Consider the following 288,358-nt stretch of genomic DNA (forward strand, 5'->3'; position numbering starts at 1 on the left):
CGCAACCCCAGAGTCGGTCATGACTGGACCTAATGGTCAGGGGTTCTTTTACCTTTACCTTAATGTGCTCCTATGCCCCAGGCAGAGCCTCCATGGAAAGAGGCTGTGTTAACCTCCCTTAACATGCCAGTCATCCAAATTCCATGTGTTGTAAATCAAGAGGCAGACCCCACTCAAGAGTTGAAGCATGAAAATGGTAGACACTCCCTCATCTCTTAAGAAAATACTGTTACACAAGTTGGGTGCCTCCCCCTCTCTCTCTTGACTATGCTACCACTCAGTGGATTTGTAACTGGCTGACTGACCGAACCCAAAGGGTGCTCATCAATGGTTCCTCTTCATCCTGGAGAAGAGTGACTAGTGGGGTGCCACAGGGTTCTGTCTTGGGCCCGGTCTTATTCAACATCTTTATCAATGACTTGGATGATGGACTCAAGGGCATCCTGATCAAATTTGCAGATGACACCAAACTGGGAGGGGTGGCTAACACCCCAGAGGACAGGATCACACTTCAAAACGACCTTGACAGATTAGAGAACTGGGCCAAAACAAACAAGATGAATTTTAACAGGGAGAAATGTAAAGTATTGCACTTGGGCAAAAAATAATGAGAGGCACAAATACAAGATGGGTGAGACCTGGCTTGAGAGCAGTACATGTGAAAAGGATCTAGGAGTCTTGGTTGACCACAAACTTGACATGAGCCAACAGTGTGACGCGGCAGCTAAAAAAGCCAATGCAATTCTGGGCTGCATCAATAGGAGTATAGCATCTAGATCAAGGGAAGTAATAGTGCCACTGTATTCTGCTCTGGTCAGACCTCACCTGGAGTACTGTGTCCAGTTCTGGGCACCACAGTTCAAGAAGGACACTGACAAACTGGAACGTGTCCAGAGGAGGGGAACCAAAATGGTCAAAGGCCTGGAAACGATGCCTTATGAGGAACGGCTAAGGGAGCTGGGCATGTTTAGCCTGGAGAAGAGGAGGTTAAGGAGTGATATGATAGCCATGTTCAAATATATAAAAGGATGTCACATAGAGGAGGGAGAAAGGTTGTTTTCTGCTGCTCCAGAGAAGCGGACACGGAGCAATGGTTCCAAACTACAAGAAAGAAGATTCCACCTAAACATTAGGAAGAACTTCCTGACAGTAAGAGCTGTTCAACAGTGGAATTTGCTGCCAAGGAGTGTGGTGGAGTCTCCTTCTTTGGAGGTCTTTAAGCAGAGGTTTGACAACCATATGTCAGGAGTGCTCTGATGGTGTTTCCTGCTTGGCAGGGGGTTGGACTCGATGGCCCTTGTGGTCTCTTCCAACTCTATGATTCTATGATTCTAGGTGGTGGCAAGAGAGGTCTGTGGTCCTTTAGAGAATTAAAACACAACAGAGACTGCCATAGCTTTAAGAAATATGGCTTATTCACCTATTTACACCTTCTGCCTGCATGGAGGGGGTCCAGATCTTGCAGCATGGTCATTTCAAGATGGGCATGTCTCCCACAGCAGTGCAGCCAGCCTTCAGCCAACCTGCCCAAGATGGATCCCAGCCTTCCTTCTTCCTCCCAGAATACCGTCCTGAAAACTCTCCTCCCTGCCACACACAGATCTCTAACAAACTGATGTCATCAAAATGCAGCAATTTGGCTCCTTTATGCTGATGTGGTAACCAGATGTCTAATGAAAGGGAGATATGGTATTCCCCCAACTTCCCACTACACCGCTCTGCATTGTGAGGAGCATGAGTCAGAGCAGTTATTAGCTCATAGAATGCATCATGCTTAGCCACATACCAGCCACTGGTTTTTGTTACTGGGAGATTCAGATATTAAAAATTGAATGGAGAATTACTCCATGAGTGGGACCTGGATCTTTTAACTGGATCCAAGTTAGATCACAGAGCTGTAACCATTTCAAAGCACAGAAGACTGAAGACGGGCAGTGCAAACAAAGCCATGGATGAACAGGTATAAACAAACAAAACCACTGCTCCATTTTATGCAGAATTTTGTAAAAAAATCAAAAATCAAAAAATCCCAACATCACCTAACCGTATAAAGAATTCGCTTGACAAATTGTGGGGGAAAAGTTATACTAGAAAACAGAGAAAATAAAATAAATTCCCCTAATGTACTACAAATACCAACTACCACACACTACCTACAAACCATATGTTTTTCCCATCTGTTCTGTTATCTTCAACTAAATTTATAGTATTTGAGCTATCAGATGAATTGCAAAGACTGAGATGGATAGGAATATAAAACGTAGGTGTTATTACACTTTAAATATTCTTCCCCACCACCACCTCTCCCTGCCAAATAAATTTTTCGTTGTGTTACATTAACCCAGAATGATTCTGCTATTCCTAGGACATGCTCGTACTCCCAGAAAGCCCACGACCGTCACCCCATTTCCTTCCTCTGTCCCCCTCCTCCATTCTGCATTGCATAGAAATGTTTGTGTCTTTTCCTCCAGCACCATATTGAAAGAGCCAGGGGTTCAAAGGATGGGACACCACACCAGGTCATGCATCAAGTCACTGCCCTTTTGCATCAGTTCAGAACCCTACTTAGTTGAGGAGATTCAGAAGAACAATATAGGAGTCTGTCTTGGGGCCACCCCTCCTTGTAATGTTTAATGTTTTTGTTTGCTAGCTCTGCACTTAACCATTTCTCCTTCATGTACATTACTTCTCATGGGATTGAATAATTGTCCTTCCACACCCCACGCACACAGAGTCATTGCGTACATTGCACAGAGCCATGGGTATCTCCCACAGGGAGCTGAAATCACTGTCCCTTAACATTATTCTTGGATTGAAGTTTTAAGTGCTATAGTTACTTGGACCCGGAAGCTTCTCTGTTGGGAAAATGGAGAATTGCACCTCCAATTTCAGTCCACCCTTGGCTAGCTCTCACCCGCCTTCCACTTCCTTCCAACCAGTCCAGCATGGTGGCACTGCCCAGAAACCTTCTTCTTAGTCTCGGGGTTGCCCCCTGTAGAACTCAGCAGGGAGGAGACTGAAGATAAAGGAAACATCCTGGTTGGCATCCATCTGTCTCGGCAGACGATGGAGGAATGCACATTCAGGGTGTGGGATGAGCTACATCAGTACAGTACAATCAATTACAGCATGCTTTACTTCCTAAAGTGGACAGAGGGGAACTTCCTGTTCCTGCTGTAAGTGATTCAGCCGATGAGTGCGACTCTATAAAAGCTGAGTCACACAGCCATTTTGGTTCTGTTCGATTCAACTCTCAGTTAAGTCTCATCCATTTTGTTGTCTGCGGCTCTCAGCCAGCAGCACATGGGCCCATCCTAACAAAGGATGTAAGCCACGTTATACGTTCGTCACCTGAAGCTTAAAGCCTGCCTTCTAGGATGTGTACTGTGAACAACTTGTGAGTAAACTTATTGTTATACAGTGGTACCTCGGGCTACAGATGCATCAGATTACAGACTCCGCTAACCCAGAAATAGTACCTCGGGTTAAGAACTTTGCTTCAGGATGAGAACAGAAATTGTGCAGCGGCAGCAGCAGGAGGCTCCATTAGCTAAAGTGGTGCTTCAGGTTTAGAACAGTTTCAGGTTAAGAACGGACCTCCAGAACGAATTAAGTTCTTAACCCGAGGTACCACTGTACTTTTAAAGACAGACTCGTGAGTCTTTATTGTATTTTAAGAGGGAGAAAAGGAGACACCAGAGAGAATCCATCTGGGCAAGTCAGATTGGATTAGTCATTTTGTAGAGATTCAAACGAATCTAATCAACTAGCTTCCATGAATATAGAGGGGATTTGCTCTGCTACATCACTCACTAGCGTGAGTGAAGGAAGGATAATACTTAACAATATTTCCTTGCCTATTATCCTAAACATCCTCACACAGAGGTGAAGTAAAAACATTGGAGAGTTACGGCTGCTGCTGTGGCTGTAGAGACTGATATGGGAGGGACATGTTTTGTTGCAGCTGGGGCAGATGAAGGCATCCAGTTTCACTGGTGCAAATGTACCATGGTGTTTCTTCTCTCTGAGCTCCTCCCAGTGGTCATTGCTCCTCTTTCCACTGCTGTGGAGGCACTATCTGTCTTTCTACAGGTCATCTGATCTGAGGTACATTCCACACACTTCACTTCTGTTTTTCTAGCAAAGGAGCACTGCCACAAGTGGCCAAGGAATAGGGGAGAGACGTGAGGCTAACTACATCCAACAACAATACCTGCAGATGGGTTGTTCTACTGCCGTCTCTCGATGCTCTCAGTATCACCAGGTTTCCCTCCCCAGGTGTGATGGCCTGGGAATCTGATTCAGAGGCTGAACAGGAGGCATCCCAGCCTGCACAGAGTCCCCGCCTCCATGGCCAGCTGAGCCGGGGCAGGGCCTTGAATCTGAAGGGCCCACACCTGTGCCGGATCCTCAGGAGCAGACACCAGATGAATCCACTCTGGCTCCGGAGGTGATTGAGGACCCATTGCCTGCAGGTGCTCCTCTCCCAGCTCTGTCAGGAGAAGGTGAGGTCGTCTCTGGGTCCAGTAACCCTCCAGCCTCTCCTGAGCTGCAGAGGCTCAGGGCAGAGAGGTGGAGGGAACTAGGTTCTCTCAGGAGGAGTGCTCGCCTTAAGGCCAGGAGAGGTGAGTCACCTGTGGGCCGGGACCGCCCTAGGCCCCAGAGGAGATAAAGGCCAGTCAGCCCAGTCCCAGGTTGCGGGAGCAACAACGTTGGAAACCTGTTTCTGCCAGTACCCAGACCTGTTTTTCCGAAGTTCCCGCCCACGCCCGGCTTCTTGCTTTGGACCCCGCTTCGCCCTTGGTGGACAGTCTCCAGACCCTCGACCCAGGACCGGACTCTGACCATGCCTCACGGTAACACCCCCCCCCCCCCCCGGACCAGCACACCAGGTCATATCAGCACATAGTGCAAGGCAGATTATACCAACATGCATTTAGATTCCAAGAATTCTGCCATCTCCCACGGCTTCAATCCCAAGTTTTGCAACAATTGATATTTTTAAAGTTCGGGTTCCCAGAATTATGATTGTCTGGCAGCCCCAGCCACATATTTAATAAACAAGCTATTTGAACTCAGTTGCTAAATAAAGAGCGGCTCTCTCCTCTAACTTTTGTGAAGTCTGAAAGGGCCGACCCTTTGATGAGCTCAATTAATTTGTTCTGAGAAGTCTCTGAAAACAAGGATGTGGAACAACTGCCCAGTTCATCCGCTAGTATTTCTTGCTGATCAAGCAATTTTAGAAACCACACGGCCAATCCATTGCTCTATGTTTAGCTGAGGCACTGAGGTGCCTGAAAAGTCCCTTAAATAAAAAAAAGTAATGCACATTTTCAGCAAATGCTGAAGACAAACTTGACCATGTACTGAAAACATACTATATTAGCAAGGTGGGTTTATTAAACTAAGATGCCTTGATAAGGGCTCTTCAAGACCCTGGATCATTCTTAAGCCATCTGGTGTCATGGATTGGTTGGACATAGAGAAATGGTGGGAGGAACCACTGGGGAACTATCAAGAAAAGAAGGCTCAGAGCCCAGGGAGTGGTGGTGGGACACCTATACGTGATCAGAGGGCGAAGAGTAGGAGAAGGAGGTGTTGGAAGCTGAAGGGGCAACAGGGCTTAGTGAGGTGGGAGAGTCTGTGGCAGAGAGGAGTCCAGAATCAGAGGCAGAAGCTGAAGCTGAAGCAGGAGAAGGCCAAGAGGCAGAGATGAGCCAGGCTACTGAAGAGTCATGGGGCTCTCCTTGTCCTGCTGTGACAAGCTCCCCTCCCCCTTGTCTCCCAGAACCAGAAAAGGCATGGGAAGGGCAAGGGAGAGGTTGGCTGCACACAAAAACAGTCTCCAATTGCTTGGGGGAAACCCTAGGGAGGAGAGAACCTAGGCAGCTGTGGGGAGGAGAGGACCTTCACTCTTGGCAACTGCTTCAAGACCCTTGAAACAGTACAATCAAAATTCTTAAGATCATTATTTGCTACCCCAAAGTGTACACCTAATGCAGTCTTAAGGCAAGAGGCAGGACTGCCCAGAGTGGAATTAAAAGTCTGGGAGCAAGCAATATCCCGCTGGCTGAAAATCCATTACAATCCCAAGGGACTGTTACCTTACCTCCTGGCCGCAGTTCCCTATCCTCCTTGGCTTATGCAAATAACTAACAAGATCAAACAAATTGGCCTAAACCCCGAAAATCTTCTTATTGGAACTCTGAATAAGGCAAAAGTAATTATCACTCAGAGACTTTACGATGTTGAATTACAACAAGAAAACGCCCTACTCCCAGAGACGTATAGATGTTTAAAAGCTTGGCCTAATTTTGCAGCTGCCCCTTACTTAACTAACATCACTAACGAAGCTTATAGATGGGCTTTCTCCAGAGCCCGCTTTGAGACAATGCCCTCAGCAGTGCTGTATGGCAAATTTACGTGGGTACCAATGCATGAGCGTCTCTGCCCCTGTATGTCTAATAAGGTAGAATCTGTCACTCACATCCTTCTATTTTGCGAATTTTATAGTGAAGAATGAGTTCAACTTATTTTGCCGCTTTTATCAAAATTTATACCCCTTCAACATTATTCGGAATCCTTCCCCGAAATTCTATGAAAATACCTTCTGGAAGATTCCTCAAGCTCAATATCATATGAGGTGGCCAAATTTTGCACTTTAGCAATCAGGAAGCGTAAATCTCTTTTGTTGAATGGCACACTGCGAAGTTCCCTTGTGTAATTTTTTTTTTTTATGCTGTTGTTGATTTCCTTTTGTTTGATCTTGTGGTGTTCTGTGTCGATGGCTTTTGCCGTAATAAAACTAATTTGAACTTGAAGCAACTGCTTCATGGGGGCAATGCCTACCGGATATGAGCCGCTGTGCTCACTAGGCCTGACATTCAACCAAGTCTGTGGAAGTCGTGTTTTTGCTAATAAAGTGTTAGCACCAACTTGAACTGTGTGATTACTGACCAGCATGGTCCTGTAACATCTGGAGATGGCTATACTATAAAACCCCTTCATGGGCTTGAATAACTCAGAGAAGCTATGAACTATGCCGAGCAAGGCACCCAAGATGAACAGGTCATAGTGGAGAGTTTTGACCAAACATGATCCACCTGGAGGAGGAACCAGCAAGCCACTCCAGTATCCCTGCCAAGAAAACTCCATGGGTGAAAGAGGAGAGCGCAAAATATGGTCTGAAGCTCAACATCAAAAAAACGAAGATCATGGCCACTGGTCCCCTCACCTCCTGGCAAATAGAAGGGGAAGAAATGGAGGCAGTGAAAGGTTTTACTTTCTTGGGCTCCATAATCACTGCAGATGATGACAGCAGCCACGAAATTAAAAGACGCCTGCTTCTTGGGAGAAAAGCAATGACAAACCTAGACAGCATCTTAAAAAGCAGAGACATCACCTTGCCAACAAAGGTCCGTATAGTAAAAGCTATGGTTTTCCCAGTAGTGATGTATGGAAGTGAGAGCTGGACCATAAAGAAGGCTGATCACCAAAGAATTCATGTTTTTGAATTATGGTGCTGGAGGAGACTCTCGAGAGTCCCATGGACTGCAAGAAGATCAAACCTCTCCATTCTTAAGGAAATCAGCCCTGAGTGCTCACTGGAAGGACAGATCCTGAAGCTGAGGCTCCAATACTTTGGCCACCTCATGAGAAGAGAAGACTCCCTGGAAAAGACCCTGATGTTGGGAAAGATTGAGGGCAAAAGGAGAAGGAGACGACAGAGGGCGAGGTGGTTGGACAGTGTTCTCGAAGCTACCAGCATGAGTTTGACCAAACTGCAGGAGGCAGTGGAAGATAGGAGTGCCTGGCGTGCTCTGGTCCATGGGGTCACGAAGAGTCGGACACGACTAAACGACTAAACAACAACAACAAAATACTATAAAAGTTAAAGCAAAGGTTGGGGAACCATGTTCAGACCAAGGTCTACATTCCCTTTGGGGCTACGAAGCAAAAGCGGGAAGCGTAATAAAAGCGATTTCCCTCCCTTTGTATAGCAGCTGCAGATGCAAACACAGCCCTCTCTAACCTCTATCCAAGCAAGCAGGAAACACTATCAGAGTTCAGAGACACATTCCAGTTGGGCAAAAACCATCTAAGGACAAGGCAGAGCATGGCCGGTTGCAGGGTGTGCTTGACCTAGGAAAGAGTCCTAAGGACCATTGAGAGGCCTGAGGACACATTTGACCACTGGGCCTGAGTTGCATCATCCACAGATTATAGACACAACACCAATAAATGAAATAATACCCACTGAAACTTCACTGAAAATCACTCTCCACCCCTTCACACAAAAAGTTTTGTTATTTGTCTTCAGCAACTCACCAACTAATCAGGCCAAATTTCAAACTATTCTATTAAACTAATTGCATCGCTGATTAACTGATTGAAGCTTGCAATGAATAAATTAATGCGTGCAATTAATTTTTTACTCATGGGTTCAAAATACGAAGTTCCATTGAAACAGTTACCCTCCCCCCACCCAATGAAATACTCTTTGTTACTGACGATGATGTTGGCAAGCCCTCTATGAGACCAGCAGGTATAGGGCAGTATATAAATTTAATAAAACAATTTTAATTATTTTGCTTTTTCACTGCACCACGACATTGCTGCATATCTAAGGGAGGGGGGGGAGGAGACCCTCTCAGATGCAAAAACCCTTTGAAAATTGCCCAGTCAGAGAACACCTCCTTTGAATAAATGATTTTCACTTTGTTGACATAGCTATTCTCAATTCGTATTTCTACTCGAGTTCACTTTATACCTTTGCCCTAGAAGCGACATGGTGCTTGTTGTCTCAAAATCCCTATACTAATTATATGTTTCCTCAGCCTGGTATGATTCCAGGTCATCGTTCCGTTTTTAACAACAGCAACAACAAAAATTGTGGGAACTCAGGTAAGCCACACGGCCTTGGACACAGACGGCCTTGAAAGCAGACGCAGCCCTCCAATAGGTGTCTAATTAATGTCAAACTGGTGACAATTCCATGCTGCTTGCGCCACTTGACCAGTGCCAAATTTTATTTCTCCAGCCAGCATGTCAAGCTGCTTATCTGCTCCCCTTCAAATGCACATTCCCACCCCACTAAGTCAAAAAAGAAGAAGCTTATTTTCAAACCATTCCGCTGCTTCCCAGCTTTATCCTAGAAAAGAGATCTGTATATTTCCCCTGCCTTGGGGAAGCCTGAGCAAAGTGACAGTGCCTCTCTTGTGGCTAGCAAGGGCAAGTTGTGATCTGCAACAGGAACTTGTTCCTCCTCCAGGAAGAACAGTCACTTGAATACCACAAATAAATGTTGATTTCTGAAATGCAAATCGGCCACTAGGTTTTAGGGTTGCCATGTTTCAAAGGGTAAAAAACCAGGACACTCTGAAAGTTGTGGAGCTTTGGAACCCACCAAAAGTGCTGAACTAGGAACGTATGACAGCCCTACTAGGTTAGACAGATGGGTACCATTCTTTCCAACGAAGTTCTACTCAGAGTATCCCCACTGAGAGGAATGGACCCAACCTCCTCCGTTCCTGTAAGCACCCTCCCCTCTAGCTCCAAAAGCTGGGGGGATTACTGTATTTTTCACTCTATTGGACACACCCGACCATAGGAAGCACCTTGCTTTGGAGCGGGAGAACAAGAAGAAAAAAATCTCCCCCTTCTCTGCTAAGTGCCCCTTCAGTGAAGCGGCAGGAGAAACGGAGCCCCTTCCATTTCTCCTCGCGCTTGGCTGAAGGAGCACTGCGCAGCTCTCCCTCTCTGCTGAAGCCAGGAGAGTCTTGTTCTCCCAGCTTCAGCAAAAGGAACCCGAAGCCTCCGGCTATCCCTGAAGCCTTCGGAGCGTAGCGCGAGTTCCCGCTGCACTCCGGAGGCAGGAGAGCAAGACTCTCCTGTCTTCAGCGAAAGGAACCTGAAGCCTCCAGAGCGCAGCGGGACCTTCCGCTGTGCTCTGGAGGCTTCAGGCGGCTATCCGTGAAGCCTGGAGAGCAAGAGGGGTTGGTGTGCACCGACCCCTCTCGCTCTCCAGGCTTCAGCGAAAGCAACACGAAGCCTCCGGAGCGTGGAGGGAGCGCTCCCTCTGCGCTTCGGAGGCTTTTCGTTGCTATCACTGAAGCCAAGGAGCCTGTATTCGCTCCATAGGACGCACACACATTTCCCCTTAGTTTTTGGTGGGGAAAAAGTGCATCCTATAGAGCAAAAAATACAGTACATTCAGAGATGGTGTCTCATCTCAGAATTCTGGCAGCCTGCAGTTTCCCAGAAAGAGCTGTGCGGTTCCACTTCGCACACAGTGAACCATTCCTTACCTTTCCCACAATGACCAAGACATTAGGTTTAGAGTCCCTGACCCTTTAAATCTTTAACAATAATTAATAGGGGAATGATGGCTAATATTTGTATTAGGTCTTAAGAAGTGCTGTAAAAAAGGACACCTTATGTAAGCAAGGGAGGCAGCATTAGAATTCCCATGTGTGATTTGGGTTAGTGAACACGTTAATGCTTTACTCAGACTTTGTTCTCTCCATGACCGCAGGTCCATTTCTACAGCTCGCAAGGTCTCTTTTTTCATTTGCCTGGGCTCAACACACACCTCTGTTCCGGGAGAAGGGAGGCGCCATGTTCTTGCAGCACCATGGCAAGGGTTAATGTCGGTCTCCTCAGTCCTAGCAGAATCATACTGGATTCTCCCTTCCCCAGTGTTAGAAAACACAGAGCTTGGGAGTTGGCAATGGCCCAGTTGAGGAAAAAGCAGCATCTCTGTCAATTCAGAGTGGTTGACTTTTGTTGTTGTTTAGTTGTTTAGTCATGTCCGACTCTTCGTGACCCCATGGACGTGCATGCCATGGGGAGTGCATGCCAGGCACTCCTGTCTTCCACTGCCTCCCGCAGTTTGGTCAAACTCATGCTGGTAGCTTCGAGAACACTGTCCAACCATCTCATCCACTGTCGTCCCCTTCTCCTTGTGTCCTCCATCTTTCCCAACATCGGGGTCTTTTCCAGGGAGTCTTCTCTTCTCATGAGGTGGCCAAAGTACTGGAGCCTCAGCTTCAGGATCTGTCCTTCCAGTGAGCACTCAGGGCTGATTTCCTTCAGAATGGAGAGGTTTGATCTTCTTGCAGTCCATGGGACTCTCCAGAGTCTCCTCCAGCAACATAATTCAAAAGCATCAATTCTTCGGCAATCAGACTTCTTGTTGTTGTTTAGTCGTTTAGTCGTGTCCGACTCTTCGTGACCCCATGGACCAGAGCACGCCAGGCACTCCTGTCTTTCAATCAGACTTAGCAAGATCAAAACTGACAGCAGAGATCCCAATGATGTCAAGCTCTCCCGCTGTTATTCATGTTCACTATTGTACAGTGAATTCAGAGGCACCTGGAATGATCCTGGCACTATCTTTATACAATTCCTGTGCTGGAGCACCTGTCTGTTTCCTCCGCTTCACCATCCTTCACCAGCAATCCAGTACTTCCCACCTTGTCCTCTCCTCTGGGGTGTGGCAGGTTTCCTTGGGGTCACTTGACTTCCACCACTCTTCATCCAGCCAGTCCCTGACATCCAGGCATTACAGAGCAAGTACCAACATTTCCAAACTGCTAGTCTACACTGAGTCTACCTTCCTATTTTTGAAAGCAACTAGGATGTCTCAAGACCAGCTCAGTATCTGGATTTCCTCTTCAACCATGTTTCCCTGGGACACAAAGTGCCCTCAGATTGCCTAGTGCGAGACTTGTTCCTGGAGACTATTTAGTCAGCAATGAGAAAGGGGGAAGATTATGGGGTGGTACCACTGGCAGATGGAATAAGTTTGGAAAAATATCTCTCTCATCATTGTTGTGTGGCTTGTTTATGAGGCCGGAAAGCCACTGGCATCACAGGTCCCTGTGATGCTGGAACTGGTGAGGAGATGGAGTTTCTGAGGAGAAATCCTCTCTCAGTCCAACGTGGCCTCTCTTCCCCTGAGGATGCTGAGTCAAGAGTCCTGGGTCACGGCCATAGCTGTCAACTTGCAGATTTGAAAATAAGGAACCAGCAGCCTCAAAAATAAGGGATCAGCAGCCAAAATAAGGGATTTTCCAAGCACAGGTATGTTCAACTTCTGAGCCCCTCCGAGCCAAAGGCAGAAAGCCCAGCCAGCAGCCAAACGAAGCCTCAAGCGGTGGTTCCCACAGCGCAGCAACCCAGCAAAGGGGGATGCAGCAAGGAAAACCACCGTCACCTCTCCACTGGGAAGCGCCGAGCAAAGGCGAGTCCCTAGGCAACGCGGCCGATTTGATTGGCACAAGGCATGCAAGCTCCACCCTCCAGTCGTTCTTAGACTCCTTATTGGGTGAGCAACGCAGCCAAGCAACACAGTTGGAGCCTCCCTCCTCCCTGCCGGCAGGGAGGGAGGGAAAAGAGCTGCTTCCTTTGAAACCCGGGAAATTTAAGGGACATCATCAATAAGGGACAGCAGCGGGACACGGCGCTGGGATAAGGGACTTTCCCGCCAAATAAGGGACGGTTGATAGCGATGGTCACGGCTCCTAGTAGGAAACTGATTCTGAAGGTATCAGCTACTGTTCAGTCACATAACAAAACACATGCCCCGATTGTCCATGGGGCTCTGTAATGAAAGCTGCTGCTTAGCAAACATATCCAGGAGACAAGACCAAGCCATAGCCTGTTCACAACTCCTGTCCTCCAATCCCACGTTTCCAACATCCCATAGGCAAAAACATGGATGTGCTGGTGGCGCCCCTGTTCTCATACCAACATGGGGCCTGCCCCCTCTGTGATAACAGAAAGTTGAAGTCTCTTCACTGTGATAGGCCTGTTCAGGTGCAATGACTGAACAGGGAATGGCAATGTGAGGAGAGGACATAGCGCTGCATGTGAAAGCTCTACCTGTCATCTCCCTGCCTGCTCCACCCCATCCTTGCCACAGGAAGGTCCACAGGGGAGGTTGCATAACCATCAACTTACAGATTTGAAAATAAGGGACCAGCAGCCAAAATAAGGGATTTTGGCTTAGCTTATACAGAAATCCGCCACTCACGGAGCCATGCTGCTTTTGCTGCCACTGACTATGTTTTGCAGGGGGTTGGACTAGATGATCCTAAGGGTCTAAAACTGATGAACAACATCGAGATGGCAAAGCTTACAGGCAGAATTAGAAACCAAGAAGAGGACCACATTATTAAAGAATGGGGAAAGTTTATAATTTATTTGAAAAGCTATTGTAAAGAGTTGCATACATTGGTAGGATTGACAGAACACTTGTAGTAAAAATTTGAACTACGGATGGACAAATGATTTATAAAAATAGAGTTATAAAAGGGATGCAGAGGGGGAAGTCACTACATTAAGATGCTGCACTGGTTGGAGGGTATGCTAAGCAGCACGTTGGGGCTGCCGTCGTCCTGGTGCAAGGAGTTCCATTGGCCCTTCCCCACCCAAGAGGGAGGGAGGGAAAGAGACTCTTGCCCATGCCGCCCACAAGCCCGGGATGAGGCGGTTGTGCCGTGGCGGCGGCCGCTGAAGCGCCACCCTTCTGCGTCCCTCCCCATCCCCTCCTCTTCTTCCTCCCTCAGGCCACCTCCTCAGCTGCCGCTGCCGCTGCCGCCTCTGGCTTCCCCTGGCGGAAGTCTCTCAAGAGAGGAGCTGCCTGCCCGCCGCCACCCATCTCCTCATGACGCACCCCTGAAGGGGGAAAGGGAGAGATGGAGACGTGGCAGCTCGTGCACTCTCTCTCTCTTGCTCTCGTGCGCGGCGGAGGACCCCGAGCCGCTGCTTCCCTCCCAAGCTGGGCGAGCATGAAACCCGGGAAATTTAAGGGACATCATCAATAAGGGACAGCAGCGGGACACAGCATTGGGATAAGGGAGTTTCCCGCCAAATAAGGGACTGTTGACAGCTATGGGAGGTTGCTACATGCTTGTTTGTTTGAACAGGCTTCAGATGCTTCCTTGCAATGGGGAATCCTGACTGCAGGGAAGCTTCTAAGCACACGATGCAAGAAGGTCAAGGAGGGACGTTGCCTTTCCCAGCATTCTTAGGGCTCCCAGTTTCCAAGAGGCTACTAGGCAAATCCAGCCGCACCTGCTTCATAGCTTCCTTCAGACTCAGGAGTGGTGGGGCGGGGCCGGGGGTTCTTCTCCTGCTGCCATTCCCTGTCCAGGCACAATACCTGAAGGGAGTTGATGAATACAGCAGATGCGCTGCTCATTTACTCTGCAATAGCCTATCCTTCACTGATCAAAACGCCAAAAGGCTGGTTGTTCGTCTGGTAAAAATACACTAGGAAAAAAACCCATAATTGTCCCTCAATCTGTTGTCGACAATTCAAAATATACCTCAGCAGCTGCAGAGTGTGAAGTGACAGACTGCGCACGGCAGGGTGCCTTAGTGCTCATGCGCACGCATGTCTGTCTAGGCGTGCGCTGTGGAGAGACGCGTTGCCGTCTCTCTGACACAAGGAGCGGAACTTCTAGAGAACAGCAACACCAGAAAAAACAGAGTAACAACATTTCAACGAGGCATCCCCAAAAAGGCAATGTGTCCATCAATCAACAGGGACAGCAGTTTATCGTGGACACTTATCAGAAAACTGTTAGGACACTGACGACGCGGCTTAGGTCAACCTTCTCCATTTCCTCCCAGGAGGGCCATGAGTTTTCTGTTGGAGCTCTGAATATTCTTCACCAGTAAGTGAGGGGCAGCTTGAGTAGGAATGACAGTGGAAGCTGGCATTTAGGTGCAGCAAGCGCTGAGGTCTCAGCAGATCTGGCAAGTCATGCCATGTCATGATGCATCATGGTCTATGGAGTCTTGTCCTTCAGCCACTGATGTTTATATCCCAAACATGCTGATGCATAGACACCAGGACACAGGCAAGCAAGATAACATGAGTCTCTGGTCATGGATCGTACTGAATTATTAGTAGTAATAGAAAGACCTTGGAAATGAGACATTTGAATGTTGCCATTGGCTATATGTCAACAGATTTTGAAACTTGATTCATGCACCAAGACAGGTCCGAGCTCCAAATTTTGGGATAAATTACCAAAGATTCCAGGGACGCAGGTGGCGCTGTGGGTTAAAGCCTCAGCGCCTAGGGCTTGCCGATCGAAAGGTCGGCGGTTCGAATCCCTGCGGCGGGGTGCGCTCCCGCTGCTCGGTCCCAGCACCTGCCAACCTAGCAGTTCGAAAGCACCTCCGGGTGCAAGTAGATAAATAGGGACAGCTTACCAGCGGGAAGGTAAGCGGCGTTTCCGTGTGCGGCTCTGGCTCTGGCCAGAGCAGCGATGTCACGCTGGCCACGTGACCCGGAAGTGTCTCCGGACAGCGCTGGCCCCTGGCCTCTTAAGTGAGATGGGCGCACAACCCCAGAGTCTGTCAAGACTGGCCCGTACAGGCAGGGGTACCTTTACCTTTACCTTTTTTACCAAAGATTCCGAGCCGACTTGTTTGTTTAGCAGATTTATATCCCACCATTCAGAAAAGAAAAGAAGGGACACCTCATAGTGGCTTACAAAATTAGATTCGTAACTATAAGGCAGCCATTTTACAAACAAAAAAATACATAATAAACACACTGTTGATGCAAACAAAACAAAAAATCAGGAGCCAACAATGTCATTCACACACCTATGCCCATCATATGATGTCCCAAGAGATTTTTAGTCACAGCTGAATAAGTAAGCTGACTTCACTGAAAAGCACTGCATCTGAGGTCATGTGAAATATCTGTGGCGTTGGAATCATGGTGGCTCAATAATGCAAGCAAGTCCACTGCTGATGCAGGGCTGTCCAGGGAAGGCTGAGCAGGTGGAAAAGAGCCTTCGCTTCAAGCAACGTTCAGTTCACAACAAGCCACCCAAATGCAGGAGAGCTGTGTGGCCAGCTTTGTGTTCATTTGCTTTTTGAATTAAAATTATAGCAGCCATGAGGGAGGACGTTCTCCTGTACTATAGTCTTGATGAAGCACATACCCAAGCTGCTATTTGCCCTGCAAAGAGAAGATGCCAATGTCCTCATCCAAATCTCTCTATCTCTCTCTGTTTGCTAACAATTTAAAAACCACCTATAATCCTTAACCAGCCTTCCCACAACCTAGTTCCCTCCAGACTCTTTCAACTAGACCCTCCAAGTGTCCCTATTTTCCAGGGACAGTCCTGGATTTACAGAAGCTGTCCTGGTTTCTGATGTGATCCTGGAATGTCCCGCTTTTCCTTTGGCTGTCCCTATTTTCATCGGAGAAATGTTGGAGGGTTTGCGAACTATAACACCCATAAATCCCAGCTAGCTCAGCAGTGATCACAGACCATGGGAGTTGTGATTGATTGATTTGCTATCATAAATGTCTCCCACAATTTCACACACACACACACCCACCCCAAAGCCATTTACATCAATTATGTACACACAATAGAAACCATACAAGCTGTTAAAATCACAGATCACCAGCTATTACAGAAAAGAAGTTCTCCTTGTTGTCTTTGAACGCCTGGCAGCATAGAAAAAGTTTCAGTAAGCATTTAGTGGTCGATACGGAAGAAGCTGGCAGAATCTCTGTTGGGTGAGCATTCCAGAGGGCTGGACCAGTGATGCTAAAGGCTCCATTTTGCATCTCTGTCCACTGAGCCTCACCAAATCAGTAATCCAAAGCATTACTGAAGGGTACCAGGTTAGAGGACGCGATCCTAAATACAGTATATCTATCCCACATCATACCTAATTTGGCCCTTAGATCAGATTCATTTTTTTGGGGAAAACCAAAACCTGAAACCTCTTTGCTGACCAAAATTCTTCCCTGATTCTTCTTAAGCCACTCTGGACCATCCAACTGCAATACATACAAACTGGGAGAGAAGCAAATCTCTTGAAATGCAATCGCTCGTTCTCCAAAATGCACAGGATTGTGTTCTCGACAGTACTTTTTTCGGGGGGGGGGGACACAGGGGTACGCATACCCCTAAACATCTTGTGAATCTTTGTACTTTTGTCCATTTGCTGTATTTATTTTCCAAATTTGAACTATAAAATAGTGACTTTCTTGAGTCAAAATGAGAGTACCTCTAAATATATATATATTTAGGGGGGAAAGCAGTGGTTCTCGCCATGTGCTAATTTGCTTTCAGCAGAACCGTATTGCAACTGGTAGCCTGCACATCAAAGACATTTTTATTTGTTGTGGGGAAACAGGGGGACTAATGGGCCAGCATGTTCCCCTGATATAAAATAAAGGCAAGGCACGGAGCTATAAAATAGTATGAACTCATAAATTATTGCATACACATCCACGTTAGAAAGAAATACAACATATATTCCCCCCCCCCTTCAGAGGATAACACACCTGTGTTTTGGATAATTCACAAAGTAGCCCTGGCCTTCCAGATGTTTACTCTCCACCGCACACGGAGTACAGTAGGAGTGAGGAGGGGTGGGGGAAGGAGAGGGCGAGTGTCCAGGAGAAAGTGGGATGGGGGCCAAAACAGACTTGGGGTTTTGCAAAGGGGTGACATGATAGCTCACCAGAGAGCAGCCCAGGCAATTTGGAGGAAGTAATGTTGACTGCATCATTACAGGCATAGGTCTCAAATATGTAGCTTGCTAATAAGAGAAGCACAGATCTGCAGCTTGTGCATGCTGTTTTTGTAGGCATGGGAGGCGATAGAAACTTACAGGGCTCACGACAGCAGCCAGAACCACAACGCCAAGAGATTCTCTTCTGTTGACCAAGCATGAACAGAAGGTTCAGAGCCCTAGGATTTATACAGTGGTACCTCGGGTTAAGTACTTAATTCGTTCCGGAGGTCCGTAGTTAACCTGAAACTGTTCTTAACCTGAAGCACCACTTTAACTAATGGGGCCTCCTGCTGCTGCCGCGCCACCAGAGCACAATTTCTGTTCTCATCCTGAAGCAAAGTTCTTAACCCGAGGTACTATTTCTGGGTTAGCAGAGTCTGTAACCTGAAGCGTCTGTAACCCGAGGTACCACTGTACTTGACCTATCAGGGCAGGATAAAGACCTTTAGAGACCCTAAGCACTTAAAAGATGTTGGTGCCCCCACAGAGATGTAATTCAAAATATAACCAATAATAAACCGTGAAATAAAAGTTTATTTTTCAAAATGAAACAAAACATACAGTAAGATGGAAAACAATGTTTCTTTTTGCATGTTTCCACTTCATTGGAAATTTTTTCTCCTACTTTTTCTAATTGCAAGGCCTTTTGATCAGATTGTCAAAACTAATTGCCTGTAACACATCTGCTTCTAGACCTAGTAGAAGGTAAGGCATCCATCTTGCCTTGTTGCATAGTTGTTCTGTTAGAATTTTGAATATACGGTGGTACTTTGGTTCCCGAACAGCTTGGCTCCCGAACAAATCAGCTACCGAACGTCGCAAACCTGGAAGTAAGTGTTCCGGTTTGCGAACTTTTTTTGGAAGCTGAACATCCAAAGCAGCTTCGGCTGCTTCCAATTGAGTGCAGGAAGCTCCTGCAGCCAATCAGAAGCTGCGCCTTGGTTTTCGGACAGTTTTGGGAGTCAAATGGACTCCCAGAATGGATTCAGTTTGAGAACCAAGGTTCCACTGTACTTCAACTGAGAAAACGAATGCTCAGTTGAGCTACCTGTGAACGTTAGTGTTAAAAATCTGGCAATGGGAAATTTTGGTGATGCCTGCCTTCCTTTGATGCCCTAGGTAAGGTAAAGGTAAAGAGACCCCTAACCATTAGGTCCAGTCTTGACTGACTCTGGGGTTGTGCACTCATCTCGCTCTATAAGCCGAGGGAGCCGGCATACAGCTTCCAGGTCATGTGGCCAGCATGACTAAGCCGCTTCTGGCGAACGAGAGCAGCACACGGAAATTCTGTTTATCTTCCCACCGGAGCGGTACCTATTTATCTACTTGCACTTTGACGTGCTTTCGAACTGCTAGGTTGGCAGGAGCAGGGACCGAGCAACACCCCGTCGCGGGGATTCGAACCACTGACCTTCTGGTTGGCAAGTCCTAGGCTATGTGGTTTAACCCACAGCGCCACCCACGTCCCTTAGCATGTGCTTATTTTGCTCAGTGGTTAATCCAGCCCTGTGGCCTGGCTGGTCCAGTGGCCTCCTCTTGCCTGCTAAACACACCAGAGCTTTGTTCCTTATGGTGTTTTAAGAGGGTTTTAATGCCTTAGCATGCTAGGAACTACTTGGTATTTGTCTTACCCCCTTGCCCAAGTTCTTCAGGTCCATTCAGAAGCCTTGACACCATGATGGATATGACAGCAGGTGACACAACACATCCCCAAGCTGAGTGCCACCCATCCTAATTCTTACCTCTCCAAGTTCTGCTGAAAGAAGTTGCCATTAACACTGCTAGCATTTAACTGACACATTCCACCTCCCTGAAGAGAAATCCTTCAGTGGCTACCAGTCCCAATGGCCATGTTCCACCTGAACACCAATACAATGGAACCTCTACCTGTGACCATAATCCATTCTGGAGGTCTGTCAAGAGATCGAAATGGAACGCTGGGAGAGGCGCCGTTGTGCACAGATGTGGGCGGCAATTGCCTGTTTCTGCGCATGTGCAAATGGCAATTGCCGCTCCTGCGCAAGCGCGAACGGTGGCAAACCCGCCAGTTACTTCCAGGTTTGCCATGGACATTGGGCAAAATGGACGCAAGCGGAGGCGGATGTAAGAAGAGGTTTGACTGTATTACACCAATTACTGGGATCCACATGTGGATGTAGTGATGTTATCCTCACATTCTGTTCTCTGGCTTCCCACAGGCATCTGGTTGAGCACTCTGAGAACAGCATGCTAGACTAGATGGGCCATTGGCCTGACCCAACAGGCCAATGTTTTATTCACCCATAACTTCTAGAATGTGCATCATACCTTCTTGCTACCTAGACCTGAGGTTATTAAGATGGGTTGCCATGTTTCCCATGGAAGAGGTTGCTTTGATATCCATCTTGAAGAGTATCTCTCTCTGAACCATGCCGAGAACAGGTCCTAGGTTTTTGTTTTAATAATAATATGTTTTTATTTATACTTCGCCCTCCCCAGCCAAGGCCGGGCTCAGGGTGGCTAACAAGCAATAATAAAAACAAGTTGGATGAATACAACTTAAAAACTAGATTAAAATACAACATTAAAATATTGAAACATTAAAATATTAAAATGCAGCCTCATCACAGGAGGAGAAAGGAAAAAGAAAAAAGAAAGAGGGGGAGGGAATCAAATTGGCTCCAAGCCAAAGGCCAGGTGGAACAACTCTGTCTTACAGGCCCTGCGGAAAGAAATCAGATCCTGCAGGGCCCTGGTCTCATGAGGCAGAGCGTTCCACCAGGCCAGAGCCAGTGTTGAAAAGGCCCTGGCTCTGGTTGAAGCTAATCTAACTTTCTTAGGGCCCGGGACCACTAGGGGGTTGCTATTTCTGGACCTTGAGGCTCTCCGTGGGGCATACCGGGAGAGGCGGTCCTGTAGGTACGAGGGTCCTAGGCCATGAAGGGCTTTAAAGGTCAAAACCAGCACCTTAAATCTGACCCCTTAAATGATGACCTACTCATAAGATTACCATGATTTCTTTTTCATGTGTTGTCTCTATGTTTTTGTATTCCCCACCACTGCAACAAGAAGAAACAAAACCAACTGGTCAGAGACTAAACATTCTCCCCTGGGGATTTTTAAATTGAAATCTTGGACCTGCATTTCTGGAATCTGAAGCAGTTCCAGGAATCATTACAGGCTATAGGAAACTGCTTCCTTCTTCCACCAGTTATGTTCAGATAATGAACCAAACCCCAGGACTGCCCATTATTTGTGATGCACAGACACTCTGCTGGATCAGAATCTAGATGTGCAATAGGATGGCTCCATCCCTTGCCTGGATAGACCAATACCTATTCAGCGTCTGAGTGGTTTACAGCCCTGAATCAGAAATCACGCACACGGTGATGAAAGGACAACTGAATCAACATGTGAACCCTGATGCTCTCGGTAGTGGCACCCTCCCTGTGGAACACCCTCCCTTCAGATGCCAAGTAATAATAATAATAATAATAATAATAATAATAAATTTTATTTATATCCCGCCCTCCCCAGCTGAGCTGGGCTCAGGGCGGCTAACAATAATCAACCAATCAAATAATCCAACATTCTAAAAACATTTCATTATAAAAATTAATTAAAATCAAATTAATGGCAACCGTTAAGCAAAATTCTGTGCAGGTTGCCAGAGGAGGGAGTCAGGCTGGGCCCTGACCAAAGGCCTGGTGGAACAACTCTGTCTTGCAGGCCTTGCGGAAAGATGTCATAAAGGAGATAAAGAACTACATAACTTTTAGGAGACATCTGAAGGCAGCCCTGTATCAGGAAATTTGTAATGTTTGATGTTCTATTATGTTTAGATATATATTGTAAGCCATCCAGAGTTGCAGGGGAAACCCAGCCAGATGGGCGGGGTATAAATAAGAATATCATCATCATCATCTCCTTGTATATCCCCTGATCGCTCCGCTCTGAAAAAGGAGCTTTGCAAGGATACGATACGATACGATATCTTTGTTGTCATTGTCCCATACAGAACAATGAAATTGAAAAATCTACATAAGACATCAGAACCCCCTAAAAACTCTGAAACCCCATTTTAAAATACAATATACTATAGAGACTCCTTATGCTGTGTTTAGAACCAAAATTGCATTTGGATAGAAACTGTTTCTCAGGCGGCTAGTCCTGGCCTTTATAACCCTATACCTTCTTCCAGAAGGCAGAAGCTGAAAGAGATCATTTCCGGGGTGCGTACTATCCTGCGCTAACTCTGCAGCTTTCTTATGGCACCTGACAGCATTGTTGTTGTTGTTTTTTAGTTGTTTAGTCGTGTCCAACTCTTCGTGACCCCATGGACCAGAGAACGCCAGGCACTCCTGTCTTCCACTGCCTCCCGCAGTTTGGTCAGACTCATGTTTGTAGCTTCAAGAACACTGTCCAACCATTTCATCCTCTGTCGTCCCCTTCTCCTTGTGCCCTCAATCTTTCCCAACATCAAGGTCTTTTCCAGGGAGGTCTTCTCTTCTCATGAGGTAGCCAAAGTACTGGAGTCTCAGCTTCAGGATCTGTTCTTCCAGTGAGCACTCAGGGCTTATTTCCTTAAGAATGGATAGGTTTGATCTTCTTGCAGTCCATGGGACTCTCAAGAGTCTCCTCCAGCACCATAATTCAAAAGCATCAATTCTTTGGTGATCAGACTTCTTTATGGTCCAGCTTTCACTTTCATACATCACTACTGGGAAAACCTGACAGCATAGATTTGATCTAATGTGGGAAGAGTGCACCCAGTTATTCTCTCTGCAGTCTTCACAACCCTGGACAGCACTGTTTTTCCCCTGGCCGTGCAGCTCCCAAACCACACACACAAAACATAAGTTAATACACTCTCCACAGTACAATGGTAAAATGCCAAAGGATGATGCTGCACTGAAAAATAGGAGAGGGGAAAAGGGTTAAGCCTCTCCCTGCCCTCTTTTTATCATCTGTAACTCACAGCCTGCCCTCAATGACCTGAGCTTTTTTAAGAAAAAATGCAAGAGGAAAAGCCCTGGGAGTTCAAGTAATTTGTAGAGTTTGAGCCTAAGAGTTTCAGACTTTCCCTTCCTTCCTTTCTCAGCCTCCCTGCAAACAGATGGCCAAGAGCGTCCTGCTAAATATTTAATATGCCAGAAAAACAAATACTATTATTTATCAAATGCTTGCTGTTGCAACGAATATGAGGAATTCAAGTGCACGGTTAGGTTCTTCGGTGCATTAACACTGAGTTAAGGGACAGGAGCAGGTGGCAACTTTCGGACCCTACCCGTGAGATGTCCGTGGACATCTTAGCCTCAAAGCTACGGCTGCCTGCTGCCCATGCATTATTGTTGGCGAAAGGAAGTCACCCCGCCTGTGGTGGTCCCATGGGTTACCCGAGAGGCAAGGTCCAAGTCCGGTCCGTGGTCATAGGTGCAACATGGAGGCAGTCCGTAGTAGCTGAAGCTGGGTGCAGGGCAGGGAGTCGGGTGAAGTCAGGAACAGGCTTACAAGCAGGGAGCCAGGGCAGGTCAGGAGCTCAGGCAGGAAAGCAGGACAGGGTTCAGGCAGGAACTAGCAACCAACCAACTCTTGAGAGTCCCATGGACTGCAAGAAGATCAGACCTTTCTATTCTTAAGGAAATCAGCCCTGTGTGCTCACTGGAAGGACAGATCCTGAAGCTGAGGCTCCAATACTTTGGCCACCTCATGAGAAGAGAAGACTCCCTGGAAAAGACCCTGATGTTGGGAAAGATGGAGGGCACAAGGAGAAGGGGATGACAGAGGACGAGATGATTAGACAGTGTTCTCGAAGCTACCAGCATGAGTTTGACCAAACTGCAGGAGGCAGTGGAAGACAGAAGTGCCTGGCGTTCTCTGGTCCATGGGGTCACAAAGAGTCGGACACGACTAAACAACTAAACAACAACAGCAACCAACAAGGTTGCTCCCGCAACCTGGGACTGGGGCTGGCTGGCTTTTATCTGTCCCGAGGCATAGGGCGGCTCCGGTCCACAGGTGACTCGCCTTCCCTGGCCTGGAGGCGAGCACTCCTCCTGTGGAAACTTAGTTCCCTCTCTGCCCTGAGCCTCTGCAGCTCAGGAGAGGCTGGAGGGTTACCGGACCCAGAGGCAACCTCACCTTCCTCTGATGGGGCTGAGAGTGGAGCACCTGCAGGCAATGGGTCCTCCATCACCTCAGGAGCCAGAGCAGACTCAGCTGATGTCTGCACCTGAGGATCCAGCACAGGCGAGGACCCTTCAGGCTCAGGCCCCAGCCCCGGCTCAGCTGGTTCTGGAGGTGGGGAATCCTGTGCAGGCTGGGATCCCTCAGGTTCAGCACCCGAGTCCGAATCCCAGGCCATCACACCGCCGGTGTTTTCAAAGCTGTCCTTTGTCTTCACTCAACCTGCCTGAATTGCAGGAGTTGACGGTGACTTTGCACTGCACAGATGTTTCTCCCACGCTGGTGCATGGTTACTTTTCAAGGGGTTGGGAGCAGATGTTTGTGCGTGCATCCGATTTTCCCTACTGACTGACGCTCTGTCTGCAGCGCCAGGAAGTTTGCATTGCTGCTGTTATCCTTTGGATCTGGAGAGGGGAGGGGGACCCACACCAAGTATGTTCCCCTCCCTCCAAATCAGTTCCACTCTGCAAACATTACAGGTCCTTTCCCTCTCCTGCTGCCCTTAGTTGACCCAAGCATTCCCCGGTCTTTCCTCGGTACTGGATTTTTGAAGATCTCTGTACTACAGAACGGCCACACGGCGCTGCTTGCTTACAGAAACATCCCCACCTCAAATGGCATCCATTTATCATAGGCAGAAGTGTGTGTGTTTGTGGACATCAGACAGAAAGAAAAATATAGCTGTTGCTCTCTTTGGTTGCAGTCCTGTTCGATTGTAAGCAATGGAAATTATTGCTATGTTGAGATGCAGAATTCCTTAAGTGCTATAATCACTCTAAACACACACAATCCCCTTTGCATGGAAATGTTGGACTTCGACTCCCATCAGACCCGGACATCATGGCCAATGGTCATGGCCAATGATGGGAGTTGTGGTTTATTAACTTCCGGGAGCACACCACATTGGCTATCTGCTATGTACTGAGTTGAATAGGATTCAGAATGCTGCAGTCTGATTGGTCCTAGAACAATAGGATTCAGAATGCAGCAGTCTGATTGGTCCACAGGAGCCACCCAATCCAGCTCCAGGTGGAAGTGAATCCGCAACCTGATTGGCCTACAGGTGAATCCCAGAATTAGCCACTCACGTGGGGCCCATTGTGTAAATAATGTATATAAAGCAGACATTCTGGGGGAAATTCCATTCCTCCTCACCACTATGACCTGAATAAAGAGCATGAAATCCACTCTCGACTACGAGTATATTTCACTATCCCTGTTGTAAGGTAAATAATAATAATAATAATAATAATAATAATAATAATAATTTATTATTTGTACCCCTCCCATCTGGCTGGGTTTCCCCAGCCACTCTGGGTGGCTTCCATAAAAACCAAAAATACACTAAAATATCACAGATTAAAAACTTCCCTGAACAGGGCTGCCTTAAGATGTCTTCTGAATGTCAGGTAGTTATTTATTGCTTTGACATCTGCTGGAAGGGCGTTCCACAGGGCAGGCGCCACTACCGAGAAGGCCCTCTGACTGGTTCCCTGTAGCTTTGCTTCTCGCAATGAGGGAACCGCCAGAAGGCCCTCGGCGCTGGACCTCAGCGTCCGGGCAGAACAATGGGGGTGGAGACGCTCCTTCAGGTATACTGAGCCGAGGCCGTTTAGGGCTTTAAAGGTCAACACCAGCACTTTGAATTGTGCTCGGAAACATACTGGGAGGCAATGTAGGTTTTTCAAGACCGGTGTTATGTGGTCTCGGCGGCCGCTCCCAGTCACCAGTCTAGCTGCCGCATTCTGGATTAGTTGTAGTTTCCGAGTCACCTTCAAAGGTAGCCCCACGTAGAGCGCAGTGCAGTAGTCCAAGCGGGAGATAACTAGAGCATGCACCACTCTGGCGAGACAGTCCGCGGGCAGGAAGGGTCTCAGCCTGCGTACCAGGTGGAGTTGGTAGACAGCTGCCCTGGATACAGAATTGACCTGTGCCTCCATGGACAGCTGTGAGTCCAAAATGACTCCCAGGCTGCGCAAATGAAAATCAGTTTTCATTTGTTTCCTCGAGGTAGTGCTGTACAGGGTTTCCTCCACAGGCACCCTACACCATCACCAACCCCAGATGTTACCCCAGAGGGTAGGTTAAGCTGAAAGTGACTAGCCCAAGGTCACCCAATGAAGCTCATGCTTGTTTTGGGACTTGAACCTGCGTTTCCCTGGTTCCAGTTCATACTCTAACCACTCTAACACTGGTACCATTATTATCCCCATACTGCAGATGGAAAACTAAGGCTGGGAAACAGTGGCTTGCCTAAGGCCACGAAACAAAGGCAAAATTCACACCTGTCTTCAAGAGGAGCAGGATCCTTTGTGCCGGATCCCGGTCAACACAAATTTTGCCGTCAGCAGCAAGTTTGAACCAAGCACTGTACAAAGCACACACCAAAGGGGCAAATTCCTTCCCTACAGCCCTTAACTAAAGCAGCGCTGGTGAGGTTTTCTGCTGCTGCAAGAAATAGCACTCCTTCTGTTTCTTGCTTGATACACAATTCAAAGTGTTGGGGCTGAGCTTTAAAGCCCTAAACCATGGGTAGGCAAACTAAGGCCTGGGGGCTGGATCCGGCCCAATCTTCTTCTAAATCCCGCCCGCGGACGGTCTGGGAATCAGCGTGTTTTTACATGAGTAGAATGTGTGCTTTTATTTAAAATGCAGCTCTGGGTTATTTGTGGGGCAAAGGAATTTGTTCATTTTTTAAATTAATTTGATTTAATTTAATTTTCAAAATATAGTCCAGCCTCCCACAATGTCTGAGGGACAGTGGACCAGCCCCTGCTGAAAAAGTTTGCTGACCCCTGCCCTAAACAGCCTCGGCCCAGTATACCCAAGGGAGCGTCTCCACCCCCATCGTTCAGCCTGGATACTGAGGTCCAACTCCAAGGGCCTTCTGGCAGTTCCCTCACTGCGAGAATTGAAGTTACAGGGAACCAGGCAGAGGGCCTTCTCAGTAGTGACACCTGCCCTGTGGAACGTCCACCCTCCAGATGTCAAGGAAATAAACAACTATCTAACTTTTAGAAGACATCTGAAGGCAGCCCTGTTTAGGGAAGTTTTTAATGTTTGATGTTTTATAGTGTTTTTTTATATTGTGTTGGGAGCCGCCAGAGTGGCTGGGGAAACCCAGCCAGATGGGCAGGGTATAAATAATAAATTATTATATATATTAAATATATCCCATCCCAAACTTCAGGTGGCATTACAAACTGGGAGGGTACTTCCAGTGACAGTTGGTTCTGTACCATAGCTGTCAACATTTCCCTTTTTTAAAGGGAAATTCCCTTATTCCGAATAGGATTCCTCGCAAGAAAAGGGAAAAGTTGACAGCTATGTTCTGTACCGCATGCTTGCTCCCCGCCTGTTCAACTTGTATATATTTGAACATGAAGGAAGTTTTTCGGAAAGGAAGGAGGGGTAGGAAAATTCTAATTGGACATACTGATGCAGAAGGACAAAAATGTCATTGCCATACCAGGGGCTGTTCACAGAAGCATCGTAATCAATGCCCATTGGGAATATAGCCTCTGTTCTGCTCTGCACTGGTGAGATGTCTCATCTGGGATGTTTCAAGAAGCATGCTGGCAAATGGGAGGGATTGGGAGAACTCTACGGATATGCAGTCCAGAAAGGAAGCCATGGAGAGAAAGGCTTGAGAAGCTGGATGTGGATGTGAGGAAAGACAACTGGGAACGAACAGGAGGACAGAATTAAAGAAGATGTTGGAGAAGAATGATCAGACTTGTGACACGCTTGGGTCTCACGCTTTTCTAGCTGCCACAAGCCTGCGCTCAGTTCTGTATGCAACATGACTTGGAGAAAACATGCACCTCTTCCCTGTCTAAAATGGTGGCTTCTTCTTCCCTTCTCCCTAGTACAGACTTCCTCAACTTGGAGGCCATCTCCAGATGTTCTGGACTCCAATGCCCATCAGAACATGCAGGCAGCCTGGCCAATGGCCAGGAATTTAAGGGAGCTGAGGTCCAAAATCTCTGGAGAGCACCAGAGTAAGGAAGGACTAGTTTAGAGCCAGCCTCAGCAGGGTGACATGTATGCATGGAGAGATGGAGCAACCAAGGGTGGTGTTTTTCTCCACCAGGAGAGAAACCAGAGAGCAGAGATGGTCCTGCAAGAAGCGCATACCCTCAACCAGCCCTCCTCCCCTGTGCCAAAATATCCAATGTCCTCTGCTGGGCTTTGGAAAACCTACTGAGGAAGAGGTTGTTGCTACTGCAAATGAAGGACCTTCATTGGCATCTGTGCAGTGGTGGGCTCCTACGCCAAGTAAATGCAGACACCAACCTCAACACAGCAGTTTACAACTCATCACATGGGGTGGGGGTAGCGAGTGTTGATGTAGTAGCTATGGATGTGAGTTGGGAAGTAAGTCCTGTAACTTTTCACTTCGAGCAAGCCACTCCCTTCATTTCCATCCTCCAAATGAAATACAGCGGTACCTCGGTCTAAGAACAGTCCTGTTAACGAACGCTTCAGACAACGACCTCTGCTAAACCGGAAGTACAGTGGTGCCTCGCAAGACGAAATTAATCCGTTCCGCGAGTCTCTTCGTCTTGCGGTTTTTTCGTCTTGCGAAGCACAGCTATTAGCGGCTTAGCGGATTAGCGCTATTAGCGGCTTAGCAGATATTAGCGGCTTAGCGGCTATTAGTGGCTTAGCGGCTTAGAAAAAGGGGGGGGAAGGAAAAAAACTCGCAAGAACTCGCAAGATGTTTCGTCTTGCGAAGCAAGCCCATAGGGAAATTCGTCTTGCGAAGCACCTCAAAAGACGGAAAACTCTTTCGTCTAGCGAGTTTTTCATCTTGCGAGGGATTCGTCTTGCGGGGCACCACTGTAGGTGTTAGCGCACTTTGCTAATGGAAGACGAACAGAAGCCGAACACTGGCGGCGGGAGGTCTCATTAGGGAAATCATATGCCTCCATTTAAGAATGCTTTGGTCTAAGAATGGACCTCCAGAATGGATTAAGTTCGTAACCCGAAGTACCACTGTATAGGAGACAGGGTTAAGCAAGTCCTCAGCTCTCAAATGCCCCCTTCCCAGAGTAGCTTTCCTCGTTTTCTTATTTTCTTATTTAAAGTGACTGGGCTATCTTCCAAACCCTCCAAGTGCGCCTATTTTCCAGGGACAGTCCCGAACTTACAGAAGCTGTCCTGATTTCTGATTTTATCCCAAAATGACCCGCTTTTCCTCAGGACGTCCTGATTTTCATTGGAGAAATATTGGAGGGTATGGTAGGACATGCTATTTTCATCGGAGAAATGTTGGAGGGTATGGAGTTATGCAATTCCCCCCAAGCCAAGGAGGTAAGTAACTATACAACCCAGTCAGATTGGCGGGGTATAAATATTATTATTATTATTATTATTATTATTATTATTATTGAATAGGACGTCCCTATTTTCATCAGAGAAATGTAGCCCACTGTGGCTCTCTAGGTTTTGCTGAACTACAGTTCCCATCATCCCTTCCCATGGATCCTGACACCTGGGGCTGATGGGAGTTGGAGTCTGACTGCATCTGGAGGGGCAAAGGGTTAGCCACCCCTGATTTAAGAGCTAAAAACCTGCTGCACTGAATGAAACAAAACAGAGAGCGGTGGGGAAAGGCTTTTTTTTTGCATTAGGGCACTTCCCATTAATTCCAGCACTGATGACAATATGCCCTGCTGAGTCAAAAAGAAAAATAAGTAATGCACAGAGAACTAAAAACACCAATTTATTCATTCCCTTCCTGGGTACTGCAGTACCGCTGGAGCCCAGGAAATTGCAGGAGACTTTGGCATCTCTGAAATAGGATTCCTCTTCATCAAAGGTCAGACAAGGACACTATTAACTGATACTACTATCCCGCACGGACTTAATGGACTTTGAGTTGCACTGTAAAATGTTTATGTTTGAACATTAACTTCCATGTTCATTTCATTGCCGAATTAGTTAAAGCCCACCAAGGTGTTGCATCAGAATTTGCAGACTGCCATGGGTACGTCTGAGATTTTATTCCGGAAGATTATTAGGTCATTCAGCATCTAAATAACAGGTCTGCATGACTTGTTCTCCATGAAGCCAAACACAGAATATTGGCCATGCATTGACTCAAACTAGGGAGCCCAGGGGATAGCCATGTTTTTTATCCCTTCTCCATGAAGCCAAACACAGAATATTGGCCATGCATTGACTCAAGCTAGGGACCCCAGGGGATGGCCATGTTTTTCTCCCTGGGAACCAGGGACATTGTATGGAAGAAAAACAATATGGCTGACTGGGGTCCATGGGGCAAACATCATCATCATCATCATCATCATTTATTATTTATACCCCACCCATCTGGCTGGATTTTCACAGCCACTCTTGGCAGCTCTCAACAGAATATTAAAAATGCAATAAAACATCAGACATTAAAAACTTCCCTAAACAAGGCTGCCTTCAGATGTCTTCTAAAAGTCAGATAGTTGTTTATTTCTTTGACATTTGACGGTAGGGCGTTCCACAGGGAGGGCACCACTACCGTGAAGGCCCTCTGCCTGGTTCCCTATAACCTCACTTCTCGCAGTGAGGGAACTGCCAGAAGGCCCTCGGCGCTAGTGTCTGAGCTGAACGATGGGACATTCCTTCAGGTATACAGGCATATTCTCCCCTGAAGTTTACTGATTTTCTTTTTCTTTTAACGTTGGTGTCTTTATGTACAGCTGACCTGAAAGTGTTGCTGTGCAATGCCAGGTCAATGATGAATAAAACCACTGCCATCCACGACCTGATTGTGGATGGAGGATTTGACCTGGCATGTGTGACAGAGACCTGGTTGGATGAGGCAGATGGGCCTGTCCTTGCCGCTGCTTGCCCACCAGGTTTCTCTTACGCACAACAACCCAGGTCATGTGGGCGGGGAGGGGGGGTTGCAGCGATTTTTAGGAAGTCATTAGTCTGCACCAGGCGTCCTATTGGGAAGACCCAGTTTTCTGAGTGCATGTTCTGGAAGTTGGGCAATAGGGGCAGTACAGGATTCCTACTGGTGTACCGACCTCCCCGCTGCACCAAGGATTCCCTGCCCGAGCTGCTTCAGGTCGTGGCGGATATACTCCTGGAGACACCTAGCTTGGTTGTCCTGGGGGATTTTAACATCCATGCCGACACGACCTTACAAGGGGCAGCTCGGGACTTCGTGGAAAGCATGGCCTCCATGGGGCTGTCCCTGAATAAGTCTGGCCCAACTCATAGCCACGGACATGCCTTAGACTTGGTGTTTACCTCTACGGACGTTGGTGATCTGACATTAACTAAAAGCGAAACAAAAGAAGTGCCATGGTCAGATCACTACCTGGTGCAACTGGACTTCTCCGCAACCCTTCCCCTCCGCAGGGAGGTGGGACCGATTCGGATGGTCCGCCCCCGCCACTTAATGGATCCAATTGGCTTCCAGAGAGTGGTAGGGGATGCTTTATCCCAAGTTGATGGCCTTTCAGCTGATTCCCTGGTGGCACGCTGGAATGCGGAGTTAACCAGGGCTATTGACTGTCTGGCTCCGAAGCGCCCTCTCCGATTGCATGGAGCCCGGGCAGCCCCGTGGTTCTCCCCGGAGCTGAGGGTGATGAAACAATCGTTGAGACGGCTAGAGCGCCGGTGGCGGAAAACTCATTCTGAATCAGACCGGACACGGGTTAGAGCTCAACGTCGAGCCTACCAAGTGGCAATGGCGACGGCGAAGAGGGCCTTCTTCACCGCCTCCATTGCATCTGCAGAAAACAGCAGCAGGAGACTTTTTCAGGTGGTTCGCAGTTTATCGGAACCACCTGTACCACCGGGGCCTGGTAGGGACCCCAAGATCTCCTGCAATGCTTTTGCAAAGTTTTTTGCAGATAAAATCGCTCAGATTCAGAAGGAAGTAGACTCCACAGTGGGAGCAGGGCCAGGGCGGGAGAGTGCTAGAGTTCTGTCTGGTCCTGTTATATGGGATCAATTCCAATCTGTTACCTCCGAGGATGTGGACAGGCTGCTTGGACGAGTGAAACCGACCACCTGTTTTCTTGATCCTTGCCCATCCTGGCTGATAAAAGCGAGCCGGGAAGGGCTGGGCGATGGGCTTTGCGGGGTGGTGAATGCTTCCCTCTGTGAGGGAGCCTTCCCAGACCCGCTGAAAGAGGCGGTCATTAAACCGCTTCTTAAAAAAACATCTTTAGACCCGGCCAATTTGGCCAACTATCGCCCAGTCTCAAATCTTCCATTCTTGGGCAAGGTGATTGAGCGGGTGGTTGCTGAACAACTCCAAGCACGCCTGGAGGAAACGGACCATTTGGATCCCTTCCAATCGGGATTCAGGCCTCACCATGGGACTGAAACTGCCTTGGTCGCGCTGGTTGATGATCTCCGGCGGGCTAGGGACAAAGGTGAGAGCTGTTTCCTAGTTCTGCTGGATCTCTCAGCGGCCTTTGACACCATCGACCATAACATCCTTCTGGACCGTCTAGAGGGGCTGGGAGCTGGGGGCACTGTTATACAGTGGTTCCGCTCCTTCCTCCTGGGCCGTGTTCAGAAAGTGGTGGTGGGGGATGAGTGTTCAGACCCTTGGGCCCTCACTTGTGGGGTACCTCAGGGTTCCGTCCTCTCCCCCATGCTTTTTAACATCTATATGAAGCCGCTGGGAGAGATCATCAGGGGGTTTGGACTGGGTGTTCATCAGTATGCAGATGACACCCAGCTCTACCTCTCCTTTAAATCAGAACCAGTGAAGGCGGTGAAGGTCCTGTGTGAGTGCCTGGAGGCGGTTGGAGGTTGGATGGCGGCTAACAGATTGAGGTTGAATCCTGACAAGACAGAAGTACTGTTTTTGGGGGACAGGAGGCGGGCAGGTGTGGAGGATTCCCTGGTCCTGAATGGGGTAACTGTGCCCCTGAAGGACCAGGTGCGCAGCCTGGGAGTCATTTTGGACTCACAGCTGTCCATGGAGGCGCAGGTTAAATCTGTGTCCAGGGCAGCTGTCTACCAGCTCCACCTGGTACGCAGGCTAAGACCCTACCTTCCCGCGGACTGTCTCGCCAGAGTGGTGCATGCTCTGGTTATCTCACGCTTGGACTACTGCAACGCGCTCTACGTGGGGCTACCTTTGAAGGTGACCCGGAAACTGCAATTAATCCAGAATGCGGCAGCTAGACTGGTGACTGGGAGTGGCCGCCGGGACCACATAACACCGGTTCTGAGAGATCTGCACTGGCTCCCAGTACGTTTCCGAGCACGATTCAAAGTGTTGGTGCTGACCTTTAAAGCCCTAAACGGCCTCGGTCCTGTATACCTGAAGGAGCATCTCCACCCCCATCGTTCAGCCCGGACACTGAGATCCAGCGCCGAGGGCCTTCTGACGGTTCCCTCATTGCGAGAAGTGAGGCTACAGGGAACCAGGCAGAGGGCCTTCTCGGTAGTGGCGCCCGACCTGTGGAACGCCCTCCCATCAGATGTCAAAGAGATAAAGAATTACCTGACATTCAGAAGACATCTTAAGGCAGCCCTGTTCAGGGAAGTTTTTAATATGTAATGCTGTATTGTTTTTAACTCTGATTGGGAGCCGCCCAGAGTGGCTGGGGAAACTCAGCCAGATGGGCGGGGTATAAATAATAAATTATTATTATTATTATTATTATATTACTCAATTGTCTTGTCCATGTGAGCTGTGTTTCATTTGTCTAGCACTTGGAGAGCTCTTTGATGAGGTAGTTCGCAAATCTTCTCAATAAATAGTAAATAAAACGAAGCAGCGCTGCACCCAATCCACATATTAGTCCAGGAAGTAGAGATCAGGTGTGTCTGCTTTGGAAGTTTCATTCGTCCAGTCTCCTTGCCCTACATCCTTAGAACCAGACCCTTAAGGGTTAAAGGGAGGTGATTAAGAGGACCGAGCCGCCAGAAAGTCCCTGTCCAGAATGGGCAGTCTTAGCCAAGTGGTCAGGGCACTGTTTGTTCAAGAAGAGGAAATATAGGGTTATTGTTCCCTTTCATTACGCGTCCTGACTCTTTGCTTACCATCTGAGCCAAGGCCAAAACCAGGGCTTTGCCCTCTGATGTGGGACCCTGGGAGAGGCAAAAGCATGGCCTGGCTAGGTACGATCGTATTGGACCAGCCACCATATTTCACCAGGCGAGTTTGGGAAATGCATCGCACCGTGAGTCACACAACAGCCTATTTTTTGCTAAGGGAGAAGAAGAAAAAGAAAGTCCTCTTCTATTATATAGGAGGTTAACCACATAGGCCAATGGTCCAGGACTACTTGGGTTGGCCTTTCGGTTTGAATATAGCAACTTTCACATGGAACTAAATTATAACATGCCTCGGGGAGGAAGACCTAGATATTTTAAACATCCGAAAGAAGGGGCATGACCAAAAACTTGAAAACTAGCTCTTTTGATCACTTGTTGCAGATCATCTAACAGCCTTTTTTTCTTTTTGTTCCTTCCCCTTTTCTTTTCTAAGCCCAGAAAAAGAAAGAGTGAAAATAAAACCCCTCCAACATCTCATTCTCAGAAAGCAAAGCTGAAGGAAGCATATTTTTCTTTCTTTCCACAGCCAGCTTATGCACTGTTTTCACACTGCCCTACCTGGGAAGAGTCATATATAAATATTTGGGTTATTTCCTGAAAATAGGCTAGTCAGTACTAAAAATGGAGCCACGGGGACAGAAGACATTTGGGTTATAGTCCCCTAGTTCACCGCTGCTTGTTTATAAAAGGGGGGGTCGGAATAGACCGTCACTTTTTGTGGGTAGGGGGGTGTTCCTAATAACTTCCTTTAATTCTATAATGAATCCAAGCCACAGAGATGGGAATTAAGAGGGCAATGGTGTATCAAATAATAATAAAAAAGATCCTTAAGTAGGGAAAAAACCCAACCACAAGTATTTCCACTTTTGACTTGCTCAGCTTTTCCCAGTCCCCAAAGAGCACTTTCAGGGCCTTCTGGTGTTTAGCATCAAATTTGTCTTGCTGTGTCTCAGGGCGGAGTGACCAACCTCGCTGAAAGATCGAGAGACATTGGAATGACTAACAGCCCCAGGATCTGAACCAAGGGAGATGGCGGAAAGCAGGATGCACAGAGACTGCGATTCTGGCTTCGATGGAAGCCTCCGAAAGACGCCCAGAAGTTTGTGAGGATTTTAAAATGGGTGAGCAGTGGGGCTAACCTGTTCTTTCTCAGGCATCCCATAAAGCTAAGATCCAGATGAGACCGTGCTGAAGAGCAGCAAGGCAATGTGGGGCAGCCATACAAAGGAGTCTCCAGAGACTTCGCCGTGCACTGTCTGGCCTCAGCTGATCCGGAACCGGTCCAAGTCAACCGCAGCCGATGCAAACACAGAGTTGACTCTCAGTGGGAGTTCTGTCTGGATGGCTCCCTGGGATCTAGTGTGCTGGGTAGCAGAAGCACAGATCAGTTTACATTTTCAAATATTATTCATCATTTACAATAATACGACCCTTTCTGTTATTCTAGCATTTGGAGATATGGCACAGACAAGGACTCCTCTATCTAAGTGCAGTGCAAATATATCAGGCGAGAGCCTTTTCAGCCCCTCTGATTTATTACAGGTCAGGTCTGTTGGCACTTTAGGGTCCATGATGTGCAAAAACTGCCCATTCATGGGAGGAACTACAGGGTGTAAAGAGGAGGTGCAGTTAAAGGAAACTCAGGCCAGGTCAAACTTTCCTTCCTTGCGGCCAACAGCCATTGCCAAAAAAAAAAAAAAAATGTTAGGTGGCAAATGAATATGCACATGCTTATAAATAAAAGCCAGAATCAAGGATACTTTTAAATGCATGGCAACAAGAGATAAATAAAACAAGCATTAAAAGCAACGGATTAAACAGGAATAAAATAAAATTATCATCACATCGGTGCAACACATTGGCCTGTTACAGCTATCTCTGAAGGCCCTCGTGTGCAAATCTCGCCATCCCCCACTGCAAAAAGAGATAGCCTATAAGTCATTTAAAAAGCCAGCATCTGACAATAGATAGTATCTCTTTCCTGGGATGTTTTTTTTAGTCTAATCCCAATAAAACAGTATCCAGAAACTTAAAGCACAGTTCCAAGTACAAAGGGCAAGACAAGATGTAATGTGGAAAACTTTCTATCTCAGCGGCTCAACAAAGACATCCTTGCTAGGCCAAAGGAGTCCGATGATATCAGCCATCAATCATGGCCGGTGGGATAGAGTGAAAACAGAGAGCCGTGAAGCCTTGCCTGAGCTCAGGAAAAGCCAGATTCGCAATACAGTGGTACCTCAGGTTACATACGCTTCAGGTTACATACGCTTCAGGTTACACACTCCACTAAGCCAGAAATAGTGCTTCAGGTAAAGAACTTTGCTTCAGGATAAGAACAGAAATTGGGCTCCGGCGGCGCAACAGCAGCAGGAGGCCCCATTAGCTAAAGTGGTGCTTCAGGTTAAGAACAGTTTCAGGTTAAGTACAGACCTCTGGAACGAATTAAGTACTTAACCCGAGGTACCACTGTAGTTTTATACAGTCCCAAACAACCTGGAAAACTTTGAACTTATAAGGATTGCTCTATCGGACAGTGTGCTTTCTGGAGACGCACCCGTTGCCATTCTGTGAGTTGAGGTAACACAATTAAAAAAAGATATCTATCTGAGAGGTTTTCCAGTTTTTAAAAGTGCATAATTAGAGCATTATGGACTAAGGCCACAACTGAAGGAGACCCAACTGTTGGAGCACTCGGCGGGTTGGGGGTGGAGGGAGAGAACTAGCAAGTTTTTCAAACAACTATTCTGTAGAGATTCCAATTTCAAAGTTTGAAAATCTTCCCAGCTCTCATGTTTCTGCCTCATACAACATCTGAGCCCCTATCTTGCTTAATTGATCTCACTTTAAAACTGTTTCCATGAGAAAGCCGCCTTTTGTGAAAATGCAATTTTAAGATGGCTTCCAAGGTTCTAGAAGGAGAGAGAGATTGAGTCTTTCAAGAAAAGTTTGCCTTTAACATAAATTCCTTCATATTGAATTCATTCACGTTGGTCAATCTGTTGTTCATCTGCTCACCATCAGATGATGTCTGATGTCTCTTTCCAGAAACCATAAGCATGGAACCATAAGCATGGGAATTTGAGTAATTAGTTTTTAGGTTCTGCTCTTTAGACTATTGGCCAAGTCTATATACAATAACCTTTTTAGACTGATACTTGCAAGACACAGAAGAACCATATCATCAGTGTATTAAAGAATAGGGGCAAGATGAGTTCCTCAGTGGAAGCCCTGTGCAAGGAGTGGGGCGTCTGACAAGCTGAAATGTTTGCAATCACCTGAGCACAATGTCGGATTTCTCCCTAAAAGTCTTAAATGGAAAGGGGAAGGAAATCTCAGCTTGGCAGCCTTGGAATGAAATCCTTGAGGAAAAGGGTGAAGAGCTGGATAATAATGATAATAATAATTTATTATTTATACCCCACCCATCTGGCTGGGTTTCCCCAGCCACTCTGGGCGGCTCCCAACAGAACACTAAAAACAAAATGAAACTTCAAACATTAAAAACTTCCCTAAACAGGGCTGCCTTCAGATGTCTTCTAAAAGTCAGATAGTTGCTTATTTCCTTGACATCTGATGGGAGGGCGTTTCACAGGGCGGGCGCCACTACCGAGAAGGCCCTCTGCCTTGTTTTCTGCAACCTCACTTCTCACAGGGAGGGAACCACCAGAAGGCCCTCGGAGCTGGACCTCAGCGTCCAGGCTGAACGATGGGGGTGGAACACACTCTTGTTTATTGAAATCCCATTAGTCAAAAAGTGTGAGATCCCCACTCTGATTTTAGCAAGCGTATTGGTGCGAAGTTCCTGGAGCAGAGATGAAAGGTGTTTGTCTTTGCTAGCATTACCTCACCTGCTCCATAAGCAGCTTCTGTCAGCTAAACCAATGCCACAGCTAAGTCCACAACAGCCACATACAGGAGTTCAGTAGGGGCCCTTAGTACTGCTACAAAAGTTGGGTGCCTCCTCCTCTCTCTGCCAAGAATTGTGACATGGCGGAGTCAGGCCGTAGCTTTAAGAAATGTGGTTTATTCACTTGTTAACACCTTTTAGTCTGCATGGAGGGAGTCCAGATCCTATAGCAGGGTCATTTTAAGACCGTGGTTTGTACCCCACAGCAGTGCAGCCCTGGAGTCCAAGGCATCTCTCCCAGCCAACCTTCAGCCAGCCTGCCCAATATGGATCCCAGTCTTTTCTTTCCTCTTCTTCTTCCCAGAACACCTTGCTAAAGACTCTCTTTTCTGTCACCTCACACGTAATTACCCAGTCAACCTTCCAGTTCCCCAGACTCCATATAAGTAGTTACTTTTATAGTAGCTCATGACTGTTCTGTCTGCTGGATATGTTCATGATATGTTCATTATATAATATGTGACTTCTCTAATTTTTAAAAAATGGATTCTTATTTTGGTTAACCCTTTAAAATAATGGAAAGGTTAGCAGCTCTTCTTACAGCAGTGGTTTGCATTCCCTCAGGTCTGCCCAAGTTACAGCACCATCTCATCCGACCATGATCTTTTTTTTAGTATTTTAAAAAAATACTAATAATGCAGATACTGACTGCATGGTTAACTTCATAAGGAAAAAATATATATTCTGCTTCCTATATCATCCTTTGTTTCTCTCTTGGGGAAAAAGTGTCTTGTCAAAAATGAAATTTTGTCAAAACTTTTAGATTTCTCTCAAAAGTAAAAGTGTGATTTTGATGTTATGCACAAATCATTGTTTTGACACATTTCATCAGCTCATTAAGTTAAAAATGTGGATTTTTTTTTTCATTTTGACATATCTGTTTCCAGGATTCTTTTATTACTTCATTTTGTGAAATATTTTGACATGCTGTTGCACTGCAAAAATAAAACTTAATTTTGAGGCACAGTCCCTAATTGTTGAAAAGAAAGGATGCGCATCAAAGGAAAAGATGGACATACAGTCCCACCAAATATAATCTCATGGATTATATAAACTCATGGAAACTCATGCAGTAAAATGATTATGGGCACAAGCAATAGGTTCATAGTCTATGCTTCAAATAAACCACAGTTTGGACACAGCCAAGGAGTCAACGTTGACATTTTCCTCTGTTCGTGTCCCCTCAATAGTGTATCTTCCAAAACAAACTGCTGCTTCCTGTAAGAGGGACATCTTGTCAGTCATCCAGGGCCGGATTTAGGTTTGATGAGGCCCTAGGCTACTGAAGGTAATGGGGCCGTTTATATGGATAAAAGCCCCCCATTCAAACAATGACTATCATCAGTACAGGTAAGATTAAAAATAAAATAAATCATCTACAATACTGTTTTATTTCTTTTATAGTACGGTACATTGATTATTGCTTTCATTTTATGGGTCAGTGGTCTCGTTAGATAGTAAAATTCATGTTAAATTGCTGTTTTTAAAAGTCTGGAACGGATTAATCTGTTTTGCATTACTTTCTATGGGAAAGGGAGCCTTGGTTTTGGAACGCTTTGGTTTTGGAACAGACTTTCCAGAACAGATTAAGTTTGAGAACCAAGGTGCCACTGTATATAGAAATGAGCAAACCAGTGATATTTTAGGGAGCAGGCAGGGCCAATTACATACATCATAGGAGCCTACACAACACAAAACACTGTTGCTGTATGTAGGTTTTATTTTATTTGTGTGTTTTTTATCTTATATTTTGGAAATGTACATCCAGGTTGTTTTTTCCTTTAAATTTTTTTGGGGGGCCCTAGAGAGTGGGGCCCTAAGCTATAGCTTGTTTAGCTTATATGTAAATCTGGTACTGCAGTCATCTATTATCAAGATACCATGTATTATTTTAACCATCCATTGAAGAACAACATTCCATTGGATTGTGGGGTCCATGAACTACATTAGCTGAGTGTGACAAAGAAGAGCAAGGCTGGGGAAGCCCAGCCACATGAGCGGGGTATAAGCAATAAATTATTGTTGTTATTAAGGGATGTGGGTGGCGCTGTGGGTTAAACCCCAGAGCCTAGGGCTTGCTGATCAGAAGGTTGGTGGTTCGAATCCTCGCAACGGGGTGAGCTCCCGTTGCTCGGTCCCTGCTCCTGCCAACCTAGCAGTTCAAAAGCACGTCAAAGTGCAAGTAGATAAATAGGTACTGCTCTGGCGGGAAAGTAAACGGCGTTTCCGTGCGCTGCTCTGGTTCACCAGAAGCGGCTTAGTCATGCTGGCCACATGACCCGGAAGCTGTACGCCAGCTCCCTCAGCCAATAAACCGAGATGAGGGCCGCAACCCCAGAATCGGTCACGACTGGACCTAATGGTCAGGGGTTCCTTTACCTTTACCTTTAAGGTGCTACTAGACATTTTTTTTTTTTTTTAACATATTTCTATGTACAGACAGTTTGGTATAAATCCACCACTGATACACTAGGATCATTATTATTTCAATAAGCAATATATGAAGTTACATGGTGGTTGCTCATGACTTATGTCAAAAGACAGATTTATGGCCACCAGGTCCCTGCCAATTATGATTTTATCTGGATTTGACTGTCCTCCAGGACATATTATTGACTGTCCTCCATTCCGCTTCTTCAGAATCATGAACTTATTATTTGCCACATTGTTTTTTTCTCCTCTGCAATAGCCATTTCTCAGAACCGCATCATTTCCTTTCTTAAGTTGCAGACTATATCGTGTCAAACTGGCAGGCCATTGTTCATTTCTGCATCTCTCAAATATTAGTAATGTTATATGTAATAAAATATTTGTTTTTTGAAACTACATGCGTTAGGGGAAAGTGTGCATAAACACGAACATATTCGTTGAAAATAATATACAAGAAAAATGTTGTATTCGAGGAAATTGCTCACAGATATGTATACGTCAGTCAAAACTCCATATGAAAATGTGTTTATTCAGAGAAATTCACATTTTCTTTGCATAACAATTTTTTCCAGCTGGCTGAATTTAAACAATTAAAACTGAAGGTCTCTGCTTCCGGTGCTTGTTTTTCAGCTTATCATTATATGTTTTGATGCTTTCAAATCACTTTGAGACTTCTGTTAAATGCAGTTCAAAACTAATGATGATGATAACAACAACAACAACAACAACAACAACTGGAGGGCCACAGATTCCCTAGCCATGTCTGAGAGAATCCTGGGAGCGAGTGAAAAACTTCTTTCCAATCCAGAGAATGTCTAAGCAGCTACTTTTATAGTAGCTCATGACTGTTGGGTCTACCAGATATGTTTTCTGTGAAAACAAGGAAGTAGACAACCCTGCTGATTTTTCTCTGCTCCTGCCAGGATCAAGTGTTATTATGGGAAGAGGCCACTTTGTGCCAGTGAAAGGGGCAGAAGAGCGCAGAGGAATTGCAAGAAGCGATTCCTGACTCCGGGAAGCAACAGAAAACTCTTGTCGTATGCTCACACGCCTGTATCTCTGAAGATGGAACAATATCTGCCAGTGCATGTTTGCTGGAGACAGAGAATAATTGAGAGCTTTAATTGAAGGAGCCCCATCCCTGCCCCCCTTTTATAAACTTGCAGGATAAAGGGAATGAATCATCTGAAAACAGATGAGTATCATCACATTCTTATTACCCACTGCTATGTGGTCCAGGAGTGGTCACATGTTAATTATAGGTCTTTAGCAACAGCACCCTAGGCAATTTGCCCAACTGATTTCCTTGCCACATTAATAGCCCAAGGACAAGACTGTACAGAACGCTATTAACCATTTCACAACCTAGACATTTCCACGACATTCCTATTTTGCAAGGACTAAGAAGCAAACCCCATATTCTTTTCATGCTTTTTTAAAAAATAAATGATGTAAAGGCATCAGTTGGTGGCAATTAATCAATGGGCGCACTGATCACAATTTTAAAATATCACCGTGTTTTATTCCAAAATCAGATTGAAATTGTAATTCTGGGCAAACGTACATGGAAGGAGCATGACTTTTCAGTAAGCATGCATGCAATTTGCGTTGTATTCCTGCAATCCTATGCAGCAAGTAGCTAAGAATAGGTGCCAGTAGAATCAGGGGGGCGTATCTTGCGCAATTGTGGATATAGGAGAGGTAAAGGACCCCTGGATGGTTAAGTCTAGTCAAAGGTGACTATGGGGTGAGACACTCATCTCACTTTCAGGCCGAGGGAGCCGGCGTTTGTCCACAGACAGCTTTCTGCTTCATGAGGCGAGCAGGACTAAACCGCTTCTGGCACTGTGAAGGAAACCAGAGCGCACGGAAAAGCCATTTACCTTCCAGCTGTAGTGGTACCAATTTATCTACTTGCACTGGTATGCTTTCGAACTACTAGGTTGGCAGGAGCTGGGACAGAACAACGGGAGCTCACTCTGTTGCGGGTATTCGAGCCGCTGTTCTTCTGATTGGCAAGCCCAAGAGGCTCAGTGGTTTAGACCACAGCGCCACCCGCGTCCCTATAGGATAGGACAGCACACAGGCAGTGCTATTAAGTAAGGTTGTGAGAGTCCTTGAATCTGGAGATTTCTGTGACTATTAATCAGATGGCTCTCTACGTGTAAAATGCAGTGAGTGGCATAATAGATCCTTTCACCAAAGCACAAGGGTCAAGGCAGCAAATGGCATGGCACGAATATGTCCATTTTGGTTTCTCATTGTTTTTCAGTCTTAAATTCAGTCCCCTCCCCTTTTCTGGATCAGTATACAATTTTTCAAAAAAAGTATGAAGGTTCATCTGGATCGCTCCTACTATATCTATTTTTGCATCTAATTTTGCCTAAGATGCACATTTTACTAGCAATTTCCTCTAAAACAACACATTTGGGTCTGTTGTTTTCACTTAAACTGAAGCTTTTGGGGGCAAATATATTTCCCCTAATATATGCTATTTTGCATACATTTTTTGGTTGGAGATGTGCGTTGTCAAATTTTGGGAAACACATTTTTTCCCCAGAGGATCACTATGCTTCAGTTTGTATAGTGGTTCAGGAGATAGAAATTAAGTCATTTTGCATTAAAATATGGACCAAATGAAATTCTCATCGCAAACCTAATGTTTACACGGGCTTGCGGAAGTGTCCAGGGCATGTACATATTTAAAAGCTATAGGCCCCGCTGACCATTAGGTCCAGTCGTGACCGACTCTGGGGTTGCAGCGCTCATCTCGCTTTATTGGCCGAGGTACAGTTTCCGGGTCATGTGGCCAGCATGACTAAGCTGCTTCTGGCGAACCAGAGCAGAGCACGGAAACGCCATTTACCTTCCCGTCAGAGTGGTACCTATTTATCTACTTGCACTTTTTGGCATGCTTTCGAACTGCTAGGTTGGCAGGAGCAGGGACCGAGCAACGGGAGCTCACCCCATAGCGGGGATTCGAACCACCAACCTTCTGATCGGCAAGCCCTAGGCTCTGTGGTTTAACCCACAGCGCCACCCATGTCCCCCATACTTATTTTAGGGAATCCAAAATGCACAAGGGTAGATTATCAGCATTTCAGGTTTGAAAGATATTTGGTGGTGGGATGGGGAAGAGGTCTATATTTGGTGATCTGAAAGAACTAATTGGAATATGAGCTCAGATCTACTTTGCATAAAGCTCAGTTTTATTTCAAAGGAAGGTGTTTTTGAGATTTGAGCAGATATTCCCTCACTTTTAAATCTATCAAACAAAGGAGAGAAAGAAAAACTAGGCTTGGAACAGAAATAAAAACTTGCACCCCAGACAAGAACACTTTGAGAGAAAGTATATTTGCGCTGCAGTTAAACGAATCGCTAAGTGTGAAAGGTCATCATATTATGAGATTCAAACAAAGGAAATGGACAAATTTAAACAAGCCAGAAACCAACAGTGGGAGGATCATTTATAGTTGGGGACAGAGCTGGCTGCGTTAGAAACCTCACGGGGGCTGTAAATGCAGGGTTGACTGCTCTGTGGTTTTACATTTGCTGAATCAGCTCTGTCAGTCAAATCTTCTTGTTGTTCATGTTGCTGTTGTTCACTTTTACTTGAAAAGCAGATTGGGGGGGAATCTCCAACAATTGATACTCTTTTGTTTCATCTACTGAGTCAACTCAATGCTTTACATCACCTGACAATCTCATGCCGGCCCATTACTGACCAAATGCTGCGGATGAACGACAAGGGAAGGTTGCCAACGCAACTGGAGGTGGGCAGGGCCAGTCACCCCCTCCCCAGTCATGGCAGAACATGGCAGCCTTCCTGGATCCAGAGCGACTGCACCATGCAGCAACGGACGCCCACCCAGAGCAATTAATTCAAACCTGGCTTGTGAGGTCCCTTGATGCAGCTCTTATTACTACTATGTTGTTGTTGTTATTTAGATTTGCCTTGAGAGAGTCTTTAATCCTCTTTTGTTGACCACCGGCATTACGCTTTCCATTTTTAAGTTCAGAACAGAGTGGTTGCTTTGGAAGACGGTAATCAGGCATCCACACAACATGACCAGTCCAACGAAGTTGATGTTGAAGAATCATTGTTTCACACCAACAACTGGGAAACACTGGACTACGAGCGCTCCAGTAGGAGAACAGCTTTTCCCAAAGGTATCATGGACTTTGAAGACGCTCAAACTCAGGACGAAAGGGAGAAACGTGCTAAGAGGAAGGCACGCTTGGCAATCAACGTGATCAACTTCCGCCCGGAAACCTATGTCCCCACTGTGGAAGGACATGTGGATCCAGAATTGGCATTCACAGTCACTTACGGACTCACTGTTAAAACCATATTCATGGAATACAATCTTACTCAGCTACAAGTGATCACCAAAGAAGAAGATTATTCTTATTATTCTTATCCTTATTATTTAATAATAATGGTGTGTTTATGTAGAAAACATAAACAACTATAACAAAATGTTACTTGTAGGGCTCACAGCCAGAAGGGGGAAAAGAACAAATTTAAATTCCCAGTACAGTGGTACCTCTAGTTGTGGACACGATCCGTTCCGGGGTGCCGTTCGCACCCTGAAAAGTCTGCAACTAGAGCAGCGCTTCTGCGCATGCACACACGGTGAAACCCGGAAGTATACACTTCCGCGTTCACAAGCCGAAAAGACGCAACATAAACCTAACGCTACATGAACCTAATGCAACACGAGGTACGACTGTACCCCATAGTATTAAAACAATAACAAATAAGATAAAAGTAAACAAACAAAAGCTACAGAGCTAAAACAATGCTAATGATTTAGATGGCTTGAGTAAATAATAGATTGCTGCCCGGCATCATTAAAATGCATCAGTGTAGGTACTAGGTGGGCCTCTCTAGGGAAGGCATTCTACACCTCAGGTGCCAGCACTGTGAAGGCCCTTTCAGTCATCGCCACCTACCTACAGCCAGATTGCTGGGCAGGAAGACTCAAAGAAAGGCCTCAGATGATCTTAAGGTCTGGTCAGGAATATGTGGGAAGAGGTAATCTTTAAAATACCAACATCTAAAACTGAAGGGCCTTATAGGCCTTATAGACAGCACTTTGCATGCAGCTGAGGAAGCGACTGAGAACCACTAAAGGCGACAAAGTACTGCTGAAATATGTTCATAAAGTCCAATCCTAGTTAGCAAAGCTTGCACCCTATTCTAGGCCAACTGAATTTTGTGGACCATTTTTGAAGGCAGTACAAAAAAAAAGGGATGCGGGTGGCTCTGTGGGTTAAACCACAGAGCATAGGACTTGCCGATCAGAAGGTCGGTGGTTCGAATCCCCATGACAGGGTGAGCTCCCGTTGCTCGGTCCCTGCTCCTGCCAACCTAGCAATTCGAAAGCACTTTTACACCTTTACAATGTACCCATGTACAACGTGTTACAGTAATCCAAATGAGAGATTACCAAATCGTGGATCACTGGGGAAAGGTTGTTGTTGTTGTTGTTGTGTGCACACACAAAATTCTCTGCTTTGGGATTATAAATGGGTGAAAAAACTATACATAGTTATACTGGTCTCCTTCCATAAATCCCCTAAGAAGCATGAATGACCATCTTCCTTTTCCTGCAATCCCACCCTTAGTTTCTGATGCTAAGCTCCAAACACACAGTCTATTCAGATATTTCCCCATCCTGCAATTCCTGAAGAATGAAAGGGACTCTGGAGAAGATGGAGATAAGAAGCTCCCATTCCCCACCCTCTCCCTAAAGCCCCAGCTCCTCTCCTATAGCATATCCCTTTAAGATTTCTTCATGTGATGGAGACAATGTCCGAGAAGTCCTCCCTCTCTTGGAATTTCCGAACATCATCTCTGAGAAAGAAGGTGCGATGTGGAGCCCATAAAGAAGAATCCTAAGCTTTCCCACTTCCCCCTAACACATAGCTGTCAACTTACAGATTTGAAAATAAGGGACCAGCAGCCTCGAAAATAAGGGATCAGCAGCCAAAATAAGGGATTTTAGTCAACCAGCTGAAATACGAAGTTAAAAGGGACCAGATAATTTTGGAGAGCAGCACCAGTTTTTAGCCCTTCATTTCCAGAGGTTGCTGCTCAAGACACCAGCTGATGAAACACTGCAATTAAATAACTACAAGCAGCAACCACTTTTCGCGCAAAACGAAGTCCAAGCTACGAAGATGCTGCTGCAGTTCTGTATCTTTTCTCTCGTGCTCCATCTGCAGCTCTCAGTTCCATCAGGTGGGACGGGAGGAAGGGGGGGGGGAAATAGCGCCCAAAGTAAACCCGCAGATCAGACCATCTATGCTAGTCTACCACTACAAATCTATGGGGAAAGCCCTTGCGGTCCTTCCTCTGCTTTCCCCCTCTATGGTTAGCCCTTGGAACACCTGCCCACACCTCCGCCTCCTCCTCTCTCTCTGAACTGCTTTCTCTATGGTTGCCCTCGCTCTCCTCTCAAGGCTCCTCAGCAATTCATAGGCTGCGCCAGGCTGCCCATCTCATCTGGGTCCTTTGGCGGCGCAGCCACAGTACGGCCTAGTGGGAGCGGCGGGCAGAGGGGAGGCCCCAGGCAGAGACGCTCAGTTTGGCGGCCGCAAGGAGGATGGCGGCAGAAGGGCCCGAGGCTCCCGCCAATCCTGGTGGGGAGGGGCTCCTGGGGGCTGAGGCTGGTGAGAGGAGGCCGGGGGGGTGCAGGCAGCCAAGCAACACAGTTGGAGCCTCCCTCCTCCCTGGCTGGCAGGGAGGGAGGGAGGGAGGGAGAGGAGCTGCTTCCTTTGAAACTTAAGGAACATCATCAATAAGGGACAGCAGCGGGACACAGCGCTGGGATAAGGGACCCGCCAAATAAGGGACAGTTGACAGCTATGCCCTAACAGCCTGTGCCCCATATTTCTCATCGCTGCCGTTCGCTCTCACATCTAGTGAGGGAAAATGCCGCTTGCGTAAATTTCGGATCTAGGAGGACTTGAATATTTCGCAGTTGAGAAGGGATGTCGCTCATTGTGAGAGGCTCAGCCTTGCATGCAGAAGGTTCAAAGACCAACATCTCCAGCTACAGCAAGGGAAGACACTCTGTCTGAAACCCTGGAAAGCTGCTATGGGTCAGTGCAGTCAATGCTAAACATTTAGTCTTTATTAGCATTTTTATGTAGTACTTTTCAATTTTGTGTACTTTCAACCCAGCCATGAATAATTAAATGCTCCATGCACTAGCAATAACCGAAGAGACCTGCAGTTTGAAGGGAGTATCCAGTTAGAGATCTAAACTTCTTAAGATCAGTACAAAAATGTTACAAATAAAAAGTCACAATATGAAATAGCAGCTCCATGTAATGTTCAAGTTTTACTCAAAGTGACAGTTCAGTTTGATTCGTTCTTTGATGCCTCATCAAAGTTCTCCACAAGATCTGGAACTTCATCGTCATCTTCCTCACCAGCAGCAAGAGGTGCTTCTCTGTCCACAGGTTGTTTGGGCAGAGCCTCTGCTAGTCTCCTCAAGCTGGTCAGACCGTCAGCACCAAGCTGGTTTAAAATGCTAGGCAACATTTCAGTCAGCTGCTTTGTCTCAGCATGGCCTGTGATTGTGAAAGTGTTAGCTGCTAAAGATGCTTGAACTTTAGGGTTGTTGAAGTGGATGGCAGTGCCCTGGTTGGTAAACATGTTTACCTCTTCAATACCAGAGATGTTATTTACTCCAAGTTTCTTTAATGAAAACTGAAGCTTCCCAGTAGTGATGTATGGAGGTGAGAGCTGGACCATAAAGAAGGCTGATCACCAAAGAATTGATGCTTTTGAATTCTGGTGCTGGAGGAGACTCTTGAGAGTCCCATGGACTCTCCATTCTGAAGGAAATCAGCCCTGAGTGCTCACTGGAAAGACAGATCCTGAAGCTGAAGCTCCAATACTTTGGCCACCTCATGAGAAGAGAAGAATCCCTGGAAAAAACCCTGATGTTGGGAAAGATGGAGGGCACAAGGAGAAGGGGACGACAGAGGATGAGATGGTTGGATAATGTTCTCGAAGCTACCAGCATGAGTTTGACCAAACTGCGGGAGGCAGTGGAAGACAGGAGTGCCTGGCGTGCTCTGGTCCAGGGGGTCACGAAGAGTCGGACATGACTAAACGACTAAACAACAACAACGAAGCTTCTTGTCATCTGCTCTTGCTGTTCTGTGAACCACCTTCTTCTTTCTATGGGCAGTACCCTTTCACCGCTGCGCACTTGAGCTTGCAGCTTAGCTAGTTTTTCTTGATTCATGATAGTTTCTTTCATCTGCGGCCGCTGCTCCCACCTTCAGCGCCTCCACGCCTACCTATCTCCCTTTCCCCCCAGTGCAGGCTATGCTAAGACCAATGGTGCGATTCAGCAGAAGGCAGCTTTCTATGTTCCTTCATAGACCAAATAATTGTTTGAGAGGCTGAGGCTGCATGACCTAAAAGTTCAGGGATCAGCATATGTACATGCAAGGGAAATGGAGTTCTGTCCCATCTCTTTATGAGCTAGCCAACCGTTTCCAAGGAGGAGTCCAGCTTTCTCCATGTAATCTCCAGCGTTCAACTTACAGCCACCTCAGCACTTATGTCTGCAAATACTTTCACCTGATAGTCCCGGGGGAAGATAGAAGGAAGGGGAGGGGGCGTGGGGAGGGGAGGGGAGGGCCGCTGCTCCATAGAGACAGGCCAGGGTTTTTCAAATAGTTCTGCTAATTTCACAAAGATGCGTGATAATGTCCCCCATATGGCTTTCTGCTTTTTAACAACGAGAAATTGAACCCACATTTTGGAGACACAAGTTTTGCTGATAGACAGCTGATAGTAACTATTGGCCCTTTGGTTTTAATTATTCTAAAAACAGCCTAGGGATCATTTACCCAGAGTTAATGGCCTTTTTAAGGAGCAAGATAAGTCCACAGATGTGACAGGGAGCAGCATGTGGGTCAAAGCTACTGCTGAGGTTAGAACTGGGAGTTGTCAGACATCCCAGAACCAGCCTGTACAGTACAGGAATGTGTCCTTCCAGGGTCTGAACGAACTTTTCGTCCTCAACATTGCCTATGGCTGGATCCAGACTTAGTCATGTTCAGGGGAGACTGATGGAAGTCAAGGGGGCTTTATTGAGTCATGACTGACTTAAGTCCCACTGATCTCAACAGGTCTGCTCTAAGCACAACTATGCCTGGATCCAAATCTGTGTAGAACATTCTATAAAATCCTCTTGGGGTGCCTACACTGCGCTGATTTAATGTTCCTCCCTGTTCATTCCACGTCCATCCATTTCCTACCTGTTCCACCAGATCAGATCCTCAATTCTGGATCACATATGCAGCAAGCTAAAAGTGGACAGGACTTCTACAGCTTGAATACAGGTGCTTAACACTCACCTGAGATCTGTACAGAAATTGTTCTTTGGAAACCTGGCAACCTCAGCCGATTGAACTACACAGCCCAGATCCTGTCCATATTTACTCAGAAGTAACCCCTGTTGATGGCAATGTGGGTTAAACCACAGAGCCTAAGATTTGCCGATCAGAAGGTCGGCAGTTCGAATCCCCACGACAGGGTGAGGTCCCGTTGCTCGGTCCCTGCTCCTGCCAACCTAGCAGTTCGAAAGCACGCCAAAGTGCAAGTAGATAAATAGGTACCGCTGCGCCGGGAAGGTAAACGGTGTTTCCGTGCGCTGCTCTGGTTCACCAGAAGCAGCTTAGTGATACTGGCCACATGATCCGGAAGCTGTACACCAGCTCCCTCGGCCAATAAAGCGAGATGAGCGCCGCAACCCCAGAGTCGGTCACAACTGGACCTAATGGTCAGGGGTCCCTTTACCTTTACCTAACCCCTCTTGAGTTTTGACAGGCTTACTCCCTGGGGGGAAATGCAAAGGACTGGGATAATAATAATAATACTGTAATAATAATATTTTTTTATTTATACCCCGCCCATCTGCCTGGGCTTCCCCAGCCACTCTGGGCAGCTTCCAACAAAATATAAAAATAACGTAATACATCAAACATTAAAAGCTTCCCTAAACAGGGCTGCCTTCAGATGTCTTCTAAAAGTCTGGTAGTTGTTGTTCTCTTTGACATCTGGTGGGAGGGCGTTCCACAGGGCGGGCGCCACTACCGAGAAGGCCCTCTGCCTGGTTCCCTATAACCTCACTTCTCGCAGTGAGGGAACTGCCAGAAGGCCCTCGGGTGGAGACACTCCTTCGTTTGGATACAAAAATGTCGACGCTACATTCAGACAATCCTGTGATGTTGTTGTCGCCTCTTCTAATGGTGAACTCAGGTGGGGAGTGTCAGTGGGGCCAAAAGAGTGCCACTGGGAAAGAAGAGGTGAGGTCTTGACATACTCCAGTATAAGATTAAAAATAAAAATTCAAGGCAGGCCATGCTCTTTATCCACAAGCCAGTGGCGTAGCGTGGATTGCCAGTACCCAGAGCCATGCAGAGGGTGGGAGGAAGGGAAACAGACAAGGTATGCATGGGCATTCAATGACCTGAGGCATCTTCGTCACCCAGGAGATCTATGTAAACAAATAGCCAAAGCAAAATAAATGGCTCCAATATCAGGATAAGCAACAGCCTAAAAGACACTTCAGAAGCATCTAAAGATGTGGAAATAGCCACTATCTGCAGTGGCTTTTACAAAAATGATTAGGCCAATTCATGGAGGACTGGCCAATTGTCAACTATTAGCCTTGAAGGCTAAATGGCGACTTCCATGTTCAGATACCATATTCCAGAGATGGGAAACTTGTGGCCCTCTAAATGTTTCCGGACTCCAGCTCCCATCACTCCCAGCCAGTATGACCAATGGGAGCTGGAGTCTATCAACACCTGAAAGGCCCAAAGGGTTGCCTAGGCCTACCACACACCTCTCAGGGTTGGATATTTGGAACAAAATGAAGACATAGGCTGCACATGATGTTGACTGACTGCCGGCCCTTCCATTAGGCAGAGTGAAACAGAGTGTGCCCCACAGTTTGTCCTCAAACCCCTAAAATAGCCTGAAGCCTCTCACTGCCTTGGGTTGGTGCCTATCACATTGCCAGAGTTGGTAACAAGATTCAGCAGCCAGTCACTCGACTGCTTCTGCATGTGGGACACACACCATCTTGTCCTTTGCCTCAGGCAACGAAATGTCTTGGGTTGGGCCTGGACTGCTGTGAGGGGGGAAGCCGGAATACTAAAGGAGAGAAAGAGAATGGAATATCCAGGAAGAAGGTATGGCTAGCCAGTGGCGTAGCGTGGGTTGTCAGCACCCAGGGCAAGGCAAGTAATTTGCGCCCCCTAACCCATGGATTTGCGCCCCCTAACCCTAACCCCAGATGTTGCGCCCAGTGCGGCCGCCGCCCCTGCACCCCCCACGCTACGCCACTGTGGCTGGCTACTCTGAATGGGAGCCTTCCGCACCGCAACACCTCGTTGCAGTCCCCACTTCTAAACTTGACGACAGCAACTCCTCCTTTGCAGGAAGGGTGACGAGAGGCGACCGGCGTATTCTTGCGGCTTCTCCGCAGAGGAAATCTCCCTTCTGCGAGGGATGAGCCTATCAATTTTGCAGAGCTTTTCAGCCCATTATCACATTACAGGTAGACAGTTGTCACAAGGCATTAGGCTTAAATGACTTTGACAGCATAACTGCGGGCTAGCTCCAGGCTTGGCAGCCTGCGGAACACCTGCAGCTCACAATGCGCGGCAACCACAAGGCCAGGCCAGGGTGTTCCGCCCAGAGGCAGAGAGGGATGGCATCACCGGGAAGAGCTGCCCTCAGCTGACAGCCAACATCACAAGACGCCTCTTTAACACACACACACACACACACACACAGAGAGAGAGAGAGAGAGAGAGACCTTGACCAGACATTGGTCCAGAACGTATATCAGACCAGCACCGGCCATATTTAATAAAGAGAGACCTCTTTATGGCATTTCTTGATAAAAACACTCATCAGAAAAAACAAGAACATGACTTTTCCCATGAGGAAGAATGGAATCTCAGACTGTCCTTATTTTCCAGAAACAGTCCCAGATTTACAAAACCTGTCCTGGTTTCTGATCTGATACCAGATTGTCCCGCTTTTCCATAGGATGTCCCTATTTTCATCAGAGAAATGTTGGAGGGCATGGAGTTATGCGACCCCTGAGCCAAGGAGATAAGTACCGTATTTTTTTCCCTCCTAAAAAGTAAGGGAAAATGTGTGTGCGTCTTATGGAGCGAATGCAGGCTGCGCAGCTATCCCAGAAGCCAGAACAGCAAGAGGGATTGCTGCTTTCACTGCGCAGCGATCCCTCTTGTTGATCTGGCTTCTGAGATTCAGAATATTTTTTTTCTTGTTTTCCTCCTCCAAAAACTAGGTGCGTCTTATGGTCTGGTGCGTCTTATAGAGCGAAAAATATGGTAACTAAACAACCTTTGGAAGATATCTGAAGGCAGCCCTCTATGAGGATGTTTTTAATGTTTAATGGGTGGCACTGGGGTCTAAACCACTGAAGAAAAGAAGAACAGTCTGGATTTGATATCCCGCTTTATCACTACCCGAAGGAGTCTCAAAGCAGATACTGAGCCTAGGGCTTGCCGATCAGAAGGTCGGCAGTTCAAATCCCCGTGACGGGGTGAGCTCCCGTTGCTCGGTCCCTGCTCCTGCCAACCTAGCAGTTCGAAAGCACATCAAAGTGCAAGTAGATAAATAGGTACTGCTCGGGTGGGAAGGTAAACTGCGTTTCCGTGCGCTGCTCTGGTTCACCAGAAGTGGCTTAGTCGTGCTGGCTACATGACCCGGAAGCTGTACGGAGGCTCCCTCGGCAAATAAAGCGAGATGAGTGCTGCAACCCCAGAGTCGTTCGCAACTGAACCTAAGGGTCAGGGGTCCTTGACCTTTACCTTTATGTTTTCATATATGTTGGAAGTCGCCAGGAGTGGCTGGGGAAACCCAGTCAGATGGGCAGGGTATTATTATTATTATTATTATTATTATTATTATTATTATTGAATAGGATGTCCCTCTTTTCATAGTAGGAACATCAGAGGGTATGGAATCTGCCTTAAACGAAATCAGACCATTTGGTTCACCCTACTAAGTACTGTGTCTTTGGTTGGAACTTCCATTTCTGTGCATATAGAATCCTAGCCACTGTCGTTACATACCTAAAGATTGATTCTATATTTATTTATGCACTCACACACTCAAAACCAAGATGAGTTGTGCACTGCCATTTTTTAAAGCCAGAATTCTAGCTGCTAGGACAAGGATGGCACAGCCCGAGCAGTGGAAGCAGGAAATTCAGGGCAAGCAATACAGAAATGTGGAATCTTCACCAAGTGCCTTATGGACCACAGCTGCCTAATGTCAGTGAGTGAGTCCACCATACAGAACAGGCAGCTACCACTACTGCATTTAAGTTCAGAAGGATGGTCACTAAGTGGGTCTTTTCAAAGGCAGGAGAACACAATGTGAAGAACGCTGCGTCACAACCAGGGGCACCATCTCTGGGTGGCCCTGGGGGCCCAAGCACCCACAATAGTTTTGTTGTGGGTGCTCAGCACCCACACCACAGGGCCCCCAACGCAACATCTGGTGCCTCGTGAAGCACCGGAAGTCACGTCCAAGACCTCAGAACCTGACTTCAGGACCTCACGTCACAACGTGTTGGCAAGTTTGCACCCCCAATCACAACGGTTCGGTGGCCTTTTGCCTCAATCCTCTGAAATACGCGACTGAGCAAACGATGCCAATTCCAGATGAAACGGCAGAACAGCCCACGATCAGCGAAGAAAAGCTAAGTCAGTAATAACTAATTTATATCCTGCTCTTCTACGACAGTACTCATAGCAGCTTACATTAAAAAAAAAACCCACATCAAATACAATAATAAAAATGCAATTAAAAACTAAGCAATTAGAAACAATACCATTAAAGGACTAAGAGCAGCAATTAAAAACACACACGCCTCTTAAAGGCTGGAACAGACCTGCAGCAGCAGCAAAATATTTTTTTTTTCTTCAAAACAAAGACTGGGGGGAGGGGGATGCTTGCCAAAACAAATTCATTTTTTGATGCTGATCAAAGGAGCTTGAAAAGGGGGAGGCCTGGAAGGGCGTTCTGGAGATTAGGCACCCCCAATGGAAAAACCTTGCCCTGAATGTCTCAAAATGGCACGGAGAGGAAGTCTTCCAAATCTGGACTTGGAGTCCAGTATGGCAGTAAGCAGGGACGCGGGTGGCGCTGTGGGTAAAAGCCTCAGCGCCTAGGGCTTGCCGATCAAAAGGTCAGCGGTTCGAATCCCTGCGGCGGGGTGCGCTCCCGCTGCTCGGTCCCACCGCCTGCCAACCTAGCAGTTCGAAAGCACCTCCGGGTGCAAGTAGATAAATAGGGACCGCTTACCAGCGGGAAGGTAAACGGCATTTCCGTGTGCGGCTCTGGCTCGCCAGATGCAGCTTTGTCACGCTGGCCACGTGACCCGGAAGTGTCTCCGGACAGCGCTGGCCCCTGGCCTCTTGAGTGAGATGGGCGCACAACCCCAGAGTCTGTCAAGACTGGCCTGTACAGGCAGGGGTACCTTTACCTTTACCTTTATGGCAGTAAGCAGTCCTTGAGAAAGCAAGTTTTCGAAATGTGATCTAATGTAGAGTGTTACAGAGGCAGGACTAGCCTCAACCAGAAGTCCAGCATTTCACACATTTCCAAGACGGGCTAGGCAGCATCCTCACGTTTGACTTTCAGGCATCATTTGACAACCTTTCTATGCAGAAAGGCCTATGCAGCTGTTTAAATAATAATAATAATTAGAATTAGAATTTTGAATTAGAATTTTGAATTAGAATTAGAATTAGAATTAGAATTAGAATTAGAATTAGAATTAGAATTTATATACCACCCTATAAGGTAAGAGGGAAATGGGTGGCACTGTGGTCTAAACCACAGAGCCTAGGGCTTGCCAATCAGAAGGTCGGCGGTTCAAATCCCCGCGATGGGGTGAGCTCCCGTTGCTCTGTCCCTGCTCCTGCCAACCTAGCAGTTCGAAAGCACCTCAAAGTGCAAGTAGATAAATAGGTACCACTCCGGCAGGAAGGTAAACGGAGTTTTCGTGCAACTATGGGGTTGTGGCGCTCATCTTGCTTTCAGGCCGAGGGAGCCGGCTTTTGTCCACAGTCAGCTTTCTGGGTCATGTGGCCAGCAGGACTAAACCGCTTCTGGCACAACAGAAACCAGAGCACATTTACCTTCCCGCCGCAGTACCTATTTATCTACTTGCACTGGCGTGCTTTCAAACTGCTAAGTTGGCAGGAACTGGGACCGAGCAACGCAAGTTCACCCCGTCACAGGGATTTGAACTGCCGACCTTCTGATCGGCAAGCCCAAGAGGCTCTGTGGTTTAGACCACAGAGCCACCCGCGTCTATACCCACAAGTCTCAGGGCAGTTCATTGTGTAGCCAGCCATTTTAATTATTGTTCTCTACTGCTTTACTTTTTATGTTGCTGTACACTGCCCTGATGTTTTGTTAGAGAGCAACAGCTAAATCCTTCTATCCATAGAAATAAATACATGAATAAATGGCCAAGGGTACAAATCATAAATCAAAATATCGGAATACAGGACGCTGCTGTATGAACTGAAATTGGGCATGGGAGATGTTTCCCAGGCCCCCGCTCTACAGGTTCTAATTTTTTTTTGTTTATTTAGATATTTCTATACTACCCTGCACCAAAAATGGTTACAAGGAGGGGTGTTTGGGGGGGGGCAAGGTAATATAAAAACACAATATATAATAAACTGAAATGTCAGAAAGAATTCTCACAAATAGCAGAATTGACAGCATCGTGCGAAGGAATTCAGGCATCAGCCCCTAAAAACCTAAACAAATGGATGTTGGTGGTTGCTTTTAGTCTGGCATATAAAAGAATATAAAGTTGGGGTGAGACACACTTCGGTGGGGAGGTAATTCCACCAGAAAAATCAGAAAGAAAACAGTTATTTCCTCGAGCCAATCCAGGAAGCTGAGAAAATTAGGATGAGAACACCTGCTTATTTGCAAAGCACCTTTGAACTCTGGGGACACAGTAATGGCCCTGGCACTGAGGTGAGAGCTACATTCTTTGGGATCTGTTGTCCTTCTTGTAGTCCCCATTGGTTCAAACTAGAAAACAGGAGGTTGGATGAGAGAGGGCATGATTTAAAGCCTGTCCTTTGAGGTGGGCTTTTAAGAGCCCAGGAAATTTATTTCCGAGATAGCTTTAAGACCAAGTCCTGTAACGTGTACACACAGCTGAAATTGCCCTGTTGGTATTAGTCTGTAATTTAGCGACTGGTATGTGATCATAACCTTGGGACACGGGTGGCGCTGTGGGTTAAACCACAGAGCCTAGGACTTGCCAATCAGAAGGTCGGCAGTTCGAATCCCCATGACGGGGTGAGCTTCCGTTGCTCGGTCCCTGCTCCTGCCACCCTAGCAGTTCGAAAGCACTTCAAAGTACAAGTAGATAAATAGGTACAGCTCCGGCGGGAAGGTAAACGGTGTTTCCGTGCACTGCTCTGATTCACCAGAAGTGGCTTAGTCATGCTGGCCACATGACCTGGAAGCTGTACGCCGGCTCCCTTGGCCAGTAAAGCGAGATGAGCGCCGCAACCCCAGAGTCGTCCATGACTGGACCTAATGGTCCCTTTACCTTTACCTTAAGGAAAAGTGGGATGTTCTGGGATCAAATCAGAAACTGGGACGACTTCTCTAAATCACGGACACCCCTGGAAAATAGGGACAGTTGGAGAGTCTATAAGAGGTATGGATTGCCTCTGGCTCATTCCTAGGCATGTGACCACCTCTCCATACACAGACCTGGAAAGATGGTCATGAGAGAATGAAGACCCCACCTTTTAGTTTACCACAGCCGATGTCCTGGCATTTAGTTGACAGATACCCAAAGCTTTTTCACACAGGATTAAAGAGCCTAGCTTTTATTGACCTCCCTGTCAAACGGGCCCCCACTGTCACAGGCCTTTACCCCCACTAAACCCAGGGTTTTCTGGGCTCGTTTGCCCCACATTTGCATGGCAGAAGCTCTTTTACAAAGAGACCACCAGCAACAAATGTCATTGCTGGTTCAGAGCTCGGTTTGAAGGTATTTAGATAGAACAATAATTGCCCAGGGATGTGGTTTGCGCTGAAACGAACTAAAGACTGTGTTTATATGTCCCAAATTCCTAGTGACGCTAATAATTGCAACCTCCGGCTCAATAAAATGCACAAATAATGTTACTGAAATCTTTCCAATCAAAAGGTATTATTTTGGGTTTAAAAACAGATGCAGCACTCAGTATTTAGAAGAAAGACGACTGGGCGGGTCTACCTCTATTTCAAGAGAGAACCCAAAAATACTGGAAATTTGGTCAAGTACCTCTCTCTTTTTATAGCCTTTTTATTGCAGGGTTATTATAATCTTCAAACGTCCTTTTTCCCCCCCCTAATCAGCTAACACACTCCAGTTTCTGATCAAACTCTGCTGAAAGCAAGCAAATTAAAGCACAGAGAATATCAAGACAATTCCCTTCATCCTAAAGTTTTTGGGTCCATATCCTAGTAGAATGTTCTGAGCCTGGAAAAGATGACTGCCAACTTCAGTGTATCACGTGATTCTTTCCTGCTTCCACGAGGCAAGGGGAGGCAACCGCCTCAGGCGGCAGGGTCTACAGATCCTGCCTCCAAGGAACGCATTGCCTGCTGGTGCTTCTGCTGATGCCCCAATGGCAGCAAAGTTGGCAGTCTCCTCGGCAGCCCCTGCCCCAATTCTGCCTCGACAGCGACCCCTTGGCAGAGAGGAAGCACCACTGGTCTCCTGCCACACCTAGTGAGGATATGGCAGGGGTTGCCATTTGGGGTCTCTTAGGCTCTTAGGAGGTCTGTCCGGAGATCGAAACAGGTCGCTGTGAGAAGCATCGCTGTGCGCAGGCGGTGATTGCCCGCTTCCGCGCATGCACAAACAGCGGCAAACCCACCGGTTACTTCCTGGTTTGCCCCAGTTGTGACTCGGAACAACTGTAAGAAGAGACAGTGGTAAGTAAAGGTTCGACTGTAGTCACAAAGTATATACATGTGGAGATAATCCCAGTGTCCTCTGTTGGCTGAGAACCAACAGAGCAATTCTAGCTAAAAGCTGCTTCTCCAATGCAAAGGAAGTATGTCCCAGCCAGGTGAAAATAGGAAGTTTTCGACTGGCTGGACCAAACATTCCCCTGCATGTCCACTCTAGGAAAACAAGGAATGTTGTACTTGACTGCTACTTATGTATCGCATCCCACAGTTCTGCGATGTTTCCCCAGCATTACTGAATTATTGCCTCAAATAGGAACACAGGAAGCTGTCATTGGTCTATTTGTTCAGCGTTCTCAGTGGTTCTCCAGGGTTTTGGGCAGAGCCTACTCCCAGCCTACCTGGGGATGCCGGGATCGGGACCTTGTGCCTACAAAGCAGATGCTCGACCGCTGAACCATAGCCATTCAGCCTTCCGCTGGAGCTCAACAAATGGGAGACAAAACAAAACAAAAAAACACATCCAGAACATTTGTGGAATGGAAAGTTAACAGGATTTCAGCAGGAGGCCACTTGGCGTGTACTGATTGGAAGTAGCGTTTCCGTCCCAAAGCTTTTCCAGGCACAAACAATATTTGAAAGTGAGATTGCATTGCATGGAGCCACACCTGAGCAGAGGCAGATTTAGGGGAGCACATTTGATTAGCCCTCACTGGGCACTGAGCCAAGAGGGTGCCTGTTATGTACTGAGTTGAATAGGATCCAAAATGCAGCAGTCTGATTGGTCCTAGAACAATGCAGCAGTATGATTGGTCTGCAGGAGCCACCCAATCCAGCTCCAGATGGAAGTGAATGCACAACCTGATTGGCCTACAGGAGAATTCCGGAATTAGCCAATCACGTGCGGCCCATTGTGTAAATAATGTATATAAAGCAGATACTTTGGGGAAACTTCCATTCCTCCTCACCACTATGAGCTGAATAAAGAGCATGAAATCCACTCCTGACCCTGAGTATATTTCAGTGCCACAGGAAGTGCCACAACAATGACTTAGGATGGAAGGCAAGAAACAGTGGGCGCCGAATTTTGGTGTCACACAGGGTGCCCCTGAATTTTAAAAGCCCAAAGCCTGTCACTACATGGATTATTATTATTATTTATACCCCGCCCATCTGGCTGGGTTTCCCCAGCCACTCTGGGCGGCTTCCAACAAAATATTAAAATACAATAATCCATCATATATTAAAAGCTTCCCTAAACAGGGCTGCCTTCAGATGTCTTTAAAAAATCAGATGGTTGTTTATTTCCTTGACATCTGATGGGAGGGCGTTCCACAGGGCGGGCGCCACTACCAAGAAGGCCCTCTGCCTGGTTCCCTTTACCTTCACTTCTCGCAGTGAGGGAACTGCCAGAAGGCCCTCGACGCTGGACCTCAGTGTCCAGGCTGAACAATGAGGGTGGAGATGATCCTTTGTGCACAAAGGAAGGTAAGTCTGGAAGAGCCCATAGTATGAGAGGGCAAAAAAGGGAAGGGAAGAGAAGGCGTCTAGAGGCTCTGGACAAGGAAAGGAAGTAGGGGGAAGTTAGGGAAGGGAGGTAAATAGGTCATAAGGTTACCAGACATCCCCGTTTCCTGGGGACAGTCCCCGGATTTACAAATCAGTTCCCATACAAAATCCATTGAAGTTGAAAAGTGTCCCTGGATTCATTGAAAAAAATCTGGTAACCTTAAAATAGGATCAGGGTGAGGGATGGAGTAAAAGGTAAAGGGAGCCCTGACCATTAGGTCCAGTCGTGACCGACTCTGGGGTTGCGGCGCTCATCTCACTTTATTGGCCGAGGGAGCTGGCGTACAGCTTCCGGGTCATGTGGCCAGCATGACTAAGCCACTTCTGGCGAACCAGAGCAACGCACAGAAAGGCCGTTTACCTTCCCGCCAGAGCAGTACCTATTTATCTACTTGCACTTTGACATGCTTTTGCACTGGTAGGTTGGCAGGAGCAGGGACCGAGCAACGGGAGCTCACCCCGTCGCGGGATTCAAACCGCCGACCTTCTGATCGGCAAGTCCTAGGCTCTGTGGGATGGAGTGGAGCCCCCCAAATGCTGCTGCTTCCCTTTCCATCCTAGTGCTCCCTCCCTTTCCATTTTTGTGGGCCCCAACTTGTTTGTTCTAAATTAAAATCAACATTGCCTTCAAGTTAAACAGTAGTCGGATCTTGTTATTGCACTTAATAGGCATCACATCTGGAAAACGTTTATTGGTGTATATATACTCAAGCATTAGATCCTCCCCCCTCCCTCCAATATGAAGTCAGGTTCATTTTTCAATCTTTGGTCATTTTAGATAAATGTGACTTAAACCCAGATTTATCTGGCTTAGTCTACGTTTTATATTTCTGATCTCACAGCTGTCAGCTAATAATTCAAGGCAGAGCGATTTTCGTTCCGTGCTCATTATGAAACTCAGCTTTAAAAAAATACTTCGTCATTACCTATTGGAGCACAAGCACAGCTAAAAAACAATTACCTTCCGTTAAGTTAGCAACGAACATTTTGGGCTGAGGAAATAAACAAGTAGGGCTAGTTGCTGTCTTTCGAAGTTTCTTCTGAGCCAAGAGTTGATGTTTTGATGAGCAAAGAGTTAACTGTTCCACATCAAGTATATGAGCATTCATAGAACTGCTGTACAAATCTATTTCTATCAAAACTCTTTTTAAAAAAAAAATCTAAGGCGGCAGTGCTTGCAAATCTTATGCATGTTTTCTCAGAAGTAAACTCAGAAGTTTACTCAGGTAAACTGAGAACAGGATGTTGGATAGATGGGTCTTTGGTTTCATCCAGCAGGGCTTTTCTTAAGAAAAGTTAAGACCTGCTTCATTCAACGATAGTGTCCTTTAATTTTTACATTCCTTGGTTTTCCCTTTTTAAATATCAAAAACACATTAGAGGGGGAAATGGCCCCTGCCCAGAATACCTGAAGGAGCGTCTCCACCCCCCATCGTTCACCTCCGAGGGCCTTCTGGTGGTTCCCTCCCTGCGAGAAGTGAGGTTGCAGAGAACCAGGCAGAGGGCCTTCTCAGTGGTGGCGCCCACCCTGTGGAACGCCCTCCCATCAGATGTCAAGGAAATAAACAACTACCTGACTTTTAGAAGACATCTGAAAGCAGCCCTGTTTGAAGTTTCATTTTGTTTTTAGTGTTCTGTTGGGAGCTGCCCAGAGTGGCTGGGGAAACCCAGATGGGCGGGGTATAAATAATAAAATTATTATTGTAATTACCAGAAGATTGTAAAAATTAAAGTACATTGTCCTCAGATGCAAGACTGCATGTGTCTGTGAATGGATGTTCAATGGAGGAATCCAGCTCAAATAATGCCAGTTCTGGAATTCTTCAACCTAGGTCCAAATGTGGAAAACTTCCAGTCGGAATCTATGGAACAATAGGAAGTCACCCTAACCCACACCACGGTTCCATTTACCTCTATGTTGTCTGCACGGACTGCCAGCAGCTGCCCAAGGTTTCAGATACAGTGGTACCTCTGGATGTGAACGGGATCCGTTCCGGAGCCCCGTTCGCATTCTGAGTAGAACGTAACACGCAACTGCACGTCTGCGCATGCGCGGGTCGTGTTTCACCGCTTCCGCGTGTGATGTCATTTTGAGCGTCTGCACATGCGCGAGCGGCGAAACCCGGAAGTAACGTGCTCCGTTACTTCCGGGTTGCCGTGGAGCGCAACCCAAAAATGCTTAACCTGAAGCTACTTCAACCGAGGTATGACTGTACATGACTTGCCCAGGGCTACCTGCAGGTGCCAGGGTCGGAACCCGAGTTCTGAGGAGTCCAGCCTGAGGACTCGTACAGCTGAAGGGGTATTTGAACTATCCCTTAAGTCTCATTAGCCACACTGAAACCTGGAAGCCCAGTTGTCAAAGTTGATAATTGGGGTCAAAGACCCCCGCAGATGTCACCATCAGAGCTCCTGTTTCAACTCCCGCCTCGAAATTTATCCCCCTCAACCCTGCCCCTTTGGAAACCGTAATGAAAGCAGACTTTGCCATGTGCTGATTGAAACCGAACGATCCGTTGCTTTACAATCGGTGCTTCACCTCCTTGACCCCCCCCCCCCACAATGGCATTTCTGCTCTTATGACCAGGCATAAACCTATCCCTCAACATGGTGGCTTCTGAAGTCAAGGCAGAGTCGCTGTCAGTTTCCCCACTGACTCGGGTAGAACAGTAATATGGATTTATAGCAGTACCGATGGCAGGAAAGCACAACTCGCTCAGAGGTCAAGTACCTTTTAAGTGACTTGGGAAAAAATCAGTATTCTTGTATGCAAAAGGCAACTGGGGAGGAGGACAATGGCGAGGTGCTTTAAGTATAAACAAATGCACAGCTTTGCTGAAACACACTTCCTCCTGGCTGCGCATTTTATCGATGTGCCCTTTTCCTTGAGGGTGCCTATATCGCATCCATGTTCCATTATGTTCTGAGGCGGTTTTTACCAGCCAAGAAGATGAGGCAAAGCGGCCAACTCGGGCAGCTGGCTTTGGGCGCTGCTATAGAAAGCAGACTGGGATGAACTCTATCTTGAATGCGGCATAATCTACCAAGAGGATCTCCTGAACAATCTTGGTTAAATGAGAGCAAGATGTTCGAGGTCTTAGCATTGCGTGGCCATTCATTTTCAGCTGAGAGAAAAGGCAAAGAAGAGCCGAAGGGGTAGAAGTGTATGAAATTATGCAGGGAAAGTGGGTAGGGGAAAGTTTTTCTCCCTTTCGCAGAACCCTAGAATTCCTGGACGTCCAACGAAGCTGAATGTCAGAAGGTTCACGACAAATAAAGTACTTCCTCACACATGGGCCCAGTTTAACTGCAGAATTTGTGCCCACAAGAGGCAGTGATAGCCACTAACTTGGATGGCTTTAAAATTATCATTATCATCATCATCATCATCATCATCATCATCATCATTATTACTGAAGAGTAGGTGGGTTGCCACGAGGCAAGACACAGTTATTACAGCAAGAACCTTTGTTGAACTAACAGAACTAGACCACAGGGGCAAAGCAACTGCTTTTATACATTTCTAAAGGCCTGAGCCACTCCCACCCCCAACATGATTGGCTGTCTAAACTTCCAAGCTGCCAATCACGGCTCAGAGTTCAAGGGCCAATGGCAGAGGCCCAAATCCTGAAATGTTCTGTGATTGGATATCATGTATCAAATCAGAACACAGGGCCCCAGAATCCTCAGTCCAGACTTATGCTCGGGCAAACACAGACCACTGAATACATAATAATAGTAATTATTTTATTTATATGCAGCGCATCTGACTAGGTTTGCCCCAGTCACTCTCGGCGACTCCCAACAAAATATTAAAACACAATAAAACATCAGCCATTAAAAACTTCTCTGAACACTCAGGACTGCCTTCAGGTGTCTCTTAAAGGTTATATAGCTACTCATCTCCTTGACATCGTTTGGGAGGGCATTCTACAGGATGGGTGCCACCACCGAGAAGGCCCTCTGCCTGGCTCCCCATAGCCTCACTTCTCGCAGTGACGGAACTGCCAGAAGGCTTTCAGTGCTGGACCTCAGAGCGATGGAGTGGATACGCTCCTTCGGGTATAGAGGGTCGAGACTGTTTAATAAGAATTAAAAAGAGGATCAGACATAGGAGGCTAAGTAGACACCATGCTTCTGAATATCAGTTGCTGGAAACCGCAAGAGAGAATGCTATTGTGCTGAGGTCATTTTCATGTGCTTTCTATGGGCAGCTGGTTGCTCACTGTGAGGCCAGGATGCTGAGATGGGTGAGCCATTGCTTGATCCAGCGTGCTCTTCTTGTGTTCTTATTCATATGGGAGGGGGGACCTTTTTTATCTTCCAACCCAGGAACCAAAGATTCATGGGAGAAAGCTACATTACACCCGAATAATTGCAGCTACTTGTATGTATTTGGAAGTTTCTCCTCAAGTATACATGAGGTGTGGGGCGCAGGTGGCGCTGTGGGTTAAACCACAGAGCCTAGGACTTGGCGATCAGAAGGTCGGTGGTTCGAATCCCTGCAACAGGGTGAGCTCCCGTTGCTCGGTCCCTGCTCCTGCCAACCTAGCAGTTCGAAAGCATGTCAAAGTGCAAGTAAATAAATAGGTACCGCTCTGGCAGGAAGATAAACAGCGTTTCCGTGTGCTGCTCTGGTTCGCCAGAAGCGGCTTAGTCATGCTGGCCACATGACCTGGAAGCTGTACGCCGGCCTATAGAGCGAGATGAGCGCCGCAACCCCAGAGTCGGTCACGACTGGACCTAATGATCAGGGGTCCCTTTACCTTTACCTATACATGAGGTAACATTTCAGTTCAGGGCAGTGGAGGAGGGGAATGAGTAAGCAGCAGAGAAAAGGTGGAGGGGGCAGGAGAGGAGATAATGGCAGTGACCTACTAGGAGTTAAGAAAATAAAGTTTGCTGTTCTGAGCCTTTCTGTTTCATCCCCCATTTTAGAAATCAGCCAAAAGACGATCACGACCATTGTGTAACCATCTGAGTGAGAAATCACCTCAGAGTTGTTCAAAACTAAAAGCTTTGTCCAGGTATGAGTTAGCTAAACATTTGTGACAAATATGCCTGTGAATCCATTTGCTCTCATCCTGCGCTGTTTGTTAAGAGTTGGTGCACTTCTGATGAACCATTAGCCTCACTAATGTCTTTTATTTGAACGGGCCATATAACTCCTCAGCAAAACTCAGAAATGAAAGAAGGGAAAGTTGGTGGGATTGTGACTGAGGTTGTTGTTGTTGTTTAGTCATTTAGTCGTTTAGTCATGTCCGACTCTTTGTGACCCCATGGACCAGAGCACGCCAGGCACTCCTGTCTTCCACTGCTCCCGCAGTTTGGTCAAACTCATGCTTGTAGCTTCGAGAACACTATCCAACCATCTTGTCCTCTATCATCCCCTTCTCCTTGTGCCCTCCATCTTTCCAACATCAGGGTCTTTTCCAGGGAGTCTTCTCTTCTCATGAGGTGGCCAAAGTGTTGGAGCCTCAGCTTCAGGATCTATCCTTCCAGTGAGCACTCAGGGCTGATTTCCTTCTGAATGGATAGGTTTGATCTTCTTGCAGTCCATGGGACTCTCAAGAGTCTCCTCCAGCACCACAATTCAAAAGCATCCATTCTTCAGCGATCAGCCTTCTTTATGGTCCAGCTCTCACTTCCATACATCACTACTGGGAAAACCAGAGCTTTAACTATACGGACCTTTGTTGGCAAGGTGATGTCTCTGCTTTTTAAGATGCTGTCTAGGTAAAGACGCTCATTAAGGATTTCCATTCCCAAAGGCTCGTTGACCCAAGCTACAGTCTCGTACTCCATCCCTGCTTTTCTTTGCTAACTCTTCATCTTTATCCAATACGATTTGGAATGCAAATACCTCATAAAATCCAGCGCAAACAAGCTATCGATACTCAAGAGCTGAGAATGTCCTGATTTTAGGAGAGGGGGGAAAGGGGAGAGGGATCAACCATACACTTTGCATCTTCATTTCTTCCGTTGTTAATCTGCCTTGCTTTTACAATGCAATACATTTTATTTATCCATGGAACATATTGCCTCAGAAACTACTTTGTTGTGGGTGAGGTATCAGTTAATCATAAGCTAAATGGAAAAGGAACATTTTTTAAGAGAGAGGGGAAGTGACTCACTGCTTGAGAGGGAGGAGCCCAGGTTTCCAGATGGATGGGCCACAAATAACTTTTGCGTATCTTTCCTCACTCCCAAGAAGCCTCACAGAAACTGCTGTGCTTAAGAACTCCATCATTAACTTTGTAAGAAGGTTAAAAAAAAAAACTTGGGTTGAAGAATCCCAATGCCACAGGGAGGCTGCTATTGCAGTTGCAAAAGCTGAACATCTGAGCCCTAGACATAGAATCATAAAACCACAGAATCATGTGACAGATGGCCATCCCACCTCTGCTTAAAAATCTCCAAGGAAGGAGAGCCCACCATTTTCCAAGAAAGTCCGTTCCACTGTCACAGAGCTCTTAACGTCAGAAAGTTCTTCCTGATGTTGAGTTGTAATCTCCTTCCATGTAATTTGAAGCCATTGGTTCCAGCCTTACCCTCCAGAGCAGGAGAAAACAATCTTGCTCCATCCTCCATGGATGAGCCAGCGTGGTGTAGTGGTTAAGAGCAGTAGACTCGTAATCTGGTGAACCGGGTTTGCGTCCCTGCTCCTCCACATGCAGCGGCTGGGTGACCTTGGGCTAGTCACACTTCTTTGAAGTCTCTCAGCCTCGCTCACCTCACAGAGTGTTTGTTGTGGGGGAGGAAGGGAAAGGAGAATGTTGGCCGCTTTGAGACTCCTTCAGGTAGTGATAAAGCGGGATATCAAATCCAAATCCCTTTAGTTTTTGGGTTTTTTTAAGATGGCTATCATGTCTCTTCTTTCCCAGGCTAAATGTATCCAACTCCCTCAATCGTTCCTCATAAGGCTTGGTTTCCAGGCCCTTTAGCATCTTGCAGTGGCAGACTTTTCAGCAATGTCCTGCACAATGCTAAAATTCAATGGGGGGGGTCTCCATTCTACATGATCGTTGTGGTTCCCCCTGCCGGTGAGGCCGGACCAGACGGGCTACCCTAAAACTGCCTCTGCACTTTGGTTCCCCCTCCTCTGCACACGTTCCTGCTTGTCAACATCCTTCTTAAGTTGTGGCACCCAGAACTGGACACAATATTCCAGGTGTCGTCTGATCAAGGCAGAATAGAGTAGTACTATTACTTCCCTTAGGGACGTGGATGGCACTGTGGTCTAAACCACAGAGCCTAGGGCTTGTCCATCAGAAGGTCAGCAGTTCGAATCCCTGCAACGGGATGCACTCCCGTTGCTCAGTCCCTGCTCCTGCCAACCTAGCAGTTCAAAAGCACGTCAAAGTGCAAGTAGATAAATAGGTACCACTCTGGCGGGAAGGTAAACGCCACAACCCCAGAGTCGTCCATGACTGGACTTAATGGTCAGGGGTCCCTTTACCTTTACTTTATTACTTCCCTTCCCTTTACTTTATTACTTCCCTTGTTGATGCAGCCTAGAATAGCATTAGCCTTTTTTGCTGCTGCATCACACTGTTGGAGGTAGGGCTAAATACCTGTCCTCACTGCATCAGAGTCCTCTGTTTGGTGAGTAACACTCCGATGAGGACTAGTGTAACATTAATGCAGTCTTAAATCTGAGCAGTTCTGAGTCTGGGAAATTCAAAAGCACGACCAAACAGGAAAGGAAAAGCTGGAAAGTCTTTTTTGAAGTCTAAAGGGAAAAAAGCCAGTTAAAATGAATGAAGAATTTTCATTCATCACCAAACGCTCATTGACCAGATTAGAGTCTCCTGAACCTGGTAGGATTAAGGTGGATATATTTACTCGGGAAAAGCCAATAACCAATTAGCTGAATGGATTCTACTGTTCGTAGGACTCTCTGTTTATTAAATATCAAAGAGAACTAGGTCAATTTCTTAATATGCTCCCTAATATTTTCTCCGCCTTATGTTCCCTTTTATTGTTATTACTTTCAGCCTTGCACTAATATATTTAGCACAGAGGATGACAAGGGCAGGGAAGGTGAGGCGTGAGCAGGTAGCCAAGGCCACAGAATAAAACTTGGGGGATGGAGGCAGGAATGGTCCAGTCACAGAACACACAGGCAGGAGGGCTTTGGGTTCCGGGTTCAGGCCCACCAAGATTCTGAAAAAAAGCACATTCCCCAATTCTGTGTGACCAACTCAAACTCGAACACATGTAAGTTTTGCAGGAAGTGGACCTCAGCAACAACACTTGGCTTGTGGGCACAACTCCTTTGCTGTCTGGCAGCCTTAATGGTCAAGATCCACACAGTATCATTTGCAGCAAAGCCAGATATTATGACAGCAATCCAGCATATACAATCCAGTCCTTAAAGTATAGTGCAGCCCAGTGCATTTCTCTGTTCCCCAGCCTTACCGTACAATTCTTTCCATTTCACAGAAAGAGGACTGAGGCTGAAAAGTACTTAGGCGCCCTGTGCCAAATTTGTTGTTGTTGTTTAGTCGTTTAGTAGTGTCCGACTCTTCGTGACCCCATGGACCAGAGCACGCCAGGCACTCCTGTCTTCCACTGCCTCCTGCAGTTTGGTCAAACTCATGCTGGTAGCTTCGAGAACACTGTTCAACCATCTCGTCCTCTGTCGTCCCCTTCTCCTTGTGCCAACATCAGGAGATGCCGTCCCCTTCTCCTTTTCCCAACATCAGGGTCTTTTCCAGGGAGTCTTCTCTTCTCATGAGGTGGCCAAAGTATTGGAGTCTCAGCTTCACGATCTGTCTTTCCAGTGAGCACTCAGGGCTGATTTCCTTCAGAATGGATCGGTTTGATCTTCTTGCAGTCCATGGGACTCTCAAGAGTCTCCTCCAGCACCATAATTCAAAAGCATCAATTCTTCGGCGATCAGCCTTTTTTATGGTCCAGCTCTCACTTCCATACATCACTACTGGGAAAACCATACTGGGAAACCTGTGCCAAATAGTCTCTAGCAATTTATAGCTGTTTTTATTATTGGATAATACAAAACTATTTTTTGGGGGGTGTTAAGGTTTTGATGGTGTCATGCAAAGAAAAACTAAGAAAACCACACTTGAAACTACTGGAAAAGGTGACTTAATAGTTAGTGTCGTATGTTGTTAAATATATACAGGGAATGAAATGACTCAATTCCACCAATAGAACTGGCCTCTGGGGAATCTATTTTGCCAGCAAAACATACCTCTTTATCAGTGAGAAAATGAGGCAGAGGCTTAATTTTTTTATCCTGATCAGTGCACCTGCCCCATTAAATCTTCCTCCATGGAGTGAATGAAAACAAATCCACTTTCTACATGTAGAAAAGCCCACAAGGTATTACTGCATGCAAAAAAATAACAATTAAGGAATCCTACGGAAAGTCATACAGATCCCCTTCAGCACACACCCAGGCAAGTTCAAATCCCCACTCCCTCATTGACCACATCGGGTGACTTTGGGTAAATCATATTTCCTGTGTTACAGTGGCTGCAATTCCAATACCTCTTAGGCCATTATCTTCAACGGGGTCTAAGCAGCCAAACTATGCAGAGAATGGTGGTTCCCTCACTGCGAGAAGCAAAGTTACAGGGAACCAGGAAGAGGGCCTTCTCGGTAGTGGCGCCTGCCCTGTGGAACGCCCTCCCATCAGATGTCAAAGAAATAAACAACTATCTGATTTTTAGAAGACATCTGAAGGCAGCCCTGTTTAGGGAAGTTTTTAATATTTGATTAATTATTGTATTTTAATATTTTGTTGGAAGCCACCCAGAGTGGCTGGGGAAACCCAGCCAGATGGGTGGGATATAAATAATAAATAAATAAATAAATAAATAAATAAATAAATAAATAAATAAATACATGAGCAGACTGTCCACAAGGGCCAACACTGATGCTGAAATCCAGAATCACCTGAGCTCTGCGAGTGCGGCTTTCTCCTGATTGAAGTGCAGAGTGTTTGAGGACCAGGACATTCGCAGGGAAACCAAAATGCTTGTTTACAAAGCTATTGTACTACCAACCTTACTATATGCTTGTGAAACATGGACCACTTATAAACACCATCTCCAGCTCCTCGAAAGATTCCATCAACAGTGTCTCCGAAAAATTTTACACATCACTTGGGAAGACAGGCGAACTAATATCGTTGTACTGGAAGAAGCAAAGATCACCAGTGTCAAAGCAATGCTTCTTCAACATCAGCTTCGTTGGACTGGTCATGTTGTGGGGATGCCTGATGATCGTCTTCCAAAGCAACTGCTCTATTCCGAACTTAAAAATGGAAAGCGTAATGCTGGTGGTCAACAAAAGAGGTTTAAAGACTGTCTCAAGGCAAATCGTAAAAAATGTAGTATAAACACTGACAACTGGGAAACACTGGCCTGCGAGCGCTCCAGTTGGAGAACAGCCTTTACCAAAGGTGTTATGGGCTTTGAAGACACTCAAACTCAGGATGCAAGGGAGAAACGTGCTAAGAGGAAGGCACGCTTGGCAAACCCTCACCGTGATCAACTCCCACCCGGAAACCAATGTCCCCACTGTGGAAGGATGTGTGGATCCAGAACTGGCCTCCACAGTCACTTACAGATTGTTTGTTAAAACCGTGTTTATGGAAGACAATCTTACTCAGCTACGAGTGATCGCCAAAGAAGACTTCAGAGGCAAATGTGTATCTGTTATCAGAGAATTGCACAGCACACACACACAAAGAACAGACAGCATGCTTCTTGGTACATGCTTCCAGGGGGCAGCCTTAGCAGTCTGTTGCTGCAAAAAAAAAAAAAAGGTGCAACTTTAAAAAAAAATCTAATAGCATGCATTTTTGCAGGCTCTCTGGCTATTGCATGCATAACCCACCTGTACATGGGTCTCCCATGAAGCTGAGCCTCATGGCTGAGTGGGGATTTGAACTCAGGCCTTCCAGGTCCTAATCCAACCACTACACCATGCTGCCATTCCAGCATGTAATAGATGAAAGATTATGCCATTGTACCCTCGTATGTGGAACTAAGGAAGAGGGTTAGAAAGAGAGAGAAACTTAGTGGCAGAGAGGGAGGGCTCAGGTTAAAGGAACAGCTACCAGGATAACCATCTTACTTAGTTCTGATACAGCTGTAATAAATGAGTTTGCCTTTAAGGCAAGGGAAGCCCACCATAGCCACTGATCAGGGATTATGGAAATTGTGGGCCTTACAAGACATGGATATTTCTGGATCAAGCTTGGAATGACTCGCCCATGACAGACCCTCCCAGTGTCCTTATTTTCCAGGGACACTCCTGGATTTACAGAAGCTGTCCCGCTTTCTGATTTGATCCCGAAAAGTCCCGCTTTTCCTATTTCCATCGAAGAAATGTTGAAGGGTATGGAGTTATGCAACCCCTGAGCCAAGCATAAGAAGACATCTGAAAGCAGCCCTGTATAAGGAAGTGTTTTAATGTTTAATGTTTTATTATGTTTTTATATACCGATATGTTCCGTATAGTAAAAGCTATGGTTTTCCCAGTAGTGATGTATGGAAGTGAGAGCTGGACCATAAAGAAGGCTGATCGCCGAAGAATTGATGCTTTTGAATTATGGTGCTGGAGGAGACTCTTGAGAGTCCCATGGACTGCAAGAAGACCAAACCTATCCATTCTGAAGGAAATCAGACCTGAGTGCTCACTGGAAGGACAGATCCTGAAGCTGAGGCTCCAATACTTTGGCCACCTCATGAGAAGAGAAGACTCCCTGGACAAGACCCTGATGTTGGGAAAGATGGAGGGCACAAGGAGAAGGGGACGACAGAGGATGAGATGGTTGGACACTGTTCTCGAAGCTACAAACATGAGTTTGACCAAACTGTGGGAGGCAGTGGAAGACAGGAGTGCCTGGCGTGCTCTGGTCCATGGGGTCACGAAGAGTCGGACACGACTAAATGACTAAACAACAACGAAATGTTGGAAACCGCCTAGAGTGGCTGGGGCAACCCAGTTAGATAGGTGCGGTATTATTATTGTTGTTGTTGTTGTTGTTGTTGTCCCTATTTCCCCCCCTAAATTTTTTATTAAATTTTCTGTTTTACATTTCAGAATATTTATTTAAACAACCTTAAAATATCAATGACTTCCATTCTTCTCTTTCCATGGTTCATTTTGCATAACATAAATCCTTGCATATTTTATATAAACTAAACCATTCAGTATTCCATTATTACATCCATCAAAACTTATCTACACTTTTGAATTTATCTTAGTGCTGCCACTGTTTTCAAATGTACACAATTCCCCCCATATATTCAATAAACATTTTCCAATCTTCTTTAAACGAATGTTCTTCTTGTTCTCTTATTCTATATGTCATTTTAAGTTGCCATTTTTCTTTAACTGGGGCTTCACTCGTTTTCCATTTTGGGGCTAACAAAACACAGGCTGCCGTGGTGGCCAGTGCCAGATTTACGTATAAGCTAAACAAGCTATAGCTTAGAGCCCCACTCTCTTGGGGGCCCCCAAAAAAATTAAAGGAAAAAAACTGGATCTATTTCCAAAATATAAGATAAAAAAACAAATAAAATAAAACCTACATACAGCAACAGTGTTTTGTGTTGTGTAGGCTCCTATTTGTTATGTGCAAATGGCTTTAGATAACTATTAGGTCCATAAATTACCATATAGCATATATTCAACACAAAAAAACAGTGACAAATTGTTGTTGACAAAGGACAGCTGGACATATAAAGGGCCCCATTACCTTCAGTAGCTTAGGGCCTGATCAAATCTAAATCCGGCCCTTGTGGTGGCATACCTAAATAACCTTTTTTGACACCTGGGAATTTGCTTCTGAGTTATAGGATGTCCCTGTTTTCATCAGAGAAATGTTGGAGGGTATGACGCTGCCATTAAGAGAGCTCCCAGCTGAGGTGACCTCTGAACTGTTAGAATCGTCCTACTCTCATGTAGGACCCTGGCAGAGACACATGCCCGACTGGCATGTTCTCTCCCTCCTGGTCGATCGTTCGGGAGCTTCAAAAGCTTTCCTCTGCCCAAACACCACAGCGACTGATACCAAGAAGTATCAACACACTTAGGAATCCTGCAAAATATTTGCAGTTTGCGTAACAGAACTCAGTAGCACAGCATTTTGGCTAATCTACGTTTATTTACATATAATACACTCAGAGCATTCTGACTTAGCTCCTTCCTCTTTCTCATCAGACAGCAAAGAGAGAAAGAATAAAGGACAATAGTCCCACTTTACGGAACACAGTAACACAAACATCCTATCACCGTCACTTCCCACACTGTGGAATGAAAACATACACCGACATGTGATAGACAACAATCCCATGACTGCAAACACGGAGCAAGAATCCTAACAGTTCTGTGGTTTAACCGTAGGTCCATTCTGGAACATCCAGCCAGGGGGACATCGACACTTGCATCCTGCATCCCATCAGGTCCAGTGGGACTTACCCCGGGGTAAATGTGCATAGGACTGCATACTAAGAGCATGGCGAAGCTAGAACAGACAGGGCCTTTGCCTGGGATGGAGTCACGGTGACGAAGCACTTTCATTAATATCAGAGACAGGAGGCAAAGCTCCAGCAAAAAATTGAAGCCAGCTGCAGCCTTTATGGATTTGACATTGGCCTCCGAAACTGCTTGGCACAAAGGTCTCTCTGGCTGGCATCGTTACACATGGAAAAGAGCTACCGAAAGTGAGTCCCGCTTAAACAGTCTTGCCTCTTTAGGCAGTCAGGTGGTGGTTCTTCAGCACCGGTTAGGGAAAAGGGAGAAATCTGGTTTAACCTGCCTAATTCAGAGTTGCGTTTCCGAAGGCAATACATGCATGCTTCCCCTCAATTGTGCTCTGTGGTTCTCCAGGCAAAGACCGTTTGCACACACAAAAAATGTAGAGTGGTGCCTAAATGTGTGTACATAAAAATGCACGTATTAGCAAATCTTAGCATACCGATAAATTATATTAGGGGGGATTTGCTTGCCAAAATTACAGATTAAAAGAAATGCACCCTAAAATGCTGATTAATCATCATGAGGACATTTGTTTCATTTTCAAATTGCAAGCCGACACAGAAATGTGCTAGCAGAAGAGAAATGAGAAACAGGGAGAAAACTAAATTGACCAGTTTGCCCATCCCTACCACAGACATCGGGACACGGTTGGCGCTGTGGGTTAAACCACAGAGCCTAGGGCTTGCCGTTCAGAAGGGCGGCGGTTCAAATCCCCGTGACGGGGTGAGCTCCCGTTCCTCGGTCCCTGCTCCTGCCAACCTAGCAGTTTGAAAGCACGTCAAAGTGCAAGTAGATAAATAGGTACCGCTCCTGCGGGAAGGTAAACGGCATGTCCGTGCGCTGCTCTGGTTCGCCAGAAGCGGCTTAGTCATGCTGGCCACATGACCCGGAAGCTGTACGCTGGCTCCCTTGGCCAATAAAGCGAGATGTGCACCGCATGGACCTAATGGTCAGGGGTCCCTTTACCTTTACCTTACCACAGACATCATCCCACAGACTGAGCACACTTCCACTTGCACATATAAGGGATGCGGGTGGTGCTGTGGTCTAAGCCACTGAGCCTCTTGGGTTTGCTGATCAGAAGGTTGGCGGTTGAGATCCCTGCAACGAGGTGAGCTCCCATTGCTTTGTCCCAGCTCCTGCCAACCTAGCAGTTTGAAAGCACACCAATGCAAGTAGATAAATAGGTACCGATGCGGAGGGTAGATAAACGGTGTTTCCGTGCTCTAGTTTTCCATCACAGTGTTCTGTTGCTCCAGAAGCAGTTTAGTCATACTGGCCACATGACCCAGAAAGCTGTCTGTGGACAAACGCCGGCTCCCTCAGCCTGAGAGCGAGATGAGCTCCAAAACCCCATAGTTGCCTTTGACTGGACTTACCGTATTTTTTGCTCTATAAGACTCACTTTTTCCCTCCTAAAAGAGTTTGGATTTGATATCCCACTTTATCACTACCCGAAGGAGTCTCAAAGCGGCTAACAGTCCCCTTTCCCTTCCTCCCCCACAACAAACACTCTGTGAGGTGAGTGGGGCTGAGAGACTTCAAAGAAGTGTGAGTAGCCCAAGGTCACCCAGCAGCTGCATGTGGAGGAGCGGAGACGCGAACCCGGTTCCCCAGATTACGAGTCTATCTCTCTTAACCACTATACCACACTGGTGTAAGGGGAAATATGTGTGCGTCTTATGGAGCGAATGCAGGCTGTGCAGCTATCCCAGAAGCCAGAACAGCAAGAGGGATTGCGGCTTTCACTGCACAGCGATCCCTCTTGCTGTTCTGGCTTCTGAGATTCAGAATATTTTTTTTCTTGTTTTCCTCCTCCAAAAACTAGGTGCGTCATGTGGTCTGGTACGTCTTATAGAGCAAAAAATATGGTAACTGGCCAGGGATCCTTTAGCTTTTTACCTTACTTGCACATAACAGCTCTCATGATATGCGGGCAGCAGCAAAGCTTGTCTGTTAGAGTGCAGTCCTCTTAAAGTACAAAAGGGAAAAGTAATATATAGTTGGTGAATTCTTCCCCCAACCCAAACCCCCAATGGGTAGGGGAAATTGCTGTTGGCAGGTGAAGTGCTGGCAGGGAATGGGTTTTTCCCATCCTCACCTTTATAGGAATTCATTTGCAACCCAATTCTAAGACAGGGGTCTCATTTGTCCCTCCGTGACTTGTCTCTTATAGCAATCTGGACATTTGTTCATCTTTATAAGAATCAGCAGCACTTTGAAAAGAAACAGATAGTCACTTTCCGGAAGATCTGAAAGAACACAGGCCGGTACAGCTGCTATCATTATAGGCCTCACTTCGCTTAACAAGAGATGCTTAAATTATTGGTTGGTTGCCCATACAGATGACTGAACTACCTGGGGGCGAGCTCTGTCACCTCACGAGCGCTTGGTTATTGTTATCGGCATCGTTCTGCCGAGCAATAAGAAGGCCTTTACCATATGCATTAACTGCAGCTGTGTGATCAAATGCGAAAGGTGACGTCTGGCAAAATGGTTGTCTGCGTGGATTCAATGTCATATGAGTGTCAAACCTGGTTAGCTCAGTTGGTTAGAGGGTGGTGCTGATAATACCAAGGTTATAATAATAATAATTTTTATACCCCGACTATCTGGCTAGGCTTCCGCAGCCACTCTGGGTGGCTTCCAACAGAATTTCAAAATACAGTAATGTATCAAACATTAAAAGCTTCCCTAAACAAGGCTGCCTTCAGATGTCTTCTAAAAGTCTGGTACAGTGGTACCTCGCAAGACGAATGCCTCGCAAGACGAAAGAGTTTTCCATTTTTTGAGTCGTTCCGCAAGACGAATTTCCCTATGGGCTTGCTTCGCAAGACGAAACGTCTTGCAAGTTCTTGCGAGTTTGTTTCCTTTTTCTTAAAGCCGCTAAGCCGTTAATAGCCGCTAAGCCGCTAAGCCGCTAATAGCCGTGCTTCGCAAGACGGAAAAACCGCAAGACGAAGAGACTCACGGAATAGATAAATTTCGTCTTGCGAGGCACCACTGTAGTTGTTTTTCTCTTTGACATCTGGTGGGAGGGTGTTCCACAGGGCGGGTGCCACTACTGAGAAGGCCCTCTGCCTGGTTCCCTGCAACTTGGCTTCTCACAGCGAGGGAACCGCCAGAAGGCCCTCGGCGCTGGACCTCAGTGTTCGGGCAGAACGATGGTGGTGGAGACGCTCCTTCAGGTCTACTGGGCCAAGACCATTTAGGGCTTTAAAGGTCAGCACCAACACTTTGAATTGTGCTTGGAAACGTACTGGGAGCCAATATAGGTCTTTCAGGACTGGTGTTATGTGGTCTCGGCGGCCGCTCACAGTTACCAGTCTAGCTGCCGCATTCTGGATTAGTTGTAGTTTCCAGGTCACCTTCAAAGGTAGCCCCATGTAGAGCACTTTGCAGTAGTCCAAGCAGGAGATAACTAGAGCATGCACCACTCTGGTGAGACAGTCTGCAGGCAGGTAGGGTCTCAGCCTGCGTACCAGATGGAGCTGATAAACAGCTGCCCTAGGCACAGAATTGACCTGTGCCTCCATGGACAGCTGTGAGTCCAAAATTGTCGGAAATCAAGCCCATATCAGGAGAAACTGGCAACTCTCCCAGGCACCTGGCTTGATCTCTTGTTGACCTCCCTGGCTGCATTCCCCAGCAAGATCCAGGCTAGGTCGCAATAGGCGATCCTTCTCAGCGTGAGAAGAACACACCCCTCTTTCCTGCCCCCCCACCCCCGGGCAGGGGAAAGAGATAGACAGAAACATATTTACATGCCTTTATTTCTGTCTTTGCAGCATTACAAAAAACGTGACTGCTCTCTTCAAGCTCCAGCAGTCTAGTGACAAACACTTCCTGGACAGGAACAAACGGAAGAGCTCATATTTCACTCTGAGCTGATTCCAGGGCTTTGCACTGTGAATTGACTGTCCCTCTGATTCCCACGGGCAGTCCCAACATTCCCATCATGTTTACTTTTCAAGCTAGCACTTTGCAGCTGCATTGCATCCATATCGTAACAAAAATAACTCCCAGGCTGAGCACCTGGTCCTTCAGGGGCACAGGACCAGGGAGTCTTCCACACCTGCCCGCTTCCTGTCCCCCAAAACCAGTACTTCTATCTTGTCAGGATTCAACCTCAATCTCTTAGCCGCCATGCTGCAAGTTCAATCCCTGTGAGGGCCAGCTACATATTTCTGCATTGCAGGGATTTGGACTAGATGATCTTTGGGATCCCTTCCAACTCTATGATTCTAAGTATTGCTCCCTCGGATTCTAAGGGAGCCGCCATCCAACAACGGCCCCAGGTCCCGTGTTCCTGGCACAGTCTGTGGTATCAGTTGTGTCAGGAGCAGGTGTCAGGAATAAATCACATGAAGTGAAGTTCCCTCTTTTTTGGAGAAACAAGGTCTGCTCAGGAGCGCTAGGCCTAAAGAGCACGGCAGCTCTTCTCAGCAGTTCTTCCCCCTAGGAGGCAGTCGTGGAGACTGAAGGTCGCTGCCTTCCCACAGTTGTCTAAGTCTCCTCCTCCCCTGGTTCCTTTCCAAGCAATCTGAGACTCCCCCAACGCGCCTATCTCTGCTCCTCTCTCTTCATACCTCTTCTGGTTATGGGAGACCAGGGGAGAGGGGAGCTATTCGCAGCAAGAGGAGGAGACCTCCCCTGGGTTCTTCACCAGCCAGATTCATATTTGCCTCTTGACCTCTCCTGCTTCCACCTCTGAACTTCAGAGCCAGTGTGGTGTAGTGGTTAAGAGCGGTGGACTTGTAATCTGGTGAACCGGGTTCACGTCCCCGCTCCTCCACATGCAGCTGCTGGGTGACCTTGGGCCAGTCACACTTCTCTGAGGTCTCTCAGCCTCACTCACCTCACAGAGTGTTTGTTGTGGGGGAGGAAGGGAAAGGAGATTGTTAGCCGCTTTGAGACTCCTTAGGGTAGTGATAAAGCGGGATATCAAATCTGTTATGTACTGAGCTGAATCCTAGAACAATAGGATCCAGAATGCAGCAGTCTGATTGGTCCGCAGGAGCCACCCATCCAGCTCCAGGTGGAAGTGAATCAGCAACCTGATTGGCCTCCAGGAGCAGCCCAGAATTAGCCAATCACATGGGGCCCATTGTGTAAATAATGTATATATAGCTAGACGTTTGAGAGAAAGTTTCATTCATTGCTACTATGAGCTGAATAAAGAGCATGAAATTCACACTCGACTCCAAGTATATTTCAAAATCCAAACTCTCCTCCTCCTCCTCCTCCTCCTCCTCCTCCTTCTCCTCCTCCTCCTCCTCCTCCTCCTCCTCCTCCTCGCCACAAACTCTCTTTGTTCACTGAACCCTATTACCTCTTCCGACGCCTCTTCCGACACCTCCTCCCTCTTCTCCTTCTGACCCACCACCATTCCCCAGGCTCTGAGCCTTCATTCCCTTAGGGTTCCCCAGCTGATGTCTCCCGCCACCCCTCTGTGTCCAGCAAAGCAGATTTTTCTCCACCGAGGTCCTAACAGACACAACACTGGATCCTCACATGTCCAGGGATTACAAAAAAATAATAATGTATGTGTTATGTGCCTCATTACTCATACTCGCAAGTTTTAAAAATGTATTCTTGGCATCGTTCATGCTTTTTAGTATTGAAAAAGAGGAGGGTGATGCTTAACATATCATTCGATAGTGGAGATCGCCCGCGTTTCCATTTTAGCTTAGGAAAGCTGCAGCATAATCAGGAGAGTTGACCAAAAAGGAACAATCTCCACGTCAAAATAACCATCTCACCCTGGAAGAAGGAAAGCGTGTGCAATCTGCATTTTTCATCTGCATTTTCTGACATAGACTCTGTCACGTTCTATCAGGGAAGCCCGGTGTTTGAGTACAGCGGCTTTCCTCTTGGAAATATGATTCAGAACAGACCTCAAACGCACCTTCCGTTATAGCAGTGTTATGATTTTGTTCATTCTATCAATTAGTGTCAAAGCAGGAAAATGTTTTGCCAGTCTTCCACAGATAGATATATAGATATATTATACACAGAGACGGAGAGGGAGCTCTTCAAGAACTCAAAAGTTTCAACCCTCAATGGAGAGAGATGACATTTCATACTGGGGGCGAGGGTGGGACGTATCTAATTGATTTTAACCTGCAACAAAACATTTACCATTCTCAGCCACACTGGAATGCTGATTTTTCAAATGGGCATTGATCCATCTGAGATGTGGGTTTAGATCAATGCATGAGGGATAGGCTGGAAATAAAACAGTTTGGTTTAGTTCTCCAGAAAGTCAACCAGCATCAACATGTTTTGTGACAAGATGCCTGGTAAAAACTAATTGCAATCTTTTAGCGACCCCGGTTCCCTCTGCCACAAGTCATGTGCAGATAAACCTCCACACATTCCCAGGTCTCCAAGTCACAATGATGACAGCTGGTGATATATGTTGTTAATAATAATAGTACAGTGGTACCTCTGGTTATGTACTTAATTCGTTCCGGAGGTCCGTTCTTAACCTGAAACTGTTCTTAACCTGAAGCACCACTTTAGCTAGTAGGGCCTCCTGCTGCTGCCACGAAGCCACCACACGATTTCTGTTCTCAACCTGAAGTAAAGTTCTTAACCCGAGGTATTATTTCTGGGTTAGTGGAGTCTGTAACCTGAAGCGTATGTAACCTGAAGCGTATGTAACCCGAGGTACCACTGTAGTAGTAGTAATTTTTGTTGTTGTTGTTGTTGTTGTTAAATTTAATTGCTTCTGCAGCTGAGCTGATAGTTTCCCCCTAGAAAACTTTCAGCTCAAACTTTTCTTTTTGTCTTGGGGTGGGAAGAAATTAAAAGTAGCTCCCCAAACTATAAGCAACCTGTGGGGGGAATTACACTATCTTTCTTTCTTTCTTTCTTTCTTTCTTTCTTTCTTTCTTTCTTTCTTTCACCTGTATACTTCCCTATACCCGCCGGTCTCAGGGCAGTTCACAGGATAAAATCACAGTATAAAAATACAATGCAAAACTGCAATTAAAACCCCAATAGGGGCACTCTGGGGTGAAGAAATGGTCCGTCAGCTACCAAGTGGAACTCCATTGCCTGAGCCAGAGAAACCACCTCAGACAGTGGCAAATATTAAATTAAAAGAAAGAGGGACGGGAGGGACTGTCACTGGCAATGGTAAGGCAGTCGATGTCTTTCAACCACCAAAGGTTCCCAGATGTCCTCACTTTTTACCATCTGCAAAATGGAGTCCTGGGGCAACAGTCCTGCCTCCTATACTTCCTATGGTTTTCATGTAGATAATGGTTAACTTGAAGGATATCCCTAAAGATCTTGTTATTTTTCTATCAGTTCTACCCTCTTATGAAAAGGAGTGGCAAAAGATGGATCCAGAGACACTCAGAACCCCACAGAGACCTATAGTATTCAACAAGAATATCCTGAACCCCTGGTCTACCTGGCAGCAAGTCAGTATGCCAAGACCCAAAGTACAAAGTCTCAACAGGGCCGTCTTTAAAAGATGCGGCGCCAGGGTGCAAATATCCACCCAGCGCCCCCAAATTACCATGGATAGTGTTGGGGTGTGCACTGCCAGCCATCGGGGGTGGCAACTCTCCCCCATGCCGCTGTGGGAGACCAATCCTCACAGAGGCTTGGGAATGAAGTTGCACCTTTCCCAAGCCTCCTCAGGAGAAGAACGATCCCCGCAAAGGCTTGGGAGGGAAGTTACACACCCGCCAGCCATATGGTTGGTGGGGTGCAGCTGGCAGGCATGCATGCAGGGAAAGGGGAGGCCGCTGGCAAAGCTCTACAGCTCCCCCACTTGCTGGGTCGCCCCTGAGAGGCCGTCGCGCTGGCGCGATGCGACACTAAGCCCTATGGGAAAGACGGTTCTGAGTCCGAAGGTCAGGAAACGAGGTTCAGGGTCCCAGCTCTGCCTGGGGATGCCTCAGACTGAACCTTTTGAACAGCATCCGCTGTGCTGGTCCCAGGGGAGGTTACTGTGCGGCGTGGTCGGTGTCCGGTCCGAGGCTGAAGCGGGGTCCAAGGCAGGGAATCGGGCGTGGTCACAAACTCTGGCAGAAAGCAGGACAGGGTGCCGGCAGAAACAGGTAACCAACGATGTTGCTCCCACAACCTGGGACTGGGCGGGCTGGCCTTTATCTCCTCTGAGGCATAGGGCAGCCCTGGTCCACAGGTGACTCGCCTCTCCTGGCCTGGAGGTGAGCACTCCTCCGGCAGGAACTTAGTTCCCTCCGCCTCTCTGCCCTGAGCCTCTGCAGCTCAGGAGAGGCTGGAGGGTTACTGGACCCAGAGGCAACCTCAGCTTCCGCTGACAGGGCTGGGAGAGGAGCACCTGCAGGCAATGGGTCCTCGATCACCTCCGGAGCCAGAGCGGATTCAGCTGGTGTCTGCTCCTGAGGAACTGGCACAGGTGAGGGCCCTTCAGGTTCATGCCCCTGCCCCAGCTCAGCTGGCCCTGGAGGCGGGGACTCCTGTGCAGGCTGGGATGCCTCCGATTCAGCTTCTGAATCAGATTCCCAGGCCATCACACCTGCTCTACCTTTGAGCTGTGATTCGTTCCCCAGCAAGGCTGTCCTTGCGTAATGCAATGCCCCCCCCCCTTCCAAGCTGCCACGATTCAGAACAGGTCCTGAATTGCAAATTGTGACTCTCCAAGGCAAACCGCCGCATGAGTAATATCGCGGGTGTCTCGGCTCTCCTTGATTGCATCGTAGGAGCTACATTGCAGGCTCTTTGGTTGTGCACCACAAATAGGGGTTGGCAACGAAGGCTGCCCTCCAGCCTTCCCGTAGAAATAGCTGGTGCCAGTGGTTAAGCAGGACTGGGGAATGTTCTTAATGCATCCATCTTACAACGAGGCTCATTGGACGGAGCAAGGAGCCTGCCATATGGCATAATTGTCCTATGGTTTATATCCTCTTTTATTGATGGCTCTGACAGGCCCTCTTTGGTCTGCAATCTGTATTTAGGGGAAAGTTTCAAAGTGGCTCTCCAAGCCAGTCAGGGATTAATAAGCTTCCTTGCTGTTCTTTTTTCCTAGCGTCGTTTCCATGGGGCATTTTGTTTTCCCTTTGTTGTGTTTCGAGGAGGTTTCCTAAGGGATCTAACACAACGCCTCCTTTGCCCTATATTCCATCACATTCCTTTATTGTTTTAATGAGCTGCGACAGTTCTGCACGGTTCCTACGGGATTGGGGAAGACCATAGACCTGAAGGAAGGCTGGCCTCTTCCAAAGGCAATTTCTTTTTCTGTAATCAAGGAAGAGGCAGGACAGAAGACATCACGGGCATTTTGATGTGGCATGGATCTCCCCCAAATCAGAGAGACAGAGGAAGGAAGGAAGGAAGGAAGGAAGGAAGGAAGGAAGGGAGGGAGGGAGGAAGGGAGGAAGGGAGGGAGGGAGGGTTAGGTAGGGTAATACATTCTTCTCCCACCTCTTTCTAGACCAGTGGTTCTCAACCTGTGGGCCCCCAGATGTTGTTGGACTACAACTCCCATCATCCCTGAGTTCTTGCCTTGCTAGCTAGAGGTGATGGGAGTTGTAGTTCAACAACATCTGGGGACCCACAGGTTGAGAAAGGCTGTTCTAGACCCTCCAAGTGTCCCTATTTGAATGGCATAGCGTGAGAGGGTCACACCATTGCCCTGGGCAAAATTTTTTGAGCAGTGCCCCCACAACAGGTTCCCTCATCAAAGGAAGCAACACCCAGGTCCAGCCTTCAGGGCTAGGGCAGCAGCAATAGCAGCTCCTTCTCCTTAGGGCCACCCCTGGGCCAGCAGGGGACGTGGGTGGCGCTGTGGTCTAAACCACTGAGCCTCTTGGGCTTGCCGATCGGAAGGTCAGCGGTTCGAATCCCCATGACTGGGTGAGTTCCCATTGCTCTGTCCCAGCTCCTGCCAACCTAGCAGTTTGAAAGCACGCCAGTGTGAGTAGATAAATAGGTACCGCTGTGACGGGAAGGTAAACAATGTTTTTGTGCGCTTTGACTTCTGTCACGGTCCTCCACCGTGGTTTAGTCTTGCTGGCCACATGACCCAGAAAACTGTCTGTGGAAAATGCTGGTTCCCTCGGCCTGAATAATAATAATAATAATAATAATAATAATAATAATAATAATAATTTATTATTTATACCCCGCCCATCTGGCTGGGCCTCCCCAGCCACTCTGGGCGGCTTCCATAAAAACAAAAAATACAGTAAAATATCACACGTTAAAAACTTCCCTAAACAGGGCTGCCTTAAGATGTCTTCTGAATGTCAGGTAGTTGTTTATCGCTTTGACATCTGCTGGAAGGGCGTTCCACAGGGCGAGCGCCACTACCGAAAAGGCCCTCTGCCTGGTTCCCTGTAGCTTTGCTTCTCGCAATGAGGGAACCGCCAGAAGGCCCTCGGCGCTGGACCTCAGTGTCCGGGCAGTATGATGGGGGTGGAGACGCTCCTTCAGGTATACTGGACCGAGGCCGTTTAGGGCTTTAAAGGTCAGCACCAACACTTTGAATTGTGCTCGGAAATGTACTGGGAGCCGATGTAGGTTTTTCAAGACCGGTGTTATGTGGTCTCGGCGGCCGCCCCCAGTCACCAGTCTAGCTGCCGCGTTCTGGATTAGTTGTAATTTCCGAGTCACCTTCAAAGGTAGCCCCATGTAGAGCACTTTGCAGTAGTCCAAGCGGGAGATAACTAGAGCATGCACCACTCTGGCGAGACAGTCCGCGGGCAGGAAGGGTCTCAGCCTGCGTACCAGGTGGAGTTGGTAGACAGCTGCCCTGGATACAGAATTGACCTGTGCCTCCATGGACAGCTGTGAGTCCAAAATGACTCCCAAGCTGCGCACCTGGTCCTTCAGGGGCACAGTTACCCCATTCAGGACCAGGGAATCCTCCACACATGCCCACCTCCTGTCCCCCAAAAACAGTACTTCTGTCTTGTCAGGATTCAACCTCAATCTGTTAGCCTGAAAGGAAGATGAGTGCCGCAACCCCATAGTTGCCTTTGACTGGACTTAACTGTCCAGGGGTCCTTTACCTTTACCTTACCTGGGCCAGCTGAGAGGGAGGGGAAGGGCGCAGTCTTCAGCCAGACGGAAGCAGTGGAGAAGTTGGGGCAGCATTGCCACCCCTCTCTGATGCTGGGATCTAGCACGCAAGGGAGCTACAGAGGCATCTTCTTCACAATGCAACCCACTGCTAGGATCAGCCGCAGCTCCTTCTGTCCCCCAGAGAGGCAGCAGTGGTGCCCCTCTTTGACGCTGGGATCTGCCGCGCAAAGGAGGTCCCTTGCACAGTGGCCCAACACTGGGATCCAGCCGCAGTGTGGAAACAGTGTGAGAGCCAGTGTGGTGTAGTGGTTAAGAGCAGTGGACTCGTAATCTGGGGAACCGGGTTCGCGTCTCCGCTCCTCCACATGCAGCTGCTGGGTGACCTTGGGCCAGTCACACTTCTCTGAAGTCTCTCAGCCCCACTCACCTCACAGAGTGTTTGTTGTGGGGGAGGAAGGGAAAGGAGAATGTTAGCCGCTTTGGGACTCCTTAAAGGGAGTGAAAGGCGGGATATCAAATCCAAACTCTTCTTCTTCTTCTCTTCTCCAGAAGGTGAGTGTGCCACCCACTGGCATGCACCACCTGCCCCCAGTGCCTGCGCGCACCACAGGCAGTGATCGAAGACGCTACACCCCTTCCCTATTTTACAGGGACAGTCCTGGATTTACAGAAGCTGTCCCAGGTTCTGATTTGATCCCAGAAAGTCCCGCTTTTTAGGACGGCCCTATTTTCATTGGAGAAATGTTGGAGGGTATGGAATTATCCGACCCTTGAGTCATCTGAAGGCAGCCCTGTATTTTAATGTTTATTTATGTTTTTATATATATTGGAAGCCTCCCAGAGTGGCTGAGGCAACCTAGTCAGATGCGTGGTGTAGAAATAGTATTATTATTATTATTATTATTATTATTATTATTATTGACTAGGATGTCCCTATTTTCATCGGAGAAATGTTGGAGGGTGTGCTACCCACATTTCAGTGCCACCAATGTTCTGCTTTACCCTTCAGCCTCTGCTCTCTAGCTGCCACTGGAGGCTACATTTTTCAGCATGGCTTTGACCCAAAGTTGCCCTCGTCCCAGGCCCTCCCCCCCCCCACCCCAGTCCATACATAACTCAGCATTCTTTGGTGGGAAGTAGAATTAGCAAAACAACCCCAAATATGCAAATAGCCTTCATCTGCATAAGGTATTCTGATTGCAGATAAGGCCCTTTGGTGCACAGCTCACATAGCCCCCCCTTTCCAACCTCCTCTCCAGCAATTGTAAAACAAGAAGAGAGGTTCTCTGCTGCCTGGCAGAGTGCCATCCCCAACTTCGGCCTCAAGGGATTCCTTTCTGGCTTTCTGCACCTACTTCCAGCTTCCCAGGTCAATTTGGTGGCATTCCCTAGCTTCGTCTCCTGTTTGCCACTGGTGTGGTGCGAAAGGCAAAGGAGATTGCTTTCGCATGTTTCTGGAAGAGGAGCGCCACTGTTCATATAATGCCATCCCTGTTGTTTGCCAGAAATGTAAAGAGGTGTCTGGTGTGTGGGGAAAGAGGAATGAGCACCAGTGATCAAAAGGAGGGAAATGGGAAACAGCTTCCACTCAAATCGCTACAAGTCGGCTTGGCCCTTCTGAGTCAAGTTCACACACAACGTTGCCAACATTCCCTCCACGATTTCTCTGATGAAAATAGGGACGTCCTATTCAATAATAATAATAATAATAATAATAATAATAATAATAATAGCCCGCCACTCTGGGTGGCTTCCAACACATATAAAAACAGAATAAAACATCAAACATTAAAAATGTCCCTAAACAGGACTGCCTTCAGCATACCGTGGTACCTCGGTTTTCGAACAGCTTAGTTCCCAAACAACTTGGAACCAAAACGCTGCAAAATCAGAAGTAGGTGTTCCGGTTTTCGAACTTTTTCTTAGGAGCCAAATATACTCCTTTTTGAGCCCCCCTGTGTTTCCTGTTGCGCTGCTAATTTGTGCTCCCCCGTTGTAATTCAAGCCCTCCGTTTCTGATTGCTGTGTTCTGAGGTGATATTTGGAGCTTATATTTGGTGCTTTTGCTATTTATTTTGCGTTGGTTTTTTTTTTCCAGGCTTTTTCCGTTAATTTGTTTTTGTGACTGTGTGGATCCCAGTTCAGCTACTGATTGATTGATTGATTGATTGATTGATTGTGTGACTGTGGAAATGGATAAAAGCCCCCCATCCAAAAAATGAGTATCATCAGTGCAGGTAAGAAAAAATAATATTTTTAATTTTATCATCTACAATACTGTTTTATTTATTTTATAGTACAGTACATTGATCATTGCTTTCATTTTATGGATCAATTTTAGATACTAAAATACATGTTAAATTGCCGTTTTAGGGGTTGTTTTTAAAAGTCTGGAACGGATTGATCCGTTTTGCATTACTTTCTTTGGGAAAGCACGCCTTGGTTTTGGAACGCTTTGGTTTTGGAACAGACTTCCCGAACGATTACGTTTGAGAACCGAGGTCCCACAGTAGTTACTTATCTCCTTGGCTCAGAGGTCACATGGCATGTTGCAGACTCACTGTAATTCAGACATACCTTCTGGCGATGCCTTGAAATTCCAGCATCAGAGGCAAGCAGTCTAAAGAAGAACGGCAACTGCAGTCCCGACGACAGCAATTGAACAGCACCCTAATTCACTGTAGGATTTCACACATAATGATGCTTCCGTCTTTTGCCCCCAGTGAATTGCTTCCTGTGCTTAGGCTAGCTGGCAGGCAAATGCCAGCTTTTTCGCTCTGAAAGCTCTCGCTGCCTTTTCTGTGGCAGAGCCACCCACTCTTTGAAATGCAGGCAGCAGCAGCAGCAGCAGCACAGAGCATCAGGCGGCAGAAGGGAAGCAGGGACACAGAGTGCTCTCTGTCAATCACCCACTCGCAGGCTGCTGGGCCTGGAAGGTCCATTCATGGCCACATACAGAGGAAACCCAACCTCAGCTGGGGACACATCTGCTGGAAGGAGGCACTGTCAGCCTAGGGCTTTGTAGGCCAGCACGTCGGGTTACATATGATTCAGGTTACAGACGCTTCAGGTTAAAGACTCCGCCAAGCCAGAAATGGTAACTTGGGTTAAGAACTTTGCTTCAGGATGAGAACAGAAATCACGCGGCGGCAGCGGAAGGCCCCATTAGCTAAAGTGGTACCTCAGGTTAAGAACAGTTTCAGGTTAAGAGCGGACCTCCAGAACGAATTAAGTTCTTAACCCAAGGTACCACTGTACCTTCCTGAGCTGGATTCTATCCTCTCTCCAAAAGCTCTCAGCAAGGCTTTTCCTCTCTTCTCCTTTTCCAGTTACAGAGATGGAGTTCTTCCTGAAGTCTGTGAAGCCACACAGAATAACCTGCAGCACTGATGCAACTTGCATTTACTACTAAGTATTGTTATTGTAAGTTTAAGTAACTTGCATTTACTAAGAGTGAAGATGGACATAATGAGTTGCTTGAATATGGTGAGGGCCTTTCTCAATGAAGCTCCCTGCTATTACATCTGCCTTCATCCTCACTTTAGCTCACGGCTTTAGCTTTGGCCCACGCTGCTGTCCTGTGGAGTCAGTGGGCATTACATAATTAGGACGATGCAATTAGACATGAAGCCTGACTTTAGGTGTTAAGTTATCCCTTCATTTTCACACTTTTTAGAATTTTGCAATATAATTCCTGGCACACAAAAATGTATCATGTGCATAAGTAATATGTATTTTAGTTCAAAATGTATTTATTAAGTTAAGTAACTTATGTAAGTTACTTAAACTTACAATAACAATAAGTCTAAACCTTAACACTAAGGATACTATGTACAGAACACGACACCAGAAGAGAGAGAGATAGAAAAAAGTGAAACCCAGGCTCCTTCTGGCCGTACTATTATAGTCAGTGTGACCTTGACAGAAGAGGTAACAGAACCAGTTTAAGTCAGCTGTACTCAGCTTCTCTGAAGGAATAACCCAAACATCATGAAACTTCTGCTTGTTTCTTTCACACAGAGAAGCTCCCAGAACCGTCTTGAATTAGAATAGGAAAGATCTCTATACATCCGATCAATACTTTCTGCACTAAGAAATGCAAACTAACAGAGCATCCTTGGATTAACACTGCTGTCTATGAACAACAGAAATATCTCAGTCCAGGAACACAGGAATCCACATCAGTGGAAACCAAAATGTATTCTGAATTCACTTATCTCAGGTTACTATATATTTTGCATCAACAAGCTTTCATAACTCCTGCCTTCTCCTAAAATTCTATCACCTGTTTCTTCCTTGACTTGTGTCATAACAGACTTGGGTCTTTTCCTTTGTTTTGAAATAAACTACATTGCCAACATTGTTGTGCGCTATTCTAAACGGAGATGGGAGGTTTTTTGTAAGATGGTTATTATTTTTAAAGCCACTTTGAAACGCAATAAAATTTCAGCATTTAACAAGACTGTGTCAGATATCCCAACCTGATCAAGCCAGAGAGTTTCGGTCTCTTCCTCTTCATGTTTGCAAAAGTAGCACAAAACTAATAATGAATTGTAGGTAAAAAAAAAAAAAAAGACAGTATGTTCACGACCATAATTAACAAAACAGTTCTCTGTTTATTTTTTCCACTCACGTTCAATTTAAAATGGAAATACATATGTCTCCGAGACTTAAATATGTTTGACAAGACACAACAGCAGCAGGTAAAGTATGGTGAAATAGAAGCATGATTAATAAAAATATTTCTGCCATAGTAGCTACCAAATTATCATTTTTTGAAGATTTGTAAGAAGTACCCATATGTTTTTTTCCCCCAGAGCGCTTTCCTGTACAAACCTACTCCTCTTCAGTGAAATCTGAAATGCAATAAATTCAAAGCAGCTATTTCTCTGGATTGCTTGAAATTTATAAAGAGGTTCAGTGTCGATGGCTTGGCAGATCTTTCCTGGCCCGTTAAAACTATATGGTACCAGAAAACTGTAGGGACACGGGTGGCGCTGTGGGTTAAACCACAGAGCCTAGGACTTGCCAATCAGAAGGTTGGCGGTTTGAATCCCCGCGACAGGGTGAGCTTCCATTGCTCAGTCCCTGCTCCTGCCAACCTAGCAGTTCAAAAGCACTTCAAAGTGCAAGTAGATAAATAGGTACCACTCTGGCAGGAAGGTAAACGGCATTTCTGTGCACTGCTCTGGTTCGCCAGAAGCAGCTTAGTCATGCTGGCCACATGACCCGGAAGCTGTCTGCGGACAAACGCCGGCTCCCTCGGCCAATAAAGCAAGATGAGCGCCGCAACCCCAGAGTTGGTCATGAGGAAGAAGAAGAAGAGTTTGGATTTGATATCCCGCCTTTCACTCCCCTTCAGGAGTCCCAAAGCGGCTAACATTCTCCTTTCCCTTCCTCCCCCACAACAAACACTCTGTGAGGTGAGTGGGGCTGAGAGACTTCAGAGAAGTGTGACTAGCCCAAGGTCACCCAGCAGCTGCAGGTGGAGGAGCGGAGACGCGAACCCAGTTCCCCAGATTACAAGTCCACCGCTCTTAACCACTACACCACACTGGCTCTCACACTGGACCTAATGGTCAGGGGTCCCTTTACCTTTACCTTACCAGAAAACTGTGGTGATAATACTCCCACCACCTCTTTTCTTATGTATTTATTCAGTGCTTTTTTTCTTTAAAAAATGTTTATGGGTACTCTCATTTTGACTCAAGAATATTGCCATTTTATAATTCAAATGAGGCCACCATCCGGGGTAGCAATGGAACTGATGACTCATCCTGCTAGAGAAAAAACTACTTTTTTAAAAAAGCTTCTTCTCCCATTAGATTAACAAAATATTTAGGGGTATGCGTACCCCTGCGTAACCCCAGAAAAAAAGCACTGTATTTATTCTCAACTGAGTGCAGTTCTCAGTTCTTCCTCAAACTGAGATGTTGATGTGTTGACATTCCTGTTTTGCAAAAAGGAAGGAGCTCCTTGAAACCCCATTGTTGTTGTTTAGTCGTTTAGTCGTGTCCACCTCTTCGTGACCCCATGGACCAGAGCACGCCAGGCACTCCTGTCTTCCACTGCCTCCCGCAGTTTGGTCAATCTCAAGCTGGTAGCTTCGAGAACACTGTCCAACCATCTCGTCCTCTGTCGTCCCCTTCTCCTTGTGCCCTCCATCTTTCCCAACATCAGGGTATTTTCCAGGGAGTCTTCTCTTCTCATGAGGTGGCCAAAGTATTGGAGCCTCAGCTTCACGATCTGTCCTTCCAGTGAGCACTCAGGGCTGATTTCCTTAAGAATGGAGAGGTTTGATCTTCTTGCAGTCCATAGGACTCTCAAGAGTCTCCTCCAGCACCATAATTCAAAAGCATCAATTCTTCAACGATCAGCCTTCTTTATGGTCCAGCTCTCACTTCCATACATCACTACTGGGAAAACCATAGCTTTAACTATACGGACCTTTGTTGGCAAGGTGATGTCTCTGCTTTTTAAGATGCTGTCTTGAAACCCCATAGAAATCAGCAATGGGAAAGAAGATGGGCTGCTTGAAAATTGTATCTGTTTGATTGGCATTTCGTGGCTGATCAGTAATCGTAATAAATAAATGAACCGAGAATGGGCTGGTAAGAGGATTGTTCTCAAGTGCTTTCTCACAACTGCTTTCTCTTGCTCCCTTTCCTTCCTTGGTTGTTACAAATAGGTGCAACAAATCCTCTTAGCATAGACTACTTGAGGCTAGTTAACTTTTGAGTGCTGTTGTGAACCTTTCCCTGCATACACACCATACGTCCAGGGCACTCACCCACACCCAAATGAACTGTAGTTTGCTAAGGCTGCTGGGAACTGTAGATCTATAAAGGATAATGTACCAAGGGCTTTAAGGAAAGAACCTTAACAGTCCTTATATTAATGAATCGGGGTTGTTACATTGAACTTGGACATCTGCCTTCAGAAGGTGGCACCTTGGGAACTCAAAGGAGACTGCCAGAAAAACAGCTTGTTCAGCATTTGAGAGGGAGACTTTGGAGTTTCAAGCTAGAATTTGCTGAAGCTATATATATAATGATTTTCCAATATCATTCCAATAGCAGCCTCATTATAACAATACCAATTTTATCCAATTAATACAATTATTAATGCCAATTATACAAATGTCAAATTAGAAGAAGAAGCTTGCATTCTGGGAAGCGTTGCCATATCATAAGTGTAGAGAAAAACTTTGATATAAGCAAACTGTGGGCTCCCCTCTCCCCATCATCTCTTTCACCGAATGAAATCCCCTCTCAATCCAAACCGTTTAAATCCTTGTAGCTGGGCTCATTTTCACATTCTTATCTCATCATCTCTAGCACGCACCTGTAAAGGTAAAGGGACCCCTGACCGTTAGGTCCAGTCGCGAACGACTCTGGGGTTGCGGTGCTCATCTTGCTTTATTGGCCGAGGGAGCCGGCGTACAGCTTCCGGGTCATGTGGCCAGCATGACTAAGCTGCTTCTGGCAAACCAGAGCAGCGCATGGAAACGCCGTTTTACCTTCCCGCCAGAGCAGTACCTATTTATCTACTTACACTGGTCTGCTTTCGAACTGCTAGGTTGGCAGGAGCAGGGACCGAGCAACGGGAGCTCACTCCGTCGCGGGGATTCCAAACTGCCAACCTTCTGATCGGCAAGTCCTAGGCTCAGTGGTTTAGACCACAGCGCCACCCATGTCCCCTGCACGCACCTGTAGTTTACTCCATTTTTTAAAAAAATAAAAATTAGCAGGATAACCTGTGCTTCCAGGAACGGGGGGTGGGTGGGTTGGGCGACAGTCAGTGCTCCATGTACCCAATGCCTTTGCCTGCCCTCACAATCCATGGGGAAGCAAGTGCTAGACCACCAGGTAAACTGCAGGTGAGAAGAGGAATGCAGATAATAAAATCCCCCCATCGTTATCTGATTATCGCCGTCTCTCTCCCATGGTGTTGGGAGAGACTACATTCCTGGTGCACCGGAAACAGGAAGCCTACAATTTGCTGAAACTTGGGTGCGATGCAAATTGCTCTCTAGGGAACTCTGCTGCAAGAGTGCTTGTTTCCTTCCACTATTCTCTTTTCCTAAACTTTGCAGACCAGGCAATCCTAGGTGTGTTCACTTAGAAGTAAGTCCCACTGAATTCAGTGGTGCTTCCTCCCAGGAAAGTGTGTTTAGGATCGCAGCCTAAGTCTTCATTGTTCTTTGATTTAAAGGAAAGTAAACTTCTCCCAGATTTTGAAACTCCCTCCCTCGACAAGCTAGATTGACTCCTTTCCTATTCTTCCATCAGGCAGGTGAAAACTTTCTTGTTCCAAAAGGCTTTGGAGAACTGACTGCTTTGAATTAAAGGGTTGGTTCTGTGCTGTTTTTAATTGCAACTACTGGTATGTTTTAAACAGATTTTATACATGTATAAATGTGTGTGTGTGTACTATATATATGCATATAGTTTCCATTCTAGCAATGTTTTATTGTACTTTAATAGTTGATTTTTCTATGTTTTTAGCAGTTGCTGTTTTTATCTGTAAGTTGCCTTGTCAAGGAAAAAGGCAGGGTATAAAAAATGTAGCTACATCTTCTCACTATGCAGAGAATTGGATAACTTTGCCATGAGTCTACTCCTCTCCCTGATACCGCATTGCCCCCCCCCCATAAAATTTGAAATGGTGGAGATTCCTAGAAATTGCTCCTGCTACTCCGAGACATGATTCAATTGTTGTTGTTGTTGTTTAGTCGTTTAGTCGTGTCCGACTCTTCGTGATCCCATGGACCAGAGCATGCCAGGCACTCCTGTCTTCCACTGCCTCCTGCAGTTTGGTCAAACTCAGGCTGGTAGCTGCGAGAACAGTATCCAACCATCTCGTCCTCTGTTGTCCCCTTCTCCTTGTGCCCTCCATCTTTCCCAACATCAGGGTCTTTTCTAGGGAGTCTTCTCTTCTCATGAGGTGGCCAAAGTATTGGAGCCTCAGCTTCAGGATCTGTCCTTCCAGTGAGCACTCAGGGCTGATTTCCTTAAGGATGGATCAGTTTGATCTTCTTGCAGTCCATGGGACTCTCAAGAGTCTCCTCAAGCACCAGAATTCAAAAGCATCAATTCTTCAGCGTCAGCCTTCTTTATGGTCCAGCTCTCACTTCCATACATCACTACAGGGAAAACCATAGCTTTAACTATACAGACCTTTGTTACACTACTAAAAAGTTCCTTAGAACCAGGGTGGGGAAGCAGTGGCCCTTCAGATGTGGATGGACTACAACTCCCATCATCCCTGAGCATTGGGCTATGCTGACTAGAACTGATGGGAGTCGGAGTCCAACAGCATCTGGGGGGAGGGCAAACGTCAATCAAATTAGAGCTGTGTCAAGTGGATTACCGAAGAACCTGTATCCATGTAATGAGGGGACAGACAGACATAACCCTGAGACATGCAAAACGTAAAAAGGCCTTGGGATCCTCATTTTAAATTCAAATTTGCCTGTTCTGACGCAGCAAAGATTTGCATCATCAGCCATTTGGGGTTGAATCCCCATGTGGGAGGAGGGAAATGTCAGTTCAACCCTAAGGGAAAATGCTTTTGTGACAGGTCAACTCTTGCCCCTGTTAAGGAACTCACAGACCCTCCAAGTGTCCCTATTTTCCAGGGACAGTCCTGGATTTACAGAAGCCATCCCGGTTTCTGATTTGACCCCAGAATGTCCCGCTTTTCCTAAAAGGTAAAGGGACCCCTGACCATTAGGTCCAATCGTGACCGACTCTGGGGTTGCGTGCTCATCTCGCTTTATTGGCCGAGGGAGCCGGCATACAGCTTCCGGGTCATGTGGCCAGCATGACTAAGCCACTTCTGGCGAACCAGAGCAGCACATGGAAACGCCGTTTACCTTCCCGCCAGAGAATTTATCTGCTTGCACTTTGATGTGCTTTCGAACTGCTAGGTTGGCAGGATCAGGGACCGAGTAACGGGAGCTCATCCCGTTGCGGGGATTCGAACCGCTGACCTTCTGATCGGCAAGTCCTAGGCTCTGTGGTTTAACCCACAGAACCTTAGGACAGCCCTATTTTCATGGGAGAAATGTTGAAGGTTATGGAGTTATGCGAGCCCCAAGCCACGTAGGTAAGTACTGTAACTATATAATCTTTAGAAGACATCTGAAGGCAGCCCTGCATAGGGAAATTTTAAAATGTTTAATATTTTATTATGCTTTTATATACGTTGGAAGCTGCCCAGAGTGGCTGGGGCAACCCAGATGGGTGGGGTATAAATAATAAAATTATGGCTCTTGTTATTGAATAGGACATCCCTCTTTTCATCAGAGAAACGTTGGAGGGTATGAAATCAATGAAGAAGGGTGGGGGAAGGCTTGGATTTTCTTGCAGGAATAATAGAAGGCAAGAATGAGCCAGTTCTAAGATTGTTGTTGTTATTGCCTTTCACTGTATTTATCATTATTTTTTATTTATATTTTACTGTGTTTGTGGCATGTTTAATTTTATTCATGCCTGTTGCATATCGCCCCAGAATCCAGATGGAGGAAAAGCAGTTTACAAATGTGTTTTTTCAAATAAATGAATGACTGCAATCTTAGCCCTGGAAGCCTTTGTGCAACAGAGAAATGGAATACAAGGAACTGCCTTTCTGGATATCATAATATTTGGTGATGTCAGGACTGGCCCAGACAGCAAGACCCCCATCTACGCTATTCATGTAGAGCAGTAATATAAGAGTATAACTGTCATGGCTTCTCCCAAAACATCCTAGACAGACTCTGGGGGATTGAGCAGATGAGACCAAAAGTGGCTTCAATGGTCAAGAGGGAGTTTTCTGCATGTTCTGTAGAGGGAAGTGAAGGGCAGATGGGGCTGGTCAACATGGGAAGGTAGCCCATCTAGGAGAAGGAAAACTCTCACCCTAAACTTCTGCTGCCTTGCAGGATATCTTTGGTAGAAGAAAAGGCTACATAAATCTGGAGTGGAGTCCCTAAGATTATTAGATAGCGCCTTGTATGTCTCCTTCCCGCCACTCCTGCAGCCAAGCTGGTACCCGACTAATAATAATAATAATAATAATAATAATAATAATAATTTATTATTTGTACTCCACCAATCTGTCTGGGTTTCCCCAGCCACTCTGGGTGGCTTCCAACAAAGACCAAAATACACTAAAATGTCACACATTAAAAACTTCCCTGAATATGCGCTGCTTTCCTTTGGACCACATCAGCTAGGCTGAGAGTATTAATAATTTGTCTTCCAAGGACTGGACTCAAACTAAAAAAGTAGTCTGTGTTTAAGACTTTAAGGCAAAAGGAACCTTCTCTCCAAATTATAGTTACCTCATTCTTTCTAGCATTCCATAGAGGGTATATTTCAGTGAGATATTTCTGCTAGAAATGGGGGGGGGGTTATGTCTGGGGAATGTGTGTTTAAAACTATAAACAGAATTTTGCATTTTCTGCAATCTGATTTGCTAAGAGGCAGCTTTCCACCTTCACCCACATTTGTCTGAGCATATATATTCATTTGCATCGCATGCATTTCAGGTAGGGAATAAAATATCTACCATTTAAGCGCAACAAAACATTCCCATTTGTATAAGCTGTTCATTTCTATTGAGTTCGACTTTGAGTTGTTAAGCTAAAGGATCTAGCATCTGCATGTCCAGAGGAATGCTTACTCCCCCAGCCCACCTCTGCAAATTCAAACCCGTTTTTTAAACATGTGAAACTTGAAAAGCAGTTTGCAAGATAACACAGGCAGGGTAAAACTGTACTTGCCTGGATCGCATTTCTAATACAAGAAAAGGTTTTATGTTTCATATCAATTCAGGGAGAGGGGAAGGGAAAACGGAGGGCCCCCAAGAATGACATTGCAAATGGGTATGTCATTTACTGAATGTGTTTTATTTCAACAACCAAAAAATTCTAACAGACTAACAATGCACATAAGTTAAAATTTAATTATCACTTAGTGATAACAAAGATCAAGTTGATTTACATGGAAAGAGAACATTTACAATATGTTAATCCTCATTCACATTGTTGATACCGCAATAACACTTTTTTTTCTTTTCTCTTATTACACAAAAAAGGCGGAAAATTGTGCTTTGTTAAGAGGCACTACGAGAAAAAAAATTCTTTTTCCAAATAGATATTATATGATGAATATTGAATAAATAGACATATATGCATTGTAATTCGCAAAGATCTGGCAAGACCACAGGCGAAAATGCCCACAGATTCACTTAGAAGAACCACTGCAAAAATTGGCAGTGTTGGGGGCAGGAAGGCAAGACTCAGCATTGGGGGGGAAATACCTACTATTTATTTGTTTAGGTTGAAGTGTTTTTAAAAAGAAACCAATGCTGATGCCATCAAAGAAATGAATAACCTTATGAGAGATTGACCAGTATTACATATACGTAGTGATTTCAGCAAGAGTTTCTGATAACAGTTTAAAAAGAGTAACTCGAAAGAGAACATAAAGCAGCGCCTACTGAATTTCTGATTAAAGCTGCAGCGTACTACAGAAATAAAGGAGGAAAAGTTTAAGTTAGCAAGCCAACATTGTTTTTCAATGATATATGAAATGGATACAGATACGTTGTGGGTGTCAAATATTGATTTTGGAAAAGTCCCTTTAAAAACTCTGGAGGTTACTGAGTAGCTAGAATTAGCTTGTATTGCAACATGTCTTCTTCACCCTGTATGTTGTTACGTTCTTGGTAACTACCTATACAGAGAATTCTTTTAATGCCTGCCTTTTATACCTTTCAAATATATAAATAGTATTAACAGTTATATATTACAATGTCTGTGCAAGAAACATAAAATCGCTTTCCAAGTGATATCGCATGAGGTCTTTGTTAAGAGTTACAAAGCACATGTCAAAAGGAAGCCTACCAATGGGTTTAAGAGTCCAAATAGCAACCCAGACACAGAAGAAAGTCAAAATATCCTTTAAAAATATATATATATATATGAAGGAACAGCAACACTGCTGGTGTCACTACCAAACCACGACTTCAAAAACCTGTTGGAAACTATAGTAAATTGCAGCTTTAATGCTTGTACTATTGAAGAGTCAGTCAGCATTAGTTCTGCTTTATGTAATGGAATTGCTATGCTAGGTCACTGGGAAAAGGTTTCAGTTTATGACAAGTGACTGCACGGAAATTGCTTGGTTTACTCTTACTGCAGCAAGTTCAGAAAATGTGTTCCCACCAAGTCTGCCATGCACCTCATGAAGCCCATACCTTGGAAGAGTGTTTGCTGAAAGTGTTTAGTCTCGTTGAGATAATGAGCTTTAAGACTCTAGATGTAGGGAATAAAAGAGATATAGAAGGAAATTCAGCACCAGAGAACCATCAGACCCTATGACTGATTTAAGAACCAGCCAGACTTGCCCAGAGTGATCGATGTGATATAGTCTTACGATTTCATTTGTGAAAGCTTTGTTGAAAAGCAATTTGAGCATATATAATGAGTAAATTTCCAAACATTAATATCAGACAAACACTAGAGGAGCAAAGGAACAAGAACTACAGCTGCACAAGCCCCACTGAAATTGACAGAAGTTGCACAGCAACAGTGTAGATGGTTTGCGCCTCCAAAACACATAACACCACTATAAAATGTGGCTCAATGTAAAATTCCACACATTAAATCTCATAAAAGCAACTTTTCATGAAGACTGCTTTAGTAGACAAAGCCTACTGTGCACTGATTCCCCCCCCCCCCACTAAAAAGTCCATGAAAATCCACCTGGTTGCTACAGAAATGATAAAGAACAAAACATGCTCCGTGACTTCAAATATGCATCATATACTAAAGTTTTTTTAAAGTTACTACTTGGTTTGGGATTTCATTTGTTAAGGTGCCCTGATTTTGTCCCCCATTTTCTCTCTCCCTCTCCTTCACTTTAATTTTTTTTTGGCAGTGCTGCTCTAGGTTTTTTAAATGCATACCTCAAAAATTCCCCATCAAGCTGCCAAAGTGGAAGCCATAATAAGAATTTAAAAAATATATAACAGGGATAAACATAGAAAATAAATAGGTATTTCAAAATAGTAACCACACCCTGAGAGCAGGCAGCAGTTTATCTAAAAGCCAAAGCAACTCAATGTGAAGTGGTTTTTTTAATACATAAACAAGACTCATATTTTAACGAGCTCATTTCACAGTCTATACTTTCAGATTGTTATGTCCCATGCAAATTTCATATATGTGGGGATATATATATATATATATATATATATATATATATATATGCCGTTATCATTTCCTTCATTGATTTCATAGGTCTATTTCTTCCTGTAACTTGCTAGAAGGTCCTTTCATAAGTGCAAGGTTAACGCTGATGTAATCATACGTGAATTACAATTAACATTGTCTCAGTCAAACATAAAAGTGTAACACTCAAGTGCCTTTTACAAGGGAATGTCTGATTGGGCTATGCAAAATAATAGTTCGGTTTGCACATACTCTATGCGCACTGGGGGGGGAACCCAACTTTATGCGCACTTTAAAAAAAACTTTTTAAAAAGAAGAAGCCAAAAATAAAATAAAAAATTGGATCAATGTATTGCTTTTCCTGTGATGTTTTCACATTATCTCTGGTCTGTTTCTGAAGCAGTTGCCTTGTTTTTTTCAGGATTCTCTTCTTCGGTTTCCACTTTGTACATTTCCTCAGAGCCCTCCTCACTGTCATTCTCCTCTGACTCAGTCAGTAGCTCCTCGTCTTTGTATTCTGCCACATCTACCACGGTGCCCATGTGCTCTTTTAGCTTCCCATGGTGCTTCACATGGTAACGCTGGTTCTGGAAGAATTTGATGATGGTGTGTTTAGGCAGATCCAACTGAGCAGATAAAGTGTGGATGGCCTCCTGATCCGGATAGAGGCCAACATCATGGATGAAACTTTGAAGGATGCCCAAAGCCTCTAAAGAAATTTTAGTACGAGATCTTGTTTTTTTGGTACACGTGTCCTCTGTAGGTGGAGGTGGGGCCTCTTCTCTCGGAGGTGAGTTTTCCTTTGCTGGTTGGGATTGCTGTCTATGAAGCACCTGAAAAATGAAAAAAGCATACCTGTTTAAAGTAAGTCTGCCATGACACCAAATGTAATAGAATTAATACGTTACTAATTATGATTATTACATTTATTCAGATATATAAAATACAAACCAGCTTGTCAATAATTTAAAACCAAAGACATAGAAAAAATATAACACTACCAAAAATCTGTGCTTCCACTTTTTTTTTTATTCTCAAGCAATCTCTTCTGTATAATGCAAGTTTGCAACATGTTGCATGAAGATTCTATAGCAGTACCTGTGTAGCAATACTGTACTAAAAACTGTTCAAATATAGTTCAAAACTATTTCCTAAAAAAACTCTAAAAAGAGAAATACATTTTGGGATGATGGGGTGAATTTTTTATTAGGAACATGTAATTTATTACCAACTTAAAAGATGGCATATCTAAAGTTCCTAAAATCCCATTATTAGAAGAACCTAGTTATTTCACTAAAATATTTGTTCTTTATTTCTGCATCTCTGCATGAGACAGAAGTGACATACTTAGAGTGTGTTTAATCAACTTCTATGCAAACATTGCAAATAGTTCCAAATAATGGTTTACTAAAGCTTCCACAATTCTCTTTAAACTTAAACTCACAGAGCAAATTAGATGAGGGTTTTAGATCTGAGAAGACCAGAACTGTTAAAAAGAAGAAACATGGAACCATTTGTACGGCATGTGTGTGCATCCACCTGAACCATGATAAAATATGGGTAGATGAAGTGAAAGCCTTGTCCTCAATTATCAGCCTTGGAAGATTCAAGAAATATATTTCTTCTCCTGTTATGATGGAAGGTGGCTTACATCCTAAGCAATAAAAAGCTTGTGGGGCCTAGAAAATGTAATGAGTTGAAATAAATGTTACTGGCACTCTTGCTGCATAACTTTTCAATGATGACACGGATGTTGTGGCCCAAAGCAGCGTGCTGCCATCGAAGTGAGAAGTCCAGCCATTCAATTCCCTAACTTCATTAAGCAGCTACACGGTAGGTCCTGAATTGCTCATCTTGAAGGCCAACGTTTGCTCTGGTGATCTGCGTGCCTTAAACAAACATACTCCAGCCCTTCTGCAGAAAGGAACGCTGCAATTATTTGCTGTAAATAAATTGGCTCAGGAAAAACAACAACACAATGCGAGAGCAACTAGTCAAAATGAGAAATATCAACTTCTTTCTCTTATCAAAAGGAGCATTGTTCCAGGCCTCCACAATGTGATTATTTTCAATATTTCTTTTGTTTTTGCTTTGCTTTAAGACTAGTTTCTCAGCTTAATCTAAATGCTTGTACATTTAGCCCTAGGGGTACTGCTACACAGCAAAGGAGAGAAGCAGTATTGTAATGAATGTATGGGGGTTGCTTGTGCGTAAGTTGCCACCACACCTGGCTAGGTAGCCTGGTTAAACCTTTCCTGACTGGACACCCCTTCACTTCGTGGCTGTTCAGTCGCTAGCAGAATCCGTCAGTGGACATTTCTTAAACTTCTTCCAGCACAAAAGCTCTTTGACGCCAAGTCTACGCCTACTTTCCCTGCGCAGAAGTCTTCTGCACAGGGTGGGTGTGGGCAGAGGAGGACCTGTGCTCTCCCCGCTGGTCTCCAGTGAAGAGTCCTGGAGACCCCTCTCCGATTCCCCCAACTACCCCCCTTTATCCCTGGTGTTACGCTGATTTCCTTCCCCAGCCGATGAATTCCCTCTCTCCCTGCTTGGCCCTTCTCCGGCATCGCTTGGGAGCCCTGCCTCCACTTCTGGCTCCGATGTCAGTTCCCTGACAAGTATGAACCCCACACCCACCAACCCAACAGAGAGCAGCATCCAGTGTAAATTAGGTCTGGAGTCTATTTGCATGAGGAGAAGGAGCTGGCATTGGTTCTCTACCATGTCAGTTTAGTAACTTCATGGCTGACTATATGTACTAAAGGGGGAAGAATGCAATCATACAATGGCTCCCTATCAACAGAGGTGCAGCTCCTCTGCAGCTGTCAATAGCCAAAGCTCTACTGATATCTGTCTTGTGTGTTCTCTTGAGTGATAGCTCTGTTGGCTTGTGTACTCACAGCCAGATAAATCTCTGGTGTTGCATTAAACTCTCAGGAGGGGAAATTTCATGTGAGAAACCATCCTGAAAGCACAGGCACTTTAAAAAGGCACATGTACAATGTACAAAGCTTCTTGAAGCAGCATTTGTCAGAGGAGTTGAAAGAACTACAGCAACCACTGTACATCACAAAAGAGAAGAAAGGCTATTTGCTTAATTTCAGTTAAGTGGAACTAAGAAAACCAGAATCAAGCCAACCTGACAAGTATTAAATACCTGGGATCTGTAAAACAACACACCTAAGCCATTAAAATGTTTACTTTGAGATGAAATTGGTTTCAAAATGACATACAGTGGTACCTCGGGTTACATACGCTTCAGGTTACAGACTCCGCTAACCCAGAAATATTACCTCGGGTTAAGAACTTTGCTTCAGGATGAGAACAGACATCGTGCTCCGACGGCACAGCGGCAGCAGGAGGCCCCATTAGCTAAAGTGGTGCTTCAGGTTACGAACAGTTTCAGGTTAAGAACGGACCTCCGGAATGAATTAAGTACTTAACCCGAGGTACCACTGTACTGGTTTGTTGAAGAGGTGTTCATTCTGCTTTTATATGGCACCATATTCAGTGTTGCGACTAGAGGGTATAAAACATTTTAAACAGGAAAATGCACCCAGTTCTTTGTTAACTTTATCTGAAGAACAGGTGGCCAATTGGTGCAGGCAATAATCCAACTGCATATAAGATTACCCAAGTCAGACAAGTACTCCAGTCTCCATAAACCATGAGCCTCAGAACTAGGCAATCTTCTCGTGCTCACCAGCTTCTATTAAGACAAAGATCCTTGGGATGTCCAAGTCAGGGTAGTGTGGCTTAATGTCAGTTAACAAATAAGCCATCTCATGCACTTTGTAGAAGCAACATCTTAACTGAAAATGGCAGAGTTCTGTGAAGAGTCTCTTGTCATAAACATTGTTACTAAGAAATAAGTCAAATGTCTTAACTTCCAAGTAACTGTGCTCGGGATCATTGCACAAATTTGACTTCGAGTGAATTCAGTTCTCTGCTTTCACTCCTCCCTTCACTTCGCCATTAGCACAAGCAAGTCTTCACTTCAATTTTGGCCATCTGGAACTGACTTCCTATTTCTTCCCCAAATCAGTTCCCATCTCCTTGCAAATCAGAACTGAAACATGTTTTGTTCTCTAGCCACAGGTCTCAAATGTTTCTGCTTTCTCTAATGCATATTCACTTTAATGTTGAAAAGGGATCTACATTTGTATAAGAAAGCTAAAGCACAAGACTGTTTTGGTTTTTTTGAGGGGGGAAACTACTTTTCATAGGTATTACATTTTCACTTTTCTGAGGTATTAGTCTATTCAGATAGAAAACATACAGATATCTAATATGATGAAAGTTGACTTTGAAAAGATAAGTGACTCCTATTAAATCACACAACATTGCAATATGTTTTGAAGGCCACAATGAAATCCAGCTGGGAACCATGTGTAAAAAATAATAGTACACGCCTGCAGGGAAGGAAGTATGATATGGAATGATTAAGTTTAGGAAAATATATAATGTAGTATATCATTAAGGGAATGATCTGTATTACTTGTAATAAGCTACGGCAGAGGTTTCAAACTGTATTCCAGAGAACTCTGGAGTTGCTAGAAAACTGATCAAAGCCTCCTCAGTCAGAATATCAGTTAATAGTGGACCAGCTTCTCTGAACATCAGCTTCTCTGAACTATTGATTTTCCACTGCTTGCAGTAGCCAAGCGAGAGTTTTTGGTGTAAAGCTGGTATTTTTATTTTTGTTTTAATTATACTGTCCAAGTGTCTTTAAAAGCTGCCTGATATGAGGAACGGTGAAACCTTTTCTCATCACTCTTTGATGGTAAAAGCCTCTGCTACATTTCTGCATTAAAAGATATGGATGGGTGAAGATAAGTTGAAGACCACTGAGCTTTCAAAAAGAAAGTCCTCATAGAACTATAAGCAAATAATTATATAAGGAATAGTGGGAAATGCTGCAGGAACTGGAAACTCCATGAAGATCAATTAAAAGGGTTTAAGCCACACTAGGTGAAGAAGAACCAATCAGTGGCTCCCACCCCCAGTGGATTTGGCCCTGGGTGCAAGATTAAGCTATTCACAGAGCGACAGCCAACATTAGCAATACTCAGAGTAAACTCATCGAAATCAATAGGCTTAAATTACTGAAATCCAGAAATATAGAGAGCCAGGCTCCATTTCCACAGATGGGAGCAGACCCATCCCAGAGGAGCACACATTTGCAACTCCATCATTCTCACGGAGCAAGCAGGTCTTGTGAGTGAGTACATCACACCTTCCCTTTAAGCTGGTAGACAGGGCATGGCAACTATTTGGAGAACTTTGTTGCTTCCATCCAGTTCAGAATGTCTTGCAGGATTCCTGAACTCCTGAATCATGACTCCTGAATGTTTTGTCTGCCTCAGTAAAGTCCTGTTTTTTACTAACATGTAAGAGCCCGTGTGTGTGTCTGTGTGTGTGTGTGTGTGTGTGTGTGTGTGTGTGAGAGAGAGAGAGAGAGAGAGAGAGAGTTGGGCATGAAACAGGATATAGGGAAAGAGTCTCATGTGAAGTTGCCCCCATGATTTAACAATTCATGGAATTATTGTAATGAGTTTGAACCAGGGATGGCCCGAGATGTTTGACTCTGCCACTGTACATAAAATGGCCCGGCCTGCTGCTGCAGTTGCAGTACTGTTAGTTGCTCTGGGAGGCCTTTACAGTGGTACTTCGGGTTAAGTACTTAATTTGTTCTGGAGGTCCGTTCTTAACCTGAAACTGTTCTTAACCTGAAGCACCACTTTAGCTAATGGGGCCTCTTGCTGCTGCCGCACCGCCAGAGCACGATTTCTGTTCCCATCCTGAAGCAAAGTTCTTAACCCGAGGTACTATTTCTGGGCTAGCGGAGTGTGTAACCTGAAACGTATGTAACCTGAAGCATATGTAACCCGGGGTACCACTGTACAGAGGAAAACAAAATAACAGAAACAACAGTAAATAAAATAACGTTTGGAGGAGAGAGTTATCTGGTAGGAGAGACAAATGTGGCTACAGTGAACTAGAACAGCTTCACAAGAGTTTGTAAGCTGATTCCAAATGCATGTGAAATTCATGACAAGCCAAACTTGCTTCCATTTTTTGACTACTGAAATGTACAATACTAGTAACTTTGCTTACAGCAGAAAATATTCAGCCTAAAGCTGTCACCGGTTTAAAAGCACTGAGTTTCTTTAAAAAGCACTGGACAAAATGACATCTCCCAATGTCAAATACCCATCAACTGCTCATATATTCACTACTTTTCAATGTCTCATTCAGGTGTCTCAGATGTAGAGTGTATTAAATCTCTAGAACCTCATATTAAATGCTGCACTTTGAAACTGTATGTTTATGCTGAAGGGTGCACTGTGTATTTACATTTTTGAAACAGATGTTTGCAGATGCAATAAACGTACCCATAGAGAACTGTATCATACCATTCTACAGCCTCCAATTTATATAGAGAAGAGCACAACAATAACAACAAAGCTTGGGTAAATAAACGGCACCTTTCAACACAATCTTAGTCTGGGCGTCCTGTTGGCAAGAGTGTTAATTAGATAGAATTTTGTGCCAAGAACCTTTACTAGCTGCTAGGAATGTCTACATGAGAAACTGTAGCAGAAGTTACAATTTGCACCTGTGCTTGTTTTTCCTTTCAAAGCAGTGGTTAAGACTTTATTTTATTTTGCTGTGAAAGGTATTTGTGTCCTTTAGCTAAACAGGGCAGCACTACATTACAAAGCTCCAACAGAAGTATTTTCTTTGAGTTTGTTTGGAGCTGTGATTTAGCACCTTGATGCAATAAAACTCCATTAAATACTGTGATTTAGTTCCATCACTTTTCTTGGACTGCAGAGTATCCTAAGGTTACAAGCTGAGGAAAATTCAAACTGTTATTAAAAAAAAAAAAAACCACACATACACACCCCAAAAAAACTGTCTATGAAGTGATGACAAATTACAGACTACAGGTGTTAGATTACATTTTGACTTCAGGCAGGTTTAATATACCTTGGCTTCCTTTTACAATTGCTCACAGCATGTACAGTTATGGACAGGGGAGTTTAAAAAAAAATAGTACTCAATAAATGAAGACCATGTCAAAAGAAATCAATATGAGCGTGCAAAATGGTAGGAAGTCTGACATGGATATATATATGTTCACTTTCATCTAGCTTCCTTTAATATTGTAACCAAAATGCTACTGGCATTTTTCATGTATTGCCTTTTTTAAAAGGGTTTAATAATTGCTTCATGAAGTAAACACTGGTATCACAGATAATTGAACTACCAAGGTGTGATATACATTGAACTTAATTTCATCAAGGCTGAAATATCTCTTTTGAGTCTTTTTTTTTTTAATGACATTTATTTGAAAATGTTCCTATTTTTCTGAGGATTTTAGCAAGGAACAGGGTTATTTTTTTCTGCGAATTTTAATAAGGAACAGTATTAAATGTATCTGCATGACTTTTAGGCACTAAATTGATTTTTCTAAGGGCACTAGCTAAATGACCATAATAAATGAATTAAAAAGCATTGCAAAGAATGGGAGGCTAAAAGAGAAAAGTCTTAGCTCAGTGGCAGAGCACATCCTTTGCATGGAGATGGTTCCAAGTCCCCAGCATTTCCAATTCAATGGCCACGTAGCAGATAATGATAGACAGCTTGAGATTTTGGAGAGCCACTGTCAGTCAAATCTTATAACTTGCTGGAATTCCTGTCCACTCAGTGTTAGACAGGTGCTATCTCTGTTGTCCTTGAAAACAAACCTCTGTTGTCCTTGAAAAACAAACCTCTGTTGTCCTTGAAAAACAAACCTCTTGAGATCTGTTCCAATGTATTTATATCATACACACACACACACACACACACACACACACACTGAAATATGTATTGAAAATGGTAACAGAGTAGACAACACCGGTCCAATGAATACATGGTTTGACTTGGTATAAGGCGGCTTCATATGTCCAGAAAGAAAATAAAAGGGAATCAGTTAAGATACTACCACAGGAAACTACTGATTTTCGATTCCAGTATATTCAGACTAAACGTGACTAATTTCTGCCATTTTCTAATGAAGGTATCACTTTCATCACTTCGTTTTTCAAATGCATAAACAAAACACATGATGAGCAAAGATTATCTTCAGTTTATCTGCTTGATTGATTTCATTACGCGACATTAAAATGTCTGCAAGATCAAAGTTCTGTCTTGTCTCTATCTATCTGCCTCGTTGTTTGTTACAATTAAGCAGTATGCTGAAGAACATAAGAAGAGCCTCCTGAATCCAGCCAATGTTCTCACAGTAGGCGACCTACTTGCAAAGATGATCTGAACCCAGGAGCACCCTGCTTTCCTGTGGCAACAGGCAACAGGCATTCGGAAGCATGGCTGCCTCCAGAGAGGGAGAAAAATGTTTCTCTATCCATTTCTCCATGCCATGTATAATTTTATAAACTTCTATCGCGTCACCTCTTACTTGCCCTTTTCTCTCGTCCCAAGCACTGAAACCTTTCTTCACAGGGTATCGCTCCATTCCCTTGATCATTTTGGTTGCCCTCTTCTGAACCTTGTGTTTTCCTCCCATCATTCTTGTAAAACTATAAAACATTATTTTAAAATAAATAAATGTCAAAATTGTAAAGGGGGTGCTGGTCATGGGCTCCCCCAAGCTGCTCAATACACTTCCTGGCTTGCTGGTAAAATCACCCTATATTCCCAGCGGACACACACATTGCAGTCTAAATGCTAGGAATATGCCATTTCTTTGCAGCAGATGAATGAGCTGATCTCCTCAACAGCCAGTGGCGTAGCGTGGGGGGTGCAGGGGGGGCCGGCCGCACCGGGCGCAACATCTGAGGGGGCGCGCTCGCCGCCTCCGGAGTCGCCGAAGAGCCTCGGGCGCAGGCTGTAGCAGAGCCCCATGTCTCGCGGAACCGACAAGCTGTGCGCGCGTCCGGGCTGAAGGCGTCCGGCAGGCAGCGGCTCTCAGCGCTCGCCGCAGTCCCCTCGCGTCACGGCCGCGGAGGGCGCGTCAGGCAGCCCCTCCTCACAGCCCCGCCGCCGCCGCCGCTGCAGCTGCTGGGCCATGTTGCATTTTCCTCGCCTCTCTGCCCTCCTCCTCCTCCGGGCAAGCGGCGTCGTTTGGGCGGCAGCGCCAGCGGCAACTCGCCTCAGATCACCTGACACGGACCCGCCACTGCCGCCGTGGCTACCTTACCGTAAATACCCCAGCCCAGGCAGCAGCAAGAAGAAGCTGGCAGCGGCGGCAGGTTAGGGGTTAGGGGGGCAAATTACTTGCATTGCCCCGGGTTAGGGGGTGCAAATTACTTGCCTTGCCCCGGGTTAGGGGGCGCAAATTACTTGCCTTGCCCCGGGTGCTGACAACCCACGCTACGCCGCTGTCAACAGCTGAGTAACAACTATGCATTTGTTCCTCAATAAAGTGGAAGGCCAAGACTTGAGCACATGTTCTCTTCACTTGTGTTTATATAAGCTGAGTTCTGAGTTATGGTTCTGAGTAATTTCACTATTACTTGTTCTTTCTAATAAGAAATGATGCTTAGAAAAACAGCACTAATATTTTATTAACACTATTCTAGATTATATAGACGGTACGAAGGCACCGTCTTCATGCATGACTTGCTGCACTATTTCACATAAACCTAGAACAGGAACCAGAAAAAGGATACAAAGTGGCTCAGATGTTTATAGGAATCCCTGTTAAACCATGGTGTTAATCCTCAAATGTGGTTTGAACAAGCAAAGGGATTAGCATAGATCTTGGGTGGTTTACAGGTGTCAAGCATAATGAATGTGTTGCATCTAACATCCATCCAAAAAAAACTGTTCTCTGGACAAGCCCTAAGAAAAAAAATGGGTGTTCCTCATGAATCACAAAAACAGATTCATCCAAGTTAGAAGTTTCCTAGGTGAGTGAACAATACATGAGGCTGGCCTAGTTGTTGAATCACTCAGTCTCATAAAGAAACCCACTTTGGAACTAGTACTGGTGATCGAAATATCTCTCTCTCTCTCTCTCTCTCTCTCACACACACACACACACACACACCAACGTACGTTTGGGGGATGGGGGTTAGGGAAGGAAGGGAAGGAGAAGACTGATTGTAGATTTATTTCTTACAAATTTCCCCATGCAGCCTCCCTGTCCCAAGTGAGCAGATGGTTTAATGTTAGTCAGGGTCAGGAATTGCCCTTGTGGCTTCCTGCCTGCCTGCCTTTGTAGATTATCTAGATCATATTAAGATATGCAGCCCCCAAAATTAGAGAAGCTAAGTAGAGTACTTAAAACACTAGGCAGCCACAGACTTTGTTTCTTGTGCATGCTGAACTCATAACTTATGAATAGTTAGATCTGAACTAAACATAAAAATACTGGCTCTTGGACAACATATTTATGTTATCAAGCACTTCTTTGTCTACATGCAGCCACTTTCTGCCTCCTGTACTTAATCATTTCCCCATTCCTTCTCCTTTGCTGGACCAAATGAGCCACTACACAAAATGCACATGAATCAACCACCATCCTTTCAATGTACTTATTTGCCTGCCTCATTTCTACTGATGCCAACAATTTGACAGAAAATAAGAATGTACACATATTCACACAGACTTTGCCTTGAGAGTCTCCCTATTTTGCATCTAAAATTCTGCTTGAAATGCTACCATAGATCAAATTACCGTATTTTTCGCCCCATAGGACACACCAGCCCATAAGGCGCACCTAGTTTTTTGGGGGGGAAATAAAGGGGGGAAATTATTTTTCCCCCAGGCGCGGGGCTGGGGCGGGGGAAGCCCGAGCTTCCCCCGACCCCAGCCCCCAGAACAGGCAGCTCTCCGCGAACAGGCAGCTCCCACGGCTTGCGGAGAGCTGCGCGAAGCTCGAAGCCTGGGGCGCGCTGAGCTCAGTGCACCCCAGGCTTCGGCATGCAGGCAACTTTCCGCAAGCCGTGGGAGCCCAGAGCTGCGCGAAGCCTGGAAAGTGAGAGGGGTCGGTGTGTACCGATCGCTCTCCAGGCTTCAGCGAAAGCCTGCATTCGCCCCATAGGACGCACACACATTTCCCCTTCATTTTTGGAGGGGGAAAAGTGCGTCCTATAGGGCGAAAAATACGGTAGGTTGTCTAACAAAATGTGGAGGGAAGTGGTGCTGATATATTTGGGAATTTGTTTCATGCACCATTTGTGCATATAGCTAGAAACTTAAATTCAAACAATCATCTGGGCATTAAAATTGATATATGCACTGCCACCACCATGCTTCTTTCTGGTCCATACTACTCTCCTTACGAATTCCAAGCCAGAGTGCCAGGAGAAGACACAACTGGCAGAATTATTCCCAATGCATTACCATAAAATAAGGTGTTTGTTGTATATGAGCATCAGATGGCCATTTATTTACTTGCAGGATGGTTTGCTATTTATATTTTCTTCCTACAACAAAACATAGCCCTGACCTTTCATTCTATATGCAGTCTTCTTAGTGCCTAGACTCAACAACTTTGTATTCCCTTAATTCCTTGGACCATATCCTCAGTATTTTTAATCCCCTCCCAACCCTGCAGGAAAGGATTTGCATTGCAATTTAATTCACAGACCTGCCTTTAGCACCCATTGTTTCTCAGCTCCTTGCTTTTCATTCCATTGCTTGCCTGCTTTGTCTTACTCCCTTGAATGATGTTGACTCTGCCTAGTCCCCTTGCCTGCCCAGTAGTCCTGTTTCAGCTCCCCTTTCCAGCATAAATCCTCTCCAGTCTTAGGTCATTTGTGGCTTTTTCCATCTACCTTTTTAGCAAGTCTCAATACCTGACAAATAACAGCAGACACTGAAAAAGGCTATAGGTGTGCAACATTTTCAAAGCTTGTGAAATTATTGTTCTATATGCATTTCACGACTATGAATCAAAGCACCAAACTCTACTCTCTCACATCTGAGCAAAGTATTAAATTCCCTGCTGATTCTTCTAGGTCTAAACTAAGGAAAGTATTTTACTAAAGGAAATCTCCGAGGTCAACTAGCAATTAACTGAAAGGTTCTGATTGAATATACTATTGACTGCTCTCACATCAGGCAGCTTCCTGTTTATTATACCTTATGGGCTGACTAGGTGCCAAGACATTAAGCTGTCAATAATGTATTAATAGGGAACTATCCCCCTCCCCCCATTTGCCCAACAAATCCTCACATATTAAGGCCCATGATGAAATGATGAAAATCCTCACAATTAATGTAAATTAGTTCTTTGGGTTATTAAAACATGGAAAAAATAACAAACAATGTGAAACACTTCAGAAATTGAAATACACAGACCAAATGACCTGATTGGGACTACTTCCTAAAATCTTTGTATAATTAACATAAAGCATAAATTTACCTTAGATATCTGTCCTAATTTAGTATGCAGATTAATAATTCACCTTGCTCAACAGACGATGTATGGTATTGTGATTGTTTTCCTTTAAAATATGTCGTGGATTTCCAAAAATGATATCCAGCACCTTTGATAACCTATTCAGAATACACCTAAACTGAACATACTGAACATTGTGTGCAATATACCTAACATATACCACATAAAATGTCATAACTGCTGGTATATGAATGCTGCCAGCAGTCCTCAAGATCACAAATCATTGCACATGGACATTTTTAATTCACAAACAAGTAGGTCTCACTTATAATAATTTCTGTCAACCTGACAGTTTCCCTTCTGGTGTATTGGGTGCATGAAGAGCAATCATATGTTTAAGATGTTCATAGGGAATTTGAACTCATAATAGTTTTTTCCCCAAAGCAGAGAACAACAGGTTGTGCAAACACTTCTTATATCATAACTGTGTGTTTAGTGAGCTGATGCGTCAGTTAGTAAACTAGTGCTGCCACATAAATTGCCACTGTCCTGTGCTGCAGATTCTTCACTGAAGAGACATGCTTGGATCCTGATTGCCATCCAACTGCTCTTGGCACCACCACGTTAGTTCAATCCAGCTTTTTGAACAGTTAGGGAAGGCTGGGATTTTTTTTTTATGACAAGTGGGATGAAGCTACATAGATTGCACCACTTCAAGTTATCCTGAATAACTCTGCCATACTTGCTACACCTGCTTCCATTTCTACCACTACAATGAAAAGTCTCTTTGGATTCAGGCTATCAATAAACCCATAAATAAGTTAATAAACCTCCCTTTCTCTGTTAGCTCTTTTAGTGTGACAAAGGTTTGTGTCAGTCAAACACTTGCATACATCATCATCATCATCATCATCATCATCATCATCTGTATTTGTATACCACCCTTTATCCAAAGATCACAGGGTGGTTCACAACATAAAAATACAAAATGAGAACATAAAATACATAATAAAACAAAAACAAGTCAATAACCCCCTCCCACAAACACATTTAAATGGCCATAGAATGTTAATCAGCCCAAGGCCTGGTTACAGAGAAATGTTTTCATCTGTTGCCTAAAGATATGTAACTAAGGTGAGCTTCCGCGAGAAGACACAAATGGGAAGCCATCACAGAAAAGGCCTGTTTTTGCGTTGCCACCCTGACATCTCATGGAGGAGGCACACAGAGATGGGCCTCAGATGATGACTGCAGAGTTTGGGTCAGTGCATGTGGGGAGAGGCAGTCCTTGAGGTATTGCAGTCCTGAACCATTTGTAGCTTTATTGGTCAAAAGCAGCACTTTGAATTGGGTCCGGAAACTAACTGACAGCTAGTGCAGTCAGGCCAGAAAATCACCCAAAGCCATCAGTAGACCCTTTGGATCAAATAGCCTCCAAGGGTGGACCATTCCAATAGGTCCTCTGCCTCTGAGGTGGGGAAAAGGCACTGAAAGCCTAAATCTCAGCAGGAAGTGATCTGACCGTGACAAGGAACGGATGTCAATATCCCTCACTTTCAGATCACCCTCTTCCTGCCCAGTAGAGAAAACAAGGTCCAGAGTGTGGCCTGCCACTTGAATTGGGCTGGTGACATGCTGGGACAGCCCCATGGTCATCACAGCAGCCATGAAGTCCTGAGCCACCCTAGAGCAAGCTGCCTCGGCATGGATGAGACTGCTGGGCAGCATGGTGGACGGTAAACCAGCAGAATCCCTAATCTGTCCCGTTTGCCCAATGCCAGGAGCACACTCTTTATCACTTTCACAAATAAAAAGTTTGTCTGATTTTTCATTTCTCCTACCAACACCAAGCAGACACTAAGTTAAATTTAATTAACGATTTACAACAAACAGTGAGAAATTATTTAGAGAGGACTTCAAGTCCTTAGCATTCAAGTGTCTAAAAAAAGTATTATATAAAGAAAACTTTTAATGAATTGAATAGAGAAAAGCACTTTAATTAAATGCTGTCAAAGAGGATTGTATTAATGACTGCACACAGAGGAATTTAAAGCAAGCCAAGTATATTTAGCAAATAGGAACTGGGCTTTAGAAGGCTGTAACTATTTATGCTTCCAGAACTGCAATGCATCTAGATCACGGTGCCAAGTGAAACCAGTTATGTTATTAGATATGATTTTATTTATTGAGGACTATTAAAATTTCAAATGTGACAGGGAAAACATTTTTCACTTTCAAAACGAAACAAAATTATTTCCGCTTGTAGGAGGGAAAATAAATAATAAATAGTAATAATTACTTAGCACTTAACTGCTGGTGGGCTGTCTATACACATATTTGAAAGGCGGTGTGGAAATTTCTCCACGTCTCTTTGTAGTGCTATGCAATCCAATGCATTTCTTCTCAGAAGTACACCCCACTGAATTCAGTGTGACTTATGCCCAATGTGTACAGGACTGCAGCATTATAAAAAGGTAAAGGGACCCCTGACCATTAGGTCCAGTCGTGACCGACTTTGGGGTTGCGGCGCTCATCTCGCTTTATTGGCCGAGGGAGCCGGCGTACAGCTTCCGGGTCATGTGGCCAGCATGACTAAGCCGCTTCTGGAAAACCAGAGCAGAACATGGAAACGCCATTTACCTTCCGCCAGAGCGGTATCTATTTATCTACTTGCACTTTGACGTGCTTTCGAACTGCTAGGTTGGCAGGGGCAGGGGCCGAGCAATGGGAGCTCACCCCGTCGCGGGGATTCGAACTGCCAACCTTCTGATCAGCAAGCCCTAGGCTCTGTGGTTTAACCCACAGCGCCACCCGCATCCCAATAATGCGTCAGCATTATAGAGCAATCCTAAAGTCATAAGAAGGTTTATTCTGGTACGTCCACTGAAAGTTCAGCAGCTGTGGATTGTGTTCTGCCACTGAAGGGGTGGATCACCTTCTCAGGGATCTAAGCCCCCTTGTTTCTCCAATATACTCCCAAAAAGACTCTTTCAGCTGAGGTTGGCATAATCATTTTCCTCCACAGGAACACAGGAAGCTGCCCTACACTGGTTGGTCCATCTAACTCAGTATTGTCTACATGGACTGGCAGCTGCTCTCCATGGTGCAGGCAGGGAACTCTCCCAGCTCTACCTGGAGATGCCAGGGATTGGTCTTGAGATCTTCTGCATGCAAAGTGGATGCTTCATCACTGAGCTGTGCCCCACTGGAGTCAATAGGAAGGGAACACCTGATGACACACTCTACTTTGGATATTATTTGGGTGCAGTCGGATACAGGGAGAAGCGATTCTTGAGATATGTTGGCCATAGGCCCTTTAGGGTTTTTTAAATTGAAACTAGCACTTTGAACTGGGCCTAGAACTGACAGTAATAAACTTCCACAAATATAAATAAGCCTTTCCAACATGCTTATCAGATTATTACCGTATTTTTCACTCTATAGGACACACTTTCCCCCCTCCAAAAATTAAGGGGAAATGTGTGTGCGTCTTATGGGGCGAATGCAGGCTCCTTGGCTTCAGCGCTCCGGAGGCTTTGTGTTGCTTTCGCTGAAGCCTGGAGAGCGAGAGGGGTCGGTGTGCACCAACCCCTCTCACTCTCCAGGCTTCAGGGATAGCTGCCTGAAGCAGGAGTTCCTGCTGCGCTCCAAAGGCTTGGGGATAGCCGCCTGAAGCCTCCGGAGCGCAGCAGGAGCTCCCGCTGCGCTCCAGATGCTTCGGGTTGCCTTCACTGAAGCCTGGAGAGTGAGAGGGGTCGGTGCACACCGATCCCTCTTGCTCTCCAGGCTTCGCTTCGCTGGAGAGGCGCTGCACAGTTTTCCCTCTCAGCGCAGCGCCCCTTCAGCGAAGCGGGAGGAGAAATGGAAGGGGCTCCGTTTCTCCTGCCGCTTCGTTGAAGGGGCGCTGAGCAGAGAGGGGGAGATTTTTTTTTTCTCCTGTTCTCCCCCTCTAAAACTAGGTGCATCCTATGGTTGGGTGCGTCCTATAGAGTGAAAAACACGGTAATAGCCGTGCAGCTACTATACTTCAGTCAACCCATTCTACTAACTAGGAACACAAATTCTATATAGAATAGATTCGACATGTTTTATGTTTTTAGGTATACTGTAAGCTGCCCAGAGTGGCTGGGGAAATCCAGCCAGATGGGCGAGGTATAAATAATAAAATCATCATCATCATCATCATCATCATCATCATCATCCAGTGCCTTTCAACCAAATGGTTGATCTGGCCCAGAAAACTTACTACTTTGTTCCTTCCACTGTGCTCAATACTTTCTGCCCTCATCCCAGAAACTGTGTCCAACAGATGTATACTCCATTTTGTTGTAAGAGCAGATCCATGTAACCCAAAGACAGCAGCTCAGTCTGTATTTTTGCATTGTGCTAGGGAGCATAACAAAAATCATGCACAATTTTTGGTGTTAGTTTTCTGACTTACTGATCTTGTTTCTATTCCTATGGAAGATTCTGTTCAATTAATATCCAGTTATTAGAGTATATGATCTGACCTGGACGGCTTCAGCTCTGGCATTTTTTTCTCTAGAAATTAGTTTCTATGTTGTTTGGAAATTGAAACTGCTGAAAATGCAGTTGCCCAAGTAAGCTGCAAATAGCATATTATTACAGCACTGGAAAGTTTGCACTCGTTACCAGTACATTTCTCAAGCATAAAATTAAGGTGCTGGGTTTGTCCTTTAAAGTCTTAAACAGCTTGGGATCAGCACGTTAAAGAGGGATCTTAAAGAATTCTCTGTGAGTTTTGTTGAGGAGGCACGAGTTCAAAACTGGCAAAACAATCTGAGATACTTTTCCAATAATTAATTAAGTATAATACATAACTAAGGAAGTTTCTCCTCTTCCCAATGTAAGTTATAGTACGATTATAATGGAAGTTGCAAACGTAAGTCTTAATAAAAATCTGAAGCAAGTTCTAGCCACATTAGGCATGAATGTTAAACAAAAACAGCTGAAATGGCGTGATAGGTAGGTTTGGCTTCAACAGTAAAATTTCAGTGGCTTTCCACTGCAATTGTAATAACTATCTATCATAAGAAACTCTACTGGATATTTTAGATTCAAATATAAAAGGCCTCATTGCCTGTTGTGTGTAGCTTATTGGTTTTATCAAAGTGCATGCAAAGCTTTTAGGAACTAGGGTTCTAAGCTTCTATAAACTGTCATGAAACATCCAAATAGAGCTTATTAAAAAGTAAAGTGGTCAAACATTCATTAAAACGAAAACCACAGTGCATAGCCACACATTTCTCCAAGTGGCGAGGCATCAGTTTTCAAAAAGATGACAACTCAGAAGGCAACTATTTCACTTCACGCATTTGACTTAATTTTACACACTTTCATTAAAATAGCTTTATTTTTTGAGGCCTCAAATGCCCTCTCTCAAAAGCTTTAAGATGGACCATTCAATTAAGTGGCATTAATACTGTAACCAATATGACAATGTACTTTGGTGCATATTACTAATCAAACAAAAATTTGGGAAGGCAAATGAATAACTTTTTAAAGGTAAGGGTCATGCTGGGCAAGTTGGAACTTACGACAGGACGATCCTTTGGGGAAAAGGATATTTATATCTCCCTAACCCTCAAGAATGAGTCATACATACTGGAAAATATTAGACAACATTAAACTGAATGTACTCTGCCTTTAATTAGAACTTAATCTGTTGCCTAGGCTTTTCCTCTAAGTTTTAACTATATAATAGTTTCCTGCATTGTACTTTAAAAAAGTATTTTAAAATTCTAATACAAATGAGCACATGCTGAGATTTCTGTAGCTTTCCAGGTCTAAAGAGCAAATGTTATTGTTTTTGTCTGTTTTATTGTTGCAACCTGCTCGTGTCTTTGGATGAATGGCAGGATAAAAGTTTTTAAAATAAATAAACTAAGTCATACTTAGGCACATTGAAATAAATAGATTTAAGTTACTTAAGTCCATTTCCTTAAGTGAGTCAGTTCTGATTATGACTAATGTTGGTTATTACCAAGTAAAATAATATTTTCACCATAACAACGTTTTGCCCACCTGCCTTATGTGCTTTGTAGATTGGACATCTTACACACTGCTTTAAAATCGTAATTTGACTGAAAATAAGGACTGAGGATTATTTAAGCATTTCTCTCTATCCCTTTAATGCCATGAAGAAATTACAGGAAGTCTATGAAACTTAGATGAATAATCCTGATTTTAGGCACAACTTCTGCATATGTTTTTTTGCATGCAGCCCACCGGGGGAAGGTACATAAACTGGTGGAGGGGAGGTGGTCCAGCTGCTGTAACTACTCCACAGTGTGTGGACCTGGGAATAGCTGCCTAGCCATTACGTTGGTGTGCATAGATATCCAGAGCTGTAGAAGTGACTGTGTTACCTTTCACAATAAATACTTAAATACTCTCCTTTGGCTGAGAAGCGCTCTTGATATGCACACTGTATAAAAATGCCTACCACCAAGGGCTACCATACCAGGAAATGTGAACCATAAAGGCAATGTTCAGGTGTTCTTAATTCACATTAAAAAACATTTTAAAGTAGTTCGTTTTGAGAATTATTTTTACCTTGTATCAGCATTAACAGAGTTAGGGATCACAGAAGTTTTAGTGGCAAATTTTTGCTTCTGCAGCCTTAGCACTAAGACTGGCACTAAGACTAAGAGTCAGCAACAGGTTAAAGCAACTTCACCAGTCTCAGTGCTGGAACTGGTAAAGTTAATGACCTATCTCCATTGTCTTAGTATTCAATTGAGTGGGGATTAGAGCTGTTAATCATGGTAGAGGAAAGGATGTGTTGCTCCTTCTCAGTGATAGTATTCATCCCTTTAGATAGATGATCTCAATTAAGAAATTTCTAAGAAGCCTGAAGGAGGGGTGCGGGTGGCGCTGTGGTCTAAACCACTGAGCCTAGGACTTGCTGATCGGAAGGTTGGCAGTTCGAATCCTCGCGACAGGGTGAGCTCCCATTGCTCGGTCCCAGCTCCTGCCCACCTAGCAGTTTGAAAGCACGTCAAAGTGCAAGTAGATAAATAGGTACTGCTCTGGTGGGACGGTAAACAGCGCTTCCGTGAGCCGCTCTGGTTCACCAGAAGCGGTTTAGTCATGCTGGCCATATGACCCGGAAGCTGTCTGCGGACAAATGCCAGCTCCCTCAGCCTATAGAGCGAGATGAGCTCGCAACCCCAGAGTCATCCGCGTCTGGACCTAACGGTCAGGGGTACCTTTTCCTTTACCTTTAAGATGCTTGAAACCATGAAACGCAAACGTTATTACAGAATGAAAGACACAAAACATACATTGATTGCAATTTTTGCTGTTATACTAACTTGATCATTTATTGTAGCAGTCTTCCTCCTTACCAGGTAAGGGATCAAAATGGATTTCAAACTCATCTTTGGCATTCATTATTCAACTTGCATTGTGATATCAATTAAAATAAAACAGCTACACATAGTTTCTAAAATTTGGATTACTGCAAGTATATGAAGAAAAGAAGGGGAAAGACAAAACATCTCTGCATATTAATAAGACATGCTGCTTAATGGACTCCTTTAACAGTACAGCAGTTACTGAAAACCCATGCATCCCAGTGACAGAACAATCTAAGCACAGCAACATTTGGGAAGAATTAATATTAGCTTGAACAAAGAAAATAGTTGGATTAAATGCATTTACTGTCACGTACAAACCCCAATGAGCATGAGTGTGATGGCATCAATTTTGTGCATTTGATACTGGTTGTCACTGATTATTTCTGGTTAATTGTGTAATAGAGATTGTCACTGCCAAACCAATATCACGATTTAGCATCAGGTTAACAGAACACAGGAGGCTTATCAGATAGGCACAACAATACCTTAAGTGCAGCATCCCCAAAACACAGATCGAATGTTTCAACTGTGTTGGAGAGTCTCCAGAGTTTTGCTATTTATAGCTGCCAGCTGGTTCCAGTTATTTTTCTTCATTTTTCATATTTTGATTGTAATAAATAATTAATTCAAGGCTTTGTAACTTGCTGACAAATACAAATGCATCACATTGCAATGCAGTGTAACGTGTCACTAGAAACTACACACACTATGCAGAAAAGTAATGTGCTTGAAGAGTTTCAAAAGTAGGCTAAATTATCAAGGTCAACCATTAAAAAAACACTAGCGCCAAAAGACTACCTACATTGGTTACTAGAGCCTACTTTCAAGACTGGTAATTTTTATTTGAAATCAAATTTCTATTTAGTAGCCATCTGTGATTAAATATGGGTTAAAGGAACAGACACCTTACCAACCCTTCCTTAAACGTATGAAAAACATAGAATTTAATTTAAAAAACATTTCTTTAAAGAGAAAAAGGAGGAGGAAGAGGAGGAAGACAAACCTCTTCACATCCCATCACGTACCCTGCTCCTACTGCATGGTGATTTCAAAACTTGGAAACTGAATTTGAAAATATAAAAGGGAGCAGTGCCACTTTCTAATCATGAGTCTAATGAATTGTGCCAGAAGAATACATAAAAAAGACACTGGACAGCGACCCAGGTACCAATGCAAAGACATAACTCTAAAATATTGTAGTCTCAAGCTAGCTCTCTTTGAAATAGAACACAGGCTCATGAATACACAATCACACCTGCTTCTAACATCACTATCTTGATCCCTACGGCAACCCAGGAATCTATTCACTGAAAAAGACACTGGAAGTTTTGTGCTTCTAGATCTGGAAGATGCTGGAACCATTTGCGTTTTCATTCTTTTACTAGTTGACGTGGGACAAAGAATCATTTTAAAATGGACAGTTAAAGCACTGACCTGCACGGGCTCAGGGGTAAGCTGGACTACATGCTGCATACGTTCACTGTGATGATGCCTGGATTCCTCTTCATAGATCACATCCCTCTCATGCTGCGGAAGATTCAGGAAGCGCCGGATGGTGCACAGATTTTCCCAAAGTGTACGGTTCTCTGGACTTGGATTTTCCTTCCAACGGAGCAGCTCACACAGCCAACCCTGCAGTGGAAAGTTAAAATAACTGACGTTTTAAGTATTAGTAAACTGGTGAACGACATAATGGTTGAAGGGACTGCTTATTTTATTGTGCTGCTATGATTTATCACACGTGCCACTTCCAATACTTGCTACCTATTTAGCATAGCTCACATTATAGTGCTCAGAATCATTACAAACTGATTCACCAGTTTGGTAATTATAATCCTGCTGCATAACATCTTCCAAGTTACCTAGTACATACATATCGTGCACTTGTGATATGTTCGCTAATGGCAAATTTTGACCTTTTTCTAATAGTTCAGGACGCTTCAGTTTTGACCCAGATGGGAGCCCTACTGGACAATAGAGGCAGCTTGTGGCACTTCCATGCATGTCTGATACTGAATCACCCAGTGTGAAATCTCATTCACACAAATCTTCCTTGTGCTAGATGAGGAAGAAAAAAACATGATATATATTGACTACACCAGTTATGAGTGTGTCTGCATGCATCTGTGGTTTCATGGACTGATATGAGGGAACTTGGCACCCAGGCAGAATCCAAGAAGGGAGACTCATTGAGAGAAAGTCCTAAAACAATCAGAGAGGAAACCTGCATTCTATGCAGTACTGATCATTACCAGACAGACAGCTAAGGATGAACAACTCTGTCAATTTTGGTTTCTCATTTTATCATTTTCCAATCTAAAGTTCACTCCATTTCTGTATCAGTTTGTGATTTCGTATTCTTTATTTTTAAATGATATGCATTTATCCTAATAAACATCTCTGAATGTATTGCTGCCTGCAATGTGCACTCTATTATCGGATAACTGCATTGCAAATTTCATTAATGTACAAATTTCCAAGGAGAGGTGCGTTTTGCTTGCATATTGATTCAGGAAGGGCAAATTTGATGAATTACATTCAAAAGTGAACCAAACTAATTTCTCCTACTGCCCTGCAAACAGTTTGGAAAAGCACAAAGGAGAGACACAGGGAGAGTATGCCTGTGTTACGGTCAATAACTAGAAAAAAAGAAGTAGACCTGGAAAGCAGTGGACCCTGCATTCAAATTCTTTAAAGAATCTAGGAAGTTGCCTGGAACTATGATTGCCAGGATATTTTGTAGAGTTCCTTGGGAACCCCTACATATCTAAGTGAAGAAAAAGCTTAGAAGACACTGAACCAGGCAATCTACTCCCACCTCTACCTCAGATTCACCTACTGTAATTTTTGATGGATTTACATGTATTTTATTGGGAAATCATGAACAGAACCTCCCTATAATAACCAACAGTTTGATTACTGCCTATGCCCTTATATGAGGTGTAGGGGAGGGGTAGTACCTCTGGTGGAGGACACATCTGGCTCCTTTTGGGGTAGTTTGTCCACCTTTGGTCCCTACTCAGCACTCAGCTTTCACCTGTGGCTCCTAGAAACTGTCAGCATGAGACACCCTGCGAATGGCTTCGAGAGTAACTGATGGGTCTCAAACCCTCAGTGAGTTAGAGACTTCCTCTGCATGCGAAGACAGGCTTTGGTGGATTGAGAGGACGAGACCAACTAAGGGTCTAACAGTCAAGAAGGCAGTTCCTGCATATGCTATAGAGCAGGCATAGGCAAATTCAGCCCTCCAGATGTTTTGAGACTACAATTCCCATCATCCCTGACCACTGGTCCTGTTAGCTAGGGATCATGGGAGTTGTAGTCCCCAAACATCTGGAGGGCCAAGTTTGCCTATGCCTGCTGTAGAGGGAAGTGAGGGGCAGGTGGGGTTCATCAATCTGGGAAGGTAGCCCATCTAAGAGAAGGAAAACTTTGATCCTAAACCTCCACTGCCTTGTGGGATATCTTCAAGAGAAGAAAAGGCAAAGGAGTAGAGTCCCTAAGATGGTTGGATGGAACCTTGTATGCCTCCTTCCAGCAACTCCTTCAGCCAAGTTGGTGCCAAATGTATTGCTCTGTTTTCCTTTCGACCACTTCAGTGAGGTTGGAGGATATTGTTTTCTGCCCAGGACTTTCATACACACTGCCCAGGCATGTACCCCATCGAGGTCACTTTGGTGCTGCTAATGCAACGGTTTGACCCCATTGTCTCTCTAATACCATTATAAGAAATGATTAATGTAACCCATAGGGCAGAAAGACACTACTTGTTAATAGGTGACAAACTTTCTCACCTTTATCCACTTACGTGTATAGAGAAAGTGCAATTATATTGAATGGTTTTTTAAATACACAGAACATCTGTAAACTTTGATGCAAAAAAAAAATCTTTGTTAACACCTGTAGGCAACCTTGCATAGCAATGACTGAATCATCCCTTTCTTGTGGCTTTATGAGAGTAAATTCAACATAATAATGAAGCAACATACAAAACATGCATTTCCTAACTTTCATTAAGTAAAATATTTCGACAGTTCTACAGCCCATCATCTCAAGTGATTCTCTGGATTGTCTAAACACTGAACTAACCATATCTCCATCCTGTTAAAATCCATGGGGCCTGAGCAATTTCAATGGGGTTGTGTCAATTTAATATTTCGAGCTGGATCTTGTTTTCTTAAGGTTAAATATGTCTTTCTTCAAAACTGTGTATGAAGGGACCTGACTAGAAAGGCTTTTCACAAGCCAAAAAAGGAATTGAAAGATTTGGTGTAACAACCTGATGCAAGGTGCTATTAAAGAGACCTCATATGATATCACATCGTTGTTTGTCTAACTCTCTACTGTGTCTTCTGCCTTTACCAAAAAAAAAAAAGGAAAAGGAAAAGGAAAGGGGGGGAGGCAAGATTTGATTATCTCCGCTGCATCAGCCAAGACAGCAACACCAGCTGTTCTCATTGTGCAGCCTCTTCCTCACGGCCTACATGTTAATAACCTGATCATTCCATTTTCTCCTTCAACTGCCGGCTGCAGCACAGCGAAGAGACAAAAACCCAGGCCCATCTGCAGCAGCTGTAGGCACTGAACTGTGAAGCCACTGGGGATTTATAAACTAATCTGTAACACAACACTGCCTTGTTTTTACAAGTGAGAGGCCACATTTGTGCAGACCCGATCTTTTCTTGCAATAAGCTGCCGGGGGGGGGGGGGTATGAAAAGGAGATATCTAATTATTTGCTTGGAATAAATATCTGCATTTGGTATTTTAGTTGGTATGTTGCTAACCATAGAATCAGGTGATGGCTGATTTTCCACCAATATTCTCTTGCCCACACCCCCAAATCCTGTGTACCTCTTTATAATAACAATTTAAAACAAACAAACAAGAACAAAATTCTTGGCTCTAAAGTGTTTTCTCAGGGGTTCCGCAGTACGAAGGAAATAATTTTTGAAATGTAAAATAAACCATCTGTGGTGGGGGAAGAAGCTGCTATTTCTCCATCCATTTTACTGATCAGAGTAAGTCTCCAACTGCACACTTTCAAATGTTTAAAGCAGGTATGGTTAAAACTTCCCAAGGGAAACTGTAAGAGAGACTTACAACCTTAAAGAAACTTTTTAAAGGGTGAGTAAAATCCCACACCTGTTCAAAGTCAACGTTCTGAGTGATCTAAACCCAAAGACCTACTGATCTGTCAGAGCAGGCAGTTATATTAAGAGAAGGCTCCATTTGAAAAGAGACCCGTGACAACTTACTGCTACCATTTTTGCTTGTGATCTTGGAATGTCTCACACAACAGTCAGCTGCATTTGATTGATAAGCAGTGCTATAATCTGCACTCATTACAGTCACTTAGCCTGACACAATAGGCGTCATTATGGTCTATGTGCTCTCTGCCATTAGTCTTTAGGAAGCATAGTGCTCAATTTGCCAAGCAACTTGCAAGGTCTTGACCGTGGAGCTATTAAGGAGAAAACTAGACTGCAGTGTGACCATGTGTGCAGATATGAGCAAACCAAATTAATTTCTGGCAAGGGAAGCTACCAGGCAAAGATCCCATCCTTAGGTCACCTGAGAACGTCTCAATTCCCCAGTGGACGTAAGCTAATGGCATGTTTAGCAGAGCTCAGTTCTGAAGGTGAATCACATTCCTGTTATTTAGGGAAATATTAATCCAGTTTCCCCAGAAACTCTTTGCTTGGCTGATCAGATTAAGGGATCTAGCCTCCTATGGCACACACACCACAGCAGGTCCCAAGAAATCTGTGATACTTCACAGCCTCAGACATATTGCACCATGTATACCCAGCTGCTACAATAATTAGCTTATAAATGTATCAGCTGGTTCTGCGATTTTTATAAATAATAACTAACCTACAGAGCAGAAAGATTTTCATGAGTCTAATATTAGCAAGAAATTGCTAAGCCTTCCTAACTCCGTAATGTCATTGTGCTAAATGCCCTCTTCATGCTTGCAATTTTATACTACTGGGCCTCCCTCTGATGCCATTTATAAATATTTATTTGGCATCAGCACTGGCAATTCATTTGTGTCAGTTTCTTTCACAACAGCTATTACTTGTTTTCTCTCTGTTTCACAGCCTACTTGTACACTTATCTACAACAAATCTTTTAGTCACTGTTGTCCTCGCCCTCCATCTATTTACCCAAACTGTCTTTCACTCATCCATCCAGGACTATATATTCAGCTCCACTGAACAACAGATTTTAGCTTTCAACATGGCTAATATTTGAGAGAACCCTATGCTACCACAAGTCCCATCTCATCAACATACAAAATGCCCAAACAAACAGAAACCACCAGGTAAGAAGGTGTGTGCACTCTGCTGCTGCTGTTGTTTTCTATTTAAATAATCTTAGCATGCCATCCAAGAAAGTTTTGCAGTACCAAGCAAAAAAAAGAAGTGTAAATGTCAAATAAAACAGTGACAGATGACAGTATTCTCTATTGAATAGCACCGTTGCTTCGTGCATGTTCGATGAGAACTCATGAATTATTAATAAATAAATCTCCCTTTTCTTTTCTTTTTCTTTTTGTTTAAACCCTCAAGTTGTTGGGGGGGGGATTATTCAGGGAGGTGATAGCAGAGGGAGTCCATGTGTGTTTTTATTGAGCATTCCAAGAGAATTGCTTCCATGCAAGGAAATGCTGATACAGTACAGAATTTTTCTGGAATGGAAGCATTCGTGTTGATTTCAGGCTTTCGGCTAATGTTCCTGGTGACATTGTTTTAGGAAAGACAGGTTGTGATTCGAGGGCCCGATCCCCGCTTGGTGGAATAAAGACATGTGGACACCAGTGGCGTAGCGTGGGTTGTCAGCACCCGGGGCAAGGCAAGTAATTTGCGCCCCCTAACCCGTGGATTTGCACCCCCTAACCCGTGGATTTGCCCTAACCCCAGATGTTGCGCCCGGTGAGGCCGGGCCCCCCCCCCCGCACCCCCACGCTACGCCACTGGTGGACACAGTGTATAAGGTTAATGGGCAAGAAAAGGCCACAACTTTATTGATTACAGCATGTGAGAAGGTATTAGCTTAGGCATTGGACCACGGAAGATTTGGCTCCACCCACTCGGAGAGGGGTGAGTCTGAAGAGGGGTTAACCACCAGTCGGGGGGAGCATGTTGATGCTAATACAACTATAAGCTCTCCCCTGATGTCACCGAGGGTCGTGCCATGGCCCTCCGCCACACAGGCATCGGACAGGATCCACGACCGCCAGATTCCTTTAATGGAATACCCAAAATCGAAGGGGTAGGCGATGGCCACACCTTGCCCTTCCACACACCAACAACACATTCCAATGCCTAACTGCCAAATACCAAGAAAGTTGTGACAATTGCTACGAAGTAGGCGGAAAAAAACCAAAAGGCCGGTGCCAATTTGCCAGTTGGAAAAAATTCCTACCAGGCCCCCTGGGCAACCTGGGAGACAAACCATAGGTCCATAGCAAGGTCAAGAGAAAAGCTAAGCCCTAAAGGGAGTGGTGGGTGGGTGACTTGATGCGAAAAGGTGAGCGCAATGGGCAGAATGGCTGGCGTGGCTGCATTTGAGCAGCAAACCTTGTGAATGGGACAGGGGGCAGAACACCCCCTGCATGACGTGGGAATCGCCTCCCGCTCACAACACCTCCCCTCCGGAAGGAGGAGAGGCCTTAGTGTATATAGAATTAGGCTGTTATTAGACATCCCACTCGTAAACATACTTGATCCCTTAGTGGCCCAGTTCCGTCACTCAGCATCTCTCCTATGCAAATAAGTCCAGTAACAAACGTCAAGATTGCTGTAAAAAGTGTGCTCTATTGCTGTGTGTCTGTCATGTGGGGGCTAATAAACTGAGCTGTATTCTGATAAGACAGAAGTGCTGCAGACTGATGGTTCCTGTGTCCAGGAATTAGGTGCACAACCCGTCCTGGGAGAGGTTGCCTCTCCGTGAAGGAACAGGTTTGTAGTCTGGGTATACTCCTGGATTCCAACAAGTTACTGGAGTCTCAAGCGGCTTCTGTAGCTAGCAGTTCTTAGTCCCAGCTTAGGCTGGTTCACCAGCTATAAATGTTCCTAGGTTGGGATAGCCTTCCAGTATCCAAACAGGCTTTCTGCTCCCTTTGGCTTACAACTTCTTGAAACAACATCCCTGAAACGGCTTCCTGTCCAAGGACCTACTATGACCTCCAAAACAAACGCAAAGCACATTCCTAACAATATTTTTCTTCTGAACACCCACCACGTATAAACCTAAGCTTCTTTTGGAAGCATTGTCACCTGAGTAAAGGACAGTCACCTGATTAAAGAAATCTTACAGGCCAGGCCTGTGCAGAAGACCTACTACATTCAATGGGATTTATTGACTGGTGAAAACTCATATGAATCATTCATCCATCAAATCTGTATAAAATTTGCCCACAAGTAAAAACAAGTTTTGAACAGGAGAAAACAATTTTTTAGATGCTTCACATGTAGCACATTAGAATAGGCACTCCTGTATATGAGAAAATGGAGGATTTGAGTGTACGCCTAACCCCTAATTCCTCTACCACCAGACGCATTCCCTGGCCTAATGGAAAGGAGCTGAAGCAGCTGCCTGTCCTCCTAGTGGTTCTCCTATAAGAAGTGTCAAGCCTTGAAATGGGGAGTTTGGGGCAAGGTTGGGACAGGATCTGCAGGATACTAGCCCCACAGACACCTCCCCCCAAAAAACCAAGTGGCTCAAACCTGAGACCTCTCTGCTATGTCATACTGGATCTGGTGTAGTGAAAAGGGAGGGGAAAATCTGATCCCTTCCACCCTGGCCAGTGCAAATTGGCACCCCTTCAGGCGCAGCAGTGGATCCCCTGCTCTCTGACCCCCTTTAGGATTGCCCTATTTTTTATTTATTTTTTAATCGTTTACTGTTTTGTGAAACAGCCAGATTAATCTATCTTTGTATAGTTAGAGAGAGGAAAAAGTTGGCTTGTATATCTTGACGCTTTTTTTTTTTTGTTATAATTTTTTCTTTTGTATTTGTTTGTATGTTTGTTATGTGCATAACCTCAATAAAAATGTATTTGGGAAAAAAAAAGGATTGCCCTATTTCTTTTCTAAGATAGTGCCTAGAACTCACAATTTTGATATTTGATATTTATTTTTTTAAAATAGTCTTGAAAAAAAATCAAATAGGCTGCTTGATTTTTTTTAAATAGGCTTACCCTTTTCTAATCAAATAATTTATTGAATTATTTAATTAGATGATTGACAGGTTAATTTTCTACATACTGAAGCACTATTTTAAAATCATCCTAATTCAGGCTGGTTTTTAGTGGGTAGAATCAAATTACAGAACATCTGAAGAAGAAGAAGAGTTTGGATTTGATATCCCGCTTTATCACTACCCGAAGGAGTCTCAAAGCGGCTAACATTCTCCTTTTCCTTCCTCCCCCACAACAAACACTCTGTGAGGTGAGTGGGGCTGAGAGACTTCAAAGAGGTGTGACTAGCCCAAGGTCACCCAGCAACTGCAAGTGGAGGAGCGGAGATGCGAACCTGGTTCACTAGATTACGAGACTACCGCTCTTAACCACTACACCTCACTGGCTCTCATCTGATGCCGGAGCGAAAGCAGGGGCAGTTGTAATCAGTGTCTGGGTGGGAGACCATTGAGAAACCCACTGAAGGTTCTCTGAGCCTTCCTAAGAAAGAGTGGGATGCAAGCATAATCAACCATCATGACAGGTTGGGTGTGGGTTCTAGCATGTCATATGTAATCTGTTTTAATGTTGACAATATATATATGTTTTTGATTACAAACAATGGCACTGTGTAACAGGGTTACTAATGTAAACACAATAAAACAGTGGATAGCAAAACCTGACTCCATGATCTCATTCAAATATTCTAAGGAAAGGAAAAGACAATTGCCACAGATAAAGAGCTGTGACTCTTGTACAGTGGTACCTTGGGATGCAATCAGGATCCGTTTTGGAGCCCCGTTCGCATCCTGAACAGGACGTAAGACGCGTCTGCGTGTGCGCGGGTTGCGTTTCACCGCTTCCACGCATGATGTCATTTTGACCATCTGCACATGCGCGAGTGGCGAAACCCGGAAGTAACGCACTCCGTTACTTCCGGGTCGCCACGGAGTGCAACCCGAAAACACTTATCCTGAACCGTATTTATCCCAAGGGATCCCAAGGTACAGTAAAGAAAGGCTGTAGTGATGGTAGCAAGGAATTCAGTTTGCAATTATGTTTTGCAGTTTTGTATAAAGAATGCTACCAAGTCTCTTAAACTGTATTAAATAATGTGGATGCATTAGCATTAGCAATTTGGAAGTATCATATAGATGTCCTACTTTAAAACTTCTCTAACTCTCTAACTCCAATCAAATGTATTTCCCAGGGCAAAAAGCAAAAGAATCTGCAGAGTAACTAAACATTTGGCTGCTCAATAAACAAAAGCATTTCAGGCATGATGTACAAGGAACCCCCTAGAGGAAAAGGGAGGTAGATGAAGAAAGAAATGAAGCTCATTCCCATACTTATCATTGATCCTGTTTAGCCAGCTGACCTTTTTACTTCTGTCATATTTAGGTCAGCAGTAGCGGTCAACCAAAAAAAGCTATCAAAACGGTTGTTAAAAGGATTCATACATACAGAAACTCCACAAAATATTCCATGTGAACAGAATAGGATCAGGTACACTTGCCTTGTAGGTTTATTCATTATGTATTAGGGCATATCCAGACATTCATTTTCTGTGTCCTGGAAATGCCATTGTTATTCAGGCAAACCCACACAGCTCTCATCAACTCTCGATAGTTCACAGTCCCAATATAGGGATTTCCTGCTTTTTGAATTAAGTGCATGGTGCAAAAGCACAATAAGAACAGGTTTCCTTTTGCTTCTTTTTGTGTGGGTACTTCTTTGTGAGAAGTACCATATTTTTTCCCCTTAAGCTTGTTTGGTTGTGAGGATACACTGCTATGCCCTGAAGCATCAGCCAAGGAAGGTAAATTTTTGTGGGTAGGTGTAGATGAAACTCAGTGCGTTGCTTTCAGCTAAAGTGCAGTGAGCCAGAAGGGTCTTCAACAACACAAAACGGGTTGCCAAAAAGCTGGTGAGGTGAGGGCATTGCTCCAAATGCTGCTGAGGACTACAAGTCATGCCTGCTTTGATCCAGTATCCAGGGCTTGGAAAGGTAGTACAGTGGGCATTAACACAGACCTCCCCACCCAAGTCTTTCTGCTGAACTAAGGAAAGAGGAGCGATAAAAGGTATCTCTTCCTGCATTTGTGGAGGCATCAAAGAGAAAAAACACAAAACTTTGCCAGTGACACCAAAAAGGCTGAGACAAAAAGGACGGGTGGTTCAAGGACACTGTTCAGCACATGCATCCTAAAAGTGCTCTGCTAGGTTGACAGCTTTTTCGCATCAAATTTTGACCAAGTGGAACAGACAGCAGAGGAGGTGCTTGAAAGAAAGGTGTAAAACCTGCACTGATCAGGATGCTCATATGAATCACAAATGCCTCTAGATAAAATATATATTTCACATATTAATGTAAGTAGCACAAGAGAGATACAGAAATGATTTGAACTTTGTATGTTCAAACACATTGAGGCTAGAATTATTGGCAGAAGAAAGCTAGATTTTATTACAGTAACTGCTGTGTTATTAGAAAGCTGAAGGGCATTGATTTTAAGACCACTGACAATGTTCTATCCATGTATTAATGTTCATAATGGAAGCAGGGAATAAGCTGTCCAGGGTAATTTATATTGAAATTATACTTACCACCGCTCAAGCACTGACATCTGCATGGAAGAAAGTGTCTTAACCCTAACCATGTCTACTCAAAAATAACTCCTAATAAATTTAATGGAGCTTACTTCCAGAGAACAAACAAACACCAACACATGACACTAGCGTCAGAAGGCCTGCACCGGCTTCTTGTCTGCTACCAAGCCAGGTTTAAGGTTCTTATACTAGTGTACAGTGCCCTGAATCACTTGGGCCCAGGATACCTTAACAACCAATTTACCCTGTACACCCCAAATCAATCAGTGAGATTGTCAGGGGAGCAATAATAATGGTTCCCTATGGGCCAGAATCACAACTCATGTCAACAAGGGTCGGCAACCTAAGGCCCATGAGCCACAAGTGGCCCACAGGGATCGTTTAAGTGGCCCCCGAGCCGCCTCCAAACTGAGCCACCTGCTTGGCGAAGCCCCCACGTGCTGCACTAAACCAGCATGGCATGGGGACTCGCTTCCGTGGTGCCGAAAATCGCGTCTGCGCAGATGCCGGAAATGGCAGGCGCACGTGTGCGCGATCTGGCCCACAGAGGGATCTTCACTGGAGTGAACCGCCCCAGGCAAGGTAAACCTTGCCAACCCCTGCTATAGAACTCCCTCTCACAAAAAGTTAGGCAACATTCCTACTGAGTTTCAAAGGCCTGGTCGGGAGGCTTTTGCCCCCTGAAAGCTTTTCAGATGGTTCTACATTTAAAAATAAAAATAAAAATGAAATTTTACATTATTGAGATGTTATTTTTAGAGATTTAATTAATGTTTTAAATTTTGCCTATTGTATATTTTATTGTTACAAGGCACTTTGAGGCCTATATGGTGAAAAACGGTATAATTTTAAAAAGAAATAAGTGGAGTTAGGATTGTAACCTAAGTCAATTAACTGGCCTTGAGCAGCAGCTTGGTTCATTTCATATTCTTATTTTTTTAAGGAATTGAGTGTATCTGCACTGACATTTTGCAGGGATACCAGCAAATACGTGAGTAGGCAAATGAAGAGATTTTAGTGGAAATGATTCAAAAAAATCTCTACTCAAAGATATGTAAAAGGATATTTCCTCACCCATATCTTCAGTGCAGAAAATGTCAGCATCTGTGACAAAAAAGGCAATGTGTGATGTATGTTTTTAAAGAGACTAAAATCATGCTATTAACCACATAAAGATTACTTTCTAATTGTACCCATGCAAAGGTCTTTAAAACAAATGTTCAGTAGTGATTAACTCTCTTCATGTGATTGGGAATCTACAGCAGTAGAAAATGAGCCAGGTTTCTGAACTTGTTCTTTTCTTGATTAAAATAATCTTGATTAAAATAAAGCTCATTATTATTTAAAATAACCCAGTGAAGAAACCTGAATGGCTAGAAAACTGGCTATAATGGCAAGTTCTGCCATGAAGCTTAATGAAACCTTGACAAGCTGGCTTTGCTCTATTATTCCTATTACCTTTGAACTGCAACATTCTCTACCGTAATGTTTGTGGGAGTTTAATCACCAGTTTTGCCAAACTATTCCTTGAATATGTAGATGACAGCCATAGCCACATGATATGAATCATCATAAGAGACTAACCGTTTTAAGTTTTCATCACACTGTGATTTAGTGGATAGACTCTTTGACGGCAAGAGCAGTAGCTGAGAAGGAACTGCACACTTGATGAGACTATCAACAAGTGAATGAGTAGGGTTGCCATACATCTGGAATTTCCCAGACATAGCTGGTATTTGGCCCTCTTAAAAAGCTTCCAAGCAAAAATCGCTGAAATGTTCAGGAAAATCCAGATGCATGGCAGTCCATGTCGGAAGTGTAGATTTTGGCAAATTTCATTAAAAATAGCTCAAAAACTCTCTTTTTCCTATCCTTTCTTTTTTGAGATTTTGCAAAAAAAAAAAAAAAAAAAGCTCAACACCCATTGTGTCCAGATTTTTGAAATACAGTGGTACCTCGGGTTAGTACTTAATTCGTTCCAGAGGTCCGTACTTAACCTGAAACTGTTCTTAACCTGAAGCACCACTTTAGCTAATGGGGCCTCCTGCTGCTGCCGGGCCGCTGGAGCACGATTTCTGTTCTCATCCTGAAGCAAAGTTCTTAACCTGAAGCACTATTTCTGGGTTAGCGGAGTCTGTAACCTGAAGCGTATGTAACCCGAGGTACCACTGTATGGCAAGTTATGAGAATCCTCTGAAGCTATAGCACAAGTTTTGAAAGTCAGCTGTAGCTCCCCCTCCCTGCTTTATCCTCCTCAGATCTTCTGTACATGAAATATGCATACAGTGCAGCTAAAATCCATCCATGTCCTGAATTAGAAAGGAACAAACCATTTGCATGACCCAGCACATATGGAACACTGTGTGCCAATGGAGATTGACAGTAGAAACAAGGCACAGGAGACCATTGGCTGGGTTAAATTAGGCCACAAATTTATTGTTTTCATATGTAAGCCAGTGGCAAAAAGCACTGGATAAGCATCCACCTTCAACCAAACCACCTGCAGGTTGAACCCGAGATGGGTGGACCCTGACATGAAGGTTGCCCCTGGACATGGGTCAAATGTGACTTTCCTGCCAGTGCCTCCTCACGGAAGGGATGCTATGGCCCCCTGTTTGGGCTCCCAGACAGCTCTGCCACTTTAACGGGGTACCCTGGTTTTAAAGGATACTACCCACTGCCTTAAATGCCCAAGTTGTGGTGTTTGCTATGAGGCAGGCAAAATCCTGTAGATGGGTCAATCTGTCTGCAGGTAAAACTCCCCCTTGGCCCCAAATACAGCAACTGAGTAATCCATAGCAATGCCCATACACAGTTCAGCTTGCTCACCAACAGGCTGAAGCACACATGCAAATATAAAAGGGGCAGGAGGGCAGATGATCCAGTGACAATCAGATCCATGCAGGACAAGAGGCTGGGCACCAGGCACCACACCCCTTCAAAGGAAGGTGACAGTCCCAGTACCTGCCCAAGTTTTACCTCCTGATTGGCCGGGAGAGTGCCTGGCTTCCTGCCGGAAATGCGTGGCCAGAAGGGAAGGCTATGCATCCACCTCTGGCCACGCGCTTGGACCCCTCCTCCCCTTGCATCAGCCCCCAATGTGCTCTGCACCAGGCAACATATGGTGGCCACACGCAATCTGGTGGCAGACCTTTGTTGTTATCCTATTATAACCCAGAGAGAAAGCAGAATGTGCATTTCAGTCCTATTTCATGGCCTCCCATTTGCACATGCCCCTGCATGTCTGGCAAAAATGAGAAAGAGTTGAATACATGTAGAGCTGGTCACCAGTGCTTTCATGGAACCCTGTGTGGTGCTGTGAAGCCCAAACCATCAGCTTATTATCTGGGTTTCAAAGTACCATACATCCTAAAGGTAAAGGTAAAGGTACCCCTGCCCGTACGGGCCAGTCTTGACAGACTCTGGGGTTGTGCGCCCATCTCACTTAAGAGGCCAGGGGCCAGCGCTGTCTGGAGACACTTCCGGGTCACGTGGCCAGCGTGACATCGCTGCTCTGGCCAGAGCCAGAGCCAGAGCCAGAGCCGCACACGGAAACGCCGTTTACCTTCCCGCTGGTAAGCGGTCCCTATTTATCTACTTGCACCCGGAGGTGCTTTCGAACTGCTAGGTTGGCAGGCGCTGGGACCGAGCAGCGGGAGCGCACCCCGCCGCAGGGATTCGAACCGCCGACCTTTCGATCGGCAAGCCCTAGGTGCTGAGGCTTTAACCCACAGCGCCACCTGCGTCCCATACCATACATCCTACACAGTTTAATTTCAAAACATGTGGGAAGGAACAAGTCATGTGACAGACAGATGGGCAGCCATGCCTACAGATGGTGGGAAAGATAGATACCTAGGTAAGGTAAAGGTAAAGGGCCCCTGGAAGGTAAAGGACCCCAGGAAAGTTAAGTCCAGTCAAAAGCATCTATGGGGTGCAGCGCTCATCTCACTTCAGGCCGAGGGAGCTGACGTTTGTCCACAGACAGCTTTCCGGGTCATGTGGCCAGCATGACTAAACTGCTTCTGGCGCAACGGGACACTGTGCCAGAGCACACAGAAACGCCATTTACCTTCCTGCTGCAGTGGTACCTATTTATCTGCTCAGACTGGTATGCTTTCAAACTGCTAGGTTAGCAGGAGCTGGGACAAAGCAACAGCAGCTCACCCCATCACATAGATTTGAACCACCAACCTTCTGATCAGCAAGCCCAAGAAGCTCAGTGGTTTAGACCACAGCGCCTAGCCTGCATGCCAGAACCAATTCCCCACTGCTGCTCTATGTGATTCTTTTTCTTTTATGTGATTATCTTGGGATAAGTACCAGAACAAATACTGACTTTAGCTCTGAAAAAAAATCAAAATGTGATGCAGTGGAGAACACTTGCTTTGGTACCTATCTTCTATGGAATCTGGAAGGAACAGGACATGTGTAGCCCTCAAAATCAGATGGTCTGGAATGAGTGCTTACATGCACTCTGTAGAAGCACCATATGGAGCTATTGTTTTGAAACTGCTTTGCTCAAGAATTGGTTGGGTGAGAAAATTGGGTAGAGTGACTAGCCATATAGTTAGTGTGTTACCATGACAGTTGCTACTAGTAACTGGTCCTATTGGTGCCCTTAGGGCATCCAGCTGCTCATATTTGAAAATAGGATACTGGACGTGATAGACCACATTCTGATCCGCCAGGACTGTTCTTATGTACTTATGAGTTCTGGCTGTCAGTAGGAATTTATTTAGAGGCTTACTAGGTACTTTTAGACATGCTTCTGCGTTAAGTTGGATCTTATCAATTTTCCAGAGATTAGTATTTCTCTCACCCATATATGGTTGTTACAAACTTTATGCTAACAGATGGATGCTGATGATGACCCTATAAGAAAGTGGAAGTGCCACTGGTTCTCAAACTCTGTCTTAGCCTCCCCAGAACTCAAGTTGTACAATAAAGGCACCATGGCAACCGGCTATGGTTTGAAAATGTTCATGAAAATGTACACATGATATGCAAATTATACTAAATAGCAACTTCAAGCTCATAGTATATTATTTTGATGTGGTTACCAGCGCTGACTAAATTTCCTATACCTACTGTAAACAGAAAGTCCAAGTGCCTTCAGGATAACAGTTAATATTAAGGCATCACAGAGTAATCAGTGCTACCTACTAGACCTGTGAAACAAAAGGAGCACATGCTCAAAAATGCTTATGCATGAAGTATTATTGGGCACAGCCACAGCAAATGTCACTTTCACACATTTTAAACCCTTCCTGCTTTTTTTTCTTTTTTTTCTATCTGGAGTTTCTATATGCTCACAGCAAGAACGTTTAATGCATTCTAGCTCTAGAGAGTAGATGGTGGCCAGCTCCTTTGGAATTTCTACATTCGAATTGGCACAGACGGAAGCTAGTGAGCCACCCAAATTATTTTGGGTGGCTCACAGTCTTTCTATTTCAAGACTCTTCTGTGTAAAATGACAGGAAGCTTTCAGGCATTTTTGGAGCCAAACCTCAGAAAGAGCCTGGTAATTCAGTTTGTCCTAAAAGGGTCCTGATTAAGGACTGGCCACACTGCACACACAAATCTTTGGTATTTGGTATTTGGTATTTGTATGCAGGCAAGGACGAAGGGCACGTTTGCAAAATCAATTGTGTGCAGTTTTTATATTTACTGCACTTTTACCACATATGTCATTTATTACACAGTGGAAAACCGTTAAATGCACAGTAGTTGTGCCAAGTGGCATTATGCTTTTAACAGCTTTATTCGTTTAACAGCTCCAGTCTCATTATATTTTGCCATGTGGTACATGAGATTTTTATTCATTTAACAGTGTAAGTGGGCTCCATGGCATTTTCCTTTTATGTATTTCATATTGTGCCTGGGCTCTTGCCTTTTCTGTGAGCATTAGCCCACAGGCTGCACTGAAAACAAGTGGTGCAACAGGAGACATGATGATTTAGAAGAGGAGGAAGAAAATGAGCATGAGAAAAATTTGGATCCTCCTCATATACAAATCCATGTAACACATTAGAATAAATTCAATATTTCTGTGAATGATGGTAACAGAATTACTTTCAGCATTTTATAATACTTCCATTTCATATTTTTTAAAACTACAAGGAATACAGTGATCAATCAATCTGTGGTTTTCTGTTGGCTTCCCATAAGACAATTGTTTAAGGAATCAAACAACTGTTAAGGAATCAAATCTGTTAAATGTGTACAACACTATAATTTCAGGGGTTCTTGATTTACTGCACCAGGTGGAGGACAGGGAAGCAGTTTATGGTCCCATTTCTTTTTTTTTTACTTTTCAGTTAAAGGAAGATAATCTGATTTGTCTTTGCTAGCCATTCACTTTAAAGAGGCAGAAAGAAATTATTTAGGAGCAAAAAGACAAAGTGCAATGGATTCTCCAGGGATCATTGATGTTGTTACTAATGCTGCAACCGATATACTTTAATGATGGGGGGAGGGATGGGTCCAATTTCAACCTTGAAGCTTTCTCTGCTCTTTCAAAAAGAACCCTCTACTCACCTGACTTTTATTGGCAGCCACTTTGGCAAACAGAGCCTGAGACACCTTGGCCCTTTTCATCTCCTGTTGGATCTCGTCATAAATGGCAGCTGTGATGTTGATGTTGGCTCCGTCCACCTTAATGGGGAGGTCTGTTGTCGGTGTCGATGTTTTGGCCTACCGAGAGACCATGAAAATAATAATTAAAAAAGTGCTGCTTTCAGCCCAGCCATCTGTGCAGAAATTATCAAAGGATTTCAGTCAGCTGATGCCAAACTGCATTAGCTACAGAGGGACACTTCCTGTCCATTATTCTAATCAGGTTAATTGTGATTGGAAATAATTGCAGTGCATTCCTATAGGACGTTCACAGTCCTCTCTCCCTCTCCCTCCCTTCCTCCCTCTGTTCACACACAGAGCTCGCTCGCTCTCAACACACATAGAAGCACATATACCAAAAAACGTAAAGGTTATATAGCAGAAGAATTAAATCCCAGGCAGTCACTTGATGGGGCTAGCCAGAAAATACAATATAACACATACATGAGTATTTGGACTTTTGCTTTTTCTCCCCATAAAACTGCATACCTTGGAGGAAGAGCCAATTCTTCCAGAAAAAATGAGTAAATGCATAGAGGTCTCTAAATAATAAATTATTACTCAATTTAATGCACTCCCTCAAGTCTCTCTCATCCTTTATTAAAGCTATATGTATGTCATTTGAGTATGTATGGTTTCCCATCATTATGCTGCCCAGATAGTCACCTAATTTCACCTAGGAAATCAGTGAGAATGAACAAAAATTCATAACACCAGGCTTCACAGTATGTGTGGTGTGCTGCCCTTGGTCTCCTAAACTCATATTGCAGTTCTGCATATTCCAGTGCACTCCTTTTAATTGAATGACTTCCAATCAACTTCTGGGACAAATGAAGGACAATAAACAGAGAATATTGGCACTTCCACTTACTAAGCCATCAGAGAACAAGTTAGGAATGGAGGGGGAAAGGTCATTACCCCAAAACCAGAAGAAAACCTGTTCAGACTGGCTGCTAGTTTCAGCAGTACAAGTCAGATACATCACTGAAACTGCCAAGTAACCTATATAGTGGAATCTTGGGTTGCAAACGTGATCCGTGCGGGAGGCGTGTTCGCAACCCACAGCGCTGCATCTGGCACGCACATGACGCAATTTGGTCTTCTGTGCATGTGCATAAACTGTTCTGGTACTTCCGGGTTCGATGCGTCCATAACCCGAAAACACGCAACCCGCAGCGTTCGCAACCCGAGGTATGACTGTATTGCACAGGCTATTCTGTCTAACAGCAGTTATCTGCACACAGCAGCAATCTAGGACACCAATCTAGCAAGCTTTTTATGGAACTGAAACATTAAATTAAGCTAACGTGTATATAGAAAAAGACTGTAATGTCATTTCTCCCATGCTGGCACCTTAAAACAGCCTGATTTAGGGAGGTACTGAATATAAATAGTATGTTTAACCCAGAGATGTTCCCCTCAGCCCACATGCAGAACACAGCCAGATTTTATCCAGCCCTCTGGGTCTTCTTCCACCTATCAGCTGCTCAGCAGTGAGCAGCTGAGAGGGGGAAATGTTCTGACTTTTTGTGAAGTATGCAACTGCAGTTCCTTCCTCTGCAAGATCAAAGCAGAGGGGAAAGGTCTCAACAGAGGTAGACCTATATTGCCTAGAAAAATGCAAGATGTGTTCCTTCAGTTTGGAGATGCATGCAATTTTGGAAGTATAATTGTAATTCCACCATCGGCAGTAAAGTGGGTGGGTATAAGGATCAAATCTTTGTTGTGACACCAAGATTATAGAATGAACTCCTGAAAGAGGCCTGCCTGGTTTCCGGTCTCTGCTCAGTTTTCAAAAGACAATACAAATATGTTTTATTTATTTCTCTTTCTGACAGAGACTGCGACCCAGTTTCCACATGCCCTGAATGAGTTCCCAAAGTGAATACTGCAGCTACCCAGGGCTATGCCATGGTTTGGTTTGGGATTACCGTATTTTTTGCTCTATAAGACTCACTTTTTCCCTCCTAAAAAGTAAGGGGAAATGTGTGTGCGTCTTATGGAGCATATTCAGGCTGTGCAGCTATCCCAGAAGCCAGAACAGCAAGAGGGATTGCTGCTTTCACTGTGCAGCGATCGCTCTTGCTGTTCTGGCTTCTGAGATTCAGAATATTTTTTTCTTGTTTTCCTCCTCCAAAAACTAGGTGCGTCTTGTGGTCTGGTGTGTCTTATAGAGCAAAAAATATGGTACATTACATGAGCTGTAAGCCTAGTCTTCTTCTTCATTTGTTGCATGTGGTTTGTCTGGGGGACAGATTCAGCTGCAACACGATAGCAAACATGGCTCAGTGCTGGGTAGGATAGCAGCAGCAGGACTGGGCAAAGAGCACAGTGGCCACGATCTTCACTCTGAGAGAATCTGCACATTAGTTTGTGTGTGCTAAGCCATGGTTTAGCTTAGTGTTTGAAAAAAATCTGGCACAGTATGCAAACAAGAGTTTGGTGGGGCTGCTACTTAACTTTTTTATTTCATTTGTTTCTATATGAGTTTTTGATTTGTATTTTTATAATTGTTAATTTTTAAATGCTGTTTTCAGGAAGTTTTGTTGCCATTTCTTCAAACAGAAAAATGACAGAACTAGATAAATGTGTAGAATATAGATATTAACTAAATAAATTTACCACAGAATAAAGAAAGCAGCATTTAAACCTTTTCATGTTCAATACCCCTGGACTCTATTACTGGATTAGTTTGGCACAGGCCACGTAATATTAAGGACACATCTCAAAATAATAGTTTATCAATGTAAAGCTACAAACTAAGGATAACAACTAAAACAACAGGGAATACAATGGGGGTATTTACTGTATTTCTTGATACATTCTCAGATTACCCACCACACTGCAAAATCATATCACAGATTGGTATCTATGGAAACAACATTTTGTATATAGGATTAACTTTGGCACAGAACAAATTTGTCATTAATTTGTAATACATTTTCTCTTGTCTACCCATTTTGGCTGATTTTGAAGGCAGTCTCCTAGCATCAGTATGTCCCTTCTAAGTGACAAGTCTTGGGTAGAAATCACATGTGCATTTTATAGCACTTTATAACTTAGGAATTTCCCCCTGTTTCAGTTAAGGTATACTACTAGTGCTGACAAATTATGTTTTTCCTGGGTGAGCTATCTTCTATATACAGTACACTCCTCCAGATAATGCAGAAGAAGGAGTTCCTTCACTTGGCTACCTTGGATGCAATCGACTCTTTATTCGCACATGAATATTCTCAGATATTAAGATTAACTTCTGAGACCCTTCAAGGGTGCCCCCTTTTTCAGAGTTAAGGCGAAAGAACTAATACAGGTGTGGCACCTTCTCTGTGGCATGCTCTGCCAAGGAGGGCAGCCTGGGAACTAATCCTAGAGCTTTCCAGCAACAAGCAAATGTTTTTTGTTTATTGCCACAGGCCTTTCACAATTACAATGACACACACAACTGATTGTTTTAAAAAAGAATCACTCTGCTTTTTTAGCAATTATACTAGTTTGCATACACACACACACACACACACACACACATATAATAAAACAATTTAAGTTTTCAATTACAATCCAATAATAGCCTCATTATAACAATACGAATTGAAGGGTCTCAGAAGTTAGGCTTCCGGTTCTGCTCTGCCTTAATGGAGGCAGCACCCACAACAGCGGGAGATCGTTGGCAAAGGAAAAACAATGATGATTGAGGGTAATTATCCTTGCAAATTCCCCCCAGGGACAGGGGTGAATGGGCTTCACGCACAGTTTGTCTCGGTACCTGTCTCTCGCTCCGGCATGGATTGTGGGAGGCAGGGAGGCGCTGAGAACATATATATATTCTTTTAATTGTAAAACATCCTGAAAGTTGTGAAACTTGTTCTTGTTAGGTACTATGAGGATCTTAAGGCATCAGTGAAATGAGGAGGGAGGCGATTTTTCTCTGGCAGAGGGACTGTTGGAAACAAAATGCTTCCCTCTTGCTGTGAAGCCAGCAGAGAGGTAGGTCACAATTTGGCATGGAGATTAGGCCAACAAGGCCACAGGAAAAGGGCTGCCTTCAACAAGCATATTGATGGAATCTATTTCCCTGATGCAGATAAAATTCACTGGAACCAGGGCCAGCACATGCCACTTGTGTCCTTCTCAGCCACCCTCTGCTTTGGGGAGCAGTGCACCAGGCTCTGGGGTACCTAGACTTGCGCACCACTTTTGGCTCTAGCATGCGGCCCCCAAAGTTAAGTGCCACCAGGGGTACAGAGTCCTTTAGGAACCCTGGACGCGGACCATTTAGGGTATTAAAGCATCTTCACTTTGAATTATGCCCAGAAAACAACTAAAGTCCAGTGAAAGCTCTCAAATGCTGTGGCAAATCACAGTAAACGATCTAGCTGTTGTGTTCTCGATGAGCTGTATTTTCTAAATGCATTTTGCTACCAGCTGGTTGCAGTCACCTCAACAAATCCTTCATTATAACTCAAAAAAGGGCCTCTGCTGACTGCTTAAATCCTGGCTTGTCATTAGTTAGAAGAAGAACTGGATGACATTCCAATCAGTATGACAATCATGGAGTAAAATCATAGACACTTAATGGAAAAGCTATGATGCTCACAGGCTACAATACGGTTCAGAGGATGCAGTGACTGCCTAGTTCTCTTCAAGCATACAGGGGAGATGTGTATGAGGAGCATTTTCTATGGCTGAAGAGACTGGAGTTACCCTCATTTCCATGGGCCTCCACATGCACATCAGTGTTGTGATGCTTTCAATCACAGTTGATGTGCACAACCTGCCCCGCATTTGAATTCTTTCATGTAGTTCACTGAATTCTCATTCTTTATATTTGCAGCATTAAATACTAACTAGTTTCATCTACAAAGTATTGCCAGAAGATAACATGACCCTGTTAGCTCAACTCCAAACCCTAAAAAATCAAGCTTCCAAGAAGCACTCGAGTGGACTGAATACCAGATGGGAAAATCCTAGCAGGTCATCTCAAATGATGCCTGCCCGTCTGTTTCTGGATAACGGGACAATTGTGAAAGCAATTATAATAGGGTTGCACCTTACCTGGGGGGTTCTGGAGGAACTTGGACTGCTGGCAGCTGAAGACACCATGCTCACATTGGGGTTCATACTCCTCTCTCTCTCATCCTGATATATACGATCTCGTTCTGTCTCAGGCAGGTTGAGGAAATTCTGCATTGCCCTCAGATTTACCAGGAGGGACTGGGAAGCTGTTCTAGGGTCTTCTTCTTTACGCAGAATCTCTGATAGCAATCCCTGGTTCAAAAAATTAAAAAAAGGCCAAGTCTTTTTAAAAATGTGTTTATTGTAACCAGCCAGGTTGCAATGCTGAGACCCTTCATAAGATGTTAAAGCACAGGGAATGTTTTGTAGAAACAAACCTTGTTTTCTTGGGACTGTGGTTTATTTAGGAGCATTTCTGTTCAGATTCTATCATATATTTAAGATCAACCTGAACAACAAGGTGCCAAAGAGGCAGGTGGGTCAGTGTAAAACTACCATTATAGCCAGGTGCCTCCTGAAACTATTTTAAGAACTATTAGTGCTCTCACTCTTACTGCTTCAGGCTGGAAACACTTGGCAGCCCTGTTCATCTTCAGGAATCTGCCAAGTTTGGTAAATTTAGTTCAGACATTTAAACAGCACAGGAGACTTATGAAGAAAAATGTTTGGCAGAGTTTGGATGTTACAGTTCATTCACTGCAAACCTGTCAATTCTTTCTAATGGGAGAAAATGCTGCAAATATGAGAAATTCTCAAGATACTTCATCTTAGAAATTAATAATTTGAAAATTGCTTGCTGCCTCATTTAGAAAGCCAAGATATGGCAATGTCCATATTCATCAAATACATCAAGCTTTTTTTTTACATGAAAGAAGCCAGAGGTTCAGTTATTCGTATAGCATGTAGTTAGGCCCACAGAAAGCAAGCAAGGGCATTGGACATAAGATGTTCCTAAGCAATTGTCAGGGACCGGGCAGAGGAGGAATGGTGGAGACCCCCTCCCCATCCTGACCCTTCCAGGCAAGAGGAAGAAGAAGATAGTACAGTGGTACCTTGGGTTACAAACACCTCGAGTTACAAACACTTCGGGTTACAGAATCCGCTATCCTGGAAGTAGTACCTCGGGTTAAGAACTTTGCCCCAGAATGAGAACAGAAATTGTGCGCCAGGAGCACGTCGGCAGCAGGAGGCCCCATTAACTAAAGTGGTACCTCAGGTTAAGAATGGTTTCAGGTTAAAAACGGACCTCCAGAACGAATTAGGTTCGTAACCAGAGGTACCACTGTATAGATTTACAACAGGGGTTTGAGGGAGGTAGCATCTCAGAGGCAGATGAGAGGAAAAGCTGGGAAATCATGGGAGAGCCAGGACAACACCCAGCTGACACATTGTCATTAGAAAGCACCCCAGACCCTCCATCTCCCAGAACCTGGCAAGCCCTAAAAGTAGGAGAGCAAAGAGCTCAAAGGCAGAGGGCACGTAGCAGCACCCATAGAGGAGACAGTGAGAATGACGAATGAGGAAATGGGAGAGGTGGGGGGTGGGGATTCACTTGGGACAACGCCATTATCCAAGAGGCTGGGTTCTATAGCCTCTCTCTGTAAAGATTGAAATAAAAAAGGACGGCAACCAGCCGGAAGCCACTGACAGCATCCTGACAATAATTGGGATACAAATATTACTGATTACTAAGTAATTTCAAATATTGCTTTGAAACTTGTGCTACCATACGCTTTATGTCTTTGCCTAGGAGAACAGATGATTATGTTTACTACAAAATTATGAAGTTTCTTCCTAAAAAGTCACACTATACCTAGTTAATAACTACAGTAGCTTTGCAAATAATTGATCAGACAAGAGACACCCAATCACTGCTTTCCTAATATTCTTCATCCTCCCTTCCATGGGCAATCTACTCCCATCCTCAACACCTTCCCCTCTGGCAATATTTTTTTTTTTTAATACATATTTATTAAGGTTTTTTGAATACACATGTGTAAATATTAAACAACATTTCTTATATCATAACATAATTTCGTCGTCGCTTCTTTGGACTCCCTCACATCTCCCGCTCCCACTTACGTCGTTACAAAAAAAAATTTTCCAAGCAAATTACCCACTTGTTTACAATCTTATCTCCGCTCGTTTAAATAAAATCTAGCAATTCTCCAAAAAATTTATATTTTCCTTAATCTCACTTATCATCAAAATCAGATCTAATTCAGTGGTGGGCAATTATTTATGATCTAGCATCCTCCCTCTGGCAATATTTTCAACAATGACTGCTTATGTATCCTTTTTTGTATTTTAAATCCAATAGGGAAAGAGAAAGTATATGTGCAGCCTCTTCTTTACTATGCTTTTCTATGTTTCTCAAGCTAGGACAGCATCCTACAGAGTTATGGCACACGATACCACCACCCATCTTTTCTGGACTTACAGGGCTAAGTAGCCTACAGCATTTTGGAGGCCAGGACACAGGTATGAAGAGTAATATCCTAGTTAACAGTCCTGGTAATGAGTCAGAACAGAAATCCTTCAATTTTTATTAGTCTCGGGAGGCAGAGCTATATAAGTGGTCACCTTATTCGTACTTAAGAAAATGGCAAATAATTTTAAACTTAATTATTTATTAGTATTGGTTTGCTTAGGGAGCAATCCAAACCTCCAAAATTTGCTGTATATGTGTGTGATAGGATGAACAGTGAGTCCCTCTCCATCGGCTATGCCAGTGGAGAGGAGCTGTTGATGGAGGAAGGCTCTGCGGCAGTAGAGGCTTGTCATACAATTCAATCAAGTGGGAGCTACTTCCAGAGCTAGCCAGCATAAGCACCTGAAATGGGGTGTTTGGAGGAAAGGTCAGGGCTGCTCAGAACTATAAATGACCTGCTGGATCCTATGATGGCCCACTTTCCCTAAAGGATACAGTGGAATCAGAAGACCATGAAAGCAGTTCAGCATTGTCGAAGCATTTTCCCGTTTTTATTATTATTTTCAACTCTTTCCCATGTTACATTTACAAGAGTAAGAAAGATGTGCAGAAGAACCCCAAGATGATTCAGACTAGGAAATAGTTGAATGTGACTATTTTTTCCATGCAAAATTAATGTCTTAAAAATGAAATCTATTTCATTGCAAGGTTGAAAATAGGTTGTACTGACAGACTATGCTGTTAACCCATGGCAAATAGATAATGAAGTCAGTAAAACAAAATATCATGAGAGCACTTATCATTTATGTTCATATATTTCTGAAATGGTATATACAAATACTAATCAACAATCGGAATTACAAAAAAAAAATAAAGTGATGCTAAATAATCTGTTCAGCTTTTTCTCACCTGCAACAAATTAGGCTTTCAATATGCAAAGCATCTTCCTTCAAGAAAAACAAACGATCATGATTTCATTTAATTGTAATTTAATGAGGCATAATTTATTTTTAAAGTGATATACACCAGGTGTGTGGTAAGGGAACTGGCCCAGCCAGACAAACTGTAGTGATGCTATTTTTGAGAAATGCCTGAAGATAGCTGGAGATTGTTTTCATTTCTGCAAAGCATGTTTCTGCTACAGAGGACAAGCAGGAGGCGAAAACCCACAACATTTGCTATAAAATTCCATTGGCTAAATTAGCTCATATCAACAGAGCATTTTCTTAAGGGGGGGGGGAATTATACAGTAATAGCCATGCAACTCTAGAGGTCCAATTCTGCATGTAGTTATGCAAGTTTAAGATAATCAGACATAAAAAACTGGGCAAAGGATCACTGCCCAAAATTCTACTGTATAGACCTAAACCTGTAACCATACCTTGTTTCTCAAATATTTATCTAATCTCAGGGAGACAACTCATAAAATAGCCAGCTATCTGGACAGGAATTGCCTTCCAACTTCAACATGACTGTTTTTTAAAAAAAGTGTTTTAAAAATGAGGGTGAGGGAATTATTTTTTTAAGTGTGCTACATATAGGATTTGCAAATCTGGAATTCTACACTTTTACAATGAGTCTTCAAAATGCCAGGTATTTGGGGCTTTACATTTTACAATATGTAATGTATTCGCAACAAATGATTTAGTTGCTCCTGCTAACGAAACCTCAAAATAATCATCAATGGTTCAACTGTGAGAACATTCTCTGCAACAACCAAAAGTGATAATAAGTTTATATTATCACTTTCAGTTGTTACAGAGAATGTTCTCACAATCGAACCATTAATGGCATAAATTTACACATTACAGCAGAATTGTGGGAGCTGATTTTTCATGGGCTCATCCCACATCACTGTTGCAGCAGCTGCTCACAACCACATGGAGACCAACATTTTCAAGAAGGGAACGTGAAGAACTGAGGCAAATAGCTGTGACAGGAGATAACGATTTAAGTCTTACTGACAAATTAAAAATGAACAAATCATGAGATCCAACTAGTATCCCCTCAACAGTTCTTGAAGCACTTGGAACTTGAAATTGATGGCCTTTGGAATAAAAATATGCAACTTGTCCCTAAAATCAGTCTGTACCTGAAGACTGAAAAGCAGCCAATATACCATAAATTTTTAAAGGGATCAAGAAAGGAGACAGAAAACTGTCTGTTCCAGGGAAATTGGTGGAAAGTAACAACGATAAAATTGTCATGCATACAGAAGGATAAGGCTTGCTGAAAAAGAATCAACATGGCTTCTGCAAGAGTAAGTCCTGTCTCACTAATTGCTTAGTGTTCTTTGAGAGTGCCATGTGGATTGATCTGGTAGACATTGTATACTGGACTTTTCAAAAAGCTTATGACACAGACCCTCACCCAAAACGCAGGACCGAACTTAGAAGTCCCCTCATAGATTGGTAGCTGGTTAAAGAACAATAAGAAGCGAGTAGGAATAAGCTGACAGTTCTTGCAACTGGGTGATGTAATCAGTGGGGTTTCAAACGAATCTGATTTAGGACCAGTAATTTTCAAGTTGTTCATAAATGATCTAGAGTGGGGGGCAAGCGACAAGGTGGCCAAGTTTACTGATGACACCAAATAATTTAGGATGCTGGCTTTTGACCACTACTTTCATGGTGAAAGTGAACATGTGAAGAGCTAACTGCAGTCCCCCAGTACTGTCCCAGGGCTAATATCAAAATAGGGATTCAATTACATTCAAAAATAAGACACTCCTAGTCTTGTGAACAGGAAATGCAAAGATGATTTACTGAAAAATCTCATCATTTAGAATCAAATAAAGAAACACCATTTGAAGTTTCAGTGGAGGTGGAGATTCAGCAAGATCCATTTTGGATTTCTATGTTTTAAGGTCTGTTTGGATATGTGACAAAAATGCTGGGTTTCAGGTTTTTCAATACATTCAACACAATTCAATACATTCAATACATTCAACACAATTAAGATGTTAGCATTTAGCTACAGAAAACACTCGTGTCTAGCTCACTGACATTTTCACAACACCCATATTTAAAGGACTAGTCTCTGATCTTATATAATAAAAGAGATAATTCTGTAACTGCTATGGAGTTACTATTATGACCATTATGTCTCGCAACATGTCCTCATTTTCAATACTGGTATTACTTTAAACTTTAATTCATTATCACATATTGGTTTGAGTCTGAATCTTAAAACTAATTTAACTAATGCTTAACGTATATATATCTCAGGAGATCTCTCCTTAGCCTTGGAACGGCAGCATTCAGGCTGATTTGAATAAAATGTATACAGTGTGCAATGATGGGAATTCAATTTTTATTATTAAAAATGAAATGTTTTACTCCTCAAAGAAAATGCTGCTATTACATTAGCTTAATAAAGTCTCTTTTTATTACAGTATCTCTTTTTAGGAAGGGCAGTGTGTGCTTGTGGAGCTCAGGGGAATTGTGAGGAAAGAGCAAAATAAACCACATGCAACTGCTAAGTATTGTATTTAATAAAGTAGACCGTTTGAACGACGTCACAAAGGAAGCCACATATTTTGATATCCAAAATTCTTGCAACACATTTGCTTCCAAGAACCAGAATACATTTATGAGCTGGGAGGAAAGCAGAAGGCCATGTTCAGAAGGCCTAACTGTCCAGGGGTTCTTTTAATTTAAGACTTAATTTAAGTCTTTTAATTCTAACAACTTAAAAGGCTGCTATCCTATCTCCAATTTCCTGAGAATAAGTCCTATTGAATTCATACACCCTTCCCACCCACCCCCCTTGTGCCATAAAGCACTCAGCATGAAAAAAATTTCAGGCGATCAGAAAATTGCACAAAATTAGCTTCAGAAAATGGCTTTTGTAACTAATGTTAAGAGACATATGAACAATAACTATGGTGTACATTTTTATTTTAAAAAATACTAGAGGTGTAAAGCAGCTACAAACTGGGTTTATATCTGTCACTTTAGGAAGCAGTCCAATCTGTTCCGAGTCATTTTGTGGTCTGTTTGATTCAATTCATGTTTTGAGTCTGAAGCCAATTTGTTAAAAACAAAGCTCTGTTTCCTAACAATCACTGTTACAGGGAATAAAAATAATGGCTGTAAATTTAGAAATGGATGGATTTTGCAGGCATGGCAGTCCCTCCAATTTGGATTAAGCCCACCAAATTACAGGCAAATACAGCCAGAGGGTAGTGGACCTGACACCTTTCGCAAGGTTCACCTAATGAGTCCCATCAGCCCATGTCCTACATGAGAGCTTCGGGTTGTGCAGTGGGGCTTCTCCCCTGCTCCACGCCCTATACACCCTCCAAATTGGCTCAGCAGGTAGGGAGAACCCCCAGAACAGTGTGTGACAGGGAAGAAAGGGGGCTCATTCGACCTGGCAAGCTGAAGAGCTTGAGCTGATGGGACATTCACTACAGCACAATGTTGAATTCCTTGAGTATTTTAGAAAAAATGTGTATTTTTAATTTTACCTTGAGGAAAGAGATTTGGGGGGAGGATGCAGTAATAATCACCTTTTCTGAAGGCTTGAACCCTACCAAATTTCAGAAGGGTGGCCACAGTAGTTTTTCCTACAAAGACAGCTGTTGCAGTTGGGGGAATATAAAAAAGAAATCACTTAAGCTCACTTAGTATTTTGTGGGGAATTGGTCTGAAAATTTCAGACAAGAGAATGGTGCCCCTGTGTAGCAAACGTGGCAAACTGCCCACAAATGGGTCCACGGACTTTTTGCTATGCACCTTTAAAACTGATTTTGAGCAGGTGGGGGCGTATAATAAAAAAGGGATTTACTTTCCTGCATGTGGTTTTGTTTATATTTCTTTATCCCACTCCCAAATCACTGTGATTACAGAGCCATGGGAAATCTTTCCCTTTGATCGAAAACAAGATGTGTCAGTCACAAAGGAGGTTTTTTTGTCCCCACTCCGATGTTTCCTTTATGCCCTTCATCCACTCCATCCTTGCATTTTCCTAACAGTTAGAGAATGAGACATAGTTTTTCTGTGGTAAGGCATAATATTGTATGTACTTTATGCAGTCTTGTTGTTTTATGCCTGAGTCACAAGGTGCAATGAGGTGTGCTGTGTGGTCTCCGATCTGCCCTGTCAGACCTCATTGGAGCTCTGCTTCACTATGACAAGGCACAGATCCCCTGCCCCTCTGCTCATGAGTCAGGGTTCATACAGAGCAAATTCATACCCCTAATAAATACAGAAAAAAGAAAACATTATCTTGCCCTTCTTCAAGCAGACAAGACAAAGGTCAGATAATATTTGGCTTCCAATGAGCTAGAAAAAAAAGACATTTCTAATCAAATCACTAGCCTTTTTGCCCTTTTTGCCCAATAGCATCTTCCCTTTGTATACAATATGAATCCACTATATCACTTCAACTTTAGCATGCAATGCAAAAACTAAACAGCTTTCATCAAGATGGCACAATACATAATTTTACATGATCAATTTATTCTCCACATATCTGTTGCAAAGGAAATAAACCAAGTGCTGTGCTAATTTCTTCCCGACCCAACAATTCAGAGATTCATATTCATACATTCTTATTCTGAAATGTATAGAAAGTGACCTTTACTTTGAAAATATATATATATTTATATTCACAATATTTAAAAAACCTCTTTTTCCAATATTTCTTGTGTCCAGTTATTTTATACTTTGCCCTCATATTTCTAATCTTCTCTTTGCAACTATCAAGGCTACAGACTCACATTTTGTTACATGGATGCTGCAATTCTTTTGTGATTCTTTTGAAAAGAGATGACAGACATACAAGAGCACCTCACAAGTGATTTAGAGCCCACAAACAGAAACCAGCCTACAGATCCAGAAAAATGTATCTTTCTCATTGTCAAATTTTAAAATGTGTTTCCATTCAAATTTCAATGGGGAGGAAAGATATACTGTAACAAACAATAAGTGGGTGACAGCTGCTAATTAAAATTCTTGCATGTCACAAAGCAACTGGAAATAAAGTGAGGATCTTAAAAGATAATGCTTTCAACAATTATCCATTCTGATGGCCAGTATCTATTCCATCTATATAAGCAAAAGACAAGTTTTATCAATAAGAAAAATCTTTAGCTCCATAAATATTCCCATTTTCTGTGTTTGTTCTATAAAACAAGTATTGCTAATCATCCAACTAGTTAAGCAAATCTGGCTACCGGGCCCAATTTCACAAAAAGGGAAGTCCTTTAAAAAAAACAAAAACACAAAAATATATAGAGAGGCTTGATAAATTGTATCCCTGGAGCAAGAACACATCACCCTGCTGGTGCCCACAAAAGGGGCTAGTCCTCAGTTTATAGCTGGAGCCTCAAGTGGGAGCACAAATACTTTCACTAAAAAGTTTGGAAGGAGAAATATGCTCAGTTTCTCAACATCACAGAAAGCAGTGCTTATGCATCCAAAGATTTCAATAAATCTTCCACTCTCTGGGTTTTATTGTGTATTAGAAAAGCCAAACCATTCCTTGTTGCTACAATAGATATTTGGGGGAATTATTCAGCAAAAATATTATGTTGTTGCAAAAAAGGAAGTATTTCCACTATAAGGATTCGTTCACACATACATTTTACTTGTGGTATGATGATTTTCTAAACAAGCATTTTTTAACCTGATATAGCAATTTCTGGCACACTCCACCTGTGATCTACTGGTAGATCTCTGGGTAGATCACCCAGGACATCTAGGATTCCTGGCTCCCAATTATTTCACAATGTAACAACAAGATGTTATAGTGGTGAAATAAAGGAAGTAGGAGTGATGATAATTATGAGTGGAGTTTTTTGTGGAAAGACTTGGTTTTGTTCTGTAATGTAGAGCCAATCCTTGGACAAAGAATAATACAAAAGGTATGTCTTTTGCTCTGGTTGGTGGATCTCAGAGTTCAAGTGCAATAAACTGGCACGTGAATAGCTAGGCTTATTTCTCAAAACTGCAGTGGGGACAGCAGCATTGTCATGACTTGCAATCCACATGTCATTTACACACTCCCACAATGAACCGACATAATGTCACTCCAGGGAACATCAACTTAGCAGCTTTCTGCCTATCATGACCTTAGGTTCACACTCCCTTTCTTCAGGGGATAAGACTGGGGATTCAGACTGGGAGAGGAACGTGCCCATAGGGCACCTAGCCAACCAGAATCACTTCTTTGTTTATATCCTGCATTTCTCCCGGTGCAGGACCCAAGACAGCTTACAGCTTAGGGTTAAACAGATACAACTAAAACACACACTCATGTCTGCAAGAAAACCCTGTGGTGCCAGTACCCCTCCAGCCCAAGTACGTGATGCTGTCCTCCTCTGACACTGAGTAAACAACTGCTAGAACAAGCTGCCACTTCCTTTAAGGGAAGAGGCTCCTCTCACTGATGGCAGATCTAGCTGCAGCTCCTATTTAAGGCTCAGCCTGACGCTGACTCTTGCTGAAGCAACACTTGAGCTCCACTCTCATGAAGTCTTCAGCCTCAGTCGTCTATGGAGCTGTCCAGGGTACCATTTCCTCACAGCAGAATATTGCCTGCTGCCGCCACATGATAAATCCAAGCTGGGGAGCAAGTGTCAGTCCTGCTCAAGAGCCAGCCCCCCACCCCACCCCCAATACTGGGCTGTCAGCAGCAGTAGCTGCCTCACCATACTGGGTGCTGCCATTGGCCATGAAGGGGAAAGCTTATCTTGTACACAAACCTTTCTTAAAGTATGTGGGGTTTCCCTGCTCATTAAACTAAAGGAACATTTTGTTCTGGATGCAATGTGAGCCCAGTTCCTAGATGACATCATTAGTACAGCCTTTGGAGGTGGGAAGTGTTAAGTGCCAGAAGAGGAGCTGAGAAATCCAACCACTGTTGAAAAACGTAGTGAGTTCAGTAGAAAGCTGAAATGGGGAAGCAACAGAAAGCAATTTTGAGGAGTAGTAATTTTATCAGTTCTCTGAAATTCCATTAATAAGTAATGAGAGCAAAGCTCCCCCCAAATTTTAATTTATTTATTTATTTACAAAATTAAAACTCTGCCTTCAAATGATCTCCCAAGGCAACTTGAATTAGATTAATACAAAGAACAATTTAGTTTGTAAGCTCGGTGGACTTATTTAGAAAATATGTATCCCATTGTACAACTCCCTGAGCAGTTTACGAACAAGAATAAATGCATACCAACAGTAGAGAATATTACTAAAAGCAGCAGGGCAAGATAAAAGTACAGCAGCATTAAAAACAGATCTAATGTATAACAGAGCCATTGTTGTCTTTAATGCCATCCCCAGATGCAAAATAAGGAGATTTAGCATCCAACAAGCCTCCCTAGAGTACTACAACTGCGATGACCTTTTCTCCAGTCACCTAGTATTTGGGCAGATTCATGAGGAAGTGAGCAGGTCCTTCTGATATAGTTACAATACCAAAGTATCCAGAAACTAGCTACACTCCTCCTTATATTGTCCGTGAACAAGGGGAAGGGGAAACACTATAGACAAAAGGGTACATAACAGGTCCCTGCACTACATCTAGGGTGAGATCTAACCACATTTCAAGATTCATTTTCAGATTTCTCCCTTTCCCCAATACACATGTGTGTCAGCAATTTGTTCCAATGGATTTAGCCTAGTTTGGATCAAAGCTTCCTCTACTTCATTTAACAGATTTACTTGGATGGAAGATCTCAAGGGAGAAATAATGTTAGTAAAAGGGGTTTTTCAGCCTCCAAGTATGTAGGTCATTGGACTTTAAAATAAATTAGAGAATAGTTTATCTATTAAACAAGCCCCACAGTACATATTTTATGAAGCTGGACTTAATTGCAGGTTAATGTACAACACACCACTCACTATATAAGGATTAAATACTAGTCCTTCATTTAGGGATTAATAAATTCTATTAGCTAGTTTACTGAAAGGTTTTTTTTAAATAAATAAATACTTATTTTGAAGGTAAAATTTAATACTTGTCAGAGTATTTAATTTAACTTAATTTACTTGTCAGAGATATAAGTAGGATGAGTTTGCAAATTAGCCTTTGCTCCTTACTTTTCATCCTTCTCTCTAGATATGATTGTTAATTCCCATGGCTCCAGCGGCCATATTTATTCCCCAAACCATATTTCTATCACAATTTCTCTCCTCCTGTTTATTGCTGCATCTGCAAACATCATATTCTAACAACCTATCAAGGTCTCAAACTGAATATGGCATATATGGAGTTCTCGGCAACTCTGCCACAGGTATACTGTTACCTCAAGTTCCCATCTTCTAGGCACACTACCCACATTGAAACAAATATCAGCTGTTTAGGTTATCATTCTTTGTAAACCACTTTGAGGGACTCTCTCTGCCCCCTCAGCCAAGTGGTGTATAAATTTTATTAAATAAATAAACTGGCTTAATAAGTAGAGCTCTGAACAAGCTTTTGGCTGCACACAAAGCACCTCTGAGCAAGTGAACAAACTAGGAAGACTACATTAACTATAGTTCCTTGCTTTTTAAAATTATGTTGAATAGCTTCAGAACAAGCCAAGATATGAAGCCAACTTCAAAGCATGGCTTCATATTCTGGCTTGTTCTGAAGCCATTCACCATAGTTAATGGGAAGATTTCCCGATTAGTTCATTTTCACAAAGGGAGGATCAAAGTGGCTGATGAGAAATGATCATCTGAACCGAGCCCACTGTGAGCAAATTTGTTAGTGGCAGCCATCTGAAAGCTTTTATCTGGAAATAACGATGATTGAAACTGGGGCCTTGCATATATAATACACATGCTCATTAACTCAATTTAGAAAGTTATTGCCCTTCCAGCTCATGTAAACTCTCAAATAAAGGTCAACCTCTGCACCTCAGATTATTTCATGAGATAAATACAGAGGGAAAAGGAACCCAAACAATAAGGGAGAGAAACAGCACTGAAGTAAGCTGACCAAAGTTATACCTGAAACAGGACCCAAAAATGTTGAGCTGTCACTGAACACTTAATGTTAATGTGGTGGTGGAGTATTTAATGGTTACAGAGTTCAGTCACGTAGCAAGAAGAAGAAGAGTGATACCCACTTTAAATGTTATAGATCAGCACAGTGCATACATACTTTCTTGGGGAAATTGTAGCAATGCTTGTTTTACCACTCTTACGAATATTTGACATTTCACTGTTTCACTAATCCTAGTTCTGCACTCCCCATACTATCTGGTGAAATTTGCCTGGGGTCCTTCGGGAGACAGGATGGGATATAAAGTGAATAAAAAAATAAATAAATATTCACCCAGAAGCTTTTGACCCTGGGAATAGCTTTTGTTTGTTTCACTGTAGGCTTGGGTACTATCATTACAAATTTAACAAATTTGCTAAAATATAGTGTTTTATTCATTAACAGTAGTAGAAAAACTACAAAGCCAATATTACGGCTGACCTCTTCCTCAAGTTCAAAGTATGTTACTGTGTCAGTACTGTCTATGTTTATTATATTGAGCATACATATACATATACATATACAAACAAAACAGGTTAGAGTTCCAGAGGGATGAAATCCTTTTCCAAATTAAAAGCAGCATTTTAAAAAGGAAATACTCATGCATTCCACTATAATTTTTATTTGATATCCTCAAGGCTAACCTGAAAAATTCAGTCATTTTGATTCAAAGTGAATGTTTTTGCTGGCTGTAGCCATCTTATAAATTTAATAGCAGAAAGGAAGTAATAAAAGTATGCTGCGAACGTTAATTAGTTCCCACATAACATGGCATTTTCAGCATGGTAGTGCCAAAAAAAATCATTAATCCACTAGAACAGACAACTGGCCTGTGCTATGTGTGGAGCAGACCTCCAGGAGATTTTTAAAAAGTAGACAGTATTGCCATCTTTGCTACTACTCCTGGCCTACACTTACAATGTTCCAAGGTGCAAGGATGGAGCTGAGATATGCTGTTCTATATGACTGCCTGGAACTGCAGCCATTTTTATGCATGCACACAAATATAGACATAAATGTTGGACAGACACACAATTTATTCAGGGATAAAGCATTTTGAAATAAGATTGCTATTTCACCATGAAATAACAGCATTTATATAGTGCACTGCAAGGCTGGGGTGTGTTTCATGTACATTGCCTTAAAATAGTATATATTATTACATCAGAAGTAACCAAATCACATCATCCCTGACCACTGTTCATGCTAGGTAAAGGTAAAGGGACCCCTGACCATTAGGTCTAGTCGTGGCCGACTCTGGGGTTGCGCACTCATCTCGCTTTATTGGCCGAGCCGGCATACAGCTTCTGGGTCATGTGGCCAGCATGACTAAGCCGCTTCTGGCAAACCAGAGCAGCGCACGGAAACGCTGTTTACCTTCCCGCCGGAGCGGTACCTATTTATCTACTTGCACTTTGATGTGCTTTCAAACTGCTAGGTGGGCAGGAGCAGGGACTGAGCAACGGGAGCTCATCACGTCACGGGGATTCGAACTGCCGACCTTCTGATGGGCAAGCCCTAGGCTCGGTGGTTTCAACATCATCTGGAGGACACCATGTTGTCTGTCTCCACTGTCACCTGCCATTCCCACACCCCACTTTTAACTCACTGATTTTCATGGTGTTGGGCCACCACTGTCTATTTTTCACTCAGAAGTTCTGGCAAACAGCAACAGCCTCTCTAGATAGGCTTCTTCCCATCTCAGTGCTGCACCCTCTCCAGCCACATTTACTTTATTGGCCAAGGTGAGACCAGGCATGTCCAAAGTCTGTTTCGGGGGCCTAATACAACCCCTGTGGCAGCTTATTTCCTGGGGTAAAATCCTAAAGAAACCTCAACAACTTAGATTGGCCCTTTGGTCAGCCCTCACGGCCCTTCACTTCATCAAATCTGGCCCTCTTTGAGAAAAGTCTGGGCAGCACTGCACGGTATGCAATGGGACATGGCCCACAGAGAAGAGGCAACAAATATTGTTCTCATAAACAAAGCAACAGGAAGTGCTGGAAATGAAGATTTTCAAGCACTACACTACGGAAGCATTCATGTTTAAGAAAGTGGCAGGCAACTTACATGATGTGGTGCTACTACCACTGACAACTTTTTGCCACCTTTGGGCAATGTATGAACACACTGGCACAGAACCATGGATCAGTCGATGAAAAGAATATTATGAGCAGCAAATTGTTGGCAGGGCGACCTTGGGAGGTTAGAAAAGACTTTGTGTAGGTGGGCATGGGAGGCACAGATCTGGTCCATAGGTTAGCCATCCCTAATGCACATGCTTACACTATCCTGTCTGCCACCTTTATTCTGGACTGACCCAAAGATCTCCAAATAAACAAATAGCTCCAGACACATTTCAGCTCTCACAACCATACAAAGAAGCCCATGGTAAGGAGGAGCATAATGATTTGGAATGGAGAAATAGTAGGCAGCAGAAAGAGTTGTGCCTCCCTTCCTCTTCCGTTCTCTATTGCAAATTGCCACCGCACAAAACTGACACTTTTTTTTAACACACATATGCATGTCACATATAGTTCAACCCTAAAATTCTGTGATTATTTCCTCCATGATTTTTTTTTAAACTTTTGTTTTCTTAAGCAGACTAGGTAGATTGGGTATGAGCAGAAGAAAGGCACATGAAGAGAGGCTCTTTAATTGTTTTCCTTGCTCCCCACTCCAAGCTCCAAATCACCTCCCTCAAATTGCCGAGTGGAAATATATGGGAACGATGCATCTTTAAAAAGCAGTTTGGGAAGGACATTTTTCAGCTGAAATGGGCCAGAGGGGAATGGATCAAGCGGTTTCTCTTTGTCCAGCCTTTATTTACTCATACCCTGGCCATAATATTTTATAACAGCATGTGTATTTGGAAATGAAGTACTGTACTGAAAAATTAACGTATCTCAAAACATCTAACAATTTAAAACAGCAAGCAGGCATGCAAACTTTTACAGCCTGAGGAGGTATTGGTTGAAGATCAGGACTGTCCTTGAGTTCTTCTTGTCTGTACTAAGAACCAAACAAACAAGGACAGAAGTACACAGATAGATTCTTTTGGGATAACTGCCATGCCTTTCCTCCTAGCTGGAGAGAAAGGATGAAGGAAATCTGGAGATTCTCTTCCTACACTCCCAAAATCATCTAGATCAGGCTTTAAGTAAACATTCAAGAGCCTAGCCTCGTGATACTAACATAAATGCTCCGCAAATACACTATGCAAAAGAATGAAAGATCATTATCCCCCCTTCTTTTCCCGCCCCCTCTCCCTGCAACCTCACAAGGCCAATGACAGCAGTGTCTCACCCCAAATGTAACTGACCTGTAGAAAGGACTCTGTGAATTGAAATTAGAGATGTTACATGTACCCTTGTATTCCATGAAAACCTTTCAATAAAAAAATGATAATTTTGAAAGCCTATGTGTAACAACTGTTGTAAGGGAACACATTATTTCCTAGATGAGCTTCTTATAATGACATGCAACCAATCTTTGTTAAAATGTAACCATGTTCCAATTTTGGACTGGAATAAGAAATTGAAATAAAAATGTGATACCTGGGTGCGATTGAAAGCCACTCTTGCAAAGACAGCTTGGGATACACTGGCCCTCTTCAACTCATCCCTGACTTGCTGGTAGATATCTGGAGAGACTTCCACTGATGAATTTGTTGGCTCTGGTTTGACTGTTCTAGGGATGGGCGGATGGTTTAGAAACTGTTGGTTAATAGCCTGCGGGTGTTGATGAGCCAATAGCCGGCTTACTGCAATCTGCTGGTTTATCAAGTGGGCCATTGCTATCTGTTGCCTGACAAGTTGTGGACTGAGTTGAGGCGTAAGAAGACCAGGGCTCATGATTGGCTGCAAAGTTGGCACTTGGTTTCTGATCGGAGTGCTGTGGTGAATTTGACCGTGAGGAGACTGTTCGTTTGTTTTGCCCAAGGTTGCCAGCTGGTTGATATTTGGTAAGTGCATGGGACGCTGGCCAAGAACACAATATTCTGAGAGGTTGTCTCTTTCAACTCGTTCCACTGTTCAAAAAAATAAAATAACATAATTATATCATAATTTGAGTGGAACATATAGGATTATTTTTTTAAAAAAAAAAACCAAACCTGATACAACCAGCAATTCCAACCAGTCTAATGCCAAATCAGCTAATGCCACAATATTCTACGCTGAGATAAAATTAGTAATCCATAACTTTTACATGCAGTAAACACTATACGAAAAGGATATAAGCAAAAAAATATTGAATTCCATAACTAGAGTCACTGCCTGCTTCAGTCTGTTTGTGCTATATTCCTGCAAGACTGGGACACAGCTAGGAACGACACACACACCAGGAAAAATCACATGCAGTGCCCCAGAGTGCAATGTGCACCCTCCAGCCCTGTTTTCAGGAAGGGGGTGGGGGATGCACATCTCTAGCTGCATGGTGCAGAAACAATCAGAATCACACAAGATGACTTCCATGCATATTTGCATGGGCAAATACATCCGGTCACATACAGTCATCCCCATACATGTATGTTAGATTAGCAATGCATAGCAGCATCACATGGGAATGAAAAGTATGGCAAACTTCTGCTCTCCCCTATCTTCCTCACTTCTTGCTGTTGCTTTATTATTTCTTCAACTAGCCTAACACTCCTCAATAAACTCTTGAAGCGGTTCATAGTATTAAAACAATTTGAAACACAAAATATGAATAAAATTGATACACCAATAAAAATCACTAAACCAATTAATAACGTAGACCACTTCACCAAATATTCAATAGTATCTTCTTCACTAGGAAAATGCCTTTTTAACTAGATCTTTCTATCTCCCATGCAGAAATATATGAGTAGTTCAGTATTCTATACACACAAGATTCCAACTACTGTACACAGCACAGAGTTAGGCAATTCAAACTGAAATGTGGAACGTTTACCCTGTCGTCTCAGTACTTTAGATAAAACATTTTTAGTAAGAATTCAAAAGTGCAAGTAGTTCTCGCATCTTAATCCCTGCTAATGTGTAACATCCGAATCAGCTCTAAGAAACCTTCAAGCCCTCTACCGAATTACAGCCAGATTTGACAGGGTACTTGTGAACAGTGAGGTATTTTCTTTAGAGGGCTATTTTGTTTCATTTTTTTAAGTTCTATCAAAACTACTATAAAATTAAACACCTGATATTTTGTTTTATTTCAACAAAGTATATAGAGAGCAAAATTATGCCTGCATTGATACAGCTGTAAAATCAAGAAAAGTTTGCCCCGATGTAAAGATTGGCCTTCTTTACTAATTAAGTATTTAAGAATTTTAAAAATAGAGACCTAAATCTGTTAATTAATGCAGCCAAATATATTTCAAAGTTTGCAAAACTGAAAATACATTTCTTGGTTGATGCTATTCTTGCCAAGTTTCCACACAGACCCAGTTTTTGAGCCAAGTTATATACCCCTATAAAAATAACGTTTTGAAATGGAAATGTTGCTAGGCCATTAACCTTTTCATTGCCAACTCTTAAAGCAATAGTGCACACACTATCCGGCTAGTATTCAATATCCTACATTTCCCTCATTATCAGGGCCCTTTTTTGCACCACCGCACCAGAAACATACTTCCAGCCTTTTAAAGCTTTCCCCAATGCATGGAAAATGTCATTACCAATAGGTTTTCCAACCAGTTGGCAGACTATGTCACTTTCTAATAGCCCAGATCATATTCTGCATTGCTACCATGGCATATATTTAAACCTGTGGACTTTGGACAGTCAACCCGCCAATGGTGGCAAGGTTTAACAGAGCCATATTAGACAGGAAGTGAGATTGCCATATCTGCAATTTAATGTTTTATCAAAGAAATACTACTCCACTGATCAACCACATAAAAATGTGGCTATATAGCACCATTTATAAAACTGTAAGTTCCACATAACATAGGTATAGAAAAAGGCAATACCTTAGATTCTGTCCAGATTATAGGTTTTGAACCCGTATGTGTTTGGCCACTGGTATAATGGGTTTATGAGGTCACAATACCACTACCAGCCTCAAGGAGGCAGTTTTGTTGCAGTCTGGGGTGTGCTGCTACACAGACTACATAATTACGAGGCTCTGAACCACTCTATAGCCTGGGAGGTGCTTTTCATGTGGTAACTTATTTAAAAACTGTGATTATCTTAATTACTTATTTCTTTTCATCACAACCCACTTAACCCAATTATGAGCAAGGGGGTAATTTCAAAATCTCATTTCCAGTCAACATTTATCTTTATGTTTACCCCAACCTTCCATTATTGCTATTTACGCTCTCGGGCCAACAGAACTGTATTTGCACATCTGTGACGGATAAGGCCAAAGGGTTAGTTCCACCATAGCATTTGGCAGCCACGGGGTCACTCCTGGAGTGATCTCCTGTGACTACTACATACAAGTGAAAAATTTAGCGCAAAATAGGTCATCACAACACTATGCATGCTAATGATCCAAGAAATCTTATTATCCAGAGCCAAGCTGTAGTTCACAGGAGCTTCTACAGGCAAGTTCCATTGATGGACTACTCCAGTAGCACATGGAACATGAATTAATCTAGAAGCCTTCCTGCATCTGCAAGATGATGGCCAGAGAAACTGCTGAGCACCAAAGTATTTGGGATTTAAATAACTTTCTACAGCTTCAAGACACAGATTTTCCCTCAAAGTATACTATTTGAAAAAAAGAAGGTAAGCACAACACAAGGTATGTCATAATACTGAGCTAAGCTGGCGAGCAGTGATGAGTATCAAAGTTCAAGATCAATAAAAAAGATAACATTTGAAAATAATTTCCGATATTTGAAAAGCAGCTGCAAAAATGTTAGCAGATATATCAAGGAACCTATGCCCTATTCTGCAGGCAATCCTTGGGCACATTGGAGAGCAGTATGAATTTGCTCTGGAAAACTCCCATTACTTTTAGGAGATACATTTTCAAAGTTGAATAATACTTTCAGATACATGCGCAAAACTACTGAAAAGTTGAGGACAGTCAAACAGCCAAAGATCAGCAGAGAGACTGAGTCAGAGAGACAGATTATATTTCCTTTAACATATTTAGAGAGCTATGCGCAGTGTGAAGAAGTACCGTATTTTTCGCTCTATAAGACGCACCAGACCATAAGACTAAGATGCACCTAGTTTTTGGAGGAGGAAAACAAGAAAAAAAATATTCAGAATCTCAGAAGCCAGAACAGCAAGAGGGATCACTGCACAGCGATCCCTATTACTGTTCTGGCTTCTGGGATAGCTGCGCAGCCTGCATTCGCTCCAGAAGACGCACACACATTTCCCCTTACTTTTTAGGAGGGAAAAAGTGAGTCTTACAGAGCAAAAAATATACGGTACTTTCTTTTGTCAGTCCCGAATCTTCCAACATTCAGCTTCCATGGGTGCCCACAGGTTTTAGTGATGAGAGAGAGAGAGAGAGAGAGAGAATCTTCACTTTCTCCACACATCTGAAACAACTTGGGTTGGCATCTTCTTTATTATATGCTTACTCCAAAACTGACCATGGACTTCTGATTTATACACTTAAGATACGTCTTTGTAATGTCTCCCAAATTTTACAAGGAAACAAACTGCCTTAGATACCTTATTCTTCCCTGCACTAATGAAATGGGTGTGGAAGTTATTAGTGTGAAATAAAGATATGCAAATTTTGAGGCATGCTAAAGTATCTCCCCAATACTGGAGAGGTACAGAAAATATTCATATTAATATTAACTTGTTCAGGCTGGTTTAACAATTGCACTTTACATATTTAGCCATTTAACTGCCTATCAAAACTGTCCAAGGCACTGTGTAGGGGGGGAAATGCTGTCTCATTATTTACACAGGAAAAGACCAATTAACATGTGTCTAAAAAGCGATCGTGCACACACAAACCTGCACCGAACCTGGAAGTGACCCAAAAATGTCACTCATCGTGTCATGAAAAGGTTGTGACGGGGCATAGTCGGGCATAACTGGGTTGGGATCGCTTATATGCACTCCACCGACACACACAGGGACCTGGAACGGAACCTCCATAACAATGGTCGTCAACTGTATACTGAAATTGAGCAGCATACAGCTAAATAAAAGAAATAGTACTCTTTCTGAACTGCACCCATACTATTTTGTCATGGAGATCAGTTGTAAATGGTGAATTACATTAGAAGGCAGGAAAAGAACAAGGATATCTATCACACTATTTCCAAAGCTGTTGTTTATGCTGACTGTTGACTAAAGATTTATTTACAAGTGAGGCTTCAATTGGCTTGGTTTTTTCATCTGGACAGGAAAGCATACATGGGGAAAGTTATACAAATTCTCATAATTACATGGCACACATAGCCCAAGAGGGATTCAACAATGACTGTTGTTAGCATAATACTATTATAGGTACAATAATAGTAACAATAAGAACAACACTAACAACCACAAGCTCATCTTGCAAACTCACAACCTAAAAGGTAAAAATAAGACAGAAAGTAAGAAAGGTAAAAAAGGACAAGAGGCTTACAACTGAAATTGGCAAGATTGTGTACATTCAGTTTCTCCTGTGTATCTCGCTCAGCAAGTAATTCCAAACCCACAAAAGCCCATGGCTTTTTCATAGACAACTGTACCCAAACTTCTTTTTAGAACTTTATATGAAGATGCAGATGCAGCTAATCAAACTCCAAAAATCAAATATACATGGCGTAAAGACACATAGCCATGAGCTGCGTGAAAACCTTAAAATATTTCAAGCCTAAATAGTTCTGCTACATTTGTAATGGGTTTCACAAACTATACAGCGAGCATGTTTATTTCAAGTTCTCTTTGCATAAAGCTTTTCCATCTGTTGCTAATGATATCAAATTATTGATTGTTCAGTTTCTTATATTTGTTTAAATGTTAAGTATATGTTCTGCAACCTAATGCTTTTCTTCTTCCAGAGAGTTTTTTAAATTTTTGCTGTGCATTAGTCATATTTACTTTGATCTTCCAGTATGTATAATTATTTTACTGTTTGTTTATTTCGATGGAGTGGGAGGGGGAAAAGGTTGACCAAAGAGATCTATATGTGGCAACTTGTAACAGAATCACATAGCTTATGTTTAGGAAATCATGGTTTTGATTAAGAAGGAACCAGTTAGTTCCCACTGCTTTATTAAAAGAGACATTAGTACATAAATAAGAAACACATTTCACACAGCAGATCATGTTCAACTGCAATGCCAATAAAATAATTTTGAAACCCTCTTCTACTTCCCATTTACAATAGTAAATTAGAATTGCTTTTTTGCTGCCTCAACTGGATTGACCCTGAAAAGTTGGTAATCTTGCTGACCAGACTCAAAATCCCTAGGCCCCTTTTCTTTAAATTTCAAGGAATGCATTGAGATTGAAGTTTACAAACAATCACTGATCTCACACATGAAATAAATTCTTATTTCTAAACATTTTGTTATGAAGGAGAAATTAAAATCATAAGAAATTGAGAAGATGTGAACTTTAAAAAATGCCAAAATCATCCTTTGAGATGGTTTTAGATGACCCTAATAAAGTTCTGTATCTGTTTATTTTTCATGCACACTATACCAGTGATTTTTTTCATTATTGTTTTACCTCCCACGTTTAGCTGATGCATCAACACCACTTGAGCCATTTTGGAGCAGCTTTTGTTGATTTCACACATACCTTCACCTTCCCTTCCTCCTCAAGCATACACATACAGACACACACACACACTTCTGAGCAGCTACAAACAGGCCGAATCTCTTGAACACACACACAATTATCCAGAAAATTATTCGGGCTTAGATCCTTGACCTTTTGAATGAAATCAAGGTCTCATTCTGCTTTCACTGCACTCAACAATTTAACTGTACACTTACTAACTAAAAAGAAAGAGAGAGAGAGAGAGCTTTAAAAAACTGAATGCTAAGCAAGTGGAAGCCCACTTAGTGGTTGTAGTGGAAAGTCTGAGAATTCCATATGGGAAGGCTTTCCAGCATGATTGAAGATGCTCTTACACAACAGTCCAATGGAATGGGAAAACCATCCCCTTTTCTTTTATAAGAGAAAGGGATCCACTAAACGGCCTTGAAGCTGTGCAGTTCCTTTGATTCGTTTTAAGTTAAGTGCATATATACAAAAACATTTTCAAGTATTCTTTTTTTACCTTGAGACAAAACATTTAAAGAATTTGTTCAAGTTCATACACTGTCTGCTTAAACCAAAGAAAGTCTTTGTATCTTAAAAATATTGATAATATTGTATACAAACCCACCTTTGGGTCACTTCATCATTTCACAATAAATTTCAAGCATTTGAAACCTGTTCAGAGGTATGGCAATGAATGGTAGCTATAATTTATTTACCTTTAATCTTCTTGTACTTTTTATACCATCTCCCAAATTCCTGGCACTTGGTTGCTGACACATTGGCATAGTATGTGCTATTTACAATGGATGATATCATACTCTGGAAGCAGAGAGAGAAAGAAAAAGTGTTTCCACAAAGAAAACAATCAAAATCCTTTCAAAAGAAAATGATATGTAAGTGCAGACTCAACTCATCAAATCTTAATTCTTAAACTGAACGGCATTCCATAAAACCTACTTCATAGCTCTCAAAATTGGCTTTATCTTCTATTTTGTATCACTAGATGTAATTACCTTCATTATTAATTATGGGGGAAAGATCCCGTATGACTTAAGACTTATGTCTCCAGTTTAGATCCACTTGTCACTTTAATTTATACTGGGTATTATAAAAAGAATCCTCTTACTAAAAGCATAACTAGAAGCACTGTCACAATGGGGAATACAAAGGGTAAGAAGAGTTGTGATTTAGGAACCGGATCCTAAAGGTAAGATTAGTGCTCCAGCATGCATAATCCAAATAATGCTTTTCAGATGTTTCTCTTCTGCTTCCAACTGCAACAAAGACCACACAGCCAAGAATCTGGGAACATTCGTGCTACTTGCTGCAGAACAACAGTTAGGCAAATAAGTTAAATTAATATAATTTATAGAAACGTGCCATTAATCCTTGTATGAAAATCCACATAGGAGACAAATTACAGAGCTACTGTGAATAGATGAAACTAAAAATAGTAGAATATCAAACAAGCATATGGATTTGAAACAAAGGGTACTTTTGGACCACTGGAAACTGACATTAGGTGCTAGATCTTTTTACCATTTCAGCACACACCACTAGTTTTGAGTGTGGCCACACAGAACAGAGAGTGATAAAAGGCTCTGCTCTTCTGCTACTCTTCTGCTTTTATGGAGTATATTTTTATTCATTTTATTTGTTTCAGAACTTATCATATCTTCCAATCATCAAAATTCTCTCTAGCTCACATGAAAAGCACAATTTATTACAATTTCTCCTAAATATATAAAATGTATTCAAACGCTATGAAACAATCCCTAAAATGATAATGTGGTAGCTGTCTATATATTCTGGGTGATCAGGAAATGTTAGTCTTAAACCATGAAGGGTAGTTTTGGAAAAATTAGATTTGCTTGTATTCTTTTGTGTCTTTTCAACATAATTGATTTCACTTCCATAACACAACACAATGGGTTCTTCATATATCTAATATGGACCTACCTCACTCCTTATTAACTGTCCCTAATTTCCAAAGTCAAGATTCTGGCATAATTCTGATCTACAGTACAAAAGTAAGAACCATATTCAAAAGGATTATCAAAGCAAGAAATCCAATATATTCAACATTATACTATATGGGGATTCTCAGTCGTATGGATCTGTAGTTTTTTTCACCATTGAAGATAAATAGATTTGGGGAAAACAGCTTGGGAAACTGGGATATTTAAACTCAAGGTTCCAATCCAGATCATCCTCACCCCAGGGAGGATGTTCCAGTAAAATATCCAGTTTGAAATTTTCAGACTAGCCACAACAGCACCCTCAGGAAGCTTTTGGCCTCTCTGAGAGTGTCGTATGTGAGCAGATGTTAATTCACTACTTTAACTGTTGCAGTTGTCTCTGAAATTTTTGATTCTTTCCCCTGCTTACCCTCTAACCTTCAAAAAGGCATCTTTAGCACCTCCACCTCCCAGGCAGCACTTCCACAGCCACAGAATGGGGACCAGCCCTGCTAATCTCTTATCCAGCTCTTAAAATGAAACCATTCTTAGCATGGGCATATTCCCAACATTCAGACAACATGGTTAGTCATAGGCATACCCTTAGCAGATCTAGCACTAGATGATCTAGCAGGTCATCTAGTGTAACACACACCCAAAGAGAGGTGGTGCTTCTATGTATGGGAGTGGGAGTGAGGAACAAAAAAAGGCATATACAATGAATGACGAGGGGAAGTAGTCTTATGTCTGCTGTCCTTACAATCAATGTGCTGTGCATCGGTTTCCGCAAGGAAGGCAAGGATTAGGACAACAGGTATAATCCCCCCTCCCAGATAATCGTTCTATATGGTTGGAAAACCAAGGAAAAGAGGCTCTAGAGAAAACTTTTCACTTTAAAAACAGTTTTTATTAAGTTAAATATTCTGCACAACAGGCCAGCACAATGCATGCCCTGACTAAGGGAAATACAGGCCACCAGCTACACATGGCAGCCCACCAGGAACATGATAAACCTGTTTTTGCACTCGCTGTGAATACAAACCTCAGGATGGAGATGGGGTAATCTAAGGCCACACCTGTGCTATACATTTAAAGCAGCATCAAAGCTTCCCCCAGAGGCTGCTGCAAAGTGTAGCTTGAAGGGTGCTGAGTGTTTTAGTAAACCCCTATTCACCTCAGAGAGCTACAGTTCCCAGAGTTCCCTGGCAAGAGGGTTAAACCACCCTAGTACCATTTCAGGAAAGAATCTTTGTATCATTTGTATATTCTTAGCAGAGCTGAAATTAAATAGCTGTAACTTGTTTCCAACAGTATTTAGAGGGCAATAGTTATTGTTATTATTTACAGAGAAGCCTTGATAAGCTTCTACGACAAGTAATAAAGAGAGCCAATGTGTGCAGTTGCTGCGATAGCAGAACTTGAAAAACGTGCACACAAAAGCACAATATATTAAGACTAGTGAATTTAGCTTGATATTTTAAGAGAAATAAGATTAGACAAGAGAGAAGAGATGCCGCTCAGGGGCCTGTTTCACCACAAAGCCATGTAGATAGAAAGCTGGAGACAGGTTCAAGCTTCTTCTATTAGAGGTTTTGGGGAGAACTCTACACTGGAACTGAAATGCCAGAGAAGTAGCAGGTCTAAGCTCAGAAGTTCAGATACTAACTTGTGGATACTGTGGTTCAGTTGAGCTGATCACATATGAACTAGATGAAGCCTGTAGCTACACTGACAAATCACAATTCTCCATTAAGTGAAAACTCAGAGAACTGTGATTTGTTTCAACCACTTAGTTAAAAGATGTTGTGTCATACTGTGGTCTGACATTGTAATGAGTTACCTTTAGCTAAAGAAAACCATGCTTCTACAAGTTATGAATGTAACATAAAACTGTAGCTTGTTCTAAAGTGAAAGCAGAAGCTTTATTCCCCCATCCTCTCACACATAACGTAGAGATAAGTAGGCTGGAAAAACTCACAGTGGCTTTTTCACAGTCATTCTAAATCATGGTTATATCATCTGAATCAAGGCTGTGGATGTTTTATCCCCCTCACCAAGTGGAATATCTTTGTTTTGAAAAATAATTTCTCTGAGTGATGAAAGTTGGGGTTCTGCCATTATCATCTAAATAATGTTCACACCTGAAGCAAAAGTTAGAAAAAGAACACCCTACTCCCTTTAGGCATGCTACTTTGGTGATATTAAAATGAAAATTGGAGGGAGAAAAATGATGTCTCATCTCAATAATTGCTTTGTTTCACATTATCTTGTGGTAAGGCTTGCCCTAGGTTCCAGAGATCACAGATATGGCATCTGACTATTAATTAACTGAATCAGTATTTATCAGTAAGCTGCTTCAAAGCTCTTAGCCAGTCCCACGCATTACGTAATTTCCAAGCCACTACCTACTATAATAGTGGTAAATTTGTAATATATAGCCTGATCTTAGTGTCAACAAGACACAAAGCTGACTTTGTATACATATCTACATATATATAATTTTATCATGCAAATACACATGTGGGTGGTGGCAGCTGAATGTTTTCCATCCCCACTTCCTTCTGGTCCATCACCAAAGGCATCACAATCTCGCTCATTTACCAGGATGGGCAAAATATGAGTTTGGCTGATGAACCATAAGAAATTAAGGCACACATCCCTATTGCTGTTAAAACTGTAACTACTGTACATACACACCTCCCCCTTTATACATGAACAAGGCAGTCATTGGAGCTAAAAATCAGCCATTACATCTAGCTGAATCCTCAGCCAGAGTTCCTTAGAACAAAAGCTGCAAGCTTTATTTATTTTTTAATTGTTTAAAATGTAGTTAGGTATTTATACCCTGCTCTTCAAAAGAATTAACTCTTTGGAGGAAAGCAAACCACGTGAACAAGTTTGAAGTAATTTACACAGTTTTTAGTAAGCAGGACATGGCTGGATAATACAATTCCATCCTTGGTTAAGGTGCTTTCCTGTGGTTCTATTAACAGCCTAATACTAAGAGCAACCAAGCTACAGATACAAAATACATCTAATGGAGAGGGTTTCTTAAAAACGCAAATCAAGAGTTCACATTTTTTCCCTTTAATGGTAATCTGAATCCCCATCTGAACTGGAAGTAAAGCTCATGCACTAGAACAAGAGATAGAAAACTGTCACCAGTGGGAAAGGGACTCCCTGTGCTGCCTCTTTTCACTTCTCTACAGAGGAATACTTGATGCATTGTGAGCACATTAATAAACAGCAGCATTTACTCTGCAGTTTCACTCCTAGGAGACAGCTCTGTAATTTGCTGCTGTCAATAATATATTAATCACAAGGGGGTTGTAATGACATTTCACATTTGGCACAATATTTTCTTAAAACTGATTTGGGAGAAGGGATTGTGTTAGAGGCAGAGTCAAATGATGGCAACAGACAGCTTATCTAAAACATCCCAATTTTTGCACTACATGAGTCACAACAAAGAAGTAGGAAGGGGAAACTAACATCGTAAAACAAAAAGAGTGCCTTCATCAGTGCCATTGTTACATATATTAATCCTTCACAGTGTATGCTTAGTTCCACAGGATAGGACAGGGCCAATCCACACTACTTTACTTGTTTACTCTGTTTTGTGCAGAATTGACTGATACAATATGCAGCTGATCTACCATGTCTGTGGAGAAAACATCTGGGAACTGTGTTTCATTCTGCATTGTTAAAGAATTCAGATTGAACAGTGAACAAAAAGGTGATTCTCATAAACACAACACTGAATTCCACTTCAAAGAGGCTAAGTGGATCGTGTCATACCTTGTATCATGACTCAGGGCCCTGGCCCTTAATCCTCATGGATATTGAGGACATGTTGGACCAGGAAGTAATTTGTCCTCAGAACCAGCCTTTGACATCTCCACCTGATATGGGGTTACAACATTAGAGGACCCTATGACACCAGTGCCTTTCTAAGGCTGCAACAACGCTATCCTCAGAATGCAAAGACTCCAGGTTGGAGATCATAGTAGAAACATGCCCTCCTCTATGCCACAGAGCCCACCATTTCTAAAATAGACTAGATCTGCTTATCAGGAGTGGAGCTTAGCTGCTCAGTGGAACCACGGTCCTATTTGAGGTTCAGTCGGGGTTTGCTATACACAGAAGCCACATTCAACCCTGCTTTGTCTAACTTCCAGCCGGGGCTCTACTCAGTTATCTAGTGCAGTGTTTCCCAACCTTGTGCCTCCAGCTGTTTTTGGACTACAATTCCCATCATCCCTTGCCACTGGTCTTGCTAGTCAGGGATGATGGGAGTTGTAGTTCAAAAACAGCTGGAGGCACAAGGTTGAGAAACACTGATCTAGTGTGCTACCCACCTTGCTTGTTTGCCTTGCGAGCTTTGACCTTCGGATTTGCCTGATCTTGCCTGTTAGAATGTAGCCTTTGCTTGACCCAACTTTGTTTCCAAAATCTGAAATTAGTCCTAGTAGGACAAGGCAAATGAGCTGGGGAAGACAATCTGGTGCTACTTCTAGAGCATTTGTACCCTATTGCCTTTCCCTTTCCCTCCCCCTTTGGTTAGCCACAAAATCTCAAAAGCCTCTATTTTACTAATCCTGTCTACAACTATTGCCACATATACATTGTTTACAATGCAAACTGGAATGTTTTTAAACTTGGTGAATCAGTGCATAGTGCATGAGTGACAATATATTTGTGATTTGATTTTAATTTATAAACACTGACAATGCTAACTTACACATTTTATTTGTGTTTTTTAATGTTTAGAGGAAATACCTCCCTGTTTGAAATTTTATATCCTATATCTTAGATCATAATGTCGATACCAAAGATAGCTAGGCACATGCTGGCTGCATGGGATGAGCTTAAGAACACAACAAGCAGGAAGAAAGGTTAAAGGCAAAACAGGCAACACATGCTTCAAATCCAAACATGGGATGGAGTCCATATAACAGTGATGAGAGCAATTATCTTCCGGCTTATACTCTTTTCACTCTACCACCACACCTGTCTATGGTCCTGTCCTTACAATCCCTGCAACTTTTTTTTAGGATGCAATATTTCCCCCCCTCCAAAAAAAATGTATCTGTGTGTGTTGTGATACAAATTTAGGATTTCATAAAGATGAGTACCTCTGCCACTGATAGAAGCACTGACCTGAGAGAGAGGGCATTCTTTGGCTAACGTGCTCTGATTCATCTCTTTGAGCAACTCCTTTAAGGCATTGCGGACTGTGGCATGGTTCCACTGCTCTGCTGGCAAGTCTTCCAGCTTTGAACAACTGTGAAAACAGAGAACAGAAGACTAAAACAGATGGAAAGCATCACCTGCAAGGATCGCTGCTCTCTACATGCAAGAGCTATAAAGCTCTGTGACGCAAGACACAAGTTAGAATCCCATGCTTGTGTCTTTCAGGTTTTTAATGTGAGCATTCCCTCCCATGGTGTAGCTATATCCTCCAGCTACATTCTGAACTGAATAGGATTGAGCAAAGATAACTGAATGCAGGACTGTAGCCTGAACCTGGAACAATTACTTATCACATTCCCTACCTCTGATTGAAACTAGCTCTCTGCCATTGTGCTTTCAGCAAAAGGCAACATGACTCAAGTCTTACAGTCCAAATTCTAGCTCTGAATTTCTGAATAAGTCTAAGAAACATAAAAAAGGATTTATTTGACTGATATAATGTGCTAAGTATTTGATCAGGCCTGGAGGAACTACTAAACTGGGAACTGCTTAGAGGAAAAGCTCTTTACATGATTGACTGAGCTTGTCTGTACTCCAATATCATATCAAAACAGTTAGAATATTGGCCAGGAAGAGCTGCCAGGTGAGCCACTCTTCCTGCATTTTGTTTTGCATTTCAACAAAAGCCCAGAAATTAATGAAGACAGGATGTGCTAATCTCAGTAGTAATGCTGTGATCGGCAGAGCAGCTCAGAGGAGGGCAGATGCTCAGAAATACCCACCTTTGTAATTGAATTTTCAATGTCACAACATGATAGACATCTTGTAACATGTCAGCAACTGTAGCATCCGGTGTATCTGTTACATAACTGAGCGGAAGAGGATTCCACTTCCCAAGTTTGATTATACCTGAAATGAAAGAATGGAACACACAAATTAATGTATATTTGCACTTTACCAAGTCATCCAATTATTTATTCAGGGAGTTGAGGCTTACTACTATATTGGGCTAGTTTGCATATAATGCTAACTATGCATGAGCTAGAGCAAGCCAGAGTGAAGCCCTGGGCTCGTGCACCAGCTTCCCCCTCTCCTGCCTGGTCAGGACAAATTTAGTTAATTAGTTAGTTAGTTAGTTAGTTAATCTGTATACCACTCTTCATGTGTAGATCCATAGATCCCTGCAATGTTCACTTCCATTTTCAAAGTATCCTGGCCTGTCATTACAAACAAACCAAAGATTAAAGTTTCAAACAAAATCTGGCTAGTTAAACAAGCAAATTTCAAAAGCCATGGTTTGTAGATTGCTTGTTTAGAAACTGGCCAAAGTTTATGTTAAACCACAGTCTCTAGTTCGTATGCAATGCTAAGCCAAGATACTTCGAAACTGAAAGTAAATGCTGCAGACATCTTTCTTCCCCAGCCATGTGGGACAAAGAGGGAAGGGAAAATACATGAGCCCAAGATTTTGATCACGCTAGTTCTAGCTCATACACATAACAGTGTGTTATCTGTAATCCTATCCATAGAAGTTTCCTTCTTCCAATTAGTTACAGACCTTACCCCACACATCTCGCTTACCCACTTAGGTCTGGAGAGTCTAACGTGTCTAAAGTGATATCCTGATTTTTCCTCTTCAAGAAATCAGGATATCACTTTAGACATGTTAGACTCTCTAGACTTAAGTGGGTAAAAGAAAAAAAGAAAAATGTGTGTATAACAATGCCATCAGAAACAGCCACAAACTCGAGTACTGGTCCCTGCTGCTCCAGTACCAATTCTGCTTCATGCCTCTGTTAATCAGAGACAGACCAGTGCAAACAGGGAGCAGTAGCCCTCCTTACTCAACTCAATAGCAGACAATCTGCCTCACAACCAGAAAAAAACTGAAAGCATCCCAAGTTGTGATGGCCAGCACTAAGATTCTGGGGAGAGATCAGTAAAATGTTAATAGTTCAGGGATGTTTTTACTCGCTACTGTATAAAACTGGAACAAAAGGTTGCTAATTATGACATTTCAGAAACAACAAAATTAAGAAGAACAAAACTGGGATTTAGTTCAGCACATTCCACTGACATAGAAGGCTAAATTAACAGACACCTCATAACAAAATGCTTTGGAATAAACTCCTTGGTATTCAAGGGTCAAAACACTCCTGGAAGGACTGCCAAGGAGAAGAAAAACAAGTATCTCTTGCTTGACATAAAGTGTTTAAAACAGGCATAAAGAGAACAAAACATTAAAATCATGCACTGTTCCAGTACTAAGGTTTCACAATCTGGTGCTGAATATGCTATAGTATAAATAGTGCCTAGACTCTGATCCTGCACAATAACACACAAAACTCATTCACAATACCGTATGTCTTCTGAGCTGGCTCTTTATACCATATTTCATTTGCCAACATAAAGCCTGCTTTTCTTAAAGGGCATTATTTCCTAGCACAGAACTTATTCATATACAGGTGAAAGAATCCTCAAACTGGCTTTTAGCTTCTCTTCCTACCCACCACCCAAAAAGCAGCCAGCACAGTGTCACTTGCAAATGTTCCATATTGACCTACTTTGAGGACCAAAAAATAGTGATACAAGAGCCCTTTCTACTTATATGAAACTCTTGTCACTGAGAACCCTCCAGTGTTTTCATACCTAATTTTCCCCAAGTACATTGTTTACACTATGAGACTAAGGAAGATCTGCCAAGTAAATCAGAAAGCCATCTTGATGAGTATGGACATGTGGTCTGCTCTGTACATGTTAAAGGTCTGGACTACAGACAAGTATAGCATTTTCATAACTCAACATGACTATGGAAGAAAGTCCTTTGTATCTTGTTAGGGCAGTAAGAAATACACAAAACACAACTGTAATAATGTAATATGTGTATATGCTCCATTTATGACTGCTAAGGGTGTATACTATTATCATCATCATCATCATCATTCATTTCTATACCGCTTTAAATTTTTAAGAAAAAAATCTCAACGTGGTTCACAACCTACATTGAAATATCAAATAAAACAACCCAGAATAAAACATTACTGAAGAAAGTAAAATATATCTTCAAAGCAACATAATTAGCAGGGAGCTAAAATATTATCTTAAAGATTTCAAAATAAAGCATTACTAAAGAGGTCAGCTACGGAATGCACATTTAGTGCAGCAAAGTTAACAAAAAAAATCATCTTAAAGATTTCAAGAGAAAACATTACTGAAGAAAGTCAAATATAAAATGCACATTTAAAATAGCATAATTAGCAAAAGAATAAAATATTATCCTAAGCGTAGATTACAGAGTACTTTCTTATTCTAGTAAGTAATAATCAAGCAAGATGAATAAATTTTAATGAATGTTGGGGGCGGGGAGGGAAATGGACCTGACCAAAGATCAAGAAATTATGGTATTGTCTGCCACCTATCTAAAGATCCCTTAGTAACATACTTGGATATCTGAAGGGAATATTACCTAGTAAATATCTTTTAAAGATGTAGCCACCCTCAACTGGTGCATGGCCAACAAGAATATGAAGCATAGTAGATGAAGGGCCCTGCATAAGAGGCAGGGAAGAGAGAATCTCCAGAATGAGATGCTGGGGGAAGAGGGGGAATCTCCCAGTTAAGAGCTGGGAGGGTTCACTCTTCTGTGTGTGGAATAAGGGTTAAGATATAATTGTGATAGAGGACCTTGTATTTGTTTTGTTTTATTACTTCTTTTTATTTCCTTTTTTTTTCTTATTCTTGCTTCTTATTTGTTTTCTCCAGATTAGTTTGTCTTTTACAGTATTGTACTTTATTTTGAAAACTTTTCATTAAAAAATATTTTTTAAAAAGAATACGGGACATAGCCTATACAACCAAATTAATAAATAGGATAGGACAAGTGCATAGATAAATTGAAGGTTTCAATTTCTTATTGGAATTATAAAGTTCAGCTTGAAATAAATCTGTATACTTTACTGGGTAAAATATAGGTTTGATCTTGACTTTTAACAGGACAGAAGAAACAATAACATATTCTGTAATAAAAGCGTGCACTACATTTAAAATGAGATAGAACCAAGTGAGTGACATATCTATGCACTTGTTACATTATATATGTCAACTAATTGGCTTCCTAATTATTCGAGCTATTTTACTTTTTATGTTTGCTAGTTTGCTAGAGTAAGCAACACAATCTTTTAAAAAGTTCTACAAACAATCATAAAACTGTGTAGTGCTGGAAGACACCTGACTTCCTATATTTAAAATACATTGTCTATTATTATTATTATTATTATTATTATTATTATTATGTGGATAATAATATGTAGAGCCTCTGTGGTTATATGACTCAATAGGCTTTTCTCTTAAGTCAATAAAAGGAATTTCTGTGGCAATATTTTAAGTTTAAAGCAACAACACTGGGGGGAAAACAAGCAGTGAAAGTTTCAGAACTAAGAGCTGTTTTATGAAACTAGCACAAAAGCAATGCAGAAGACATAATGCTAGTTTCTGTTGCTAACAGTGCTTTTCCTCCTTACAAATGGAGAAGAAATTGTATTGGCTAACAGTACAGAAACACAGGTGTTACCATAACGCTCAGTGCTTTTTGCGCATTAACACCTGCTCCAGGTCCTCTCTTTGTTACAGTACTGAAAACGCATACTATTCCTTCAGCCAGTGCTATGTGATTAGTGATTAGCTCACTGATTTTCAGTTCTGGTTTACAGGCTTTACTTGCATATCTTTTTAAGTATTTGACAGACCTTTCAAGGGCTCACAAGAAGAGTGAGAAAAAATATGAGGGTTAGGAATGTTTTTTTCCCCACCCTATAACCTTTTCAGGCACAATGACCGTTCCCCGCTTAAAACGGGGGGGCGCCCTTTGCGTGGATGCATGCAGCCCCTAGATCTGGAGCGGCCCCAACAGCATAGGCTTGGCTTTGCCTTCCCCCAGGTGGGATACCTGGAGGTCTCCGCCTACCTCAGTCAGTTGTCCAATCCCACCTGGGGGAAGTGTTGCCAAGGAGACCAGGCCAGGTAGGGCAGGGATTACCTGCCCACACAATAGAGGGAGGATCTTACCTGGGAATCCTCACTTGGCTCCAGAGCTTCTGTTACAGTACTGAAAACGCATACTATTCCTTCAGCCAGTGCTATGTGATTAGTGATTAGCTCACTGATTTTCAGTTCTGGTTTACAGGCTTTACTTGCATATCTTTTTAAGTATTTGACAGACCTTTCAAGGGCTCACAAGAAGAGCGAGAAAAAATATGAGGGTTAGGGATGTTTTTTTCCCCACCCTATAACCTTTTCAGGCACAAAAAACCTTGCTTTTGAAATGAAAGAGGCAGTCATCATCAGGAGGCCTCACCTGCTCAAGTCAGAAAAGGACTTGCTAGTCCTCTTCTTTACTAGAAGTGATGCTTCTAAAACCACTCATCATAGGTTTCCTGTATCATGGGACAATAGTTTACTTGGCCCTGGAAGGCTAAGGAAAGTACAAATCCATGCTCTCTGGCAGGAAATCATGTTCCTGAACATGGGGATCTCCAGCTAAGCAGAGAGCTGTGAAGGCTTGGCCCATACCTAATAAGCCCTTCTTCTTACTACGAAGCCCCTCCACCTCTCCAATGTAAGACTTTTTAGTACTTTTGAAGTGGGCAAGGGACTGGCAAGAACAGAAGCAAACTCCATTGCAAGGAAGACGAACTCCAAGTCACCAGGCACAACTTGCAATGGAGAGAGGCCGTTTCAACTTGAGATGATCATATTCCAAACTCCCTCCCTTCAAACTTTACTCCTATCACTACATGTGATATGGTGTGTGTACGTGCTTGAATATTTTGGTCCAAATGCATAACTAACCTGTAAGAATTATGAAATTAAGCTAGCCTTAAAGCTGGTTTTCAGCCAGCCTGATATAGACTGTTTCAGTTGAGATACCCAGATTGTGTAGCTCCCTTCCTCATGAGACCTGATTTGCCTCATCTTTACTGAGATTCTAGCATGCTGTAAATACCTTTCTGTTTTGCAAGCCTTTTGATCGAATTCCTTTTCTGCCATTCTCTGTAGATCTCATTGATGAACAGTGATTCTCCATTCTGGATTTATTTTGCTTACACATTATTTTTCAAATTTTGTGACTAACTGCCTCTGGGGTTTCTTATGGAATTGAAAATCATGTTACAAATATTTTAATTAAATAAATACAAATAAAATACCTGCTTTAATGACCTATATTAAGAACAGGTCTGAAATTAGAATAGTAGTATCAGCATACTCAAGCAACAGATACAAGTTTATCAATGAATTTCAAATACTTCTTAATCAGCATAGGCCACTCATTACTGCAAATGATTTTCATAAAATAGCAGACGATCGCATGTCTTCATTCTAAGACTTTATCTTAGCAGAAGAATATACAAGTGATATTTTAGCGTATCTTGCCATTTCAAATTTGAAAGATAAGCATATTGTATCCTGCTGTTGTACAAGTTTAGGCTAGTCTACTCTGTTTTAAACTTTTGCTTAAGTCATAGTAGTACACTTCATTTTAAGTGTTCCCATTGATTATGTTGTTGTTTTACCCTTGCAAAAGTACCATACCTGTGAAAGTTCTTAAGATTAATATTAAATTCTCTTTGGGGAACTAACTTTTGAATGTGTTTGCTGTAAAATGGAATTCATAAATAAATAAATAACATAAATGTGGTTCAGTAAGTGCAGCATTCAATTACATGGCTCTAGATATGCTATAAAAGAAGATTATGCTTTCTGTAATAACCTGAACACCCCAAAAGGTGTTGTTGCTTCTATAAATAATGTAGAAAGGATACTCTGTAGCTGATCTCCTTTGTAAGGTTTTACTTTGACATCTTTTAAGATATCCTGCCAACCTAGCAGTTCGAAAGCATGTCAAAGTGCAAGTAGATAAATAGGTACCACTCCAGCGGGAAGGTAAATGGCGTTTCCGTGCACTGCTCTGGTTCGCCAGAAGCGGCTTAGTCATGCTGGCCACATGACCCGGAAGCTGTATGCCGGCTCCCTCGGCCAATAAAGCGAGATGAGCGCCGCAACACCAGAGTCGGCCACAACTGGACCTAATGGTCAGGGGTCCCTTTACCTTTTAAGATAATACTCCTACGCCAGCTTCTCCTGAGCATGAGAGAGAAAGCCACTCCACGCTGAACTCCGTGCTCAGCCTCCTCCCAATGATGCAACGTCACATGCCAGGGCCCCCCAATCTTAGATGCAAGATGGCACCTCTGATTCTAATAGAATCACATGTCAACAACATAGCCAGCAGCCACTACATGGCAGTACTGCACCAAATGGTACAAAAACTAACTAATGTTCATTATATCAGTTAAAGTGCTCACAGTTCTAGCAGGTTGATTACATACTATTGAATGCATAGCAAATAATAAATCTATACTACCTGGCTCAGGTGTTGCTGATCAAGAAAGCAAGGGTTAGTATCAACTCCCTTCACCTACACTACAAAGGTTCTCGCTGCACTTAAAATGCCGCTAGTTCTCAGCAAGGCACCCGACACAGTTTAGCACTTGTGTAGCAACTGAATGAACACTACAAAGTATCTGCACTTGTATAATTCTGCATATGGCACTGTCTGCATGATAAGCAGAGTCAGCTCAATATATTTTGTTGCTTGAGGCAAAGGACAAGACGGCAGCCTCCCCCAGCACGCACAGAAGCCAATTTCATTGGTAGTTGAATCTTACTACAATACTGGTGAAAGTAGGACAGTATCTTCTACTGTACTTTAGGGCAGCAGGCTACCATAGGAGGTACCAGGCAGGCTACATGGCACTCATAGCTCTGTCCCCTCTCTGCACCTCAGCATCTGCCACCAGAGGCAGCTGCCTCACTCTGCCTTATCATAGGGCCGGCCCTGATGATAAGGTAAGAATAGATGGCAGGGTTTTACTTCAACACAGCTTTGCTGTTCCAAACTGCTTTGGAACAGAGGATCTCAAAACACTTTACCAACATTAATTAATTAAACCTCATAATATCTCTCCAAGGAAAGCATTGTGCTCACCAACGCATTGATTTATGATTATGTTTATTGTGTGCTGCAAATTACTATGTTAATGTCAATACAAAAGGAGCCATCCCCACCCCACATTCACCACATAAGCCTCAGGTCTACTGTAATAAACAATTCAGTGGACAAACAGGAATAAACAATGTGATAACAGTGACATATGCACCTACAAATCACCTGGAAAACCACACATAGTGAATTACACTTTAACCAATGTGCTTGACTCGGAGGCTTCAATTTATGAACAGAACAGAAAGGTGACCTTCAGTTACAGGATAAGTATTTAGCATTCATTTGCTGGATACTTTTAGCTTTGTTGGACTGGGAACTTTGGGTATCTTCCAATCACTAAATCACTGTTCTAAAGTATTTTGTTGTTGTTTAGTCGTTTAGTCGTGTCCGACTCTTCGTGACCCCATGGACCAGAGAACGCCAGGCACTCCTGTCCTCCACTGCCCCCCGCAGCTTGGTCAGACTCATGCTGGTAACCTCGAAAACACTATCCAACCATCTCGTCCTCTGTCGCCCCCTTCTCCTTGTGCCCTCCATCTTTCCCAACATCAGGGTCTTCTCCAGGGAGTCTTCTCTTCTCATGAGGTGGCCAAAGTACTGGAGCCTCAGCTTCACAATCTGTCCTTCCAGTGAGCACTCAGGGCTGATTTCCTTCAGAATGGAGAGGTTGGTCTTCTTGCAGTCCATGGGACTCTCAAGAGTCTCCTCCAGCACCATAATTCAAAAGCATCAATTCTTCGGCGATCAGCCTTCTTTATGGTCCAGCTCTCACTTCCATACATCACTACTGGGAAAACCATAGCTTTAACTATACGGACCTTTGTTGGCAAGGTGATGTCTCTACTTCTCAAGATGCTGTCTAGGCCTGTCATTGCCCTTCTCCCAAGAAGCAGGCGTCTTTTAATTTCGTGGCTGCTGTCACCATCTGCAGTGATCATGGAGCCCAAGAAAGTAAAATCTCTCACTGCCTCCATTTCTTCCCCTTCTATTTGCCAGGAGGTGATGGGACCAGTAGCCATGATCTTCGTTTTTTTTGATGTTGAGCTTCAGACCATATTTTGCACTCTCCTCTTTCACCCTCAATAAAAGGTTCTTTAATTCCTCCTCACTTTCTGCCATCAAGGTTGTGTCATCTGCATATCTGAGGTTGTTGATATTTCTTCCGGCAATCTTAATTCCGGCTAGGGATTCATCCAGCCCAGCCTTTCGCATGATGAATTCTGCATATAAGTTAAATAAGCAGGGAGACAAAATGCAGCCTTGTCGTACTCCTTTCCCAATTTTGAACCAGTCAGTTGTTCCATATCCAGTTCTAACTGTAGCTTCTTGTCCCACATAGAGATTTCTCAGGAGACAGATGAGGTGATCAGGCACTCCCATTTCTTTAAGAACTTGCCATAGTTTGCCATGGTCGACACAGTCAAAGGCTTTTGCATAGTCAATGAAGCAGAAGTAAATGTCTTTCTGGAACTCTCTAGCTTTCTCCATAATCCAGCGCATGTTTGCAATTTGGTCTCTGGTTCCTCTGCCTCTTCTAAATCCAGCTTGCACTTCTGGGAGTTCTCGGTCCACATACTGCTTGAGCCTTCCTTGTAGAATTTTAAGCATAACCTTGCTAGCATGAGAAATAGTGCAATTGTGCGATAGTTGGAGCATTCTTTGGCACTGCCCTTCTTTGGGATTGGGATGTAGACTGATCTTCTCCAATCTTCTGGCCACTGCTGAGTTTTCCAAACTTGCTGGCATATTGAGTGTAGCACCTTAACAGCATCATCTTTTAAAATTTTAAATAGTTCAGCTGGAATACCATCACTTCCACTGGCCTTGTTATTTGCAGTGCTTTCTAAGGCCCATTTGACTTCACTCTCCAGGATGTCTGGCTCAAGGTCAGCAACCACACTACCTGGGGTATATGAGACATCCGTTTCTTTCTGGTATAATTCCTCTGTGTATTCTTGCCACCTCTTCTTGATGTCTTCTGCTTCTGTTAGGTCCTTTCCACTTTTGTCCTTTATTATGGAAATCTTTGTACGAAATGTTCCTTTCATATCTCCAATTTTCTTGAACAGATCTCTGGTTCTTCCCATTCTATTGCTTTCCTCTATTTCTTTGCATTGCTTGTTTAAGAAGGTCTTCTTGTCTCTCCTTGCTATTCTTTGGAAATCTGCATTCAATTTCCTGTATGTTTCACGATCTCCCTTGCATTTTGCTTGCCTTCTCTCCCCCGCTATTTGTAAGGCCTCATTGGACAGCCACTTTGCTTTCTTGCATTTCCTTTTCATTGGGATGGTTTTCGTTGCTGCCTCCTGTATAATGTTACGAGCCTCCATCCATAGTTCTTCAGGCACTCTGTCCACCAAATCTAAATCCTTAAACCTGTTCCTCACTTCCACTGTGTATTCATAAGGGATTTGACTTAGATTGTATCTTACCGGCCCAGTGGTTTTTCCTGCTTTCTTCAGTTTAAGCTTGAATTTTGCTATAAGAAGCTGATGATCTGAGCCACAGTCAGCTCCAGGTCTTGTTTTTGCTGACTGTATAGAGCTTCTCCATCTTTGGCTGCAGAGAATATAATCAATCTGATTTCGATGCTGCCCATCTGGTGATGTCCATGTGTAGAGTCGTCTCTTGTGTTGTTGGAAAAGCGTGTTTGTGATGACCAGCTTGTTCTCTTGACAGAACTCTATTAGCCTTTGCCCTGCTTCGTTTTGATCTCCAAGGCCAAACTTGCCAGTTGTTCCTTTTATCTCTTGACTCCCTACTTTAGCATTCCAATCCCCTATAATGAGAAGAACATCCTTCTTTGGTGTCACTTCTATAAGGTGTTGTAAGTCTTCATAGAATTGGTCAATTTCAGTTTCTTCAGCACCAGTAGTTGGTGCATAAACTTGGATTACCGTGATGTTAAAAGGTCTGCCTTGGATTCGTATCGAGATCATTCTATCATTTTTGAGATTGCATCCCAGTACAGCTTTTGCCACTCTTTTGACTATGAGGGCCACTCCATTTCTTTTACGGGTTTCTTGCCCACAGTAGTAGATATGATGAACTAAAATGGACGGGAATGGGTGAATTCAGTTCGGATGACCATCATATCTACTACTGTTCTAAAGTATACACTTATATATATAGGCTCAATGTTATTGAGTAGAACTTAAATTCTAAGAATTAAAAACAGGTCATTCTCCAGCTAGAACCATCAGTTTTATTATGAATCAATAGGCCTAAACTAGGCCCTTCACTTGGTTAAGCATCCCAAACTTAACATTTGTTTTTTGTCTTCTAGAAGAATTCTATCGGAGTTCATTTCTGATCCAAATTTCAATAAAAGACAGAATTGCTGCCAAATTGGCTAAAGATTGCTTGTGACAAGATATGTCGGCATGTCAAGTTATCATGTTATAAGCTTCAGAAGAGATTTAAATACAAACAATAAGCAAAGGGCTTGCCATATTGCTCAAACTGGTCAGTGCTACTACAAAATAGTTTCCTTCTCTGTATTTTCTCTTTTATTAATGGATCACAATTTAAATAATGACACACATAGATACAGGCCAGCAGGCAGCTCATATGCTAAAGGGGCGTATTACAGACACATTTGCGGGTCATAATCAAAGCTGCAAATGTTAAGATGATGTTTATCATGATTGTAATAGTGCTGAGGGGTGTGGGCATGCATAGGCATGTGATTCTCCTTTGACACATCCTCCCTTCCTATTGTAAACAATGAGACTTGAGCAGAACCAAATAATAATAATAATAATAATAATAATAATAATAATTTATTATTTATACCCCGCCCATCTGGCTGGGCCTCCCCAGCCACTCTGGGCGGCTTCCATAGAAAGCAAAAATACAATAAAATATCACACGTTAAAAACTTCCCTGAACAGGGCTGCCTTAAGATGTCTTCTGAATGTCAGGTAGTTGTTAATCGCTTTGACATCTGCTGGAAGGGTGTTCCACAGGGCGGGCACCACTACCGAGAAGGCCCTCTGCCTGGTTCCCTGTAGCTTTACTTCTCGCAATGAGGGAACCGCCAGAAGGCCCTCGGCGCTAGACCTCAGCGTCCGGGCAGAATGATGGGGGTGGAGACGCTCCTTCAGGTATACTGGACCGAGGCCGTTTAGGGCTTTAAAGGTTAGCACCAACACTTTGAATTGTGCTCGGAAACGTACTGGGAGCCAATGTAGGTCTTTCAAGACCGGTGTTATATGGTCTCGGCGGCCGCCCCCAGTCACCAGTCTAGCTGCCGCATTCTGGATTAGTTGTAGTTTCCGAGTCACCTTCAAAGGTAGCCCCACGTAGAGTGCATTGCAGTAGTCCAAGCGGGAGATAACCAGAGCATGCACCACTCTGGCGAGACAGTCCACAGGCAGATAGGGTCTCAGCCTACGTACCAGATGGAGCTGGTAAACAGCTGCCCTGGACACAGATTTGACCTGTGCTTCCATGGACAGCTGTGAGTCCAAAATGACTCCCAGGCTGCGCACCTGGTCCTTCAGGGGCACAGTTACCCCATTCAGGACCAGGGAATTCTCCACACCTGCCCGCCTCCTGTCCCCCAAAAACAGCACTTCTGTCTTGTCAGGATTCAACCTCAATCTGTTAGCCGCCATCCATCCTCCAACCGCCTCCAGACACTCACACAGGACCTTCACCGCCTTCACTGGTTCTGATTTAAAAGAGAGGTAGAGCTGGGTATCATCCGCATACTGATGAACACCCAGCCCAAACCTCCTGATGATCTCTCCCAGCGGCTGCATGTAAATGTTGAAAAGCATGGGGGAGAGGACAGAACCCTGAGGCACCCCACAAGTGAGAGCCCAGGGGTCTGAACACTCATCCCCCACCACCACTTTCTGAACATGGCCCAGGAGGAAGGAGCGGAACCACTGTATGACAGTGCCCCTAGCTCCCAGCCCCTCAAGACGGTCCAGAAGGATGTTATGGTCGATGGTATCAAACGCCGCTGAGAGATCCAGCAGAACTAGGAAACAGCTCTCACCTTTCTCCCTAGCCCGCCGAAGATCATCAACCAGTGCGACCAAGGCAGTTTCAGTCCCATGATGAGGCCTGAATCCCGACTGGAAGGGATCCAAATGGTCCGCTTCTTCCAGGCGTGCCTGGAGTTGTTCGGCCACCGCTCGCTCAATCACCTTGCCCAAGAATGGAAGATTTGAAACTGGGCGATAGTTGGCCATCGTGGCCGCATCTAAAGATGGTTTTTTAAGAAGCGGTTTAATAACTGCCTCTTTCAGCGGGTCTGGGAAGGCTCCCTCACGGAGGGAAGCATTCACCACCCCACGAAGCCCATCGCCCAGTCCTTCCCGGCTAGCTTTTATAAGCCAGGATGGGCAAGGATCCAGGAGACAGGTGGTTGGTTTCACTCGTCCAAGCAGCCTGTCCACATCCTCGGAGGTAACAGATTGGAATTGATCCCACACAACTTGACTAGACAGAACTCTAGCACTCTCCCGCCCCGGCCCTGCTCCCACGGTGGAGTCTACTTCTTCCCGAATCTGAGCGATTTTATCTGCAAAAAACTTTGCAAAATCATTGCAGGAGAACATGTGGCCCGTACTGGGCCCCGATGTTGCAGGTGGTTCCACTAAATTGTGAACCACCTGAAAAAGTCTCCTGCTGCTGTTTTCTGCAGATGCAATAGAGGCGGTGAAGAAATTCTTCTTCGCCGTCGCTATCGCCACTTGGTAGGCTCGACGTTGAGCTCTAACCTGTGTCCGGTCAGATTCGGAATGAGTTATCCACCACCGGCGCTCTAGCCGTCTCAACGATTGTTTCATTGCCCTCAGATCCGTGGAAAACCACGGGGCTGTCCGGGCTCCATGCAATCGGAGAGGGCGCTTCGGAGCCAAACAGTCAATAGCCCTGGTTAACTCCACATTCCAGCGGGCCACCAGGGAATCGGCTGAAAGGCCATCAACATGGGATAAAGCATCCCCTACCACTCTCTGGAAACCATTTGGATCCATTAAGTGGCGGGGGCGGACCATCCGAATTGGTCCCACCTCCCTGCAGAGGGGATGGGTCGCAGAGAAGTCCAGTTGCACCAGGAAGTGATCTGACCATGGCACTTCTTTCGTTTCGCTTTTACTTAGTGTCAGATCACCAACATCCATAGAGGTAAACACCAGGTCCAAGGCATGTCCGCGACTATGGGTTGGGCCAGACTTATTCAGGGACAGCCCCATGGAGGCCATGCTTTCCACGAAGTCCCGAGCAGCCCCTTGTAAGGTCGTGTCGGCATGGATGTTAAAATCCCCTAGGACGACCAAGCTAGGTGTCTGCAGGAGAACATCCGCCACAACCTGAAGCAGCTCGGGCAGGGAATCCTTGGTGCAGCAGGGAGGTCGGTACACCAAAAGGAATCCTGTACTGCCCCTATTGCCCAACTTCCAGAACATGCACTCAGAAAACTGGGTCTTCCCAATAGGACGCCTGGTGCAAACTAATGACTTCCTAAAAATCACTGCAACCCCCCCTCCCCGCCCACATGACCTGGGTTGCTGTGCGTAAGAGAAACCTGGTGGACAAGCAGCGGCAAGGACAGGCCCATCTGCTTCATCCAACCAAGTCTCTGTTACACATGCCAGGTCAAGTCCTCCATCCATGATCAAGTCATGGATGGCAGTAGTCTTATGAATCATTGACCTGGCATTGCACAGCAGCACCTTCAGGTCATGTGGGTATCCCTTGCTGATTCTAGTATCCATCCGGTCAGGACCAGACCCGGAGGCAGGGATAGTCCTCAGACAACGACTAAACCTGCCTCCTCTGTAATGACATGGTCTGGTCTTAGCGTAACTCCTCCTCCTACCCGTGATCACTGAGATCGGTTGTCCCAGTGCATCCCCCCCTGTGGAACATGCCCCAGCCATTTTGTGGGCTGGGGCCCACTCCCCGGCAGCCCTGAACCCTCCCCCTAAGAACAAAATAACACCTTAAACAAACAAAACCAATAAAACAATACAAACAAAAAATGTAAAAATTACAAAACATCAAAATAATAATTAAAAAATAATAATCCCCAAACCCAACCAAACATCCATCCCACCCCCACCCCCCACATATAAAAAAAATTAAAAAAACATTTTAAAAACACTCTGCCCCTCCGGCAGTAACAACAACTGTCCTAGTGAGGCCTGTCAGGCCCCGCCCCAGACCAGGTGGTAAGTGGCAGGAAGGAGCAGGGCCCTCAGGCACTCAGGGGAGTCCTCCTGGGCAGCAGGCAGCAAGCAGCAAGCAGTCCTTGTGAGGCTTCAGGCCCCGCCCCAGGCCAGATGGTAAGTGGCAAGAGCAGGGCCCTCAAGCACTCACTCAGGGGAGTCCTCCTGGGCAGCAGGCAGCAAGCAGCATGCAGACCTTATGAGGCTTCAGGCCCCGCCCCAGGCCAGATGGTAAGTGGCAAAGGCAGGGCCCTCAAGCACTCACTCAGGGGAGTCCTCCTGGGCAGCAGGCAGCAAGCAGCATGCAGTCCTTATGAGGCTTCAGGCCCCGCCCCAGGCCAGATGGTAAGTGGCAAAGGCAGGGCCCTCAAGCACTCACTCAGGGGAGTCCTCCTGGGCAGCAGGCAGCAAGCAGCAAGCAGTCCTTGTGAGGCTTCAGGCCCCGCCCCAGGCCAGATGGTAAGTGGCAAGAGCAGGGCCCTCAAGCACTCACTCAGGGGAGTCCTCCTGGGCAGCAGGCAGCAAGCAGCATGCAGACCTTATGAGGCTTCAGGCCCCGCCCCAGGCCAGATGGTAAGTGGCAAAGGCAGGGCCCTCAAGCACTCACTCAGGGGAGTCCTCCTGGGCAGCAGGCAGCAAGCAGCATGCAGTCCTTATGAGGCTTCAGGCCCCGCCCCAGGCCAGATGGTAAGTGGCAAAGGCAGGGCCCTCAAGCACTCACTCAGGGGAGTCCTCCTGGGCAGCAGGCAGCAAGCAGCAAGCAGTCCTTGTGAGGCTTCAGGCCCCGCCCCAGGCCAGATGGTAAGTGGCAAGAGCAGGGCCCTCAAGCACTCACTCAGGGGAGTCCTCCTGGGCAGCAGGCAGCAAGCAGCATGCAGACCTTATGAGGCTTCAGGCCCCGCCCCAGGCCAGATGGTAAGTGGCAAAGGCAGGGCCCTCAAGCACTCACTCAGGGGAGTCCTCCTGGGCAGCAGGCAGCAAGCAGCAAGCAGTCCTTGTGAGGCTTCAGGCCCCGCCCCAGGCCAGATGGTAAGTGGCAAGAGCAGGGCCCTCAAGCACTCACTCAGGGGAGTCCTCCTGGGCAGCAGGCAGCAAGCAGCATGCAGACCTTATGAGGCTTCAGGCCCCGCCCCAGGCCAGATGGTAAGTGGCAAGAGCAGGGCCCTCAAGCACTCACTCAGGGGAGTCCTCCTGGGCAGCCTTCTCCTCCTAGACAACTTTTTCAGTCCATGCAAGAGAGGTTCTGTTGTAAGTTCCGAGGACTAGTCCGACTGTGGTCTCATTGACTTTCCACTTCAAATAAATCTCCTAATTCAGCTGTTACCCCTAGGTACCAAGAAGAAAGCTACAGAAAAATTGGCTCAGCTATGCAGGCTGCAACATATCCATGTCATTAACAGAGTGGACTATTCCCACAATCCCACACAAATTGGCCCATGAGCTGAATGAACAGCCCGCCAAGAAACCCAACCCAGTTCTGCTGTGGTATAACTAGTTCTGAAGCAGTAAGAAAGCTGAGTTCTGGTTTGCATGTGGTTCCCACATAGCTGTACAGTGGTGCCTCGCAAGACGAAATTAATCCGTTCCGTGAGGCTCTTCGTATAGCGGTTTTTTCATCTTGCGAAGCAAGCCCATTGACGGCTTAGCAGATTAGCGCTATTAGCGGTTTAGCGGCTTTTAGCGGATCAGCTGATACGCGGCTTATCAGCGGATCAGCTGATAAGCGGCTTAGCGGCTTAGAAAAGGGGGGGGAGGGGAAAAAACCTGCAGGAACTCGCAAGACATTTTCGTCTTGCGAAGCAAGCCCATAGGGAAATTCGTTTTGCGAAGTGCCTCCAAAACGGAAAACCCTTTCGTCTAGCGGGTTTTCCGTCTTGCGAGGCGTTCGTCTTGCGGGGCACCACTGTATTTCCTTTATTTAAAGAAAATGCTCATTTGACAGTAACACAAAGCTGAAGAGAACAGAGTAGTCTGCTCATGTTAATATTCTGTGAACATATATAACACCTAGGACCACAGATCATACAGGTCTTGCACTCAATTCTTGTAATCTCCGCATAGGAATGGGAACGTGAAGTGCTTAATATTGCTGCTTTTATCTTTCAGAGAGTTGCACTGATATATGGCTTAGGTTGCAATCAAATATGCATTTAGCCAATAGTAAACTCAATGGTGCTTACTCCTGAGTAGGCATGTATATAAGATTGCATTATTTTCCTCCATCCCCTTCAACCAATGTATAATAATATATACTATCAGTCTCAGTTCAGTGCCATGTAACTTTATATAGAAGTTTTGCGTTTTGTTGCATGAAGATTAGTCTCATGTAATAGATGCCGCTTCACATTTGGGAAATATTATGACAGAGCCCTAACTCAGAGATTATATTAAATTAATCTAATCTAAGTAACTAGACTGAATTAATAAAAACTCTATGAAGAGAACACAATTAGTCCAAAAATTAAATAAAGCTTTCCGAAGCTGATTATTTTAGGAGCAGTTATTTAATTTCAAAGGTTTTTTCCCAAAGAACAGTCAAAATATTGGCCCAGATATAGAGGCAACACAATTGATATTTCAGACTCTTTTTTGAGACTTGGGTTACATGGAACAATCTCACCACTTTTAAAAGAATCACACTGGTTTCCCATGCATTTCTGGGCACAATAAAAAATGTTGGTATTTGACTATAAAGCTGTACACAGTTTGAAACCAGGGCACCTCAAGGATCCCCTTTTCCAATATGACCCCACCCATTATGCAAGGTACCACTACCTGTGAAGGTTATCCAGGCAATGACAGTAAAGCAAGCCTTCTCCATAGTGGCACCCCATCTTTGGAAGGCTCCATATTGTTCCATACACCCATTTCCTACTCCTGAGTTCATGCAAATATAAATTATATTATTCAACCTGGTTTTGAAAATTCGTAATGTATCTTTCTTTTATTGGTTGCCATTTTAGAATTTGAGGTTTGGCCGATTGATTTTATCTCTTTTAAATTGTAAGCTCCAAGTTTAAATGCCTTGTTGCATTTTTTAATGCCTTCCTGGTGTTTTATTTTGCAGTAGTTTATTGGATGGTTTTGGCTGAAATCCTAATCCAATAATAATAATAATAATAATAATAATAAATTTTATTTATATCCCAACCGCCCCAGCCGAAGCCGGGCTCAGGGCAGCTAACAACAATAAAATAATACAACATTCTAAAATCATTTCATTAAAATTAATTCAACTCAAATTGACGGCAACCATTAGGCTAAAGTTCTGTGAAGATTGCCAAAGGAGGGAGTCAGGCTGTGCCCTGACCAAAGGCCTGGTGGAACAGCTCTGTCTTGCAGGCCCTGCGTAAAGATGTAGTAATATTGATGCTAGAGAAGAAGAGGAGGAGTTTGGATTTGATATCCCACTTTATCACTACCCTAAGGAGTCTCAAAGCGGCTAACATTCTCCTTTCCCTTCCTTTCCCACAACAAACACTCTGTAAGGTAAGTGGGGCTGAGAGACTTCAGAGAAGTGTGAGTAGCCCAAGGTCACCCAGCAGCTGCATGTGGAGGAGCGGAGACGCGAACCCGGTTCACCAGATTACGAGTCCACCGCTCTTAACCACTACACCACACTGGCTCTCAGAGACAGTGGAGGAAGGGTAGAAAGCAGCACAGTTGCCTCCTTACCAGCCTCCACTGGTGGGGGGGGTGCAGTCCACTGAGGTGAAAGTCTAACCTCTACACAAGTGGGCGGCAAGCTACTGTTGGTAGTTCTCCCACCAACAATAACCTACGCAAAGCCCTATAATTGGTTATTTGGGGACAGGGTGCCAGAGGCTTTGGATCTGTAGGCTCTGAAGCCTTGTGGATCCCCACAAGGGCTTCAGCTGTGCCCATCCTGGAGCTGGCACCACAAAAATTGGCATAAAACCATCCCCTCTAAGTTCTGCTCTACTGGCAGCAAGAGGACAGGGATTTGGATGCAGTGATGACTCCACTGCTATGATTGTCACTGGCCCCAGTTAGGATTAAAGGGTAAAGGGACCCCTGACCATTAGGTCCAGTCGTGACCGACTCTGGGGTTGCGGCGCTCATCTCGCTTTACTGGCCGAGGGAGCCGGTGTACAACTTCTGAGTCATGTGGCCAGCATGACTAAGCCGCTTCTGGCAAACCAGAGCAGCGCACGGAAATGCCGTTTACCTTCCCGCCGGAGCGGTACCTATTTATCTACTTGCACTTTGACATGCTTTTGAACTGCTAGGTTGGCAGGAGCAGGGACCGAGCAATGGGAGCTCACCCCGTCACGGGGATTCGAACCGCCGACCTTCTGATCGGCAAGTCCTAGGCTCTGTGGTTTAACCCACAGCACCACCCGCATCCCAGTTAGGATTACTCTGTTACTATTTACTTTTACTATTTTTAAGCCACCTCAAAAACATTCTTTTTTTCAAAATGGCAGGGTAATATATATATATTTATTTAATTAATTAATGAAGCAAAAAATATTGTTAAAATGTGCATTTAATTTAAACTAAAAACATTTTAATGGTTCCATGTAGCAATTGATATGCACTTTTGGTCAGGACCTATGTAAGAACATAAGAAGGGGCCTGCTAGATCAAGTCAATGACCCACCTACTGAAGCTCCCAGTTCTCACAATAGTCCACCAGATGCCTGTGGGAAGCACGCAAGCATTTGAAGTACAAATGGTAAATTTCATTAAAATGTATCATTGAAATCTATCTTTTTCTAAATAATGGTTGAAAATTGCTCGTAAACTAAGAGATGGTTATGGATGCCCCTGGGGGATGGACTGTGGAAAGGAAAATGTTAAGCTCTAGTATAAAGAGGGAGATCTTTGCTCTAACTCACATATGGATCTGGTCTGCATCTAGCTTAAACAGAGAACACCAAAATTTCAACTCTGGGAGGGGCAAGATTCAGTGACAGAGAAACAAGGTATCTGAAGAAGTGTGCATGCACACGAAAGCTCATACCAAGAACTAACTTAGTTGGTCTTTAAGGTGCTACTGGAAGGATTTTTTTTTGTTTTGACTATGGCAGACCAACACGGCTACCTATCTGTAAGAGAAACAAGCAGAATCTGTCTGGTTAATTGTAATAAGCAATATTCCAAATTGAATTGGCTGCCATTCAAAAAAAGTACTTCTTTAAAATGCATTTCTTCTCTGCAAACTACAACTTCATGACATATAAATTAAACATACATACATACACCGACAGTACCCTCCAAGGAGCCAAGGTAATCACTTCTAACAGTAAGGCATATGTTGAAGAAAAATACTAAAGGAGGAGACTTCATTGCTCCAAAATCCCGAAGGACTTCCCCCCCCCCCCCTTTTGCTCGTATGCATCTGAACTCAGATGTTAATACAATCAATCCTAGGCATGTTATTTGAAATCATGACCATTTAGTTGATGAGAAATGTCCCCATGCAATGGAGAATGGATGAGATGGGCAATGCATCCATCAACAACATACTTGGAGTGATAACAAAAGCAGGGGGAGAAGAATTCTGGAGATATGAATGAGCAGCCATTCTATCTGGCTATAGCAGAGGGAGAGATGGGACTGCAGAGCCTCTCCATCAGCTGTGCTGAGAGACCAGGATCTTTTTGCTCCTCTTCTCTTGAACTCTTTTCATTCCAGCTGGTCCTTACAAGACCTACATTTAAGAACTAGTGTCTCAGTTTGCTTTTTCCTCCTCCCTCCCATCATTCATATAGCCCAGTACTGACGAAGTCAACTATTTGAGCTTTATAAAGAAAGCACTGTTTGGCTTCTCTTCAGTCATTCACAAAAATCCTGCAAACCCAATTGCGAAGCTACTCCTTATCTACAATGGAGTTTCAGGGTGAAAGAAGTTACATATTGCATTTGTTCTTGCAACAAGTTCTTCACACTTACCTTCAGTCACTCCCTGCAGAAAGAATTAGCATAAAAACCAAAAAGACCACCCTAAAACTTGTATCCTAAAAATGTATCATAAGCAAAATAAATGTGATTCTATAAACCACTATACCTGCCTTGGTGATGCTTTGCACTGCTTATCCAGAAGCAATCATGTGGTCCCATTTTAAGGTTTGTGGAATATTTTATGCTGCTGTTTAGAATGCATGAATAAATACTCCATTCTTCATATGAGAGTTACAGAGGTGGTCTCCCTCAAATTTTAGAAATCCAGGCATTGCAGTGTACTGACATCATATGGCATCACAAAGTCACATGACTTTTAAAGTGCATAGTGACTTTTCCCTCTATAATCATCTTGTTAAGAAATTAAACAAAGTGAATCAAAGCTGCCTATTTATGAACCATTTGAAAGTCTTCTGCTAAATACTTGCATTTTTTAAATGTCCGAGATACTACTCTACTTGTTTTGCTGAACATGGGCCTTTAGACCCACACAATAATTCAGTTTTCTGGGGATTGAGAGGGGTGGGGAGTCTGTACAAAAGGACAATCACAAGTCTACTTTACACACCACACTTATAAGTGTGCACCTAAAGAATACAAAGCTGAAAACAGAAAGCATGTTTTAATAAGCTGTGTTCTATAGATACATGTCAATAAATCAGGAGCCAAATAATCACATCCATAGCCCCATCACTAACCGAACCACCACATCCATAGTCCCATCACTAATACAGAACTGGGCAAAAGCCATGGGTGGAGCATGCTCCTATTTCAAGCCTAGTGCTATCTAGTGATGGCAGTGGGGCCTGCTGAGCATCCAGTGGACCCTGAACTGGCTCAGACTCTCCCCCAGAACACCCCATTTAGGGGCTTTCCACAGGCTGATTGCCACCCAATCCAACACACAGGGGTTTGGATTGCAGGGTTGGGGCTCACCCACACTTCTACTTATCCCATGCCTAGAAAGTGCTGGTCTGAGTGGTTTTCCACTTGACCCGTGCTTGCTAGGGACAATCCGGGTGGTTTCCCCCCTGCCCCGCTCTGTTCCCAGGGAAAACTTGCTCTTTAGCTCTAAATTAGAACAAATTTTGTTACGGCATAAACTTTTGTGGACTAGAGTCCATTTTGCCAGATGTATGGTTTTTTTAACCAGAATCTCAAAATGCATCACAAACAATATTTTTCAATGCCATTCTTATTGTAACAACATTACAGGTTACTGTCAAATTACCTATTTATTTATAAGGATGAAACACTAAATGCATGTGACTTGCATGCGGGGGGGGGGGCGGTTGAATTGCAACTGCTTGCTAAAACAACAATTTTATTTTCACTAAACAGTGTATAGATTAATAATTTATTTCAAGCCTTAAAAAAAATAAGTAATAGTAAAAATGTAAGATTGTCTCTATTACTCAGTTTGCGACTTGGCAAGCCCTCTTTGCCCAGAAGTTGATCTCTGCCAGATAATGTTAAAAATAAACATTTTCCTTCACCATTTCTCTTACAAGTATTTCACAGAATTCACACAGGGTGCTGAAAAGCTACAGATTTGGAAAGACAACACCCTGTTAACGGCTGTTGGGATGAACAACATATTTACCATGGTTCCAGATAGGTAGCCGTGTTGGTCTGCCATAGTCAAAACAAAATAAAAAAATTCCTTCCAGTAGCACCTTAAAGACCAACTAAGTTAGTTCTTGGTATGAGCTTTCATGTGCATGCACACTTCTTCAGATACACTGAAACAGAAGTCACCAGACCCTTCTATATAGTGAGAAGGTGGGGAGGGGTATTACTCAGAAGGGTGGTGGGATTGGGTGATTGGCAGATAGCTGTGATGAGCCTGTTGATGACTCTTAATGACTGCAATAGGTCTTACAGGAAAAAGCAAGGGGTGAGAAGGTGAAAAATGGCTTTGTCATGTATAATGAGATAAGAATCCAATGTCTTTGTTCAGACCATGGGTTTCCATTGGGAATGTAAGTAGGAAGTATCTACTACTTAGTCCACTAATGATTTTTGTCTGGAGCTGAAGGAGAACTCCGCCAACCATGCTTATGCAATAAATATATTCCGAAAACAAAATATGCAAAGGGGGGGTGGGGGAGACAAAACTAAGAGACATGAATGGCACACACATTCTCTTTCAAACTCATGCGTACAAAGGGGGAAAAAATGGTTAGAGATAACTGACCAAAAGTATTGTGATAGAGTGAATAGTAGTTGTCATTAGCCTTTGTGCACTGCTTTCTGTGACTGTGTGCAGGAGTAATGCTGCAAGCCTTTGGAAAACAGCTATGCCCAGATACCAGAGTTAACACACACTATCACTTAAAATTATAGCACACATACAAAACTTCAGAGCTTAAAATTATATAGCAGCATGCTGGCCCTGGCCAAACCACTATGTTAAAACTTCTCTGAACTCATTTGAGTAATAATAATGTACAATTAACATGAAAATATAATGAGCAGAAAATATGGTAGCTGAACAGTATTAAGACATTATTTTCCCCAGTGCGAGACCAACCTTTTTCCATACTATCAAGTGTACAAAGATACTTAAAGTAGTAAGCCTTAAGTTTATCTTAAAATTCTAAGCCATCCAACTATTTTTAAGCAATCTGTCAGGGAAATGCCTTTTAAATATGCATGTATTTAATATACTAATCTGGTGTTCAGCACATAATCAAAGTTACTTCAACAATAATTTATTTTAACATTACAAACTGATTTTATAATAAAGAAAAAGTCACAACTTAAAATTTTCTCCTCTGCGCCAACAAATACATAGATGTCAAGTATAATCTTGCGGTAAAATAGATACAAGGACACCTGCAACATTCAATGATGCTGAATGGGAATTTATGAGATTGTTTATAAATGGCTGTATGATTTTTCCTGAAATGATTTTCTATCTTTGTTTGACCACCAACAACTCTGGTTGTGCTGGAAAACAGAAGTGGATGTATGTGCTATTGAAGAGTGACTGAGTGTTTTTAAACCACTACTTGACTAGACAGGATGTTAATAAAGGTGACTCTTCAATCAGTGTTCACTTGACACTAAAATGAAAACAGTATAAACAAAAATAAAGGGATTTAACAACAGTACCCTTGTTGAACTGGAGGGGAGGGATTCCTGCTCTATCAACTGCTTGCATTACATGGTTAACACTTGGGATATAATTTCCAGAGAGCAAAGTTTATTATGGCAAGAGCTTTCATAGACTAGACTTCATTTGCATCTGATGAAGTGAATTCTAACAAAGTTATGTCATAGGCTTTCATGGATTAGTCTTTCAGATGCCACTTGAGATACAATTTCTTTATCCAGGCTCCGGTCGTAGTGTTATTGTGTAAATAAAAATGACTGCAGTATGCTGAAGCACTCACACATTTTTTCCCAGACTCATTCTCCATCTCTCAGATTCTCTTTACTGTACATGAACAATTATCCAAAGACATTGAGCTCTTTGCTATCGCAAAATCGGGGCGGGGTGGGGTAGCTGTGGCTCTCCAGCTGTTGTCGAACTCCAACGGCCCCAGACAGCATGGTCAATTATCAGGTACTGTATATAGAAGCTGTAGTCCAAGAACATCTGGAGGGACACAGGCTCCCCATTCCTGGGCTGGATTGTAAGAAACTCTGGTTCCAAAGCCAGATCAGGGCATTTTTTCCAAGCAGATATAACAGGATGAAAAGGAAAATTGTGTGAAGTTTAACCCTTCTCCGTAACACTGGGAGGAAGGAGAATATAACAAAGACATACAAAATAATCTAAGAAATAAAATATACAAATGTAGCCCCATGAAAACATTTCATGGTTTATTTTGCTCCTTTCTTCTTATATTATTACATTACAGCCTATCTCTCTTCCCCCTCCCTATTAAAATGGGGTAAACGGATGAAAAATCTGGTATATCAAAATACAATGTTTCCTTCTGTTTCTTAATTTTAATTTTAAAATATTGCCTTTCTATTTATAAATGTGAATGCATAAAAAACCCCATAGTTAGGGGAAAGTGTGCCAGGGCATAAAGAAGACGCATTAATCCCCTTTCAGCTTCCTTCTTTACCCCACACCTTACTCCAGTCCAACGAAGGAGATCTGCATTGGAAATGGACATCCAAGTGTTGATCTCTTTAGCTGGATCAGGAACAGGCTAAAACGGGATGCAAATTAAATATGCATCCAAGCAGAGATGTCTATCCATTGAAAATACTGAAATGTGATTAGAGAGCATCTGCACTCAAATGCACATTGGGGTGTGTATCCAATTTACGTCCTCTCACTTCTGATCCACCCATGTCCTTGAAAGCCTGATTCTACATGCAGAGCTTCATGGACCAGAGTACACAGCTCCATGGACAACCACTGCAGCCCCTCTTCTCAGGGGAGAAGCAGGGGGTTTATTATGTATTCAGTGTGTACCCTGCAAGACGTTCTCAACAGCTGTATGTACTACTTGCATATACAGGGTGAGTCTCTATGTGTATTCTGTATCCACAGGGCCTCTTTTAAAGGACTCACCATGTATAACCTTTGTATGTGACAGCCTGCATGAAAGGAGATAATGATAATTCCTATTCAGATGTGTCTTCCATCCAGGAATTTCATAATATGTGAAGCAGACTTCCCTACAGAGATAGACGCAATTGCTTGGGATAGCAAAAACTCTTCACTGAGTCACTTAAATCCGCATTTAATTTCTACCTAGATAGAAACATCAGACACCTGACCTTAAACATTCCCATTAGTACTGTCTGAATAGCTATATTATCCTTTACCTGCAGGCAAGTAGAACAAAAATCAGGACACCCCTCCAAGAGGTGAAGGTGCCAGTCTCACTCACACTGCCAAGCCCACCACAACTACCCACCTAACTATTGGATCCTCTCCCCTGCACCATTCAAATGCTGTCTATTGAGACATCTAAACTGTGTCAATGGAGACATTTCCTGTCAGTGGTGATAGCTCAGAGGCAATGTAGGAATATAGGAAAAGCCTTATACTGCGTCAGACCATTGGTCCATCTCATTCAATACTGTCTACCTTGACACGGGTGGTGCTGTGGGTTAAACCACAGAGCCTAGGACTTGCTGATCAGAAGGTTGGCGGTTCGAATCCCTGCGACGGGGTGAGCTCCCGTTGATTGGTCCCTGCTCCTACCAACCTAGCAGTTCGAAAGCATGTCAAAGTGCAAGTAGATAAATAGGTACCACTCCGGTGGGAAGGTAAACGGCATTTCCGTGCGCTGCTCTGGTTTGCCAGAAGCGGCTTAGTCATGCTGGCCACATGACCCAGAAGCTGTACGCTGACTCCCTCGGCCAATAAAGAGAGATGAGCACCGCAGCCCCAGAGTCGGCCACGACTGGACCTAATGGTCAGGGGTCCCTTTACCTTTACCTTTACCTTGACTGGCAGGGGCTCTCCAGAATTTCAGACTAAAGTCTTGCCCACCCCCATCTAGAGACGCCAAGGACTGACACAAACATGAACTCAGTTATTGAGAACCTTTTCCCAATACACTCATAAATACCAGATATTGGTGAAAATCAACATGGGAATATTGCTGACCTCATGTTCTGCTTGTAAACTTCCCAGAGAGATGTTTGGCACCAGCCAACCAGAAACTGCCTTCTGGGAAAGACTGAGACAAGCAGTTTGCCTATGACCGCAAACCAAGTATCAAAACTGAAATATCTTCCCTTCTTAACCCAGCAGCTCAATCATATCACCTGAGTTTCTATTCTCTCAACTCCACACCTCATTCAAAAAAAGGTACTGAAATTTTGAAAGGCATTTGTCCATGGAAAAAATAGCATACAGTCCATTTACAGATAGATGGTGAGTTGGAAAGTCAGCTTATATGGTAAGCAAATGCTGCAGAAACTCACAGCAGCTGACCGTATAGATGCTTCACAGAGGATGGCTAGAAGTAAAATGTTTTTAAAAGTGTGATGTGGTGGCAACTACTAACATTAGGCCCCAGAATAAAATGTAGCATTTTGCCTTACCTCCAAGTATTTTTTCTAAGTCACTCCAATGTGCGTAGAAGCATCTGGATTAACACAGAGCAGTCTCTGGACCATGACAGGTACAAAAATATGCAAGCCAAGAAAATAAATGTTTAACCTGTTAGCCTAGCTACTGTTTCCTAAGGATGAAACAGGCAGTAGCCTATTTGAGTCAATCTCTCTTCCTCCACATGAGTTTCTATATACCTCCCCTAGTGAAATGCTCAGCAAGTGTGTGGGTCAGTGAATGAAGCTGCATGCCTCCATAAAGCACCCTTTCCTGGGATCTCCTTCCCTTTGTAGATGCCAAGAATGATGCCTTGGCTGCTTAATTCAGAATGTTCCACATGTTAGCTCACAACATGTTAAGCAACTGTGTTAACCAAGATGGATAGTGCTGTCAAAGAGGAAGCTGGTTCAGCATGACAGAAGCAGTGGGATATAGTGACCTTTATATTCAAAAAGAAATGTCCTTAAAATGGCATGAAGTGGTTCTTTTAAAACACTTTTCTTGCTTTTTTATGTTTGGTAACTGAGTGCAACATTGCTAGACTATTACTACACATACGCTTTATTTCCAGTTAGACCCTTAAGCTCGCTCATAAAGCTGGTGATGATTCATATTCTTTATCACACTGCTTTGATTTTTTAAAATCATTCAAAATTCTGTTTTATTAGTAGTCCATGTTCCAGGATACCTAGATTTTATTGACAACTGAAACTCTTAAAGAATATATCCAAATTTGTCAGGTGCATTTTTATAGTAAATAATGAAAATACTGGTTTGTGCCCCAAAACTATTTAAAAACCACTTGTGGTCCAATTCTAACCAGCTTTGCTAAGCAAGAATGCCTACTGAATTAAGTGAAATTAATTTGCAAGTAAACATGCTTAGAATCACAGCCTTAAATTAGTATAACTGTGCAAACCATCCAAATTATTTATCAAAAAAAAAGCAAAGACCAATGATTTTTCTTGACTCAAGAAGTATCATTCCACACCTTTATAAAGAATCTACTAAAATGCAGAGATAAATAATTTCAGCAACTTCCTCTTTTTAGGGTGGGGTGATGCTGGTGATGCTTCAACATTTCAGCTGCAATCCTAAAAAGTAGAGTAAGTCCCGTTGGACAAAATGGGACTTACTGCTAAATTTACATGTAAAGGATTGTACTGTTAAACGATTAATCGTTTAGATTAACTGAATAAACAGTACCTATGGTCTACAAAAAAGGTACTGTGAATAAATTGGGTAGCAGACTTTTAAAATATATATTAAAGTACTTCTAAAGCTACATATTAAAATAAACATTCTCTCTTTTCTCACTCATGGAAGGCAATGTCTTTTCTAATAGGATGCCAGCTATAATACACATATACATCTATACATCATTTAAATACTAAGTATGCTTCTTGTCATTGTTTTCACTCATTCAATTTATGTAAATTTAATCATTTAATCAGTAATCAACCAAAGCTCATGTGAACAACCGAGATTTCTTTAACTGGGTGACAGATGAGAGAGAGAGAGAGAGAGAGAGAGAGAGAGAGAAAGAAAGAAAGAAAGAAAGAAAGAAAGAAAGAAAGAAGACATTAAAATTGTAAGGGAATGTTCAGCTTCTCTCCAGGTAAACGCATATGCTGAAAACAAAAGCTGCATAACACATAAGGTTTAAAACATTCATCTGTTACAACAATTAATATATTCAGTTCTGGACTGTAAGTTTAAAAGTTTGGCTTTTTTTAAAATCATTTTTTCCTTCATAGAAAGGTCTCTCAAATCTAGTATTTTTATAATCTAAATCTAACCAGACAACTGAAGTAGATTTCCTTAATTTGTCTCACTAATTGTTAGGAAACAATTAGCTATAAAATTTCTATTGGAGGAAGAAATTATTGTTGTTGTAAAGTCTTTATATTTATCAGGAACATCTGCTAATGGCTTGGTCTGCATATCATATAAAGCCAAACTTTGGCTTAGCGTGCATGTGTGGGCTCCTGACAGTGACTTTACTCATTCCAGTCCTTTTTGCTGCCACCCCCAGCTAAGCCAAGATTTGGCTTAGCCTGGACCCATGGTGATGCCCTCTCCAAACTAACCACATGTTGTACCCAAGAACAAACGTTGGTTAACAGCTCATGATTAGATTGCAGGGAGCTTAACCATGAGCCTGGGTTAGGATGACAAACTAAGCCAAATGCTGGCATAGCTGAGCTTCGCACAGCAGCAAAAAGGAGCAAAGTGGCTTTTGTTCAATGGGATTTCCTCCATGTAATGTAAGCAGGTTTAAGGTTTACTATTAGCTTCCTTATTTGCCTTTAGAATACATCCTGAGACTATGGAAGAACTTACTGCATGGTAGTGACGAAACAATCAAATACTTTTATGCAGTACCTTGTGCCTGAGCAGCAGAGCTGTGAGAATATCCGAGAGCCAGGAGTGCTGTCTCCACCAGCTGACTAAAAAGCACATCTTTGCGAACCAGAACAAACTCTGCATGTTCTTCTCGATTATCATATTCGAGAGAAGTGTCCAGCTGCTCCACCACACAAAAGACAGGAATCATCAAACCTGGAGGGGAAAAGATGGTTGAATCCACAATTAGAGACCATAGCTATTGGATCAGACCAAAGCTCCGGGTAATCCAGGATCCTAGATGCCTTTGGGAGGCCTACAAGCAAGTCCTAAAGGAACAGCCCTCCCTTGCTGTACACCCAGAAGCACCGAGGTTTCAGAAGTGCACTGCCTCTTAAGAGTGGGATTTCCACTTAGCTAGCAGACCTAATATCTATGGATTTGTCTAACCATTTAAAAAAGCAATCTAAGCTAGTGTTCATCACCAAATTGAAATAGTCTTATCCCACCTCTCAGTCAAGGACTCCCAAGGCAGCTAAAAACGTTTTTATACATATCTATTAAAATTATTGGGACGCAGGTGGTGCTGTGGGTAAAAGCCTCAGCGCCTAGGGCTTGCCGATCGAAAGGTCGGCGGTTCGAATCCCTGCGGCGGGGTGCGCTCCCGTCGTTCGGTCCCAGCGCCTGCCAACCTAGCAGTTCGAAAGCACCCCTGGGCGCAAGTAGATAAATAGGGACCGCTTACTAGCGGGAAGGTAAACGGCGTTTCCGTGTGCGGCTCTGGCTCTGGCTCTGGCTCTGGCTCTGGCTCTGGCTCTGGCCAGAGCAGCGATGTCACGCTGGCCACGTGACCCGGAAGTGTCTCCGGACAGCGCTGGCCCCTGGCCTCTTAAGTGAGATGGGCGCACAACCCCAGAGTCTGTCAAGACTGGCCCGTACGGGCAGGGGTACCTTTACCTTTACCTTTACCTATTAAAATTATACAAAAGCAGAACAATAAACAAGAAATCAGTTCAAACAGCCATAAGATCAAATTCCATTAAAATCTAGAAAGAATAGAAATGTTTTAAAGTGTTGGTTAGAAACAGCTAGGGTGGGCACTTGACAAACCAATAGGGGCGGGAAGCTCCAAAGATACAAAGGTACAACAACTGAGAAGACTACATTGCCACCTTCAAAAAGAGACACTCTGAGGAGCACCTTCCAAGAGGGTCTGAACAGTCAAGTAGGCTTAAAGGGAACCAGGTGGTTTTTCAAGTACACAAGGCCAAGCTTATAGGAATCACCACCACAGAATAACTGTGAACTACATGAAATAGTTCTTTTTCTCTCTTTGCTAACAAAGCACACACAAAAATCCTTCAACATTTATTAAAGATTAATAAATAGATTATGAAAAGGTCTTCAGAAGGAGATTATGTCATTGAGTTGTTTCAAATAAATCATCAAGCACATTATAATCATTATCACTTTGCTCTAACCACTAACTTCCTAGGTCCAGTTTACCATAAATCAAGTATATTATTCATCATGTCTATAGTTTTTAATTGTGTAAAAGTGCTTTTCAATCCTGAAAAACTCATCTTCAGAACAATCCAATTATATACACCACTAATTTTCCTATTTTACATATAGGGAATTAAAACTGAATTAGCTAAAAATACCCACAAAATATATTCCTGAAACAGGACATGAGCTCAGGCTTTCCAATGCCTTAAGACAGGAATTAGCAACTGGTACCCAGGGCCAGTCAGAACTTGTGTGACCCCAGGGCATCTGTGTCTGGCAGCAGCTACAGCAAACAGATATTTTAAAATTCCCCACATTAACTCCAATAAAGCACTTGTAGGGAATTTAAATGGCTGTCTATTCTTGCTGTCACCAAGTAACTACACAGCCAGGAGCTCGCCAGGATCAGAAGGGACCCACCAGCAGTGACGTAGCGTGGGTTGTCAGCACCCGGGGCAAGGCAAGTAATTTGCGCCCCCTAACCCTGGATTTGCGCCCCCTAACCCTATCCCTAACCCTAACCCCCAGATGTTGCGCCCGGTGCGGCCGGCCCCCCCTGCACCCCCCACGCTACGCCACTGCCCACCAGAGGTTATTTTGTTAAGCAATCTCCCAGCCTTGAGCACAGGCCTGCACAACATAAGGTGCACGGCCAACTACAGTCTCCTCTTTGACATTTGCTGCCTCCTAGGGAATTCCAACTACCCATGGTTTGCTGTTCTTTCCCACCTCTTTCTAGAAATATATAAGCTCTCTCAAGCTCATAAAAACCTGGAAATAGAAGAATGTCTGCATCACTATATTTGCATTGCTTCTCCTCTCACTGGATTCAATGGCTCCTCCTGAAGTTGGCACCAGTTTTTTCCAGTTTGTTGCAGTCAACTATGCTGCACAACCCACATGTATCTCATGTACCTTAGAGAGAAGAAGCAGAAATAGTGGAGAACACACAGAACAAGATGACTAGAAAAGGTGTACTGAAAAAAGGGATGGGGAAAGAAAGAAAGCACTCTAGCATGTAAAGAGAGTTGGATAACAGAGCAAATGAAGGGGGGATAGGCAGAAAAAAGGAGGTAAACAGAGAATGGGCTGTACACATAACACAATGGCAGCACAACTTACATGTGCTGGAACAAAATGAAGTGAAGCCTCAGGCTTACACACTTTCCCCGCTCTTCTCATCCTCCCACAGATCTGGGAAAGACTGGGTCAGTGTTTCAATCCACTTTCCCCCCATCTGAGATTGCGGTGGTTTATCACAAACACTGGTCAGTTTCTAAAAAATAAATTTCCAGCCACGCATTATAAAGCTTGGTCAATGGCTCCCTTACTTCTGCTGCATGAAGATATACTGTAGCTTCATGCTAGTAAAATGGCCAGTGAAAAGTATTGAACCATGAGATGGTACCTTCATTTGGAATGGAGATGCTCGCAATGCTGATTTGAGAACCTCACAAGAAGAGCAACTAATTAGGCAATGCTCCTTTGTTCTGTCATTGCAATATATCATATTTGTACTCCCACCTTTAGCCCTATGACATGAGAGGTTGCCTGCTCTCCTAATTCAGTATGAAAATCAGCAGATGAAAGTAGGGAACAACATAATTATTTCTTGCCAGATTAAAATCTATTTCAAAATAAATACGTTTTGCACTCTAACAAGTGTCACTTGTTGTTGTTGTTTAGTCGTTTAGTCGTGTCCGACTCTTCGTGACCCCATGGACCAGAGAACGCCAGGCACTCCTGTCCTCCACTGCCCCCCGCAGCTTGGTCAGACTCATGCTGGTAACCTCGAAAACACTATCCAACCATCTCGTCCTCTGTCGCCCCCTTCTCCTTGTGCCCTCCATCTTTCCCAACATCAGGGTCTTCTCCAGGGAGTCTTCTCTTCTCATGAGGTGGCCAAAGTACTGGAGCCTCAGCTTCACAATCTGTCCTTCCAGTGAGCACTCAGGGCTGATTTCCTTCAGAATGGAGAGGTTTGATCTTCTTGCAGTCCATGGGACTCTCAAGAGCTTGGTTCATTCTAACAGTGCAGTATTACAGCAAGTGAAGCCCATCAAAATTATTAAAAATTGGGATTGTATGATGATGTAGTAAATATTTTTTGTTAGTCCTCCCACATCCAGGGAAAAAGTTTTTAAAAGCAGGGGAAGGAAAAGTAATTTGTCTAGAAAACAAATCTTTTCCTATTATAGTAAAGGTAAATGGACCCCTGACCGTTAGGTCCAGTCACAGATAACTCTGGGGTTGCGGTGCTCATCTCGCTTTACTAGCCTAGGGAGCCAGCGTACAGCTTCCAGGTCATGTGGCCAGCATGACTAAGCCGCTTCTGGTGAACCAGAGCAGCGCATGGAAACGCCATTTACCTTCCTACCGGAGTGGTACCTATTTATCTACTTGCACTTTGCGGTGCTTTCGAACTGCTAGGTTGGCAGGAGCAGGGACCAAGCAATGGGAGCTCACCCCGTCGCGGGGATTCAAACCGCCGACCTTCTGATTGGCAAGCCCTAGGCTCTGTGGTTTAACCCACAGTGCCAACCGCATCCCTTTTCCTATTATAAACAAGGCCAAATTTCACATATGAGGATGTAATCCAGCCAAAGTTAGCTTTTAACAGAGGACAACAGGAAAGAAAGCTAAGCATATCTCTAGCTCTCCCACTAAAATCAACGGAACTTAAATATGCTTAACATTGGCATGATCTTATTGAGTAATTCTATGTAGTTGTGTTCTCCAAGTGTTACTAGTATCAACCCTTTCCCTTTATAATTAATTCAACAAAGCAGATTAGAAGAAACATAGTATCAGTAGAATGTTATCAACATAGTGACTGAACATTGACATTCATCATGCATACAAAAAAAAATTATTAAGCTTTGCAGATTTACTTAGAATAAATCTCACTAAGCTCCGTGAAACTTGCTTCTGAACAAACTTTAAATTCCACTTGCTTTTTCTTTTTGTGTCACAAAACTTTACTGTACCCGATTAAATATAGTTTGTTATATATTTACTATGTTCTAGTCTACATCCCCTTTGTACAAAAAGTGAAAATTACTGGTTACTGCAATATGAGTCTTGGGCTCATGTACTATCTAACCCCTCTCCTCTGGTGCAGTTGTGAGAACATCAAAAGCTTCCATTTCCATTGCTAACAGTTTAACATTATATTCAGAATATGCAGGCCATAAAAATGGAATTCCAAACATTAAATGAGCACTGACTACATTTGCTCAGACTCATCATCAGGATATTACCTTGTACCCAATTACATCTGGGAAAGAGTCTAGAAACTAGATAAAAAGAATTGGTTCTCAGTACAAAGCCTGTCCCAGCTTCCTAATACAGCAGTACTCTAATGGCCACTCAAATGAACTGGATTGTCCAAGCTCTACAGTACTTCAGATCCAGCAAACTTTTCACATCAGAGGCACCAGCTTGTGAGGGCCATTGGGAGGGAGTCAGTGTTGCACACCTGACATCAGGACATTGGGAGGAGCTTGGGGAGAAGCTGAACGGGGGGGGGGGGAGCACATGACTTCAATGGCGGGCGGCTCCTCCTCCACCACCTCCTGGCACTACCAGTAGAAGGCCACTTCCACTCTCCTTCTCCTCTTCAGGAGGAGGAAGAGCTGTCCACTGGAGCCACACTGTGCTTGGCTCCACACTTTACCTCCACACTTTTTGGACATGGGGGTAGCCCCCACACCAAAAATATTCAGGGGGCCAAAAGGGCTCTATCCCCAGGAGCTGGTGCCCATTTCACATTTTTGTAACAGAAAATTTTGCTGTTACTATGTTGAAGCCTATAGTTCTGTACCTCCTGCCAACCTAACAGTTCGAAAGCACGTCAAAGTGCAAGTAGATAAATAGATACTGCTCCAGCAGGAAGGTAAATGGCATTTCTGTGTGCTGCTCTTGTTTCACCAGAAACGGCTTAGTCATGCTGGCCACATGACCCAGAAAAACTATCTGTGGACAAATGCCAGCTCCCTCGGCCAGTAAAGCAAGATGAGCACCGCAACCCCAGAGTCATCTGCAACTGGACTTAACGGTCAGGGGTCCCTTTACCTTTACCTTTATAGTTCTGTACATTTACATTTAAACGTATGGACATTTATCAGAACCACAAGAGAAAAGCTTGTAACTATAGAAGTTACACTTAGGTCAGTTGTTTTCTGTGGCTCCTAGCAGGGAGGGGGCACAGTCCTTCAGGGATGGAGGAGGAAATGGTAGGATCCTGAGGCAGGATCTGCAAAGATCTGGGTGGGTTGAATGTCTGGCAGGGGTCTTTCACTGATCTGGGGGTGACTGTAACCCCATTGCTTTGCCTTCTCAAATCAGGTTGGGAGAAATAGACCTCAGGAAGGGCTGCTACCTAGTTCAAATGCTAGTCCCAAGTGTATGGTTTCAGGAGGAGGTTGAAGAGGTCCTGACTGGTTCCTCTTCTACTCTTGGTCTTTCATTACTGACACAAACCACAGATCTCCACATGCAATTGTGCATAATAGTTTCTACACACTCACCTATAGCAGTGATTATTAATGTTGCACTGATATGAGTTCCCACAAGGAAGATAAGTTAAGACCCCCCAAAATTACTTTGAGAAGTCTGACCGAAAAGATCTAGGAAGACATACAGCTTAGACAATCCAGTCCAAACAAACAAAAACAAATGCAAAAGAGGAGGGTGTTTGTTTTGATTTTTAAAAGATTTGGAATGTGTGTGTGTGTGTGTGTGTGTGTGTGTGTGTGTACACACACACACTTGTACCCAATTCTAAAATTATGTGTAATACCAATGTAATTTAAGACAAATACAGAAGTGGAAATGTTTGCCTAAAGAGAAGAGATGTTAACAACAAGAATTTGTAACAGGGTCTCAGTTTGGAATAGGAGCAGAACCTGAAGATGCCTCAACTAACACCACCATCACCAGTGTGGCTTCCTTAAATGATTGCCCAAAAGCTTTCTTGATCTATCATAGGTGCCAACTCCCTGAAGCTCTGAGTGCCCGAGCACCCACAAAATTCCCCATGAAGGGGCCAGGCACCCACTCCTGTCATCTATTGAGTAAGTTATCATTCCTTATCATTTTTCTCATAGGAATTCTGAAGGTCAAAATGACCGCTCCCCGCCTAAAACGGGGGGCGCCCTTTGCGTGGACGCGTGCAGCCCCTAGATCTGGAGCGGCTCCAACAGCATAGGCTTGGCTTTGCCTTCCCTCAGGTAGGAAACCTGGAGGTCTCCACCTACCTCAGTCAGTTGTCCAATCCCATCTGGGGGAAGCGTTGCCAAGGAGACCAGGCCAGGTAGGGGAGGGATTACCTGCCCACACAATAGAGGGAGGATCTTACCTGGGAATCCTCACTTGGCTCCAGAGCTTCTCCCACCCTACCCACCCTCAGTTAATGTCTTATTTTGCAGGTTAACTTTTCTTCACAGGTTTTGCAGGTTAACTTTTCTTCACAGGTATGCGGGCGCTGCTACGTTAAGGTCGCTGTTAAAGGGCCGGAAAGGAATTTCCCTGCATTGGCAGGTTTCGCCTTTCCCGTAGCAAAACATCACAACTTTGGCGGTATCAGGCCTTGGGCGGGATCCTTTAGTCCATCTTCCTCTTTGCGGCGGCGATACCAGGGTTCCCCGTTAAAGGGGTTTCTGAAGGGAGGCTTTGACTGTACGCCGAAAGGTCGTCATTGCTCTCCCCTGCGGCGGCGGCGTAACAGGGGCGGCTATCTCTGCTTGAACATATGTTCTCCAGAGCCGGCCCATCCCCCCACACACACACTGGATAACCCTGATGCTCCCTAGGTCCCCAGCTGGGGACTGGGGAGGGAGAACGCCCAATGCCTGAGCCAAGGTCTACCCACATTTGAAATTTAATAAAGTTGTGGCCAATTTAATCCCATAGCATGTTGTCTTGAGTCGTTATTCCACATGACGGGGGGGGACCGCGCGGGATCTGGGGACTCCGCCTGTCCACGGAATCATGTGTTTTCCATTAAATCACACCTACCCTTTGCTCTAGAAATACAACAGCCAGAGATTGTACTGGCAGTCCACTGCAATGCTGGTCCACATTTTGACACATGACATTAGGGGCACCGTCCCACATTAGTCCCACTGAACTCAACATAGCATACTTCTGAGTAGTCATGGATAGGACTGCACTACACAACAACCATATTACAAAATTATTTGGGTCAACAATCTGTAATATGAACAAGCTATTTATCAACTGTCAAATTAATATGGTTGTCATATTATTTGAACAAGTTTCAAGTTGAAACAAATGCTATGTGTTTTCTAAAGACTCTTCTGTCTATAAAAACCAACACAAAAAGATAATTACAAGCCAAAGGTAGATTGGGAGAGCATAGGAATAAAGGGGATACAACAGGCTCCACATCTCAGGAAATGATGATTTTCCTGTTTACTTCTGGGGGGGGGGGGATATAGTCAACTGGTGTCTAAGCCAGAATCAGAGAGGGTAAAAGAACTGACTAACCTGCACTAAGTAGATAAGAGGGCTGGAGGGGGCAATAGAGGGCATATAGAAACTTCTCAATACACCCTTAGAGCCTGTCATTCTCACTGAATACATATAGGCCAGAGGTGAAGATGGAGAAATGACTGAGCAATGTAATCCTATGTGTCTAGGTGTTGTATCCACAGAGTCCAATGGGTTTGACAGAGAAGTTTAGTTGGAAGAGATGAGAAATACAGACATTAATGTAGTTGGCTACATTCAGGTTTTACTCCTTTTAAAAAAATTCTGTGCAATTCTGTACATGTTTACTCAGAATTAAGCCACAATTCATTTAGTGGGACTTATTCCCAAATAAGTGAGTCTACAATTGTAACTTTAATGTAACTGAAATGGGGGGAATGTTTTTATTTCTAGTATCTTTAGTGTATGTGTAGTTATGAGAAGCAGCCAAAATCCAAGGCAAGTAATAATTCATTTTGTCCAGTAGCTTGATATTGCAGTCCTATAAACCTGGGAGTAAAGCTCATTTATCCAATGGGATTTGCTTTTTCTCCCTTTGGTTTTTCCCCCCCCTGTACTGTAAAAGCAAAGAAAAACACAAAACAACTCAGTAAGTACCAAAACAAAATGGACAAAAAAAGGTTAGACAATAGGATGGCACTTGCTAGTGAAAAAACACTATTTCCTAGGATAAAGAGAAAATTCAGTGTAAAATGATTAACTCTTATCTTCTATTATTATTAAGATTCATATATTTTCTACCACAAAGATAAAAGCAAAGAACCTGTAAGAGCCAAATGGAGAAGAATTATTGCCTCATGATCACAGTTGCATTGTCCACCACAAGTAGACAGTCATGCATAGCACTGCATAGTAAGAAAGTGACAACACTGTAAATGATAGTCTCAGTTTTCCTAATTATTTCATCCCTGATCAAAAGCAACAGCAATGTTCAGCTGTTTCAAGCTAATCAACCTCACAGACAAGCCATAGCTCTTTTAAAAAAGCAAGCTCATAGACAAATGGTTCACAAACTGAAAAGTTGCTGCTCTTTAAGATACTGTACTGTCCAACACATACTTCAGTATCTGAGAAAACACACACTCATGATTTTTTCCACATGACTAGTGCAACAAATCTTGTTACAGTACTAGCTCACTCTCTTCCTTCCCCTCACCCATCCTCTCTCTCTCTCTCTCTCTCTCTCTCTCTCTCTCACACACACACACACACACACACACAGAGAGAGAGAGAGAGAGAGAGAGAGAGAGGAAAATACTGTATATCCAATAGTTCCACTCAGTTGATAGTATGACTTCCATCAGCGGAACAGAGATGGAAGCAATATTCAGCAATACGTCTCCCACCTACAGCCCTCCATACTTCCCTCACCAACTCCAGAAGGTTGCAAGATGCTCCAAAACAAAATCTGGGTGCAGAGGAAATTGCTAAAAATTGCATGCCACCCCAATCTGCTAACAGAAGCCTTACAATCAGCTGAGCTACAACTTTGGATAAAATACATCATTTTAAAAAAAAGATAGCATACATATTGCTACTATCTTTATTTTCCTCTGAAGATGTAATTCCTTACCAGGAGAAAAAAAAACCCTGTCAAACCCAACTTTTCCATTTATGTTAAAGGCAGGCTATGGCTCTGAAAAAATGCATATTAAAAAAAAACATAACATAACTTAGTTATTTCTTAATACAACTTAGCCATTTCATTTGTTGTTTTACAAATATCCCACACTACTATATATAATAACATGAACTAATGGAAAATATACTAATATTTCACTTCAAAAGAGTGACGCCATTTTAGAACTAGTACCTTAGATGTTTTTATAAAACCACCTATTTAATACATACTAGTGCTTTTGATGCCTGTGGCATTTTAAAAAATGGTTCAGGGTGAGAGAATTAAAGAGAATTCCCTGCACAGCTATAATTTTTAAATGCCAATTTCTATGCCAGATTTCACCCACAATTAATTTTAATGGTCACGTTACAATGTCTTAAAAGTGAAACTACAAATAGACCTTGTACTGAAATATTAGGATGTCATCATATGTAAGTTTACAGTAAAAGCTTTTTCCAAAAGGAAGAAAAGTGAAGAAACTACTGTATTCACATCTTAAGAGACTAGAAAACCCTGTTGATTTTAAAAGGCAAGTTTAGTGAATTATTATTATTAGCGGGTTTTTCTACTATACAATATATTATATTGCAGGGTTGGAAAAACCTTTGGCACTACAGGTATTGTTGGACTAAAATTCCCATCATCTCCAGCCAGCATGGCCAATGGTCAGGGAAGATAGGAGCTGTAGTCCAACAACAAGTGGACAATCTGGGGGACTGAACTACCAAACTGCCCAGGCAAATACTACGTCCTGGCTCCCACCCAACAAATCCAGACACAGGTGTTTTACCTGAAAGATCAAAACAAATAGATCTTTATTCAGGCAAGTGATGGCACAAGCTCAGCAGCAGACACAGTGCACTCAGGAGGAAGGCAGAAAGTTCAAAACTGCAGGGAAATGACAAAGATGGCCCACCAAGTTTCTCCATCCCTCCTGCCAAGCTTTTAAAGACAAGGTATGACACATGTGGCGCTGTGGGTTAAACCACAGAGACTAGGACTTGCCGATCAGAAGGTCGGCGGTTCAAATCCCTGCGACGGGGTGAGCTCCCATTGTTCGGTCCCTGCTCCTGCCAACCTAGCAGTTCGAAAGCACGTCAAAGTACAAATTCCGGCGGGAACATAAACGGCATTTCTGTGTGCTGCTCTGGTTCGCCAGAAGCGGCTTAGTCATGCTGGCCACCTGACCCGGAAGCTATCTGCGGACAAACGCCGGCTCCCTAGGCCTATAGAGCGAGATGAGCGCGCAACCCCAGAGTCGGTCACGACTGGACCTAATGGTCAGGGGTCCCTTTACCTTTACCTTATGACACGTTCGCAGGCTCTCTTGTCTTGTGGGAATGTTGAGTTTTCAAGTGCGCACTCCACCAGGGTGGGTGGGTCTGCTCCCATCTGCAAAGGTGGCACCTGGTTCCAGGCAGCAGGACTGCAACAGCCTCCCCACTCCACTGATCAAAGCCCTCTCAACTTCACAAGAAGCTCAAGAGCGATAGCTAGCATCCCTGCTCCTCCTTCCAAAGCAACTGAAATGGAAATTCCCCTCTTCACCAACCCAGGTCCCACAATTCACACACAACACCCCACACACATTCTTTTCATCCTTGTCTTCTATGAGGGCCTGCTAACCCAAGTTCAAGAGTGTTGCTCATGATGTACTGTAGTTTGGTGGTATTTTATCTTGTGTAAATAATCCATGAGGTCACAATGCTCTCATATCATTGGTGCCTAATTATTTATTTTTAACATGATATGACCTCAACAAAGGCAAGATTAAGGGCCCCTTGCTTTCCATACCCGCAGGAATCTGGGTATGTATACATGTATACACACTTTGTTTAGCAGCAGGCACCCTCTGCTCTATGCCTTAAGACACTATCACATTTAAAAACTGAAGCCTTTTATGGATGTTGTGTGCTTTGTTAGCTGAATTTCAGTTGAAATAAAATTGCAGCTGTTTAAGTATCTCCTACCATTCTAATAAAAACCAAGATCTATTTGCTACAAAAAAATGTAAATAATGGTTGATTACAAAAGTACAGAAATTTGATTTCATTGTTCCAAAACAATCAACTTTATTTGGTTTTGCAACTCATATCCTTTGTAATAATTATTTTTAAATGGTGATTTCAATCAGGGGTAGCTAATCTTTTTTAGTCTAAGAACAACATTAGTCTCTGACCAACCCTCTGGGTGCCACATGCAAGGGGTGGGTATGGTCACACACAAACACACACACAGGTAAACATACACACAGGGACACAATCCTGTGCAAATCAGCTGAGGGGGCAATTTACTCAATCAATCTGAGGGAGGGAGAGATTTACAACTGCATTAGGGCCCTGAGATTAGCACACCCTACCACTATGTCTACTTTTAAAAATAACTTTTTCTCACTGCCACTAAAATTGGGATGGGAGGCAGAAAATTTAGCTGAGGGGGCTTGTTCAGGCTCCAAAACTAAGGGTATTTTATTTTATTTTTATTAAACTTCTATCCTGTCTTTCTTCCCAAAAGAGCACACAATGGGAAAACATGGTGGTAAAACAGTACAAGTAAAAATAAAATAAAAACATATTTAAAAACAATTAAGGACTTCTAAAAACACTCCTGCTTTAAATACTTGATTGTATTTGACCAATGATGACATAGCACCCAGAAGTAAAACAGAACCTAATGAAGGCATATAGCTCATGAGAAGGAAATGTAAGTGAAGTGATGAAGGGAAGCACTCTTAATTTAGAGCACTGTAGGCCATTTTAAATGCAACAATAAAGCATGATTTGGAGCATGTTGGTACAGTCATAGCTTGATGGCTACAGAGCTTGATCATTAGGCTATAGACAGAAATGTGGAGTGGAAGATTTTCCAGTGCTAGGGTTGCTATACTTTGAAAAAGGAGAACATATTTACAGACTTCTACGTTTAACAACGGATTGCTATGATGACTCTCATTTTAAATACCCCTACTATATGTAGGCTATAGAAACTGTGGTATATTATTAGTAGCAATATTCTTAACTTTAACGAGCCTGCCAGAGTAGAGCCGTGGGTGCCGCAATTACAAACGCCCATGTGACCACAACACTGGCCTACAGGCGCTGTTCCTCATTGGCCCTGGAAAGAAGGGTGCAGACATGCTGCAGAGTTCTCCTGTTCCATTCATGAAAAACAAGGGGTGGGAGCACGATGCATGGGGCTTTTAAATTTGTTTCTATTTTAACAAATTATTGGGATATTGTAAACAAACAAAAAAAACCAAATAAAAAAACTTGGACATTCTGCCAAATTTCAAAAATCCTCCCGGACAGAAATTTTAATCCTGAAAAAGAGGTATCCAGAAAAAAGAGGACATATGGCAACTATCCAGTGCTTTATTCTGTTTTATAAATTCATTAGTAACAATCAATGGGTGCCAACTTCAAATAAAGCGTAGGCAAGCTTGGCCGTTTCAAAGTTTTTAGCTTTGTTTACTGAATACAAGTAAAATAAACATGCTAAATTAGTTCATGCTCTAGGGCATCAGAAAAAATTCTGATGCAAACTAAAAAACTTATGGTGCAAATTACATTAATTATATTAATTTGAAAAGAAAGGTTTTCTGGGATTTTTCTCTATCCAAAAATTCCCAGAAAACCCACATCATTGGCCTTAGCACATGTGTCCCTTCTCTCTTTACATACTCCAATTTTCTCCCTCGGTTCCAATTTAGTGTCAAACCAGAGTCTGCCATTACATCCAAAGTTGGGCAACCTATCCAAGGGAAGAAAGAAGCACACAAGCATAGAGCTTGATCACTTAATGCCATACTACGATCCCCCCCCCATTGCATTTCTATACTGCTTTATATTTTAAATAAAAAAATCTCAAAGCGGTTTTGTTATTACATATAAACCAACCCTATTAATATATTCCAAATACTAATTATTTTGCTTTGTCCTTTGAGTTGCTTCTAAGCCCTCTGAACTGCATGGTTACCAGGGTCTGGCCCTAGATTGGAAAATAATTCTTTATTTCTTCTTGCTCTCCTTTCACCATTGCTCCCAAGCTAATGGCTGCCTTGGCACAATTCAGTTATACATATGTAAACTAGGTTATATTTACCTAATAGAGAAAAAGGGAAACGTGGGAAGGCATCAAGAAGAGAAAAAGAAGGGAGGAAGCCTCCAGGTGCACAGAAGTTTATCGAGTCCGATGCATATAAAAAATAAATCCTCATTCAGGGGCACTCTTGTATATTTTAACAAGGTGGGTCTTAGCCCTGCATGTTGATGGTATCCTGAAGAATTTATATTTAAAAAACTTTTTACTTCAAACATACATGTCTGTATTTGCCTATCATTCACTATATTCTATGTCTGCTTACCCAAAATGCAAAAAAAAAAAAAGCCAGATATTATATGGCAGCTACTATACTGTAATCAATTTCCAAGACTATTACCCTATTTTCCCTATAGGTAGAATGGTCTTGCAATAACAGATGTTAATAATATTCATTTCACACCATGTTCAATTAACTTTTGAGAGTCCTTGAATTTGCAAACAAAGGTTTATTAGTTAACTTTTCATCAAAGAATTAAGTATTATTACCTTTCAGTTCTATGCAAGCTGAATGAACAGCAACATACATACTGCAAACTAGGATATGTACATGAATATTAAGAAAATCAATTTGCTGGTGTGTGCATAATGCTGTTGCTTGTAGAAATATCCTCAAATTTACTGTGACTAGTTTGCTCACAAAGTACTGCCATTATGATTTGAATCATCTGCACAATATACTAACAATTCTGTTTCTAGACTCCAGAAGCTCCTAGCCTGAAATGTAAGGATAAATGTTCCATGAGATCACCTTCCTACAATACAACCTGCTTTTATTTCTGCCTAGTCTCCACCTGAACTGTGCTATAAAGATCTTGGGATTACTGTACAAGGAAATTGGTAGTCTGAAAGGCCTCATTTTACATCACAAGTAAAATATGGTTCTATACTCTGCCAGTTTAGGAACCAAGGAACGCTACACTAAATCATATTCTGAACCACCGTATATTCTGCAGTCTAAACATCCAAATGGGAAGGCTCCTTTCTTCCTAATCTTGCCCTCTCATGGCACCATTTTTCTAAGTGGCAGGAACACTTAAAAGTCAATTCAGGAAGAAATCAGCATATACCTCACCTTTCAATATCTCCCAAGTCAAATACATAATTACGCAATCACTAGTAATATATGGTTCATTGTGAGACTACAAGGAGCTTGAAATAATAATTCTGGGCAATTAAACAATGCATTAGGTTGTATGGATAAAATTCAAGCTAATTTGGAACCAACAATAAATTCAGATCAAACAAAATGGATCTTGCAAAAGAAATGCAACAGGAAATCTGAAAATGGATCTGGGAAAATGCTTATAAACTTTCAGGGGAATTTCCACACATTATTATTTAGTTAGTATTTACACCAACACAATTAAGCACAATATCCCCAAATGTCAGTGATAAATGTTGACACTCTAGGGCTTTGAGGGCAATTTTTTACATTTTCGGACATACCCCTAGACTAATACATTGAAATTTGGCAATAAAAGAAATCCAAAATACTACTGGATATAACATTACAAATGATCCTCTTGTAATTTCAAAAGGGATAGTATTGGAACGTAAAAGACTCATCTCTCAAAAGCAACATGTATGGCAATCTCTTAGGAGAAAAGCAAACGCTATTGATCTGATATTGATTAATAGTTTATAAGAATTTGGGATACAGTATGCATGTCCAAACGAAAACACAGCAAAGGTCAGAGAAAGCAGGCAGCAAGTTGTACATTTAAAGAGAAACTGAGCCTTTTTATTTTGTATTAGAATAACGAAGTACAATAAAGTACAAGATGCACTACATCCTTATGTGATATTAATAGAATCTGTTAGTAATAAGGTAGCTCTAATATCTTTCATTTTTCCTATTTTATCAGAAATAATCACCATTTATTTCCACCACAACACTTTTGTTACGCTGTATGATATTGGTAAATTATTGTATCATAATTGAATATTGCACGTATTACAATTTTCTAATGTACAGTTTGGCAAATACTATTTTTAAGAGACTGGGGAGGATCATGTCAGTTCTAAGGGCTTACAGAGTTCAACAAACAAATAAACCAAAGCTTTCCAAACTGTCTGTCGAGACACGTTTGTCTGTCGGCTGCAGTGTGTAGGTGTGTTGCGCGAACGCTCCCCTTGCTCCTTCTGGAGCTGGAAAAGGGTTAGTCTAACCTCTGGTTTGCTAGTAAAACTGAATTACTATGTTATGAAATGATGCATGTCTAATAAATTGTGGGAATATGGTCATTTGTCCATAAGAGCATGGGCAAAAGTTTATTATTGCAAGGATGATTTCATAGCAGAAAGCATTGCTTGGAGCATGATCAACGCGTGGACAGCTCATGCCATCCGATGATTGGTTCACGTAGCATAGCATGATCAACTGCGTGGTCTGGTGTGAGAACATGAGACTAATGTATTATATTGTCTTTTATCTGCTGACTGAGGCAAAGTTTTCTCCTTGAATTTGTATCTTTTCGTGGACACACAATAAAGGTTGGGGCTACAGCAGCTTCTAGAGGAGAGCTGCGGCCAGATTTCTGCAACCCATCTTGGTGTGAGACTGATTATTTACGGATGGCGAGCAGGTTCTCGTCAATAAATGTTTCACCAACATGAAAAATTTGGAAAGCTCTGAAATAAGCAAGCACACCCACTGTACTGGGAAGTCTGCAAATAACTTCATAACAAAGCTTACAGTTTGCCAGGGACCTTACTTTATCTCTAATTATTAATTCAGTTGATCTAGATGCAGGACTTGTTTATAGTTACCACTCTGAGAGCTTTTCTTCTATCCCCACAGAGGAAAAATGCAGGTGAATAGGTCAGCTGAATGCTACACGACAGGCAGGCCCAGCTTCAGTACTTCAACAGTTTGCAATAGCATACTAAACTGGGAACTGAGGCCATTAAACTGGGAACTGACGCCACTCAGACAACAGCTTTCACACTGTACATTCATGGAGAGAAAGGTTGCAGTGGTGGGGTGGGGAGATGGAGCACAAAAAGTAGCTGCATGAATTAGGACAAAGAGCTGAGAAAAGTGTACAATGGTTTACATCCTAGTTGCTCCTCTGTTTGTGTAATAAGGATAAGTTTTTATGAACTCTCCATCCATCTGTAGCTTGCTGCACCAAATCCTGTACCATCCAACAACCAGGAACATATTTTCAGGGACTGGGGTCTTCGGAGATATGGGTAAGGCAGAATAGCCCTGTTCCATGAATGTGAATTATTTTCCATTCATGGAACAAAAGTTAGGATCCAAGACATATTTTGGGAAGAAAACTTCACTGTCTCCACTACTCAGATATTCCTTCCATTTCATAAAGCTGGCAGATGACAAACGAATCAAGTTGTAATGAACAAAGGAGAGGGGGAATTAAACTGGCAACAGGAAGTGCTTCCTCTCACTGAATTTAAAAGGCATAAGCCCAATTATTCACCTCTACTTTAAAATCTTAATAACAGCAGTTACTAAAAACTTGTCCATGTCTGTGAGCACAAGTCGCATATTTTCCACCATAAATACAGATTTTAGCTAACAAGATGAAGTAAACTAAACACCAGTTCAGTTACTCTGTATTTTCTCAAAGTCTAAAAATTGGTAGACTATGTGACAGGTCCATCTCATTTTTCTTAATGATGTTTTTATTATTCTTTCACCCAATTAAAACAGAAATGGATATTGCATCTTCTGACTGTATAATTGTTATTGTAATCTGTTTTCGATCACTGCTTGGGAAATTGGTCCAAAACAACATAAACTATCCACAGCCTCAAAATTCAAGTCATTTTCTTTTACTACGACACTTAAGGAGACATCTATCATGTTGCTCTGCTAGCATGTGAGTATTATGGCAAAAAAGTTATTTGTAAGTTGGGAAAAGACATTATGAAAGGCACCTTTTACTGCAAAGTAATGCATAACTCATAAGTGAGATTTTTATTCCTTAATAGCCAATAAAATACAAAATAGCAAATCTAAGAGATATGCATATTCAGTTGTAACATATAAATAATGGAAAGGCACACCACATAAAAATATGATTTTATTTTCCATTTTAAAATATAGGTTATTCAAAGGGCATGCTTCATTTGTAATATGACTGCATCAGCAATATTTATCTTTTAAAAGGAAGATCCTAAACATAATCCTAAACACCTTTACATGGAATGAAATAAAAACCCAGAAACCTACTGACAAATAAATACGCTAAACAAAAAAGAAAATTTTCTCACAATACTATTATTATGTCGCCTCATTTTAGTCCAACTAACAGTGCAATCCTACCCACATAAACTCAGAACTAATGCCACACTAATTTCAATGTATCTTACACCTACGTAAATGTGAATAGGTTTGTAGCCTAAACCACGTATCTTAGAGATAAACTTAAGTAGCTTCTAGGCCCAACACTATTACATGTTATGAAAAACTGCAAATCAAGTTATTGAAGACAAGTTTCTTTGTTTACCAAAGAAACAGTGTCATGTAACAAGTAAATATCTGGCAGTTAACAATGGAAATAGGTTCCCACATTTTTAAAGATACAAGGTGTCAATGTGATGTGGGAACCTATTTCCATTGTTTTAAATGGAACTAACTTCCACCTATATGATTTTATGTTAAGATCTTAAACATATTTCCTAGGATTCAAGTTGCTTTTCAAGTCTGCATACATCTCCCATTTTACTATGCAGAATACATTTCTGCCCATGGGTGCACATTCACATGGATCAACATGATGACCACAGCTTGGCACCACATGCACAATCAGGAAGGAACCTAAGGAAAGTCTCAGGCTCAAATGCTTTCTTCCTTCTTTCTCCCTTGAAGTTGGGAGAAGACTTTAACAGAGTTTAGTTTCACTTTCCACTAATCCTAGCTTGTCATATCAGAGGAACCAACGTTCATGGTTTAAAACAAATTCTGGTCAGCATCAAAACAAACCAACTTGGAACTATGGGGTTTGAAGCTGGCTTGTTTAACTAACTAGAGTTTGTTTTAAACCACAATCTCTGGTACATATGACACAAGTCAGGATAAACTGAAAGTTGGAACTAAATACCTGTTAAGTTCTTCTTGCAGTTGAACAGGAGGCAGGAAGCGAGGATCGATGCAAGAGCAAGGTTCCTTCCTGCTTATGGATATAACTCTAAACCATGGTTTAGCATTATATGCAAACCAGGCTAATATGGGAACAGGGCAGTAAACCAGTTAGAAAAACTGTAGGAAAAATGAATGTCTTCCATATCCATAACTACCTGATTCACATCTGGAATCATTGGGGGTGATGTATTGTGTCAACCAGCCATTATTTAAGGAGTAGAATGCAGCAACGTGCTTCTGTTAGCAAATTGACTTTCGTCTATGCAACAAAACTCCCCTGCTGTGTGCACTCCCTAAATTTGTACCAAATTTGGGAAAGGTACATGTGAAGTGGAGAGGGAAGGGAAGTTGTGTTGCATGAGTGGGAATTACTGTACTAACGGAAGGGCATTATTGGATACCACCGTAAGACTCCTTTTGTATGTTTCATCTTTAACTGAAATTCTATTTTGCACAGATGCAAAGATTATATTATAGTATGCATAATCCTGCTATCTCTAGATACAACATAGGAACATTTGACCATAGTTTCAGTAATAACTACTGAAAGGCATGAATAACTGCTCATAAACTGCAAAGAAGCAAGTCATATGATAGCAAGTATATTTCTAGTCCTACTGAACACACATAGAATTATTAATTTCTAACAGCACAGCAATCTTTAACAACTTAAAACTTGGGGAAATGGTCCAATTCATTTTTTAATAATAATATTTTTTAAAGCCCTAAACAGCCTCGGTCCAGTATACCTGAAGGAGCGTCTCCACCACCATCGTTCTGCCCGAACACTGAGGTCCAGCGCCGAGGGCCTTCTGGCGGTTCCCATGCTGCGAGAAGCCAAGTTACAGGGAACCAGGCAGAGGGCCTTCTCGGTTGTGGCACTCGCCCTGTGGAACGCCCTCCCACCAGATGTCAAAGAGAAAAACAACTACCAGACTTTTAGAAGACATCTGAAGGCAGCCCTGTTTAGGGAGCTTTTAATGTTTAATAGACTATTGTATTTTAATATTCTGTTGGAAGCCACCCAGAGTGGCTGCGGAAACCCAGCCAGATGGGCAGGGTATTATTATTATTATTATTATTATTATTATTATTATTATTTATTGAGACATGTAAACAATTCTAACTGCATCAAACATCAACCAATAAATGGTTTGCATCTCACAGCAGTACACAAACCAGTTTACTGCATTTTTCCAGTGAATGCCATAACTTGAAAAATGCCTGCATTAGTTTCACTACCACTAACACACAATGCTAATTGTAGCTCTGCACAGAACATGCACATGTGTGTGTACACACACACACACACACACACACACACACAAAGCTGTCTTGCACTTTACATTTTACTCACTAAAACATGTGGTAAACTCATTCATTTCCATAGCCCATTACATGTAAAACAGTCCTTAAATTCTAAGGCTTTGTGTCTAAGACTGCACAGATTTTTGTTAAATTATTGACATTACTGTAAGACAGTTGTGTTAAATCCCCAAAGAGCAGAGCACCTCTAGAAATATCCTCTACTTGTCTCATTAGCAAAAATTTTAATCTTAAATATTTTTGCATCAAACACTTTTAAAAATTAAAAGTTATAGAGGGGGGTAATTATTTGGTACAAAGTAAATATTATATCACTTGAGGAATCAATTTGTTGGACAACTCATGCATTGCTATGAACAATCAGAGATAATACGTTCAAAGCAATCAAAGTAAGTTTAGAGAATAGAAAGCCTACTGAACTTATTTCCCCAATACTGTTGTAAAATTGACATAACTATACTAATTTTAGAATTGATATTGTTAATACAATGGACATAATGAAGGCCCTAAAAGAAAATATTAGTGCTAATCTTTAAAAAGATACGATAATAGAGAAAGCCTTGCACAATGCTGATCCTTTTTTTCTGCACTCCAAATTAACTGAAACTTATTCTTCACAAACACAAAATCAATGCTTAGTACTCCCTGATGAATGCTCAGCTTAAATATGGTGAGAAAATGCAGCACAGGAGAGATAATTAAGTACATTTCTCTGAAATCTTCAGTTTCTCAAATGTTTGTCAGTTGTGGCTTTAGCTCTTAAAACAGTTTCACTTATAGAATGTCTTCATATGAAAGTGCATCTGTTTCTGAGGAGTTTATACAGTAGGAATCAATTAACATAGGATTGATTCATCATTTATTGGGGGGGCAGCTAAGCACACACTATAGTTCAAAGTTAATATTCTGTGTTGCCAAATGAGCACTTTCTCTTTCAGAGGGTGCTGTCACATACACACATTGTGTCAGCTGAGCACTATCTTGGATTGTAAAGCACCATTAGACAGGCAGGAGCTGAGCCCTAGTACCCTAAAAGATGGTATTTTAATCTTAAAATGCTGTTGACCATTACTGAAAAGAACCCAGTAAATAACCCGTATAAGTTACCCAACGTTATATGATATGGAACTAGATTAGTCTGCTTAATGTCTTGGGTTATAATGGCCTAATGCTTTCCTAATTTTCACTTATTCCACATAATTTTCAGTTATTCCCAAAGAGAAAATGAATTTCATTAACAATAATGATGATGCATTGTTTCATTGTTGCACTTTCATGCTTACTATACTACCGTCAGGGGTTTTTTTTGTGGCTTGCTTTGGTAACAATAAATTAGCTGAGAATTGTATCAGCATACATTCTACATTATATTGTCATTAACTGTCGCACTTTGCCCAGCTCTGAAGTCCTACAGAATATAAGTCTGTCAAAATAGTATACAGTATACCTTTTACAAAGCGCCACTTTTTTCCTCCAACTTCTAAGTGCACAGTTTCAGTGTAAAAAATTAACATCAAGATTTATAAAGCGTTACTGAAATACATTTCTTGCACAGGTGATACAATGCATTCCACTATTACCAGTTAATGTGCATTGGAGAAAATGTTACATTTTGTATACTTTATTGTATACACAGATAGGCTACATTGACCATAACCACTTTTCAGCAGATAAGCTACTAATAGATTTAATTTTTTTTAAAAAACCCTATCATATATCAACATTTAGTACAAGACTGGAAGACACAGAGTTAGTCCACTCCATGTACTTCTGCTGACACTAGAGCCCCAGTGCTATGTAGTAAGAAATCATTTAAACTTGGTTTCTAGTAAATAGATGTTAGCATCAGAATGCATGTACAAAACATAAGAATATTGGCTCGTCCAAAACACATTTAATTGGAAATGAATCATACTGTTTTGTTATTTCAAATAAGTAGACTTGGACTCCTTACTCCTCATCCTACAGCTATCCATACAAAAAAAAAAAAAAGCCTACAGATCTGCTCACTTTCCAGGGAAATATAGTCTATATTAATGTTACATTAACAGAAATAAAGGAGCTAATGGGCCCTGATCAACAGAGAAGTTTGGAAAAATATTATAATGGTCTTGATCCTAAGCATGCTTCTCCCAATCAACTCAGCTACACATCTAACCAAGTAAATTTAATGCACATGCAAATAGACAGGCAATGTAAAGCCTGACTAGACAATTTACTCTGCACCTAAATCCAAAACATGACTGTGTTTCTCAAAACATTAACAGTCATGCATTCTATTGAAATCACTGGGATTTACTTCCAAGTAAGCATCTGATCCAATTTTTCCAAAGTATAAACAAACATGCATAAAAGACTAAGAGCTAATACTGATGTTTCAAATCTCTTATGGTTACAACTTTATGAAGAACATTTCAAGTAAAATCTTCCAAAATGATCCTAGATGACTCCTCATTGGATGATATTTTATATTTTTGTGGATGCTGAGCTGCAAATATTTTGAAACCAAATCAACTACAGATTTGCTGTTAATACAGAAATCACAGAAGACTATTCTCTCACTGGGAGAAAGGAGATGGAATACTAGGTGACTCCAAGTGTATGCAATGTTCATGTTTAAAAGACAAAGACGGATGTAAAAAAATATAAAACTCATTATACTATCTGAAGAGCAATACTGTTCCTCAAATTTTACTTTAGAGGGTTTAAAAATGTTAACATGCACTATTTTTTTAAAAAAATGTGTATTATCCAACATGTTATATTATATAAAATTTGTGTAATCCAAATTTGTGCAAGAGAAAACCTGTCTTTGTCATTTGAACTAGCTTTCCTTATCAAGGTATATTCAACCTTTACAAATACAAGGAAATGCAATATACCTCTCACACAGTTACAATGAATAGAAGGAACAGTAATGAAATACAAAGTATTATTCTCTACCAGTAAATCACATTAACAGTTGTCACACACAATATTCAGATGACAAGTTATATCAATGCTCTGATCAATGTGCCCTATCTGAATGCTTCAAACATTAACCTTGATTTCCCATCATTAGATTTGTCAACAGTAATAAAGGGTCACAACATACTCCTACACCTGGTTCTACAAGTAGTAGTAATTACTTATATGTTACTGCTGTCAACAGTAGTACGCTAGGCCTGAAAACAAAGGCTGTAATTCTACTTGGATGTAAGAAACACTGAATTCAATGACACTTAAAGAAATATTCATAAGACTGGGCTTCATGTTTGGTATCTAACACTGCAACCATGTTCGAACTTCTCTTGAAGTAACTCCCACTGAATGCAATGGGCCTTTTATTCTGAGTTAACACCAATTAAGGCCTAGCTATAAATTATTCTGCTAGCTTTTTAAAACATAATTATCATTTATCTGATAAACACTGAACCAGATTAAGAAGTGTACCTATATTTAACATCCAAAAAGACAGAAACTGAATATTTTATAATCGAAACAGCTGTATCAAAATATGCGTATTTCTTTTAACATTTAAACTGTATAGGTTATCATTTATTTTATATAGCCCATTGAGAAATAGCACAAAAGGTTGGTCTTCCAATAAAATATTAAAATATAACTTTGTTAAACACGCCGCCGCCCCTCAACTTCTATTTAGGTAAATTTCTAATAGTTTTTGAATCAGTATTAACATCGTAAAAAAGATGCACTTCAAGCTTCTACCACCATTATAGGAATCAATTGGTATAGGTGAAATATCCTACTATTATACTAGATTTTAGCATGTGGCGCTAGTGGATTCTATATTTCAGTTTATTTCACCAAAGGACAAAATAGAAGATTTGTTTAAAGTAACCCCCACTGATTTTAACACTTCTAAATCTGTAAAATTAGGATCATAGCCTTAATTATTAAGCACAGTTTTTACTTGAGTTCTTCAGACTGATTTTCCATCTCTTAAAGACTAATAAAATGTAAATGCACATGAGAATTGAAGAATCGTGAACACAGATACATTTTAATCAGGATTTTTACAAATCTGAGTTTCCTGGCCATTAATCATCCTTTTTCAAAATCCTTATGGAGCGAATTACTAACTGAGAGGGGACGCCAATTCTAGTAAGTGAATGTTACCCAGCAGGGATATAAAGCTGTCAACACCACAGAGCTCTTGCTTGCTTTAACCTCTCTCCCAGGCGTCATATGTGTTTTAAAGAGATATTCGCCTTTTTCTCCCACAGTCTCACTATAAAAACTGCCAATCATGAGTATCACAGCACTTCTGTTTTATTACATAGATGTTTAAAACAGACTACTTAGGTAACTGCAGGAAGTGCTAGAATACCTAAGGCAAAAAAAGTTAACCCTGACTACTTCAGCTAAAATTAACACTGTAAATAGTAAAAGGTTTTTAAGTCCCCAGGGAAACTTACTTCTACCACACCCCGCTTAACATTTGTTTAGGATTTTTCAAGACTTTTATCTCTCTTCCCAATGTCAAAAAATGTTTCACTCTAGAACAGCTATTATGCCACTAGTTACAGAACAACTTCCCGTAAAATCTATTTTACCATGCCTTCCCCTCCCAAAAAAACAGTGAAGTACAATTGCATATCCTTGCGAGTTTTTGCCTTTACTTAGAGATATCATTATAAAGAATAAGGAATTCTAAAAATAGTAAGTCTACCAATATAAGTTCATCACTTGGCCCTGTCTTCGGATCTGTTAACTCATTATTTAATCAAATAGAACATAGTGATAATCCATGTATTATCTACTTTCACCCCCAAAGAGAAACAAGAGAAGTAGGGTTCTATAGTCATGCTATTTTTAAAGAAACTGATGTGAAATTCAGGAACTTTCCTCAGCTTTTCTTTAAATATCAAACCCACCATACATGAAAAATCTTGGAAATTCTTTTAACTATACTACATGTTGAATATTAACGTAACTAGATAGTATCTTGTTAACTAACTTTCATAGGCCAGATATTTTTACATATGGCCTTAGTTTTCCTTGCTGGTATAACTATTTTCACCTCTATAAAAATCATATTTGAGTGTTACAGTTACAGTAAAGGTACAACTTTCATACCATTGCAATACAGCTTTTAAAGCCACATTGTGATTTGTACTGAAAAGTGTCGTCATTTTAGAAAGGGATGTAGCAAAAAGCCATTCATGAGACAGTTAAGCTAGTTATCCTAAAAGATTTTAATATAAAATGACGATCAATTTGAAACAAACATTGCCCTATCAAGATAGTAGGACTTTAAAGTACTTTAAAAAATATGTATTGCTGAGTTGAGAAATCAAACATTTTTTCATTCTTACTTAAAAATGGAACACTAGCCAACAAGTACAAGGACTCCAAGAAACTTTATGAAACAAGAAGTTAACAGAAAAAAATGTATCAGCAGTTCATATGAAGGTAACCCCTTAGGAGCTGGCCTTGAGTAATGAAAGTCTCCATGTAAAACTGAATAAAATCCTCTATCCAACATCACACTTGACTGAACGTCTACAGTTTGAACAGTTTGATATCACAAACTGTTGTGACCTTCTTGTGGCAAAGCACTGAAGCAATTTGGAAACATACATAGGCCAAAATTTAAAAATAAGCCTCCCACACACACCTCAGTGTAGATTAGAAACCCAAAAGACATTAAGGCAAACCCGCAAACCCTTTCTTAAAAAGCAATAATGCTTCAAATAGCCCCCAGCTACTGCAGGGCATATCTCGAAATATTTACAGAAAGTTTTAGTCAGCAGCAAATCCACAAGTACGCCATTATTACTTTTTAAACTTTCTTTCTAGCGTAATATTTAATTTAACACTTTTTCTTTTCTTTTTTGCCTCTAAGAACAAATCAGTAAGAGCAACAGTGAGAAAAAGGTTCATTCACCAACTCTCTAAGCATTGTCTAAACTCTTGTATCCACTATTAGATGTCTTTACTCAAGATTATCTTAGAATATACAGATAACTAATTTAAGGGAAGAAGATAACCTCAACCTACAGCTTCTTAACAATCTTTGGCAATTACTAATCCCACTGAGCAAGAAATGTTTTGTTAAAAGCAGTGCAATGGTATTATGCTGTATTTTCTTGCATTTCTTCCTATGTAATAAGATTTTTAACATATGTAATATGTTACATATTTTGCAGAACAACCTGTTTTGTATGTATTTTTTCTTCTTTAGAAACTGTGCAGAAATATTAGATCCTGCACTTATATCTAGGTCCAAAGATAAGGTAAAAGAAGTGAGAAATCATGACATTCAGAACTAAAGATCTTTAAGCAGCTGCGTGTTTAGGATTTTAAGTCATCTACTTGAGACACTGAAATCACACCACAGAACATGGAAGAAAGAGTATCTAGAGAAAATGATATATACACTGTCCAACAACTCTATCAGTGCATTTAAAAAATCACTGTAGAAACTGTCCATAAAAGGAAAAAAATATCCCATTTTGTTTCGGAGAGTATTCTTTAAAGTTATTATCTTGTACATTTACTTGGTATTATATCTACTGATTGCTATGAAAAGTTTTCTTCCAAGTAAGCATGTTGGGATCACAACCCTAGAACATCATTAAGCTACTCAACTAGATTCCATAAATCTCAAATAAGCTAGACTAGTAATAGGTACAGTAACAGTACGGCAAATAAACTAGACTCATAAGGTGTATAGTACAGCAATTTACCGGTACTCCTATTTAGAAACAAGCCATTCATAAAATATTGAAGAATAAATTCTTTTTCTCCATGCATTCTTAGCAATGAAAATGACTAGATTTTCCCCATTACAAGACTAAAAAAAAAACCCAACCCGCTTTCTGAGATACAAGATAAGCTTAACTTTACAATTCCAAAACTTTTATAAAATATTCTAAATTAGCTCCCAGTTAAACTGTAAAATACTAGGGATATAATTAAGATCCTTTTTAATTGAGTTAAAGAACTAATATATTTGTCCCATGATGCAAATACAGTAACAGCGCAAAAAAGCCACGATTTAGAAAGCAACCCAGAACAAAAGCCAAACAAAAAACCCCAAAACATTTTATATGTCCTTCCAACACAGGGGCAGAGAATGGAACACCTTTAAGCTTTCCAGGAAAAGCTAAGAACTCTAACAGTGACATAACCAGCTAACACCTCATACACAGTGGCAACATGCCCAAAATATGCCACCTTCTGTATAAACCACTTTCCTGTTTAACCATAATGAGGCTGTTGGTTACTGATGAAAGAAGCAAGAGGGACATTAGCAGTCTGCCACTGACTTTCTTCCTGTAACCCTACACCAAGAGACACTCAAGCTTCACCAACCTGAACCCTGACACCCTGTGCCATTGTAACACAGCCGTCAGCCTGTTATGTATACGTTAGTTCAACTAGGTTTGTTACCTCCCACTGATTTGGTGACAGAGCCATTGGGCCTCCCTCGGGCTCCCATAGGGCTGCCATTCTGTTCAAGTCTGGCCACCTTCACAGGGGGAGGACCTTTGACATCAGGGCTGCCGCTCCCTCTGTCTGGGCTATCCCTTAGACAGGGACTCTCACTTCTGCGGTCCATACTACTTTGAGTTGGAGACAATGTTCCCACAGGCAGATCACAATAAAATGAGCAAGGACCTAGAAAGAGAGAGAGAAGAAGAGGGAGAAAAGAAATGAGCAGTACCACTTCAGAAGCATCCAAACTGAATGTATCAATTAATCACATATACATTAAAAAAGGAAGAGCACTTCAAGCCAAAATTAAAACGATCTGCATAAGCATGGAGGACCTTAGCCAGAAGGCTTCGCTTTTGCACCTGACTTGTGAACGCGCTTCCGATGCTGCTGCTGCTGCTGCTCGCGAGCCGGCAGCTAACAAGGAAGGGTCACGGAAGTTGATCATTCATTCAACTTCAGCTTTATAAACCAAGCTATTGCTAGTACCGAAGCTATTTACAGGCTACGTTTTCGGTTTTCGTCTTTGGGGTCGAGTGCAACTTAGAAAAGCAAGGGACTTGGGCAAACAAATCTATTTAGAAGCAGGTATGCAGTACACTGTATTCAATAGACTAATGCATTTCAGATGGCGTGCGAACCAGTAAAGAGGTTCAATTAGGTACCTAGTAATACATTTAAAAATGGGTCCTGTACCGGGAAAACCAGGAAGGAATGGCAGGCAGATCTATTTTGACACCTAAGGACACTTAAAAATGTAACCCCACTTCCAAACTTAATTTTTAAAAAGCATTTTTTTAAAAAAAAATACTGCGTGCCAGGCATCTTCCTCTCTGCTTTTAAACATACTTAGAAATCGATGCCTTAAGTCTGTTCTTTGCCGCTTCTTTCCCGCTTTGTTTTGTTTATTCTTAGGCAAAGGAACATTAAAGTACGAATTTGATCGGCAGGGAAGGGAAAGAAAAATCCCTGCATCCTCCGGGATTTCCCCTTTGCTAGAATGTGCATTGGCAGGTCGGTTCGATATTTTGTGCCGAACTGCTATCTCAAGCAGATTGAGTTTTCAAGCTTGATTACACAACGTAGCGCAGCAAAAACCAAAAAAGAGAGAGAAAAGCCACGGCTAGAGCAGTTTGCGGAGTCACGCAGAAACAAACAAATGGGAGCGCAATATAGGATAGCAACATTTCAGCCAAAAGCACCTCCGTCACAGCGAGAGACATCCGTAAATTATTTTGTTTGCTTCGATCTAGCTGCTTAAGAGAAACCTTTCAGGACCACCGCCGTGAATATCGGAGAGCTTTCCTGGAGTACTTACTGCTTATAGTCTGTCCGTAACTTGGCTGAGTTGGGCTCTGTCCATGGATCAAAAGTAGAGAATCCAGGGTGGAAAGTTTTCTGGGTTCCTCTGTGCACGTTATTATTCTCTCCTCGTCTATTTCGTCTCCCCCAACCCACCGCCACCTCAAGTCCCGATGGTTTTGGGGTGGGGAGGCTTGCGCTCCCAGGTCAGGATGCCGCGCCGTCTTGCGCCAGAGTGGGCTTTGGGTGCTTGGAGGAAAGAGCTCTTCCCGAAAGGGCACCCGAGGTGGTTGTGAATGCGAAAGAAGACGCGAGAGAGAGAGCCCTGGGATCGACGAGGAAGTAGAGGGAGGGAAACACTAATTTCTCTCACCTTCCAGCAAAAAAAAAAAAAAGGTGGTGGGGGGGGAGAGAAATCAAAGAGGGGAGGGGGAGAAAAAAAGGGGTGGAGAGGCTGCCTCTAAAGAGGGGAGAGGGAGAGATGCTATCCCGAACGAGCAGGAGAAGAAGAGGCAGCAGGAGCCGGTGCTCTGGTGGCCGCCGAGCAGGCAAGCAGCGCCCGATGTGTCACTTTCAATCTCTCCCTCCGCCAGGCAGTGAGAGCAGCAGCAGCAGCAGCAGCAGCAGCAGCAGCAACACGAGGGATTCGCCAGAGAGGAGACAAATGATTATTAGTTGCGTTGAGTCATCAAGCAAAGTGAGTCCTTTTCTGGGGTTGTCCTTCCTCGCTTTGGGGTTTGTTTGTTTTTTTGTTCCCCCCACCCACCCCACCCGCCCCACTTTAGGGTTGGTGTGGTTCTGGTGGCGATGCCTTCCCCTCCCTCCTTCCCTCGCTTCCTCCTTCCCTCCTCTTGGAATCCAAAATAACAGCTCAGCTTTCTCCCTTCTTCTTCTTCTTCTTCTGCTTCCCCTCCTACTTTTCTTTTCTTTTTTTCCCCCTCCTCCTCTCTTCCCTAAAAATAGTCTCCCTACGTTAGCTTAGGGGCAGGATAGAGCCCTTCCTCTTGGCAAAAAAAAAGAGGGGGGGGTTGCAAATTGCGATTGCTGCTGCTGCTGCTCGGGCCGCCAGCACTGCCGTTTTGCATGCATGCATGCATGCAGGCGGAGGACAGAGAGAGAGAGAGAGAGAGAGAGGCTCGCCTGGCAGGAAATTAAAGCCCAATAAATATATAATAAATGGGAGACACGCGGCGGTTCGCGCAAGCACACGGGCGAGGCAGAAGAAGAGCAAACTTGTGGCGCCGGGCGGGGAGAGGCGGGAATGGTGGGGAGGAGAGGAGAAGGAGCGAGGGAAGTAACGCGGAGGGAGAAAGGGGGCCGGGTTGGAGGGAGGAGAGGCGTGTGAAATGGTGGGGCGGCGTGGAGTGGTGGGGGTGGGGGGGAGAGAAGGGGGGGGGTGACTGCTGGGTCGGCAGAAGAAGGGAGCGAGTGAGGGGAGAAGAGCAGCCGCCGCCGCCGCCGCCGCCGCCCGGGACACCCGAGGAGGCGGAAGGGAAAGGCGGGAGGGTCCATTCCGGGCGCCTCCTTCCCCGGGTCCGCAGCGGCCTCAAAACAAGCGCCCCTCATGGAAAAAGGAGACGCGTGTGCCCCCCCCCCCCGCCACCACCGCCCCGAGTATATGAGGGGGGAGAAAGAGAGCGGGAACCGCCTCAACCGCCGCCTCAGTCCTGAGGAGAAAGCGCGCGAGCGAATAACCGCCGCCGCCGCCGCCCGCTCCTGCTGCTCTTCCCACCAAACCGCCCCCCACCCCCCTCTCCTCAGCCTGATAACGGTCTATCTCGCGCGTGCCGCTTTTCGGCGCGCGCATTCCAGGAGTCCGGCACGGGTGAGGGGGTCGCGAGGCGGCCGAAAACCTCCGGGGTTGGGGAGCCGCTCGCTTTGTCGGCGGGGAGGGAAGGGGGTTTGGTCTGTTGTTGTTGTTGTTGTTTTCGGGGGGCGGCCGTGAGGAGAGGTCATGGTGGTGCCGTTCAGTGGTTAGAGAGAGAGAGAGCTGAGGCGACGCTTCTCCCGCTCGAAACGGCCATTCCCTGAGGGACAGGGAGCGGCTGCGGTGCCCCGTCAAGGGGAGCCGTTGCGCGCGCCCCCCCCCCCGCCAGCTTTTTTTGGGGGGTAGTTAAGAGAATGAGGGGGGGAGAAGCCGCTAAACACCCTCCTTTTCTCTGAGGGGGGGGGGGAGGCCCGCTCCCTTCGCCTCCTCCGCCCCACCCAGGCCAGGCCACGGGGACCTGCTTCTGCCTCAGACTCGAAGCGGCGCCCTCGCAGCATTTAAGGTGGCGCGGAAGGAATCCCTCCCCTTTTAAAAAAAAAACTTCTATTCCCGCACTGTCTTGTGGAGGCGGGTCGCCGCTCACCCCCGGCCCCTCCTTGTCTCCCCACACCTTCCAAGTCGTCCCCCTGCACCGCGGCTTTAAAAGAAAAAAAAAAACCCCCAAAAAATCTGGGCGCTTTTGCCGGGGAAGCTCCGGAACTCGGCGCGTCCACCTTAAGAGAGCCCGGCTTGTTTGTTTTACGGTGGCGCTAGAGGGTCAAAATAAACCCACCCACCCTCTTCGGAAGCATGCGTGGGGTTGCGCGTTTATGCGCGTTGGGGGTGGGTTGGGTTTTTTTTGCGGCCAAAGCGGGACGCGTTTCAATCTTGCGGTTTAGTCCGACCTTTTGCCCTACATCTTGTAATACATTTAAATGTTTTAAATGGTGGCGCTGTGTGGGGAGCAGGACATGGCAGTAATTGTGACGGAACCTCCGATTCGGGATCCTGCAGCGCATACCAGACAGATTAGATTACAACCCAGGGGCTGGCTGGCTCGATTTAATTGTTGTTATTGTTATTGCTGGTTGTTGTTAATATTATTATTATTATTATTATTATTATTATTATTATTATTATTATATATTTGTACCCCGCCCATCTGATTGGGTTGTCCCAGCCACTCTGATGGGGTTGCACTATTAGTTTATTATACCAAAGTAAAAAATAATAAGAATTCGATTGTTATGGAACAGGCTCCAGAACATCCCCGCAGAGGAAGGAGGGGTGTTGTAAATCAGTCTTTCCCTCTCTTTCAGTCGCTCCAAAATAAGCACGCAGGGACCCTTTGCAGAGCTAGGTGCGCCTGCACCCGCAGAGCCTAACTTCTTGTGTGTCCATGGCAGGGATACTGGAGTGGCTCGCCGGTTTCTGCTCCAGGTGGATCACATTTGGTCCAAACTCTCAACTATGACCTGTCCATCTTGGGTGGCCTTCACGTCGTAGCTCATAGCTTCTCTGAGTTGTTCAAGCCCCTTCGCCACAGCAAGGCAGTGATCCATGGAGGGCCTAACTTGGCCCTCCTAAATCCGAAGTTCAGAAAGTTGAGAGAAGCCGAAGCGCCCGGGCTTTTGTCCCTCAAGACCTTCCCCCCTGACACTTGGGGCAATCGGAACCCCAAAGCAGCCGTCGACCCCTTCGATCTCTGCAGCGAAAGCGAAGCGGGCTGGGTGGGTTTTTGTTTCGTTTCTTGTTTTCCTTTGCGCTTAGGTGCGTGCTGCTCCCAAGGTCAAGTTGACCCTCGAGCTTCGCCCTGGAAAATGTCGAGAAGAACCGCGACGATCTGGGCCCGAGGCCTGCCCTGCCCTGCCTGCCTGCCTGCCTGCCTGCCTTCGACGCCTTGGAAACAAAAGCTGGAGCAGCTCCCCGCTGCCACGCGCCCGCGCGCACAATCGCAAAGGAAAAGAAACATAGTAACAGTCGCCCGCCGATGCCTGGGCTTGGGTCAAGGGCGCTTGTTGTTTCTTTGGGGTTTGGGCTCTGCTGGAGCTCGGAGCCTGGCGCAGCAAGCGGAGCGGCGGCGGCGGCGGCTCTTGCTCTCTCGCTTCTCGCGTCTCCAAAGGATGGGAATCATTATAGACTGCAGAGGGCTCGCCACTCTCTTTTCCTCTCTCTCTTCTTCTCCGGGCTTCGGCCCGCACTAGGAAGTGCTGCTAGCTGACAGTCTGGGAACCACGGAGAAGCCCCTGATCCGGGTAAGAGATTAACTCCAGATCGTTTCCACTTGAAATCGGAGTACAGTAGATCCTGGGAAAGGCAGCGGTTCTGCAGCAGAGAATGAACTAACTTTTTCTTTCTTTCTTTCTTTCTTTCTTTCTTTCTTGATCTTAAGAGATCTTTTCTTGAAGACCTTCGTCCAGATGTCTTCATCTTGCTTTGGCAGCAAGAGGCGCGGGGGGGGGGGGAGAGGCGGGGGCGAAGGTCGCGTGCGCCGTTGAACTTTTGGGGCACGGGCGTAGGCTTCCGACGACTCAAGGTGAGGGTTATGTCTCTTCTCTTCTTGCCCTGGTCCTGGACATGTAGTTCGGTGTCCGTGGTGTTCTTTGCAAACGACTGGAAGCTGGAGCATTGGCAAAACCATGCCCGAACTAGCGGAAGCAAATTGTGCGGATTTGGAAAAGGAGCGAGGAAAAGATCTGAATGTGTGAGAACTTTAAAAAAAGAAGTTAAATCTAGTGGGATTTTCCGGGCGGGGTAGGGGCTGTTTTAATTTGCCAGGAGGCGTTATCTGACAAGCCGGTGGGTAGTAGGAGAATGGCAATGGCCCTCTTACCTTTAGGATCCGGACTGGTGGCCAAAGTTGGAAGAACGCGCGGTTTTTAGGGCTGGAGTCGTTCTGATGATAGGGTTGGGTTTAAAGGCAGGATCTTCCCCTTTCCCGGGTTGGTTCGTCACTCTTCTTCTCACCGATGGCTGGAGAGAGTCAGCTCAAGCTCTTTAAATGAGCGATTTCATGTAGCCCACGAGCTGAAGATCCTGACTGCCATTTGGTCCCTGATCGCGTTTCACGCCGCCGCTCTGTGTGAACAGGCTGATCGCAGGACGGTCAAGATCAACCTCCTTGCAGCGGAAACAACCGGATTGTTAACTTATTCATATTTTATAAAGTGTTAATATTTTATAAAGATTTTAGGGAAACTATTGATTTTAAATTATTCAGCCGCTCCTGGGATCATTTTGAATAATGCATACAATTAAATACGTGCATAAAATTGGTCGCAACGGTTTGCGAATGTAGCTTCTATTCTTTCGCCATTTCCTTCCTCGTTCAGTTTGGATTTCTTTTGACGTATTTAAACTCCCCCCCCCCTGCCCTGGAACCCCTTATGAAAAGTAAACCCTTGTGTCCCATCGCCAAAAGGTTTTAAGCGTTGTTATTCCTAAACTCAGATTATTGTAAAACGGCATGAAACTGAATTTATTGCCTTTTAACATCTACCAAGTGGCTCTTACGAAGTGTTTTGTTTTTAATAATAATAATAATAATAATATCGTATGCTTCAGTTGCGGAAATAAGCACATTTGCACGGGGTGGAATAAATGGATGGGCACAAGAGTTTTTAATAAATTTACAAATCCTCCCCGCTCAATAAAGGCGTTTTCTGTTTCAAATTATGTATGGTTTCTTAGTTGATCGTTTTCACATATTGTCTTTATTTGAACAGGAGGAAAAACTTTTCCCCCTCTCCTGCTAAATATAAAATCAATTTGCATTATCTAACAACGTTACTTTTTCAGCATTTTTTAAAAAAAATAATCCAACTCGAGGAGGCATTTATTCTTTGGCATATTTGAGTAGTTGAAAAGGAAAAAGGAAAATCAAGACAGAGGACTCTTTAGTTCAAGGCAAATCCAGTGGCATAAAATGGAGGTTGTCCTTTAAAAGAGTTCTCAATACATTTCGGGTCAAAACGTCTTGTAGCTTGATTTAAACCAACTAAGAAGACACTTTTAGGTTGGTGGGGGTCTCCCTTGGCAGTCCAACCACTCACAGCATTTGCCATTCTTGAAAGTACTTTTGCAGCATCGTTCCTTCCGCAAGAATCGCGGGGAGTTCCTTTTTCTGCGCCCCCTTTCCGATATGGATTTAATAACCCAAAGGAGAGCCTCTCTGATGCTTTCTTTTGACACCCGAACTCTTGTCTTACAGAGTCCGTCTTTCTCTCCATCTCCTTTGGAGAGCCAAGCGCTCAGACTTCGGACGTCTGCAGAAGCAACAAGCTTTCGAGCCAAGGTCACGCAAACCCTCCAAATTATTTGCTGGCTTCGGCTTCCAGCGCCCTGGCTGAGAAGTTGCGCATTGAGGCGCCTCTGTCTGGCTAAAAAGAGTCTCTTATCTCCCTTGGGAGAGGATAATAGTTCGCCCAAAGGGCTTACAGTCTATTTAGTTTTAAAAAAATCAGAGGCGTCGGGGAAAGCCCCTTTTTGGGAGAGTGAGTTCCACTGCCTTTCTTAGGGGAGGCGAAGGAAACCACGACGGCCTCCTCCTGGAGCCCGGCCGCCATGGAAGTGAATTAACATCGTTCCAATGAACGGGCGGAGACCCGCAGCCTCAAGCCACCGGCTCTGCGGAATGGGCCCAAGAATAATACCGTCCAGGCAGCCGCAGCGGCCTCCGAGGAAAGGCCCAGGAAGTGGGAGAGGAGAGGCCCTTTGACTTCCATGGAGAGCAAGAGAATATATGTAGCCGGCCGGGCCCTGCGCCTTCGGCTGCAACCCTATGCCTGTTTACCTGGGAGTAAGGCCCATTGACCCAAGTGGGACTTGCTTCCGAGTCGGTATGGCTAGCATTGCACCGTTAGACCTCTCACAGAAGTCCCGCAGTGAGGAAACTGGCAGGGCAGCGACACCGGCTGAAGGTTAGAGGCTGTGGCTGCAGAACTTTCTGGGAGTAAATAGGCTGTGAATCGCAACCTGGGGATGCATTTAGCAAAGAAGGGTCTGCGCGCAGGGTGTGGGTGTGAATGCATTCCTGGGAAAGACCTTAGGTTTTCATTAGAATTCGCGTGCGCGCGTGTATGTGCCAAAGTCATACAGGGAAAGTGCAGAGGGGGGAAATGGACAGTCTGTGGAAGAGGGAGGCTATGTGCTCATACGTGATTGGAGGACATATTTAAAAGTGAAAGGCTGCGTGAGAGAAAGGCAGCGTGTCTCTGTTTTACCCAATTCACACGTTTCACTTAAGATGCTTGAAATATACACCATATATATATATATATATATATGTACACCTTTTGTGTGATTGTATATGTGTGTATCTATATACACACACGTGTCCGTTTCGAATGTGGAAAGTGCCCGCATCGTAGAGACGCGTGCGCCTCAGGCACCTGAGACTGGCCGCAACCCCCAGTTACCAGCATATATTAAATTTGGCTCGGTGTAACGTGAGAAAGGGCCCGAACGTCCCCTCTTGAGATAAAGAGGGGGGGACACTTCGCAGTTGCCAACAAAGCCGACTGAATGAACTTTCCCGAAGGTGAGAAGCGGAGGAACGCCTCCGTTTGTCGTAGTGGAGAGATGGGCCCTCCGATCCTAAACATAGATCCGATGCGCGTTTAAATTGCATTTTCGCTGTCTCGGAAATGCCCCTCCCTCTAAATTCCACGGGACTTAACTCCCAAGGAAGTGTCTGTAAGAGACTTCTTTTAATGGGCCAGGGAGAGCTGTGGGAAATAAATGCCTGCTGGACGAGGAGGAGATAACGCGGGCCAGTCCTGCTCTCGCTTCCAGAGAGGAAGGCTGTGAGTTTTGCAGGCCTTCCTCCCCCTTCTCCATCTCCCTTTGGCCAAGCGGGCGGCGCCCATCCTGAACTGGAAACGAGGATCAACACACACAAACAGAAACACCACCGCGGACTCCTGTCGCTCATCCGCTGGGATGCGCAGCGGCCTGGCAAAGACAGCGGGGAAAGGAGGCTTGCTCTTTGCGCACGAGGTTGCTTTGGATCGCGGCGTCATAAAGGCGCAAAGGGGGCTTCCTTTCCCCGCGCTGTCCCCAGCTTAACTGGAGTGGATCCCCTTCAGAAGATCCCTTTCAGAGCAAACGGGGCTTGGTCGTCCTGCCAGCAGGTCCTGATCCCGAACCTGCCTTTGAACAATGCAATCATCCGGAAGGAAAGACTCTGCGCTGCAAGTCGGAGGAGGCGACCAGGCTGCTTGGCGTCCCGGGCATCCGGCTCTTGCGCGGCTTTCCAAAGGCTTCGCCTTCGAGCAGCGCCCCCGCGCGTTCAGGCCGGGTGTCGCGCGCCGAAGGACGAGGGAGCGTCGCTGGGGTTGCCAGTTGTAGTAACCTCCTCCTCGCCTATCTGCGCTCAGCTCCAGAGCCCGAAGGATAACTTTTCCCTGGTGTTGCTTACCTGCCTCGCTCACCTGCCTCGCCGCGACCGCATTCTCACTCACCAGGAGACGTAGCAGGACACGGCTGCCTAAAACCTGCAAATTCTCACGTGCGCTGTTGCGGGGAGGGATGAAGGCTGCATTTAAAGCTAAAGTGGTCAGAGATGAGGGGACCCCTGACCATTAGATTCAGTCGTGGCCGACTCTGGGGTTGCGGAACTCATCTCTGTTATTCAGCCTGTTCAGCCCGGACACTGAGATCCAGCGCAGAGGGCCTTCTGGCAGTTCCCTCATTGCGAGAAGTGAGGCTACAGGGAACCAGACAGAGGGCCTTCTCGGTAGTGGCGCCCACCCTATGGAACCCTCCCTTCAGATGTGAAGGAAATAAGCAGCTATCTTCTTTTTAAAAGACATCTGAAGGCAGCCCTGTTCAGGGAAGTTTTTAATATTTAACGCTGTATTGTTTTTAACACTTGATTGGAAGTGCCCAGAGTGGCTGGGGGAACTCAGCCAGATGGGCGGGGTATAAATAATTTAATATTATTATTATTATTATTATTATTATTATTATTATTATTATTGGAGGGAGCCTCCTACAGCTTCCAGGTCATGTGACCAGCATGACTGCCAGAGCGGTACCTATTTATCTACTTGCACTTTGATGCACTTCCGAACTGCTAGGTTGGTAGGAGCTGGGACCGAGCAATGGGAGCTCACCCAGTTGCGGGAATTGGAACCGCCAACCTTCTGATTGGCAAGTCTTGGGCTCAGTGGTTTAGACCCAGTTCCAGTTCTTCCTTACATCAACCCAATGCGACCTGTACATATTCTGGATCCCATTCTGCTTAATAGCTCCTTGTTTAAGGTTAGGAGACTCAAGTGCTGGGGGAGGGGGAGGGAGCGGGTGCACATCCTGAGCTGGGAATCATCGCTCTTGTACCGAGTAGACCACCTACATGCAAAGCAGCGGGCTCCACGGCTAAGCTCGGGCCCTTTCCCTGGCAACAAACCCCAGGCTCAAATCTTCCCTCCTGCTATTCTATCACTAACTTGCTTCAAGCAACACAAGTCATAAATACCAGCCCGTGTTAAAGGCTGGGATTAAGCAGTAGTAGTATGGCCGCGAAGCGCTTTGGACAGATGCAAGCGCTATACAAGTCTCATTCGTCGGATTTGGAAGGTCATCCTATTCTGCGCTTTCTCTCGGAAGTTGAGCCCACCAAGCCGTACAACCCTTCAACGGTCGAAAGAGGCCGAAAGGGTGGGTTCGCCCTTGGTGGAAAGGAATCCGGTTTGCTCCGCCGATAGTTACATTCCAGAAGGAGCAAATCTCCAGTCTCATGCGGTCAAATTGGATTACTGGGAACACTTCGATTCACACCCTATATTGGGCGCGTTTTCCATGAGTCCTTAATGGGAGTTTATCCCAAATAAACGCATTTTTAATATCATTTTAATTTCATTTTCTTACATTTGTAACCCGCCTTTCTTCTTCTACCAGAGAACGCAAGGCGGCTTACATATAGGTTCCCACGCACTGACCAGACGGGCTTAGCTTCGGCAAGGTAGAAGTCTCACGTGCCTAACGCAGTCGGTCTGCACACAGCAAGCGAAAATGCCCATCTTTTATCGCGTCTCCCTCTTACTGCTAAAGTTCTCAAAACCGCTTTCGCCTCCTGGATGTGCTTAGGAAACGGGTTTGACACAGAAGCCCCCACCCCACCCCTTGAGGTATAATAGATAATAAGGAGACTCGGTATTCGTTTGGGATTTTATCTGTCTCTATTATTTCGAAATAAAACTCAGCTGAAAGTCATTGCGCTGATCTCCCAATAAAAAAACTATTACAATCCCACCCAGCTCCCCGGAACTTAAACGAGTTTAGGATTAGTCGCCTCTTCCTCTCCCCGCCCTATCCTAAACATATTTCTGCAAGAGGGCACGCGTGTGGCAGCTGGCGTATAAAAGAGGCCGTGGACGCCTGCACTTTAAAGGCCAAATGCCGGCATTGAGCTGAATGGTGCGTTAAACGCGAATTTCAAGGCATGAACACAATTAACACAGCTTGGCCTCGCTCACACGCCTTACACCCATTCAGGGACGCAAAAGGGAGCACTGATTGCTGGAGAAGACTAAAGGGTTAGGGGAGTGGCGCACAAACTCCTGAGAAACGTCTAAGCAGCGCAAGGAGACAAATCTCCTCCTGGCCTGCCCTCGTCTGCTCTTGTTATAACCTGTATAATCTGAGTTGCAGCATCCCGTGAACTGCGCTCGCTTACACCCCGAACTGAATCACGTTTGTTTAAGATGTGTTAGAACCCTTTTAAAGGAAGAAGGGAGGCCTATTGACCCACTCCTATAAGGGAAAAAAAAAGTTATGGAACGAGTTTCTAGAGAAGTGTGTCAAGTACTGAATGCGTCTGATTTGCAAAGGAGACCGTTTAAAAGGGGATTAGCGCAGGTGATAAAGAAGGAAGATTCTGACTTAACCGAGTACGAAAATGGGCAACCTCTTATTAATCACAAATTTGGGAAGAGATTCTCAAAGACTTTTATTTATTTGTTTGGGGTATTTTACACAACTCTTTGTCTCCGAAGAGACGCCCAAGGCGGCTTACATCGTTTCAGCAAACAGCCCATAAAAAGCAAAACTGTTTCCATCCAAGTGTGTAATGGATCGCGCGTCCTTAACTATAACAGAACATAGAGGAGGAGAAAAGAATGTTAAACATTAATCGGGGGAGCCTGTTTTCATTCTCAGAATTTTATTAAATTCTGCTTTTAGATCATTCTCAAAGGAATACCTCTGCCACACGGTGGGATGCAATCCCACTTGCAGATCAATTAATCCCATTGTGTTCTATGGATTACTTCCATAGAAGCACAGGATCGGGCTGTTTATAGTCATGCGGCAACTGTTTGCGTGATTTCGGCGTTTCGGAGAATTTGAAATACACACGCATCTCGCACCCAGACTCGATCTATCAGAACATTCCAGCGCTAGGGAATTTTGGAAAGGGAAGTCGCCTAATCCGATCTGAAAAGCGAGGAAGACCCCCAAACCCATCACATAATTTACCTGCGCCTGGGAAAAGTTGTTGTTAATGTTAATTATCACCACCCAGCTATTTAATAACACTTGCCCCGAAATCCCGCGTGTCCATTAGCCTGTAATCTCCATTGGTTTCATTATAAAGCATAAAAATAAAAACTAGATATTCCCGGCCTAAGCACACTTGTTTATCTGCGCGTGAACCACATATCTATGGTGGTTCACGCGCAGGTAAACAAGTGTGTCTATGCCAGGGAATATCAAGTTTTTTATTTTTACGCTTTCTAATGAAACCAACCTATTTAATTCAGACTTGGATGTTAACAATTTGGCAGCTCGTCTTGTTTTATTTACACGCCAATTGGTTTTAAATTAATTGTTCCCTGTCGACCAGTTTTGAACATCATTCAGTTTGCCCTAACTGGTGTTGTAAATCCCACAAATATTTTAAACATTGCTATCATGCAGGTAAGCGATTATGCTTTTAAATGTGAAAGATGGGATACAACTGCTATAAATAAACACATCATTGTGTCCTCTCCGTGACTGCACACAATTAATGTCTCAACAAGGGTGTGGCGCCAGAGATCTAAATGGTTTTTATTTTTTAAAAGGATGGGGGTGTCATTTCGTTTGTTCCAACTCTCACTGTTAAATAGACGCCCTTGTGACCGATAAAGCAGACGCCTTCGATTTTAAAAAGCACGCCGACCCTAGTTCCATTCAAATTAAACTCCAATTCAACAGTTGGCTCTCAGACCTGGAGGTCGTAGCCGAGCCTTGATGACGCACAAACTCTGCTCTCCCTCAAATGACCCTGGAAGCACAACACAGGAAGCTAAGAAATCTACGCTGCCTTTGCATCGCCTGGAGACAAAAAGGCGAGATCCTAAATTTGTTTTCACGCGTTCGCGCATTTACACCAAGGGGGATATCACGGCTGGAATATTATGGACATTATTAGTAGGTCGCGCGCAAACTTTAAAAAATCCTTTGGCTCGGTTTGTTCCCAAAAACGCGATTTATTTTTTTTTAACCCCGTGGTTCATATTTATTAAAGATTTTCCGTATATTTTCACACTTATCTACAGGGGTGAAAGAAAACAGAGAGGGAAAGGGGTTTTGTTTTGTTTTGCACCTCGATTTCATTTCAAAATCGCGTCTCAACTACACTTCGCTTCTTCTTATTTTTTAAAGGAAAATTAACAGGTCGAAACGACCACTACATGGATATACATTAGGACCGGGGGATGTTGAACGCACCCTTGTTTTGCACAGGACGCTATACACCCAAACACGTGTTGATTCGGTATCTGAACCCACATAGCGGATTCCCTGAACTGGGGGGGGGGGGGGGCTTTGCCGTCCCGATGACGGATCTCAACCTATGACCTTGCAAATATGTTATTTTCTTAATTCGATTTACACCAATAATTATCTCCGATCTCTTTTTAATGCCTCCCCCCCTCGCCACACACGCAAATCGATAAAATAAGTTTCAGACACAGCGCGATGAACAGTACAACAAAAACAGCAACATTTTGATTCAACACCCCCACCACCACCGCCGCCGCATCACAAAGATAACGTTAGGTTTAAAAACAAATAAATCTGTGCGACAGTGGGTGAAAACATCTCAAAGCAAACGCGAAAAGCAAAAGTCGAGCTCTCGGTTCGCCTCGAGGCTTACACCTAATCTCAAGGGACTTTACAGGGAAGAGTTTGGAGAGGCGGCTGGCCAAAGTTTGGGACCTCTGCGCGCATCCCTCTTGGATTTTTTTTACGGCCCAAATATATGGGGTGTTGCCAGGCAAATTGACCGCCACCCGCTAAGAGAGAGCGCGAGAAAGACCTTGTAGCACTCTCTTTTGACCCTGGACATTAAGAGGTGGGGAAGAAACAATCAGCTGGAAACGGAGCAGTTCCAAGAATGAAGTTCAAAGGTCCACAGGTGCGGTGCAAAGTCTGCTTAGATCCTCACACCCCCACCTCCATTTCAGCCTTCCTTAAACCTCCTCTCCCCCCCCCCCACTGGAAGACACGTGAGTATCTCCAACGGTGAGGAAGGGCTGACGGGGCAGTGACCAGGGTGAGGAGGGGGCAGCGGCCAGGGAGAATGAAAGGGCCGGGTTTTGTCAAGCGGGGAGAGGGTCCGGAAACACCCCCTCCACAAATGCCGGACCCTTGTTACGCGCGAGTATTCAGAAAAGCCCTTCCTTGCGCGTCGAGAAGAGTGCGCGCGCGGATTCCCTGCTCCCGAGCCTCCTTTCTGAACCTTCTTTCTCCGACTCTCCGCCCCGAGGGGCTCCCAATGGTGGCGAAAAGCAGAGGAGCTCGGGCTCCTCCTCCGGAGGAAACACCCCCCCCCCCAAGCGCCCTCTGTGCGCTTGGCTAGCAGAGACAGGCGACGGAGCTTCCCCCGGACGGCGCTTTCCACCCACCCACTCGCCTTTGGGGGCTCACCGGTCGCAGGGCCTCCTCCTTGCGCGCGCTCTCCGGGACCCACGCGGGACCAGGTCAGGCCGCGGCCGCCCGCCTCCTTCCCCCTTCGCTTCTCTCCCGGGAAGCAGCGAGGCGAGAGAGCTACTCCGGTGTCCCCATCTCGCGGCGGGGCTCGTCTGGTGCTTTTCTTCTTCTCCTCCTCGCCTTTCTTCACTCAACCTCTCCCTCTCTCTCTCTCTCTCTCTCCCCCACCACCTCTTCCTTCTTCCTTTTTTTTTTTAAGGCGAGAACTCCTTGGCTCTCTTCCCTCGGTCGGCAATTATTCTGCCTTTTAATGCCACACCGCTAAAGAGACCAACCCCCACCCTCCCCCAGCGACACCTTTATTGCTTCTGATTGAAGAAAGAGACCTGATAGACAGGTGAGAGAGGCGGCCTGGTTTAAGCCGGAACGTTTCGGAGGGAAGTCGGTTTAGGGAAGGCACCCCCAGCTCCGACACACGCGCACACCCCTCCCATACCTGGAAGAAAGTTCGGTGGCAATCGAAGCGAGCAAACTCCCCACTGAACTCCCCAGGGCTTACTTCCGAGTAGACATGGTTAGGCTTGCTCTGCGAAGTTGCAAAATTCTACCCGGATTTGAACTCCCCGGGACCTACATTTGAGAAAGCGGGGACAGGATTGCTCTGCCACTGCTTTCCTGCGCAAAAGACCATCGCGATCCTTGGGCAGGAATTTGCCGAGAACCCAGCTTGGCGGAGTTTACACCCCAGAAACACCCCAGCAGGGTCTCCTTGAAGCCAAGGACGCTTACCACCAAGTCAACGTGCTTGTGGTCGCGGAGCCAAGGGGGTCTGGGGTTGGGCTTGCGCGGGGTTTGCTCACATCCTGGCAAAGTCTCACTTTCAAGGCGGTAGACCCCATGGAGGCAGAGCGCCGGAGTTAAGGCCGGGAGTCCCGTTTAAATCAACCGGGCTCCGGGAAAGCCATTGCCGAGTCCGTAAGCGTGTCTCTTAAGAGGCTCCGGACCCGGCACGTGTGAAATCTTCATCCGTGTAACAAAACGGGGCATCACACCTCTCCACACACCCGGGCGCCTGCCATCTCCGACACCTTTTTGCTAGGAAGTCGCCTTCCTCTCTTGCTAGTGAGACTTGCTTCAAAGTGGCCTTTCTTGGGAGTAAAGCTCTATTGATCTGCGTGGCCTTTTACTCCCAAGAAAACCTGCTTCTGGTCCGCCCCGGGCAAAGCCGCCTGCTTTGGATCCCGATCCAGAAGCGACGCCTTTGAGCAAAGGAGCCAAGGTCGGCAAATTTCTCTTCTCTCTTACCTTTTCGCTGCTCCCACGTTTTCCAGCGATCTATCGGACGGGGAGCGCAGGCTTGCTTAGGCGACGAGCAGGCATTCTCCACCCCACCCGTGGCCTATTTGGACACGTGTCAAAGTCGTGACGGCTAGTGGTGCAGGCTGCTTGCGCGTCTCTCGCAGTGCCAACAGGGCCACGTGACGGAGGCTGGAGCGAAGGGGATGGGAAAGGAAAGGGAACGTCTGTTGACTAGCCCGATCCTATATCTATCTATCTATCTATCTATCTATCTATCTATCTATCTATCTATCTATCTATCTATCTATATCTAAAATCACATTACTGGGACCCAAGTTCCTGCGGGGCTTTTTAACCTCCAAGGCCGCGCGTCGCCTCACCAAGCAATCCTATAGGAGTCGGTCCTATTGAGTTCAGGTAGGATCGCAATAAAAAATGAAATTGTATTATTGAAATAGATAGAAAACGGTGCTGGGGAGAGCAATCTGGCTGAGAAAGGGGAGCAGGGTCTCCGCCAGTAAACCGGAGTAACTACTCTGGATTCATGGAAAGGCCGAGCGCAGCCCTCGCTTGCTGAAATAACCAAGGAGGCGTCTTTTTTCTCAGTAGGTGGGCTGAGGGTCAAGAGGTTGCATTAAACATAACCAGTTAATCCGGAGTGCCAGGATTTATTTTAAACGGGTATCCCGCTCTGGGAATTAGTTAAAAGCAGAAGAGGGTGTGTGTGTTGATGGTTGCTGACGCTTTTGGTGCACGCGCGAAGACCTAAAGTGAAGCGCAAGCACGTGTCATGCTGAATGGACGTCGAAGCCATAAAGTAATGAATGTGCACGTGTGAACCTAGTATCCCACGCGAGACAGGACCAGCGCTCCACCTGCTACGGGGCATGACTTCAGCGGGACGATTTACTTCCAGCGCTGCAAGCCTATGTATGTCTACAAGAAAATAAGCCCCGTTGAGTTCATTCTCCGATTAAGTGGGTGTACGATTACCGCCAAAGGTCTTTAAATTCATTGAAGTAAATGGCGTGGATTTTTAAAATATGTGCCTGCCGCTTTTCCTGGAGAAGCCCGTCCAAGGCGGCTTACAATAATTGAAAACGACAAAGGTATATTACAAAGTCAATATTATGGAGAAGAAAAAAAGAAAACGGATGCACAATTTTGCTTGCTGTTTCCCAGGCTGTTTCCTTCGCTCCGGGTTCGCCCCGGGTTCCTATCGGCTTCGCTGGGCGTTTTGTGGGTTCGGGTGCGAAGAGAGATGCGACTTCGGGAAATGGAGACACTGCGCCGCGCTAAGAAACGGGAAAAGGCGGCAGACCCAGAAGAGGGAGGAAGGAAGGGTCCGGGCTGGACTTGATAGGTGCGTAGTAGCAAGATTTGGTGTGGAAGCTTCAATCCTGAGAGTAAAGCCCAGGGGCAACATGCACAGAATAATAGGATTGTTAACTCGATCCTCCTCCTACTACCATTAAATCGCCGTGTGGCCGGAGGAAAGCTGCTCTTTCTCTCCTTGCCTCAGTTTCCCTGTACGTATATTCATCTATCAGTCCCATCGATGGCGTTACAAGGTCTTCGTTGGAACATGATACCTGCGCCTGAAGGATGAAAGCGCTGTGTATATATGCTTATTACAATTATTAGCCACACTGGTTTTTAAATTGTGCTTCTTTATTCATATGCCCCATTTCCTCCAAAGGTGCTCCAGGCGGCTTAAGTGGTTATGTAGCAAGTCTCCTTTTGTCCTAACAACCATGCGAGGTAGGCTACGAGGTTGTGATTGGCTCAAGGTGACCCAGAGAGCTGAGTGGCTATGGGGAGGCTGCGATCAGTATCAGTACCCTGGCATTACTCGTACCAGTACTGTACTGTTACCAGCATTCGTGCTATAATATTAATTAGCCTTAATGGCAATTAATACTATGGCACACATCTGAGACAGAAGGTTGCAAAGCATCCGTTAGCTTCGTTAAAAGTCGCTCGGAGTTTGAATAATTTCCATGCAGCCTCTAAACAAAGTTGGGCCAACCCGTTGCAGAGCTGGAGGTTCCGCGCGAGATGCTGGATTTCATCTCACGTTCATATATCGCTGGATCGTCACAAAGCCGAAGTTGCTCGGCTGTTAAGCCCCACTCGGGTTTCGAGGGATTTACGCCCTTGTAAGGATTGCAGGTGCTTAAGGCCCCAGTTATCCGCACGCAGGTCCTGCGGAACGCAAGGGGACTTGATCTGACCGAGGCAACAGCAGACGGAGGATCGAGCTGCGCCAGCACACCCCTTCCACCGAGTGTCCAAAGAGCCGGCACCGTGGACGCCTCTTCCACGTGCCTTATTCCCCCTTTACAGCAGACAAGGCGTGCCCGTTTGATTGTGCCCATACTGCAGACTGAGGCGGGGAATCGAGAAGGCAGAGAGAGAGAGAGATTGTGAAGCTCACTCCCAGCCTGGGTGAAGCCAGCCTAGGACAGCTTTGTCACCGCGCCCCGGGCACCCTGCCCGCTTTCTGCGCCCTCTCTCCGGCGCACGACCTCCCTCGGGTCCTTTCTCGGGAGGCAAGCAGCCAGTCAGCCACCAGCAGCTGAATCCCATTGCGCGGGAGCTGCTCCAAGGGTGACTGGAGGGTGCGCAGCGGCTGCGCGGAGCGGAGCCAGTGCCATGAATATTCGCGCTTGCCTGCTCCCCGGAGACGCAACAGAGCCGAGAGGTGACTTTGATCTGCCACCGGCCGCGTCGCCGCACGCTGCTCCCCCGGCTGCAGAGAAAGACCATGTCGGACGCGAGAGGCGCCTCTGCTGGCCTCCGATTGGCTGTCGGCTTAGCAGGGAGTGTGGCGCTCACCGCTGAGACGGCAGAGAGCCGCTTGCCCTTGCTGGGCATCAAACGCTTGCTTGCTCTTTGCCCGCGGTGCAGAAGCCGCGCAAGCCTTTCTCTCTTGTCCACCCCCCCCCCCCTTTTTAACACCCAGGAAACTTTAATACTGAAACAGCTAGTCCCTCGAGCACGATTCAGTCAAAGGAAGTTAAAGCACCTTTTACAAATCACATTAAATTCAAGGAGAGGCTCCAACGTTCTGTCATTGAAACCAACAGGGTAGACGAAAGGCTTGCTTTTGGCTGAATAGGATCCCGCGCCTGTGAACGTTACCGATCCAGCTACAAGATCCCGCCGGCGCGCAATCCATAGGTTCCACGGGAATAAGCCTAAGGCAACGATAAATCAGTGTTGCGAATATCTACATGCTTGTATTACAACCCATCACTAACATTATGGGGGCATGTCATTTTGCCACTGGCTCCCGCGCTTTCACTTGTTTTTTGAATACAGTAAGTGAGATCCCTTCCCATCCCCGTCAAGCGGAGAAAATGGGGTCGGGTTGTGACTTGGAGGGGGGAAAGTCTGTTTGGAATGAGTGGAATCGTGTTCCTAGGGACCCGCGGAAGCGGCAGGAGACCAGCAGGACGAGCCACGTTAATTTGCCTAGCGGGGCGCTGAGATTTAACAGGTCAGCGTTTTAAATCTCCACCTAACGAGGAGAAGGGTCGTTCTCTCTCCAGAACATGTTTGGTGTGGGCTGCTGAGTTCACCTCCGCATCGGCAGCTTATTCCCTTCTTAAGCATTGCCCTCCAAGATGGGGGGGGGGGGGGCGGTCTCCAGCACAGCCTTCCCCGCCATGTGGTTTTCAGGGGGTACGCTGCCCCTTGTCCAAGGAGGTTCTTTCAAACTGTTTTGACCCATGGCCCTGGAGCTAGAGATCAGTTTCTCTAGGGATTATTAAAACAAAACAAAACCAAATATTGCTAAATTAAGGTCAGCCACATCCAGGGGCCACCATCATATTCTGCAAGCGTGTGAAGAAGCGCAGAAGAAGAGCCCTGGGTCGGATCCAGACCCATCTAGTCGAGCATCGGTTCTTCTCACCTTGGCCAACCAGATACCTGTGGGAAGTCCGCGCGCAGGGCCAGAGCGCAAAAGCAACTCTCCCCACCTGCGGTTTCCAGTCCCCGGTACCTTTCTTTTGCTCCAGCCCCTCCTCCCAGCGATCACACCGAATTGGGAGACCTCCCAGACCCTGAGTTAAGAGAATGGAAGGCGGCGTGGCTTCTTGCTCCGATTCCAGGAAACCCTTGCTCAGAAATCCCTCTCTCCCCGCCCTCGCTACATGTCTGAGGGTTCCCAAAGGGGTCCCGGCTGCGTGTCAGAGATGCCGCCCCATCCTTTTGCCCAGGCTGTGCTCCACTGCAGGCGACCCACACAGCCTCGCCGCCTCTTTCCTCTCGGCTCCAGAGGCATCTGCGCTTCGTCAGCACGCGGGGAAACCTGACATCTCCAACGAGTTGCAAATGCTCTGCTTTGGGCCGCGCGCCTTAGTTCTGCGCTCGCGCGCCTTCTCCTGGCGCTTGTTTTCGCTTTGGTTTGCGAACGTAGCCAACTTCAGCGAGCAAGAAAGATGGGTAAACTTCTCTTAAGACTTAGGACTTCGGGGCTGTCACCATGGGCATAGCCAGTATTTATGTTGGGGGACGGGGTGGCAGGACCCCCACCTCTCATCATATTCTTTCTGGCTCCGCCTAGCAGATTCGGAATGAAATGTCTCAACAACATTTGATTTAATTTGCTTTCTTTTGACCCCCAAGTGCTCAGAAAAACCTGTCTCTTCAATTTCAAATATTCTGATTGTTTATACTTTTAGTTAAGTATTTTTATTTATTTGCTTGATTTAGGGAGGGTCAGCTGCCGCCCTGATTATGCCAATGTCTGCCATCTACGAACAGGGCTTTCTGAGGAAAAGATGGACAAACTTTTAAGGGTCGATGCCCTGTGGGAAGAAGGAAGAGAAACTCAGGAGCCCTGATCGGAAAGGAAAAGGGCGCTCAATCCGCCTGAGTGGGCGCAGTCCAGTCAAAATGAAGCGCTTTCACAGCGCAGACTCGGAAATCAGTCGCATGGAGTTCAACGAGGCATGTGCTTATAAGATTGCAGCCTGACTCCCGGTAGATTCACTTAGAATAATTCAGCACCCGCTGCCATTCTCCCCGCATGGTCAGGATCCGGATGAGGCCTACGTACAGATCCTGTCCACGCTTACTTAGAAGTCCCCACTGAGCTCAAGATGACTAATCCTAATTTACTGCCCATAAAATCGCAGAAGCCGCTACTCCAAAGTAAACGCCAGTGGGTCGAGCCTCCAAGCGAGGGGGCATGGAATCGCCTGCTTGGCCCTTGGGCTGGATCGGGCCCTTCCTTGGTAGTTAGCTGGGCTTCTCCAAGTCTAAGTGCGTTTAAGGGACTGTGCATCACAAAGAAACAGTTTGAAAGTCTGGGCGGAAGATGCTAAGCGAATCTATTTGGACTGGCTTGGAAGCATCCCTGAAAGAGGCGACCGTGTCCAAGAGTAGCTGCTGCCTCCCTGGCGAAGCACGGCTTTTCCCAGAAGTAGGTTGCACAGAGCTCCTTGCGGCTACCTCCCTGTTTTGGATCAGATGTGAACAAAATCTACAAGCCCAGAGTTTCTCTAAAGATGCCCTAGCCAGGCCCTTTAAACTGCATCGCCTCCGCTTCCTGCATGAATTGCTTGCGGCTGCGTGGCTCCTTCCAAACCGAGAAAGGAAGAGGCACGTGTGTGAGAGAGGGAGGGAGGGAGGACTGGTACAGCCAACCGGTCTCTTAAAGCGATCAAGAAGTGACCGCCTATACGTTTGTGAGCTGCTCAGTGTCTCCTGCTTTCAGCACCAGCAAGGCTAGACTGGGAGTCCCGTCCCTCTTGCCCTTCCAAACCCAATTTTGATCGCAATTGTGTTGTTGTTGTTTACGCAGGTGGCGCTGTGGGTTAAAGCCTCAGCGCCTAGGACTTGCCGATCGAAAGGTCGGCTGCTCGAATCCCTGCGGCGGGGTGCGCTCCCGCTGCTCGGTCCCAGCGCCTGCCAACCTAGCAGTTCGAAAGCACCTCCGGGTGCAAGTAGATAAATAGGGACCGCTTACCAGCGGGAAGGTAAACGGCGTTTCCGTGTGCGGCTCTGGCTCGCCAGAGCAGCGATGTCACGCTGGCCACGTGACCCGGAAGTGTCTCCGGACAGCGCTGGCCCCTGGCCTCTTAAGTGAGATGGGCGCACAACCCCAGAGTCTGTCAAGACTGGCCCTTACGGGCAGGGGTACCTTTACCTTTACCTTAGTCATTTAGTCGTGTCCGACTCTTCCTGACCCCATGGACCAAAGCACGCCAGGCACTCCTGTCTTCCAACTCATGGTCAAACTCATGCTGGTAGCTTCAAGAACACTGTCCAACCATCTCGTCCTCTGTCGTCCCCTTCTCCTTGTGCCCTCCATCTTTCCCAACATCAGGGTCTTGTCCAGGGAGTCTTCTCTTCTCATGAGGTGGCCAAAGTATTGGAGCCTCAGCTTCAGGATCTGTCCTTCCAGTGAGCACTCAGGGCCGATTTCCTTAAGAATGGATCGCTTTGATCTTCTTGCAGTCCTTGGGACTCTTAAGAGTCTCCTCCAGCACCATAATTCAAAAGCATCAATTCTTTGGCGATCAGCCATCTTTATGGTCCAGCTCTCACTTCCATACATCACTACTGGATCGCAATTGTAGCGACTGCCAATAACGGACCTGACCATTTTCACGACCTCTTCTAACCCCCTTTGGCAGACTTCGTCCCAGTTCTGCAGATCCCTCCTTTGCCACAATCGTCGAGGCTTTGCAGTCGGTTTTCGGGCGGTGCGGTCGAGTTTCCTTGCCGGCCTTTCCAGGAGGGACAGGATTCTCACTTGAGTGCTGCCACTCTAGCCGCCGCCGGCTCGGCTTGGGGAAAACCGAGCCTACTCCCGGATTTCTTCGTGGGAGGCGGGGGAACCAGTCCATTCTCAAGCGCAAAAGTTTGCGGGATTCTGATTTGCAGCACAGCAGAGCGCAGGAGCGCAGAGCGCGCGCGCCTTTTGGCTTGGGAATGGTCGAACCGCCGCCAGCCTCGGAGTCACGCTTTAAGCTTCGGTCCTTAAGCACAAATACCTGGAAATCAAATCTTGGAGCGGTGGGTGTGCAGGGAGTCCCCCTCCACTTCATCATCCAAACAAGTCCCTTTGGAAGGGAAGGGAAACTTCCCTTCCCGCATTATAACCGAGTTCGGCTTCGGCTGGGGAGGGCGGGATATAAATAAAATTTATTATTATTATTTATTATTTGGCACATAGTGCTGCGACCTGGGAGGAAAGACCACATGGGCAGGACGGAGCCTTCTTGGCAAGGCTGCAGCTTTCGCAAGCCCCAGATCTCGGTGGCTCCCTCAGCTGGGCTTGAAATCGCTATGCTAAGCAGGAGGAGGGCAGTGGTTTGGATCCGGCTGCCAGCAAAGCGGGCCTCACCTGGGCGAGCCAGATTTGTGGACACCCGTGCGCCGAGGCGGCTTCAGACGGCCGCGTCAAAGAGACACGCGGGCTCTTAGAGCGACTCAAAGGCGCTTCTCTCTCTCTCTCTCTCTCTCTCCCTCTCTCCCTCCCTCCCTCTCCCCGCGGATTGGGACCGGCTGCGACTCGCAGCGCCCGCCTCGCTGGCTTTCGTGCATCAGATTCTCCAAACAACGAGGCACCTGCAATATCAAGGGACGGCAAAAGAAGTGAAATATACTCAGAGTCGAGAGTGGATTTCATGCTCTTTATTCAGCTCATAGGAATGAAAGTTTCCCCAAAGTATCTGCTTTATATACATTGTTTACACAATGGGCTGCACGTGATTGGCTAATTCCGGAATTCTCCTGTAGGCCAATCAGGTTGTGGATTCACTTCCATCTGGAGCCGGATTGGGTGGCTCCTGCAGACCAATCATACTGTTGCATTGTTCTAGGACCAATCAGACTGCTGCATTCTGAATCCTATTGTTCTAGGACCAATCAGACTGCTGCATTTTGGATCCTATTCAACTCAGTGCATAACAAGAAGACTCCAATCGGCTCTTTTGGCACAGATGCTGCGAAGGCCAGTCTGATCTTGAGCTCCTAGATGGCTTCTGAGCAAACAGCATCTTGCCCCAAGTTTTGGTCCCCAAACATGCCGCTACCGATTTTAATGAAATCGGGTTTCTTAAACTAGTGGGGGATGGGGAAGACACCCCCCCCCCATCTTTCTGAGTGGGTCACTTCTGTGGGGTGTTAGTTTCCCTTGATCAGTGAAAGAAACCTGTTTGCAATACACCATCTACCCGCTTTAACTCACCCACCAGGGAGGTCCGGATCCAGAACCACACCCTTTGATAAGTGGGCATCCTATGACATCTGTGAACTTGTGGCTTGCAAAGTGCTCTCATCATTCTTCCTTTCCCACTTTAATCTGGTGCTTTTTGAATCCGGTGACCTTTTCTGTCACCGCAGGGCGACAGGAAAAAAAAAAGTGCTGAATTCTACCAGCGGCTGGAGAACTAGCTAGCAGCACCCTTAAGAGTGTACTCCAGAACCTTCCTTTCCAGGCCTCTTCTGGTTTACCTGCTCCTGAAGTCACATGACACTGGGCAATGGGCAGTTGGGCATGGTTTGGGCCTAATGGGGAGGCCTAGCAGGCCAGAGACTCCCCATTGTGGCTCTAGTTGTTGTTGGACTGCAACTACCATCATCCTTGATAGTTGGCTGTGCCAGCTGAGGCTGATGGGATTTGGAGTCCAACAACTTCTGGAAGCTTGCAGTCTCACCATGCCTGTTTTAAATCATGAAATGGGCCTAAATCAAGCACCCCCAACCTTTGGCCCTCCAGATGTTTTGGACTACAATTCCCATCATCCCTGACCACTGGTCCTGTTAGCTAGGGATCATGGGAGTTGTAGGCCAAAACATCTGGAGGGCTGCAGGTTGGGGGTGCCTGGCCTAAATACTAGGCATGGATGCCAAAGACATAGGCACACACACACTGTACATATAACATTGGTGTTATATCATTACGCCAACTCTTAGCTGAGTTTCCTGCATTCTAGGGGGTTGGATGACCCAGGGGGTTCTTCCAACTCTGCAATTCTATGATTTATCACCAGATATTTTTAAAAAGCAACCGCAACGGGCAACCTGCAAAGTTCATAGCATCTACACTTAAGAGCAGTGGCGTAGTGTGGAGGTGGGCCCACGGGGCAGTTGCCCCGGGTGCAAAATTGTTAGGGTACGCATGGTTTTAACACCCAGTGCTGCCTCAATATAGCTGTGCACTTCCGTTGAAAACAGCTTCTCCTTGCAAACCAGGAAGTGACCTCTCCAGGGAATGGAATGGCTTTCTTTTCTTATCTCTACAGCTGTGATCTCCTGGGTGACGTGAACATCGTCAGGGAGTTGAATGCGCTTTGTACGCCATCGGTTTCCCTCCCCACCTGTGCAGCCCCGGGCGAGAAGGGGGCGGCCTTCATGGTTTGAATCCTCCTTTGTCTACAAAACTTCCTGCAGCTGACATACTGGGTGAGAACCTTTTCCCCAGATGTGCAGAGCTTTTAATAAAAGTGAGGTAGCTGCCTCAAACAGCAGATATTGGAGTGGTAGTAAACAGTGGTAAGGTGTTGGAAGTGCAGCATGTGCTAGGACTGTGTCTGCTAAGCTAGCTTGATGCCCTCAGATGTGAAGACCTACATTGGCTCCCAGTACGTTTTTGAGCACCATTCAAAGGGTTGGTGCTGACCTTTAAAGCCCTAAATGACCTTGGCCCAGTATATGTGAAGGAGCGTCTCCACCCCCATTGTTCAGCCCAGACACTGAGGTCCAGCTCCGAGAGCCTTCTGGCGGTTTCCTCACTGCGAAAAGTGAGGTTATAGGGAAGCAGGCAGAGAGCCTTCTCGGTAGTGGCACCCGCCCTTTGGAACGCCCTCCCATCAGATGTCAAAGAAATAAACAACTATCTGTCTTTTAGAAGACATCTGAAGGCAGCCCTGTTTGTGGAAGTTTTAAATGTTTGATGTATTATTGTGTTCTTAATATTCTGTTGGGAGCTGCCCAGAGTGGCTGGAGAAACCCAGCCAGATGGGTGGGGTATGTATGCATGCATGCATGTATGTATGTATGTATGTATGTATGTATGTATGTAAAGGTAAAAGAACCCCTGACCATTAGGTCCAGTCACGGGTGACTCTGGGGTTGCGGCACTCATCTCACTTTACTGGCCGAGGGAGCCGGCGTACAGTTTCCGAGTCATGTGGCCAGCAGGACTAAGCCGCTTCTGGCGAAACCAGAGCAGCGCACGTAAACACTGTTTCCCTCCCACCGGAGCAGTACCTATTTATCTACTTTCACTTTGATGTGCTTTCAAACTGCTAGGTTGGCAGGAGCAGGGACTGAGCAACGGGAGCTCACCCCGTTGCGGGGATTCAAGCCGCTGACCTTCTGATCGGCAAGCCCTAGGCTCAGTGGTTTAATGCACAGCACCACCCACGTTGTATGTATGTATGTATGTATGTATGTATGTATGTATGTATGTATAAATACTACTACTACTACTACTAATCCTCTGAAGCAAATGCAATATCCCTGGCAGGCTGGGAACCTCTGTGCAGCACAATGAAACCTTTCAATCTGTAGGATTGCTGGATCGAGCAAAGGACTACAGTGGTACCTCAGGTTACAGATGCTTCAGGTTACCTACGCTTCAGGTTACAGACTCCGCTAACCCAGAAATAGTACCTCGGGTTAAGAACTTTGCTTCAGGATGAGAACAGAAATCGGGCTCCGGTGGCGTGGCGGCAGTAGGAGGCCCCATTAGCTAAAGTGGTGCTTCAGGTTAAGAGCAGTTTCAGGTTAAGAACGGACCTCCAGAACGAATTAAGTATTTAACCCGAGGTACCACTGTATTTCACACCTGAATCCCCGGTATCTGCAGAGTGCATGTTGCAATCACATTAGTTCATCTCTGAAGTCATGAGGGTTCATTGTTTGCTTATTTTTTAAAAAATGGAAGGTTGACATTTGTGCCATTTCAGGCCTTGTGCCCCTTCGTGCATCACCTCTGGGCATCTCCAGATCACAACAGAAGGATGCTGCAAAAGATTCCAAGTAGAATTGGAATGCAGGATACTTGGGGCTGCAGGCCTGTGTGTCTGAAGGAAATCAAAGGCACTTTTAATGCCCCTTCAGAGAGTTTTGCTTTTCGCATGAATCTGTATCAGCTGACATCATGCCTTAAGTGTAGGTAAAGGTAAAGGTACCCCTGCCCGTACGGGCCAGTCTTGACAGACTCTGGGGTTGTGCGCCCATCTCACTTAAGAGGCCGAGGGCCAGCGCTGTCCGGAGACACTTCCGGGTCACGTGGCCAGCGTGACATCGCTGCTCTGGCGAGCCAGAGCCGCACACGGAAACGCCGTTTACCTTCCCGCTGGTAAGCGGTCCCTATTTATCTACTTGCACCCGGAGGTGCTTTCGAACTGCTAGGTTGGCAGGCGCTGGGACCGAGCAGCGGGAGCGCACCCCGCCGCAGGGATTCGAACCACCGACCTTTCGATCGGCAAGCCCTAGGCGCTGAGGCTTTAACCCACAGCGCCACCTGCGTCCCATAATACTCAAGAGTAGACCAATTGAAATTAATGGGCATGATGCATTTGCGCTCAGTTGTTTCACAAGCCTACATTGAGTAGAACTGAGGCTGTGTACACCATACATTTAAAGCATACCCACCCCAAGAAGGATTGGAACTTGGAATGGGGGTTTCCCCCTCCCAGAACTACAATTCCCAACACCCTTAACAAACTACAGTTCCCATGATTCTTTAGCGGCTGCTAAAAATGGTTACCAGTCAAATATGCTTGTGCTCTTAATGTAGGGTGGTTCCTGTTGTATCACATTTTAAAGGTTCCATTTTATCAGTTTTTCAGCCCATTCTTAGAAATGTCCCACTGCATTGAATGAAATTGTGTGGGGTTTTTTTTTTAAAAAAAAAATATCTGCAAAATTCTATGTAGGATTGCAGCCATAGGACTGCAGGGCAGGGAGCTGGAAGCCTGTTGCCGCCTGTTCTACCGCTGCTCCTCTTTTAGCAGGAACTTATGTTCGGTCCCTGATCCTGCCAACCTAGCAGTTTGAAAGCACGTCATAGTGCAAGTAGATAAATAGGTACCACTCCGGCGGGAAGGTAAACTGTGTTTCTGTGCACTGCTCTGGTTTCGCCAGAAGCAGTTTAGTCATGCTGGCCACATGACCTGGAAAAACTGTCTGCGGACAAACGTCGGCTCCCTCAGCCATTAAAGTGAGTCGTTCACGACTGGACTTAACTGTCAGGGGTCCTTTACCTTTTTAACATACAGAAATGTACTAGATTGTGTTGAATCTTGCCTGGACATGAAGGTAAATGTCAGAAACAACTTCTGAGTAGGGCCTGTTAGAAACATCATACCCTCCAACATTTCTCCTATGAAAATAAAGGTAAAGGTAAAGGGACCCCTGACCATTAGGTCCATTCATGGCCTACTCTGGGGTTGTGGCGCTCATCTTGCTCTATAGGCCGAGGGACCCAGCGTACAGCTTCCGGGTCATGTGGCCAGCATGACTAAGCCGCTTCTTGCGAACCTTCCTGCCAGAGCAGTACCTATTTATCTACTTGCACTTTGACGTGCTTTTGAACTGCTAGGTTGGCAGGAGCAGGGACCGAGCAATGGGAGCTCACCCCGTCATGGAGATTGGAACCGCCGACCTTCTGACCGGCAAGTCCTAGGCTCAGTGGTTTAATCCACAGCGCCACCCACGTCCCTCTCCTATGAAAATAGGGACATTCTATTTCATAATAATGATAACAACAACAACAATTTTACAATTTATACCTCGCCCAGCCACTCTGGGTGGCTTCCAACACATAAAAACACAATAAAACATCAAACATTAAAAAATTTCCCTGTCTTCTAAAGTTTATATAGTTACTTATCTCCTTGGCTTGGAAGTCTAATAGCTTAGTGCATAAAAACATGAAGTGATGGTGCCAAGCGAGCCTGTCCGGTGTAAATAGGGATGTTCCATTTAATTATATTATATTATATTATATTATAATTAAAAGGTAAAGGGACCCCTGACCATTAGGTCCAGTCGTGACTGACTCTGGGGTTGTGGCACTCATCTCGCTTTACTGGCCGAGGGAGCCGGCGTACAGCTTCCAGGTCATGTGGCCAGCATGACTAAGCTGCTTCTGCTGAACCAGAGCAGCGCACGGAAACGCCGTTTACCTTCCCGCCAGAGCGGTACCTATTTATCTACTTGCACTTTGACGTGCTTTCGAACTGCTAGGTGGGCAGGAGCAGGGACTGAGCAATGGGAGCTCACCCTGTCGCAGGGATTCAAACCGCCGACCTTCTGATCGGCAAGTCCTAGGCTCTGTGGTTTAACCCACAGTGCCACTTGTGTCCCTATATTATAATTATTTATTACTTATTATTTATACCATGCCCATTTGACCGGGTTGCCCCAGCCACTGTGGGCAGCTTCCTACATATATCAAAACATATTAAAACACTGAACCTTTTTAAAAAAACGTCCCTATACAGCACAGGGCTGCCTTCCGATGCACAACCTTTAGAAGTTGCACACTTACTTATCTTCTTGGCTCCAGGGCTGCACAACTCCATACCTTCCAGGATTTCTCTGAGCTGTTGCAGCGTTTCTCAACTTGTGGGTCCCCAGATGTTGATGAACTACAACTCCCATCACCCTTAGCTAGCAAGGCCAGAGCTCAGGGATGATGGGAGTTGTAGTCCAACAACATCTGGGGACCCACAGGTTGAGAACCGCTGTCAGATGTTGCAACTGTTTGAGGCCTTTTGACCTTTTGTGAAAAAGCGACCTTTGCCTTTTCTTGCAGCGTGCAGTGTTGTATGTCACAGGCAGAACAGGCACAAAATGTGGTCCTCTGTACGCCATAGGGGCCTACAGCAGGTCAGAGCCCACTGAATGAAGCTATTCTGAGGGTGGCTCTGTTGATCTCCTCCATACAAAGGCCGAGCACCAGTTGTGACTGGAAAATGCGAATTTCTGTTGTCAATTGTTCTTGTAGGCACAGACGAAAAGGTTACTTGTGAGTCGAGGACCCTCCACCCGCATAGGATTACAGTGGTACCTTGGGTTAAGTACTTAATTCGTTCTGGAGGTCCGTACTTAACCTGAAACTGTTCTTAACCTGAAGCACCACTTTAGTTAATGGGGCCTCCTGATGCTGCTGCTACGCCGCCGGAGCACGCAGTGGCGTAGCGTGGGTTGTCAGCACCCGGGGCAAGGCATTTGCGCCCCCTAACCCTAACCCCCAGATGTTGCGCCCGGTGCGGCTGGCACCCCCTGCACCCCCCACGCTACGCCACTGGGAGCACGATTTCTGTTCTCATCCTGAAGCAAAGTTCTTAACCTGAAGCACTATTTCTGGGTTAGTGGAGTCTGCAACCTGAAGCCTATGTAACCTGAAGCATATGTAACCTGAGGTACCACAGTATAATAAAACACACAGACACATTATTTTAGGTTAATGACCAAAAACAGGCCACAACTTTTATTGGTTACCACATGTGAGTAGTATTGGCTTAGGCATTGGATGAAACAGCAATACAAGACTCCACCCTGCACAGCCGGGAGTCATATCAGGGTTAACAACCAATGGGAGGAGCTTGTTGATGCAAATACAATGGGAAGCTCCCCCCTGACGTCACCAGGGGTCGTGCCATGGCCCTAGCCACCAGCAGGGCATCGGACAGGATCCACGACTGCCGGATTCCTTTAACGGAATACCCAAAAGAGGAGGGGTAGATGATGTTGTTGTTTAGTCCTTTAGTCGTGTCCAACTCTTCGTGACCCCATGGACCAGAGCACGCCAGGCACTCCTGTCTTCCACTGCCTCCCGCAGTTTGGTCAAACTCATGTTGGTAGCTTCAAGAACACTGTCCAACCATCTCGTCCTCTCTCGTCCCCTTCTCCTTGTGCCCTCCATCTTTCCCAACATCAGGGTCTTTTCCAGGGAGTCTTCTCTTCTCACGAGGTGGCCAACTTTAACAGAATACCCAAAAGAGGAGGGGTCGATGGTGGCGCTTACCCAATCCTCCAACACAGCACACATATTCCAGTGCCTAACCGCCAATACCAGAAAGTTGTGACGAATTGAAAAGTTGTGACCATGCCTGACCACTTTGTCCCTAGGCAGCTGCTTCCCTCAGAGTTGGTGTGTAGGCAGTCTATTCCTGTGTCGCACATTTCTCCACTCTGACCTCAGGCCCTCTTTTCATCACGGCTTCTCCCTCCTACTTGCCAGCTTTTGTTCCTGCCCACGGCTGTTTGCAGACAATGACTCACGGAGAACAGTTTTTTTAAAAGCTGTCAGCAAAAAGGTGGCTGTGGCATTTGCCTCCTAGATGGGTCATAAGGAAAGGGTTAAATGAGTGTGATATGATTGGCCAGAGAGAAACTGATAGGAGGAGTTAGAGTGAGAGTTGGAGCTGTGTGTGGAAGTTGGTTGAGAGTTGGGAGCTGAAGAAGGAAGAGGGAGGATATAAGTCTGTGGGTCGGTGGAGTTGTGTGGTGAGGGAGTGAGAGGAATTGTTAGGTGGAGTCAGATAGATAGTTGGAATAATCAGTTTGAAGTTGTTAGGAACACATAGGACAGTTAAGGAACTAAGATTAAGAAACTGGCTAGGAAAATAAACTGAAACCATAAGCTTGTTCATGCCTATAAAATAAACTTGATTATTTGTTAACGTAAACAACTGTCTGGACTCCGTGATTACCCGTGAGAAACGGGTTGGTGGCAGCTAAGAAAGCAATCACAGTGGTGGCACAGGGTCAATAGACCGTCAAACGTCCGGGGACCCTGTGTGATCGCCACAGTGGCAAATGCCAAGGTGAAGGGATAAAGGATGGCTTCCTCGCTCATTGTGTGGTTGGCATCATTCTTTTCCCAACCACCCCAGATGTTTGGCATTTCATGACCATGGAACATGTCCGTTCCTCATTGAGCCTTGCTGGAGATTTTTTTTGGCCCCTTAGTGTTTTCCCCTTCTCAGTTTCATGTGGGTACTTCTGCAAATCTTGAGCATGCCGATATACCTCTGTCTTTATTCTCAAGCTATTTTCTATCCATTTTGGCTGCTCACAGAGGGAAAGATTCCACATCTATGGAAGATCCTTCTCTGCGGTGTAGCTGATCTTTATAACTCATCCATTCAGGCCCTGAAACAAAGGTCAGTTTGACATTGGCTGTCTTATTTATTTAAGGGGAGGGGGAGATATTTGAAAGTCCTCTAAGACAGAGGTCTGCAATACAGAGGCAAGCTGGAAGCACACCACAAGCCGGCGGGCAGCGGCTCGTTTGCATCTGGCTAGGCTATAAGAAAGAAAGAAATACAACCGTTTGCATGTTTTTTGCATCAAGTTGGACAGTGCCAAACCTCAGTCAGAAGGCATAGGTTCATTGTGTATGATATAGCCTTATGTAGACTTCAGATAAATGAAGAACCTCCATAAATCATAAGATGAACTTCAGATGCCATGAGACTTGAAAGATTCCGAATTTCCTTTGGCCTTTCTCATACATCTTGGACAAAGAGAAGCACCATACTGTGTTTTTAGGGGCACCTGTGGTATTGCTACTTTCGGCAACCTCAAAAATATAGCAAACTTGCAGTGCAGTCCATAACATGTCTAATCAGAAGCAGGCGCTGCTGAGTTCAGTGGGACCTACTCAGTGCTGGATTTACATATAAGCTAAACAAGCTATAGCTTAGGGCCTCGCTCTCTTGGGGCCCTCCAAAAAAATTAAAGAAGAAAAAAACTGGATGTACATTTCCAAAACATAAGATAAAAAACTAATAAAATAAAACCTACATACAGCAACAGTGTTTTGTGTTGTGTAGGTCCATAAATTACCATATAGCATATGTTGTTGTTGTTGTTGTTGTTGTTGTTTAGTCGTGTCCGACTCTTCGTGACCCCATGGACCAGAGCACGCCAGGCACTCCTGTCTTCCACTGCCTCCCACAATTTGGTCAAACTCATGCTGGTAGCTTCGAGAACACTGTCCAACCATCTCGTCCTCTGCCATCCCCTTCTTGTGCCCTCCATCTTTCCCAACATCAGGGTCTTATCCAGGGAGTCTTCTCTTCTCATGAGGTGGCCAAAGTATTGGAGCCTCAGCTTCATGATCTGTCCTTCCAGTGAGCACTCAGGGCTGATTTCCTTCAGAATGGATAGGTTTGATCTTCTTGCAGTCCATGGGACTCTCAAGAGTCTCCTCCAGCACCATAATTCAAAAGCATCAATTCTTTGACAATCATCCTTCTTTATGGTCCAGCTCTCACTTCCATACATCACTACTGGGAAAACCATAGCTTTAACTATACGAACCTTTGTTGGCAAGGTGATGTCTGCTTTTTAAGATGCTGTCTATAGCATATATTCAACACAAAAACAGTGGTAATTTGTTGTTGACAAAGGACAGCTGGACATATAAAGGGCCCCACTACCTTCAGTAGCTTAGGGCCTCATCAAACCTAAATCCGGCCCTGGACCTACTCCCAGGTAAGTATTATTATGAGTCTGCAGGTGCTAGACCGCTATGTTCTCCGGATCACGCAAATGTCAGTATTTAATTAAAGGCGTAGGGTGTTGCAACTGACTGATGTCCCCAGCCAGAATGGCCCTTCCCTCAAGCGTATTCATGGGCCTAGGAATTATAGCGTAGAGATGGAGGTCCACAGTCGAAGGACCAGCCCATGTGACCAAACCGTCGACAATATGCCTCTAGTGGATCAGTGGAAAGTGAGGCTCGTGAATCAGTCTGCATTTGCCGCGGAGCTGCTGGAAGTGGCAGCACAACAGCAAACACGGGTTGGATTTCAGGCTGCCCACCCATACCCCAATGAATGAAACACGCGAGAAGCTTTGTCAGTGGCTGAGGTCTGCTTGAATCCTCCATGGTGACTTGGCCAATTCCCATCATAGTGTTATGAGAATTATAAGGTCTAAGATATAAAATAAATGTTCATAAATGTACCAGGCAAACGCACGCACGCACAAATAAATAAATAAATAAATAAATAAATAAATAAATAAATATATAAACCACAGGTCTGAAACAGTACAGGAAAACAGTCCTAAAGCCATTTTGACTCTTTCAGTGACCTCAAATATTTCTCTGCAGTTTGGATGGAAATGGGAAAAGCATCCCCATTGTCTCTGTGCTCACAAATCCTGCCTTAAAGGCACATTTGTGTGTGAATAGGGTGAGCCTGTGACCCGGTCTCAGGAATTAAGTATTTATCATCACAAAGAATGGCCAGGCTGCCCAGGTAAACCCATTAACAGGTGTAGACCACCCCTTCTGTGATGTATGTATGGTGTATTGGGGGGGGGGTCTTGAGCTACAGGGTGGCAGTTTCAAAAGTCTATATAAGAGCTTGCACACCAATGTTCTGGGTTCCTCCTCCCTCCTGCGTTGGGGGGGTGAGACCCCGTTGCAACAGTTTAATAAAGATCAGGCTTACTAGCTGCTTGGCTTCTCAATATTCTCTGGTTGGTCTCTGTTATTTTCTCCTACTGATAGAGAACCTACATAAGGACTCTATACGGGCTCTAAGGGAAAAGGAGCGGTTTTTTCTTATGACAATAGGAATGTTTAGCATGCACACTGGTGCATTAGAATATAGAAGCAAAAAGAGAGATGATCTTTGGAGCCTTCAAATTGCTTCACAATGCCTACGACAATTTTGTAACTTAAGTCATTACTTCTAATTGTGTAAGCTTGCACCAGTATTGATATTGTGATAGGAATTTTGAGGTCTTAAAAGGTAAAGGTAAAGGTACCCCTGCCCGTACGGGCCAGTCTTGACAGACTCTGGGGTTGTGCGCCCATCTCACTCAAGAGGCCAGGGGCCAGCGCTGTCCGGAGACACTTCCGGGTCACGTGGCCAGCGTGACATCGCTGCTCTGGCGAGCCAGAGCCGCACACGGAAACGCCGTTTACCTTCCCGCTGGTAAGCGGTCCCTATTTATCTACTTGCACCCGGAGGTGCTTTCGAACTGCTAGGTTGGCAGGCGCTGGGACCGAGCAGCGGGAGCGCACCCCGCCGCAGGGATTCGAACCGCCGACCTTTCGATCGGCAAGTCCTAGGCGCTGAGGCTTTAACCCACAGCGCCACCTGCGTCCCTGAGGTCTTAGATATATGGAAATGTTCATAAATGTACTAACCAAGCACGTACATAGATCAGCACAGGAAGACCGACCTGGAACCATTTTGATTCCTAAACTGAGCAAATGTTTTCTCTGCAAGGTCAAAGTGGGAAACCTCCCATTGTCTCTTTCCTCACAAATCCTGTCTTAAGGGCACATTTAAGATATGAATAGGGTGTGAGCCTGTGACATGGCCCAGGAACTAAGTATTTATCATTACAAAAGACTGGCCAGGCTCCCCAGGAAATCCAATCAAGTACCCTGCCAGACAGGAGATAAACAACGACAGAAGAAAAACAACATTCAATTTTTTGTTTAGACCGCCTTTTTGTGATGTATGCATGATGTATCTGAGGGTGGTCTTAGGTTACACCTTCTGTGATGTATGTATGATGTTTCTGGGGGTGGTCTTGATCTACAGGGTGGCAATTTCAAAAGTCTTTATAAATCCTTGCGTGCCATTTTTCTGGGTCCTCCTCCTCTCCTGCGGGTGAGGGGAGCACCCTGTTGCAACAGATCAATAAAGATCAAGCTTACTAGCTGCTTTGCTTCTCAATATTCTCTGGTTGGCCTCTGTTATTCTCTCCTATCAATAGGGAACCTATGTAAGGACTCTATATGGGTTCTTGGATACCCCATAAGGCAAAAGGGCAATTTTTGTTTACAACATTATCTCCTGTTGGGCAGGGGAAGAGTAGTTTTGTTTCTCTCAAGAGGGGCTCAAGACACAAGCATGCTGCATGCTGCTTCTTGGTCCATCGCCTTTTCTCTACAGTTTTTAGAGTCCTTTCTCTCTACTCTCTGTTTTATTCTCCTCTCCTTCTTTCTCTCTGCAAAAACAAGCAGGGAAGGGGCTGGGGCCATAAGGATGCAACAAGTGGCTTGCTACGCAAATTGGTGGCAGAGGTGAGATTTGATTTCCTGGGATTTCCTGGTTCAGCACTCACACACATTACCTCATATGTTATAAACTAATAAATGAAATGAATGAATCTCAATAACTGGTTAAGACTGGGTGGCAGTGCCTTGCTCATTCGAGCCAAGGATTTCACAGGTGATGCTCTGAGCAATCACATGATCCACACCAATTAGGTAAGGTAATCTGGCGGGTGGCGCTGTGGGTTAAACCACAGAGCCTAGGACTTGCCAATCAGAAGGTCGGCGGTTCGAATCCCCACAATGGGGTAAGCTCCCGTTGCTTGGTCTTCTCCTGCCAACCTAGCAGTTCGAAAGCACGTCAAAGGTAAACGACGTTTCCGTGCGCTGCTCTGATTTGCCAGAAGCGGCTTAGTCATGCTGGCCACATGACCTGGAAGCTGCACACCGGCTCTCTCGGCCAATAAAGCGAGATGAGCGCCGCAACCCCAGAGTCAGTCACGACTGGACCTAATGGTCAGGGGTCCCTTTACTTTTAATCTGGCCTCTGAGAGCTAACCTACACATCCAGATAAATTTTGCAATACAGAGTTTACTCCTGGACCATTTCATACTACAGGTTAGAGGATTTCATGTCTGACTGGTTTCCTCATGATAAAACAAAACTTCTAGCATATTAAAATACAAAAACCAAAACCTAATATGCCGGAGGAGACCTAAAACCCTCTCCTTGGCAGGGAGATTCTGGTATTTAAAAAAGTAAAAATCAAGCGTACGGGTTCTCACCAGCATTTTGAAATTCACAGGAAGTCAGATTATTTCTCTATTTTGATGCAGAAGTAGGGAATTAGTGGTCTTCCTTAGGTTGTCAGACTCCCAGAAACTTCAGCCAGAGTGGTTAGCGGTCAGGGAAGGAGAGAGCAGTGAATGTTTATGCATTTAGTTACATGATGATATTTCTTTGCTGCTGAGCATGAATATAGCAAGCTCAAAGCAGTTTACAAGGATGAAAATTAAAACACACTGAATTGTGTTCAATAAACACACACACAAACCACCCCAGCGTCAACAGCGACAGCACAGGGAAGTTGTGTCAGTGCTAACGGTCAGGGGAAGCCTTGGGCAAACAGGTAGCTTTTTGAAATAAATTTTAAAATTGTCCAGTAGTGTAGCACCCGGCTTGTGGTTAACGCTTAGCTGGAATGAAATATTCAACGCAGCAATAGAGAAATTAAAATAGTAATTTATTTGTCAGACAAATAAATTTGAGGCACAGTGGTATATGGTTACCAAGCTCTGGCCTGGCCTCTTGCCATTCTGGCCAGCACTTATATTTCCTTAATCCAGCCCCCTTGCTCCTCCTGTGGCTGCCTCTGTCCAATCAGCCTGGTTGAAATTCCTATTGGCTGTTTGCTAGAACCAATCACAAAAGATACACCCATTTCCTCTCGCCCTTTTATGGGAATCAAAAAGCTATATATTCTTCTATCTATAAATGACAAATAAGTAATAATATATCTTACATGTGTCTCAACAAGGAATCTTAATTACCAGCTCACCTCTTGCCCTCCTTGCCCTATTGCCTTCCAAAACAGATGATTAATCTTGAATTTTTATCTTAAACATATGTCAAGGATTTTGAGTTCACATCAACATTGAGAGATCTCCTTCATTTGAAGGTTTCTAAACAAAAGGCCTGACAACCATATATCAGGAGTGCTCGATGGCGTCTCCTGTCTGGCAAGGGGGGGCTGGTGGCTGATGGCCCCTGTGATCTCTTCCAACTATATGAAATAAGAATCTAGCATTTCTTAAATCCTTTGCATAATTATATTTAAACTAATATATTTAATACATAAATAACCTTTTAAAAGGAAAAGAAATCTTAAAAGGATCTTAGTTTAAGAAAGAAACAGCTTTAGAAAAGGCTTCCCAAAAATGCTCTGTTTCTGCCAGCCAGACCAGTTGCTTTTTCACTGCTCTTGACCTTTTTAACCTTAGGAAGAAGATATGGCTCATTTTACTATTTATCAACCCTTAATTTGTAGGGTCAGTGTAACCTTGGCTCTCAGCCTGTAATTCCCTTTTTACGACTTTGAGAATTGTTTTCTGCTATAAATCAGGGGGGCCCCTTGTCTAGGAGTAAAAACATTTTGCCAAGGTTCTTAGGCAGCTGGTCTTCTGCCTGGCATAAAACATTTTAAGCTCATTTTTAAAATACAAGCCCTGATTAAACATATAAGCTTTAATAAAAATGCAAGCTTATGATTAGATGCCTCAGTAGCACCTTAGAGACCAACTAAATTTGTTCTGGGTATAAGCTTTCATGTGCATTTATTTACATATGCTAAAGCTATTTTTGGTCATCTGCATACCATCCCTTGCTTTTTCCTGTAGAACTAATTGCAGTCGTTAACAGTCGTCAACAGGTTTACTATACCCAACTCCTACTACGCTTCTTAGAAAAACCCCACCCCACCCTCCCACTATATATAAGGGTCTGATGACTTCTGTTTCAGTGTATCTAAAGAAGTGTGCATGCACATGAAAGCTTATACCCAGAAGAAATTTAGTTGGTCTCTAAAGGTGGCGCTGTGGGTTAAACCACAGAGCCTGGGGCTTGCCGATCAGAAGGTCAGCAGTTCGAATCCCGGCGATGGGGTGAGTTCCCGTTGCTCAGTCCCTGCTCCTGCCCACCTAGCAGCTCGAAAGCACCTCAAAGTGTAAGTAGATAAATAGGTACCACTCTGGCGGGAAGGTAAACGACGTTTCCGTGCGCTGCTCTGGTTCACCAGAAGCGGCTTAGTCATGCTGGCCACATGACCTGGAAGCTGTACGCCGGCTCCCTTGGCCAATAAAGCGAGATGTGCGCCGCAACCCCAGAATTGGCCATGGCTGGACCTAATGGTCAGGGTCCCTTTACCTTTACCTTTAAGGTGCTACTGGGCAATTTATTTTTTATTTTTTTTAGACACAGGTACCTACCTGAATCCAGGTAGCTTTTCGGTAAATGTCAGAAGCACCGAACAGTCAGGGTCTCCCAGATCACAAAAGGGAGGTGGGCATTCCAGAGGGCAGGCAGCCATTATGGAAAGGGTCTGCTTTCATACTCCCACCAGATGACATGGCTGATGTAGGTAGGTGAGGGAATATAGCCACTAGATCTTATTCCCCTACAGACCCACATGTGTGGGTTAATCATCTTACCACCTGCATTTAAAAGCACAACGCTGAGCAGTGTTAAAATCCCATCTGAGGCAGTTTAACTGAGAACATAGGAATTAGCCGCTAGGCTGATCTCCCCCATTTGTTACCCTGCTTATCAAAGAAACAGGCTACAGACTGGACCATAAAGAAGGCTGATCGTCGAAGAATTGATGCTTTTGAATTATGGTGCTGGAGGAGACTCTTGAGAGTCCCATGGACTGCAAGAAGATCAAACCTCTCCATTCTGAAGAAAATCAGCCCTGAATGCTCACTGGAAGGACAGATCGTGAAGCTGAGGCTCCAATACTTTGGCCACCTCATGAGCAGAGAAGACTCCCTGGAAAAGACCCTGATGTTGGGAAAGATGGAGGGCACAAGGAGAAGGGGACAACAGAGGACAAGATGGTTGGATAGTGTTCTTGAAGCTACCAGCATGAGTTTGACCAAACTGCGGGAGGCAGTGGAAGACAGGAGGGCCTGGCGTGCTCTGGTCCATGGGGTCACGAAGAGTCGGACACGACTAAACAACAACAACTCATCCTTAGCAGCAACAGCAGTAAAAATAAACGCAGGCAAAATATTCATATTTACAGCAAAACCAGCTACAGTAATGTGGCTGATGCCAGTTCAGGCAGGCAGATGTCAGGTCCCAAGGCTGGTTGAAGAGAAATAAGGGGAGGGGGGACAGGGACAGGAAATATTTCTTTGCTTCTTCCCTCCCAGGAGAGGAAGGAAAATGACACCACACAGAGCCTTCTCTACCAATTAAATTTCTATGGTCTGCGTCGGCCTATCAGCAGTACAGTTCTATGGTCTTAACTCTTTCACACGCTAGCTAGCAATAATATGCATTGTTAGATTTGACTGCATTATCTCCCTCAACAACACTATCAGTGGGGTTTTCTTCAAAGATCACAGTGATCTGCAGCCTCTGGAGGGTCACAGGATCCTTTCTTGTCCCTGGGGGAGAGAATGGAACCCAGTTAAAGTGGACAGAGCAGACCCCTGAATGTGGTTTTCATTCCCTGCAAGGGAGAGGACTTAAACCTGATTGTCTATAAAATATCTTGTTGTTCCCCCCACCCCAAATTTATGGAACTCAAAGAAATATATTTAAGCTATTGGGACAAATAGAATGGTAAGAATTTAGCCATACAGTGGTACCTTGGGTTAAGTACTTAGTTCGTTCCAGAGGTCCGTACTTAACCTGAAACTGTTCTTAACCTGAAGCACCACTTTAGCTAATGGGGCCTCCTGCTGCGGCCGTGCCGCGGGAGCACGATTTCTCTTCTCATCCTGAAGCAAAGTTCTTAACCCGAGGTACTATTTCTGGGTTAGCGGAGTCTGTAACCTGAAGCGTCTGTAACCTGAGGTACCGCTGTATTTCAAATCCAGGAGAATGTGGACTTGGAAATTAGAACAAGAGTCAAGCGGAGTTCTACATAAACCCAGGACATGAACAGTACTCAAAATGTATTTTTCTACTCACTGACTAATGTAATTACCTCTCAGACAATATCGTGGGTGTTTTTGTGTGTGTCCGTCAGCTGTAAACAGAGGCCATCTTTGCAATGCAAAGCTCTCCTTCAAGACTTCACAGTGAGTTCCGCCAAATTGCTTTCGCGGTGCTTGGAGGGGTGGAGAGAAAGTTCTCTTTCCCTCTCTCAAATCTCTCTACAAAGAAAAAGAAAGGAAGAAACCGAAAGGCATTTTCAGGCAGCTACGCCTGCCACTTTTCCAGATGCAAGATCGTACACAAAGGAAGTGGCGCAGCAGGAGAACATGTAGGAGAGCCTGATACAATTGCTTTACGATAACAGACCGACGGGTTCGAAATGGGCTGCATCGCAGCTCTTCCTAAACACATGGAGGAGGCTGGCTTGCACACAGTCTCTTTCTGGTGACGATCTCCTCTTTGTTGAGCATGTGCCATTGAGAGCATGTTATCCACATCTGAGGCGCCTGAACTCCTATTTGAGCACCCAGGTTCACCGCCAGGTGTGTATAGAAAGGTAATCTCTAGCAGGTTCAGGAAGGATCATGTCTACACCAGGGACCACATCTGACTAAGTTATACTCAGCATAGACCCATCAAAGTCAATGGATGCAACTGAGCCACAATCAACTTAAGTTCATTTATCTTGATGGGTCTATTCTTGAGCATGACTTTGTCAGCTACAGTCCTGTGTGGCTGCTCAGGGCTTCCCACATTGAGGGTGCTGGGAATTGTAGCTCTGTGAAGGGTAAACTGCAGTTCTTTGGGGAAAGCTGTGCACTTGAAATGTGCTTTAAACGTACAGTGTGGAGACAGCCATACTGGTAAAATGTGTTTTTTTACTCCTCCTCCTCCTCCTCCTCCTAATTTATTATTTATACCCCACCCATCTGGCTGGGTTTCCCCAGCCACTCTGGGCAGCTCCCAACAGAATATTAAAAGCACAATAAAACACCAAACATTAAAAACTTCCCTAAACAGGGCTGCCTTCAGATGTCTTCTAAAAGTCAGATAGTTGTTTATTTCCTTGACATCTGATGGGAGGGCGTTCCACAGGGAGGGCACCACTACCGAGAAGGCCCTCTGTCTGGTTCCCTGTAACCTCACTTCTCGCAGTGAGGGAACTACCAGAAGGCCCTTGGAGCTGGACCTCAGTGTCCAGGCTGAATGATGGGGGTGGAGACGCTCCTTCAGGTATACTGGGCCGAGGCCATTTAGGAGTTACAATTGTGCTCGGAAACATTGTTGTTGTTTAGTCATTTAGTTGTGTCCGACTCTTTGTGACCCCATGGACCAGAGCACGCCAGGCACTCCTGTCTTCCACTGCCTCCCGCAGTTTGGTCAAACTCATGCTGGTAGCTTCGAGAACACCGTCCAACCATCTTGTCCTCTGTCGTCCCCTTCTCCTTGTGCCCTCAATGTTTCCCAACATCAGGGTCTTTTCCAGCGAGTCTTCTCTTCTCATGAGGTGGCCAAAGTATTGGAGCCTCAGCTTCACAATCTGTCCTTCCAGTGAGCTCGGAAACATACTGGGAGCCAATGTAGGTCTTTCAGGACTGGTGTTACATGGTCTTGGCGGCTGCTCCCAGTCCCTGTGACTACTTCTCCCAAGGAATCCTGTAGGTTTGTGACGGTGCTAAGAATTCATGATGTCTCACCCAGAACTCCAGCTCCCAAGGCGATAGAATGATGATCGAGCTACCAGTTTGTACATAGATGTGGATATGTTCGGGGAGAGGGGGTCCACAGTCCTATTCCTCCCCTTGTTTATTCCGCCTTTCTCCCTCCCGTCCCCTATGAGGAAGGGGATAAAAGAGAGAGAAGACTTGCAGCAAGGAGAGCAACCAGCAGCTCTCTTTGTGGCTAGGGACAGACTTGGCCCTGGGACAACCAGCTGCCAGTCGCTAACTGGGCCAAAGTTGTTTGCCTCAACACCATTCTCCATCCACGTATGAGGAGACTAGCATGGTCGCCCGCAGGAAGTCTGTGGTGAATGCAGAACCAATTAAAGCCTCTCTCTTTGGTAAACAACCCATTCTCCCCTCCGGTGCATTTATATGCTAGGATTTGGGAGAAAATTCTTTGCGACATACTCCTTGCTTGTAGCTACATGAAAGCAAACCGGGACTCTGGCATTTCCCTGGTGACTTTCCATGCCTTATTTCCACCCCTCGCCTCCTATTTAGTCTCTTTATTAGCTGTTGTTTCTAATTTCTTTTAAAAGGATCAGGAAGCCTGTTGCAGCCACAGTAAGTAAACTGTCTTTGCAAGAAATGAGGAAACTGTTAGAAGGGAGTAGCTGCCACATTGTGTGGGTTGCTTAATTGTCTTAATTGAAAATCTACGAACAAAAATAGACCTCAGACTTCCTTTCCTCTCCTTTCTTTCCCCCCAAACTGAAAAACATCCAAGGCCGTAATAAAACCAATGGATGTTTTGTATAATGGGAGGAGAAAGGGGAAGAAGAGCGGAGGGAGGGAGACTTATTGCTTGAGGATTTCAGCATTCGTCTTTGCTGCATCATTATAGCAGGAGTCCGTGGGGCCTTTTCCTCCCAGCGCCATGAGGGACACTCAATTTCTGGTCTCCTCGGCGCATGATTGCTCTGAAAATAGCATTATTTCAAGCAGAAGGGACGGCTCTTTGTGTTTACTTTATGGGAGTGAACGGGTTTGGAAGTTCATGGAAATTTTACTGTCTGAACGTTTCTGAAGCATTGTAAATAGGGATGTGTGTGTGTGCGTACACACACCCACACCCACACACACGTCCACTATAGGGCCACTCATAAAAAAACAAGACCATATAATCAGCCTGGAAATTGAGAAAATGATGGATCAAGTTCTTTTCCGCTCCCCTTTCCAACCTCAAAAAGCATGTTTCCTATACCTTTATCTGTTTGTTTAAAACACAGTGACCTATTGGGCAAAAGCAGTGCAGGTGATGCTCAAAGCCAAAGGATATTAGAAAAAGTTAGCATGCTGGGAAATGACCAAAGCCCCTTGCCTTATGAAACAGATGACAGGCAAACCTGACAATTTTGGTACCTCTCTTTTTCTCGTTGTTCCAGTCCTATGCTCAGTTTCCCACATTTCTGTGTCAGTTTGTGATATTTTTAGGTCCTCGTGAAAATTCAGAAAGCTTTCCCCTCATACTTGTACAGTGGTACCTCGGGTTACATACGCTTCAGGTTACATATGCTTCAGGTTACAGACTCCGCTAACCCAGTAATATTACCTCGGGTTAAGAACTTTGCTTCAGGATGAGAACAGAATTTGCACAGCGGCAGCGGAAGGCCCCATTAGCTAAAGTGGTACCTCAGGTTAAGAACCAGTTTCAGGTTAAGAACGGACCTCCGGAACGAATTAAGTACTTAACCCGAGGTACCACTGTATATGCATTCTTGTGGGCAATTTTGCCTCCTATATGCATTTTTGCGGGCCTTTCCCCCCACCATAAAACATTGTTTTGTATGCTACTTTTATGTTATATGCATTTTTATACACACTTTAGGCTAGTACGCTGAGCGTATAACACCAATCCTATGTCACAACTGCACTGGCTGCCCGGCCCAATTCCAAGGATTGGCGTTGACCCATAATACCTTACACAGCTCAGGACCTCAATACCTTAGGGTTCACCTTTTCCCACCTGAACCCACCAGGACCCTGTGTTTGTCATCTGAGGCCCTTCTCTATGTCCCCCATCCCTGTGAGGTTCAGAGGGTGACAACACAAGAAGGGATTTTTTCTGTGGTGGCTCCCTGGCTGTAGAATGCTCTCCCAGGAGAGACTCGCCTGGTGCCATTACTTCATGTCTTTAGGCGCCAGGCAAAACCATTCCTCTTTACCCAGGCCTATGGCTATTCAATAATCTGTGGCCTGTGAAAACTGTGGCAGGATAACTGTTATTATGACAACTATTTTGTTATTAGAAGAAGAAGAGTTTGGATTTGATATCCCGCTTTATCACTACCCAAAGGAGTCTCAAAGCGGCTAACATTCTCCTTTCCCTTCCTCCCCGACAACAAACACTCTGTGAGGTGAGTGGGGCTGAGAGACTTCAGAGAAGCGTGACTAGCCCAAGGTCACCCAGCAGCTGCATGTGGAGGAGCGGAGACGTGAACCCGGTTCACCAGATTACGAGTCTATCGCTCTACACCACTACACCACTACACCACTACACCACACTGGCTCTCTATTAGGCTGTCTATCAGTATGCTTTTTAACGTTTTTTATCATTGATGTAATGTATATGTTTTTTATCATTGATGTTCTGTAATGTGTTTTTAATGTGGTAAACTGCCCTGGGATCTTCTGATAAAGGGCGGTATATAAATTGTAATAAGGGACGCGGGTAGTGCTGTGGGTTAAACCACAGAGCCTAGGAGTTGCTGATCAGACGGTCGGCAGTTCGAATCCCCGCGATGGGGTGAGCTCCCGTTGCTCGGTCCCTGTTCCTGCCAACCTAGCAGTTCGAAAGCACGTCAAGGTGCAAGTAGATAAATAGGTTCCACTCCAGTGGGAAGGCAAACGGAATTTCTGTGCGCTGCTCTGGTTCGCCAGAAGCGGCTTAGTCCTGCTGGCCACATGACCCGGAAGCTGTACACCGGCTCCCTCGGCCAATAAATCGAGATGAACACCGCAACCCCAGAGTCGGTCATGACTGGACCTAATGGTCAGGGGTCCCTTTACCTTTACTTTATAAATTGCAACAACAACAACAACAACAACAACAACAACAATAATGTGCATATTTGGTACACATTCTTTGGTTGGGGAACTGCATTGCAAAATTCAGAGGAGGGTGAATGTCAATGAACGGCTGTGTTTTTGGTTTGCATATTTTTTCAGCAACGGCAAATTGGGTAGGTTTGCCTTTAAGGGCCAACTGTACCAAACCTCTTCCTCTCCCCCCCCCCCTCCAATATGAGACTCTGAATGCCCCTCATAGCATGCACTCCCACAGCTGACAGCAGTTGCTATTCCCCTCACTGCAAAAATAAGCTTTATTTTCCTTTTCGCTTCTAAAAAAAAAAAAAAGCTTTTGCCTCTGTGGTTCATCCAGGCTCACGCATATGGAAGAGCTGGAGAGAAAAAGAAGAGGAAGTCTGTGGTCTGTTTTTATTTGCATGCTTGCAGCTGGATCACAATTTATACCGTTTGTTGCCAGGGCGGTGCTAAGCCAGGGTTCCTAAAAAGAGGTGCCTGATAGTGGCTGGAAAAAAAGGACATTTTGGCAGACGGGGCAGCGGGGGGGGGGGGGGAGGTACAGAAGAGAAGCTGGAAGACAAATTATGAAGTCTTCCTGCACCACCACAAACACAGCTGAAGGTACAAGGCTAAAGGAGACTAGCTCCTGGCTCCTTTATTTGCATGGAACTTTGTAACCGAGCTAATGAGGAGCGCTTTAAAAGAAACTGAATTGTGTATGTAGCAACACCAACCCAAAACAAGCTGTGGTCCTCCATATATCACATATCTCTTTAACTGGGAGGAGGAAGCAGTGCACATCACAGTTCTTTGTTGCTTTCCATGTACATTACAGTGGTACCTCGGGTTACATACGCTTCAGGTTACAGACTCCGCTAACCCAGAAATAGTACCTCAGGTTAAGAACTTTGCTTCAGGATGAGAACAGAAATTGTGCTCCGGCGGCACGGCGGCAGCAGGAGGCCCCATTAGCTAAAGTGGTGCTTCAGGTTAAGAATAGTTTCAGGTTAGGAACGGACCTCCGGAACGAATTAAGTACTTAACCCAAGGTGCCACTGTAGTTATTATTGGCACAAAGGCATCAGGCTCAATGGTGACGCAATGCCATCTTTTACACACACACACACACACACACACACACACACACACACACACTGTGCCAATTTTAAAGAAGTGGGGGAAGCAAAGGAGGAAAAAAACAAGTAAAAATATGTACTGTCAGCTCACATTTAGCCAGGGGTCGGCAAACCTTTTCAGCAGGGGGCCGGTCCGCTGTCCCTCAGACCTTGTGGGGGGGCCGGACTATATTTTGGAAAAAAATAATGTGCCCCAGAAATAACCCAGAGATGCATTTTAAATAAAAGCGCACATTCTAGTCATGTAAAAAACACCAGGCAGGCCCCACAAATAACCCAGAGGTGCATTTTAAATAAAAGGACACATTCTACGCATGTAAAAACACGCTGATTCCCGGACCGTCCGTGGACGGATTTAGAAGGCGATTGGGCCGCATCTGGCCCCTGGGCCGTAGGTTGCCTACCCATGCATTAAGCGGTGGCAGACTTGGGACTTTAAAATTTCAGCGGCGCCCTGTGCATTGCCAAAATTTGTTACTCCCACCCACCTCTCACTTTCCATTGCTCGTCGTCGTTACAGTATCCCCTGAAGCACATTCTTAGCTTGGTGCCCAGTGCAGGAAAACTGGTTGTGCTCCCCTAAATCCACCTTTGGATTAAGAATAGCCACCAGTACTTCCATCTGCAATTCAACCTGTGTATATATATAATTCCAATATAGCTAGGGCACCCAGGCCTGCAAACCATTGTTTAATGGACGGTGGGTATTTATCCCTACAGGCCCCAGTCTTGCTGTCTTGTAAGGGACAGCCCATCCCCTGGGGATGTAATTGAATCATTTGGGAGTAGCCTACTGTTTATTTTATTTTTTATTTTATTTTTTATTTTTTTATTTTTATTTTTTTTTATTTATTAAAATATTTGGTTCTTCAAATTAAAATTTTACAAATATATGTCAAACATAAATCATAAAAACAAGATTCCAAGGAATCTCCCGGACTTCCATCCTCCCCTTTGTGGGTCCTATTATTAATCATTTCCTCCCACATCTTTTAGGATAATCCAAACCCTTTACCTCTTCCATTATGTCCAGAATTCAACCTTAAACTTCAAGTGATATTCCAATCCTACTAACGATTTTAACTGTTTCCAATGGTCTTTAAGATAAGTTATAAATTTTCCCCATTCCTTGCTAAAATTCTGGTCTTCCTGATTTCTGACTCTCCCGGACATTTTAGCCATTTCAGCATAGTCCATTAACTTCATCTGTCATTCTTCTCTGGTAGGAACTTTACCTTCTTTCCACCTACTGTTTAGTTTAGGGTGCACAGCCCTAGTTTCTGATTTGTAATTGCCGCCTAGGATCATTGCGCATAAAGATTGTTGTGTGAAAACAATAGCTCTGGTTGTTGTGGAGCTCAAAGGAGAGATGGGATATGAGGTGAACCAAAGCTTGTTTTAGGATTGCAGTGGCGTGGCAAGTTAAAGTCTGTCTGAGCTCTGTTACGAACTCTAATAGGAACTGGAAACTATTATATTAGCACATGAGCTTTTCATCCCTACTCTCAGGTACATTATAATTCAGGTCTAACATTTTTGAGTACAGAAGTCAACCAGACTGGAAGTTGTAACCTTATTTCAAACCTAGTGATTGGACAGTGTCCTCAATAATGATGATGATGATGATGATGATAACAACAACAACAACAACAACAACAACAACAACAACAACAACAACTTTATACCCCGCACATCTGGCTGGGTTTCCCCAGATACTCTGGGCAGCTCCCAGCAGAATATTAAGAACACAATAAAACATCAGTCATTAAAAACTTCCACAAACAGGGCTGCCTTCACATGTCTTCTAAAAGACAGATAGTTGCTTATTCCTTGACATCTGATGGGAGGGCGTTCCAAAGGGCAGGCGCCACTACCAAGAAGGCCCTTTTCCTGGTTCCCTGTAACCTCACTTCTCGCAGTGAGAGAACCGCCAGAAGGCCCTTGGCGCTGGACCTCAGTGTCCGGGTAGAATGATGGGGGTGGAGACGCTCCTTCAGGTATACTGGGCCAAGGCTGTTTAGGGCTTTCAAGGTCAGCACCAACACTTTGAATTGTGCTCTTTACCTCACCCCTCCTTTATCTCTAGCGTCCCTTATCTCCCCGATCGGCGAACGATCAGCGGCTTTGTTTCAACACCCACTTCCCTCTTCCAAAAAAAATAAAAATAAAATAACAATCTGCTTTTTGCCCCTGGGCAATTTGGCTCCATGGAGCATGCATTCGCTCCATAAGACACACAGACATTTCCCCTTACTTTTTAGGAAGAAAATAGTGCGTCTTATGGAGCGAAAAATACGGTACCTCCATTCTCCACTGTTCCGTAGTCTCTGAAAGGGAATGCAGTGCCAGGGGTGAAAAAGGCTGCGAGTTATCTGTTGATCTTGCCATCTTTTTTAACATAATGATGATGATGTCATGGTTTTATAGGCCTTTGGGCAGGATGCAGTTCGACTTACTTTCCTTTGTATAAAACAAGCCCGAAGGAGGCCCCCAACCCGCTCACAGCTCCTTGTATGATCAAGGGAAACAGTTGGTCCTGGCAAGTATTAACTACTCTCAGTTCCAACCTGATAATTGCCACCTGCCCAGATTTTAACTTGCCTGAATTAATTTTAAGATTTATTTTAATTAATTGATGTCTGTTTTTATGCATATTGTGTTGTTTTTGTGCTGTTAGCCGCTCTGAGCCCAGCCTCGGCTGGGGAGCGCAGGATACAAATAAATATTATTATTATTATTATTATTATTATTATTATTATTATTATTATTATTATTACTATTATTATTACATGCTCCCCCCCTTCACCTGCAGCTGTCCAGGGTATAGAATCCTAGCTATAGAGGGCCAGCACTGTATGGATTATAAACGTTAATGGTTTTCGGCAGATTTGAGTGATTCAGAGAGCAACAGCAGCTTGGGGATGTTGTCGATTCCTCTTCTTCCACCTTCCTCTCCCTCCTTCCAAACTCTATTTTTATCCTCTAGCTGTAAGGGGTGGGTGGGGGAAAGAAATCAATACATATACAGCCTACACTTAAATTGATTGAACATTTTATTGCCTCTTTTAAGTCTATTAAAGCATATCCTTATTTCTTTAGTTCACAGTTAGTACCATATTTTGCCTTGTATCACCCGGTACATGTGAGTCATACAGCTAATTCTTCGGCTTTTATCCGGCTTGCTTTATAAACTGCAATGATGATCTCTAATGAACAAACAAGGCGCTCCCATCTCATCGCTGAAATGGAGGGGCGCCCACTAGTGCAACTTTTAGGAACAGCAGGCTGAAAGGTATCAAGCTGGATAAGAGCGTCTCTGTTTTTGCTGTGTCGCTGGGCAGCATCAAGTTAGGGCTGCAGTTCAGAAACTCAGAATGGTCAACCAGGAAAGTATAACATTCCTTCGCAATCTCACCTCAATCATGCACCGGTCATTCTTTGTTAGCATGTCTCCGTTAACTGGGGTTTGGTTCTGCTAAAATGGAAGGGAATTGTTAGGGTGGCAAACCACAGCGAACTGAATGTCAGATTAATCTATTAAATCTCTAATCACAGATTGAGATCGATCTCTGCCCACCCTCCAAGTTATCAGCACATCTGAGGCTCCACAGGCATGTCAGCGCTGCAATACTTAATGACAAAGAAACTCTCCAAGCCACATTCAGCTAGATTGTTGTGACAGTGGAAATCATGGCTACAGTTCCTGCCACCTCAACGAGACTTTACCCCTGTATCTCCCCTCTGCCCTCTCAAAATCTGTTCCAGAAGGTCAGGAGAACCCTCAGAGCCAGTGTGGTGTAGTGGTTAAGAGCGGTGGACTTGTAATCTGGTGAACCGGGTTCGCTTCCCCGCTCCTCCACATGCAGCTGCTGGGTGACCTTGGGCTAGTCACACTTCTTTGAAGTCTCTCAGCCCCACTCACCTCACAGAGTGTTTGTTGTGGGGGAGGAAGGGAAAGGAGAATGTTAGCCGCTTTGAAACTCCTTCGGGTAGTGATAAAGCGGGATATCAAATCCAAACTCCTCTTCTTCTTCTTCTTCTTCTACTTCTTCTTCTTCGTAGGGCATAGGAGAGAAGAGCAGAGATTATCCTTCAAGCCAACATAAATGTTTGCATGACAGAATGATCTCCTTAGAACTACATACACTACAACCCTGAGTTTGTATCCATGGCTGGTAGATATTCTGAAGCCACCAAGGGGCCTTTGCAACAAAACTGCCAGCATAGCTGCAAAGCTAAGCGAGGTCTGGTGTGGTTTCAAACTGGATGGGGGACCGTGTGCTTAGGGGGTTGGACTAGATGACCCTCGGGGTCCCTTCCAACTTGACGATTCTATCATTCTATGAAATAGGAACCACAGGTGTTTAGTTTTAACCAGTGTCAAGCCTGGCTTTCAAATGATGTTATGCGTGAATGTATTCACTTGTAGGGTTATGTCCTCTTTGAAAACATCCCTCCAGAACTACAGTGAGGTTCTGACTAAATGCAAATGAATTGATTCGTCCATCACGTTGGATGTTTAATCTACTAAAGCATTTGATTGGCGTTCCATAATTAAGAAACCACGGTTGCAGTGGTGGATATTGCAGGTGTGGATGACCTTTGGCCTTCCCAGTGTTCCTGAATTACAGCTCTCAACATCCCTGTTCATTAGCCATCTTTTCTAGGGCTGATGGGATCTGTAGTTCAGCAACATCTGGAGGACTCGGGTGGTGCTGTGGGTTAAACCACAGAGCCTAGGACTTGCTGGTCAGAAGGTCGGTGGTTTGAATCCCCATGACGGGGTGAGCTCCCGTTGCTCGGTCTCAGCTCCTGCCAACCTAGCAGTTCGAAAGCACATCAGTGCAAGTAGATAAATAGGTACCGCTCCGGTGGGAAGGTAAACGGTTTTTCCGCCACAACCTCAGAGTCAGTCACGACTGGACCTAATGGTCAGGGGTCCCTTTACCTTTACCTTTAACATCTGGAGGACCATGGTTTCCCCACACCTATACATGTATGAAGCAGTGGGTCAGATGCACAGAGGCATCACCCCAAAGGCAGATTCGGGTGCAAGCCAAGCTCTGGGCTGAGAAGATGCCTATCTTAGGAGGAAGCTGGAACATGGATGGTGGTAGGCCTTGCAGTTAGCAAGTGGACAAGGGAGCTGGTATGGGGGGTTAGGGAGCAACTGGCAGTGAGAAAATGAAGAAAGAGGCCCGGAGACCTTCCAAGCAAGGCTACCAATCAATTAGCTGATTATTTGGAGCACCAACCAAACCTGGCACGGATTTAGGGCTAATGCACCAACTGGAAGTCTGGCCAATGCGAATGCTTCCCTTGATAAAGTAGCTCAGTGGGGAGGAGCCTGAATGCTGATAAGCTCCTCCCCTCCTGCCTCCCCTTTGCTCTCATTAAAGTTGAATGATTAACTCCTCAATCCGTCCAACGGCAGTAAAATCATAATAGCCCTGCGTTTATGACACCTGTCAACACAAGATCAAGCCGAAATTGAAGATAGGCTGGGAATGAACAAGCCCTTTGTTTAAACACCAGTAGCTTGGGAAAATTAGTAATCATGTGATGGAAAATTATGAAAAACTATATGAAAGGTAAATGATGCAGGCCTGAGGTGGAAGTCATTTGCACCTCTGAGGTCTATCGACACTGGGAGAATAGTTTTCGTAACGTTTGCTGGCTTGAATCTCTGTGACCCCAGAACAACAAAAAAAACCATCAGAGGATCATTTGATTATTTGAAGATGCAGTGAATTGTTATAGCAACAACAGCCTAAGGCGGTTTCGATTCTTATCAGGAAGTAAATTCTGTTGAAGCTAGTAAGATGACTTCCGAGTAAATAGTGTTAGCCTTGAGCTAACTGTGTTTCCCCTCCATTAAAAGATACAAGCAAGGGCGAATTAGGTGTGTTTATCTGGTTGAAATCAATGTGAGCTCAGCATTTAATGTCTCCCCACATTGCTACTGATTTGCAATGGGACCCAGGCATCCTGAACTTTCTTACAGTTGTGTTCACACAGCAACCCTGCGACAGGGCCAAGCTAGACAAAGTTCAGTGCAACCAAGTGCTCCTTCCTTCCTTTTCATTTTCAGTATCCGAAGTAGCTGTGGAGGCTACGATCGAGAGGGCAGAAGTACACAGTTTGAATGGTGAGCTCACAGTCAGCCTTTAAAACAACCTTCCTCAAAGAACCAAGCTCAGGAACAACCTGTCCCCCACACCCCAGCATTTCTCTGATGAAAATAGGGACGTCACTTTCCATAATGATAATTTATACCCCACACATCTGACTGGGTTTCCCCAGCCACTCAGGGCAGCTTCCAACACACACACACACACACACACACATATATATATATATATATATATATATATATATATATATATATAACATAATAAAACATTAAACTTTTTTTTAAAAAAAACACACCTTGCCTATACATGCTCAGGGGGTCGGATAACTCCATAACTTCCAACATTTCTCTGACGGAAATAGGGACAGCCTTCCATACCCTCCAACATTTCTCCAATGACAATAGGAACATCTTAAGGAAAAGTGGGACACTGCACGATCAAATCAGAAACCGGGATGGCTTCTCTAGATCAGGGATGTCTCTGGAAAATAGCAGCACTGGGAGGGTCTACTGTCCTTCCTGTTTTAAGTTGGGTTGTGCAAACAAAATTGTGTACAATTTAAAAGAGAGACAAGCATTGGGAAGGGAAAGAGTTAAGTAGTCCCTGTGGGTTAAACCACAGAGCCTAGGACTTGCCGATCAGAAGGTCGGCGGTTCGAATCCCCGTGACGGGGTGAGCTCCTGTTGCTCAGTCCCTGCTCCTGCCAACCTAGCAGTTTGAAAGCACGTCAAAGTACAAGTAGATAAATAGGTACCACTCTGGCGGGAAGGTAAACAGCATTTCCGTGCGCTGCTCTGGTTCGCCAGAAGCGGCTTAGTCATGCTGGCCACATGACCCTGAAGCTGTATGCTGGCTCCCACGGCCAATAAAGTGAGATGAGTGCCACAACCCCAGAGTCGGTCACAACTGGACCTAACGGTCAGGGGTCCCTTTACCTTCCCATAATTGCTTTTCTGCTCATGATTGCAGTCTCCAAGGCTCCATTCAGTCAAACAAACAAGCCCAGACCATCAGGGGAAAGTGTGAATCTGAGGTGTTTATGGGCGGCCACCTGGGAAAAGGTATTCTTGGTGGTGCCTCTCCAGCTCTGGGATGCTCAGACTGGGGAAGCAAACCTGGTGTGCACTCAGATGACTTTCTGGTGCCTGGTCTTTTGTTGACCTGTTTGGCTTGGATTGTTTCTATATTAAATTTGCGGTGCTTTTAATTATAACCACCCTTAATTATCTTAAGAGTGAGTGGACTAAATTACATGATAATGAGGAACCGGGGAGGCAATAAGTTCCAGCTTGGCAGCCGTCTCTTCCGACTCTGTCATTCTGTGTGGATGGTACTGACTGGCAAGTGGGGACTCACAATGCAGCTTAATAGACTCCATGTCTATTCCAGGGAACAGACAAATCCGGGACTTGGGTCCGCCTCTCTGCCACTGACTGGCATGGGCCACGACAGCCGCAATTTCCCAGCATTTTGGCACTCGAGGGAACACGGAAAGCCATCAACACAACATGTTAAGCTGAAAAGTTGTGCGTTGTTGCTTTTTGGCAATTGATATTTGAATGTAAGCTGTCCTGGTAATGTTCTTGAAGGGTGGGGTATAAAGGAAGAAGGCAAGGAAGGAAACTGTGTGTTTACGATAATTTTTGTTGTTGTTTAGTCATTTAGTTCTGTCCGACTCTTCATGGACCAGAGCACGCCAGGCCCTCCTGTCTTCCACTGCCTCCCACAGTTTGGTCAAACTCATGTTAGTAGATTCGAGAACACTGTCCAACCATCTCGTCCTCTGTCATCCCCTTCTCCTTGTGCCCTCCATCTTTCCCAACATCAGGGTCTTTTCCAGGGAGTCTTCTCTTCTCATGATGCGGCCAAAGTATTGGAGCCTCAGTTTCACGATCTGTCCTTCCAGTGAGCACTCAGGGCTGATTTCCCTCAGAATGGATAGGTTTGATCTTCTTGCAGTCCATGGGACTCTCAAGAGTCTCCTCCAGCACCATAATTCAAAAGCATCAATTCTTTGGCGATCAGCTTTCTTTATGGTCCAGCTCTCACTTCCATACATCACTACTGGGAAAACCATAGCTTTAACTATACGGACCTTTGTTGGCAAGGTGATGTCTCTGCTTTTTAAGATGCTGTCTAGGTTTGTCATTGCTTTCTCCCAAGAAGCAGGCGTCTTTTAATTTCATGGCTGCTGTCACCATCTGCAGTGATCACGGAGCCCAAGAAAGTAAAATCTCTCACTGCCTCCATTTCTTCCCCTTCTATTTGCCAGGAGGTGATGGATCCAGTGGCCATGATCTTCGTTTTTTTGATGTTGAGCTTCAAACCATATTTTGCGCTCTCCTCTTTATCTAAATTTTCGACTACACATTCAAACATTCAAGTGAATTCAGATACTACAGGTGTCTCTGTGCTTGGTGAACAATATTCTATCCATTTGGTCTACCCATAAGTACCAACAGTGAGAGCCAATGTGGTGTAGTTGTTAAGAGCAGTTGACTCATAATCTGGTGAACTGGGTTCGCGTCTCCGCTCCTCCACATGCAGCTGCTGGGTGACCTTGGGCTAGTCACACTTCTCTGAAGTCTCTCAGCCCCACTCACCTCACAGAGTGTTTGTTGTGGGGAAGGAAGGGAAAGGAGAATGTTAGCCGCTTTGAGACTCCTTTGGGTTGTGATAAAGCGGGATATCAAATCCAAACTCTTCTTCTTCTACTTAGTTCCTTCGAGTGGGGGTGGGTGGGAGAACAAATGCAAGTCCCTGAATTTTCAGTCTAAATTTCAAAGGGGTAGGAGACAAGAAAGGGAAAGGAGGGAAAGTTGAGAGTAACAAACAACAGTTAGGGAAGAAATGGCAGACACTTGGATGAGATGGACTGTGAGCAAAGTTAAAAGAGTCTCAAAATGTCAAGCAAGGGTTAGCTGTAATTGTGTCTCTGCAAATCCTGTAATTGTGCCTTTGCAAATCCTGATTTATCCTTGCTTGTTCTTAATTTGTGCCTGAGAATAACAAAGCCCTACATTTTTTGGTTTCTGTTCTTGATGCGCACGTAACTATCATATTTGGTATGTCTGCCAGTACCCCAAACCAGCCTGGTAATTCATTCTAGAGGAATAAATATGTGATGCAGAGCGACGTTAGACAACATCAAAACAGTCTTGTTGTTGTTGTTTTTTTAAGAAGAGAAATCTTTTCTTTTTTTAAAAAAAAGATCGTTGTTGACCTTATCCTGAGTGTAGCAGAGCAAGCAATTGCCCTGAAGGGATTTTGTGACTGCTCATAAAAAATGTGGCAGCAGAGTCCTGCCCCATCTGTATAATGCTCTCTCAGGACAGCATTTGTGCAAGACTGCTGGAGAATGCTACACCGTAAGTAATGCTACTTGAAACATTGCACAAAGGAACAACCAGGCTCCTTAATTTACGTATTTATTTACTGGAAAGGTTTGGGAGTTATCATTGTGAGCTACGCCACCCGTTTTTGCAGAGAAGCCACCAGGTCTCAGAAGCAGCAGTGAAGTTTTTCTCTACATCTCTGCCTCTACAAAAAAACAAATAAACCTTGTCTTTCATGTGAAAATAATTTTTAAAAGTTGCTAGCCTTCAGCATTACAGTGAAGGACTTGGGGGGGGGGAGGATGACACATGACCCAAATGTAACCTGCAGGCTCAGAATCACAAGCGCCAGCGCCAGATCCCATGGCTCCAGAAGGCTGTCCAAGAAAGTTGACTTCATCTTTGCCTGAAGCAGAATCACACAATCCCAAAATAAAGGGCTCCTAATTTGCATATTATTTGCATTTATCTGCATACCATCAATGTGGCATCTGTTCAGTTTGTCTTATCTCTCTAAATCATCTCCACATCTTAAAATCATAATATGGTAGCGCATAGGAATATATTTTTAGAGAAACCTTGTACTCAAGTCTTCACACTTGAGCCAGTGTCTTCTTAGCAAGTGAAAGGGTGGAATCTAAAAAGCCAAGGGCCAGACCTGATCTCAAGTTGACATTTCTAGTTGACTAGTGAGGCAAAGGGAATGCGGGTGGCACTGTGGGTTAAACCACAGAGCCTAGGACTTGCTGATCAGAAGGTCGGCGGTTCGAATCCCCGCGACGGGGTGAGCTCCCATTGCTCGGTCCCTGCTCCTGCCAACCTAGCAGTTCAAAAGCACATCAAAGTGCAAATGGATAAATAGGTACCACTCCAGCGAGAAGGTAAATGGCATTTCCGTGTGCTGCTCTGGTTTGCCAGAAGCGGCTTAGTCATGCTGGCCACATGACCCGGAAGCTGTACGCCGGCTCCCTTGGCCAGTAAAGCAAGATGAGCACCGCAACCCCAGAGTCGGTCATGACTGGACCTAACGGTCAGGGGCCCCTTTACCTTTACTAGTGAGGCAAAGAGTAAAGAGCTAACCTCGGTTTGACTCAGCTTGACCCATCTGACTGGCATTTCATACCCTCCAACATTTGTCTGGTGAAAACAGTGACGCCCTCTTCCACAATAATAATAATTTTATTATTTATACCCTGCCCATCTGGCTAGGTTGCCCCAGCCACTCTGGGCAGCTTCCAACATATATAAAAACATAATAAAACATTAAGCATTCAAAAAACTTCCCTATACAGGGCTGCCTTCAGATGTCTTCTAAAGGTTGTATAGTTACTATCTCCTTGGCTCGGGGGTCACATAACTCCATACCCTCCAACACTTCTCCGATGAAAATGTTGTTGTTGTTTAGTTGTTTAGTTGTGTCTGACTCTTCGTGACCCCATGGACCAGAGCATGCCAGGCATTTCTGTCTTCCACTGCCTCCCGCAGTTTGGTCAAACTCATGTCTTCTCTTCTCATGAGGTGGCCCAAGTATTGGAGCCTCAGCTTCAGGATCTGTCCTTCCAGTGAGCACTCAGGGCTGATTTCCTTAAGAATGGATAGGTTTGATCTTCTTGCAGTCCATGGGACTCTCAAGAGTCTCCTCCAGCACCAGTGAAAATAGGGAGGTCCTAACAAAAAGCAGGACATTCAGGGATCAAATCAGAAACAGTCCCGGATTTATAGAAGCCATCCCGGTTTCTGATTTGATCCCTGAATGGCCCGGCTGTCCCTTCTTCCATTTACATTTCAGGGGAACAGCTAGCCTGACTGGCAGTACAAACCTGATTTTAGATACAGGAAGCATGGCTGCACTCCAGTCAACAAACAGGAAATTTAATATATAGCACAAGCGCGCCCATTTCTATTAATCTTATTTTGCACAAGATGTTAATCCTTGCTTCTTGGATTTCTTCCGCTAGCAAGGGCTGGCAGCCAACACTGGATGATCCATTCAGCAAGCCTGGACCGCAGGCATGGGACCTTCTGGCCCCGAATATCCAACCCCACCAATTAGAGCTATCTGGGGAAATCACTGCAGCTAGGGGTGTAGTGGAGCAGAAACCTGCCAGTGAGCAGTTCCAGTCCTTTGGGTAGCAGGAGCAATGACATCACCTGCTATAGTGGCACTTCCAAGTTTGCAGCGTTGGAGGGCAGCCTTGACATGGCATGCAATCTCGTTGCTGGCAAAGTTAGGCTCAGGAAGCGTCTGGTCCAAGGCCACCCAGTGAACTTTGTTTTGACGGATCAAAAGTCTCCCGGGCCAAAGGCTAACCACTGCAGCAACCTTTGCCTCGTTATTCTGTGACTGCCAGGTGATCTAATAGATTAGTCATTATGTATACTGCTTCTCTTTTGAGCGTCTATGGGTCAGCAAAGCTGGTACAGTGGTACCTCAGGTTAAGTACTTAATTCGTTCTGGAGGTCTGTACTTAACCTAAAACTGTTCTTAACCTGAAGCACCACTTTAGCTAATGGGGCCTCCTGCTGCTGCAGAGCCGCCGGAGCACGATTACTGTTCTCATCCTGAAGAAAAGTTCTTAACCTGAAGCACTATTTCTGGGTTAGTGGAGTCTGTAACCTGAAGCGTATGTAGCCTGAAGCATATGTAACCTGAGGTACCACTGTATAGCTACACATTCTCCTTGGGGGCATGGCTAGTAGGCCTCTCATGATAAGCACCAGTAGTATGCGGTCAGTGGACTAGGGGGACTATTATTTTTATTGATTGATTGATTGATTGATTGAGTTTATATACTGCCCTATACCCGGAGGTCTCAGGGCAGTTCACAGAAAAGATTATATTTTTTTAATAAAATATTTATTAAGGTTTTACAAAAAGACACATACATACATACAACAAAGAAAAAGAAAACAAACATAGCCAAAAATGCAGAAAAAATACACAAAACAATACACAAAAATCATCAAAAAAGATAATAAAAAAACATAAAAAAGAAAAAATCCAATTTTTAGCTTTATACTTATTTAACCCTGTTTCTTGACTTCCTCACACCACCCTTTTTTGTGTTCCCATTTGCCCAATCAAATTCAGCAAATCCTTACCCTCTTTCAAATCTCATTATTAATTATATAATTCAACCTATTATGTCTCCGATCTTTCTTCTCTTTTTTAATTCGTTCTTACCTATTCCTTATAACTTAATCTCTTATACCATATTGTTTAAATTTGACATAATATAACTCTAGTCTTTCACCCTTTTTCAATTCATTTTTGCATACTCTTTCTAAATTTTGTCACTAATGCCATATTATTTTTATATCCAACATCATTTTAACATTCATAAATTTTGCAATGTTTCTGCAAGTAGTCTTTGAACTTCTTCCAATCCTCTTCCACTGACTCTTCTCCCAGGTCTCGGATTCTGCCAGTCATTTCTCACAGAAAAGATTATAACATATATGATCAGAATGAAAACAATAACCCAATAACACACCCCCCCCAAAAAAAGACCCACATTTTAAAAGGGTATAGGATATCAATCAGGTCAACCAAAGGCCTGGTTAAAAAGGAACGTTTTTGCCTGGCGCCTAACAGTGTATAATGAAGGCGCCAGGTGAACTTCCCTGGGGAGAGCATTCCACAGATGGGGAGCCACTACAGAGAAGGCCCATTCTCGTGTTGCCACCCTCCAAACCTCTTGAGGAGGTAAACAAAGAAGGGCCTCGGAAGATGATCTTAGGATCCGGGTTGGTTCATATAGTCATATAGGCAGTCCTTGAGGTATTGCTGTCCTGAGCCGTTTAAGGCTTTATAGGTCAAAACCAGCACTTTGAATTGGGCCCGGAAACTACTTGGTAGCCAGTGCAGCAGGACCAGGATTGGTGTAATATGCTCAAACCGTCTTGCTCCGGTGAGCAACCTGGCCGCTGAATTCTGCACTAGCTGAAGTTTCCGATCTGTCTCCAGAGGCAGCCCTTCACATAACGCATTGCAGTAATCTAACCATGAGGTTACCAG

At 44.2% G+C, this 288,358-nt stretch overlaps 1 protein-coding gene and 1 pseudogene across 3 annotated transcripts; both read right to left on the reverse strand.

The window, feature by feature from the left end:
• Positions 1-47,251: 47,251 nt before the first annotated feature.
• LOC307221365 (transcription factor BTF3 pseudogene) lies at positions 47,252-47,832 on the reverse strand (annotated as a pseudogene). The gene has a single exon. The product of its transcript is annotated as a transcription factor BTF3 pseudogene (transcript).
• Positions 47,833-97,672: 49,840 nt separating this feature from the next.
• Positions 97,673-229,490, reverse strand: SATB2 (SATB homeobox 2). 2 transcript variants are annotated; one of them, XM_079978303.1, is made up of 11 exons: positions 229,365-229,490; positions 228,002-228,229; positions 200,463-200,639; positions 171,649-171,775; positions 170,834-170,957; positions 164,432-164,534; positions 157,611-158,083; positions 141,684-141,896; positions 136,554-136,709; positions 119,656-119,853; positions 97,673-99,314 (listed from the first exon to the last, which is right to left on the reverse strand). In XM_079978303.1, exons 2-11 carry the CDS (start codon positions 228,168-228,170, stop codon positions 98,859-98,861), a joined length of 2,196 nt encoding a protein of 731 aa, XP_079834429.1. In that variant the 5' UTR covers positions 228,171-228,229; positions 229,365-229,490; the 3' UTR covers positions 97,673-98,858. The 2 variants fall into 2 exon arrangements, with proteins under 2 accessions (XP_079834429.1, XP_079834430.1); XM_079978304.1 differs by lacking the exon at positions 141,684-141,896.
• Between the last annotated feature and the right edge of the window lie 58,868 nt (positions 229,491-288,358).

The sequence above is a fragment of the Podarcis cretensis genome, assembly GCF_951804945.1.
Source record: "Podarcis cretensis genome assembly, chromosome: 1".
NCBI classification, from domain to species: domain Eukaryota; kingdom Metazoa; phylum Chordata; class Lepidosauria; order Squamata; family Lacertidae; genus Podarcis; species Podarcis cretensis.

Coding starts and splice junctions, on each gene's coding strand:
- SATB2 (XM_079978303.1), bottom strand. CDS start 228,170: ATGGACCGCAGAAGTGAGAGTCCCTGTCTAAGGGATAGCCCAGACAGA. Junction 200,640..228,001: donor TGTCACCAAATCAGTGGGAG/GTAACAAACCTA, acceptor TTTCCCCTCCAG/GTTTGATGATTCCTGTCTTT. Junction 119,854..136,553: donor TGGCTGCCAATAAAAGTCAG/GTGAGTAGAGGG, acceptor TTTCCACTGCAG/GGTTGGCTGTGTGAGCTGCT.